The sequence below is a fragment of the Taudactylus pleione genome, unplaced genomic scaffold (assembly GCF_031769625.1).
Source record: "Taudactylus pleione unplaced genomic scaffold, aTauple2 ptg000190l, whole genome shotgun sequence".
Taxonomy (NCBI): domain Eukaryota; kingdom Metazoa; phylum Chordata; class Amphibia; order Anura; family Myobatrachidae; genus Taudactylus; species Taudactylus pleione.
In genome coordinates this window covers 7,230,899-7,519,256 of record NW_028284592.1, presented here as the reverse complement: position 1 = coordinate 7,519,256, position 288,358 = coordinate 7,230,899, and the positions used below count along the sequence as shown (strand labels likewise).

General features: G+C 44.5%; 2 protein-coding genes and 1 long non-coding RNA gene across 4 annotated transcripts; 2 read left to right on the top strand and 1 right to left on the bottom strand.

Annotated features, from left to right (window-relative positions):
* Positions 1-21,966: 21,966 nt before the first annotated feature.
* On the top strand, positions 21,967-45,360 carry LOC148519372 (uncharacterized). The gene is made up of 4 exons (XR_015878946.1): positions 21,967-22,035; positions 43,568-43,648; positions 44,992-45,099; positions 45,211-45,360. It is a non-coding gene; the product is annotated as an uncharacterized LOC148519372 (long non-coding RNA).
* Positions 45,361-71,895: 26,535 nt separating this feature from the next.
* TMEM252 (transmembrane protein 252) lies at positions 71,896-75,014 on the top strand. The gene is made up of 2 exons (XM_088476648.1): positions 71,896-72,176; positions 74,620-75,014. The coding sequence occupies exons 1-2, from the start codon at positions 71,896-71,898 to the stop codon at positions 74,894-74,896; spliced, it is 558 nt and encodes a 185-aa protein (XP_088332774.1). The 3' UTR covers positions 74,897-75,014.
* A 3,607-nt stretch (positions 75,015-78,621) lies between these two features.
* Positions 78,622-280,684, bottom strand: PGM5 (phosphoglucomutase 5). 2 transcript variants are annotated; one of them, XM_088476607.1, is made up of 11 exons: positions 279,913-280,684; positions 239,132-239,294; positions 232,700-232,846; positions 229,510-229,635; positions 217,183-217,373; positions 213,033-213,187; positions 168,648-168,763; positions 140,588-140,723; positions 133,875-134,058; positions 96,160-96,294; positions 78,622-81,487 (listed from the first exon to the last, which is right to left on the bottom strand). In XM_088476607.1, the coding sequence occupies exons 1-11, from the start codon at positions 280,168-280,170 to the stop codon at positions 81,398-81,400; spliced, it is 1,701 nt and encodes a 566-aa protein (XP_088332733.1). In that variant the 5' UTR covers positions 280,171-280,684; the 3' UTR covers positions 78,622-81,397. The 2 variants fall into 2 exon arrangements, with proteins under 2 accessions (XP_088332733.1, XP_088332734.1); XM_088476608.1 differs by lacking the exon at positions 279,913-280,684 and adding an exon at positions 243,390-243,476.
* Between the last annotated feature and the right edge of the window lie 7,674 nt (positions 280,685-288,358).

Genomic DNA, 288,358 nt, shown 5'->3' with positions numbered 1-288,358 from the left:
TTATTATCAACTTTGGATATAACAAGAAAAGACCGCAGAAACAACGCGGGATAAGTCTTATGTGGTAATTATTATAAATCATAAGTAATAAGCATGCTTAATTACTAACATTGGATTCTATTAATTTTACTGGACTGAACTAAGATTACTAATCACCACTAATTGGAGGATACTAATTACTAACAGTAAAAAATTGCGACTAATGTGGCTAAGTGATGTATGCCTAATGTGTTGAATGCAGTGGTTTTAATAAGATTAATATATTTTTTATGTGGTAAATGTATATATGTGCATGTCTACTATATGGCCTTTTTAGATGTAAACAATAGGAAGGATTACTATTCTAATAAAAAAATATATATATGTTCTAATAACTTTGAAAAGTTCCAATAAATTATTTAGATTTGAGCGGCGCCTCTTATTATTGTTATTGTCAATTACTAAGATGACAACCAATATGAGGATCAGGAGTTTACCTACACTAGGAACCATTTCCTGGACCCACTCTCCTAGACCAGATAACCATTTTACAGGGTTCATCCACGAGAACCACTCTTTTACCTTTTCCTCTACCTCTGTCAATGAGGCAATATGATTCTTTCGAAATTCCCATTTCAGCTGCAGAATCTCATCCATCTTCCGGTCTATCACTTCCTTGGGATCGCCAATATTATTTGTGATGTAAGTGCAACACTTAACACCAATTTGGGTGGCCAGAGTCACACAGTATAAATCATTAACAGCTGTTAAATAATTTAATACTGGTCTATGTTGCACAAGTTCTTTCTTATAGGCCTGTAGCTCCTTACCAGTGTACCTGAACGTGTCATCATACATCTTGGTGATATTATCTATTAATTTAGCAAGGTCTTGGATGTATCTAAAATTGAAAGTACCCCGAGCGATCCTGGTGGGATCCAATGCTACCAAAATTTGGAAGCCAGTTGTTTCGCTAATCAACTATGTGGCTGCATGTACATCACCAGATATCATATTTCTTTTGTCTCTGTGTTCATACTGTGTATGAAAATATGGTGATGGTGTGTTTTTATGAATACCAAGCATTTTACCATGTGTAAGGGTCATAATCTCTGGGAGTACCCTTCCAAGATAACATAAACCTTCAGAACTCGGAGTGAGCCACTTGTATGCTTTCCTTCCACATATATAATACACATCGTCTGGGAGTACGTAGGGAATAGAATGCATCATTACCATTAAACACATTTCTCTGACAAAGGATCTATACCAGGTTCTCCGATTTGGCTGATACATGTCCCTGGTTGTACCATATCTGCACAGTACCCTACCGGTACCCTGCCAACCATCTCCTTGATGGGACTACGAGTAGACCTATATCGGATGTATGTCCCACTGTAAGTAATGTTATGTACAAGTTTATCATCTAGTGGTCCATTATCAGATCTGAGTGAGAAGGTCATTGTCTGATTGTTCCCGGTCACCTCCCAGTTTCCTGGTTTATTGGAATTGGTGAAATTAAAACATAAGAGAGTTCCATCTACCTGGCATGGGTGAAGCTTAAAATTTGGAGGTTTGGCCTTAACGAACTTCCCATCCAGCGTTCTCCCCTTATGTAATCCAAGAACCTCAGAGACATTTAAAGGGAATGGTACTAAACCTACATTATGTTGTCCCTGAGGCACATGAGTGCAAACCCAACACTCAGTCTGGTTTAAAACCTTACCCACTAAGGAATGGTAATCCTCTAAAGGATGCTTGCCCAAATACAGGTTACTCTTGGACTGGCATCGCTGGATGCACTTTTCATCAATTAGAGAGCCACAGTTTGCACACATACAGTATTCCTCAGATAATAGACCTTCACACTGACTCCGAGTTTCTAGAATGACAGATCTCTTAATTACTGTACTGAGTTTGGTCAGATACCGCCCTTGTGACTGTATTGCTCCTTCTCCCAACTCCACTCCATCGATATCACCATCGACCTCTCCCTCCATCATCTGTCCACCATTACAGAAACAGGAGATCCCGAACCAAACAAGGATGATGAGAATTCTGGAAGAAAATAGGAACGCAAACCCAGCCCGCCATTCCATTGCTGGAATAGTGAGCTGCAAATTTCCCTAGCTCAGGTATCTCACTGCAAACTCTCCTGAAACAAGCTCACAATCGACAGGTCCACGTTATCTGCCTTGACTCCACCTTGTATCTCCACCGGACAGTTGACCTTTCTGCAGTGAGTGGAATGGACCCAGGTATCTCTCTCTGCCACTTTCACGGATGTTGTACTTGTCAGCAACACTTCATATGGACCCACCGATCTGTCAAATGACCTGAAAGTAAGAAATTTCTGATCATAACAAATTCTCCAGGTTCAACATCATGACAGTTTGTTTCTGGCATATCAGGTGACAACAATTTCAATTTCTGCTGCTGCTGCTGTTTCAACTGTTTACTCATGGTTATAAGATACTTCACAGCAACCTCGTTGTTACTCTTCAAGTCTTCCTGTGGACTTACAATCAGATGAGGTTGTCTCCCGAACAGTATCTCAAATTAAGAGGGGGTGAAGGAGTTGTCCTGATGCTATGAAAGACTAGCGGTAATGCTTCTGGCCAACCTAATCCAGTTTCTGCCATGATTTTACTCAGTTTATTCTTAATAGTACTGTTTACCCTTTCCACCTTGGCACTGGCGTGCGGTCGATAGGGGGTATGAAGTCTACTATTAATACCCATCAACTTACACATGTTCTGGAAGACATCACTAGTGAAATGAGTATCCCTATCACTTTCTATGATTCTAGGGATACCGTACCTGCATACAAATTCCTGAACAATCTTTTGAGCAGTAAATGCAACAGTATTAGTGGTAGCTGGATATGCCTCTACCTAATTAGAAAACACATCTGTACAAACTAATACATACTTGAGATTCCTGCAGGGTGGTAATTGGATGAAATCACTTTGTATTACCTAAAAAGGTCTATCTGTCGGAGGGATGTGAGATGGCACAGTCGGTATTGTCTTCCCAACATTCTTCCTCAAGCAGGTCAGGCAGGACATTGCCCTTTTCTCAGCTTGAGAAGAAAAGCCTGGTGCACACCAATATGCTCTGACCAACTTGCACATCCCTTGTTTACCTAGGTGAGTCAGACCATGCGCTGCCTCAGCCAAGCTTGGGTAGTATGCCTTGGGAGCCACCGGCTTACCTTGTCCATCTCTCCAGAGTCCAGAGCACTCTTGCCCACATCCCTTGGATCTCCAGACTGCCTTTTCCTGAATGGAACACAAATTTTGCATCTCAATTTATTTCTGCATTTCAATAGTTTGAAACATCATCATTTTATCAACTGGTATGTTAACTCTTAACCCTGCTGCCCATTTGGCAGCTTCGTCTGCTATATTATTGCCCAGTGACACTGGATCGTCGTCACATGTATGGAATTTACACTTAATGACAGCTACTGCCTTTGGTTTTTGAATTGCTGTCAACAGTCCTTTTATGTAGTGTGAGTGTGCTACTGGTGTGCCTGCTGCTATCACAAAATTTCTAAAACGCCATAGAACTCAGAAATCATGTACAACCCCAGAGTCAGTGTATATGTTAGCAGATTTTCCTTCTGCCAACTCACACGCTCTTCTTAGTACCACTAGCTCCGCCACTTGGGCCGAGTGAGGTGGACCAAGGGTTTTGGCTTCTATAACGTCCTCATAATTTACAATAGCATAACCTGTATATAACTCTCCAGTGTCAGTTTGTCTATGACAACTCCCATCCGTGTATAATGTCACATGTATATTTTCTAAAGGTGTATCACGTATGTCAGGTCTTGCAGTAAAGGTCTGATTCAAATATTCCATACAATCATGTGCATCAATATACCTGCAAAACTCACCTTCCACCAGCGACTCACCTCTCTCCACTTTGTGCATCCTGAGGCACATATGGTAAATACGTTGCTGGGCTTAACGTACTGCACCATTTAATGGTGATATTTGCAGGTGCTAATAGAGCTAGTTCCCATTTTGTGAACCTAGCTGAGGAAACATGTCTGGTTTGGGCAGAATTCAGCAAAGCAGATACAACATGGGGTGTATAAACAATCTTATCATGGCCTAATACTACATCCTCACTCTTACTGACCAAAAGAGCAGTTGTTGCTACACTTCTTAAACACGTTGGGAGTGATCTTGCCACAGTATCAAATTGTGCATTGTAGTATACTACGGGTCTACTAGCATCACCATGTTTTTGTGTGAGGACACCTGCTGCACAACCATTAGCCTCCGTACAATATAAATCAAAAGGTTTTTCGTAAACTGGTATTCCCAATGCAGGTGCTCTTGTCAGACTATCCTTAAGGTTAAGGAAAGCCTGCTCTGTTTCCTCAGTGTGTGTGACACGGTCGGGTTTTGAGGAAGAAACTAAGTCCTGCAATGGTAAAGCCAAAATAGAAAAACCTGGGATCCATGATCTGCAGTACACACATGCCCAAGAAGGTACGTATTTGCTGTTGGTTTTGCAGCAGTGTCATGGTCTGTTTATCCTGTATTCTGTCGGTAGTCAGATGTCGTAGCCCCTGGGTTAGGCAGTGTCCCAAGTATATAACCCTGGTCTGGCATGGCTGTAATTTGTCCTTAGCAACCTTGTGTCCTGTCTGTGAGAGATGAAGCAACAGTAGTTTAGTATAATTTAAAGATGACATAAACAAATCAGAACACAACAATAAATTGTCTACATATTGGATTAGAACAGATCCATTGGTGGGTTGAAAAGATTGTAAACAGTCGTGTAAGGCCTGGGAGAAGATACTGGGGCTGTCTATGAAGCCCTGGGGCAACTGTGTCCATGTGTATTGTACCCCCTTGTATGTGAAGGCAAATAAATACTGACAGTCAGGATGAAGAGGGAGAGAGAAGAAGGCAGAACAGATGTCAATAACAGTAAAATGGGTTGCATTTGGTGGGATCTGCATGAGATGACATCTGGGTTTGGCACTACAGAGAATTGTCTCTCAACTACCTTATTAACCCCTCTAAGGTCCTGTACTAGCCTATAACCCCTCCCACCACTCTTCTTCACAGGAAAGATGGGACTGTTGGCTACACTAGCTGTATGGACTAAAATCCCCTGCTGGAGCAATCTTTCAAGTATGGGATACACCCCTAACTCCACCTCTGGTTTTAAAGGGATTGAGGGATTTTTGGAGCCTGTCTTCGCACCTTTAAGTTGATCATTACAGGAACTACATTTGCCATTAATCCAGTGTCCTGTATATCTTTAGTCCAAAGTGAACCCGGTATTTGAGATAACATTTCCTTTACCATCCTAGAGCAAAGTCTGTCACAGGTAGAGTGTAGCATTAACCTTTGTGGAGTGTCCAATATATCCCTTACCTCATGCGCAACTCTCTCTGGGATATCTAAAAATATACCATCAGGGGTACAATAAATGAAACATTCCATTTTACACAACAAATCCCTTCCCAGAAGGTTAGTAATAGCTGCCGCTGCCAGGAGAAATGAATGCCTGGTATGCAATGGCCCGATAGTAACTTCTGCAGATTCGGTTAAAGGATAATGCTGCACTTTACCCATTACACCCATTGCTGGTACTGTCTTGCAGGTCACCTGTAAATTGGATGGAGATTTTAACACTGATCTGGTCGCCCCTGTGTCTACAAGAAAAGTATGTTTAGTACCAGCTACATCAACCATCATCACAGGTTCTTCCCTAGTACTCCCAGTTAACCTGGCTGTAGACTACAGGTGTGACCTGACCCCTAGAGCTGACTGTCCTGCTCCAATAAAGCATTTACTGCCACTATGTGAGCAGGCGATTGCTGAAAGTTTCCTGCATTCTGGGGAAGTTTTGGAGTTCCCTGGTTAGGTGGTCCCTGTTTCCTTGCTTTACAGTCCCTAATTAAGTGTCCCCTCTGGTTGCAGTTATAGCACCTTCGTGGTGGGTATGGTTTGAAAGGTTGTTGCTGTGTGGGTTGGGGAGTGTGGAAAGATAATTGTTGGGGATGTGGATATGGGGGTTGTGGCTGTATGTGGAATGTATTCTGAGGCAAGGTATGTTGATATGTGTTTTGTTGCCGAGTGTGATATGTGTGGTATGGCTGTGTAATTTGTGATTGCGCTGGATGATGTGTATTGAGAACTTGTAGCTGCGCAGGGGAGTAGGTGTCTGGTGGCTGTAGATGCATTGTTTCAAGAGCTTGAATGCTAACAGCCATTAACTTCTCACTCTGTGTTTCACGCTTCCTGAGGATATTTTTGTCATGTTCAATAGCAGTTTCCCTGAGGGTGTCTACTGTAATTCCCCTCCACCCAGGATGTGAGGTCTGAACCCTGGTCTTTAGATTGTCTTTAAGACCATCCATAAGTACCGTGATGACCATTTCCCTGTGGTGTGTGCTATCTTTTATGTCCTCTATCCCAGTGTACTGGGTAATAGTCTGCAGCGCTCTGGTGAAATAATCTTCTGCAGAATCACTCTCCTTCTGCTTAATTGCAAAAAATTTACTCCAGTTAACTACCACTGGAAAATATACGGCCAATTGGGTGATTATGTGGGTTATGTTGTTCTGATTACTTTAGTCAGTTAAGGGACTATCTCCATCCAATACACAAGCTGTGACAAACTTTTTCACGTCATATTGTGTGGAAGACATGCCCATAATACCACTCGCCAATCTTTGTAGGTTGGCTCATGAGCATTACCTAAATCTTTTATAAATCTCTGACACTTTGCTAACTCTCTTCTAGGGTCAGGGAAATCTGTCATTATGGAATGTAGCTCCGCCCTCATCCATGGACAATGCATTGCTACCTCCCTTGTAGGCACTACACCACGTGCATCTGGATTCCCATTGGGAACTGTTATAGTGCGTTCTGGATGCATGCCTACCACACCATTACCTTTGGCCTTGGTACTTGGGGGGTTCAGTCTATTACTGCAACGTATAATATTATTTACACCAGTTTCCGCTATGGCTTCTGCGGGTGGTAGCACCTGCTACTACCATTGGTGAGGGCACTTCCTGTACCTGCTGTGAAGGAACATTTAACATTTGAACTGCATGAGAAATGGCTGACATTACAACAGGTTCATCATCTGCTTTATGAACATTTTCCTTATAATTACTCAGGAGCGGGTACAAGTTACTTGTTACATTTTTATCATTTTTGGTATGGGCTGTATCTTCACCTCCCACCGCGTAGGGCAGTGGAGGTGCGCCTGTGCTACTAACTATACTTTTGTTAATGCTACCATGCCGTGTGTATGCATTCCCTTGTGGTGCACACACAATGCTATTTTTTGTTGTGTACGCACTCCCTTGTGGCGTGCACGCGACGCTATTTTGTGCAGCGTGCACACCGCTACGCCACATGTTTCCCTCATGCTGCCACAGTTTCAAGCAATCGTTATATTCTACTCTTTTCTTCAGAGATTTCACCACACAGATGCTATCTCTAACATTGTTCAATATTTCCTCATCAAAATTGCCAATCTTCGGAAAAGGTTTCACACACTTCCTCGTCATCTTAACCCATACATTACAGTGCGTAGTTGCATATGCTCCGTACTTTGTATACATTATATGCCTTGCCGATACTGTCGGCCCTTCCAAAATCAGCACATCGTCCACCATACCCAGCGTCAGCCTGGCACCCATCTGGGAAAACGCTAAGCACTTTTTGCTAGTATGTGGACTGGTGGATGAATTCACAGGCTGCACTCACCCTCACCCGCTGTGTACAACCAACTCGCTAATCGTTAGTCAACCTACACAACAAGCAGCAGAATGCCGGTTATACAATATTCTGCCTTCCGGATAGGGAACACACAGTACCCCTAACCAATGGGAACACACAGTACCCCAAACCAACGGGGACACACAGTACCCCTTAACAAAAAAAACAAAAAACAAATCCCTTTTCGAGTATTTTCCACTGCTAGCAGTGATTTCCTCCACCACAACTCAGTTCACAATCACGGTCTGCCCCAACCGTGTGGTTCAATCGCAATGCCCAAAGAACCTAACTGATCAATGGATTTTGCGATCACACTGAGTCGATTTTACCACTAGGGAACACACAGTACCCCTAGTAGTAGGAAACACACAGTAAACCTTTCTGCAGTACACCTGCTATGTGTACCCTAGGAAACATACAGTAGTCCTAGCTCTAGGGAACACACAGTACCCCTACTACCCTAGTAATAGGGAACACACAGTACCCCTATTCTCATCACAAATATACGTCTATCATGCACCTTTTCTGCGCAGAAAACAAATTAATCTTTCTCTCAGATATGGCAGTATGATTAAGAGACTCAAAACAATGTAATCACACTATCAATACAACAATGCAATCTTAAACAATTTGTTGAACATGTGGCAGCAATACCGGAAACACTTATACGCTATTGTGCGCCTAGTCGCATACACAATAATGTGACTGATACACAAAAGCGCGGAAATAAAAAATTACGCTATTTTGGGACTAGTCACATAATAAATAAATAAATAAAATCATTATTGTGTAACAGTTTCTTATATAGCGCAGCATATTCCGTTGCGCTTTACAATTGGAAACATTGATAGAACAAAACAGGGTAATAACAGACAGACATAGAGGTAAGAGGGCCCTGCTTGCAAGCTTACAATAATGTGACTAACACACAAAACACAGACAGACAATAAAAGAAACAAACCTTTCTCTGTTGTACCCAAGTTCCTAATCAGCGCCCCTAAAGATCACACAATAAAGGAAATCGATTCCACAACACTGATTGGTAGCAGGGTTTCGCACATAGTGCGTTCTTGCCTGCTTATGTCGCCTTCCACCCTTTGTTGCGGAATCAAGGTCCATTCGCTATCGTGCGAATCACGGTGGCGTAACATCAACTGCGAGCCCCCATCTATGAATACCCTTAAATTGCTAGAGAGGAATAATCGCTGTCCAGACAATTATTGTGGTTCCAACGCACAAAAGTTGTTATTGCAATAAAAGAAAGTTACACGCATTCATCTAGCACAATGACAATTAAATACAGAATATACGATACAGCCCAATACAAATGCGTGCGCACTGGTCCCAGCAAACAGTCATCAGTCCAGAAGCCTGTGGTCATCCAAGAAGAATGGCTGTTGACAGGGACCGGGACACAGGCTATATACCCTAACAGATCATGATAACAACAATGTAGACAGACAAACATAATTCCATTGGTTCTTGCTCTTGGTATTTGTAGTACGCTGTAGTTCATAGGACAGTTCACTAGGGGTATGTCCCAATTCTCCACAGTCTCTTGAGATTACATTGTCTTTCTATAAATGGTTTAAGACATTTAAGACACTACATACAGAGTATACATTCTAATCAATAATTTCCTATGATCCATAACCATCGAACGCAAGATGCGACTCCCTCGCTGGTAGGTTCGGATATCTGGAAATAAACAGTGTGTCAGTATAGTACCAAACATGCCATTTCTACCATGTTGTATACCTTAAATATCATATACATACGTTTCACAACATAATTATATGCTATTAAAACCTCTAATATTACGTTTAATGTAAAGGAACCTTTTATCAGTGAGTGTATATTTATGATTATATGTAAGTATGCGTTGTGCGTCTACACGCAGCGTAAAAGGTGCGCTGTGTGCAGGGGTTGTGTACAGTGCAAACGTGCTGTATGTGTTTATATTTACAATAGCAACTGTGTATATGTGTGAACGCATTGTGGATACACATGCGATCGTATATATATATATATATATATATATATATATATATATATACATACACACACACATATGTGTGTGCAAATGCGCATCAGTGTCATGGATTTATATATATATATATATATACATATATTAATATATATTGTGACACAGTAGGGTTAGGGGGTCCCTCTCCTGGGTAGAGGACTCCTTCCTTACACACACACACAGCAGCAGGGAAGCAGCACACCAGTCTGGACGCAAGTACAAGCTGGTCGGCGCCAGTCTTTATTGTACAATGACAGAAATATAAAGAAAACATAAATATAAATCCTAGCCCTGTCGGGGCACTAACTTCAAAAGGTAGTTGCCTCACTACCAGAACCTGGCAGGGCCTAATGCCCTCGCCAGCAACAAAGCACAGCACAGTACTCACAAATAGGTTTTTCAAGTGTCTCTGAGCAGACTCCCTGCCTGCTCTCCCAGGTGAGACCATCAGCCTTCAACACACTAGGCTTATATTGGCCACTCTCAGGTGGAAATCCTAACAACCTGTTACCAGGCTGCGAGAACCAAAACCTGGAGTGGCCGTGGGTGGAGCCCTCCCTCTCCTCTCACCCACAACCCCCAGGTCCCAAACCGGCTTTTCAAAAAGCCGAAACTCAAGCCTACTACACTGCAGACTTTCTCCTGGGGATTTAAAACACAAAAGACAGGAATCTGGGACAAATGTACCTGCCACAGACCACTTTACCAGTGATCCTATCACATATCCCCCCCCTTTGTTTCGACCTGTGGGGCGGAACAACTGAAGCCCCCAAACAATGAACGCGTGACAACGCGTCAGCATTGGCCAGCTGGCTTCCTGGCCTGTGTTCCACTGAAAATTTAAAAGTTTGTAATGCCAAGAACCATCTTGTAATTCTCGCATTACTGTCCTTATTTTCAGACATCCACTTCAGAGGGGCATGGTCAGTGATCAATTTGAACTTTCTTCTGACCAAGTAGTACCTGAGAGCCTCTAACACCCACTTTATGGCCAACTCCTCCTTCTCCACTGTGGCATAGTTTCTCTCATGTACATTCAACTTTCTGCTAAGATAGAAAATAGGGTGTTCCTCACCCTCCTTGTTCTGGGACAGGACCGCTCCTATACCTACTTCTGATGCATCGGTTTGTACTATGAATTCCCTTTCAAAATTAGGAGTCATCAGGACTGGTTGGGAACACAACACTACTTTCAATTCCTGAAAAGCTTTCTCTGCCTCAGGACTCCATTCTACCATGACTTTTTGTTTGCCTTTGGTCAGGTCAGTCAGTGGGACTGCCATGGTGGCAAAGTTGGGTATAAACCTCCTGTAGTACCCCGTAATTCCCAAGAAGGCTCTCACCTGCTTCTTATTCAGAGGCCGTGGCCAGTTTTGTATGGCATCAACTTTATTGAGCTGAGGCTTTATCAGGCCTCTGCCAATGGTGTATCCCAGATATTTTACTTCCTCCATGCCTAGACAACACTTTTTTGGGTTGGCTGTCAAACCTGCCTTATAGATGGAGTCCAACACTGCTTGTACCCTGGGTAAGTGAGACTGCCAATCAGGACTATGAACGACCATGTCATCCAGATAAGCAGCCGCATACCGTCTATGGGGCCTTAGAATCCTGTCCATCATTCTTTGGAAGGTAGCAGGTGCCCCATGTAGCCCGAAGGGCAACATCTTGTACTGAAACAAGCCCTCTGGCGCTGAAAAAGCTGTCTTTTGTTTGGCGCTCTCGGTTAACGGTACTTGCCAATACCCTTTGGTTAGGTCAAGAGTGGTTAAATACCTTGCCGTCCCTAGTCTCTCAATCAGTTCATCCACTCTTGGCATCGGGTAGGCATCGAATTTTGAAACACTGTTCAACTTTCAGAAGTCATTGCAGAAACGCACACTCCTGTCGGGCTTTGGAATCAACACAATGGGACTTGACCATTCACTATGTGATTCTTCAATAACCCCTAACTCTAGCATATTTTTAATTTCTTTCGACACCGATTCTCTTTGTGCTTCTGGTAACCTATAGGGCTTTAGATTAACTTTAACCCCTGGGTCAGTGATGATGTCATGTTTAATGACAGAGGTTTTCCCAGGTACGTCAGAGAACAGCACCCTATTTCTAATCAGAAACTCCTTGACCTCTTGTTGTTGAATTGCCGACAGGGTTTTTGCCACTGTCACTTCGGGAACTAAGGGCCCTGGACTTACTGGAGGGTCTCGGATGGCCGACAGTACTGTTCTATCTTTCCAGGGCTTTAACAGATTTATATGGTATATCTGTTCCGGCTTTCTTTTCCCCGGCTGGTAAACTTTGTAATTGACCTGCCCCACTCTAAGATTTGAAAGGGCCCTTGCCATTTAGCCAAAAGTTTATTTTCCACAGTGGGAACCAATACTAACACCCTGTCCCCAGGAGCAAAGCTGCGTAACCGAGCACTGCGGTTGTATACCCTCTGCTGTGCCTGTTGAGCCTGTTCCAGGTGCTCTCTCACTATCGGCACTACCGCAGCAATTCTCTCCTGCATTTGAGAAACATACTCAATCACCGTTTTGTAAGGACTAGACTGCCCCTCCCATGTCTCTTTTGCAATGTCTAGTAACCCCCTTGAGTGTCTCCCATACAACAAGTCGAAGGGTGAAAACCCGGTGGAGGACTGGGGAACTTCTCTTATGGCCAACAATAAATACGGCAATAAGTAGTCCCAATCCCTACCATCCTTGTCGACCAATTTCCTAAGCATGTGTTTTAACGTCTTGTTAAACCTCTCGACCAGCCCATTGGTGTGGGGCTGATAAACCGAAGTTCTTAACTGTTAAATTTTGAACAGGCGGCATAACTCTTTCATGACTTTGGACATAAACGGTGTACCCTGGTCAGTTAGTATTTCCTTAGGTATACCCAGCCTGCTAAAGACATGAACTAACTCTCTGGCAATGGTCTTGGTTGACGTATTGCGCAACGGGATCGCTTCCGGGTACCTGGTAGCATAATCCATTATGACCAGAATATACTGGTGTCCCCTGGCAGACTTCATTAAGGGTCCAACCAAATCCATCGCTATTCTTTCAAACGGCACCTCTATGATAGGCAATGGAACTAGTGGACCCTTAAAATGTGGCCTGGGAGCATGATACTGACACTCAGGGCAGGATGCGCAAAAGTCAGATACCTCTTTATGAAGCCCGGGCCAGAAAAACCTCTGCACTATTCGCTCAGTGGTTTTCTCTACCCCTAGATGGCCTGCCGTTATATGACCATGGGCCAGATCCAACACTGTTCTTCTGTAGGCTTTGGGAACTATTAGTTGTTCCACAACATCTTCCCCCTTCTTAGTCACCTGATATAACAAATCCTGACACATTGCCGTGTGGGGATAGGACAAAGGACTATCAGGGTCTACGGGTTTACCATCAACTACTTTTATATTCTCCCTGGCTTTTACCAAAGTAGGGTCATTCAATTGCTCCACGGCAAAGACCTCTCTTCTGACCTCTAAATCAGGCAGACGATCACCTGGCCCAACAACACTTCCCACCTCAATGGGAGGCACATCAGTTGGCGGGCCACCGTCACGTTCCGCATTCTCTAGTTCGCCAACCATAGTAGAAAAAGGGAATAACTCTGACTCAGAAGAAACTCCCTCCTCCACTACATCGACAACCTTCTCAAATGGATCGGGGTTGTTCATCCCTGGAACAAAACGGCTTTCCCACAACTTCCAGAAGTGAGCAAAGTCTCTCCCCAATATTGCATCGTACACCAGACCATGCACCAAACCCACAGAAACTATAGCAGAGCCACATGGTGTTTTGATATTCACCTCGGCCGTAACATAATATCGAGTATCCCCATGTATGCAGGTCACACCAACAGTTTTCCCTGTATGCCTCAAGGGGTTCACCAGCTCAGCTTTTATAAGTGTCACCAAGCTACCAGAGTCTAACAGTGCCTCTACTCGGTTGCCATCTACAGTGAGTACACACATGTGCTTATCAGTCTCAGCCTGCCGGTCAGCCGTACAGGCTATCTGTGCAAAGAAAGACCCCCTGCGGCAGACATGAGCAGTATCACATTGCATAGGTTCAGTTGTAAGTGCACAATTAGCGGCAATATGGCCGAAGCCACCACATCGGAAACACTGAGTCATATTAATGTCTAGTCGTTTACGGGGCAAGAACCTTCCTGGCCTGGCAGGCCTGTCTCCAGGTTCTACACCCTCAGTCTTAGGTACATTCCACCTCCCAGCACCCTTCTCCCCTGGAACAGTCTTACCAGTGTCTCTGGGAGTTCGCCGGTGCGCCATCGGGGCTCGGTGGGGCATACTCATCAGCTCCTCAGCCGCCACGTACCTCTCCACCAGCTCGACCAACTGGTCCGCGGACTTAGGGTCTGCTTGGCTCACCCACTTGCGCAGAGTCTCAGGTAATGATCGCAGGTACCGGTCCATCACGACCCTTTCCACGATCTGTGGTCCCGTCAGCGTCTCGGGCTGTAGCCATTTTGAGGACAGATGGACGAGGTCATGCATCTGTGAACGTGGAGGCTTGTCCTTATGGAACTCCCAGCGGTGGACCCGTTGGGCACAAACAAAGGTGGTGATCCCAAGCGAGTTAGGATCTCCTGTTTTAGTTTTTTATAGTCCTTGGCATCAGCCAGGCATAAGTCGAAATATGCTTTTGTGGCTCCCCAGACCAAAAAGGTGACACCAGACTTGCCCACTGCTCCTTGGGCCAACTCTCCCTTTCGGCCGTTCTTTCAAATGCGGCGAGATAGGCCTCCACATCATCGCCCGAAGTCATCTTTTGGAGGAAGTGACTTGCTCGTACGGAGTGAGTGGGGGTGGGAGAACCAGTATTAACATCGCTGGGTCGGGCGACCAGGTGCTGTATCACCTCTTTTATGGCCTGGCTGTTTTCCTCAATGGAGACCTGTTGAAGTCTGTTAGTCTCCTGCTGAGCCCTGGTAGCTTCCTGCTGAGCTGCTGTAGCTTGGAGCAAGGCCTTAATAATTTCCTCCATTTTGTCCTGGGGTATAGATTGGAAGCTAAACCTTGCCTCTCTGAGCATTGGCTGATGCCTCCTCTATGGGACTCCAGGGATACAGTGTTATTTCCACACTCACAAATTGGGCGTCTGTCCCTTTAATTTTTAAATGGAAAGTTTTCCTCTTGCTGCAAGTTCAGTGTGTGTGGGTGCCCGCATTCTCCACCATATTGTGACACAGTAGGGTTAGGGGTTCCCTTTCCTGGGTAGAGGACTCCTTCCTTACACACACACAGCAGCAGGGAAGCAGCACACCAGTCTGGATGCAAGTACAAGCTGGTCGGCGCCAGTCTTTATTGTACAATGTCAGAAATATAAAGAAAACAAATATAAATCCTGTCGGGGCACTAACTTCAACAGGTAGTTGCCTCACTACCAGAACCTGGCAGGGCCTAATGCCCTCGCCAGCAACAAAGCACAGCACAGTACTCACAAATAGGTTTTTCAAGTGTCTCTGAGCAAACTCCCTGCCTGCTCTCCCATGTGAGACCATCAGCCTTCAACACACTAGGCTTATATTGGCCACTCTCAGGTGGAAATCCTAACAACCTGTTACCAGGCTGAGAGAACCAAAACCTGGAGTGGCCGTGGGTGGAGCCCTCCCTCTCCTCTCACCCACAACCCCCAGGTCCCAAACCGGCTTTTCAAAAAGCCGAAACTCAAGCCTGCTACACTGCAGACTTTCTCCTGGGGGTTTAAAACACAAAAGACAGGAATCTGGGACAAATGTACCTGCCACAGACCACTTTACCAGTGATCCTATCACAATATATATATGTGCTGTGCTTTGTTGCTGGCGAGGGCATTAGGCCCTGCCAGGTTCTGGTAGTGAGGGGACTACCTGTGAAGTTAGTGCCCCAACAGGGCTAGGATTTTTGTTTATGTTTTCTTTGTGTTATTTCTGACATTGTACAATAAAGACTGGCGCCGACCAGCTTGTACTCGCATCCAGACTGGTGTGCTGCTTCCCTGCTGCTGTGTGTGTGTGTGTAAGGAAGGAGTCCCCTACCCAGGAGAGGGACCTCCTAATCTGACTGTGTCACAATATATATATATATATATATATATATATATATATATATATATACATACATACATACATATACTGTATATATATATAGCTTCATTCAGTCACTGGTTTTATTGATATTACTTCTGTCTGAACTATGGGGGTCATTCAGACCCACTCGCAAGCGGCAGTCCGCTCGCAAGTGGGTCGATGGTACCCACTGCGCATGCGCACGACGGAGGGAGCTCCGTCGTGCGCATGCGCGAGAACCGGAGAGCGAAGGACTTTCCATTGCTCGGGGTCTCGCACCAAAAAGGGCGTGCTGTCGATGTTGATTGACAGCACTCCCCCTTTGGTGGGTGTTCCGGGGGTGTGCCTGCCAGACGGAGGCGTTACTATGGGAACGCCTACCATCTGAAGCCGGCCCCACTGACATCACTAGTGATGTCAGTGGGAGTGATTTTGGCTCTGATAGAGCCAAAATCACTCATGGCCTTGCGGTTGAGAAACCCGACCACAGGGTTTCTCTCGCAAGTCCGATGGTCAAGACCATCGCGACCATCTTGTTGGACGCTCGTATATGCTGTGGGTGGTGACCCATAGCTATACGAGCGTCCAGGAGGACGCTCCATTTTAATGGAGGTGGGCCCTGATTCAGAGCGAGCACTCTGGTCAGAGCGTCCGGCTCTGAATCAGGGCCTAAGTTCAAAAATGACAGACAATGGAGTTGTTCTGATAAGAGATGGCCAGCAGATACTTGATGGAATCACAATGTAATCAAAGGCCTCTCTCCAGCCTATTTGGAAGGTAAATGCTAGTTCCTTTAGGCATACAATGACAGTCAGACTTAAAAACAATGGTTCATTTAAAACACTCGTCTGCACCTCACAATATGTGTGTGTTTTGCAATTACTAGTCACAGACATGTCCACAGGACTTGTCTCCCAGCACTGGCCAAACCTTGCATTTTTAAATATATATATATATATATATATATATAAAGTCTTTTAAATACATGTGTATCCATGCACATTTATTATGTAAAGACTTTAACAGTGTGCAGTAACACGGCAGATGTACACAATGCTAAATAGCGCCGTACACAATGATATTATACTGACTACGCCAGATGGCGTCGTGCAGACAACCCCATCATGGCATCTTCAGATATTTTCAAAGATCTGATCTCAGCCAATTATCCAGCTTCGACACTATCTATCTATCTCAGTGGTTCTCAAACTCGGTCCTCAGGACCCCAAACAGGTCACATTTTCCAGGTCACCCAGCAGGTGCACAGTTGTAGTCATTACTCACTAGGGGTGTGCACCGGCCACTTTTCGTGTTTAGTGTTTTGGTTTTGGATCTGGATCTTTCTTTGTGTTTTGGATCTGGATTGGTTTTGCCAAAACCACCCTTCCGTGTTTTGGGTTCTGGGTTTTGGATCTGTATTTTTTTGGAAAAAACCATAGAAATAGTTAAAAACACAGAATTTGTGGGTTTTTCTGTTCCTATGCTATTATTAACCTCAATAACATTAATTTCCACTCATTTCCAGTCTATTCTGAACACCTCACACTTTTGTTTTTAGGACAAAAGGTTGCACCGAGGTAGCTGGATGACTATGCTAAGCGACACAATTGGGCGGCACAAACACGTGGCCCATCTAGGAGTGACACTCCAGTGGCAGAGAGGATGGCAGTTTGAAAAACTAGGCCCCAAATAGTACAAAAAAAGAGGTGCAAGATGGAATATTCCTTGGGCCCTCCCACCCACCCTTATGTTGTATAATCAGGACATGCACACTTTAACAAACCAATCATTTCAGCGCCAGGGTCTCCTACACGACTGTTGCTGAAATGATTGGTTTGTTTGGGCCCCCACAAAACAAGCTGGCAATTAATCTGTCCCTGCACAAACTGGCTCTACGGAGGCAAGATGTCGTCCTCATCCTCCTCATTCACCGATTCCTCACCCTCTTCAGTGTTGTGTACATCCTCATCCTCACAGAGTATTAATTCATCCCCGCTGAAATCCACCACCACAGGTCCCTCTGTACATTCTGGAGGCTGGTCTCCCTGGAAGAATTGATAATTAATTTTGATGAACATCATCTCCACATTTTGTGGAAGCAACCTCCTACGCCTTTCGCTGACAAGGTTCCTGGCTCCACTAAATATGCTTTCGGAGTACACACTGGAGGGGGGGCAACTTAGGTAAAATAGAGCCAGTTTGTACAGGGGCCTCCAAATTGCCTCTTTTTCCTGCCAGTACAGGTACGGACTTTCTGACATGCCTACTTGGATGCTGTCACCGATGTAATACTCCACCATTCTGTCAATGGTGACAGTATCATATGCAGAGACAGTAGACATGTCAGAAATTGTTGCCAAGTCCTTCAGTCCGGACCAGATGTCCAAACTTGGTCCTGTCTGCCCTGCATCACCGCCAGTGGGTTGCTTAAGATACCCAAGTTGTTTAATGGCAGCCCCAGTTGCGGGAGAAAATGAAGAAGGAGCTGTTGACGTGTCACGTTCCGCTTCAGCTGAGTGTTTTCACCAGCAGGTCTTTGCACCTCTGCAGGCTTGTGTCGGCTGGAAAGAGAGACACCACGTAGGCTTTAAACCTGGGATTGAGCACGGTGGCCAAAATGTAGTGGTCTGATTTCAACAGATTAACCACCCTTGAATCATGGCAAAGCGAATGATGGGCTTCATCCACAAGTCCCACATGCTCCGTCTTAGCTCCTCCTCCACTTTCTCCAGCTGCTCCTTCAAAAGCCTGATGAGGGGAATGACCTGACTCAAGCTGGCAGTGTCTGAACTGACTTCACGTGTGGCAAGTTCGAGGGGCTGGAGAACCTCGCACAACATGGAAATCATTCTCCACTGCGCTTGAGTCAGACGCATACCCCCTCCTTTGCCTATGTCATAGGTGGATGTATAGACTTGAATGGCCTTTTGCTGCTCCTCTTTCCTCTGAAGCATATAGAGGATTGAGTTCCACCACATCACAACCTCTTGCTTCAGGTGATGGCGGGGCAGGTTCAAGAGTGTTTGCTGGTGCTCCAGTCTTCGGCATGCAGTTGTTGAATGGCAAAAGTGGCCAGAAATGTTTTGGGCCACCCAAAGCATCTCCTGCACGCTCCTGTCATTTTTCAGAAAATTCTGCACCACCAAATTTATTGTGTGACCAAAACATGGGACGTGCTGGAATTTGCCCAGATGTAATGCCTGCACAATATTGGTGGCATTGTCAGATATCACAAATCCCCAGGAGAGTCTAAGTGGGGTAAGCCACTGGGCGTTGATTTCCCTCAGTTTCTCCTAGAGGTTGTTGGCGATGTGCCTCTTACTGAGTCACAAACACAGAAATTTTTTTTTTTTTTCGATTTTGGAGCACTTTGGGGGTTACACAGACGAGTCAGCCGGCCCTTGACTTATGACACAGGCGCACGCTTGGCGCTGCTACTTTGTTGATGCACGTGCGGCTAATGCGCACACAAGTCACAAACACAGAAAAAAATTAATTGCACAGTTGCAGGCTTGGCGCTGCTACTTAGTTGATGCACGTGTGGCTACAGCGCACACAAACAGAAAAAAAAAGAAGAATTGTTTTTTTTTCACTTTGGGGGGAGCACCCCTGATGGACAGAGCACCCCCTGGACAACACTACAGCACCCCTTTAGAACTACTGCCTTTATGGTACACTGCGCAACACAGTCCAGCCAGCCCCTATGGACTTTGAAGTGGACACAGCCCCTATGGATAACAACAGCACAACACAGCCCAGCCAGCCCCTATGACAGCAGCACAACACAGCCCAGCCAGCCCCTATGGACTTTGGAGTGGACACAGCCCCTATGGACTACAGCAGCACAACTCCCACCCTCCCTCTTCACTATCCAAGGCCGGAGTGAAAAATAGCACCGACGCGGGGACCTTTTATAGAATCCAAAACACGCAAGATCCGACAGTGATATGATGACGTTTTGCCTTGATTTCAGGTCTGAGTCAGGCGGGAAAACCCGAGCCTGACTCAGTTCCCGCCTCGGATCGGGGGGGCTCGGGGGGGTTCTAATTTCAGAAATCCGAACCCGCTCATCCCTATTACTCACTGATACATTTTAAAAGATCCACAAGTGGAGCTAATTATTTCAATTCTGATTCTGTGAGGAGACCTGGAAAACATTCACTGTTTGGGGTCCTGAGGACAGAGTTTGAGAACCTATGATCTATCTATCTATCAATCATTATTTTCATATATCATTTAGATTAAAGTAAGCATACCTTACATTGTGAAATGTCATATTAGCAGATGCTGTTGATAACTGACAGTTCTCTATACAGTGGTGACCATTCTACCAAAGCTAAGTGACATCATAAAGGCTGTTTATGATGTAACAAGTCACATGTTCACTATACTGAGATGAAAAATAATGTTCTCCATGCTTTTTGCTATTGCCATCTATTTATAATCTATCTATCTAGTTAAAATAAGCTTACATTACTCAGTCAGTAGACATATTAACAGATACAGTTGATAACTGACAGTTCTATCGCGAATCAAATGATCAGCCGATTGAGGTTATAAATCACATTCTAGCTGCATTTTACCAATGCTATTTATATTTCTGTCTGTCTATCTATCTATCTATCTATGTTAAAATAAGATTACATTAAGCAGTCAGTAGGCATATTAACAGTTACAGTTGATAACTGACAGTTTTATAGCAAGTCACATGATCTGCATATTGAGGTTATAAATCACATCCTACTTGCCTTTTACCAATGTTATCTATCTATCATTTTCATATAACATTTACGTTGAAATAAGCATACCTTACATTGTAATATGTCTGTCACAATTGGTGTCTGCGAGTTACCTGTCTCAGGTGGTGATCGGTTTTCAACGGAGGCCGGCATGACTGGAACCACAGATGATGTAGATGAATAGCTCTTTTATTATAAGAAGTGGGTAGCAGTGAGAACTGCCTTTGGTGGTGAGTGACTGGAACTGGAAACTTGAGACGTTGGAATGTGACCAGAAAGAACTTGGAGGGACCGGACTGGGACCGGCAGGTAGGCTAACTGAGCTGGTCGGGTTACTAGTAGATGGGCTTGCAGACGGATGGTAGGGTGGAAGATACTTGTTGTGGCTTGGGAAGCAGTGGGTAGACGTTGGTAGCTGGGTGGCTACGTGGAGCGGCTGGATAGCCGTGGGTAAACGCTGGTATCTGGGTAGCTACGTGGAGCGGCAGGATAGCCGTGGGTGGACGCTGGTATCTGGGTGGCTATGTGGAGCGGCCGGTTAGCCGTGGGTAGACGCTGGTAGCTGAGTGGCTACGTGGAGCAGCTGGATAGCCGTGGTTAGACGCTGGTAGCTGGGTAGCTACATGGAGCGGCTGGATAGCCATGGGTAGACGCTGGTAGCTGGGTGGCTACGTAGATAGAACTGATGAGCTTGGAACTTGACTCTGGACTGGAATAACGTGACAATGGCTGAAGGGAAATCAGGTAATGCTGAGACGAGGGTTAAACAGGGTGATTCGGAAATGCTGTGACAAGGTTGGAACTCAGGTGCAGGCTGGATTGGATAATTGGGAATAACAGGTTTCAGGAAGGAATGGGTAGGTTTGGGAATTTTAGGTTCAGGGAGGGAGTAGGTAGGTAAAAGGAGCAGGAGTTGATCCACAGCAGGAAGCAAGGCAGGGTGATACGATGCAGGTTTACAGAGTGCCAGGGACCAACCAGGAGTAGGACTAGCAGCAGAGCACAGGCCAGGTATTGCTGTAACAGGATGATTGGATGCCAGGTATTACTGTAGCAGGTTTTCTGGAAGCACCGGAGGTTGCTGTAGCAGGTTTCAGGGATATACTTGAAATGCAGAAACAGCATGAACCATACACCACGGGAAGACGAGATGTTCAGGCCCAGAATGCTATCAGGAGAGGATATATATACCATGGGTCTGGCAGCAATTGGTGGATACGGACAGGTGGTCTGGTAGTAGCATTCTGAGTGGTAGAAGGCACAACATGCAGAGGGAGTATTCATCTCTGCAGCTCTGAGAATCAGAACCACACCTGCGATTCCAATCAGGGCTAGCAGTGCTCACAGACAGAAGAGAGGACAGGTGCAATAATCACTGTGACAGGAATGCATAGAGAAGTCAGAGCAGATCCCCCAGGAGAACTACAAACACAGATCCATGGGACAGCTGACAGGGGTAAGTCTCAAGGCAAAAAGGTGACAACTAGACAGGGTCTTGACAATGTCATATTAGCAGATTCAGTTGATAAATGACAGTTCTCTACAAAATGGTGACCTTTCTACCAAAGCTAAGTGACATCACAAAAGCTGTTTATGATTTAAAAAATCACATGGTCAATATACTAAGGTGAAATATTACCTCCTGCATGCATTTTGCCATTGATGTCTATCTATTTATAATCTATTCATAATCAATTTATCATTTAGATTAAAATAAACTTACACTACAAGGTCGGTAGACATATTATTAACAGATACAGTTGATATCTGACAGTTTTATAGCAAGTCACATGATCAGTCTATTGAGGTTATAAATCACATCCTAGCTGCATTTTACCAATGTTATCCCTTTGTCTCTCTCTATCTATTTAATATTATTTTCATATAACATTCCTTTTAATATAAGCATACCTTACAGTTGTGAGATGTCATATCATCAGATACAGTTGATAAATGACACTTTTCTACAAAATGGTGACCTTTCTACCATAGCTAAGTGTCATCACAATGGCTGATTATGATGTAACAATTCACATGGTCAATATACTGAAATGAAAAATCCCATTCCGCATGCATTTTTCCATTGCTATCTATTTAGAATCTATCTATCTATCTATCTATCTATCTATCTATCTATCTATCTATCTAGTTAAAATAAGCTTACATTACTCAGTCAGTAGTAGGGGTGTGCACCGGCCACTTTTCGTGTTTTGTGTTTTGGTTTTGGATCTGGATCTTTCTTCGTGTTTTGGATCTGGATTGGTTTTGCCAAAACCACCCTTCCGTGTTTTGGGTTCTGGGTTTTGTGTTTTGGATCTGTATTTTTTTTTAAAAAAGCATAAAAACAGCTAAAATCACAGAATTTGTAGTTTTCTGCTCCTATGCTATTATTAACCTCAATAACCTTAATTTCCACTCATTTCCAGTCTATTCTGAACACCTCACACCTCACAATAGTGTTTTTATGTCCAAAAGGTTGCACTGAGGTAGCTGGATGACTATGCTAAGCGACACGAGTGGGCGGCCCAAACACGTGACCCATCTAGGCGTGATACTGCAGTGGCAGACAGGATGGCAGTTTGAAAAACTAGGCCCCAAACTGTACATAATGCAAAGAAAAAAAAGAGGTGCAAGATGGAATTGTCCTTGGGCCCTCCCACCCACCCTTATGTTGTATAAACAGGACATGCACACTTTAACAAACCAATCATTTCAGCGACAGGGTCTGCCACACAACTGTGGCTGAAATGATTGGTTCGTTTGGGCCCCCACAAAACAAGCTGGCAATTAATCTGTCCCTGCACAAACTGGTTCTACGGAGGCAAGATGTCATCCTCATCCTCCTCATCCACCGATTCCTCACCCTCTTCAGTGTGTACATCCTCATCCTCACAGAGTATTAACTCGTCCCCACTGGAATCCACCACCACAGGTCCCTCTGTACGTTCTGGAGGCTGGTCTCCCTGGAAGAGCTGATAATTCATTTTGATGAACATCATCTTCTCCACATTCTGTGGAAGCAACCTCCTACGCCTTTCGCTGACAAGGTTCCCGGCTGCACTAAACACTCTTTCGGAGTACACACTGGAGGGGGGGCAACTCAGGTAAAATAGAGCCAGTTTGTACAGGGGCCTCCAAATTGCCTCTTTTTCCTGCCAGTACAGGTATGGACTGTCTGACATGCCTACTTGGATGCTGTCACCGATGTAATCCTCCACCATTCTGTCAATGGTGACAGTATCATATGCAGTGACAGTAGACATGTCAGAAATTGTTGCCAGGTCCTTCAGTCCGGACCAGATGTCCAAACTTGGTCCTGCCTGCCCTGCATCACCGCCAGCGGGTTGCTTAGGATACCTAAGTTTTTTCCTGGCAGCCCCAGTTGCGGGAGAAAATGAAGAAGGAGCTGTTGACGTGTCACGTTCCGCTTCAGCTGACAGTGTGTTCACCAGCAGGTCTTTGCACCTCTGCAGGCTTGTGTTGGCCGAAAAGAGAGACACCACATAGGCTTTAAACCTAGGATCGAGCACGGTGGCCAAAATGTAGTGGTCTGATTTCAACAGATTGACCACCCTGGAATCCTGGCAAAGCGAATGAAGGGCTTCATCCACAAGTCCCACATGCCGAGCGGAATCGCTCCGTCTTAGATCCTCCTTCACTTTCTCCAGCTGCTTCTGCAAAAGCCTGATGAGGTGAATGACCTGACTCAAGCTTGCAGTGTCTGAACTGACTTCACGTGTGGCAAGTTCGAAGGGCTGGAGAACCTTGCACAACACGGAAATCATTCTCCACTGCGATTGAGTCAGGTGCATACCCCCTCCTTTGCCTATGTCATAGGTGGATGTATAGGCTTGTATGGCCTTTTGCTGCTCCTCCATCCTCTGAAGCATATAGAGGGTTGAGTTCCACTGCATCACAACCTCTTGCTTCAGGTGATGGCGGGGCAGGTTCAAGAGTGTTTGCTGGCGCTCCAGTCTTCGGCACGCAGTCGCTGAATGGCAAAAGTGGCCAGAAATTTTTCGTGCCACCCAAAGCGTCTCCTGCACGCCCCTGTCGCTTTTCAGAAAATTCTGCATCACCAAGTTTATTGTGTGAGCAAAACATGGGACGTGCTGGAATTTGCCCAGATGTAATGCCCGCACAATATTGGTGGCGTTGTCAGATATCACAAATCCCCAGGAGAGTCTAAGTGGGGTAAGCCACTGGGCGTTGATTTCCCTCAGTTTCTCTAAGAGGTTGTCGGCGGTGTGCCTCTTACTGAAACCGGTGATACACAGCGTAGCCTGCCTTGGAACGAGCTGGTGTTTCTGAGATGCTGCTACTGGTGACGCTGCTGCTGTTGTTGCGTAAAGTGATACATCTACCCAGTGGGCTGTCACAGTCATATAGTCCTTAGTCTGCCCTGTTCCACTTGTCCACATGTCCGTGGTTAAGTGGACATTGTGTACAATGGCATTTTTCAGGACACTGAGGACACTTTTTCTGACGTTTCTGTACAGTCTCGGTATCACCTGCCTAGTGAAGTGGAATCTAGACGGGATTTGGAACCGGGGACACACTACCTCCATCAATTGTCTAAATCCCACTGCACTAATGGCGGATACCGGACGCACGTCTAACACCAACATAGCAGTCAAGGCCTCAGTTATACGTTTTGCTTCAGGATGACTGCTGTCGTACTTCATCCTCCTCGCTAAGGACTGTTGGAGGGTCAATTGTTTAGTAAAAGTAGTGGTGTTCCTACTTCCTCTCTGGGATGATGAACGACTCCCAGCAGCAGCAACAGCAGCAGCGGCAGCAGTAGGCGTAGCAATGCAGGATCCTCCGGAGGAATCCCGGATAGGAGAGTCAGTCATGCCAGTGACATGGCCTACAGGACTACTTCCGATCCTGACTAAGGAGGAAATTGACGAGGAGGGAGTTGACGGTGTGGTTTGCAGGCGCTTGGATACAACAGGACAACGGGATTTAGGTGTCCCTGGACTGCTTACGGTCTTAGCCAAAGTTTCTGAACTTGACAGTAACTTTTTATGAACGCGCTGCAGGTGCCGTATAATGGAGGATGTTCCTAGGTGGTTGACGTCCCTACCCCTACTTATTTCACCTTTACATATGGTACATATGGCAAGACAGTTGTTGTCCGGATTTGGATAGAAATATTGCCAGACCAAAGAGGTGGAATGTTTGGTCTTCTGCCCAGGCATGACCGTGATGGGCTTTTTCATCCTACGGACAACAACTGTCTCCCCCGGAGCCTGATTTAAACAAACCACATCACCATCAGAATCCTCCTCACCAACTTCCTCCTCAGCGCCAGCTACACCAGTATCCTCATCCTGTTGTACTTCAACAGTGACATCTTCAATTTGCATATCAGCAAGTGGACTGTGGGTGCTCCTTTCAGCACTTGCAGGGGGCGTGCAAATGGTAAAAAGAGTCACCTCTTCCCGTCCAGTGCTGGGAAGGTCAGGCATCGCAACCACCACCACACTTGGACTCTCCTTGGGGATTTGTGATATCTTCTTAGAAAGCACAGTTCTTCGCTGTGCTTTTGCCAGCTTAACTCTTTTTTGATTTTTTTAGTGGGAGGAGGGCTTCCATCGTCATGTGAAGCTGAACCACTAGTCATGAACATACTAGGGATCGACCTTAGCCGTTCCTTGCCACTCCGTGTTGTAAATGGCATATTGGCAAGTTTACGTTTCTCTTCAGTTGATTTAAATGTTTTTTTCAAGGTCATTTTCCTGAACTTTGTCATTTGGGATTGTATGTGCCCTCTACTATGACATTGGGCATCGGCCTTGGCAGACGACGTTGATGGCATGTTATCGTCTATGTCATGACTAGTGGCAGTAGCTTCAGCACTTGGAGGAAGTGGTTCTTGATCTTTCTCTATTTTATTTTTATCGGAGAAAGTTTGGTCCTCCATTTATGTTATATCGATTTGATATATACGTGCGGCTAAACACAGAAAATATTTTTTTATTTTTGCTGGAGAGTAGTGCACTTTGTGGGTTAAACCACCCTTTAAGAAATGAGCCAGCCGGCTCTTTACTTATGGGACACAGGCGCACACTTGGCGCTGCTCCTTTGTTGATGCACGTGCGGCTACAGCGCACACAATTCACAAACACAGAAAATAATTTTTTTTTTGGTTTGGACTGGAGTGTACTTTGGGGGTTACAGCACCCTTTAACGGTCAAGCCAGCCGGCCCTTTACTTATGACACAGGCGCACGCCTTGCACTACTTTGTTGATGCACGTGCGGCTACTGCGCACACAATTCACAAACACAGAAAATATATATTTTTTGGGTTTGGAGTGTACTTTGGGGGTTACAGCACCCTTTAACGGTCAAGCCAGCCGGCCCTTTACTTATGACACAGGCGCACGCTTGCACTACTTTGTTGATGCACGTGGGGCTACTGCGCACACAATTCACAAACACAGAAAAATATTTTGTTATTTGGTTTGGAGTGTACTTTGGGGGTTACAGCACCCTTTAACGGTCAAGCCAGCCGGCCCTTTACTTATGACACAGCCGCACGCTTGGCACTACTTTGTTGATGCACGTGCGGCTACTGCGCACACAATTCACAAACACAGAAAAAATATTTTGTTATTTGGTTTGGAGTGTACTTTGGGGGTTACAGCACCCTTTAACGGTCAAGCCAGCCGGCCCTTTACTTATGACACAGGCGCACACTTGGCACTACTTTGTTGATGCGCGTGCGGCTACTGCGCACACAATTCACAAACACAGAAAATATATATTTTTTTGGTTTGGAGTGTACTTTGGGGGTTACAGCACCCTTTAATGGTCAAGCCAGCCGGCCCTTTACTTATGACACAGGCGCACGCTTGGCACTACTTTGTTGATGCACGTGCGGCTACTGCGCACACAATTCACAAACACAGAAAATTTATTTTTTTTTGGTTTGGACTGGAGTGTACTTTGGGTGTTACAGCACCCTTTAACAGTCAAGCCAGCCAGCCCTTTACTTATGACACAGGCGCACGCTTGGCACTACTTTGTTGATGCACGTGCGGCTACTGCGCACACAATTCACAAACACAGAAAATATATATTTTTTTGGTTTGGAGTGTACTTTGGGGGTTACAGCACCCTTTAATGGTCAAGCCAGCTGGCCCTTTACTTATGACACAGGCGCACGCTTGGCACTACTTTGTTGATGCGCGTGCGGCTACTGCGCACACAATTCACAAACACAGAAAATATATATTTTTTTGGTTTGGAGTGTACTTTGGGGGTTACAGCACCCTTTAACGGTCAAGCCAGCCGGCCCTTTACTTATGACACAGGCGCACGCTTGGCACTACTTTGTTGATACACGTGCGGCTACTGCGCACACAATTCACAAACACAGAAAATGTATTTTTTTTTGGTTTGGACTGGAGTGTACTTTGGGTGTTACAGCACCCTTTAACAGTCAAGCCAGCCAGCCCTTTTCTTATGACACAGGCGCACGCTTGGCACTACTTTGTTGATGCACGTGCGGCTACTGCGCACACAATTCACAAACACAGAAAATATATATTTTTTTGGTTTGGAGTGTACTTTGGGGGTTACAGCACCCTTTAACGGTCAAGCCAGCTGGCCCTTTACTTATGACACAGGCGCACGCTTGGCACTACTTTGTTGATGCACATGCGGCTACTGCGCACACAATTCACAAACACAGAAAATAATTTTTTTTTTGGTTTGGACTGGAGTGTACTTTGGGGGTTACAGCACCCTTTAACGGACAAGCCACCCGGCCCTTTACTTATGACACAGGCGCACGCTTGGCACTACTTTGTTGATGCACGTGCGGCTACTGCGCACACAATTCACAAACACAAAAAAAAATATTTTTTAATTTTGTTTGGAGTGCCCTTTGGGGGTTACAGCACCCTTTAACGGACTAGCCAGCCGGCCTTTTACTTATGGGACACAGGCGCATGCTTGGCACTACTTTGTTGATGCATGTGCGGCTACTGCGCACACAATTCACAAACACAAAAAAACATATTTTTTTATTTTGTTTGGAGTGCCCTTTGGGGGTTACAGCACCCTTTAACGGACAAGCTTGCTGGCCTTTTACTTATGGGACACAGGCGCACGCTTGGCGCTGCTCCTTTGTTGATGCACGTGCGGCTACTGCGCACACAATTCACAAACACAGAAATTTTTTTTAATTTTGTTTGGAGTGCCCTTTGGGTGTTACAGCACCCTTTAGCGGTCAATCCAGCCGGCCCTTTATTTATGGGACACAGGCGCATGCTTGGCACTACTTTGTTGATGCATGTGCGGCTACTGCGCACACAATTCACAAACACAAAAAAACATATTTTTTTATTTTGTTTGGAGTGCCCTTTGGGGGTTACAGCACCCTTTAACGGACAAGCTTGCCGGCCTTTTACTTATGGGACACAGGCGCACGCTTGGCGCTGCTCCTTTGTTGATGCACGTCCAGCCACAGTGCACACAATTCACAAACACAGAAAAAATATTATTTTTTTAGCACTTGGGGGGAGCACCCCTGACGGACAGAGCACCCCCTGGACAACACTACAACACCCCTTTAGGACTGGGACACTGCACAGGACCTTGGAGTGGACACAGCCCCTATGGACAACTGACTGCACAACACAGTCCAGCCAGCCCCTATGGACTTTGAAGTAGTGAACACAGCCCCTATGGACAACAGCAGCACAGCACAGCTCAACACTACACTGCACTACACTACATTACACTACACTACAACACTACACTACACTACACAGCCCAGCCAGCCCTAACTCCCACCCTCCCTCTTCACTGTCCACAGCCGAGTGAGAAAATGGCGCCGACGCGGGTACCTTATATAGGATCCAAAACCCGCGAGACCCGGAAGGTGGGATGATGACGTTTTGCCTCGATTTTCAGATCCGAGTCAGGCGGGAAAAGTCGAGCCTGACTCGGATCGGCCTCGGATCGGGGGGGCTCGGGGGGGTTCGGATTTTAGAAGTCCGAACCCGCTCACCCCTAATCTATTTATAATCTATTCATATTCAATTTATCATTTAGATTAAAATAAACTTACACTACATGGTCGGTAGACATATTATTAACAGATACAGTTGATATCTGACAGTTTTATAGCAAGTCACATGATCAGTCTATTGAAGTTATAAATCACATCCTAGCTGCATTGTACCAATGTTATCCCTTTGTCTCTCTCTATCTATTTAATATTATTTTCATATAACATTCCTTTTTAATATAAGCATACCTTACAGTTGTGAGATGTCATATCATCAGATACAGTTGATAAATGACACTTTTCTACAAAATAGAGACCTTTCTACCATAGCTAAGTGACATCACAATGGCTGTTTATGATGTAACAATTCACATGGTCAATATACTGAAATGAAAAATCCCATTCTGCATGCATTTTTCCATTGCTATCTATTTAGAATCTATCTATCTATCTATCTATCTATCTATCTATCTATCTATCTATCTAGTTAAAATAAGCTTACATTACTCAGTCAGTAGACATATTAACAGATACAGTTGATAACTGACAGTTCTATAGCGAATCAAATGATCAGCCGATTGAGGTTATAAATCACATTCTAGCTGCATTTTACCAACGGTATTTATATTTCTATCTATCTATCTATCTATCTATCTATCTATCTATCTATCTATCTAACATTATTTTCATTTAACGCTCTATTTAAAATAAGCATATCTATGATGTAACAAGTCACATTTTCACTATTCCGAGATGAAAAATAATGTTGTCCATGTTTTTTGCCATTGCCATCTATTTATAATCTATCTATCTATCTATCTATCTATCTATCTATCTATCTATCTATCTATCTATCTATCTATCTATCTAGTTAAAATAAGCTTACATTACACAGTCAGTAGGCATATTAACAGTTACAGTTGATAACTGACAGTTTTATAGCAAGTCACATGATGTGCATATTGAGGTTATAAATCACATCCTACTTGCCTTTTACCAATGTTATCTCTCTATCTATCTATCTATCTATCTATCTATCTATCTATCTATCTATCTATCTATCTATCTATCTATCTATCTACAGTATCTATCAATCTATCTATCTATCTATCTATCTATCTATCTATCTATCTATCTATCTATCTATCTATCATTTTCATATAACATTTACGTTGAAATAAGCATACCTTACATTGTAATATGTCATATTAGCAGATACAGTTGATAAATGATAGTTCTCTACAAAATGGTGACCTTTCTACCAAAGCTAAGTGACATCACAAAAGCTGTTTATGGTGTAAAAAGTCACATGGTCAATATACTAAGGTGAAATATTACCTCCTGCATGCATTTTGCCATTGATGTCTATCTATTTATAATCTATTCATAATCAATTTATCATTTAGATTGAAATAAACTTACACTACAAGGTCAGTAGACATATTATTAACAGAACAGTTGGTATCTGACAGTTTTATAGCAAGTCACATGATCAGTCTATTGAGGTTATAAATCACATCCTAGCTGCATTTTACCAATGTTATCTCTCTGTCTCTATTTAACATTAATTTCATATAACATTCCTTTTAAAATAAGCATACCTTACAGTTGTGAGATGTCATATCATCAGATACAGTTGATAAATGACACTTTTCTACAAAATAGAGACCTTTCTACCATAGCTAAGTGACATCACAATGGCTGTTTATGATGTAACAATTCACATGGTCAATATACTGAAATGAAAAATCACATTCTCCATGCATTTTTCCAGTGCTATCTATCTATCTATCTATCTATCTATCTATCTATCTATCTATCTATCTCTAGTTAAAATAAGCGTACATTGCACAGTCATTAGGCATATTAACAGCTACAGTTGATAACTGACAGTTCTATAGCATATGAAATGGTCAGCCAATTGAGGTTATAACATTCTAACTGCATTTTACCAATGCTATATATGTATATATCCATCTATTTAACATTATTTTCATCGAACACTCTTATTTAAAATAAGCATATCTATCTATCTATCTATCTATCTATCTATCTATCTATCTATCTATCTATCTATCTATCTATCTATCTATCTATCTATCTCAGTGGTTCTCAAACTTGGTCCTCAGGACCCCAAACAGGTCACATTTTCCAGGTCACCCAGCAGTTGCACAGGTGTAGCCATTACTCACTAATACATTTTAAAAGATCCACAAGTGGAGCTAATTATTTCACTTCTGATTCTGTGAGGAGACCTTGAAAACATTCACTGTTTGGGGTCCTGAGGACCGGGTTTGAGAGCTTATGATCTATCTATCTATCTATCTATCTATCTATCTATCTATCTATCTATCTATCTATCTATCTATCTATCTATTATTTTCATATATCATTTAGGTTAAAGTAAGCATACCTTACATTGAGAGATGTCATGTTAGCTGATGCTGTTGATAACTGACAGTTCTCTACACAATGGTGACCATTCTACCAAAGCTAAGTGACATCACAAAGGCTGTTTATGATGTAACAAGTCACATGTTCACTATACGGAGATGAAAAATAATGTTTTCCATGCTTTTTGCCATTGCCATCTTTTTATAATCTATCTATCTATCTATCTATCTATCTATCTATCTATCTATCTATCTATCTATCTATCTATCTATCTATCTATCTAAAATAAGCTTACATTACACAGTCAGTAGGCATATTAATAGTTACAGTCGATAACTGACAGTTTTATAGCAAGTCACATAATCTGCATATTGAGGTTATAAATCACATCCTACTTGCCTTTTACCAATGTTATCTATCTATCTATCATTTTCATATAACATTTACATTGAAATAAGCATACCTTACATTGTAATATGTCATATTAGCAGATTCAGTTGATAAATGACAGTTCTCTACAAAATGGTGACCTTTCTACCAAAGCTAAGTGACATCACAAAAGCTGTTTATGATGTAAAAATTCACATGGTCTATATACCAAGGTGAAATATTACCTCCTGCATGCATTTTGGCATTGATGTCTATCTATTTTAGGGGTGTGCACCGGCCACTTTTCGTGTTTTGTGTTTTGGTTTTGGATCTGGATCTTTCTTCGTGTTTTGGATCTGGATTGGTTTTGCCAAAACCACCTTTCGGTGTTTTGGGTTCTGGGTTTTGTGTTTTGGATCTGTATTTTTTTTTAAAAAAGCATAAAAACAGCTAAAATTACAGAATGTGTTGATTTTTCTGCTCCTATGCTATTATTAACCTCAAAAACCTTAATTTCCACTCATTTCCAGTTTATTCTGAACACCTCACACCTCACAATAGTGTTTTTATGTCCAAAAGGTTGCACCGAGGTAGATGGATGACTATGCTAAGCGCCACGAGTGGGCGGCACAAACACGTGGCCCATCTAGGAGTGACACTGCAGTGGCAGACAGGATGGCAGTTTGAAAAACTAGGCCCCAAACAGTACATACTGCAAAGAAAAAAAATAGGTGCAAGATGGAATTGTCCTTGGGCCCTCCCACCCACCCTTATGTTGTATAAACAGGACATGCACACTTTAACAAACCAATCATTTCAGCGCCAGGGTCTGCCACACGACTGTGGCTGAAATGATTGGTTCGTTTGGGCCCCCACAAAACAAGCTGGCAATTAATCTGGCCCTGCACAAACTGGCTCTACGGAGGCAAGATGTCGTCCTCATCCTCCTCATTCACTGATTCCTCACCCTCTTCAGTGTTGTGTACATCCTCATCCTCACAGAGTATTAATTCGTCCCCGCTGGAATCCACCACCACAGGTCCCTCTGTACGTTCTGGAGGCTGGTCTCCCTGGAAAAGTTGATAATTCATTTTTATGAACATCATCTTCTCCACATTTTGTGGAAGCAACCTCCTACGCCTTTTGCTGACAAGGTTCCCGGCTGCACTAAACACTCTTTCGGAGAGCACACTGGAGGAGGGGCAACTCAGGTAAAATAGAGTCAGTTTGTACAGGGGCCTCCAAATTGCCTCTTTTTCCTGCCAGTACATGTACAGACTGTCTGACATGCCTACTTGGATGCTGTCACCGACGTAATCCTTTAACAGACAGACACACGCTTGTCGCTGCTGCTTTGAGGATGCAAGTGCGGCTACAGCCCACACAATTCACAAAGACAGGAAAAAAAAGAAGAATTTTATTATTGTTTGTGGAGCGCACTTTGAGGGTTACACCACCCTTTAACAGACAGACGCATGCTTGTCGCTGCTGCTTTAAGGATGCAGGTGCAGCTACAGCCCACACATTTCTCAAAGAGAAAAATAAAGAAGAATTTTTTTATTGTTTGTGGAGCGCACTTTGAGAGTTACATCACCCTTTAACAGACAGACGCACGCTTGTCGCTGCTGCTTTGAGGATGCAGGTGGAATCTAGACGGGATTTGGAACCGGGGACACACTACCTCCATCAATTGTCTAAATCCCACTGCACTAATGGCGGATACCGGACGCACGTCTAACACCAACATAGCAGTCAAGGCCTCAGTTATACGTTTTGCTTCAGGATGACTGCTGTCGTACTTCATCCTCCTCGCTAAGGACTGTTGGAGGGTCAATTGTTTAGTAAAAGTAGTGGTGTTCCTACTTCCTCTCTGGGATGAGGAACAACTCCCAGCAGCAGCAACAGCACTAGGAGGAAGTGGTTCTTGATCTTTCTCCAATTTTATTTTTACCGGAGAAAGTTTGGTCCTCCATTATGTTATATTGATATATACGTGCGGCTAAGGCGCACACAAACACAGAAAATATTTTTTTATTTTTGCTGGAGAGTAGTGCACTTTGTGGGTTACACCACCCTCCTTTGTTGATGCACGTGCGGCTACAGTGCACACAATTCACAAACACAGAAAATATTTTTTTATTTTGTTTGGAGTGCCCTTTGGGGGTTACAGCACCCTTTAGCGGTCAATCCAGCCGGCCCTTTATTTATGGGACACAGGCGCACGCTTGGCACTACTGATGCACGTGCGGCTACTGGGCACACAATTCACAAACACAGAAAATATTTTTTAATTTTGTTTGGAGTGTACTTTGGGGGTTAGAGGCACCCTTTAATGGACAAGCCAGCCGGCCCTTTACTTATGACACAGGCGTACGCTTGGCACTACTTTGTTGATGCACGTGCGGCTACTGCGCACACAATTCACAAACACAGAAAATATTTTTTTATTTTGTTTGGAGTGTACTTTGGGGGTTACAGCACCCTTTAACGGTCAAGCCAGCCGGCCCTTTACTTATGACACAGGCGCACGCTTGGCACTGCTTTGTTGATGCACGTGCGGCTACTGTGCACACAATTCACAAACACAAAAAAATATATTTTTTTATTTTGGTTGGAGTGCCCTTTGTGGGTTACAGCACCCTTTAACGGACATGCCAGCCGGCCTTTTACTTATGGGACACAGGCGCACGCTTGGCGCTGCTCCTTCGTTGATGCACGTGCAGCCACAGTGCACACAATTCACAAACACAGAAGAAATGTTTTATTTTGTTTGGAGTGCCCTTTGGGGGTTACAGCACCCTTTAGCGGTCAATCCAGCTGGCCCTTTATTTAAGAAACATAGGCGCATGCTTGGCACTACTTTGTTGATGCACGTGCGGCTACTGCGCACACAATTCACAAACACAAAAAAATATATTTTTTTAGTTTTGTTTGGAGTGCCCTTTGGGGGTTACAGCACCCTTTAACTGACAAGCCAGCCAGCCTTTTACTTATGGGACACAGGCGCACGCTTGGCACTACTTTGTTGATGCTACACAAACAATTAAAATATTGTTCTTTTTTTTTCGGTCTTTGTGAAATGTGTGGGCTGTAGCCGCACCTGCATCCTTAAAGCAGCAGCGACAAGCGTGCGTCTGTCTGTTAAAGGGTGGTGACACCCTCAAAGTGTGCTACACAAAGAATAAAAATATTCTTCTTCTTTTTTCTGTCTTTGTGAATTGTGTGGGCTGTAGCCGCACTTGCATCCTCAAAGCAGCAGCGACAAGCATGCGTCTGTCTGTTAGAGGGTGGTGTAACCCTCAAAGTGTGCTCCACAAACAATAAAAATATTCTTTTTTTTTTTCTGTCTTTGTGAATTGTGTGGGCTGTAGCCGCACTTGAATCCTCAAAGCAGCAGCGACAAGCGTGCGTCTGTCTGTTAAAGGATTACATCGGTGACAGCATCCAAGTAGGCATGTCAGACAGTCCGTACCTGTACTGGCAGGAAAAAGAAGCAATTTGGAGGTCCCTGTACAAACTGGCTCTATTTTAACTGAGTTGCCCCCCCTCCAGTGTGTACTCCGAAAGAGTGTTTAGTGCAGCCGGGAACCTTGTTAGCGAAAGGCGTAGGAGGTTGCTTCCACAAAATGTGGAGAAGATGATGTTCATAAAATGAATGATCAACTCTTCCAGGGAGACCAGCCTCCAGAACGTACAGAGGGACCTGTGGTTCCAGCAGGGACGAATTAATACTCTGTGAGGATGAGGATGTACATAACACTGAAGAGGGTGAGGAATCTGTGGATGAGGAGGATGAGGACGACTTCTTGCCTCCGTAGAGCCAGTTTGTGCAGGGACAGATTAATTGCCAGCTTGTTTTGTGGGGGCCCAAACGAACCAATCATTTCAGCCACAGTTGTGTGGCAGACCCTGGCGCTGAAATTATTGGTTTGTTAAAGTGTGCATGTCCTGTTTATACAACATAAGGGTGGGTGGCAGGGCCCAAGGACAATTCCATCTTGCACCTCTTTTTTTTCTTTGCATTATGTACAGTTTGGGGCCTAGTTTTTCAATGCCATCCTGTCTGCCACTGCAGTTTCATGCCTAGATGGGTCACGTGTTTGTGCCGCCCACTCGTGTCGCTTAGCATAGTCATCCAGCTACCTCGGTGCAACCTTTTGGACATAAAAACACTATTGTGAGGTGTGAGGTATTCAGAATAGACTGGAAATGAGTGGAAATTAAGATTATTGAGGTTAATAATAGCATAGGAGCAGAAAAACCTACAAATTCTGTGATTTTAGCTGTTTTTATGCTTTTTTTCAAAAAAATACAGATCCAAAACACAAAACCCAGAACCCAAAACACGGAAGGGTGGTTTTGGCAAAACCAATCCAGATCCAAAACACGAAGAAAGATCCAGATCCAAAACCAAAACACAAAACACGAAAAGTGGCCGGTGCACACCCCTAATTATGAGCCTACTGTATAGTGGTTAATGCAGGAACTTATATTCTTTCTGAAGTTGGCGTGCCATCTTACACAGGTTAGGTTATAATTTTAACATTTAAGGCAAGCAAATTTAAGACTCCTGCACATAGCAGATAAGCCCTATGGGCTGAACTAGACGCCTTCACCTACGATCACCCCCTTGCCTCTCATCTATGCTGCCAGCTGGAATATATTCCAATAGCGGTGCAGTGGGCTCTTTCTTTGCCGGGCGCACCTCTAATAACACACATTCCAGCGTGCAGCGCTGCAACTGGCTGACCCCTGTGCCCTGCCCCGCCCCCATCTTCATGCGCAGGGAGAGATGTCATGACGTTTCATCTAGTCCCACTGTGCCCTGCGTCGATGAGCCATTGCTTCATCATTAGGCTTCAGAGAATACGGCACGGATTCCCCCTGCTCTTACAGCTTGATACAGTGATGTGCTAACAGGTATTAATGAGGAAGCATTTAAGGAGGAGGCACAATGTTTAAGGTGGGGTAGGCTGGTACTTTTGAAGTGTTTGTCATAATGTTTAATTGGGGTCATAACAGGCGCGCACAGAGCCGCTGATCACTAAGTCTACTTTGTGCCCAGGCCCGGATCTCCCGCTGGGCATTCTAGGTGCTCGCCTAGGGCCTGGCGGCGACCCAAGGGGCCCGTGGATGGGCCCCTTTGCCTGAAGTAATCCCCTGTTCTGCGCTCCCAGAGGAGCACTGCGCGAGTACCGCGTGACATCATGACGTCACGCGGTGCAGCCTCCACTATCAGAGTCCCGTGCGGCTGTTGGAGCTGTGTTGTACGTGGTAGCCAGCAGGCCCTGCGCGCAATATGAGAGTGTGTGTGTGCACACTGTCTGCAGAGAAGGTAACTCACCGGTGACCCGCCGCCCTGTCCCTCCCAGCTGATCCATCATACCTGCAGCGACCCGCTCCATCAGCCACTCTGCCAGCCTTCCAAGCCATCCTCTGTCCATCAGCAGCACTGCTGCACCCATGGCCAGGCAGGTAGGGACCATTATCAATCACCCTGCCATATACACACTATAAATATCTGTATATATTTATATATATATATATATATATATATATGTGTGTGTGTGTATATATATATATATATATACATATATATATGTCTGTGTATATATATATATATATATATATATATATATATATATGTGTATCTATCTCAATGGGAATATATATACAAAACTGTGCATATATCCAGTAGGTGTCAGTAGGTCAAGACTTGACAGTTTTTACAATGTCAATAGATATATATATATATATATATATATATATAGCTGAGTTACTACCTATTGTGTAGGTGTTTTTATCTTATTTCCTGTTCCCTCACTTGTCCAGTCTCCCTCTGTTCTTCCCCCTTTCCTCCTGTCTCCCTCTGTTCTTCCCCTTTCCTCCCGTCTCCCTCTGTTCTTCCCCCTTTCCTCCCGTCTCCCTCTGCTCTTCCCCCTTTCCTCCCATCTCTGTCTGTTCTTTCCTCCCGTCTCCCTCTGTTCTTCCCCATTTCCTACAGTCTCACACTATTTTTCCTCCTGTCTTCCTCTGTTCATTTGATCCCCTTTCATCCCATCTCACCTATCACACTCTATATGTATGTATGTATGTATGTATATACACACACACATGCACCCACACATACATGCACACTCCTTTAATGTATATATTTGTTACAGGATGATATATATATATATATATATTGTGATAGAATCACTGGTAAAGTGGTCTGTGACTGGGACATTTATCCCAGATTCCTGTCTTATGTGTTTTAAACCTCCAGGAGAAAGTCTGCAGTGTAGCAGGCTTGAGTCTCGGCTTTTTGAAAAGCCGGTTTGGGACCTGGGGGTTGTGGGTGAGAGGAGAGGGAGGGCTCCACCCACGGCCACTCCAGGTTTTGGTTCTCTTAGCCTGGTAACAGGCTTGTTAGGGTTTCCACCTGAGAGTGGCCAATATAAGCCTAGTGTGTTTAGGGCTGAGTGTCTCACCTGGGAGAGCAGGCAGGGAGTTTGCTCAGAGACACTTGAAAAACCTATTTGTGAGTACTGTGCTGTGCCTTGTTGCTGGTGAGGGCATTAGGCCCTGCCAGGTTCTGGTAGTGAGGGAACTACCTGTGAAGTTAGTGCCCCGACAGGGCTAGGATTTATGTTTATGTTTTCTTTATGTTATTTCTGACATTGTACAATAAAGACTGGCGCCGACCAGCTTGTACTTGCATCCAGACTGGTGTGCTGCTTCCCTGCTGCTGTGTGTGTGTGTAAGGAAGGAGTCCTCTACCCAGGAGAGGGACCCCCTAACCTAACTGTGTCACAATATGGTGGAGAATGCGGGCACCCACACACACTGAACTTGCAGCAAGAGGAAAACTTTCCATTTAAAAAATAAAGGGACAGACACCCAATTTGTGAGTGTGGAAATAACACTGTGTCCTTGGAGTCCCAAAGAGGAGGCATCAGCCAATGCTCAGAGAGGCAAGGTTCAGCTTCCAACCTACACCCCAGGACAAAATGGAGGAAATTATTAAGGCCTTGCTCCAAGCTACAGCAGCTCAGCAGGAGACTAACAAACTTCAACAGGTCTCCATCGAGGAAAACAGACAGGCCATAAAAGAGGTGTTACAGCACCTGGTCGCCCGACCCAGAGATGTTAATACTGGTCCTCCCACCACCACTCACTCCGTACGAGCCAGTCACTTCCTCCAAAAGATGACTTCGGGCGATGATGTGGAGGCCTATCTCGCCGCATTTGAAAGAACAGCCGAAAGGGAGAGTTGGCCTAAGGAGCAGTGGGCAAGTCTGGTGGCACCTTTTTTGTCTAGGGAGCCACAAAAAGCATATTTCGACTTATGCCTGGCTGATGCCAAGGACTATAAAAAACTAAAACAGGAGATCCTAACTCGCTTGGGAGTCACCACCTTTGTTCGTGCCCAATGAGTCCACCGCTGGGAGTTCTATATGGACAAGCCTCCACGTTCACAGATGCATGACCTCGTCCATCTGTCCTCAAAATGGCTACAGCCCGAGACGCTGACGGGACCACAGATCGTGGAAAGGGTCGTGATGGACCGGTACCTGCGATCATTACCTGTGACTCTGCGCAAGTGGGTGAGCCATGCAGACCCTAAGTCCGCGGACCAGTTGGTCGAGCTGGTGGAGAGGTACGTGGCGGCTGAGGAGCTGATGAGTATGCCCCACTGAGCCCCGATGGCGCATCGGCGAACTCCCACAGACACTGGTAAGACTGTTCCAGGGGAGAAGGGTGCTGGGCGGTGGAATGTACCTAAGACTGAGGGTGTAGAACCTGGAGATAGGCCTGCCGGGCCAGGAAGGTTCTTGCCCCGTAAACGACTAGACATTAATATGATTCAGTGTTTCCGGTGTGGTGACTTCAGCAATATTTCCGCTAATTGTTCACTTACAATTGAACCTATGCAATGTGATACTGCTCATGTCTACCGCAGGGGGTATTTCTTTGCACAGACAGCCTGTATGGCTGACCGGCAGGCTGAGACTGATAAGCACATGTGTGTACTCACTGTAGATGGCAACCGAGTAGAGGCACTGCTAGACTCTGGTAGCTTGGTGACACTTATGAAAGCTGAGCTGGTGAACCCCTTGAGGCATAAGGGGAAAACTGTTGGTGTGACCTGCATACATGGGGATACTCGATATTATGTTACTGCCGAGGTGAACATCGAGACACCATGTGGTTCGGCTATAGTTTCTGTGGGTTTGGTGCATGGACTGATGTGCGATGCAATATTGGGGAGAGACTTTGCTCACTTCTGGAAGTTGTGGGAAAGCCGTTTTGTTCCAGAAGTGAACAACCCCGGTCCACTTGAGAAGGTTGTCGATGTAGTGGAGGTGGGAGTTTCTTCTGAGTCAGAGTTATTCCCTTTTCCTACTATGGTTGGCAAACTAGAGAATGCGGAGCGTGACGGTGGCCCGCCAACTGATGTGCCTCCCATTGAGGTGGGAAGTGTTGTTGGGCCAGTTGATCGTCTGCCTGATTTAGAGGTCAGAAGAGAGGTCTTTGCCGTGGAGCAGTTGAATGACCCTACTTTGGTAAAAACCAGGGAGAATGTAAAAGTAGTTGATGGTAAACCCATAGACCCTGATAGTCCTTTGTCCTATCCCCACATGGTAATGTGTCAGGATTTGTTATATCAGGTGACTAAGAAGGGGGAAGATATTGTGGAACAACTAATAGTTCCCAAAGCCTACAGAAGAACAGTGTTGGATCTGGCCCATGGTCATATAACGGCAGGCCATCTAGGGGTAGAGAAAACCACTGAGCGAATAGTGCAGAGGTTTTTCTGGCCCGGGCTCCATAAAGAGGTATCTAACTTTTGCGCATCCTGCCCTGAGTGTCAGTATTATGCTCCCAGACCACATTTTAAGGGTCCACTAGTTCCATTGCCTATTATAGAGGTGCCGATAGTGCGAGAGCACCTGGAACAGGCTCAACAGGCACAGCAGAGGGTATACAACCGCAATGCTCGGTTACGCAGCTTTGCTCCTGGGGACAGAGTGTTAGTGTTGGTTCCCACGGTGGAAAATAAACTTTTGGCTAAATGGCAAGGGCCCTTTGAAATCTTAGAAAGAGTGGGACAGGTCAATTACAAAGTTTACCAACCGGGGAAAAGAAAGCCGAAACAGATATATAATGGTGGTACTGTTTAGTAGGGTCTGGTACTGTGGGCAATAAATTGGTGGGGGCCACTACTGGGGCACTGAATAGGGGGGGTGGCCAGTTATTGGGGCACTGAATAAGGGGACTATTATTTGGTACACTATATAAGGAGCACTACTGGGTGGACAACTCATGGGTGCACTACTGTGTGTACCGCATAGGGTGGACCACTACTGGGGACGCTATATAAGTGGTATTACTTTTAGCACTATATAAGGGTTATTACCTTGGACACTGCAAAAGGGGGGACCACTACTGGGGGGGAGGTGGGGTCTTATATAAATGATGCTGCCTGTATTTATTTGCCTGCTGCATTAATGTATTTCATTAATAGGGGTATGTGTGTCTCTGTCTGTGTCAGCTACTCAGTGTGTTTACTCCGTCATAGGCTGGGAGGTATATTTTACTTCAGTGTTACTAAATTTTGTGTCCTGCTTTTACCATTGTATTATGAGTAAAGGGGGTGTGGGCTTTGTACTTTTGTATATCTGGTCATAATGCCTAATGGTGGAATTTGTGAATTTGTACTGTTTGGCATAATGTGAAAGGGGCACTACTACCATGTAGTGTAATGTTAATAAGGCGCACTACTGTTTGGAGTGATGTAAATTGTTTTTATATAGTCTGTTTACGGCTTCCTAATGAAATCACGCCTCTTTTGTTCTGCTGCCTGCAGTGCACACTGTCTATGTTCACGATATGCGTGGGACCAGCAATGCTCTTTCTGGCACAGGGTAACAAAATGTCTAGTTACAGTTCTTGTTCAAGGTATGAGCACCCATAGGCAAATATAGGTAGCATGTAAACAGTATGCCATATTCTATTACTCACAGTATTGGCATGTGGGCTTAGCTATCATCAGTCTCTCTGTTACAGTAGGCATGGGGTGGGGGGTGCTGGCATGTGGATTGCATCCATTCTGATTGTGATTTGAATGGTGTATATAAAAAGCAGTTGCGTCACAAGGCAGGTGCGTTTGTGTTTGGATTGCACCTGAGTGTCACCCTGAGGGGTGCCACCAAAGTGCCAACTTCTCCTCAGTGATAGGTGGTGTGTCCCACACAGTATCATTACATGCTGCACTCATCTTATGATGCAGACAGGTAGCTGGCACTGTACAAAGACTGATCCCTTGTGGGTAGTGTGCATCTTCTGGATGGATGGACAGACTAAAATGTTTTTTTGTGTCAAATGAGATAATTTCTGATGGTTTTTATGGAATACAGAATGCATTATTAAATGGAATAGATTTATTTAAAAAAAATATTATATTGTTTTATTTTTCTGTTCCCCAAAATGTATTTTTCAAGATGTCGAAGCAGCATAGGGAACAACCCTCAGGTACGCTTTCTCAGGATAAAGAACAGTCGCAGACTCCAAGGAGTGACAGTGAAGGTTCTCAAGATGATGAGGACTCACAAGAAGAAGGCAGCAGCTGGAGGGCCCCAAATTTCACAGACGATGAAACAATCTCTAATTGACCAGGTCATTTTCAAGACCAGTCATCTCTTTGGTGCTGAATCTCATAATGTCCACCATAAGTTTGAAAAATCAATCTGGGAAGAAATTTCAAAGAATGTTACCAAAACGGGGGGTATTGAACGTACTGCGGATAGCTGTAAAAAGAGGCTTAGGGACTGTAAGAGGCGAATAAATGAAAAAATCCAATCCGGATACAGACTTCAAAAAGATTGGGAGAAGAAGTTGAAACAACACTTTAAAATGGTACAAGATGCTGAAATCCCAAGCACTAGTGGACATGGTATACTTTTGTAATGTGTTTTTTGTTTTTATAATTCTTAAGGGGTCTATGTTCTAATCCCTTGTGAGATATTTATAAATTAATTTAATATTTTATATCAGTAAAACCGAACCCGCTCACCCCTAGTTAGTATGTATATCTTAATTCACATGATCTCTTTCCAAGCCTTAGCAAGCATAATCAATACTATGTTATAATTTTGCATAAACACTTTAATTAACATTTACTTATTTTTTTTATAAATTTATATATATGAAAAGTACACAAGAGCTTTGCAGACAAAATCCCTCCGAAGAATTTGACATTGAGAAAAAAATCAACAATAACAGCGCCACAGACAGGTGAGAAATTGAAATGCAATGAAAAAGTGTTAAATGTGTAACTAGGCGGTAATATTTGTATATTTTTAAACAAATACCTGCTATGTAGTACCTGGAGCTCTTCGGGACAGCGGATGTGGTAACCGCTGTCAGCACTAATTACGGCCCCCGGCATTTCAGAGAAGTCTTTCATTGAAGTGAAGTGAAAGACTTTCATGGAGGAAGCTGATGCTACACAGCACATGGGCACAGTGTCAGCCTGCAGGACGTCCTAGTGGCTGCGGGGGAGACATTCAGAGATGGCTCTCGTCAGCAAATGCCTAGGGGTGACTGGAATGCCCAGGGGCATCCGACGGTTCTGCTGCTTTTCCTCTCCCCCGGCGCTCAGCGATCTGGCCCTGCCGCAACTAGGGGGGGTGGAGGTGCACGTGCACTATGTGCGCCACTGCACCTGGAGCCAGTGTCCACCAGCCTGGTGCCGCAGGGGTTCTCCAAGCCGGACGCCCGCTAAGATGTTATTACCAGTGGGCGCCCGGCTCATTCCCTGCAGCGCCGTGTTAATCAGACGCTCCAGTTCTCTCCTGAACTCCAGATTCTGGCTCTCCACATGCGCACTATGACGTCTCTCCCATAGATCCGAGGAGCAGCCGGGCGGACAGGACGGCATCGGATGCAGGAGCACAGGATTACTATAGGGGCATTACTTTACTATGGGGGTATTACTATGGGGGTATTACTGCTGTATATAGGCACTACTACAGGGGCATTACTATGGGGTTATTACTGCTGTATATGGGCACTCCTACAGGGGAATTACTATTGGGGTATTACTGCTGTATATGGGCACTACTACAGAGGCAGTACTATGTACGTATATATTATATATATATGTTAATATTTTTTTTTTTTTATATATATATATACATATGTATCTATGTGTGTGTATATATATATATATATATATATATATATAATGTGTAGGGGTAGGGGGCAATAGTCAAAATTTGACCTAGGGCACCAAATTGCATAGGGCCAGCTCTGGCTCTCGTGCTCCTGGACACCCCATAGACAATCAGTTCTTTGTAACATCTACATAGGTTGTAAACTCCATATGCTAAACTCTGAGCTCATTGCCTTTTTGAAATTTATTACATAGGGGTCATATCGTAGTCCCCTTGTTTATAATATAGTGGACTAATATTAAAAGTGCAAATTATCAATTTCTGTTAATTTTTATGGAAATATTTATGCATTTTTCCAGGGAAATTTAAAATTTTTTTTAGCTTTAATCATTGTTCAGATTAGGAATTTATAAATAATTATGTCAAAATAATATTTATCCCACCCAAATTAAATTTTAACAGAATCATTAGAAAAGAGACGCAGAAGAGTTTGTTTGGGGAAAAAAGAAAAAAATGCCATGTTAAAACAACAATCCTCGGTGGACACAGGAAACATTACAGAGCCCACAGGTATAGAGTATATGTCCATAAATTATAATTCCTGCAAAGTTTAATTGAAATGTTTCTGAGTCAATATGAATTATTTTTATTTACTGGATTCTATTTATTGGGTCTTTACAGCAATGGTAAGCAACATGTTTACTGAATGTGACAGTCCGGCCTCCATCAATGTACCCACTATGTTACAGACCCAGTTGACATTGACTGTTGACACAGAGTCTTTGAGTGCAGTGGCGCCGCCCCTGGAATATCTAATACAGGACTCAACATCCGAATGTAAGTTTATTAAATGTCTAAAGTTTAATGGGTGAGGCCATTGATTATAACCAATGGTTGAATCAGTGCTATATTCATTAGGACTAAATGGTAATAATTTTCATTTTATATTATTAGTTATTTCAGATAATTATTGCCATCACCCAGGGCCGCATCTAGAGGGAGGCGGGGGCTGGAGTTGCACGTGCACTGGGTGCGCAACTGCACCCGCCAGCAGTGTCTGCGAGCACGGTGCGACAGGGTGGCTCTACACCATAATCCTGATGAGATTTTTTTTATCAGCGGGCGCCCAGCTCCTTCTCTGCAGCGCAGCATCACCAGGAGGCTGGAGTTCTCTCCCAAGCTACAGCTTCCGACTCTCCCCATGGACACTATGAGAGAGACATCTTTACGTCTCTCCCATAGTTCCGAGGAGCAACCGGGCAGGCCGGATGGCAGTGGATGTAGGAGCAGGGTTTAAGGTAAGGAATGTTGTTGTTTTTTGGTGTAAGCGGCATTACAGGGGTATTACTATGGGGGTATTATTATATGGGCACTACTACAGGGACATTACTATATGGGATATACTACAGGGGTATTACTTCAGGGGGCATTACTATGGGTGAATTCTGGGGGTGGGGCCACCAAATTACTGTCTTTACCCGGATTACAAATATCCTAGTTTTGGACCTGCATCACGCTTTAATTCTGTGGCCTATGTCAAGGGTATGACACAAAACATCAGAAGTGACATGTTTTAAAAATTAAAACACTATACATTCTATATTTAAATTTAAAACATAATTAATGTATTATGCAATTATCAAAGTACTGCAGCTGGGAGAAAAGGGAGAAATTTCTTTAAAGCTGATATCTATATTATAACTACAGTCATGATATTTTGGGACCACTAGGAGTTGGTTATTGCGTTTTAACAACACAAATACTGCAACTTTGACAGTTGTGTGTACTAAATAATGGGATTTATTATCTAAATTAAAATCTTTATATTTGATAAACAGTTATATAACTCTGTTTTCACAAGGAGATATTCAATTGTATCTGCATAATTAGATATCCAAGCAACACAAATGTTAAATTCAAACATTAGCTTTAATAATATATGATCATATTTTTATTTGGTAATTTTCCTGTAAGTGTGTTATTGTATTGTGATAGGTATTTATGCCTTTGCATAATATCCCTCATTTTCATTTAAATATTCACACTAATTAACCTAATTAATTAAGTTAAATAATCACAGTAATATTCACACTATTAATATAGTGTAATTTAACAGACTTTAGCACTGTCCTACTGTAGAAAAAATTATAATAACATCAAATGCAATCTGAGTGTCTTCTTACCTCACATTGAATAAATTATATAAAGCTTCTAAATTCAAATTTCCCTGTCAAACTAACTTTTTATATAATATTCCAGAGAAAATCTAAATATTTCACATGAAATTTTGATAATTTTGATTTCATGTTCTTTTTTGTTTTTTAAATAATATACTTCAACATTTTATTCAGTGAGTAATTAGTGTATTCCATATCCCTGCAATTGCCCCAAGGCAATCATGGTAGTCCTGGAAATCATTTGGAAAAATTATTTTAATGTGTATATAATTTTATCTTAATCAGTGTATTGATCTTTAATAACAATTGCACAGAACAAATAATGGATAAACCATTTATTTTTACATCTGTTATCTCCACAGACCCACATGTTGCACAACAAGCTTCAATTACAAACAAGGATCTTCAAGTGGATGAGTTGCAGGGTAATGATCAAAGGTGGACAGATAATGTCCAGTGGATAAAAAATACTTTAACCCAGGTGCTGCATATATTGGAAAATATTATGAAGACGCAGACGCAACATAGCGAATCGATAACCAACCTGTTGCAACACTTTGACCAGCTTGCAGCATCTCAGAACGTGTCATCCTTATTCTATCAACAGGTTCAGCAGAGTCTACAGCATATGTTGCTTTATCAATACGAATCAAACACAAACACACGATGATATCTACGTGTCTGCAGCTTTTGACCGAACAAAGACTAACATTGTCCACTACTGAAACTAATGTCTCAGGAAATAGTGTTGAGCGTCTGTATCCAGCGTTGAACGTGGAACATCAGGAAACAGCGCTAAATCCGTAATTTCAGAATTCATGGATGGAACTGGCTTGTGTGACAATAGCTATGTAACTAGAACATCCCAGTCTAGTATTGAACCAAGATCCAGCACTTTAAAACAAGATTACAGTACCAGCAGGGGCCAACAACAAAATATAATGACAACATGGACCTACGCTGTAGACTGGAATATGCTAATATGCAATTAATGCGTTTGGCACAAGTGGCCCAGGAGAAAAATAATGAATAATTGAGAATAGTCAAGGTATGAAGGACATTTTACCTAAAATTGAAAGAACATATAACCTACACTGGTTATCTAAATATCAATGCATATGTTTAACATTTCTATTCAATGTCCGAAAGGTAGAGCTTTTAGCTTGGAATATATTTTTTATTCCTAAAGATATTTAAAGAGTATTTTAGACAGCAATCTAACATCTTATAGTTCTGTATAGATTACTGTGGGAGTATCTTTAATCATTGTTAATAAGGGTCTCGCCTGCTTCAAAACCAGAAAATCACATATGCATAGTATGTATATGCATACAGTTGTTGAATTCTGTAAATGTTTAAAATTACATATGTTATACTTTATTTATTTTAGTATTTGATTTTATATATCTCTATTCTCATTGTCATGATAACCTGGTTACAACTTAGCATGTTAAAATAAATGGGCCCATATGCATACACATGCTGTATATTTTTTGATTTTTTGATTTTGTTAGAGATTTGGAAATTTAATATATAACATACGGTTTCCTTATTTTACATAATTGAACACACATTTTAACTTTGTCTGGAGTGTGCATTTACATAACATTAACAAGGTTACAGACTGTGACAGTCTCAGAGTGTGACATATAGCGGACAACATTTACCATAAAAGGCGGATAGGATATCCAAGGAACATCCAAGGAACATCTAGGTGAAAAAAAAATAACAATAACTTGGATACATTTTCAGAAGTTCACCTTTTCAAACTATCATTACAATTAATAAAAAAAAAATGTAAAGTTTGCTTTAGAGAAAAAACAGAGACGGCACTTGTACTCAGATCACCACTACTTCATATGGGGCATAAGAATGGGGATGCAAATAGGTACCCAAGGGCATCCCTCTGCCACCTCCTCCTCACTACTTCCTCATCGACTTTGTACATGAACGACCAAAGGTCACTGTGACACAGTTAGGTTAGGGGGTCCCTCTCCTGGGTAGAGGACTCCTTCCTTTCACACACAGCAGCTGGGAAACAGTACGTCAGACTGGATGCAATTACAAGCTGGTCGGCGCCAGTCTTTATTGTGCAATGTCAGAAATAACACAAAGAAAACATAAACGTAAATCCTAGCCCTGTCGGGGCACTAACTTCACAGGTAGTTCCCTCACTACCAGAACCTGGCAAGGCCTAATGCCCTCACCAGCAACAAAAGCACAGCACAACACTTACAGTTAGGTTTTCAAGTGTCTCTGAGCAAACTCCCTGTCTGCTCTCCCAGGTGAGACAATCAGCCCTCAACACACTAGGCTTATATTGGCCACTCTCAGGTGGAAACCCTAACAAGCCTGTTACCAGGCTAAGAGAACCAAAACCTGGAGTGGCCGTGGGTGGAGCCCTCCCTCTCCTCTCACCCACAACCCACAGGTCCCAAACCGGCTTTTCAAAAAGCCGAGACTCAAGCCTGCTACACTGCAGACTTTCTCCTGGGGATTTTAAACACATAGGACAGGAATCTGGGATAAATGTCCCTGCCACAGACCACTTTACCAGTGATCCTATCACAGTCACATATGCGTAGACGGGACAATGGGGTGCAGGTAAGTAACGCAACTATAGAAGTAGCTTAGATAATAACTACGGGGACAACTACTTATCGCAGCAGCTTTCCTCTCACAGGAGCAATGTTGAACTGATCCAGGGTCACTTTCCCCCACTGAGAGTTGGATATTTAATTATCCCTCGCAGTGCATTTAAAAATGTATCATCGGAGGCCTTAAGGCATTTGATAATGAATAGGCTGTTATAAATACACTTTTATAAATATAACTGTTATAAATAAAGTGAGAGTAACAGACAGACAGTAAGAGAGAGTTTAAGAGAGACTGAGTGACTGCACATGTGCTGCGGCCATTACTGATGGCGGGTTCCAGGAGAACCCTCCACCAGCAAATTATGTGTAGTGTATCCATAGACTACAACGGATAATGCCATCTTCAGATGGCTTATACTGAGGGGGCCAATGGGAATTGGATTGCAATGATATTGTTAAACGTGAAAGCATTACATACCCCATAGAACCCTACGGTGTTTGCTGCTGCCTGCAGCATTGGAGGGATCACAGCAGGTGTCGGAGATACCTGCTGCAGTCCCTACTTAATACAAACAATGGAAACTTAATATTGGAGGTAAAACCATGAAAACAGGTATTTTCAGGATGATACCACAAATATTAAATGATAAATGGGTCCCCTAGAAAGAGTAAGTAATTGTAAGAAAGAGTGTAATTGAGATGGACAATAATAGACAGACATTAAGCCACATAGATAAATAGAGAGTGATAGAATGAATTAGGGAGTGATTTAGAAAATAAATGACAAATAGAGAGAGTTAAAAAATTTAGTACAGACGTAATTAAAATTACTTACTTTTTAAAATTTAAATCAGAAAATTATTTTCATGCTCTGTGCAACAAGCGACTGTTTAAAAAAAAAGGCTGAGATTAACGATAGTTTCATTATGATATAGAATTAGGGGAATAAAACAATATGCAAATTAATTTAAATAACCAATAAATTAAGAAGTGAGAAAAAACAATGAATATTTCGAATATATTTACAAGAATTTATTTTTAAAGATTCTATTATAAAAAATATTTTAAAATTTACAATGACATCTGTTTCATTTCATTTTAGCTTCTCAATGAAAACCTATCAAATTTCGTCCTTTGGGGTTTTTTTAAATTTAGAACAACCGTGGGATCAACATTGCATGGATGATTTATCTACATTTTTATGGCAAGTTGGTCATTTATTAAATGCTGATGATAACATCAATATTAGATAACAAATATTCAATTCAAATATCATTTATGAGACAATACGTCATGGACAATGAATTTAAATGAATAATTTGAGGCATCCAACTTTTTGGAAAATATAAATAAAACAAGATTTTATCATGGTTTGGGATCGGCCCCTTATCTGCATGAAATGACTATCTTAGTGGTTCAGCATAACAAATTTTTGGCTAAAATGATAAGCTTAACACTTGGTGGCAACAGCATGGGGAAGGCCCTTTAGTAATTAAACATGAGTGTACTTCTTACTGGCATGCACGCCGGCGCTTGATAGATTACAAACATGAGTGTGCACTTTACTGCCATGCACAAAGCCCTGACATCAACACCATTGAGAAGTTTTGTAATGAACTAGAACGGAGATTGCCAGCCAGCTAAGCCTTTTAGAACAACATTAGTGGCTGACCGCATAAATCATCGACATAATGAATGGGCACATATTACCACACAAACCTTCCAAAATATTGTGAAAATTAAGCCAAGAACAGTAGAAGCTGTTATAGATGAAAAAGGTGGAACAAATCCATATTAAAGTATATATATATTTTAATAAAAAACAATCAGATTCCCTAGTGATGTAATGCTCAGGCATCTGAATACTTTGGAGGATATAGTAAATATAGATATAGTAGCGGAACTTATAAATGATGGACCCATGTGCAAAACGTAGTTTTTGGTCCCCCTACTCCATCCAACTCCGAGTTCTAAGTGCAGTGGGTGAAAGGAGGAGGTATAGGGTGTCAGGCAGAGGCAAGAGGTAGACAAAGACGGGCAAGTAGAGGGTGACATGGAGAGGGTGATAGGAAGAGGAGAAAGGCAGTAGGTGACAAGGAAATAGTTTGTACAAGACACTACAGTGTGGTAGTGCCCCCATCATTCTGTTACAATGTAGTGCCCTACACATTTTGCCACACTATAGGCCACACACTTTATGCCACCTAAAGTGCACACACATTATGCTACACTGTAGTGCTCACAGATTATGCCACCTGTAGTGCCCACAAAATGTAATCACCAGAAGCATCCAGAATTAGCCGGGAAAGCAGCTGTCACAGGTGCACAATGAGTCATCCCCATAAGATCAAGGTAATAGGAGCATGTGATGGGCTCCTCCAATCAGAGCTATGAACATGCTCCTCTGACTCCACTGCAGAGACTATTGTGATTTATTGGCCAGTGCTAAGTCTGACTACACTGTGCCCTGGTCTTTTCTTTGTGTCTCCACCAACCAGCTCAGTCATAGCCTTGATGACTGTCCGGCAACCAGCTGCAGTGCAACCTGCCATTTAAAAATGGCGCAGGGTAGTGTGGACCCCTATATTTTTTGCGGGGACCAGTGCAGTACTCCAGCCTCAACGCCTGTAGTTACACCTCGGTATATATATATATATATATATATATATATATATATATATATATATAACTTTCAGAGTAAAACAATAATCCAAACAAATAAAATACCTACCAGATCTTCAAAAAATTATCTTTAAAGTTGGATTTTCTTCATCATATGTTGAATTTAACAAAATTTAATATCTCCAAATCTTAGAAATCCAATCTTAAAATATTAAAATTTAACAATAAAAATTATCCTAAATTGTGGAACAAATATAAAAGGATGGAATTTTAGCAATCGGTGCTTATTCAAGGATGTAAATTTAAATGGTAGGCAATTCCACGTAGAAATTCCATGACATCCACAATACCCAATTGTGCAACACATGTGCGCAGGGCAGTTTCACGTGCTTTGGTGTCACGTTTTTCTGGGGTGTGAGGAACATTTGCAGTGATTTTTTCGATATTGCGTACGGTTACTTGTTGCTCCATCAAGAAACAATTTAACAGTCTGTATACACCCAGTTTCTTCTCTCCAAGTATATTGTTCCAACGCCGGTGCCAGCCCTCTAATTTATTTTGAGTACGGGGAATTCCACCAACTATATTCTCATGGACTGACCACATTGATGGAGAAAAAAGAGGGGGTATTCTGCTTTGACTTCTAGGGCGTTCGCGCAAACGACCAAGAACGTAAGTCTCCTCAAAATAAGTAACAAATGGTGCAGCATTAAGAGGAATATCAGATTTCAGCTGCTCAAAAACGAATGGAATTTCATCTGCGGGCAGGAAGGCCAAAGATTGTAGGTGCCTTAGTTTAAGAGCAAAATCATTATCTTGTCCATACTGTGTAGACAGGCCTGAAGATTGAATTTTGCGCCATAAATTCTGTCCCAGATGAAAAAGACAACATTTGTGTGTACTGGTTGGAAAATTTATTTTTGCTGCCTGTATAGCTGCAATTTCAAAATCAGTCAATATGAATAATGGAGCAAACTGGATATCATAATCTTGACCATAATCTTGTAAATCTTCAAAAAAACGAAAATAACACTCCTCACTCTTGCTGCTCAACAATCCATAAACGAGTGGAAGAAATCTTTGGGTGCTTTCCTCAATGCCAACCATTGCATGGATGGTATAAATTTGACGAAATAAAGTAGGACACGTTTTGAAAGTCCCATCCATAATCCAATAGGGAGATTCATGTAGTTTTTTTAAATTATCCTCACTACTGAATAACAAGGTTCTCTCATTATGGAAAGTGCTGTCTCGACCCAGAAAAGTTAAACCATTAATGTGTTTTAATTCTTCTGGTATTTCAATTTCATCTAGAGAGCTAGGCTCTGCAGGGAAATCAAGTCTACGAACCCTTTTTACCTGTTGCCTCAAAGCTTCCCTGTTTGGCATATATGCAGCACTGCCTGATGGCATTTCTGCTGTCACCCGCTGAATTATGTGCGAGGGAGATTCATTGGTATCCCGGGCCTGTTGACTTATACCTGCACTAGTTAGAGCGATGTCCGTTTTCTCTGGTCTTGGAACATGGTTGCATGGTTGTGCGTTCCATGTGTGCATAAACGATGAGTTTCTCCAACTATCATGGTCTTTGCAAAACAAAGACATCTGCCAGTCTTTCGTTCTGTGCAATGCCAGTAAAACACTTCTCCACGCTGACGATTTTTAGCTAGTAGATAGCCATTAATGTTTAAAAGCATAACTCTAGAAGAAGGAACAAAACTAAAGGAGTCTTCGGCCATTGTAGAAGAAATATTGCCTAATCCAAATCAGGAATGAATGTATGTCTTAAATAAAAGTGCTGTACACAGCTTTTAATATGAGTTGAAATAGGGTGAGGGGATTAGTAAACCATTTTAAAATACGTGGTCCAGTTAAAATAGTGAATGATACAAGCAATGGGAGGGATTAATAACATTTACATTTTACAGTCATCATTTATGTATATTTTAATTAATTCGCTATTGTTTTGATTTTCAAAATGTATTATGCAGATACAGTGCGGGCGGATACTAAGTACGTGACAGGGCGGCTAGGTTTAGACGGATATAATTAAACGGCCAAGGTAGAAGTTGTCTTGGTTGCACTGCTAAAGAAGGGAAGCACAAAGAGAGGGGTGGCTAAGCTTAGACGAGTAGTAGTACACGCTAATGGGGTATATGATAGGATTGTGTGTTTTTTAGCAGGGTTAGTGTGTGTGTGTCTCTTGACCTGTGTGCTAAAGAAGAGATGAACATGGAAGGGGGCAGTTAATTGATCAATATGTAGTCAATCTAGTTATTGTTAACCTTTCATAATCATATATGTATTTGTAGATTTCATATATGTCAATGTCCTTATTGTAGATTTTTTATTAGTCTACCTTTAATTTATCGATCTCTTTATTGTCGATCTATTTTATATCTAACGAGTCTTTCTATTGTAGACATAAAGAATGTCGATCTCTTTATTGTCGATTTAAAAATCATAGATCTAAAGTATGTCGATCTCTTTATTGTCGATCTTTCTATTATAGATCTACAGACAGTCGATCTCGTAACTGTCGATCTGCAACTGATAGACTTTTGTTGATCTTCTATATGTCTAACTGTGTTATGTCGATCTTGTGTATGTCTAAGTTTGTTATGATAAGGTTATATATGTCGATCTCATGTGAGTCAGTGCATTGTTTTTTCGATTGTTTTGTTGAGAAACAAATGTAATGTCAATCTTGTGATTTAGTCGATGATGTTATTGTCTATTTTTTATGGATGTCGATCATTATTGTATCTGTCAAATTACCATGTCTAACTATTATGTGTCGATCTTATTTTGTCGACCGTTACATTGTCGATCATTTTACCGTCGATAGATACTCCGGCAACCGATTGAGGTTCTAAATAACATTCTAGCTGCATTTTACCAATGCTATATATGTATATATCCATCTATTTAACATTATTTTCATCTAACACTCTATTTAAAATAAGCATATCTATCTATCTATCTATCTATCTATCTATCTATCTATCTATCTATCTATCTATCTATCTCAGTGGTTCTCAAACTCGGTCCTCAGGACCCCAAACAGGTCACATTTTCCAGGTCACCCAGCAGTTGCACAGGTGTAGTCATTACTCACTAATACATTTTAAAAGATCCACAAGTGGAGCTAATTATTTCACTTCTGATTCTGTGAGGAGACCTTGAAAACATTCACTGTTTGGGGTCCTGAGGACCGAGTTTGAGAACTTATGATCTATCTATCTATCTATCTATCTATCTATCTATCTATCTATCTATCTATCTATCTATCTATCTATCTATCTATCTATCTATCTATCTATCTATCTATCTATCTATTATTTTCATATATCATTTATATTAAAATAAGCATACCTTACATTGTGAGATGTCATATTAGCAGATGCTGTTGATAACTGACAGTTCTCTACACAATGGTGACCTTTCTACCAAAGCTAAGTGACATCATAAAGGCTGTTTATGATGTAACAAGTCACATGTTCACTATACTGAAATGAAAAATAATGTTCTCCATGCTTTTTGCCATTGCCATCTATTTATAATCTATCTATTTATCTATCTATCTATCTATCTATCTATCTATCTATCTATCTATCTATCTATCTGTTTGTCTGTCTGTCTGTCTGTCTGTCTGTCTGTCTGTCTGTCTATCTAGTTAAAATAAGCTTACATTACACAGTCAGTAGCCATATTAATAGTTACAGTTGATAACTGACAGTTTTATAGCAAGTCACATGATCTGCATATTGAGGTTATAAATCACATCCTACTTGCATTTTACCAATGTTATATATCTATCATTTTCATATAACATTTATGTTAAAATAAGCATACCTTACATTGTAAATTGTAATATGTCATATTAGCAGATGCTGTTAATAACTGACAGTTATCTACAAAATGGTGACCTTTCTAACAAAGCTAAGTGACATCACAAAAGCTGTTTAAAAAGTGACATGGTCAATATGCTAAGGATGAAATATTACCTCCTGCATGCATTTTGCCATTGATGTCTATCTATTTATAATCTATTCATAATGAATTTATCATTTAGATTAAAATAAACTTACACTACAAGGTCGATAGACATATTATTAACAGATACAGTTGATATCTGACAGTTTTATAGCAAGTCACATGATCAGTCTATTGAGGTTATAAATCACATCCTAGCTGCATTTTACGAATGTTATCTCTCTGTCTCTATTTAACATTATTTTCATATAACATTCCTTTTAAAATAAGCATACCTTACAGTTGTGAGATGTCATATCATCAGATACAGTTGATAAATGACACTTTTCTACAATATGGTGACCTTTCTACCATAGCTAAGTGACATCACAATGGCTGTTTATGATGTAACAATTCCCATGGTCAATATAGTGTAATGAAAAATCACATTCTCCATACATTTCTCCATTGCTATCTAGTTAGAATCTATCTATCTATCTATCTATCTATCTATCTATCTATCTATCTATCTATCTATCTTAGGTTAAAATAGGCTTTTTCTGGGTACACACTAAATTATGTGTACCCAGTGCGATCTCTCATGTGGCGGGTCCTGGCAGAGGTGGTAGCATCGGCAAGTGCGAACACGCCTGCTATGTACATGGCTTCCACCAAAACTGTTTGTCTAGGCCTACATGCTTCCGCATTAATTTCTCTCCGCTAGTGTACGGTGTGCTCGTTCTCTTGCACCCTATTGCTCAGGAGGATAGTCAACTGATACTGTATTCTATATTTTCTTAAGAAAAAATCCACCTCTTTGTTTAGGTATTGTCCACCATTATTGAACCTCAGTGTCCTGAGTCTGTCACCGGTTTGATTCTCTAAGAAGTCTTTTGTAGTCTGTTATTTTCTTAGCTACTTCAGATCTCTCTCTGATGAAGTACAGTATACCTATGTCATTTTTATCCCAGAAAGTAATTTCTTTTCAAGGTGGAGAAAAATGAAGAATCTTATTTGATCCTTCACTTTCCTGGCCATAATATATGCTGATTTGTTGTTCTTTTTAATGTTAATAATTTAGCGCTGTTGAACACACTATTCCTTTTTTTGTTAATACTTTCAAAACAGATGGTTGGGCTGTTTTAATTGTATAGGTGCCATAAGCGAAACTAGATAATTGGTAATGGGTGGTCCAAATTCCAACATCTCACCAGAAATTATGTATATTGACAGTTTCTCACTCTGGGCAGCATGTACAAAGCATTGCATCTGCGATGCGATACATCCAGCCACTTATCAGGTACATACCAGCGTTAGTTATGTCGTTATGTATCTAGAAATGCAATTAAAATTGCAAAGGAAGCTCTTCTGATAAGAGCTGTCCTTTGCGATATCTATCTATATACACACACACACGTTTATCAGGACTAGGACCCAATAATTAATAAAAATGCCACTTTAGTGCCCCATATTAATGTATATATAAATACATACAGTATATACAGTCAGGTGCATAAATATTGGGACATTGACAGAATATTCATATTTTGGCCTCTATTCACCACCACAATGGCTTTGAAATGAAACAAACAAGATGTGCTTTAACTGCAGACTTTCAGATTTAATTTGAGGGTAATTACATCCAAATAAGGTTAACGGTGTAGGAATTACAACGGTTTCTATATGTGCCTCCCACTTTTTAAGGGGCCAAAAGTAAGGACAAACTAAACAATCCTAAATCTAACTTTTACTTTTTAATACTTTGTTGCAAATCCTTTGCAGGCAATTACAGCCTGAAGTCTGGAACTGGAACGCATAGACATCACCAGACGCTGGGTTTCATTCCTGGTGATGCTCTGCCAGGCCTCTACTGCAAATGTCTTCAGTTCCTGCTTGTTCTTGGGGCATTTTCCCTTCAGTTTTGTCTTCATCAAGTGAAATGCATGCTCAATCGGATTCAGGTCAGGGGATTGACTTGGCCATTGCATAACATTCCACTTTTTAGCCTTAAAAACGCTTTGGTTGCTTTTGCAGTATGCTTCAGGTCATTGTCCATCTGCACTGTGAAGCGCCGTCCAATGAGTTCTGAAGCATTTGACTGAATATGAGCATAAAATATTGCCCGAAACACTTCAGAATTAATTCTGCTGCTTTTGTCAGCAGTCACATCATCAATAAATACAAGGGAACCAGTTCCATTGACAGCCATACATGCCCACGCCATGACACTACCACCACCATGCTTCACTGATGAGGTGGTATGTTTTGGATCATGAGCAGTTCCTTTCCTTCTCCATAATCTTCTCTTCCCATCACTCTGGTACAAGTTGATCTTTGTCTCATCTGTCCATAGGATGTTGTTCCAGAACTGTAATGGCTTTTTTAGATGTTGTTTGGCAAACTCTAATCTGGTCTTCCTGTTTTTGTGGCTCACCAATGGTTTACATCTTGTGGTGAACCCTCTATATTCACTCTTGTGAAGTCTTCTCTTGATTTTTGACTTTGACACATATACACCTACCTCCTGGAGAGTGTTCTTGATTTGGCCAACTGTTGTGAAGGGGTTTTTCTTCACCAGGGAAATAATTCTTCTGTCATCCACCCCAGTTGTTTTCCGTGGTCTTCCGAGTCTTTTGGTGTTGCTGAGCTCTCCGATGCATTCTTTCTTCTTAAGAATGTTCCAAACAGTTGATTTGGCCACACCTAATGTTTTTGCTATCTCTCTGATGGGTTTGTTTTGGTTTTTCAGCCTAATGATGACTTAATTCACTGATAGTGATAGCTCTTTGGATCTCATATTGAGAGTCGACAGCAACTGATTCCAAATGCAAATGTCACACCTAGAATCAACTCCAGACCTTTTACCTGCTTAATTGATAATGAAATAATGAGGGAATAGGCCACACCTGTCCATGAAATAGCTTTTGAGTTGTTAGTCCCATTACTTTTGGCCCCTTAAAAAGTGGGAGGCACATATAGAAACCGTTGTAAGTCCTACACCGTTCACCTGATTTGGATGTAATTACCCTCAAATTAAATCTGAAAGTCTGCAGTTAAAGCACATCTTGTTTGTTTAATTTCAAAGCCATTGTGGTGGTGAACAGAGGCCAAAATATGAATATTCTGTCAATGTCCAAATATTTATGCACCTGACTGTATATCCCTCACACAGCTCCCCCCACACAGCTGTCACCCCTCAATCAGATCTTTCCCCTCATATAGTTCTCCGTCACACAGACCCCCCGACACAGCTCTCTCCACTCACTCAGATCACCCCTTCACACACATACAGCGCTGCACTCATACAGATCCCCCTCACTCAGATCCACCCTCACATAAACTCTCCCCCACACATAGATTCCTCCCCTCCCCTAACACAGAACACCTTCTCTCTTTACACCGATGTCCCCTCCAGTCTTCACTATCATGGAGCTCACCAAGCTACGTGGGGGGAATCACCTGCTGAGCCTGCAATACATTGAGAGATCAGTGCCTCCACACTGAGGGTGTAGTGTGGACGTGGCGGGAGCCACGACTGCCACTCCACTCACACATTGCCCCCTGCCTGAAAGCACTGATCTCTCAATGTTTCAGGATCAGCAGGTGGCCTCCTAACCCCGGCCTGCCCATGCCCCCCCTTCTTCCTGCAGAATCAGATAAGCTATTAGGGTATATGCTGAAAAATTGTGGTCAGTCAGCACATACCTCCGGGGTTGGAGCAATGAATGAGGTGCCCTCTTCAGGGCTGGTGCCCAGAGGTGGGTGCCTCCATTGTCTCCCATAGTTCCACCTCTGACCACACCACCTTACACGAACGGAGGGGGAAGGCAGAACTGAACAGCCTCCAGGCAACACAGTTTGTAAATGCCATGGCCAGGACAGATAGTGAAGTACTTCATCCACCATATGACTAATGGGTGGTTCAATGCTCCCCAGACCACCCCATAGTTTCACCAGTGGTAGGAGCAGCTGCAGAATTTCTGAAGCGCCAGTGCAAAATATATTTTTTCTGTGGAACATTGTGTAATTTTGTTAAGTCATCTATGAATGTCACAAAGTATCTGTATCCTGTTAATGACTTTTAATGTATCAATATTAGTAGGAACTATCTATTATCAAAGTCATGAGACAGTGGTATCACAATGTGAACATCCTCTTAACCTAGGAATTTAGCAAATCCCATCCACTGACAAGTTTCATATGTTAACTCCCACATCAGGAGCCAATTTTTTTCTCAGTCTGAGATGTGATAATTGTGGTGCATCCAATTCCAATGCACACATACAGTGTGTTCCTAATAAGGGATATAGTAATTTCAATATATTTATATATCACACCTTGTGCAGGCCTGCACTTATCCCATATAGTTATAAACTCTTATATGTATTCTTTTCCCACTAGAGGTTAACACTCATATGAGTAGTAGTGTTTCCCACTAGGGGTTATCGCTCATACGGTGTCTCATACATATTGTGACACAATACCATAGTTAATTGATTGCATTTATATTCGGTCTGATTCTCGGGCACAGATGTATCCTTAAAATAGCAGTCAGACTTGACACATTCCAGTTGTATCCAGGGGCGGATCCAGAAAAAATGACATGGAGGGCACCATGATAGGGGGAGGGTATAGACGAAACTGGACATTTGATAATGGATGGTCCCAGTTCCAACCCATTACCAGAACTTATGTTACCTTGGAAGTTTGGCACTGTGTTCTGTGATCATTATTTAGGCAGCAAATATTTCTAATGTTATTCCTATTAGTGTTCATGCCAGACCAGGGGTAGGGCAGGAAAGTGAGGTGCAGGCAGAGTATTCATGTGCGCGCCGAAGGCGCGCACGCTCCCAGAAAGGAGGCGTGGCTGACCAGGAGGGGCGTGTCTTCATGACATCCCCAATTCGTCACTCTTGAGGGCATAGAAACTGAGGTGGAGTTACAAGGAGGGCAGTGGCGTAACTAGGGTATTTGGAGCCCAGGGCAAATTTGAAAAGGGAGCCCCCCCCCCATGTGCGCGGTCACTTAAAAATGGGGCGTGTCAACATGACACACCCCTTTATTTTCAAACTGAACATTCCTATCCATATGCACCTTAACCCCAGTAGTACCCCCAGTATGCAGTTGTGGTCCCTCTCATGCAGGCCCACAGTAGTGCCCCTTATACAGTATCCCCAGTAGTGGTCCCTCTTATACAGCCCCCAATTAGTTCCCCTTACTCAGTACCCCCAGTAGTGGCCCCCCCAAATGCAGTGCCCCACGTAGTGTTCCCCCTTATGCAGTGCCCCCAGTAGCAGTCCCCACAATGCAGTGCGCCCAGTAGCGGTATCCCCTTATGCAGTGCCCTTTTATATAGTGCCCCCATCAGTAGTCCCCCCCATGCAGTTTTCCCAGTAGTGGTCCCCTTATGCAGGCACCCTGTAGTGATCCCCCCTATCTAGTGCCCCCTGTAGTGGTCCCCGCAGTGCCCCTAGCAGTAAGCCCCTTATATAGTGCCCCCAGCAGTAATGTCCCCCCCTCCCATACAGTGCCCCCAGTAGTGCTCCCCCTGATGCAGGCTCCCAGTAGTGACCCCCCCTATCCAGTGGTCCCTGTAGTGGCCCTTCCTATTATTGCCCCCATTAGTGGTCCCCCGAGTGCAGTGCCTCTAGTAATACTAGGCCCCTTTTAGAATGCCCCCAGTGGTAGTCCCCCCCCCAAGTAGTAGTCCCCAGTAGAGTAGTCCCCAGTAGAGTAGCCCCCCCCAGTAGATGTCCCCCCCAGTAGTAGCCAACCCCTCCCCCGTTGTGCATATAGGTTTAAAAATAAATATATATAAAAATATACTTACCTGATTCCACGCTGCTCCTGTCCGCGATGCCGCTCCCGCTCTCCAGTCCGCCCAGGCTGGCGCACTCAGCATTATGGGACTGACGTCATGACGTCAGTCCCATTACCCACTGCAGGAGCCGGACAGAAGTCCGGCTCTTGCAGTGGGTGCTGCAGCTGTCAATGAGAGTCTATCTGACTCTCATTGGCTGCTGTTTAACACACGCATCGCCGCCAGCGCTGGCGGCGATGCGTGTGTTATGCACAGCCTGAGCCCGCCTCCTGGCGCTATTGGGCAAGTGCTCAGGGGGAGGGAACGGGCTCAGGCGTGCAGTACAGGACCGGCGCTGGAAGCCTAGCGCCGGTCCTGTGCAAATGTGTAGCGCTAACCGCACTCATTGCGGTCGGCGCTACACTGGCTAACTAGGGCGGGCGGGCCGGTACCGTGGCCGGCGGCGCCCCCCGCACCGCCGGTCCAACGGCACCCAGGGCACGAACCCCGCTCGCCCTACCCTAGTTACGCCACTGAAGGAGGGTAAAGGTAGAGCACTGAGGTGAAGTTACGAGGAGGGTGAGGGTAGGGACACTGAGGTGAAGTTACAGGGAGGGTGAGTGCAGAGATACTGAGGGGGAGTTTCAAGGAGGGTGGGGATAGGGACACTGTGGGGGAGTTACAGGGAGGGTGAGGGCAGGAACACTGAGGGGTACTTACAGGGAGGGTGAAGACAGAGGCACTGAGGTGAAATATAGAATTTGACGGCAGTTAAGAACCACTTGGCCCATCTAGTCTGCCCCATTTTTAAACGTATTGTTACCTCAACCCTTATTCATCTTTTGAAGGATATCCTTATGTCTATCCCATGCATGTTTAAATTGTGTAGCCGGCGATGCAACGGCCAATCCGATGGCTGGCATATCAGGCAGTCCCCACACATGGAGCAATCAAATGCCTGACCACCTGATATGCTGGCACCCCCCACCTCCACATAGCACTACATTGGATTGTTCATCGCATCTCCAGATCTCTTGTGCAGCATGAAAGATCTGGAGGAGCCAGTTCCCTTTAATACTCTATAATTCATAAATATGCATTTATGAGAGAACTGTAAATAAGACAAACATGTTTATAAAAACTTGACTCCCAACACCCCCCGTACTCCCAATTTCACCTAACAAATTAATATAAACCGTATGGGAGACAGGCAACACCCGATGCGCATTCTTCAGCCCACCTTGCGCAGCGAAGCCTAACAAATTGAACGTGGCCTATCAGGAAATCCTGATTGCATCACTCCGGGGGGTGTGCCCAGCATATGGAGGGTTAGGGTTAGACTTCGGGGGGAGGGTAAGGGTTAGGCTGCAAAGGGGAGGGTTAGGCTGTGGGAAAGGTAGGATAGTGGGAGGGTGTCACAACTCATGGATGAATAGTAGATGCTAGCCTGGGATTGGCGAGACTCAGTACTGAGGCGCGAAGTCTATTGTGTCGGCGGTGTTCACCAAGGACCCTTGTAAGGAGGTTTGGACTTAGCTGCTTCCGACACACAGCTCACGGCCCTCAGACTTGGTTCCCTAATACAGGTATACTCTGGAATGGAGCATTGTACAATGAAGAAACATTGTACAAACATACTCAACAAACCACATCAGAATCCGATGGACTAGACAGTACCAGGGATAAGACAATTTAGAGTCAGGAACAAGGCCAAGGTCAGAACTAGAATACCAAGTGAAGCACCAGGGATGGACTCAAGTCACAAGCAAGCCAAAGGTCTGTAACAAGTCGCAGGGATCACTAGAGACAGGAATGCTGGAGTATGATATGAGAGACTATACACTGGCACGGGAGTGCTCCCAGAAGGCTGAATTTGGCGCCTCCTGTTATGTCACTAGAGGAGTGTGCTTGGCCCTTTAAATCTTCCTGCAAGTCGACGTGCACCCCTAGGGGGAGCCGCGGCCACCTGCACTCACAGCCGCATCAGCCCAGCGGGAAGAAAGACACTAGCAGCGAGTGCCGGGGACTCCCCACCTGCTGGCTGCCGCTGAACAGGACCCCAGTGCAGTTACGCCCGGTGTCCGGCACACTGCGACAGAGGGTTAGGACATTTACCCAATCTGGTCGGGATTCTGACTGTCGGGATGCTGCTGTCAGTATTCTGACTGCCGGCATCCTAACAGCCGGGATCCCTTACCCAACCCACCTGAGGTCTCTGAAGGAGGGATTAAAATGGGTTAAACGGGTTCACTGGGACATAAAGGGAAAGTATCAGTGGGGGAGATAGGCAGAAAAAAAAACAAGGGGGCTTAACATAATAGCTGAGAGTAGGAAAGAGAGAGAAAAAGCGTAGGAAGGAGAGAGAGAGAAGAATGGAGTGAGGGTTGATGCTAGATCCAAGTTGGTAGAAGGACCTCTTACGTCACAACCATGTGACCCGTGATGGTAGGAGGAGAGGCAAGGCCGGTGAGCTACCACTTTTACTATCTACATGGACATAGAACGGGAATACTAACCCTAACCATAGAGTGAGGGGGGAGGGAGAGGGAGAGAGAGGGGGGGGAGGGGAGAGAGTGTATAATGGTGGGTACACACTGACAATTGATCGGCCAATATATCTGCTGCACATCGGCCAGTGTGTACGCGCGATATGTCGGTGAACGTCTTCGTTCACGACATATCTCATTGGCTAATGAATAATAAAATCTTGGTGATAGTCAGCGCAGTGGGCTGCTGCCTGTGATGGGTATACCGGTCCCGGACTAAGACCCCAAGGAAACAGTGAAGGTAAATGATGGTATGCCCACCTCCCGGCACAGTAGGAATAATGGAGAGATGTAGTGATATAGAGAAAGAATTTATACTTTCCTTAATGGGTGAGATGCTTCTCTTGAATGAAGTTTATGAATTCATATATGAAAAGAAAAAAATAGAGGTACATAGCGTGATACCGTAAAAGTGAATGGTTACATGGTTTAATAGAAAAAAATCTATATTAAAAATAAAAAAAACACAACAATAAGGTCCACAGTATGCAAAAATAAAATATGTCCACATAAAACATGCAATAATAATGTAGCCAATGTTGAGTGGGGTATAAGGTAAAGTACAGGTGTAAAATCTCCAGCTAAAAAGTCTGGGTACTAATTACCATGTGGCTTCCCACGATCACGTGATGTGCACGCAGAGGGATCCCAGTTCCAATCTGTGGCCCTCATTCAGAGCCGTACGCTCTGAGCAGAGCGCACGCTCTGAATGAGGGCCGTCCTCCATAACTATGGAGCGTCCTCCTGGACGCTCGTATAGCTGTGGGTCACCACCCACAGCCTATACGAGCGTGCAGTTTGATGGCCGCGATGGTCTTGACCATCGCGACCATCGAAACTGCGTGCCGGAGCCTGTGGTTGAGGTTTTCAACCGCAAGGCCTGGAGTGATTTTGGCTCTATCAGAGCCAAAATCACTCCCACTGACATCACTAGTGATGTCAGTGGGCCGGCTTCTGACGGTAGGCGTTCCCTTGGGAATGCCCCCGTCAGGGAGGCACGGCCCCGGCACGCCCACCAAAGGGGGCGTGCTGTCAATCAACATCGACAGCACGCCCCCTTTGATCAGACACAACGAGCGAAGGAAAGTCCTTCGCTCGTCGCGTCTGGCGCATGCGCACGACGGAGCTCCCTCCGTCGTGCGCATGCTCAGTGCAGAACATCGACCCGCTTGCGAGTGGACAGCCGCTCGCGAGTGGGTCTGAATCAGGCCCTGTGTGTCTAACTAATATGAGTCTGCGACGTCCAGAAGTTCTAGAATAGCAGCATTCAGTAGGTCCTATGCATTTCGAGCAGTCATGCTCTTCCTCAGGGTAAGGTGCGGGTTTTTTGCTTTTCTCGCAGCCTATTGAATATGCCCCATAATATCCAATAGGTAAAATCAGAGAGACACTCCCCTGCCCTTCAGAAGAAGTATAAATATATTTATTCCATTGTAAGATAAATATAGCAGGTAAAAACAGCACATACTGAGTGACATTTCAATCCCCTCTGGTCTGGGATCTTAATCATCCCACAATAAAGTGATTAGTTGCAGCCTAAAGGCCCCCATACACCGGGCGATATAGCAGGTGACCCGACGGATTGGTGCGATTTGCCTGCTATATCGCACCGTGTATGGCTCTGATATCGGGCTGAGCGCGCTCCCGCGGGGTCGTACATCGCACCCCCTGATCTGTCTGCAGGACCATGAGAGACCAGGGGATGTGATGTGCGATCCCATGGATTGCTATGCAGATGAGACAGGGGGGAGCAGGCATATCGGGTGGTCGGCCACCCGATCGCACGTGTGTGCGGACCGCCCGATATGTCGGACGACAGATCCTCTATCGCCTCGCACGGTGCAATTACACCGTGTATGGGGGCCTTTACAATGGATTAATTATATTTCTTCTGCTTTTGGGAGGGGGGTGAGAGAGAGAGAGCATAAAGTAAAGATACCCTGTTACTTACACAGAGCTCTCTTCCACTTCTTCTGTCTCATAGGTGAGGAGTGCTGTAAGTGCCAGTGGTGCTGCTGCAATTGAAGTGCAAAGCGGGCAGTAGTGCATCTTGCTGCTTGTGTCTGGTTTTTCTCACGCTCGCCTCCTCCTGCTTCTGGGTGACCGCGGATGCTGAGGCATGGACAGAAGCAAAGGGTCGGCTCGGGCGCGTCCTGTTACTATTTGCCACACAGTGTGGTCGAGGTGACTGGACTCGAGTAATCGCCGGGGGGAGGGGGTTTGAATGCTGTAATTTTTTTTTAATTTGCGACAGACTGCGGTCAGGTTGGGGCTGGGAACGCTGGGCTCCTAGGAACCTTACTTTCTGCGCCGGGGTCGGTCACTAAATCGTGACATCGGAACCCCAACAATTAGCAGCGTCAGAGGGGAGGAGCTTAAGAGTGTTTTAGAAGCATGACCATTTTTTTGTTATACATTTGTACAATACTATATAGACCCTTGCAATAAAGCTGTTTCCTTAACTACTCATGCACTCCTTGGTACATTCTTCTACAATGGAATGATGATTGAATGTTTTTTTTTTACTGTGTAGATGTCAAAGTGTAACTGTTAATTAGTGTAATGCCATCTTCACAGACAAAAACAAGTCATATCCTTCTGGAATAGTTTGCTGTGTCATATCTAGTCTGCAATAACAAGACCAGTGCTGTTAGGTAATTGATCTTAAGGCTAATGGTGTGTACACACTGTACGATAAAAATGGTCCATTGCCCGTGCATACAGGCCAACATGGTCGATATCGACCAGGTTACATAGGGCCCCGCAATCGTTGATCGCGGATCGCTGGCCCGTTGTTGGTGGGTTGGTGGTGCAGGACGATCAGTCAGCGATATCGTCATCGCTGATTGACCGTACTGTGGGCCTAATTCAGACCCGCTCGCGAGCGCTGTGCGCTCGCAAGAGGGTCGATGGTGGCCCAGTGCGCATGCGCACGACGGAGCCGGCTCCATCATGCGCATGCGTGAGACCCGGATAGCGACGGGCAATCCAACGCTCAGGGTCTCGTACCAAAGGGGGCATGCTGTCGATGTTGAGTGACAGCACGCCCCCTTTGGTGGGCGGGCCGGGGACGTGGCTGCCCAGACGGAGGCGTTCCCATGGAAACGCCTACCATCTGGGGCCGAGACCCTACCACAAGGGTCTTGTCGCAAGCCCGATGGTCTTGACCATCGCGACCATCTTCCTGGCCGCTCGCTATAGCTGTGGGTGGTCACCCACAGCTATGCGAGCGGCCAGGAGGCTGCTCTAAAAAAACAGAAGGCTGGCCCTGATTCAGAGCGAGCGCTCTGTCAGAGCGTCCGGCTCTGAATCAGGCCCAGTGTGTATGCACCATAATAACGGTGCTGCAAATGTACGGAACAGAATTTTAACATTGATACTTTCTTACATTTCATTTTAATAATGAGTAACATCAGTCAGTACTGATACAATCAGCATTTTCATATATTAGGCACATCCCTCAATCATTTATGTTTGGTAGACTATAAAATCACTTCTTCATAGATTGATACACATACTAATACAGTGATATTGGAATTTGCATTATATTAGTGCAGAAACAGCTTCCTAACCAATAAGTCTAAAAGCAACTGGATTCATTATAAACAAAGCAATGCTATAAGAAAAACATATGTGAGTAAGCAAACAATATACAATAAGGAAAGTTATAAAGAAAGTACATAAACTGTACAGTACTGGGGATATAGGCCCTCATTCAGAGCCGTTCGCTATTTGCGGTCGTTCGTTCAAAAACAAGGAGTGGCTATTCAAATGAACCGTTCACTGTTTGCGGTCTGTTCACGCCTCTAGGTCTGAACGAGCGTACAAAACTTGCGGTCGTTTTTTAGGAAACTACGCCCCCTGGCCGCTCACATCCTACGTCATGTCCGCTATTTATTAGATTAATCGAGTACATCGAACGGTATGAACTGCTCGCTATTCTTGTGGTTGGTTTTTGCTACCACAATTTTGCGAGCAGTTCTGGCTATAAAATAACCCAGTGACGTGCTCAATGACGCTGCTGTTTTAAATATGCACACCCATAAAATGCCCGTTTTGACCTTTAAGCACGCCTGCGATCGGATCTCCACTCCCCGTTTTCAAGCATCTTCCCCTGTTACCACCCACATACGCCTCTTTCTGTCACTCAAATTAGCAGGCATTCGCTATTTTGCGAGCACATGAATTTCGGCCGCACTGACTGGTTCGCGCATGCGTATAACGATCAGTACGCATGCGCAGTTGGGCAAACATCGCTCAGAGCGAACGAGCTGCCGCTTACGAGTGGCTCTGAATCAGGCCCATAGTCTGGAAGCCGACGTTCTAAATGCCGAACGCCGGCTTCCAGACTACTTAATCCCGGCGAGGGTTGAATGACAGGCGTCTAAATCTAGACGCCTGTCATTTTACCGACGCCGGGAGACCGGCACCTGGCATCCTGATTGAAGTGATGCCGGGCGCTGCAGCAGACAGCCGCGGGGGGGAGGGTTAGGTTTTAGGGCTCCTAGGGGTGACTAAGGGTTAGGCACCCCCCCGGGAGGTTAGGGTTAGGCTAGGGGGAGGGAGGGTTAGGGTTAGGCACCCCCGGGGGGGAGGTTAGGTTTAGGCACCCCCCCGGGGGACTTAGGTTTAGGCAGCGGGGAAGGGGAGGGTTAGGTTTAGGCACTTAGAGGGGGGTTAGGGTTAGGCACAGGGGTGGAGGTTAGGCAACCTAAAGGAGGGTTAGGGGGTAGAATTAGATTAGTTTATACTTACCTTTAGGACGATTGGGATTTCCTCCTTTGTCGGGCAGCCGCTATCGGGATTTGTCATGCGGCCGGCGGTAATACATATCACACCCCAGGACTGCACATGCACCTGTCACACAGCCTGAATAATGTTTCAGTAAGATTTGCACCTCCGCAAATGACCAGCCTCTTACTGTAAGCAGTGGCGGTTCTAGGGGCGGGCTAACAGGGCCGTCGCCTGGAGCGCCTGCCCCTAGAGGGCACCACTGAGTCCCCAGTAGGAAGAGAAAAAAAAATCCCAGAAAAGAAAAACGCACCGGTCCCCCCGCTATCCGCCGCAGGAAGGCTTCATTTGCCGGGCGCCCGCTGATATTTCCCTGCAGCGGCAGCCGAAAGACGGAGCTCAATCCTGAGCTCCGGCTTCCGGCAGAGAGCACTATGGAAGGGATGTTGTGATGTCATGACGTCCCTCCTATAGATCCGTGGCGGAGCCGCGGTCAGTCCGGACGGCAGCGGACGGAGGAGCGGGGCTTAAGGTAAGTATTGCGTTTGGGTTTTTTTTTTGTTTTTTTTTCAGAAGCACCAGCACTGGGGCATGGCTATAGGGGGGATTTCTATAGGGGGCATTACTACTGGGGGCATGGCTATAGGGGGGCATTACTACTAGCGGCACAACTATAGGGAGGCATTACTAATGGGGGCATTACAACAGTGGCCACTACAAATGGGAGCATTAATATAGGGGCATTACTACTGGAGACACTGCAATAGGGGGCATTACTACAGTGGACACTACTAATGGGGGCATTCATATGGGGGCATTACTACTGGAGGCACTACAATAGGAGGCATTACTACAGTGGACACTACTAATGGGGGCATTCATATGGGGGCATTACTACTGGAGGCACTACTATAGGGGTCATTACTACAGTGGACACTACTATAGGGGGCATTACTACAGTGGACACTACTAATGGGGGCATTAATATAGGGGGCATTACTACTGGAAGCACTGCTATAGGGGGCATTACTACAGTGGACACTACTAATGGGGGCATTAATATAGGGGGCATTACTACTGGAGGCACTACAATAGGAGGCATTACTACAGTGGACACTACTAATGGGGGTATTAATATAGGGGGCATTACTACTACAGGCACTACTATAGGGGTCATTACTACAGTGGACACTACTATAGGGGGCATTACTACAGTGGACACTACTAATGGGGGCATTAATATAGGGGGCATTACTACTGGAAGCACTGCTATAAGGGTCATTACTACAGTGGACACTACTAATGGGGGCATTACAACTGTGGACATTACTACTTTAAGCACTACTTTAGGGGGCATTCTTACTGTGGGCACTACTATAGGGGGCATTACTAGGGGCACTACTGTGGGCATTACAACTGTGGGCACTATTATAGAGGCATTACTACTGTGGGCACTACTATATAGGGGTCATTACTACTGGGGCACTACTAATGTGGGCATTACAACTGTGGGCATGATTATAGAGTCATTACTACTGTGGGCACTAGTATTGGCGGCATTACCATTGGGGGCACTACTATAGGGGACATTACCAATGGGGGCACTACTACTGGGGGCATTACTACAGGAGGCACTACCAATGGGGGCATTACCACTGCAGGCACTACTAATGATGGCACTGTATGGGGGGCACCACTTGTTGGGCATTGTGTAAAAGGGGCACCACTGTGTGTCATAACATGAATAAGGGACTACTGTGTGGCGTAACTTGAATTGAGGATAATGTATTATAAAGGGAATTACTGTATGTGACAGAATGTATTATACAGGCCATTACTGTGTGTGGCATAATGTATTATACAGAGCATTACTGCATGTGGCATAATGTGTTATAAAGGCCATTACTGCATGTGGCATAATATGTTATAAAGGACATTTCTGCATGTGGCATAATGTGTTATAAAGAGCGGGCTTTACTGCATGTGGCATAATGTGTTATAAAGGGCATTACTGCGTGTGGAATAATGTGTTATACAGGGCATTACTGCGTGTTGCATAATGTGTTATAAAGGGCATTACTGTGTAAGGTGCATTACTGCACATGGCAATTATTCGCCATGAGGGGAGAGCTTGGAGGAAGCCCAGCACCTTCGTAAGTGCTGGGCATGCCCCACAGTGTGATGAATTGGGGGTGTTCCGCAAGGACAAGCCCCCTTTCCATAAGCACGTGCACAGAGGAACACTATCTAAAACATTTTTTGTGGGGGGGTGGCGCCACTGGGAACTTTCGCCCTGAGCTCCGCAATGTCTAGAACCGGCCCTGACTGTAAGGTTTATATTTTCTTTATAGATGTACAAAGCAAAAAATTATTCAAATCCGCTGTAATGGTGACCATATAATTTCACCTTTATAGTTGTTTCAATTTGGTTTCAAGAAGTGCAATGATTAAATACTGCTTTGTTCCTATATTTTGTGAATAAAGGATAATGTATTCCTGAAAACATTACACTAATAATAAGTACATGCAAGAACCATTGGATTAAAAAGTTATTTGCATTACATATATAATTGCATTTCTATGAAAAATGTATTGAATGCTCCTTTGCAAAACACCCCTACTAAGAATGAATAGTATGCACACATACAGGAAACGGTGCTGCATTCATAACAAGCAGTTGTGTAAGATTTAAATATAACTTGTGAATTTGTCTCTGTTAGCTATTCAAAAGCTTTTTAAAAGCTAACTGAAGTGGATATTACATCTAATACTACCTGTAGATGGTTAATGAGTGTCATTTCTATGACTCCTATCAATTATTATCCAAAGGGCAGTTCTCACCGCAACATATAAAACTGCTGGATGTCAGTGATCTGTAGTGTGTAGTTGGTCTCATCCGACACTCCCAGCTTCCAATCATGCAGATGAAGAAGAGCATGTATACAGTGTTCCGGTTCTCATTCCTAGTCATTGGTTTCTTCCTGGTGTGCCTGGGAGCCTTCTACGTATCTTCAAGCTACTCTAACAAATCTCAAAGTCAGACCATTGTGGCGTACACGCTAATGCCCTTAGGATTTGTTCTTCTCCTGGTTGGAATTTTTTGGAACACATATCATGAGGCTAATCACAAAAGTCTGTTCAATAACGTGATCAGGCGAATTCATAGCCAACAACAAGTACAAATTGAGACAATAGACAGGTATGTTACTCAGACTGCAATTATACTGTGATTGAATTTTCTGTGTCACTGTAGCTTAGAATAGTTTTTCTCTACTCCACTGCTCAGGATACTTAAGCTGGGTACACAGCATGCGACATATCGTCCCGATGCTGATCTGAACATTATATAGTGTCAATCCCGCCTATTGTTCATTGAATCAACCCATCTGCTCTGCTGCACGTCCAGTGAGACGATTTAATGAACAAACAGGTGTAGTTACATGCAGCATGTAACAATAAATTGCCCCATCGTACGGTGGATCATGCAGTGTGTACAGCGCGTGCAATGTATCATTACATCTCATTGCCGCATTGCTGGGTTGCATCATCATAAAGAGTGTACCCATCTTAACAGTGCATGTTTTCCAAGTTTTCACACTGAAACACAAGTGAAATAATTAGAACCACATGTAGATCTTTTAATATGTGTCCATCAGTAATGAATACACCTGTACTTCAGTTTATGAAAATATGCACTGTTGGGAAATACTGGCCTAGGACCATTTGTTTGCTGGTCACTTACAAGTCTCGATATACAGTAAAATGAAAAAAGGAGAAAAAGTATGTAATGTTTTAATCTTAAAATATTTTGCCCTCATGCATTCATTGGAAGCAAATTGTAAAAAAAGCTATTTCCCAGAAAAAGAAATAAATGCAAAGGACTGTGGGTAGCAAATGACCATATTATTTGTCTTTCTGCCATTGGAGTGCTTCTGTCATGTTTGAAGTGCAGTTTAGAATGTAAAGGGGGGCATCCACTACACGATTTTAGCAGGAGATTGAACGATAACGATGTTATTGTTCAATCGTTTAAAAATCGTTTGCAAATCGTTCAGACTGAAAGATAAAATTTCAAGGGAAAATCGTTTAGAGATTGGACTAGTGGATCGTCTAGTGGATGTGCCTCTGATTGGCTGGAACAACATCACCATAAATAATCCTAATTACTGTTGTTCAGGCGCAAATCAGGTTACAGTGATTAGCATGACATTACCAGCCGGTCTTCCTCACACCTATCCAACATGGTGGCATGTAAATGCTGGGTCAATATGAAATACTTGATGAACTACAATTGCAGTCTGAATCATGAATATAATGCATGCATCTACAGATGTCATTACTTAAGATTTTCTAACAGAACAAGGTTTCATGACATCCAGTCTTTAGGACTATGAATGAGGAATAGGGGGGTAAACAATTATCCCTGATAACCCTTTTTTCTCTGAAAAATCAGTCAAAGTCACTATTAATTAGGCAGCTTTGAAAAGCCCCTCCTTTGTAAATCCAACTCGAATTCAATTAGGTGTGAAAAGTCACATTTGGCGAAAAGCGTTCACATGGCAAAGTTAACACATTCGCCAGTTTTGATGCAGTCTTTTTTCATACTTTCTCAATGCTCGCTTCGCTTTTCGCGCTAACCAATTGCAAAATAATTGCGCATGGTGAAACTACCGAAAAGTTAAGCACATTTTGGGAAAATTACACTGGATATCAATATAGAAGTGTACTAATAGCCCTAATAAAAGTATTTTGGGTTCTTAAATTGAGTCAAATGGCTGTTATTTACATAAGTGTGGAAAAATTATACAAAGCAATTTCTTTTGGAAAAAATAATTGCTGTAGTTAAATTTGGGGTACATTAAAATGGGTGCTAGTATATTTTTGTGTCTGTAAAATTCAGTTTTAAAAATACAGCCACCTGCCATCCTAAAAACACCTGTCCTATCCATACAGCCCCCCAAAATACCTGACCCAGTACTTTAAACCCATTTCCCAACACATTTTACATTTTCACCCCATAAATGAAATTTTTTACCTAATTAGTCATTAGGTGGGGGGTGTCAAAAGGCCCCACATTTTTAGTCAAAAATAGAAATTTTGCACATATCACCTGCTCTGAGATGGTGAAAACTTTTTACCGGTTTCTGTGAACACTCCGGCAATTGGATTGCACATTACACTCATATGCGCAAAATGTTTGCACCGGCGAATTGTTTTCGCCAAACTCGACTTTTCGCACCTAAATGAATATGGCCCTAAGGGTTAAATCAGTTTTCAACACTTTTCTTAAGCATCCCCAACATGTCATGCTCTCACAATTTACTCAGTTGAGTGCATGGATGAAAGACAATTTCATTATTTTACTTGTATGTATTTAAGGATATCCTGAAAACATGTCATTCAAGAATACTTGATAAAAATTAAAAAAAATGATTGTAGGTAATAAAAATAATAAATTTTAAAAAATGAACAAACAATAGTTAATACACTTTAGCAATGTTACAACGGCTAGAGCCTCCAATAAGTGTCAATTTACAATCTTTGAATGTTGTACACTGTTTATTGTTATACATTTGTTTCTTTTATTGAATATTTTTACTTGAGCCTTTATAACTATATTACCTTTTGTGTTGTATCTTCAGGCCAGAATACTACCCTCCATCTTATGAAACTGTAATTCGTGATATCTCTCTGCAATTAAACACAAGCTGCCAAATCACTGTGGGCGAAGAGAGCTTCAACATACCCCCTCCACTGTACTCTGAGAACGTCATGGATGTTGTGGATGAAACCTATTTGTGTGAGGATCCCCCACCTTCATATGAGTTGTCAATACGCGCAGCCACCTCTGACTCAGCAGCCATCTTGGAAGGGCAGCAAGAGAATGACAATATCTCTCATCTGGAGACAAATGACTGATGTATAAATATCATTTATGACAGATAAGGATCTGAGGCACGTGTAATTATACAGGTCAATATGTGAATCTCACCACCCATACCGTGAGCTACAGCAAGAGTCTGCAGAGTGGCATTAAAAGGGGAGAACACTGTGCCTGTGTATGAGGTCTATGACCTGCTAAGCAGATTGTTTACGCTTTATAGAATTGATCTGCAACATTTACACATGTGCACCATTTGGGTTTCCAGATGTATACAGGTCTTTCTGAGTGCAGCTCGGTAATAGTAGCAGGTGTACATATAAGGACATGGATGGACCATCTTTTTGTTGTTGGTCCTATGCAACCTTGTACATTTTTGTAACACTGCTGGTAGCATTACAAAGATGTAGCTAAGCCAGAGATCAGCCGTCCCATCGGGTGTACTGGACCCAATTAGAAGTGCAGAAGATGGCTTCCCTAAATGACTACGTAATTTAGAGAAGCACCTAATGCTGCTACAGTAATGCGTCTTACTCAGGTCTTACTCAGGTCAGATGTAGCACGTTTCAATGTATTATCAATCACCAGATGTCAAGACATCTGCAACATACAAATAAAGGGTCATACAACAGTCATCTATTAAGAAGTGGATACTTTCATGTCAAAGTATTAGGGCAACTGATTGGGGTTTGTAGTCTTGGCCCAGTATTAAATCATGACAATTTACTTGAAACCTCAATGAAATGGCGATGTGAGAGATGTACAATGAATTACAGCTTTTATGCCTTACAATATATAAAAGTGTTATTGATAGAAGTCTGCACCTTATGTTCACCTAATTTGTCTGCTATGTATGCTTTGTGTTAAGGGTATGGCTTTTTTCTTTGTAATAGCTGATATGTACAGTATGTAGTATTTGTCTCTTTTTATTATTACTTCAATATGTTTGTTAAAATAAATATTTAATTACAATTTTGATCATGCATTTTTTATTTAATATATATATATACATATATTTATTTTTGTATATAACCCTAACCCCTAAATCACCCCCTAACCTCAATACTTACCATTGGGATGCCTGGCGGTTGGGATGCTGGCACCGGGATTCTGACTGGTGTGTGGATTCCGGCACCGGCATTCTGAGCACCGACATCCCAACAACTAGGATATCAACTACATCGTGTACCCAGAGCCAGATTAACAACAGGGCAACCATGGCGATCACCCAGGACCCCCCAAACACAGCAATATAACCAGCATGAGGGGCACTGTGGCATATATGAGCTGAGCTTTCTGTGTGGGAAAAATAACAACTGGGGGCACTACAGTGTGTTTAATACACTTGTGATGCTGGGAGTATTTATACATTATACTTTTTAATAACATCTCCATCATGATATCATATTGGCAATTTTATTGGTAGGTGCCCCCACAAGTTAATTGCCCTGGACCCCAACAAACCGTAATCTGGCCCTAGATTATATTGCTTCCTCAATGATTACGCATCACCCTGACCAACAGCCTTTTGAACCACCAAAGTTTTCCTTAGCGAGTTTGAAATACTGTAGGTGGCATAAGATACTTTTGGAGAATAATGTCTTATTCTCTGGTAATCAACCAACAAAGCAATCAATACAATTTAGTGCTTTCTTTATTGTAGAACCAGATACAGTGGTAGAACTACCATCTCTGAAGGGGGTGCTGCTGTTATAGGGAACGGAGTTGAGGGGGCTCCTGCTCTGCTCTCGGTGGATTCTTCTTAGGATGCGCAGTGAAACCCCGCACTTACTTAGAGGAGGTTTTCTTCAGGGAAGCTAAAGTGGTATCGCTATGCTTTTCCACAAATTTTGGTACGGGTCAGGAGATTCTGTGTTTCACCCCTGCCAGAAGCAGATAATACGTAACACAAGAGATGTCTGCAGATTCTTACATTACTTGTGAGATAAATCAGTAATTTATCTAATTTAATAAGGCACATCAAACTGCATACTTTGAATCTGACAAAGCTGAAATCTGTTTTGGCAAGGTACAACATGTGTACAGTGTATAAAGCATTCCCAGGCTGTCAGCGCAGGACCTCTATGGGAAGGACGGAGGGGGGTATAAAATGATATTTTATTATATTAAAGTGGTGACTGGGGCTTTAGTTGACTCTTTATTTTAATTCAACTGTTATTTTAAAAATGTGTTGCGTCTTATTCACTGTTCTATACATATATAGGTAGTAGGATTATAGTTTGACCACTGAGAAGACACTCCAGAGATCCCAGTCTTTTCATTTCTGTGACCTCCGCAGCCAACTTTTCAGTGCGGAACCGGTAATCTCTTGGATGGGGGAATGTTTTTTCTCTTGGCACTGTATGATCAAGTCTTGTGGTCACATTATAGTATGGGTTTAATATGCTGCTATGAGTGACTGGTTTAGGTGTACCTGCCCTTAATTAAATGCCCCAGGAAATTATTATTTAATATTATTTTTGTATTATTTAATATTAATGGTTCTTTGATTTTGCACTATGCAATCTATGTTTCTACAAAGTATAGGTGTTATTAGCTAGTTTGAAGAGCACTGTACATTCCAGTGAGTTTCCCCTTAACATGACTTTAGTATAGAGAAATTACAATTTATAAAGATAAAATAAGACAAAAAAAACTTATATTCTATTTTATTGACACAATATCACAGTTTAAAGATGCACTGAAACAGTAATATTCTACATTACATTAACTGCAGGCTGAATGGTTGTTATAAAGCATAACCTTGAAGCATTAAATCCATCTAATAATTCCCCTAGTGAAGCAAACATATAACCAAACAAAATGCATGCATGTAGTTTAGTGGAGAGTAAAAAATATGAAAAACCTTGTGAAACTTGTAAGTGAGCCAGCTGACCCTGTGTTGCATGTAACACTAGTACTCCCACTTATTACTGAGTACATGATTCGATTCCAAAAGACTCAGTAACATACAAAATTAAATTCTTCAAACACAATGTTGTATTCCCAGACTGCATTGTTAAAAATCCATCTTTGCTTCAGAAATGCCAAAATATTTGATAAAAATAAGATGTCTATCATTTGCAAATCCAAATTATGTGTGTATTAAGCCAATCAGTTAAACAGTGAAACCACTTTAGAAATCTAAAGGATCTATGTACTAAAGTAAATATGGAGGAGTGGCATTGTAACTCCTCCTCTCTTTAATTCTGCATGCCATACCCCAGGAGTCAGGGTGGAGCCATTGCGCACTCACATTTTAATCAGATTATTACCATACGGCATGTGCACCTTTCTCTCCTTTTCTTTGTGTGCTAAAATTCTCCACCATCTCAGAAAGTATGGAGGTCAGCTCTGCTCATCCTCGGAGCAGAACTGTATTATATGTAAGAAACAATTCTTACATATGATAGTGCATAGAGTCTTAAATATTTACCAGTGGATTAAGGTTTGTATACAAAGAGGCAGTGGCGGATCTACATTTTTGGGGCCCTGAAGCTTGAACTGTTATTGGGGCCCCTTTGCAACCAGCAACTATAGGGCAACATCCAACAAGGTCCAAAGGTCCTTGCCCGCCTTGCAAGGACCTTGAAGCCCAAATGGCGGAGATGTAGAAACCCCCCAAAGAGTGAGAGACTGTAGATAGATGTAGAGACTCCCCCCAGAGAGTGAGACACTATAGACAGATGTAGAAATTTCCCAGAGACTGTAGATAGATAGATGTAGAAACCCCCCAGAGAGTGAGACACTGTAGATAGATAGATGTAGAACCCCCCCCAGGAAGTGAGACACTGTAGATAGACAGATAGATGTAAAAAAACCCAGAGAGTGAGAGATTGTAGATAGATAGATGTAGAAACCCTCCAGAGAGTGAGACACTGTAGATGGATAGATGTAGCAACCCCCAAGAGAGAGAGAGTGACTGTAGATAGATCACATACAAAACCAAAACTTATTCACTTCCTCTGTAGGAACCCAGATATTGATCCTCCTGAGCGGGATCTCTGGAATCCCCTTGAGCCAGGTCTCTCCCTCATGCTGCATTCTCCCACCTCTGAGCTGCATGCCATCCATAAGTCAGTTCAGCTTTCAGTTTGTGGTCAACACTGCAGGGCCAACTTCTGGCAGATGGGACAGCACAAATGGAAATGGGAGCATCTAGTGGCACCTAGCAGTACTGCACTCAGCAGTGACACTGACAGCAGCTCTCTATTCTGCACCCGACCGGCTCGTATATGTATATGCTCCTCTGGTCGGAGCTGTAGATAGAGTGTATTCCAGCCGATACTGATCAGGGGGGTTTCTGGGTACTCAGAAACCCCCCTACATGCACTACTTTAGAGCATAATCTAAGGTCAATATTAAGTACTTCAACCCATTGGCTTATGATTCTATCACTAAAGGAACCTTATTTTAATAACACACACTTAAAAAACTTCACTGATTTTGTTGAAAAATTCACTCATTAAAAAAATTGCTTCAGGGCCCCTCTGGGGTTAGGGGCCTTGAAGCTTAAGCTTCATTAGTTTCACAGTAGATCCGCCTCTGCAAAGATGTCATATGTTTTTTATTGTAGCTGTATTACCGTCACAATAAAGACTTCTGCATCAAATAAAAAAACTTCTTGGATGAAAGTAAATCATATTTGCACATACAACATAAGGTGCATTTTTAAATATATCAGTGTAGCATTTTGAACAATTGTAAATATTTTTGTAGGGTTGCTGGGCCTGTGAGGTGCACATGCTGCAATGCAAATAGCCTATGTCCATGCAAACATGACTGTGCATTATAACAAAGGAACAAGACAGCATGAGATTTTTTCAAATGGCTTTCCGTATTTTCTGCAGTTAATATATATATGAACATAATTATTTGTCCTATGAGGAGACTGAAAGGCACACTAATACATTTCTTATTTTCCTTTTGTATATGTCTGATGTAAAAATGTATTCATCAATTTATGTCATTTTCCTAATTCGGGTCTTCCTTGTCTACAGAGATGTTACTGATACTGCTAGCAGTTTTGCTCATGCAGAGAACCATTGTTTTGGTCTCTATAATACTCCCAAACCATGAATCTATACCTTATTTGCGTGTTGCAATGTTCTCACAATACAACAGCTTTGAGTAATGGCAATGGGGACTTTCTGTATGTATTCATGTACATAGGTTCTGAAAATGGTACAAAGCAAGCCGAGTGGACATGTACAGCCTATATAGTGAGACAGCTATGGCAGTGATATGTTGTTCTCTGTACTAAGCACAATTACGTAAAGAAATAAAATTGTTTCAAATAAAACTCATGTTACTTGCAACTAATTTGATGCATGCAAGTATTTTTTTTAAACACAATACAGTGTGAAAACGGAAAAAATACATACTGTAGCAATGTATAGGCAATAGGTGAGGGAATGAACAAAAAAAGCAATGTTACAGGAGTATACTACTAGTACTGTATGTATGGATGACACAAATGTTTGCATAGCTCTAAAAAACATAGCTCTTACTTTATTGTGTTTGCTATGTTTATTGCTGGTAAAACTTTCTAATTTAGTGATGCAATATCTCTCTCAGACCTACATGTGTTTGTGATTTAAAATTTTCCCATCATGTATGTATATGTATACTCCCTCTCCCAACTAGTAGAATCGTAGGGGTTTTATCACTTTTGCTCAAACCAGACAGATTCCAAATTCTGCAGAGGATGTAGCCTGTGGCAGTATCAGTGCTTACTACTATTTTACATGTGTGAATAAATGCCTCTTGCATGAAGTTTTAAAGTGTTTCTTTAGATTTAGCTGTCAGATTTGAACGATACCGATTTTACAAATCGTTCATATCTGACAGAAAATCTGACATGTGAGCCTGTAACGATGATCGATCCGCGTTCCCGCTGGTCAGATAACGATATCTGACATCTGATGTGTTTGCAGTCAGATTTGGTCGATTTCATTCATTTTAATACAGTCTGAAATCGTTCAATCGTTCAAATCGTTGGTAAAAATTGTTAAATCCTTCATCTGACATATCTGACCGTGTGTATGCACCATTAGATGCACTTTATCTCAAACAAATGATTTCATTAATAACAGCTTAAACATTGTGATTTATGTCAGTGGTATAAATATTAAATACATTAATATTCATATTTGTAATGTGTGCTTATTTTCAGCCACTCACAAGATACATATCTTTTTTGTTTATTTAAACTCACAATGTTACAAAGTTGTATGAAGGTGATAAAATGTGACTATAAAAAATGAATAAAAGATGGGTTACATGCACTTGCCCCATCCCAGGTAACCTTAGCTTTGTGCTCATGTTACGTAACGTAATACATTGGACATGTGACTAAATAATATCTAATGTCTGACAAACTTGATTTGTTTTGTCTTTTTCAGTAGAATCAGAAAATGTATAATTTCTTCTGAGATAAAAGCATATCCAGCAAACATAAAGGCATTGATATTTTGAAGATATAATAATCTCTTTCTTTCATACACTCTTTGGCCCATAGTGATTTCAGAAGGGTGTGTTCAGGTGATTACAGTGGGTCCTTTACGTCCAGTCCTCTCATGGATCTGTGAAAGCTTCAAAGCGATGGCTACGAGAGGGCCCAGCACTGCCTATGGAAAGAGGAGAGTGGCATGAACAATTTGCATTACCTAGGTACATACCATCTACAGCCCCTCTAATTCCAATTCAAATAAAAAGACCCATAATATTAAAACCACATAGATTCACAATGCAAATTGTATTCAAAGTAAAATACTTTATTTAGTATTTTTTTGCTCAACTTTACTTTAATAAAAATAACACACATGCTTAACAAATAAGTATGACTCCCAATAGCCTTCTGTTAGTAAAAATAATTGATTCTTAACTGTCTACTGTAGAATGGACTCTGGCACAAGCCCAGGCTGAAGAAGTGAAAAGACCTAAGTGCTACATGGGAGGGCGCTAACAAAAGAATGTTGCTATTTAAAAGTGAATCCATAATCAGAATGCTTTTGAATGACTACTAAATTTAAAATGCAAGTTGCTATATGTAAAAGTAATGTAAATGTTTCTATACCATGGATACACTTGAAGGACCGCATGTGGAACTCTTACCACTTGGTTTATACTAAGGGAAGGCAATCTCTGGCACTCCAGCTGCTGTGGAACTGCACATTCCAGCATGCCCTGCCATTTAACATGCCATAACATCAAAACTGTGGCAAGACATGCTGGGATATGTAGTTACACAGCCACAGCAGCTGGAGTGCCACAAGTTGCCTACCTTTGGTCTACCATGACGTTAGTGAGGAGAGACGGAGGCAGCCTGGACTGCATATGTGCTGCCCTGCAGCAGGTAACTGCTAAGAATTAAAAAGCCGCCCACGGGGGTCAGGAGTTGAGCGTCCACCGCTCTGAGTGGTGCACGGCACACGAGGGGGGGGGGGCAATGGAAATTTTGCTACGGGGCCCCCTTCAGTCTAGCTACGCCCTTGGCTGTACATGCGCTACAGTAGCTATGAAAAACTCAGGCAGATGGGACATTCATAGAGGAGAGACATCAGTAACCACTCAACTTGTTTGAGTGCAGTTTGGATAGTTTGGAACCAGTTTGGGGCTATTTCCTGAAACTACAGCTGGCAACCACGCATATGGAATACTGTAGATTACATAACTGATTAACTAGCATTGTATACAATACACTGGACATACAAAATGATTAATGTTTACTTATAAATCACAAGGCTCTTACTATAATAACTATGGGGCATACTTATCAAAGGGCTGCAGATTTTTTTTTTATAACTTCTAGCTGGAGATAATAATCATCAGCTTTCTCCTGCGGTAACTTCCCATGCTTTGCATATGGAAGCCAGGGCCTGATTCAGACCTGGTCGCAAGCGCTGAGCGCTCACAACTGGGTCGATGGTGCGAGACCCGGATAGCGACGGGAAATGCGTTGCTCCGGGTCTCGCACCAAAGGGGGTGTGCTGTCGATGTTGAGTGACAGTACGCCCCCTTTGGTGGGCGGGCCGGGGGGTGGCTGCCCAGACGGAGGAGTTCCCATGAGAACGCCTACCGTTTGGGGGTGGCCCCACTGACATCGCAAGTGATGTCAGTGGCAGAGCTTTCGGCTCTGTTTGAGCTAAAAGCTCTCTGGGGCTTGCGGCCACTTGACCATCGCGACCATCAACCTGGCCGCTCGCATTAGCTGTGGGTGGTAACCCACAGCAATGCGAGAGGCCAGGAGGCCGCTCCATAAAAAAAAAAAAAAGACGCCCTGATTCAGAGCTAGAGCTCTGTCAGAGCGTCCGGCTCTGAATCAGGGCCTCTGTTTTAACAAGAATCACGGCAGTACATGTAATTCCACGATACAAGTTATGTTATTGCCATCTTAAGATAGTGATAACAGAAGAAAAAAAATGCTTCAATATTGAAATACAGCATTTTTTTCTGATGGTACACAGTCTCTCAATATTTTCTTATATTTTTAGAAAATATTTAAAATCTTTTTCAAATTGTTTTATTTATTTTTTTCTTACCATGTGTGGGATTTAGGCTCTGATTCAGACCCACTCACTTCTGGCCACTCGCTGTCACCCACAGCTTTTGCGAGCGGCCAGGTGATTGTCGCGACCATCGGGCTTGCGACGAGACCCTTGTGGTAGGGTCTCATCTGCAGCAAGCCCCAGTGAGCTTCTGGCTCTAATAGAGCCGGAAGCTCACTACTGACATCACTAGTGATGTCAGTAGGGCCGCCCCCAAACGGCAGGCGTTCCTTCGGGAACGCCTCCATTTGGCCAGCCACCCCCCCTCCCCGCCTACAAAACGGGGCGAGCGGTCGATCAACATCGACTGACGACGCATTTGTAGCGAGCCTCGGAGTGAGAAAAGTTCTCTCTTGCTCCGGGGCTTGCGCACGCGGCGCGTGCGCACTGCACGGCCGTCGACCCGCTTGCGAGCGGATCTGAATCAGGCCATCAGGCTTGCGACGAGACCCTTGTGGTAGGGTCTCGTCTCCCGCAAGCCCCAGTGAGCTTCCAGATCAACATCGACAGGCGTCCCGGAGTGAGAAAATGTATCTGTTGCTCCGGGGCTTGCGCACGCGGCATGTGCGCACTGCCCGGCCATCGACCCACTTGCGAGCGGGTCTGAATCAGGCCCTTAGTTCCACTGTGCATATGTGAGCTAGACACATTGTCAGAGACTGCCCCAGTGAGGAGGTAGGGTAATCCTTTCTGCACCAGGCCAGAATCACTCAGCTGCCTCAGCAAGATTTCATTGATAAATTGTGACAATAACAGTTTTTTCTATCACTATGGTGATAATTAAAAAAAACACATTGTTAGCACCACTTCATAATAAAAAAGCCCCTAAATATCAATTATCATCTAATGAACCCTACTTACTACTCTTTCGTAAACCCTACTTACTACTCTCCCGTACTCTCTGGTAGACATCTGAATTTTGGGTGTCTCTCCCGGACTCTGGGAAGAGTAAACCAGCCTCCAACATTTTGCTGGCTGCCGCTCGTTGCTGTCCACTTCCAGAGTGAAGTACAGTAGGCAGCGCGAATTGCTTGATGATGCAGTTTGTCTTGAATAGCATCATTGCAGCCCTGCCCCCGCATGTTTAAAGTTCTAAGACCCGTATGGTCAAAATGCTCAAAGTAACATTAAATCTGTGTCGAGATCCCGACTTCGGCATTATCTTGTCAAGTGTCATCATAATGTACCCCACCCCTTTATACAATCCTATACCTATACTTCTGTTTGTACAATGTGAAAAGGAAATGTACTGTAAGCCACACCCTATTCCCATGTACTACATATTCATAAATTGTATGTATATAAACCTTGGTCATATTGCTTGACACCACAAATTCCCTGCATCAGTGTCAGAGGCCTATGGTTACAGATCTGTGCTCCTTGGGGATCCCGCACCTTCTGCTATTAAGCTCTTTGTGCATGTTTTCATGTTTGCCTTCACTTCCATATCCTGACACGGTACCTGTCCCTGTTATCACAAACATAATCACAGTGGGCAGGTCACTGAGTCCCACAAGGTCACCACATTATTCTCCTCAAATACTCTGTGCTACTGTAAATATTCTATTATGTTTGGCAACACATAGTTCTTTCCCACGCAATGGAAACCTGGGGACACACAGATGTGCAGGAGATGAAGACAATAATGTGCTCTGACCTTAGTCAAAGGTACAATAAAAATGGTAAATGCAATTTCAGGTGAGCCGGTCTAACTGTGCAAGATATAGTCACACCTGCCAGTTCTATCATCTACCAGAAATGAAAGAACACTTACTTCACGTGCCAACAATACAATAGAGCTTTCCATATTTATTTCTCAGGTAAGAGTGTAATTACAGAATGTCTGTTTATGGGGCTAAATATAATAGCCAGCGAGCCAGCACCGCTGCGGGAATACATGCAAGTATTGACAGGTGGGAGCTGATTGGCTGGCACCTTATCACTTTTCACTCTGTCTCCTAACACTGCTTAGTAAATAGACCCCTATGCGTCTAGTTAAGAACGCTATATCAGGGGTCATGTTATTATGCGGCCCCTCACTGGACAGGAGGGTGACTCTTGGGGGTCTATTTACTAAGCAGTGTTAGGAGACAGAGTGAAAAGTGATAAGGAAGTGATAAGGTGCCAGCCAATCAGCTCCCAACTGTCATCTCACAGGCTGTGTTTGAAAAATGACAGTTGGGAGATGATTGGCTGGCACCTTATCACTTTCTTATCACTTTTCACTCTGTCTCCTAACACTGCTTCGTAAATAGACCCCTTGGTCTCTACTACCTGGGCAGTATTGCAGCCCACCACTGCATCTAAGCAGGGAGACTGTGAGGCAACACCACACTGATCATTAACCTAAGGCATATGTTAAGTTTAATTCTGGGTGGTGGGACATGCTTTTTACTTTTCAGAAACAATTTGAGAGGGAAGCAAAAATTTAATTCTGATATGAGCACCTCCTTCAGCAGGACAAGTGCTGTTGTCTTTATGCTTTCTTACCTCACCAGAATGAAAATAAAGCAAGGTTAACCACCTGGAAAACATGCATTATCTACATACTAATGAGCTATCTACTCTAAAGTCTAAACACATGTCACATACTTCATTTATTAACTTTTCTATATCACGTCACAGAAAAGCAAAACAAAGATATGAATGAGTCCAAAGGGCCACCTAGATATACAATATGTGCCTTTTCTGTGGCTTTTAAATTAACTACCACACTGAGCTTTGACATGGGTATTTTGGGGGTTATTCAGACCCACTCGCGAGCGGCAGTACGCTCGCAAGTGGGTCGATGTTCCCCACTGCGCATGCGCACGACGGAGGGAGCTCCGTCGTGCGCATGCGCGAGACCCGGCGAGCAACGTGCTTCTCATCGCTCCGGGTCTCGCACCAAAGGGGGCGTGCTGTCGATGTTGATTGACAGCACGCCCCCTTTGGTGGGCGTGCTGGGGGCGTGCCTGCCAGACGGAGGCGTTCCCATGGGGACGCCTACTGTCTGAAGCCGGCCCCACTGACATCACTAGTGATGTCAGTGGGAGTGATTTTGGCTCTGATAGAGCCCAAATCACTCCAGGGCTTGTGGCTGGGAAACCCGACCGCAGGGTTTCCCTCGCAAGTCCGATGGTCACGATGGTCAAGACCATCGCGACCATCTTGTTGGACGCTCGTATATGCTGTGGGTGGTGACCCACAGCTATACGAGCGTCCAGGAGGACGCTCCATTTTAATGGAGGAGGGCCCTGATTCAGAGTGAGCGCTCTGGTCAGAGCGTCCGGCTCTGAATCAGGCCCTTTGTTTGTCCTGGTAAATTTTGGTGCTGAGAGGGACATATTATGTGCTGTCAGTTGCGTAGCTGCACACTGCTTTTGGGGATAGTCCACAATGTATTGATGCAGTCGATCATTTCTAAATAGATCATTCAAGTTTTATTATAGAAGAAATAACTGGGTAAAGGGAAGCACTAGTGCATGCAGAGGGGGTTTCCGAGTACCCAGAAACCCCCCTAACAGACTGGAGAGCAGGCACCATCTTCTTAAGCATCGCCCCCTAGCGGCAAAATGCAGTGATTCGCGGGTCAATTGGGAGGAGGCGGAGAAAATATGACGTGATTCCATTTGATTCGCATCATATGGCTCTGCCACCTCCTGATTGACCTGCAAATCGCGGCATTTTGTCGCTAGGGCACCCGCGTACACAGAGGGGGGGGGGGGCTCTGAGTACTCAGAAACCCCCCCTGATGATCCCAAACATTTATTTTGAGACAGAGACAGCGCTCTGTCTCCGACCTCTGCTTTATAATGCGGGTTCCCTGCACTGCAAACACTGGCATCTGAAGCAATCGGAGGCTAAAAAAGCCTCCGATCGCTTCAGATGCCAGAGTTCCCAGTGATGCACTGCGCTGGTGACATCATGACGTCACCCGCGATGTGAGGAGCCTGCTGGATCTAGACAGATCCTGTCAGAGGCACCGCTTTAGGGGGCCCTGCATATGGGACACTACTTTAGGGGGCCCTGCATAATAGGCACTACTTTAGGGGGCCCTGCATATGGGCACTACTTTAGGGGGCCCTGCATATGGGACACAACTTTAGGGGTCCCTAGATATGGGGACTGCATAATGGGCACTACTTTAGGGGGCCCTGCATATGGGGACTGCATAATGGGCACTGCTTTAGGGGGACCTGCATAATGGGCACTAGTTTAGGGGGCCCTGCATATGGGGACTGCATAAGGGGCACTACTTTAGGGTGCCCTGCATATGGGGACTGCATAATGGCCACTGTTTTAGGGGGCACTGCATATGGGGACTGCATAACGGGCACTACTTTAGGGGACTCTGCATATGGGACACTACTTTAGGGGGCCCTGTATATGGGGACTGCATAATGGCCACTGTTTTAGGGGGCACTGCATATGGGGACTGTTTTAGGGGGCACTGCATATGGGGACTGCATAATTGGCACTACTTTAGGGGACTCTGCATATGGGACACTACTTTAGGGGGACCTGTATATGGGGACTGCATAATGGGCACTGTTTTAGGGGGCCCTGCATATGGGGACTGCATAATGGCCACTGTTTCAGGGGGCACTGCATATGGGGACTGCATAATTGGCACTACTTTAGGGGACTCTGCATATGGGACACTACTTTAGGGGGACCTGCATATGGGTCAAAACTACAGGGGGCTCTGCATAAGGGGCACTACTTTAGGGGGACCTGCATATGGGTCAAAACTACAGGGGGCATGGCATAAGGGAAGCTGCATATGGGGCAAAACTACTGGGCGCACTGCATATGGGGCACAATACAGATACACATAACTAAAAATGGGGGTGTATCTCACATATACAGTATATATACATGCATATATATATTTATATATATATATATATATCCAAGGAAGTCCTGTACGTAACAAGAACAGAGGGCACCCACCAATAGCCAGTAATTTCTTTTATTCCATATCTCACATGGGTGAATAGCCTTAATCGACGTTTCGATCCCGGAGGACCTTTGTCAAGATAATCATCACCTGTATTTAGTAGCCGGTAGTATCACCAACACACGTGTATCACCCATGTCATCATAACATGTATTAAACACACAGGCCCCAATTTATACCATACTCATTACCGCAGCGCGCCTGATCCCACATGCAGCACATCACGGAAGTGACAAACACTTCCTATCACATGGCTCAGACATCACACTGCGTCACAACCCGTTGCTATGCAACCACATAATGCTAATCACGGATGCACTACGGATACGTTACAATAATACACTGGGTCCCGGCACGTTGCTAAGCACCAGAAAAGCCACTGATTTATCACATAAAGCTAGTATAAAGTCAGAGTGACTTATCTATTAAAGTAACAGCCAAATAAGTGAGCGTTAAATATAGCACCCCTGATGAGCATACCAGGATAATATAGACGATATTATATGCCCAGTGTTACAGCGCGTTGCTATGCAACCCACGGATACCAATCACAAACGTGCAGCGAACACATGTCCAAATGATCTGCACGTCCAGTGCGCTATGTACAGGCACGTTGCTAAGCACCAGAAGGACAACACATCTAACACTCAGGGTTTGTATAACGCTGACACCGCCAATTAACATGGCAATGACTCAATAAGCAAACATCAAATATTAAACATAGCGCCATTGATATGCATATTAGGGTAGTTTGCACAATATTATACATTATATCTTATAGACTCCAACTATATTAATCACAAGCGCAAGCACACATTATCCTAATCATAGCTGGTATACAAAGGCATGATATAAATAAGGGCCCATGATGCATAATAAAATACCAATACAAATATAGAAACACATATTAAAAAAAATACATATTAAAAAAAAAAAAGCTACAGTCCAAAAAAGGGGACTAATATGATGACCCACAGCCAGTGTAGAGAACATTGTAAACTATCTCAAAAACATAGTCATTGGATTGAATCCACGCGGAGTTAAAGTCCCAAGACGAAATATCCACCGACTTTCTAATTTACGCAGTCTGAGTACCCGATCTCCTCCCCTTATAAGGGGTGGTACCCAGATATTTTATATATATATATATATATATATATATATATATTTGGAACCCCCCTAACAATCCTGCTTTTGCCACTGTAGGGGGAGGGGCCTAATGACATGGTGCCAGCCTGCCAGGTCCCATCCTCATCACAGGTCTACAACCAGCAGCTGCTGCAAGGTAAGTGTGTGTAATGTATGTGTGACATACAGTAGGTGTGTGTGTAAGGTATGTGTGACATGTTTGTGTGTGTATATCTAGGTGTGTGTATGTAACAGACATACACAGTATATATGTGTGTGTGTAAACCCCATTGTAAAAATCCTGCGTTTGTCCCTGCGAAGCTCTTATGTGTGCACATTATTTTCCATGTGTGTGTAATTTATGTATGTGGAGACTGTGTATGTTTGTTGTGTGCTTTTAGGGTGTTGGGAGTTTCAGGGTTTCAGGTTTTAGTTACTCTATTGGTCTGATTATAAACAGAGACAGAAATGCTTGCTTTCCTATTAGGCACAAAGTGGTAAAAATTAAAGTTTAGTCACAACTAGAAATGTGCAGTTCGGTTTTGACGCATTTTCGGCAAAAAAAGATGCCCGATGTTAGCAGAGTAGCACTGGACCTGGCACTCATGCCAGGCATATCGAGCTGCATGACGTATTGAGGCAACATGAGCAATGACGCATCTGTATGTATTAAGCATGTGCGCCGGACCATTTTTCCTAGATTTGGATTTGGCTCTGATTCAGTCAGTTCTGAATTTGGATTTGACAAACCAAAGTGACTGGTTTTGGATTTGTATTTTTTACAAAAATTGTCAAAAAAAGTTAAAATCACATAATTTGGGCTTTTTTTGAGTATTATTAACCTCAATAACATTAATTTCCAGTCATCTACAGTCAATTTGGACCACCTCACAGCTCACAATATTGTTTTCACCATTATTGGCCAAAGGCTGCACTGAGCTGGCTGGTTACCATTACTGGCCAAAGGCTGCACTGAGCTGGCTGACAGAGCAGCAGCACAGACACCACAGTTTAAGCACATCTATGAAACATTGCCACACAGCAGTGGCAGAAATGAAAGGTAATGCAAGATGGAATTGTCCTTGGGCCCTCCCACCAATCCAGTGGTTACAGCCAGCAGAGTCACAATACTTGTATACACAGTGGGCTGTGGCCCAAGGAGTCACAGTGCTTGTATACACAGAAGGGTACAGCCCAAGAAGTCACAGTGCTTGTAAACACGGAGAGCTATGGCTCAAGAAGTCACAGTGCTTGTATACACAGAGGGCTATGGCCCAAGGAGTCACGGTGCTTGTATACACAGAGGGCTAAGGCCCATGGAGTCATGGTGCTTGTATACACAGAGGGCTAAGGCCCAAGGAGTCACAGTGCTTGTATACACAGAGGAGTACAGCCCAAGGAGTCACTGTGGTTGTATACACAGAGGGCTAAGGCCTACGGAGTTACGGTGCTTGTATACACAGAGGGCTAAGGCCCAAGGAGTCACAGTGCTTTGTATACACAGAGGGCTAAGGCCCAAGGAGGTTCAAGGAGTCACGGTACTTGTATACACAGAGGGCTAAGGCCCAAGGAGTCACACTGCTTGTATACACAGAGGGCTACAGCCCAAAGAGTCACGGTGCTTGTATACACAGAGGGCTACGGCCCAATGAGTCATGGTGCTTATATACAAAGAGGGCTACGGCCCAAGGAGTCACAGTAAACTTTTATTAATTTTTTTTTTACATTTTAAAAAAATATTTTACTTTTTTTTACACTGGAGCAGATGGGCATAAGTACAGCGCAGCATACATCAACATGCATTGTACACACAGCCACTTGTGAGTCTGGACACAACCACTTTAATCAGCAGAGCAGCGCAGCATACATCAGCATGCCGTGTAGTGTGCCCCCTATACACAGTCACTTAACAGCACAGCCACTTGTGAGTCTGGAGTCGGACACATGCTACAGCCACTAATCAGCAGTATAGCACAGCATACATCAGCGTGCAGTGTGCCCCTTATACACAGTCACTTAACAGCACAGCCACTTGTTGTAAGTCTGGACACAGGCTACAGCCACTTTAATTAGCAGAGTAGCGTAGCATACATCAGCGTGCAGTGTGCCCCTACAGTCACTTAACAGCGCAGTCACTAGTCTGGAGTCTGGACACAGCCACCTTATTGCAGAGCAGTGCACAGCATGTGTGCAGAGTAAGGAATGCGCCGAGTCCCTTATATAGAACCAAGTCTCGCGAGAACCGATATCGGGAGGATGACATTCGGCCTCGACGTGGGATTCGAGTCAGACGGGGAACACCCGAGCCACGGCTCGGATCCCCGATGTTCGGAGCAGTTCGGATTCCACAGAATCTGAACCGCTCATCCCTGGTATGTATACAATGGATAGTATATGTAGTACGAATAATTAACACTATAGATGTTCTATAGTATAGGAAGAAGGATAGTCTAAAAAATCCTTTCTTTACCAAACATATTTATGTCATACAAATAACATAAGTGGTCAGAAAAAGGATAAACATGCCACAATAATTATACATACCCAGTATAACCAGTAAGGGGTATATTTACTAAAGTGAGAGTTTTTAGAAGTGGAGATGTTGCCGATAGCAACTAATCAGATTTTAACTATTATCTTCTAGAAGGTGCAAAATAAAGTGAATATACCTCTAAGGGGTAAATTTACTAAAGTGAGAGTTTTTAGAAGTGAGTTTTAAAAGTGATGTTGCCCATAGCAAGCAATCAGATTGTACTTAACATTTAACTAGCACCTTCTAGATGATAATAGCTAGAATCTGATTGGTTGCTATGGGCAACATCACTTTTAAAACTCAGAACTGATCTTTCTAAAAATATTTTCTCCCACAACACGTTAGGATGCCTGTCTCTTCTCGCTGCTAGTTGCTCTGTGGTCTTTCTGGTCCGGTGTGCTGAATGAGTGCTCAGATCCACACACGCAACAGGCTTGACAGGAAAAGCTGCTGCCACTGCACTGGATATGCGCAGCAGCTGTTTTCCGCCCCATACACTGCATGTCGTTGTCGCCTGCTTCGCTGGGGGAGGGGGTCTGGGTCTGGGCAACTGGAAATCCTACTGTGCTTGAGTATGATTTATTGATCATCAGTCATAAAGGGTCTAACAGGTTCATTAATGAAGCAGTGTTAACCCCTTTATATGCATTTTTTTGCCAGAGAAATGGGTTATCATTGCTTCTTCCTATACAACAAAAGGGATTCCACAGAGAAATCACTAATAATCACTGATTTCTCTTGCAGTCCCTGTATTCTCAGTTTATCAGACCCTACACTGGCAGTGTTATGTTGCGTAGACACGGTACGATGGCAACGATCAGATAACGATCAGACGATCGTTGTCTGATCGTCCTACATGCGTTGGATGTTCATACAACACATGCAGTAACCCCTTTTAACGACTATAACAACCTGCAAACGCTATAGTAAGTAGGCTAACCTGGTCGATATCGACCAGGTCTGCCTGTTTGCACAGATGATGGTAGTTGGTCGATAACGACCATACGTGGCCGCGCATTGACCATCGTATGGTCGTTTGCAGGGTCCAGGAACTGTCAGATTTTAACGATAACGATAGGATCGTTATCGTTAAATCTGACAGCTTATCGTACCGTGTGTACTCAGCATTAGACTGCCAGAGAAATAGAGAAAACTTTGCAGAGGTGCAGGGTTATTATCACCATGCTCCAAAAGCAGCCATGGATTGCAGCGCTATAACATCTGTACTGCCACAATAAGCGGTGTTACAGACTTTTGGCTAGTGTGTATTCTAGATCAGTGGTTCTCAAACTCTGTCCTCAGAACCCCACACAGATCACATTTTCCAGGTCACCCAGCAGGTGCACAGGTGTAGTCATTACTCACTGACACTAGGGATGTGCGCCGGACCATTTTTGCCGGATTTGGATTTGGTTCTAATTCGTCATCCGGCTTTGGATTTGGATTTGGATTTGCCAAACTGCGGTGACTGGCTTTGGATTTGGATTTGGATTTTTTTACAAAAATTGACAAAAAAAGCTAAAATCACATAAATTGGTCTTTTTTTTCTTCCTAGAGTATTATTACCCTCAATAACATTAATTTCCAGTCAATTTAGACCATATAACAGCTCATAATATTGTTTTCAACATTATTGGCCAAAGGTTGCAGTGAGCTGACTGGTTCCTAAGCGATAGAGCAGCGGCACAACGACACAGACACCACAGTATAAAGCACATCTATGACACATTGCCACACAGCAGTGGCAGAAATGAAAAGTAGTGCACCCACCCAGTGGGGTACGGCCAGCAGAGTCACAGTACTTGTTTACATAGTGGGCTACGGCCCAAGGAGTCACAGTGCACAATCTTATTCACAGTACACCGCACGTAGGGCCTGATTCACATTACACCATAAAGTAGTGTCTCTTATTTATGTTACGACACACAGTAGTGCCCCTTTTACACAATGCCCACAGTAGTGCCCCTTTTACACAATGCCCACAGTAGCGGTGTTCTTTACACAATGCCCCCAGCAGTGGTGCCCCCTATGCAGTCCCCTTAGTAGTAGGGTCCCCTATGCAGTGCCCCCAGTAGAATGCCCCCCAGCAGAATGCCCCCCATTAGCAGGCCCCCCCAGTAGTATGCCCCCCATTAGCATGCCACCCAGTAGTATGCCCCCCTTTAGCAGGCCCCCCCAGTAGTATGCCCCCCATTAGCAGCCCCCCCAGTAGTATGGCCCCCCAGTAGTATGGCCCCCCCAGTAGTATGGCCCCCCCAGTAGTATGCCCCCCCCAGTAGTAGGCTGCCCCCAGTAGCAGGCCCCCCTCAGTAGTAGGCTGCCCCAGTAGTAGCCCCCCCTGTAGTATGGCCCCCCCTGTAGTATGGCCCCCCCAGTAGTAGTAAGCCCCCCCAGTAGTATCCCCCCCCAGTAGTAGTAAGCCCCCCCCAGTACTATGGCCCCCCCAGTAGCAGGCCCCTCAGTAGTATGGCCCCCCCAGTAGCAGACCCCCCCAGTAGCAAACCCCCCCCAGTAGTATAGCCCCCCCCAGTAGCAGGCCCCTCAGTAGTATGGACGCCCAGCGCCCAGTAGCAGACCCCCCCCAGTAGCAGACCCCCCCCAGTAGTATAGCCCCCCCACAGTAGCAGGCCCCTCAATAGTATGGACCCCCAGTAGCAGACCCCCCCAGTAGTATAGCCCCCCAGTAGCAGACCCCCCCAGTAGTATAGCCCCCCCCAGTAGCGCCCCCGGATCTTTGACAAGTAAAAAAAATAAAATAATAAAACTTACCTGATTCCCCGCTCCCGCGCCGTCCGCTCTGCTGTCACACGCTGCGGAGGGAGCCGGAAGACGGAGCTCATGTGTGAGCTCCAGCCGGCTCCCTCCGTACAGCAGCCAATGAGAGTCTGTGTGACTCTCATTGGCTGCTGTGACAAACACACAGCTGCTGCTGTCGGCTGTGTGTCTGTGTCTGTGTAGGGCAGAGCGCTATCACTGCGCTCTGCCCTACACGCGAGGAGACCTGATGTCGGATTCTCTAGTGAGAATCCGACATCAGGAGGCCGCCGTTTGGCCCCGAACGGGGATCCGAGTCAGGCGGTGAACACCCGAACAGGGTTCGGGTGGACTCGGATCCCCAATGTTCGGAGCGGTTCGGATTCCACAGAATCCGAACCGCTCATCTCTAACTGACACATTTTAAAAGATCCACAGGTGGAGCTAATTATTTCACTTGCGATTCTGTGAGGAGAACTGGAAAACATGCACTGTTTGGGGTCCTGAGGAAAGAGTTTGAAAACCTGTAGTCTAGATAAATTGATCCCCTAGTGCAGTGGTTCCCAAACTGTGCGCCGTGGCACAATGGGGTGCCTTGGTACACTTGCAGTGGTGCCTCAGGTTGGTAGTCCAGCACCAAATCAAATTATTTATGGTCAATGTAATGTGGACAAACAGAAGCGCAAACCTGTCCACCACCACATTTACTGAACCTAAGGATGACAGGTCAGCACAATTTAATTAACTTTACTACTTTACTATATTTTTACTGAATTTCTCAATAACAAACTTTTGGCTTAGGGGTGCCATGAAAACAATTCTGATACTCCAGGGCGCGGTGGTTCAAAAAAGTTTGGGAATCACTGGTATAGTGTTAAGCTGGGTACACATGTAAAGATTTTCTGTCCAACCAGACAACTAGTTGATTGGTTGGAATTAAATTCTGGTAACGTATGGGAGTACCTGATGGTCAGCAATTTGCTCCTAAATGCCAGAAAACAGATGAAAATGGTCGATCAGACAAGTTTGTTAAATGTTTGCTCTAAACAATTTGTTCAAACAAGTTTTTGTCCATTTTCCGGCGTTTGGGAGCAAATTGCTGATTGTCATTTGCTTTCATACCTTACCAGATTTTCATTCCAACCAATCAACTAGTTGGATGGTTGGACAGAAAATCTTTACGTGTGTATGCAGCTTTATATATAACACAAGTATCAGGAAGATTTCTGTACATAACACGTGTTTAAATGTGCAGAAGGCACATAAACAAAAGCAATAGTTTAATAGGAGGCAGGCCGTCTGTCTGATTGTAATAAATTGCCTCCACTGGGATACTTTGCAGGTGATTCCCCGCTATTCCATATATTTCCAAATAGAAAAAGGAGATGCAATTACCTGAGGCTCTTTATTGTATTTGCTTGGATCCTTTTCATAACTTTCTGCATAAATTCGGAGAGTGGTCCCAGCAGAACCTGAGGCACTTAGTCGAAAAATGATTCTTGATGCATCTGCAAATATAATCCTGAGTCCCTAGGAAAACACAAGGCAGAATGTAAAATTATTTACTCAAGATGATGCTGTGTCCATTACTCTGCCTGATAACAGAAAATGCTGAATGTTAAGATAGGTACACACTGGGGCGATGTCAGGACGATTTGCTGTTTCGTAACGACATATCGCCTACGTCGCTTGGTGTGTATGCATGATTGCGTGCTCCCGTGGTCGCTAGAGACGGTCACCAGGTTTGATGTGCTCCACTTCAAACCTAGCGATATCGCTAGCGGCCAGGGCATTGTTAGTGAATGACAGACCGGTGATCGTTCCGTCGTTCATTAAAGTCGGCCAGTGTGGACACACAATCACTTTTTACGGGCATTCATTCCGATGTCGGAAAACAAATGCCCGTCGCTCCAGTGTGTACCTAGCTTTAGTGCTCAAAATCTAAAGAACAGACATCCATAGCACATTACAGTAATTGGTCACATCTACTACAAAGAAAACTGAACAGCACTCAATGAAAAGAGTGCTAACTAATTGAATTGAAAATGTAAAAAAAAATATATCTAAAAATGTTTAGGTAATGCATACATAAATACATAGTTATGCTGAATGTTGCTCTGATTGTGTAAAATTCTGTATTTCATTATTATTATACGCTTATATAATATAATCTATAATATAACCACCTTAGACATCCACTTGCACACATGAGCCGTGTGCCTTCTCAGTAATGTACTGAATACAGGTACCTCTCACAATATTTGAGCTTATCTCCTCATACAGATGTGTCCTCACACATCTTTGCTGCTGTCCCGCCAAACAGTCCCTCTCAGCACGCCAGGACCTCTGAGACTGATAGCGCTCGCGTCTTTTCTGTTCCATCCTCTCCCACTTCACTGACACGTTATGCTTATCCCTCTGACAGTGTGGGCCTGATTCTGAGTCAGGCGTAGTTGAGTGCTTGTTTTCTACCGCGCATGTGTCTAAGTTGCACTGCGCAGCGCATGAGTCCTGATTGCGCTCATACACGGTGCGATTTCAGACGCTTGGATAGAGAAGTGTATTGATAATGTATTGGGCGTTTCTGTGCGGTGAGTGGGAGGTGGCTATTCAGACACACACAGTTGGTTTGTCTTATGGGCGAGTTATGGGAGTGTTGTGGGCGGGTCACTGAACTAGTTACATACACAGACGCTTAATCGCTCACATTTAAAGCCATACTCAGACAGAGAATATGCACATGGCATAGGACTGGTGCAAATTTCGATAGTGCAACTGATGGTGGCGTCCAAAGACGTACCCTGCACAATTGTAGCGCCTGGAGATGCGCAAAGTGGGCATCTCAGTCCTTGCACATTCAGTGCACACCGGCTGCATCCGACTGAGCATCAAGCCCCGTATTTCATCATATCTGTACTGATTTCCGATAGGCTCAGCGCAGTCTATTCCCTGCACAGCAGCAGAATGACTGGCGTCAGTGTTTCTGAGCAGGATGTCCTGACACAATACTCTTATCTATCACAACAACAGTACAGAGGATTAGCTGTGTAGGTTATAATTTTAATTCAAGTTTCCTCTTTCTGGTCTGTCTTTTTTCCATTGTATATTTTGCTCTCACATTAGACCACCTGATGTATTAAGGGCGCTATTCATTATGTTAATTATCGGGGTCTGAATGGACCCCAATAATTAACATTCCATCTCACTGCGAGCACCGCAGCAATTCATCATTGCTCCGGCGCGGAGACAGCTGATGCGAAAAACAGTTGTCTCCCTGAACTATATCACTTCTCCTTTGCGAACAAGAGCCCCGGCGTCCAGCCGAAGGAGCCGGAAAGGTGCGGAGGGTTCCAAAAAGGATATCTGTGATATCTACTGCTTTACGTTCTCGATGAATGGCCCGAAAACTTCATTTCTAGAATAGCAGGAGAAAATTTTCAGTTTCACCTGCTTTTGTAGAAATTAAGTGATGATGAATAGACCCCTTAGGGCTCTATTTATTAACATTATTTTTACTAAAATAAAGTGAAAAAGGGTGTTTTCACACCCTTTTCACATTATTTTAGTATCACCTATAGTTATTACAGGGCAATTGGAGTAGAATTAGTAAAATTCTACTCTAACCCCTAAGTATCACTTATTTTTAGTAATCAGATCGCATTTCGCATAATTGTAATGGGAAATGTGATCTGGCTAAAGTTACTAAAAATAAATTGTGAAAAAAATACTGTGGGAAGCCCTGTGATAATAACGCCACCTGGAGGTGGTGTTATCCACGGTCTCTCCCGGTTACTGGACTCCTGCTCCGCTCTGACGGTGAGAGCAGAGCCGGGAGTCGGTCCCAGTAATCAGCTGTGTGGTCTAAACAGACTGCAAGCTGATTACTGTAAAAAAAAAAAAAAATTCACTTACCTGACTCCAGGGACCGGTGATCGGGGCTCCGGGTGATGTCCTCCCTCCGGTCAGCTGGTCTCCCATAGTGCACTGCGGCCCGGTCATCAGGTGATCGGGTCCCAGTGCAGTATGGGATACCACCTGACCAGACGCATGGAGGACATCACCAGAGGCCCGGATCATGCAGGTAAGTGCTATTAAGGGAGGGGGGGGATCGCGGGGGGTCCGGGGCTTAGCGCCAGGGGGCGGGGCTTAGCGCCGGTGGGGAGGAGGGGGTAGCAGCTGCGGTCGGCGCATGCGCGGGCACTTTGTCACTGTATTTTTTGCGAAAATACCGTGACTAGTGTGCGGAGGGGATTCGCAGGGACAGAGCTTTATCGCAAGCTCTGTCCCTGCAAGGGATTTGTAGTAAATCCCTGTGATATTGCCTGAATTCGCAATGCGAAATCAGTCAATAATATCACACTACAATCTGCATTCAATATGCGGATTGTAGTAAATAGAGCCCTTAGTGTGTTATTTACCCGTAGTAAATACGTAAGTTCATTAAGTTAGCTGTTACTCACTCTTAGGGGTATATTTACCAAGATTCGAGTTTGGTCGAGATTACAATCTTGGGTGAGTTTAGTAATTTTTTTCAACTCGCAAATTTACTAAAGGCGAACTTGGGTGAGATTTCTCTCTTTTCACAGTTAAAAGTCGGGTGAGATTGCAAACTCGACTCAACTCACCATCGGCCAAACTAGGAAGTACTTTTCATGTAAAAGATGCAATTTGGGATTTTAGCAAGAATCGAGATTACAATCTCGGGTGAGATTGTAGCAAACTCGCTGATAAAATTGAAGTTTCAAACACTTCACCTCCTGATCTGCGAGTTTGGCAGAAACATACACAGATCAGTGTGATTTGTGTATGTTTCTGCCTGTATACCTAATCTAAAGTGTTTTGTTTTTTTTAAATGACTTAGGGTCCCCCTCAAAAGCTTAACCACCCCCAGGCTGCACAGCCAGTCCTGGTTCCTAAAAATGCGGAGAAAATAATTAATAGGGTCTCCCCGCATTTTAGGAACCAGCACCTGGCTGCAGAGCCAGTCCTGGTTTTAAAAATAGGGGAGGGGAAATAGTGTAGGGGTCCCCCTATATTTAAAACCAGCACCAGACTCAATCCGGCTGGGGTGTAATGCCACAGCCAGTGGACTCTATCACCGGGTCTCCGTAGCATACCCGGACTTGGCCAAAAAATGCGTATGCATTGCAGTGCACAAACATTCCACTGCGATCGGGAAGGCGATCACAATGACTACGCTGACCCATCACAGAGTGGTTGATTGGAAGTACTGTTTGGGGGTGGTGAAGGGGGGGGGGTCAGTGCAACACAGGCGTGTCAATGCGTTAAACGCCATTACAGGAGGCGTGCATAAATTAGCCACTGCGATGCCATACGCAGCTTGGGCTTTCACAGTGCGCGATGAGGTTAGCAATTCCTGAGTAAGGTCAGAGCATGTGCAAGTGTGTGTGAGGCTCTGATGGTACTTGATGTTACTGATGGTTGTGCAGTCTTGCTAAGTATTATGGATGTGTGTATGGTAAAGGGGGCGTACTTATGTTAGGATGCGACGGCATTGCAATCATTAGCATATCTTCGCAGTGAGACTGCATGCGTAATCGCTATTGCGATCGCAATAGCGATCCTTACTGAATCAGGCCCAGAGTGGATAGGTTTGTACTGGACGCATTATAAATGTGACCTATAATGTTTTGATTTTGTAAGTATGTGTATGGAAAGGGCATCTACTTGCCTGTGCAAAGCTGATCCTACAGTTGGGGTAGTGTAATGGCTCATCACAGCCAGAGTTCTCTTGAAGTAGCAGCCATTGCAGTGTTTTCAGAGTGCTGATAAGTAGATGCCTGTCCATCTTATATTTATAGCAGTTAAATAGCCGCTGAGTTCTTTGGAAAGAATAGTGATTGACTTATCTACAGGGAAGGAGGAAAGGAGAAGGGGGAGTAAATTTGTGTGTCAGCTAGATCTGTGTATACTGTAGATCCGTATTTGGCAGTGTCTATCACAGTGCCTCTGTAGTGAAGAGTGTACGATGATACACATTTCCTGGTTTTATTTCATCTAAAATTTCCATCTCCTATACCTACCAATAGCAAATCATGGGGAAGATGGGCTTTAGCACACTTTCATTAGGGACTTCCCTTTTCCATTAAAGTGTCTAGGAAAAGAGATCTTATTCAATACCAGAAAAGGATAGATTCAAGTTAAATCAAAAAAGTAGTAAAACACTACAGGAGCTTTATTTCAGTTATATCTATTTAAAAAAAATGCATCTGCTATTTGGGGTATAGCTATAGCCTTACATTCTTACATAATCATTATTTTTACCTAAACCAATCTGTCAATTCAGGTTCCAAACAAAGACCCATTGCCTCAGCAATGTCTCTTACTCCATGTGAATACATAGTCCTAATTCTCATGAACTATAGGGCCTAATTCAGAGCCTCTCGCAAGCGGCTCGATGGTTCCCTACTGCACACTTGCCGCGTCCGGCGTGCGCGAGCCTCGGCAAGCGACTGAGCTTCAGTCACTGCGGGGCTCGCTACAAGACGGAGCGGCTGTCGATGGTGAGTGGCAGCTCGCCCCGTTTTGTAGGCGAGTAGGAGGGGTGGTTGGGCAAACGCCTGGCGTTTGAAGGCAGACCTACTGACATCAGTAGTGACTTCAGTAGTGGACTTCCTATTCTATTAGAGCAGGAAGTCCACTCGGGCTTCCGGGAGCCGAGACCCTACCACAGGGTCTCGTCGCAAGCCCGATGGTCGCGATAATCGCAATGGACTCCAGGCCACTCGCACAAGCTGTGGGTGGTCACCAACAGCTTTGCGAGCGGCCTAGAGAAAAAAAAAAAAACACGCCCTGATTCAGAACGAGCGGCTCTGAATCAGGCCCATAGTCCAGCTAACAAATGGCTTATGTGGGGTACACACTGTGCTGACGGATCCGAACAACCATTCCAACTATTGGTAACTTTTATGCAGAAATGGTTTTGCTCACACATACTTAGCAATCATCCACCCAGCATACTTAATTTGAATGTGCCCACCCACTTGTGTCATATTTAAATTATTCTGCACCTGATTTATCGTTCAGTCGTTCGATCGTGTGTACACATGGAACAATGTGATCAATATATCTGCACAATATATCACATCTGCCATGCAGCATGACAGAGGAGATATATCTGTGAATGACTTAGGGCCTGATTCAGAGCCGAACGCTCTGACCAGAGCGCTCGCTCTGAATCAGTGCCCTCCTCCCTGAAAATGGAGCGGCCTCCTGGCCGCTCGCATAGCTGTGGGTGATCACCCACAGCATATGCGAGCGGCCAAAAAGATGGTCGCGATGGTCAAGACCATCGCGACCATCGGGCTTGCGACAAGACCCTGCGGTAGGGTCTCGCTGCCGCAAGCTCAGGAGTGATTTTGGCTCTATCAGAGCCCAAATCACTCCCACTGACATCATTACTGATGTCAGTGGGACCGGCTTGAGACGGTAGGCGTTCCCATGGGAACGCCACCGCCTGGCAGCCACGCCCCCGGCACGCCCACCAAAGGGGGCGTGCTGTCAATCAACATCGACAGCACGCCCCCTTTGGTGCGAGACCCGGAGCAACGGAGAGCCCGTCGCTATCCGGGTCTCGCGCATGCACACGACGGAGCTCCCTCTGTCGTGCGCATACGCAGTGGCGCAACATCGACCCGCTTGCGAGCGTCCTGCGCTCGCGAGCGGGTCTGAATGACCCCCTTAGTTCACAGATATATTGGCTGGGCCGATATATTGTTCGTTAACAATACAAACTATATATCGGCCAGTGTGTACCCAGGGCTAGTTCAGCTCTATATAGTTTAGGGGTCAGTTTCGCCTTCAAATACTGTAAGCAATGTTTTGATATATATATATATATTATATATATGTGATGTTTACTTCTTCCACTTCAGAATACAAGATTATTAACTTCTGATGCAAATCGTTACAATAACGTAATGTAATATAATGTAATAGAAGATGGTTGTCATTCGTGACAATGGACTCTAGATGGCACTTCGTCATTTCTATTGAATTGTGTAATGGACTTTAGGAAAAGATGAAAAGTTAGCAACAACATTAAAACAACAAAGTAAAACAGAGTCCTATTACTTAAAATATAATCAGACAACTACATTTCGCATAATGTATATATATATGTGTGTGTGTGTACATGGGGTGCATATTAAACTCAGCAGTACTCTGCACAAGTTCTATAGTCACCTCACCACTTAACTCTCCTTCCAGTCTATCCTTTACTAATGATCTCTTACTTGCAAAATCCAAGGACTCAATTCTTCTTACTCTCTCTGGACTTACCTGCAGCCTTTGATATTGTGGACCACCCTCTACTCCAGTCACTCCAGTCCTTCTGTCTTAAGAGCTCGGTCCTATCTTGGATGCCCTCCTACTTTACTAACTCCTCCTTCTTAGTCTCCACCTGTGAATATACCTACTCTCTTCATCTACCTGTCAGTGTTACCCAAGGGTTTGTTTTTAGCTCCCTTCTCTATTCTCTTAAAACCTCCCTCCCTCATCAGCTCTTTTAGCCTCCAATGCCCTCTATATGCTGATGACACCCATATTTACCTCTCCTCAAATGACCTTTAACCATGACAATCAACCATCGATGTTTAATAATCATAGATGGTTAACTGCCAATGGACAATAGTTTTGCTATTGATGGTGGAGATCCAATGGTTCTCCGCCATCGATGGCACAGAGCCTTGTAAGTTATTCTTTTATCCTTTGCACTGAGACTCAGAGCATAGCTCCGCCCCCAACGTGACCCACAAAGCTCTGCCCCCAACTCTGATTGGTCCGCTGCCCGGTGAATAAGAGAGCAGGGATGGCCATCGGTGTGTAATACCAATGATGGTTCCCCTGTCAATGGTTTCATACCATTGAGGTGAACTACCAATGGTGATCATCGATGTTTAACACACAAATAGCCATCCTAACTACATCCTCTTGTCTTGCTGTCTTTCTGCCATCTCCTTCTGAATGTTCCAGTGCTTTCTCAAACTCAATGTGACAGCACCATACTCTCCTTTGTCCCTCAAGTACACTGCTTGGATGCCATCCTGGAATCTTCCCTCTCCTTCAACTTCCGCATTCAATCTCACCGCTTCTAAAACATCTCTAGAATCTGACCCTCCGTCACCATGGAAGCCACCAAAACATTCATATATGTACTTGTCATTTCCCACCTGGCCTTCTGCAATCTCTTCCTCTGTGGCCATTCTTTCATTGTCTCTCCCCACTGTAATGTAATCTAACTTTAATGCTGTCACCCCTCTCGCCACTCTGAGTCAGCCTCCTCCCCAATTCAAACTGCTTTACTGGCTGTTTATCCACCACAGAATATATATTAAACTCCTCTCTTTCAATTATAAAGCCCCTAATTACTGCACTCCTTCCTACATATTTATGTAACTGTACTTTTCACTATACACACCTTGGGGTCAATTTACTAAGAATTGTGTCTGTCCAAGTTCAAAACATGAGGCCATGAGTGAGTTTTTTTAAAACAAACTCACAAATTTACTAAGAATCGTGTTTGACTGAATCGTGTCAATCAATAATGGCGGGGCCCCAAGTCCAGGAACACACGTGGGTCGTGTCACTTTCGCAAGCAGTGCTATATGTACAGTGCAGTATATATATGCCCAACATTTCTTACCCATCATAGGCGTCAAAATGGGGGGGGGGGGGCAGGGGGCGTCACCCCACCCAAAAAACACATTTCAAAGGAGCGGCGGCTGCAGACGGTCAGGGCTGTGCTTTATAGTAATAGGATGCACAGCACCTGCACAGTATGGAGGAGGCGGTGTAATCTGCGGTCTTTAAGTTAAAACACAATTACACTTCCTCCTCCGTGCTGTGCAGGGGCTGTCCAGCCTATTACTATAAAGCACAGCCCGACAATCCGCGGCCGCCGCTTAGGAAAGACGGAGGGGAGGGGAGAAGAGAGAGGAGAAAGGGGGAGGGGGCACCGGAATGATTTTATGTTGACTCCCCCACATAAAATCATTCCGAAGCCCCTGTTACCCATGGATGCCTACTGAACAAGGGGACCGACTGGCGCCAAGGTGTAGGTAACTATGTAGTGTGAGTGGGGGTGAGGGTGAGTGCGGATGAGTGAGTGAAGTGTAATATAATAATAAAACATTTGGTGTGTGTGTACTGTGTTTATTTTAATATTTTCTTTACAGGCAGACTATAGGTACTAGTGAGCCCTTAATGCCCAGACTTGCTGGCACTTATGGTTCTCCAAGTGCTAGCAAGCATGGCAGGCTTGCTGGGACTAGTAGTCCTTCTGTAAAAGACAATAATAGATAAAATATATTTTTTCCACACATCAACACTGCACCCACCACCCAGGGGTATGAGGGATTGCCATGGGCTTCAGCCAAGGCCTGGATTATACTCAAGAGGGGGGACCGCTTTATTTGGGGTCCCCACTTCCCAAGAAATCCCTGGCCTGGGCTAACTAGTTGGTGGCTGGTTAATGCTTTGGCCAGGGGGGACCCTGTTGTTGAGCCCAGTGCTGGTTCATGGGAATACGAGAGTCCCATACGCAATTTTTTTGTCGTATTTCATGAACCAGGACTAGTTCTTGAAATACGGGGGACCCTACTCAATTCCCCCCCCCGTATTTTTAGAATCAGGTCCACCTCCAAGAGCCAGACGCTGGTTGTCACAAGCGTGGAATTTAGGAGCTGTGTTCCCGGACTGGGCCTTGGATCTGTATTACTTGGCGCAGACGCTCGCTGGAGGAGACTTGGCTTAATGAAATTTCTCCGCATGAGAGGGTGCAGCGAACTGACAGGAGTTTGAGGAATGCGGCAGTAACGAGGTAGCTAGGAAGCTACGTGGAGCGGCTGGATAGCCGAGGGTAGACATTGGTAGCTGAGTGGCTACGTGGAGCGGCTGGATAGCCGAGGGTAGACGTTGGTAGCTGAGTGGCTACGTGGAGCGGCTGGATAGCCGTGGGTAGACGTTGGTAGCTGAGTGGCTATGTGGAGCGGCTGGATAGCCGTGGGTAGACGTTGGTAGCTGAGTGGCTACGTGGAGCGGCTGGATAGCCGTGGGTAGACGTTGGTAGCTGAGCGGCTACTTGGAGCGGCTGGTTAGCCGTGGGTAGACGTTGGTAGCTGAGCGGCTACGTGGAGCGGCTGGTTAGCCGTGGGTAGACGTTGGTAGCTGAGTGGCTACGTGGAGCGGCTGGATAGCCGTGGGTAGACGTTGGTAGCTGAGTGGCTACGTGGAGCGGCTGGTTAGCCATGGGTAGACGTTGGTAGCTGAGTGGCTACGTGGAGCGGCTGGTTAGCCGTGGGTAGACGTTGGTAGCTGAGCGGCTACGTGGAGCGGCTGGTTAGCCGTGGGTAGACGTTGGTAGCTGAGTGGCTACGTGGAGCGGCTGGATAGCCGTGGGTAGACGTTGGTAGCTGAGTGGCTACGTGGAGCGGCTGGTTAGCCGTGGGTAGACGTTGGTAGCTGAGTGGCTACGTGGAGCGGCTGGAGCGCAGTGGGAAGGCTTGCTTAGCTAAACTAAGAAACTAGTTGCACTGGCAACTTGTGTGAGCATTGGGGATCCTTTTATAGTGGACACTGGGAGCTGACAGGCTGAGAGAGAAGGAGAAGGCTCCTAATTGGTGGTAGTGGGGTCACATGGGCAATCCAAGATGGCCACGTCCATGGACCGGAGGACAGCGCTTCCTGGAGGTAGTCAGCGGGGACCAGCGGTCAGCAGGAGCCGGCGTGGGAGCAGCACAGCAGCGGGACCCTCCAGAGGACAACAGCGGAGACTGCCTTGGGAGAAGAGGAAGGAGCATACAGCGCGGGAGCCGGAAGACAGCGCGGGTCAGCGCCCGCACAGGTAAGCGACGGGGTCTGATTCTGGGGTCTCCAGGCCGGCGTGTGACAGTACCCCCTTCTTCAAGAGTGGCCACCGGACACTTCCTTGGTTTATGAGGAAATTTCACATGGAACGCTTTGACCAGACGGGGTGCATGGACATCGGAGGCATTTATCCAGATTCGTTCCTCCGGACCATAATTCTTCCAGTCGATGAGGTATTGAAGACGGTTGTATCGACAACGGGAATCTAAGATTCTGTCAACTTCGAACTCCTCTCCCTGCTGTGTTTGAACACTAGAAGCTTTAGGCAGTACCTTCTGAAATCGGTTTAAGACTAGTGGTTTTAAAAGAGAAATATGGAAAGAACTTGGAATGCGAAGAAATGGAGGAAGCTTTAACTTGTAAGCCACAGGATTCAAGACTTTGATGATTGGGAATGGACCAATGAATCGCGGAGCAAATTTCATCGAGGGTACTCGGAGTCTTAGGTTTCGGGTAGAGAGCCAGACCATATCCCCAGGTCGGAAATTTGGAACCGCTCGTCTTTGGCGGTCAGCAAATCTCTTGTACCGGGCTGACGTTTTAGTCAGAGAGGAACGAACCTTTTCCCAGATGTTGGAGAACCGTTGAAGGGACATTTTGGCCGCAGGCACATCTAATGTGGGAAGAAGAGGGAAATCTGGCACTCGAGGATGTTGACCAAAAACTGTAAATAAAGGAGTTGAGCTGGTGGACGTGTGATAATGATTATTGTGGGCAAATTCGGCCCAAGGAAGAAGTTCAATCCAGTCATCTTGGGAGGAGGAGACAAAAGTGCGCAGGACCTGTTCCAGGTCTTGATTGACCCTTTCGGTCTGACCGTTGGTCTGGGGATGATAAGCGGTAGAAAATTTGAGTTTTACCTGAAGGGCTGAGCAGAGTGACCTCCAGAACTTCGCTACGAACTGTACTCCCCTGTCGGAGATGATCTCTTGAGGAAGGCCGTGGAGCTTGAAGATCTCTTTTTATAAAGCTCTGGGCGAGTAGAGGTGCAGACGGAAGCCCAGTAAGTGGTACGAAATGAGCCATTTTAGAAAAACGATCCACGATAACCCAAATTGTGTTGTGGCCCCGAGATGGAGGAAGATCAGAGATGAAATCCATAGATAGGTGAGTCCATGGCTTAGATGGAATTGCAAGAGGTTGGAGTTGACCGTGTGGAACCCGCCGAGGTATCTTGTGTTGGGCACATTTGATGCATGAAGACACATAAGACCTGACATCCTTTTTCATCGAAGACCACCAATAGGACCGCTGGATAAATTCTAGGGTTTTATCCATACCCAGGTGACCAGAGAACCGGGAAGCATGAGTAACCTCTTGCGGAGTTCCGGAGCGACGAAAGTCTTCCCAACCGGGGGTATAGAAGATAATTGGGTAGAGGCGAAGAAAGCTGAATTCAAGATTGGTTGGGGCTGTTCCATGGGTAGATCAGGGTTGCTCGTCATGGAACGGGAGAGTGCGTCGGCTTTGAGGTTTTGTGAACCGGGGCGATAGGAGACTTTGAAGTTAAATCTGGAGAAAAACATTGCCCACCGGGCTTGACGAGGGTTCAAGCAATTTGCAGATTTAACATAAAGGAGGTTCTTATGGTCAGTAAAAATGGTAATGGGGTAATGAGCTCCTTCTAGAAGATATCGCCATTCTTCGAGTGCTAGTTTCATAGCGAGTAACTCTTGATCTCCAATGGTGTAGTTCTTCTCTGCGGGCAAAAACTTCCGGGAAAAGAAACCACAGGGATGAAGTTTTTCATCTTTAAATCGCTGGGAGAGCACTGCACCGACACCTTCAGAGGATGCGTCCACCTCCAGGATAAAGGGCCGGGTGGAGTCTGGTTGCTTTAAGATGGGAGCGGAGATGAAGGCTTGCTTAAGAAGTTGAAATGCAGAGGTAGATTCGACGGGCCATATCGTTGGATCTGCTCCCTTGCGGGTGAGGGCTGTAATCGGAGCTACCAGAGTCGAGAAACCTTTTACAAACTTGCGATAGTAGTTGGCAAATCCTTGGAATCTTTGTATGGATTTTAAGGAAGAAGGAAGAGACCAATCAAGAATGGCTTGTAGTTTTGACGAATCCATTTGAAGGCCTGTTCCGGAGATAATGTATCCCAGGAATGGTACACTTGAGACCTCAAACAGACACTTCTCTAATTTGCAAAACAGTTGATTGGACCGCAACCTCAGAAGGACTTGTTTGACCTGGTCTCGATGAGTTTGGAGGTCTTGAGAAAAAATCAAAATGTCGTCTAAGTAAACGACCACACACTTGTACAAGAGGTCCCGGAAGATTTCATTGACGAAAAACTGGAAGACGGCCGGAGCATTACAGAGGCCGAAGGGCATAACGAGATACTCGTAGTGCCCATCCCTGGTGTTGAAGGCCGTTTTCCATTCATCGCCTGGACGGATACGAATTAAATTATAGGCTCCTCTTAGGTCGAGTTTGGAAAAAACTGTGGCTCCCTTGACTCTATCAAATAACTCTGTAATGAGAGGAAGAGGGTAGCGATTCTTAATAGTTATTTCATTCAGACCCCGGTAGTCAATACACGGGCGCAAGCCACCATCTTTCTTTTTTACGAAGAAAAATCCAGCCCTTGCTGGAGACGTGGAAGGTCGAATGAAGTCTTTATTTAAGTTTTCCGTAATGTACTCCGACATGGCCTGAGTCTCAGGGAGAGATAGAGGGTAGGTTCGGCCTCTAGGAGGATTCTTCCCGGGAATCAGATCTATGGGACAGTCCCAATCACGATGGGGAGGTAACAGGTCTGCGCTCTGTTTGCTAAAGACGTCCTGAAACCCATCGTAGGCTTTGGGCAGGTCTGTAGAATCCCGTACAACGGAAGATCTGATAGGTATTACCTGCTGAAGGCAACCTTTGAAGCAATTGGAACCCCAGGAGATTATTTGCATGGTGGTCCAATCGATTTGAGGTGAATTTCTCTGTAGCCAGGGTAATCCGAGGACTAAAGAATGAGAGGCTTTGGGAATCACTAGGAAGGATAGTTGTTCGGAGTGGAGCACCCCAATGGTAAGTTTAAGTGGTGTTGTACGATGGGTGATGGTTCCACTAGAAATGCGACTACCATCGATGGCGGTTAAAGTGATGACTCGAGGCAACGCTTCCATGGGGATTTGATGCTTCTGGACAAATTCAGTAGTGACAAAGTTCTCTGCCGCTCCGGAATCCAGGAGAGCTAATACAGCTTTGGAACCTCGAGGACACTTTAAATGAGCCTGGATGGTGGAATCAGACTTCCTTTGTGATTCAATGGCAACTCCTAACTTAACCTCTCTTTCATAAGTTAGGAGGAGGTGTTTCCCGGACGAATGGGACAAGTTTTAACTAAATGTTGAGGAGATCCGCAGTACATACAGAGGTTCTGCCTCTGCCTTTTCTGCCGCTCCTCAGCCGATAAATGAGAGCGGTTGACCTGCATGGGTTCTTCGCCCAGAGGAGGAGAGGGTAAGCGGGAAACTGGACGTGGCCTTCCACGATCAAATCTGCCTCTTTCCAAGGCACGCTTCCTGTGACGGAGATCCACCTTGTTGCAGAGAGAGATTAACCCATCCAAACTGGTTGGAAGGTCACGGGAAGCTAGGTCGTCTTTGAGCCTTTCAGAAAGGCCACTCCAGAAGGCAGCGATGAGGGCATCCTCGTTCCAATTGAGTTCTGAAGCCAGAGTCTGGAACTGGACTACGTATTGGCAGTCCTGCTGCCCTGACGGAGGCGTAGAATATCAGCTGATGCGGAAGTGGTCCTTCCGGGTTCATCAAAGATTTTGCGAAATGTAGCAACAAATTCGGGGTAGTTGGAGAGCAGGGGATCCGACTTCTCCCAAAGGGGCGAGACCCAATCGAGTGCTTGGCCAGAGAGTAGAGAGATGATATATGCCACCCTGGTTCTGGCCGTCGGAAAGTTGGCGGATTGTAGCTCGAATTGGATTTCGCATTGATTTAAAAAACCCCTGCATAATTTGGGGTTGCCATCGAACTTGCTCGGAGGGGAAAGCTGAAGACGAGCAGGAGGTAGAACCGGAGGAGCAGGTGACACCACAGGAGGAGAGGCGGCTTGGGAGCCAGCGGGAGCAGTAAGGACTGAATGTTGTCCAGGCGTGACGACATATCTTGGATAAATTGGATCAGCTGAGCCTGAGAGGTCTCCTGTCTTTCCAGACGGGATAGTACATCCTGCGAGGCTTCTATCCCAGATCCTTGACCACTTGCCGAGTCCATCTGGCCAGTGCAAACTGTCACAAGCGTGGAATTTAGGAGCTGTGTTCCCGGACTGGGCCTTGGATCTGTATTACTTGGTGCAGACGCTCGCTGGAGGAGACTTGGCTTAATGAAGTTTCTCTGCATGAGAGGGTGCAGCGAACTGACAGGAGTTTGAGGAATGCGGCAGTAACGAGGTAGCTAGAAAGCTACGTGGAGCGGCTGGATAGCCGAGGGTAGACGTTGGTAGCTGAGTGGCTACGTGGAGCGGCTGGATAGCCGTGGGTAGACGTTGGTAGCTGAGTGGCTACGTGGAGCGGCTGGTTAGCCGTGGGTAGACGTTGGTAGCTGAGTGGCTACGTGGAGCGGCTGGAGCGCAGTGGGAAGGCTTGCTTAGCTAAACTAAGAAACTAGTTGCACTGGCAACTTGTGTGAGCATTGGGGATCCTTTTATAGTGGACACTGGGAGCTGACACGCTGAGAGAGAAGGAGAAGGCTCCTCATTGGTGGTAGTGGGGTCACATGGGCAATCCAAGATGGCCACGCCCATGGACCGGAGGACAGCGCTTCTTGGAGGTAGTCAGCGGGGACCAGCGGTCAGCTGGAGCCGGCGTGGGAGCAGCACAGCAGCGGGACCCTCCAGAGGACAACAGCGGAGACTGCCTTGGGAGAAGAGGAAGGAGCGTACAGCGCGGGAGCCGGAAGACAGCGCGGGTCAGCGCCCGCACAGGTAAGTGACGGGGTCTGATTCTGGGGTCTCCAGGCCGGCGTGTGACACTGGTTATGCATTTGGGGAGGTGAGGACCCCACGTCATTTAAAAAAAAATAAGTAACACTTTAAAGACTGATTTACACTAAGAGACATGCACAGATCACATTGATCTGTGCATGCTTCTGCTAAACACCCTGCTAACAGGCAGGTGTATTTTAAACTTTTATTTTAACCCGAATTTGCTCAAATTACAGGAATGTTTTAAAACATGATTCTTAGTAAATTTATATGTTGTATTCCTTTCTATTGAAAGTACTTGTGGTCCGTTGGTGTACTGATTCATATTTTCGTTTTCGGCAGTGATTTGCAATTCAAATCATGATTTTACGCCCATGTTTGATTTGAGTACATCTGAATGGCAACAGTAGAACTATGACAGATCAGCAGTGATGTGCAGATTATGTTTTGCATTTATACTTCTAGGTTGTTATTACTATTTTATTTAATAAGCATTGTGACTTTGTTGTCATATTAATTTACACTTGACAGTATTCTGTATTTGTATTCTTAAATAATTCACATGTCAATGAGTCATAGCTACTGGAATGCTATATTTGGAATGCTAAATGCAAAGGATTGCTTGTTGTCACAGTAATGTTGGGTTATGATCGCATTTTGATAGATCAGGAAGTAATACTCCCTAAGAGTATCAGCTCTTGAATTAAATCTCAATTAAACTTCTATTTTGACCTGAGTTTGCTCAATTTATGGGCATGTTTTAAAACACACAAATCTCAGGTGCACAACTCCAAATTATTAATAATATATAAATGCAATACAATTTTGCAATCAATAGAGGTTTTTAGCATAATCTTGGCCAAGGTTATGGGCCTACCCACCATATCCAGGTAACCTCTGTAGGGTAGGTCCCTAACATACTACGATTCAAATCCAGAGCACAGGACACCCCCAAACTAGCCCAGCTAAGCCACCCCAGGGCACCGCCATAGTAAGAAAAGTGCAGTGTGAAAGAAATAGTTAGGAGCAGCTACTACTGCTGCATATAAAGAATGAAAATAAAAAGTGAGGTACATATATAATAAACAAACAGTGAAGGTCCCTAACATACTATGATTCAAATCCAGAGCACAGGACACCCCCAAACTAGCCCAGCTAAGCCACCCCAGGGCACCGCCAAGAATGAAAATAAAAAGTGAGGTATTTTTATTTTCATTCTTTATATGCAGCAGTAGCTGCTCCTAACTATTTCTTTCACACTGCACTTTTCTTACTATGGCGGTGCCCTGGGGTGGCTTAGCTGGGCTAGTTTGGGGGTGTCCTGTGCTCTGGATTTGAATCGTAGTATGTTAGGGACCTACCCTACAGAGGTTACCTGGATATGGTGGGTAGGCCCATAACCTTGGCCAAGATTATGCTAAAAACCTCTATTGATTGCAAAATTGTATTGCATTTATATATTATTAATAATTTGGAGTTGTGCACCTGAGATTTGTCTGTTTTTGTGCCTGCAATTTGTCTCATCAGGTAGCACCTCCCATTATATATATATTCAGGGTGTGCAGTCCAGAAATCTTTCCCATGTTTTAAAACACATTTCTTAGTAAATTTATATGTTGTACTCCTTTCTATTGAAATTACTTGTGGTACATTGGTGTACTGATTCGTATTTGTGTTTTTGGCAGTAATTTGCAGTTCGAATCATGATTTTATGCCCTTGTTGGATTTTAGTACATCTCTGGCAAAGCCATGTCCGAGAATTGGATCTCAGACAGACACAATTCTTATTAAATTTACCTCCTTGTGTCATTCTATAAATAAATGTTAGCAATAATCATACCCCCCTATAGTGCAACAACTTCTAGAATAGACACATGAAAGGCAACAGCAGTACTATGATAGATCATCAGTGATGTGCAGATTATGTTTTGAATTTATATTTATAGGTTATTATTACTATAAGCATTGTGACTTTGCTGTCATATATTTACACTTAACAGTATTCTGTATTTGTATTCTTAAATAATTCCAATGTCAACAAGTCGTAGCTACTGGAATGCTAAATGCAAAGGATTGCTTGTTGTCACAGTACTGTTTCTAAATTGGGTTATTATCGCATTATGATAGATCAGGAAGTAATACACCCTAAGAGTATCAGCTCTTGAATTAAATCTTAATGGTGACAAGTGAGATGGATTTATATTAGGTGTATATGCAGGTAAAGTGTTTCTTTGTTGTTTTGATTTACATATGACCAGGAGGGTCTTGTTATTATAATCATTATCCTATAATGATAACATATTACACAGCCCTAAATATTGAGGGGATTATGATCCAAACAAATGGCATGCAATTATTTAAGCCCTGCTTAAATAAATTTTAGAATCTAAGGGCCTGATTCAGAGCAGCACGCAATGCCAATGTTTACGCGGGCACAGAAATATATAAAAAGAATGAACATCTCCTATTTTTAGGGGTCTGTGCCTGAACAGGACCTGTTCTGAGCATGGGCAGAACGAGTCCTGCGATCTCGCACGCAGACCCACCAAGCCGCAACATGATTGGGGCGTTCCTGGTCATTGTTCCCGGAAACGCGTGCATGTCAACCCCGTTTTCCTGGAGGGACAAGGCCAGGGTCTGCGACGGGTGCAGATTCCTGGCCTCTTACTTGGCCAGCACCTGGTCAGGCTGCGGGAAGCTTCAGCTCACGCAGTCTGACCAAAGAAGCAATCATTGCGACCATCGGTCGCGATGGTTCCAATGGTGATCCTAGCCTGCGACGTCGGTCGCAGTGCTGGGATCGCTAAAGCAACAAGGAGGTGTCTGACACCTCCATCTGCATTTGCATCGGAGATGGACAGATTTGCACAGCCACTTGCAATCAGGCCCTGTGTTCACAAATGCACAGCCGCAGGCTTAGGATGCCATGGTCAGACGGAGAAACTACACCTGCCAAAGGGCTATTGCAATTTTGAAGGCTGCACCAATCAGTATTACAGCATGCACAGGCGCTAATAGTGGGTATCCCAGACCTTGCACATTTGGACAGATGGATGTATACAAGGGAAAGAGTTTGTAGCAACATTTGCATAAGCTCGCAGACGGGTGACTGTCAATTGACGTTGCTGCCGGTACTTCTGCGTGTGACTCAGAATCAGGGCCTAAGTGGTGTGTCTGATACATAAGGACATATGTTATATACTATATTGATTTATAGTATATAACGTATGTCCCCCCATTAAATCACATTTGTGTAAGAAGAACTCTTGAAAACTCAGTTGACCATTTAAGTTTTTTTTTTATTGCATTCTCAACATTTACTATCAATTTACAAGATGAATCTGTGCCATTGAATATAATATACTTGTTATCTGAACAACAGGGCGAGGTCAGCACAAGTGCCTGAAGTGGAGATTTCTAGCATAGTGTTGGGTAAATCCTCTGCAAGAGATGAGCAAGCCTGGAATGTGTCAGGAGACATCTGTCCTTGTCACTGACAGAAGGAAGATGAGCCAGTGAGTGTGACTGTGTGGGCTAAAACAAAGGGGCATGTCATTTATACTTCTTCTACTGTCAATAGTTTTCTAATGTTGCTGGAGGGTATGATTCTTAAACACCCATGACAAAAAGTGTTTTATTTATTTGTAACAATCATTGAAGCAGCTTGATAATTACCTTTTTTCTTTGGTTTGTTTCTAATGATTTATAAGTCTCCAGAATTCTGACAGTGTTATGTAGCTACCATGGCAACCACAGTCACGTGGCATATAATAAAGTGGGCAGAGAGCTTTGGAGTGCCCTTTCGGACTTGGTTCATACCCGGACATCGCTCCCTCCTTCTCCCTTCCTCTGCCATCACGAGGTTTAGCACAATACATATGGCTCACCATATGTATTAAAAAGTCTGTAGCAGATATCGAAGATATTTTCTGTGGACCCGCGGCACAGCAAACCCTAGAGAATTCTATGGGGGTGTGATGTGCCCATATGCATCTGCAAAGCTGATGGGCTTCTTTCTACAATGTGTTCTTGAAAAATCCCTCTCCTCCCCCCGTCACTTGCGCATGAGCTGGCTGACGCCAGGTAAGAAATAGGACTCCCAAGTCACAAACTCAAAAGTCAGAACTTTGCCGGGACAGCTCTACATCAGAAGTGTTCTCTGGGGAGGTAAGAAATCATGCATACTGACAGTATGCATGCGATAGGGAGTATATGCAATACTTGATATATTCCATGAGAGTCTTAGGGGTATATTTACTAAAGTGAGTTTTTATAAATGGAGATGTTGCCCATAGCAACCAATCAGATTCTAATTAACATTTAACTAGTACCTTCTAGAAAATAATAGTTAAATCTGATTGGTTGTTATTCGCAACATATCCACTTCTAACAACTCTCACTGTGTAAATAAACCCCTTAGAGTCTGTTTAGCAAACTATGGGCCTGATTCAGAGCCGCTCGTTCGCTCCGAGCGATGTCTGCCCAACTGCGCATGCGTACGGATCGTTATACGCATGCGCGAACCAGTCAGTGCAGTCGAAATTCATGTGCTCGCAAAATAGCGAATGCCTGATAATTTAAGTGACAGAAAGAGGCGTATGTGGGTGGTAACAGGGGAAGGTGCTTGAAAACGGGGAGTGGAGATCAGAAGGCAGGCGTGCTTAAAGGTCAAAACGGGCGTTTTATGGGTGTGCATAATTAAAACAGCAGCGTCATTGACCACGTCACTGGGTTATTTTATACCCAGAACTGCTCGCAAAATTGTGGTAGCAAAAACCAACTACAAGAATAGCGAGCAGTTCATACCCTGATCGATGTACTCGATTAATCTAATAAATAGCGGACATGACGTAGGATGCGAGCGGCCAGGGGGCGTAGTTTCCCAAAAAACGACCGCAAGTTTTGTTCGCTCGTTCAGACCTAGAGGCGTGAACAGACCGCAAAGAGCGAACGGTTCATTTGAATAGCCACCCCTATTTTCTGGACGAGCGAGCGCTAAATGCGTCCGGGTCTGAATCAGGCCCAATGTCTGTTAATCATAATTGTTTTCCATCCAGAGAGATTTTGAAAAAGAGATAATGAATTGTAGTAGACAGCTAAGAAAAATGACAGATGCATGCTTAAAAAGATACCTAGGGCCTGATTTAGCACGGATCGCAATTGCAACAGTGTACGCAGATCGGTCATTTGTTGCATACTGCGCATGCATATGCATCACACTGCGAGTGCATGGCAATCACACTGCAATTACGAACGCAGAAAAAAATCCATTGCAGAGTGAGTGACAGGCTGTGAGTGGGGGAGTGGTTGCAGAAGCGCAGTCGTGCCTGTCCGTTTGAACGCCGTTACATAGGTGTGCATAAATTAGCCACTGCAATTGCCTACGCAGCTTGAGTACTCACTGTGTGCGACAAGACTTTTTCTGTGACGGGTCAGACCTGCTGTAATTGTGCGTGCGTGTGCGTGCCCGATGTGCTTTGATGTTACCAATGTATACGTAGGACTGCGAGTATTATGGATGTGAGAAAGCAGTAGTGGGCGTCTCTATGCTGCATGAGCAGTGGCACACATTAGCATAATTTTGTGGCTGCAATGCGTGCAATTACGCAGCTACAATCGCAATTGCGATCGGTGCTGAATCAGGCCCTTAGTTTGTTATTTAAATAATAAAATAAAGCGTCTATGTGGAATTGCTGTTTTAATTGAGATTTGCAATATTTTCAAGACAGTTAAACAAAATATTTGCCTTAGAGAATAAAATCTATGTATGCCGGATACAACTGAATAGTTAGTACCATTGTTACTTTCCATAATCATATCTTTGCTTAGGTGGGTGACATACAAATACAATGGTGTGTTGCCCTGTAATCTGAAGTGTTACTTTCAAATGCTATTGATGCATGTTTACCTTCTGTTGCTAACAACTGTTTCTCTTGGCACATCAATAAGTGGAAATTCATCACTCTCAGTGTTGCCAGGCTTTACATTCTTAAATAAATGCACTCTCATACTGCTGGTTCTTGTGACATAGACATGTTCCCAAAGCAGCAGACAGCCATATTATTGTACACTTCTAACTGTTATCAAGACAGCTGTGACATTTTTCATTTGTTGCAGAATAATACAGGAGAATACTAATACAGATTAGTACTTTAGTATAGAATTGTACAGGTAACATTTACCAATGTTTAGCACGTACTAGATAACACTGGAGAGTTGCTGAATCTGTAAGGAAGGAAACTTTGTTGCTTGTTACAGTTAAATTAGTGATAATGATTTATTTGCAATATATTTAAGGTAATAGAAATATATTTTATTCAATGAAACAAAGAAAGATACAGGATTCCTAATGGATCATCCAGTCATCCATTTTAAATAATAATTACAGCTGCTTATAAACATTATGCTACACATTATGCTACCAATCATGACTTTATATGCTGAATAGCGCTGAGCATATAAATAAAGGGGAGATCTGGGTGCATCTTATTGTGTCGCCCTAAATGTCCAGATTTTCCAATCAATAATGTTGGGAAATGTAAGCATGCTGAGACATGGTTCTGCTTTGCTTATTTAAAAGACGATTAGGGGCCTCAGAGGGGCGCCGACCCAGTATCTCCAGATCCCCAGAATGTTTGGGCCATATATCAGATGTGCCCCAATGCAGTTCCAGTAGTATTGCCACTGTTGCTGGTCATAAATGTACTTATCAATGTACTTGAGAGAGTCTACACTTACACTATTATTTCATATTTAGAAGTAATTAATAGTGTATGTCTTAATAAACAATTTAATAAATGAGGCGCCCCAAAAAAAGTTATTATTTTTATAACCCGCCCAAGTTACTATACAAAAGAAACATAACAAAATCATGTAAAGTATACAGTCAGGTCCATAAATATTGGGACATTGACAGAATTTTCAGATTTTGGCCTCTGTTCACCACCACAATGGTTTTGAAATGAAACAAACAAGATGTGCTTTAACTGCAGACTTTCAGATTTAATTTGAGGGTAATTACATCCAAATCGGGTGAACGGTGTAGGAATTACAACAGTTTCAATATGTGCCTCCCACTTTTTAAGGGGCCAAAAGTAATGGGAGTATCAACTCAAAAGTTATTTCATGGACAGGTGTGAGCTATTCCCTCGTTATTTCATTATCAATTAAGCAGGTAAAAGGTCTGGAGTTGATTCTAGGTGTGACATTTGCATTTGGAATCAGTTGCTATCAACTCTCAATATGAGATCCAAAGAGCTGTCACTATCAGTGAAGCAAGCCATCATTAGGTTGAAAAATCAAAACAAACCCATCAGAGAGATAGCAAAACATTAGGTGTGGCCAAATCAACTGTTTGGAACATTCTTAAAAAGAAAGAATGCACCGGAGAGCTCAGCAACACCAAAAGACCCGGAAGACCACGGAAAGCAACTGTGGTGGATGACAGAAGAATTATTTCCCTGGTGAAGAAAAACCCCTTCACAACAGTTGGCCAAATCAAGAACACTCTCCAGGAGGTAGATGTATATGTGTCAAAGTCAACAATCAAGAGAAGACTTCACATGAGTGAATATAGAGTGTTCACTACAAGATGCAAACCATTGGTGAGCCACAAAAACAAGAAGACCAGATTAGAGTTTGCCAAACAACATCTAAAAAAGCCATTACAGTTCTGGAACAACATCCTATGGACAGATGAGACAAAGATCAACTTGTACCAGAGTGATGGGAAGAGAAGAGAAGGAAAGGAACTGCTCATGATCCAAAACATACCACCTCATCAGTGAAGCATGGTGGTGGTAGTGTCATGGCGTGGGCATGTATGGCTGCCAATGGAACTGGTTCCCTTGTATTTATTGATGATGTGACTGCTGACAAAAGGAGCAGAATGAATTCTGAAGTGTTTTGGGCAATATTATATGCTCATATTCAGACAAATACTTCAGAACTCATTGGGCGGCGCTTCACAGTGCAGATGGACAATGACCCGAAGCATACTGCATAAGCAACCAAGGAGTTTTTTAAGGCTAAAAAGTGTAATGTTATGCAATTGCCAAGGCAATCCCCTGACCTGAATCCGATTGAGCATGCATTTCACTTGATGAAGACAAAACTAAAGGGAAAATGCCCCAAGAACAAGCAGGAACTGAAGACATTTGCAGTAGAGGCCTGGCAGAGCATCACCAGGGATGAAACCCAGCGTCTGGTGATGTCTATGCGTTCCAGACTTCAGGCTGTAATTGCCTGCAAAGGATTTGCAACAAAGTATTAAAAAGTGAAAGTTAGATTTAGGATTGTTTAGTTTGTCCCATTACTTTTGGCCCCTTAAAAAGTGGGAGGCACATATAGAAACCGTTGTAATTTCTACACCGTTCACCTGATTTGGATGTACATTACCCTCAAATTAAATCTGAAAGTCTGCAGTTAAAGCACATTTCAAAGTCATTGTGGTGGTGAATAGAGGCCAAAATATGAAAATTCTGTCAATGTCCCAATATTTATGGACCTGACTGTATATAGACTACAAGCTCTCACAGGTTGGGATCACCTCCCTCTTGTTCTCACCTTGTACTATTCTTGTCTCCAAAGTACTCACACTCAGGGCCTGATTCAGACCCGCTAGCGAGCGCTGAGCGCTCGCTAGCGGGTCGATGTTGGCCCAGTGAGCATGCGCACGACGGAGCCAGCTCCGTCGTGCGCATGCGCGAGACCCGGATAGCGACAGGCAAACCGTCGCTCCGGGTCTCGTACCAAAGGGGGCGTGCTGTCGATGTTGAGTGCATATGGGATAGAATGTTAACATTTTTAAGTGGCCACACCCCTTGTGGCATGTGACCACTCCCACTTTTTCAGAGCGCATGCATTTTTTTGTTGTTGGGGGGGGGGCTCCTTTTTTAAACTTGCCCTAGGCTCCAAATACCCTAGTTACTTCACTGGTAATACAAACTTCGGATTTACTAACTGTCGAGTTTGTAAACCTGATAGAGGGCCTGATTCAGAGATGTACGCTAATGCATTCTTAGCTGCGATCCCGTATGCAGCTGCTGTGCGAAAGTATGCTAATACTGTAGCTGTCTGGAAATTATTGAGATGCCCACTGGCGACTTCGCAGAACCAAGCAAGTGTATACAAACATGCAGTGGTGGTGGTCGTAGATCCTTCCATAATGGACCATCTGAGTAACCCTATGGTTGTGCAGAATGGCCACGGGTAATGAGATACTGGTGCCATATTTCCACTACATGATCACAGTGTTATGCTGAGGCACACCATAAAAACGGTCACGATAAACCTGCATTTTTGCTCCCTCTCCCATACAATCCTTGCCTGTCAATCACTTTGTGAAGAATTCCTCACTGTGAGCTGCATTGCTAAGGTATCTTGGCTTGTGCGCAGTGTGATCATGATGCATGCGCTGTCGGCTGATAATCGCTCAACTGAGTAAATACAGCCATTGCGTACATCTGTGAATCAGGCCCAGAACCCGCAGAAACATTAGAGCTGAATAGTTAAAAAAATTAAAATAGACCTGGCTGTGAGCGGCGTGTTTGCCAATAGCACAGCACAGATTAGCATGAACTAGCTCTGAACCTGAGATAGCGTAAGCTATTGCAGCCTATAGGCTACCGGCCGCAAAAAGTACCAGTAGTGGGCATGTATCAAGAGTCACATGTAGGGACAGATACATACTGGCGGTACATAATTTCTCATTGCCGTGATCAGCGGCGATAAGAAATTATAATTATCGGGTCTAAAACCCAATGCATATTATCCACATGTATGTATATAAATTAAATTCCACATGTGAAACACCGGAAAAACAGCGTGCTGTCCTAAATGGTCCTCTGTAAGGATGAATGTAGCAGCACTGCGCTATCGTTGTTTTAGTAACCCTAGATGCCCGAGACTGACAGTCCTGTGTGAAGAAGAGAAAAACACTGATGTACCAAACTGCTAAGAGAGCCATTTTATATATATATAATAATTATCTAAGGTCTATCCCGTCTCTAACATGCAAGTGCAATAAGGATATGGGACAGACCATAGCAGGAGAGGAGGATCAGTCCAACAATAACATTGTAAGTATGGGAGCTGGACAAAATGGCGAGGCGATAAATAGTGAGGGGGGGAGAGGTTGCACAGGAGGTGGAGGCAGAGTAGAGGAAAAGGTCAGGGGTGAGCAGTGACCACAATATAATACAGAGACCATCAGTAACCTTCATATAATGCAGAGATCATTACAGTGTCCACCATATAATACAAAAGCATCAGTGACCGCCATTCAATACACCAAGTGACCGCCATACATTACAAAGATCATTACAATGAGTGCCATAATAACAGACAACACCAATGGCCACCATAATATACAGAGGACATGAAAAGTCAGTCACAACAGGGGAACTGCTGACATACAATACAAAGCACAACACAAATCACCAAGCCTGAAAATGTCTCAGGATGAGAAACAGAATATATAGCAATCACCATGAAACCAAAAACATGAGCAGTGGAAAAAGACATATAGCCGCGGTTTGCGGCCTGTGGCACTGGTGAAGGGTGATGATGATTGATCATCATCACCCTTCATTTTAAAAGATCATCTGGCTGTAGCTCCCCTCCACCCATCGCCTCCTTCCTGTTCTTCACTAGGACACATTGTACTGGGGAGGAACTGAAACACTATATAACGCAGGGAGGGCTTGTGAAGCCTTCCCCTGCACTGCCATTTGTAATTGACACCCTGGATGGATGGTCAGGGGGTGTTTGTAGTGACGGCCTGGTGAGGTTCTAGTGGGTGGGGCTTCAGGTGGCCAATTTCTGTGCTGCTGGAGACAGAAACAGTAAAGTGTTGACTTCATGGTTATACTGGTGTAGAACTGGTTTTAACTGACTGTCAACCTCTGATTAAAGTAAAGCAACAGATGTCATTGGAGGTAGTCATGGACATCACCGGCCTCAGTGGGCCTTGGCCTTTACGCATGCTTTGACAGCAATGGGGATGTAGTTAAAAAGCCGGCGGACGGGATCCCGGACGCCGATATACCGACGTCGGAATTCTGACCGTCGTCAAAATGCAGACGCCGCTATCCCAAATGAGATCAGCGTATCGGCGTCAGGATCCTGACCTCCGGAATCCTCCACGACCGGACGCCCAGTAGGTATCCCTGTCCCCGGGGATAGGGGGTTAGATTTAGGCACCCCCAGGGGAACATTATTAGACATCCCCCAGAGAGGGTTAGGCTACAGGGAGGGCGGGAGTTAGGCAGCCCCTGGGGGAGTTAGGGCTAGAATTAGGGTGCAGGAAGGGGGGGTTAGGGTTAGGCACCACTGGGGGGAGGTTAGGGTTAGGCACTAGGGAATAGGAGGTTAGGGTTAGGCAGCCCTGGGGGAGTTAGGGTTAGGCTTAAGTGCAGGAAGGGGGGGTTAGGCACCACTGGGGGGAGGTTAGGGTTAGGCACTAGGGGGTAGGAGGTTAGGTTAGGCACCACTAAGGGAGGGTTAGGAGGGCAAATATGGGGATGGTTAGGGTACTTACTGCCCCTGTCGGGATCTTCAGTAATCGGGATGCCGTTGTCGGGATTTGAACAGGCGGTTATTAAAACCAAACCCCAGCAATGTTTATGTTGGCACTTTTGTTTAACAGATACATTTTTCCTTCAGTTCTATGCTGAACAGGCACAGACTGGTTTACATTATAAGAGGGGATCCGATGCTGAAAGCCTGCGTGTTATAGTGTCACCAGGGGGACACCACACTTTTGTTTGTCCACCTGCAAATGCCTCTACCAGCTGGGAGCAGTTTGGGAAAAGGAGCGGACATATGCCCTCCCCAATTTTGCTTCTACAGACAGAAGGAGCTGCAAGTCAGGGGCACACAAATAGTATAACATGGATGTAAGGGTATATATTATTTGTGTACATGTGCAGTTCCATAAAGCATATTTTATGTTTAAAAACATCTATATTAAATAAGCCTCCAAATATCTAACCTACCTGAAATAAGGTGAACAATATTTTCCTTAAACAAGTTCTGTGACTCTTTTAGCCACTCATCTCTCACTGCCAACCTGGAAGTGACTTGTTGATTTTGATATGGGTCTGATATATGATCTTGAAGTAGTAAATGGAACCCTGGATTTGTTTGCAACCAGATTATTATAATATGTGGAAAAGGAGACCATAACAGCAACAGTAAAACCCATATTACTGTAAGTTCTGGATCAAAATCGTCATTGGGAGTCAGGACCACTCCCAAAATGGAACTGCAACAATAATTATTTTTTTTTTAGGTAACCTTTCATCACCTTTTTTTTAATTCGAACTGTGAATACTGTCTAGAACACTGTGTAGAATTAGAAAGTTTTATAAATTTAAGCTAAATACTGCATTTCATTTAGTACAGCCTCAAAGGGAATTTTTGCAGTTGTTAAATATCCATGTGATCATATATTTGTAGTGCTAAAAAAAGCCACCTAAAAAAGGATACTGGAATGTTGTAATGATATAATACATGATTGTTGTGAACTTGTATATCTTTGACGACCTTTGACTTCACTAGTCATTAAAGATAATATATTTATAATGTATTTTAATACAGTTTTATATATATATATATATATATATATATATATATATATAAAATGTCAATGATATATGAGGCTACATGAGGTGACTTCTATTATGAATTAAAAAAAAGGGAAAATAATTTGTTATTACTTAAAATATAATGTGAATAGTGTTAAAAAATATTTGAAACGTTAACTGTACAACACAAACTGTGAATCTGGAATGCAAATAGCAAACCTGGAATACATGTTGATTGGATGAGGGGTGATGACTCATGGGAGGAGATGAGCAGATAAATTATTAAAAATAGTGTATAAAATTACCTTCAGGCTCTGTGTATAAGGTGTATATGAACCATAGATAAATTTCATGTATGTACTCAAACTTTGTTTGAGCCACAAAATTATTGAAAATATTGTATAAAATTACTTTCAGGCTATGTGTATAAGGTGTATATGAAACATAAATGCATTCTGTATTTAGATTTGGGCCCCATTCCCAAGATATCTCATTATGGTATGCAATTATTCCAAAATATGGAATATTCCAATATCCAAAATACCCCTAGTCCCAAGCATTTTGTATATAGGAGACTCAAACTGTACCTAATTTTAGGTATGCAGTGTTAGGCAGGGCGGTAGTGTGTCCGCACTACACTATTAATATAACAAACACATAGGCGCCGGCGCCGGCAGCTGTGTGTTTATTTTAGCAGCCGATGAGAGTCAGTTAGACTCTCATCGGCTGCTGCACCCACTGCGGGAGCCGGGCTTCCGGCTCCCACAGTGAGTGATGGGAGAGACGTCATGATGCAGAACGTGTTGGTCCGGGAGGACGCCGGACGGAGGAGCAGATACCGGAGCGTGGATTAAGGTAGATTAAGTTTTCCTGGGGGAGGGGCTACTACTAAGTGCACTGCTGGGGGGGGACTATTACTAAGGGCACTGCTGGGGGGGCTACTACTAAGGGCACTGCTGGGGGGGGCTACTACTACTACTAAGGGCACTGCTGGGGACTACTACTAAGGGCACAGCTGGGGGGGCTACTACTACTAGGGGCACTGCTGGGGGGAACTACTACTAAGGGCACTGCTGGGGGGACTACTACTACTACTAAGGGCACTGCTGGGGGGGGACTACTACTAAGGGCACTGCTGGGGGGCTACTACTACTAAGGGCACTGCTGGGGGGGGAACTACTACTAAGGGCACTGCTGGTGGGACCACAACTGGGGGACACTGCATAGAGGGGGATTACTACTAAGGGCACTGCAGGGGGTACAACTAGGGGCACTGCACACTGGTGGACCACTACTGGGGGACACTGCATAGAGGGGGATTACTACTAGGGGCACTGCTGGGGGTACTACTATGGGCACTGCTGGGGGTACTAGTAGGGGCACTGCACACTGGTGAGACCACTACTGGGGGACACTGCATAGGGAGGGATTACTGCTGGGGGCACTGGTGGGGGGACTACTACTAGAGGCACTGCTGGGGGAGGGCTGCTACTGGGGGGATTACTAATGGGGGCACTGCTGGAGGGGAGACTACTACTAGGAGCACTGCATCGGGAGGACCACTACTGAGGGCACTGCAAAGGGAGGGTTACTACTGGGGGCACTATATAAAGGGCACTGCATAGGTGGGAGACTACTGGGGGCACTGCATAAGGGGCACTGCATAGGGGGGACCACTACTGCAGGCACTACCAGGGCTCTGTATAAGGACTTGTGTAGCTATCGAGGGCGGGGGGGGGGGGCGTAATGGCTAGGGTACCAAGAAACCTTGCACCGTCCCTGGTGTTACGACAACACCAGTAAAGTGGTGATAAGCCCCATAATACAGCTTTGTGAGCTGTATGTATTAGCAAGATGCCTGTAGCTTTAAGGCTAATTGTGTTTACCAGTACTTGGACGCAGGGCCGGATTAAGGGCCACGTGGGCCTGGGGCTGAAAATGTTCAAGGACCTATACAAAGAGGAGGAGGAGCTGTAACAAGTGCTATGTGTGTGTGACCAGAGCCCAGTGCGTGTGTACATCCCATACACTAACAGCTCCACTGTCTCCCTAAATACATAAAAATAGAACAAAACAAACAGAAGTTTGAAAGAAAACTAGAAAAACAATTGTAATACTTAGAATTTATGGCTGACTATGTGACAACTAGATAGCTGGTAATCATCATGCTGATGATGGGCCTATTTTTATATGGAGGCCTGGAGCTGTAACTTCATCCACCCCATTGTTAATCTGGCCCTGTTCGGATGACCCCAGGTATTCCACAAGTAACAGAAGCTTAACACCACAAGGCATTGCCTAGGTTTAGGATGGACAATATAAAATATTATTATTAGAAATATTACATACTAGGGGCCTTATTTAGTAAAGAGTTTTATCACCTAAAACGAGTGATATATTTCACTGTGTATGATACATGGTGCTCCAGCCAATCAGCTCCCAACTGTCAACTGTTAGAAAAATGACAGTTGGGAGCTGATTGGCTGGAGCACCATTTATCATACACAGTGAAATGTATCAGTCGTTTTGGTGATAAAACTTGTTACTAAATGGGGGCCTGTGACTGGTAAGAAAGTAGCATATATATGTTAGTGGGAAGCAAGACTGCTAGCAGACAACCACACAAAAATGTACAATGCTGGGTCATGGGTGGGTGCAGACAGGCAGAAACAATAAGACAGGCTGGGTCCGGGCTGGTGGCAGACAGGCAGATGCAATTAAACAAGGTGGGTCAGACCTAGTGGCAAACAATTACATAAACAAGGAACAGGCGAGGGTGAGGAGAAGTCAATAAAATCTAGAATTCCAGAGTTAGCAATGAGTAATCAAAATACAGATAATACAGGTTCACACAGAACAAAGCTGGAACAAACAGTGGCACAGGGGTATGAAAAATTTGGATTTTCACAAAAGGAACTGTGAGGTGAGGTGTCAATGAATAGAAGCTGGGGAGAGCAGATAGTTAGTACAGCATCAGGACGCTGCCCGGCGTTACTATAGAGATGGGTCCTGGAGACAGGAAGTGGCTACTATGTCACTGCCCTGGAAGTCAGCGCCTATTTTTACGTAACTGCCATGAGTGCGGTTGAGACCAATACTACTGAAACCCAAGATATAAAACTAGGGTATTTTGCTCTGCACAAACATTTTCCAGATGTCAATATCATACGTAACTGTCAACATTTTGGTGTCGTCATTATGAATGTGGATATTGTAAACGTTGACAATGTGGCTGCATACTTCATTAATGCCATTCTCTCAGGACTTGCAAAAATGTAAGCAACCAGAATAAAGGTGGTTTAATTTGGGCGAGTGGCCAATGAACAATAAATTATATTTTTGTACTTCATGGAATACTTCCCCTTTTTTCAGAATTATAATTAAGGCCACATACTACTGGCACATAAATGCAATTGTATGGAATTAGTGTACTATTAGGCAAGCCAGTTAAGCTATTTGTTCAGAGTTCTAACGAGAGCTTCCCCATGGCATTTACAGTAGTTCCTGCAATTATTCTAAAACAATTCTGGAGAATAAGCCAGTACACTGAGACAAGAAACTACTATGACAATTCAATAATGGCTGTTAGATTTTAATATAGTCTTTTTTTTTTAGTTACAGTAGCGGTTTAGACTTTGACAGTACATAAAATGCAAGGTAGGTCAGGCAGATGAAGAGAAGTGCAATTCTGACTTGACCTTTTGGACAAGGGAAGTATTTATAACCCTGCCCACACACAGACAGGCGCTTACACCAAAGGGGACACGAACAGCTGATCTATTCCTAAAAGGACGAAGAGCTTGAAGACCACAGCTGAGAATAATACATCAGAAGCAGACATCTTAAAAGCATGTTAGGCACTCCTACTAAACACAGGGTTGTCTGGCATGCGGAAATCATTTACTAGCGGCTGGTCCTAAAGAAGATGTTTATACTTGCTATGATAAATCTCTGGAAACAATCAGTTATAAGAACTGCGGTTGTGCATAATCACTTCATAAGGTAAAGACAAGCTAACCCCCCCTCCCCCCCACAAAAAAAGTAAAAACAGAAAACAAAACCAGAAATGCAATATTTATATTTCACAAGAGTTTCAAGATCAGATATTTAGAACTGGACACATGAGTAGGTTCGTCACCCATATAGGTTTTGGGATGTTCTCTCTTTCAAAACACTGTTCAGGATTAATTGGACACTTTAAAGTGATACAGCAATGAATTGAAGTGAAATAATTGCCCACAAGTTCACAACTGTGAATAACTCAAGGAAAAACAAAGGCATTAGCAAGGAATGAGGGGGAGGGGGGAATAAAAAATACAGGTAGATAATCAATTATTCCATATGACGAGGGAGATTAGTTTAGTGCGGTTTTCCCAAACTGTTACGGCTCCCATACTCTCAGCCATTCATCGCTTCCTCCATTCATTCTTACAAGAGTGACCGGGAACCACCTCCCATTATGCGCTAGGACTGTACCAAGTATACAGTACTGTCTGTTTGGGCTCAGTATTTTTGATATGTTTTGTGAAGACCAGTGGATTACTACATGGACCAAAGAGTAGTCGATCCAATGGGTTTTGGGAGTATGATTTTTTTCCCAATTGTTTATTAATAAAGAAATTCCCCCTTCAATGTGTGTGTACTGTCATTATTATTATTTTTTTTTTACAGACTACAGGTGCCAGCAAGCCCTTAATGTCCAGGCATGCTGGCACTTGTTCCACAAGTACCGGAATGTCGGGGTAGGCTTGCTGGGACCTGTAGTCCCACTGTAAAGAACAATATTATTTTTTACACCATTAACCCTACACCCACCGGCCAGCAGGAGTGCGGGGAATAGCGCCAGGCTTTCAGCCCAGACCTGGTGGTTCATTGGGAGATGGAATCCCATTTTTTGGGGGCCCTGACTTTCTTAGAAACTTCAGGCCTGGGCTGTTCAGTTTGGGGCTGGTTTACAGTATTGCAGGGGCTACCCATGCTGTGTGTCTCCATGCTATAGTGTAAACCCCCAATTGGTTCAGCCCAGTGCTGGTTAATCGGGGGGACCCCACACTTTTCCCCTCCCCTTTTGTGCATTAACCATTTATTTACTGCTTTAAACACCAAAGACTTTCAATCTGACACACTTTGACAGCTGATTCAAACTTCTATTTAACAGTGGAATCTAGCGTAAAGGGGACAATCTGGCAGGTTTTTAGACAGAAAAAAATAATGGGTAACGCCACTAAATGACAATAGACAATTATAAATGATGCTTAGTAAATCCGGGATTTTGTACTTCTAAACTGCCGGCGATGTCCAGCGATTTGGTTTAGCAGTCAAACACAATTTTAGTAAATTATGTGTCAAACAGCAAGTGAGCTAAAAAAAAAAGCGGGAGAGGGGAGGGGCCTCCCTTCTGCTCTGACTGCATAGCTGTTAGACTGACTCAGAGCAAAGTGTATAACAGATATTTAAAATAAGAATATCAGTTATACTTGCACAATATTGTCAGACCAAAAATTTAGAGCTTACTTTTATTTAATGTTTAATATTATATGATACTGTCCTATGGTCATAACATGTTTCTAAAAATATTCTATAAACAGATGAACTTGCCTACAAGTTCAATGTTTGTATGCATATATTTGCTAGTATTATTTTTCAATGTCATGAAAAGAACCACATTTATATGAAAATAAAAAAATTTCCCTTCACAAAAAGACCAATTGTCATGTTTCACAAACATTATTGTCACTGGAAATTTGTCAGTTTACTGAAGAATTTGAAATTTTTTCCAGGACCGATGGTAGCCTATTCATATAGATGTTAATAGCCTAATGCAGGTTGAGTATCCCAAGTCCGAAAATCCGAAATCCGATATGCTCCAAAATCAGAAACTTTTTGAGAAAGTGACACCTTTGCTTTCTGATGGTTCAATGTATACAAGCTTTGTTTCATGCACAAAAATCTATAAAAACATATATATAAACTTACCTTAAGGCTATGTGTATAATTTGTATATGAAACATACATTCATTTTGTGTGTAGAATTGGGTCCCATCCCCATGATATCTCATTTTGTTATGCAAATATTCCAAAATCCCAATAGGTCCAGAACACTTCTTGTCCTAAACATTACGCATAAAGGATACTGTATACCAGCATGATGGAGACTATACGGGAAAACAATCAAACAAAAATAGAAAGCTGTACAGTTTTCTCTGATAGTAAAGGGGGGTATCCACTTAGCGATTTAGCCAAGCGATTGCACGATAACGATATCATTATCGTGCAATCGCTTGCAAATGGCGCATTCATCGGGCATGTTTTGGTCGGAAGCGCCCAGCGATGCGTGCGCCCGCTGGTCGCTTCCGACATCTGACATCGCCCGTACATGCTGGTCAACCTGACGATCTCGTCAGGTTCAGCATGTGCGGGGATGAGGGGTGTGCCGGGACTGAACGAGTGAACGTTCAGTCTAGGCACATCACTAAATATACAAACGAGAGCACAATTGCAATGTCATAATCGTGCTCTCGTTTGTATATCTATAAGTGGATACCCGCCTTTACTGTCACACAATTTGCTATACTGTTACTATTTATATTTTTTAATGATGCAGCCTCCTTTAAGCCTGATTTTGAGAGACAATATCAAATGGGACTTTCCATTAAACAATGAAGGGGAATGGAAAACAAATAAGATTAACGTTCAATTTTTTTATACTTTTTTTATTATGTATTTTATTTACATATTTACATGTATTTTATGTTTAGTGATCAAATACCAACTGGCACTAAGTTGCAGAATAAAGCCAACATTAGCCCTGGGCGGTGTTTAGATTTTCTGAGGCATTTAATTTTGTATATCTAAATGACATGAAACCAATAGACTTATATTTATCCTACAATGAATTCAGGAAATGAGTAAACATTAATATTAATCAACTTAATGATGTAATATGGATTCCAACAGATGCAGCCATTATTTAGTTTTAACCATTCAAATCAATCCTTGTCATCAATTTAGCTTGACAACTCTGTCCAACAGATTTTGGTACTGGAATTGTATCAATTCACAGGATGCATGGATTGGTCTTACATTGTTTTGCTCTTAAGGCACACATCCACTAGACGATTAAATTGAACGATAACGATATCGTTCAATCATCGTTCGCAAATCGTTTGAAAATCGTTAAGAAAAATGTCTAAAACGACCAGCGATGCACGCTCCCGCTGGTCGTTTGGACATCTATCATCGGACAAATATGTTAGACAACCTGACGATACAGTGGAGAAACAATTAGCCGTACTGCACTATTTCGTGGTGGAAGCACTTCAATGACGGTAATACGCGAGTGACTGTTGAAGCGCGTTGTGGGAGACCATCCACCGCGGTTACGGATGTCAACATTGCCAAAGCTGTGGAGATGTTGCTATATGACAAATTTACACAAACTCGCCTTCACTTGGCATCTCATTCGAATGGGTTCAGCATATTCTGACAAAGGAACTAAACATGCATCGCGTGTGTGCCAGGTGGGTACCCAGAAATCTCACAGAAGGGCAGATATGATGACGAGTTGAATTGTGCAAGAACACTGTTCGAATGTCGGAGAGGATACCTGATTTCCTGACAATGATTGTGCTGTGTGACGAATTGTGGATTCGTCATTATGATCCGGAATCCAAACAACAGTCCAGTGTATGGAAACATGCAAATTTGCATCCACCCAAACAATTCTGTGTGATTCCTACAACATGTAAAGTCATGCTTCTGCTGTTCTGTGATGCGCACGTTATGATTCTACAGCACTGGGTTCCCCGTAGACAAACAATTAATGGTGACTACTATGCAAACGTCCTGAAAACCAATTTGCGTGGAGCCATGAGGAAGAAAAGACCACATTTGCTGAAGAAACAGTGGTTTTTGCTCCAAGGCATTACCCGACCACATGTTGCTGCAGTTGCATTGGCAGCACTGACTCAAATTAACGAGACAGCATTGGAACACCCTCCATATAGCCCGGACTTAGCACCCTTTGATTTATGGGCATTCCCAACTCCGAAAAAACAATTGCACTGAAAGAAGTTCTCAACAGATGATGAAATGAAAAATGCCACAGCTGCAACACTAGGGCCCTGATTCAGAGCCGGACGCTCTGACCAGAGCGCTCGCTCTGAATCAGGGCCCACCTACATTAATATGGAGCGTCCTCCTGGACGCTCGTATAGCTGTGGGTCACCACCCACAGCATATACGAGCGTGCAGGATGATGGTCGCGATGGTCTTAACCATCGCGACCATCGAAACTGCGAGCAGAAGCCTGCGGTTGAGTTTTTCAACCGCAAGGCCAGGAGTGATTTTGGCTCTATCAGAGCCAAAATCACTCCCACTGACATCACTAGTGATGTCAGTGGGGCCGGCTTCAGACGGTAGGCGTTCCCTTGGGAACGCCTGTCTGGCAGGCACGCCCCCGGCACGCCCACCAAAGGGGGCGTGCTGTCAGTCAACATCGACAGCACGCCCCCTTTGATGAGACACTCCGAGCGAAGGAAAGTCCTTCGCTCGTAGAGTCTCGCGCATGCGCACGACGGAGCTCCCTCCGTCGTGCGCATGCGCAGTGCGGACCATCGACCCACTTGCGAGCGGACAGTCGCTCGCGAGTGGGTCTGAATGAGGGCCTAAAAGTGATGTCACAAAACCCTACTGCACGTCTTTGATTCATTGTTGAAACGCTGCAAAAAATGTACTGAGTGTGATGGACGCTACTTTGAAAAAGAAAAATGTTCAGATCCTGTGGAGTCATCTGATTCTGAATAAAAAAGTATCAGTAACTTTTCAACCAGCCCTCGTATGTTACTCTGTGATTTTTGCCTGAAATCCTTCAATAATAAAGCCATAACCAGATCATATTGTAGGGTTTGGCTAAAACTAACATGGTTGTTGATGTTTCATGTATAAAAACAACACAGTATAGAAATATTGGGGAGAGTGGTGGTGGTGGTAGTGGTGGTAGAGGAATTGTTTCAGAGGGGATGGGGAAGATGGACAAGCATGTAAATGTTGTCACACAAGGAGATGAAACCTGCCAGGGCCTATGGTAACTAGGGTGGGTCTATTAATTTTCTGTTTAGAATAATTCTCACTTGTAGCCTCCTCTTCTTTGATATCCCCGGCATCTCCTGGCCACCCCATCTCCTCCCTGGCTAACTCCCCCTCCATCTGTCCACCTCCCCAAGCCCCTTCAATATCATCCTTCAATTACAGGAGCAAATAGCTCCATGTGTAAGGTGTCTAATTGTATGACAGTACTGAGAAATGTGTTTGTGTTAAATAAAGGAGATTGTCACTGAAGATGCATATATGCTTACAGGAGCCTTCCTGCTTGTCAATGTTAGAGGTGCTGAGTTCAAGTCCTGGGTATGACTGCTAAGAAATATGCAATTTAAAATCAAGGATGTAACTAAATGACAAGGAGCTCTTAAGTTAAGTGCATTAATGTGGTATAAGAGCATTGGTGTCCAAATCCATTTACTTGGGGGGGTTTGTGATCTGCTTGGTCCAGGGCACCAAAAAGTCTAGTTACAGCTCTGACCCCTGCTAACAGCATCTATGATGTGTCTGCATATTCATTACATAACTTCTTCCAGAAGTTAGAATAGGAGGTTAAAACATTTTTAATTAGATTCTAAATTATGTCCATGTTTCTACCTGTTTCTTTGTCACTGTTCCATCCACTGGGTCCACATATTCAAAACTGTCTGTTTTCTCCACACTGTACACATGGCTTCCAACAGCAAACTGCTGACTACTGAATGTCTTCTCTGTAATTGTAGCCTCCAGATCCTTCATTATAAAAAATGCTGTCCTGGGTTCAAGACCATCATAGTCAAACCTGTTATAGACAACAATAATATGCTATGTTCAGGTAAAGGTAAAACATACAGAACACATTTGTAACTGTTTAATACACATACATATCATTATTACATTGGTACTAATTATACAGCATGCTAAGCTGAACATGCTATATTGGGATGCCATACTTTATTTCTTATAGGAAACTGCAGAAGGCAGTGAAGAGAGAGACTGAGGTGCCAGGTGTGAGTCTTAAGCTGGGTACACACTATACAATGTGTCTACCCAGTGATGAAACGACACAATGTAACGATCTATCGCGTGCGTCATACACTCTACATCAGGCTTAGGCAATAAGCGGCACTACAGCTGTTGTTGAACTACACATCCCAGCATGCCTTGCAACAGTTTTAGCATGGTCAAATCGGAAAACTGTGGTACGGCATGTTGGGATTTGTAGTTCTACAACATGGCGTGATATATTGTTACAAGCTGCATGTTGCAGCATGGCATCGTTCATTTCATCATCCCATCTGCTGCACAGCAGATGGGACAATGTGATGAAACTAAGACCGCCGTGCACGCACAATCGGGCATACACACTATATGGTCTGCACAATATATCACAGCGATAGTCATTGGAACAATAAAATATGATATCTTATAGTTTGTACCCAGCTTTACTATTTATTATATAGGTGGAGAATGCAATGCGGTAGCGTTTTAGTTAGAGAACAGGAAGTTACTATAGATTCAAAACCAACCACTTATGGCAGATGTTAAATATGAAACAAGTCCCCTCCATACACAGTGTATTCATGTTCACTGCAACCAATACATTCCAAACATGATCTGCCCATCACTTCCATTACCATAATATGCATATGGCACAAACAATAGTTTCTGAGACACTGGGGCTGATTCTGAGGTCGACGGTGAAGCGCCTGCAGCTATTTCCGACCACCCGTCTGTGACCTTATGCAAATGCCGATACAAAGCCCCTCTTTTGTGTACATCTGGTCGTTATTGTGTAAGGACTGAGATGCCAACTGTCAGTGCCCATACATGCATACATGTCTTTAAACATACCATCAGTTGCACCATCAAAACTTGCACCAGTCCTACTGAAGATGAAGTTTCTGAAATCCTTGTTGAAGGATAGAGCATAGGGTGTGATTCAGAGCTGAACGCTCTGACCAGAGCGCTCGCTCTGAATCAGGGCCGTCCCACCCACAGCTTATGCGAGCGGCCAAAAAGATGGTCGCGATGGTCAAAGACCATCGCGACCATCGGGCTTGCGACGAGACCCTGTGGTAGGGTCTCGCTTCCGCAAGCCCAGGAGTGATTTTGGCTCTATCAGAGCCAAAATCACTCCCACTGACATCATTACTGATGTCAGTGGGGCCGGACTCAGATGGTAGGCATTCCCATGGGAACGAGATCTGGCAGTCACGCCCCCGGCATGCCCACCACAGGGGGCGTGCTGTCAAACAACATCGACAGCACGCACCCTTTGGTGCGAGACCCGGAGCGACGGAGAGCCCGTCGCTATCCGGATCTCGCGCATGCGCACGACGGAGCTCCCTCCGTCGTGCTCATGCGCAGTGGGGCAACATCGACCGTTTGCGAGCGTCTTTTGCTCGCGAACGGGTCTGAATGACCCCCATAGTCTCCTATGTGAGCAGTTGAGTGTCTGTGTATACAACCACATTCATCAACACGCCTGCGACACTCCCATAACACGCCCATAAGACGGTCCATCTCCATGAGTGCGCTAAGAGACCACCATGTCACTATCCAGAAATGCCCACAACCTTTTCAATGCACTTCTCCATGCGTGTCTAAAAAAACATTTCTCCATTATGTTTGACTGTACGTTTGTATTTAGTACAGAGAAACACCAGACCATTGATAGCACTCAGGAGACTCATGCATGTAACCAAGGGTCACTCATGGTAAAATGGCTTGATTCCCTCCAGCCACTTGGTCAAGCAAGACACCTTGGGAGCTGATGTTGAGCTGAATGTAGGCCTGTCTGAGGAGCGTATCTTGTGTGTGTTCACACTGCACATGCTCCAGAATTTAGTATAAGCAATCAGGGGTGTAGCGAGGGTGGAGCTCATGCTCCATGTGCCTGCCTCCAGCCAGGGCATCGGAATTCAGCAGTCCGACAAACCCAGGGGCAGATTGGATTACCCGGAGCACACGGAAGTCCCTGCTGGGCCAGTCACGTGCTTCCCTCAGAGGCTTGCCACAGCCCCTGGCTCTCTTCCCCGTAAGGCCGATTCAAACTGGCTATCGACTACTGCGTTTCCTGGATTTGCATTCCACTGTACAGCCATGGCCACAAGTTTTGAGAATGACAAGCATTGGTTTTCACAAAGTTTTCAGCTTCAGTAATTTTAGACCTTTTTGTCAGATGTTACTATGGTATACTGAAGTAAAATTACAAGCATTTCATAAGTGTCAAAGGCCTTACATTACATTAAGTTTATGAAAAAAGAGTCAATATTTGCAGTGTTGACCCTTATTTTTCAAGACCACTGCAATTCGCCCTGGCATGGTGTCAATCAACTTCTGGGCCACATACTGACTGATGGCCGCCCATTCTTGCCTAATCAATACTTGAAGTTTGTCAGAATTTATGGGTTTTTGTTTGTCCATGCGCCTCTTGAGGATTGAGAAATGGTATTAAGGTCTGGAGAGGTTCCTGGCCATGGACCCAAACTTTCGATGTTTTGTTCCCCGAGCCACTTAGTTAGCACTTTTGCCTTATGGCAAGGTGCTCCATCATGCTGGAAAAGGCATTGTTCCTCACCACACTGTTCTTGGATGGTTGGGAGAAGTTGCTCATGGAGGATGTTTTGGTACCATTCTTTATTAATGGCTGTGTTCTTATGCAAAATTGTGAGTGAGCCCACTCCCTTGGCTGAGAAGCAATCCCACACATGAATGGTCTCAGGATGCTTTACTGTTGTCATGACACAGGACTGATGGTAGCGCTCACCTTTCCTTCTCCGGACAAGCGTTTTTCCAGATGCCCCAAACAATCTGAAAGAGGATTCATCAGAGAAAACAACTTTACCCCAGTCCCCAGCAGTCCAATCCCTGTACCTTTTGCAGAATATCAGTCTGTCCCTGATATTTTTCCTGGAGAGAAGTGGCTTCTTTGATGCCCTTCTTGACACCAGGCCATCCTCCAAAAGTCTTTGCCTCACTGTGCATGAAGATGCACTCAGACCTGCCTGATAACATTCCTGAGCAAGCTCTGCACTGGTGGTGCCTCGATCCCGCAGCTGAATCAACTTTAGGAGATGGTCCTGGCACTTGCTGGACGTTCTTGTGTGCCCTGAAGCCTTCTTCACAACTATTGAACCTCTCTCCTTGAAGTTCTTGATGATCCGATAAATGGTTGATTTAGGTGCAATCTTACTAGCAGCAATATCCTTGCCTGTGAAGCTCTGTTTGTGCAAAGCAATGATGACTGAACGTGTTTCCTTGCAGGTAGCCATGGTTAACAGCAAAAGAACAATGATTTCCAGCTCCACCCTCCTTTTAAAGCTTCCAGTCTGTTATTCTACTTCAACCAGCATGACAGAGTGATCTCTAGCCTTGTCCTCGTCAACACTCTCACCTGTGTTAATGAGAGAATCACTGACATGATGTCAGCTGGTCCTTTTGTGACAGGGCTGAAATGCAGTGGAAATGTTGTTTTTGGGATTAAGGGCCTGATTCAGCTTTGAGAATAGAGTAAGACAAAGCAAGTAACTGTGAACCTGGACAAACCATGTTGCAATGCAAGGGGTGCAAATACATAATTTTTTTGGCATGTATGGTAAATATTGGTTGCTTTTGCATGTAGCCCACAAATACCGCACAGCTTTATTTTTACACCGCAAATTAGATTTCAGTTTGGACACACCCCTCCCAAATCTAAATCTCTCTGCACATTTTAAATCTGCCCCACCTGCAGTGCAGCATGGTTTTACCCTGGGGAACAGTTACTTGCTATATCTCACTCTGGGCCTGATTCAGGGCCGCTCGTAAGCGGATGCTCGTTCGCTCCGAGCGATGTTCGCACATCTGCGCATGCGTATGGGTCGTAATGCGCATGCTTGCGGTCGGAAATCGAGCGCTCGCAAAATAGCGAGTGCCTGCTAATTTGAGTGACAGGATGAGGCGTTTGTGGGTGGTAATAGGGGAAGGTGCTTGAAAACGGGGAGTGGTGATCCGAACGCAGGCGTGCCAAACGGTCAAAACGGGCGTTTTAAGGGTGTGCATAATTTACAAAGCAGCGTCATCGACCACGTCACTTGGTTGTTTCTTAGCCTGAACTGTTCGCATGATTGCGGTAGGATAAACCTACCACAAGCACTGCGAGCAGTTCAGACGCCTTTCGATGTACTCGATTAATCAAATAAATAGCGGAGATGACGTAGGATACGAGCGGCCAGGGGGCGTCTTTACAAAATAGCGAGCGCATGTTTCGTTCGCTCGCTCAGACATAGAGGCGTCAACAGACCGCAAAGAGCGAGCGCTCAATTTAAATAGCCGGCCCCTTTTTCTGGACGAGCGAGCGCAAATAGCGTCCGGCTCTGAATCAGGCCCTCTATTCCCAAAGCTGAACCAGGCCCTAAGTTCATTGTCATGGCAAAGAGGCAGCGGCTGGCTGGCAACTTTTAGCCTGGGGGGCAAATGCATGCATGCAGCCCTGGCAGAGGAGTAGCGTGTAGCCAGGGTGCCCAAAGAACATGCGTGCTACGGCGCCCCCCCTCAAGTGTTCCAGGGAGGAGGCTGGCCATATGGGATTAATGTAAAGTAAAAATAAAGATTAGGGACAGCCCCGTCTTGGTGCCCATATGCAGTGCCCCAAGAGAGGACCCCCTTATGCAGCCCTCCAGTAGTGCCCCCAGTAGTGAACCCCCCTATGCAGGGCCCCTTATACAGTGCCCCCAGTAGTGGTCCCCCTGTGCAGTGAACCTTGTGCCCCCAGTAGTAAGCCCCTTATATAGTGCCCCCAGTAGTGGTACCCCTTATGCAGTGCTCCTTATATAGTGCCCCCAGTAGCAGTCCACACCCCATGCAGTGCCCCCAATAGTGGTAACCCTTATGCAGTGCCCCTTAAATAGTGGCCCCAGTTGTAATCTCCCTCCTATGCAGTACCCCCAGTATTGCCCTATTTATAGAGCACCCAGCAGTGGTCCCTCAATGCAGTGCCCCCAGTGGTAGTCCCCTCCCCCCTATGTAGTGCCCCTAGTAGTAGTCCCCTCCCCCCTATGCAGTGCCCCTAGTAGTTGTCCCCTCCCCTTGTAGTGCCCATAGTAGTAGTAGTCCCCCGATTGTAGTGTCCCAGTAGTAGTCCTCCCTTGTAGTAGTCCCCCCCTTGTAGTGCCCCAGTAGTAGTCCCCCCTTGTAGTAGTAGCCCCCCCTTGTAGTACCCCCAGTTATAATCCACAGTAGTGGTCCCCCTTTGTAGTTTCCCCCCCTGTAGTGCCCCCAGTAGTGATCTCCCCCTTGTAGTACCCCCAGTAGTGGTCTCCTTCTTGTAGTGCCCCCAGTAGTAGTCCCTCCCTCTGGTAGTGCCCCCAGTAGTAGTCCCTCCCTCTTGTAATGCCCCCAGTAGTGGTTCCCCTTTGTAGTGCCCCCAGTAGTAGTCCCTCCCTCTTGTAGTGCCCCCAGTAGTGGTTCCCCTTTGTAATGCCCCCAGTAGTAGTCCCTCCCTCTTGTAGTGCCCCCAGTAGTGATTCCCCCTTTGTAGGGCCCCCAGTAGTCCTCCCCCCTTGTAGTGCCCCCAGTAGTAGTAGTCCCCCCCTTGTATTGCCCCCATTAGTAGTAGTCCCCCCCTTGTAGTGCCTCCAGTAGTGGTTCCCCCCTTGTGGTGCCCCCAGTAGTGGTCTCCCCCCTTGTAGTGCCAGCACCCCCCCCTAGTAGACACACATAGTAAAAAAACAAAAAAAAACCCACTTACCTGAATCCCCGCTCCCGCCGTCGCCATCCGCTCCTCTGTCTGTCCTTCCCGGGCCGCGCCGCTGTGTCATATGACGTTATGACGCCTCTCCCATTACCCACTGCAGGAGCCGGAAGATGGAGCGGCTCCTGCAGTGGGCGCAGCAGCAGCTAATGAGAGTCTGACAGACTCTCATTGGCTGCTGCTTACAACAAACACACAGCTGCCGGAGCCGGCGGCTGTGTGTTTGTCACTTGTGTAACGCTGACTGTACTCTGTCCGGTCAGCGCTACACACGCGGTGCAGTCTGTGTCACAAAGACATAGTCTGCACCGCGGCCCGCATGACGCTGCGGCCCGGGGGGCACATGGCACCCTGCTCCCCGGCCCAGCCCGCCACCGCAAAGAGGGACTGCAATTAATTGCAATTCATCTGATCACTCTTCTTGACATTCTGGAGTATATGCAAATTGTCATCATAAAAACTGAGGCAGCAGACTTTGTGAAAACTAATACTTGTGTCATTCTCAAAACTTTTGGCCATGGATGTATATTAAATTGTTCATTGCCTATTCATTATTTAAATTACTTATACAAACAATGGGCTGCAAGCTGGTTACCTGCAATAATAGTGACGCCCAAACTTTGTCCAATGATCTTGTACAATCTCTTCTACACCTTGCTTACGAGCTGCCAAAATTGAAAGCCAGACTAAAACAGCCCAAAGCCCATCCTTTTCTCTGAGGTGATCTGAACCTGAAAGGAGGAATATAGCATATTATTAAATTCCACTTACAACTTCCGTATACAGTTCCACATTAAAAATATGTCAAACAAAGAGTAAATAAAGGTTAAAACCAGGATGAAAATATAGGTCAATGGCGTTAAGCATAACATTTTGCATAAGATCAAGAGGCTGATTTGTTACGAAGAGGTACGACGTTCCCGTGATACAATATTGTAGTTCAGCTTTTGTTTACCAAATTGTGCCAAAAAACATGCATAATTGTGTGCCCATACACAGAACGAAGCAAATATTTCATGAAATGCTATTAAAAATGTCAAATATCATCTAAATGGAAACAATTTATATTGCTGTGAATCAGATGAATAAAGGCAGTAGGGACAGTGAAGTTAATATATGGTTTACAGTTGGTGGGATGAAATAACTCATTTGCTAAAAATATCAGATAAAAATATAGCCCACAACATATTGAATAGGTTAGAGATAAGATAGGCTAGAAGAGAATATACAGGGATAAGTTCATAGTCTACAAGCCAAATAACATCAGCATAAACACACAACCAAATGATCAACAACAGAAAGGTCAGGTAAAAACAAAAGGCAGATGGGCATCAGTAAAGCAGGAGTCTATTGGGTTGATGTATTGCACTAAGCCTTGGTGGAGAGAGATAAAGTACCAACCAATCAGCTCCTGTCACTTTACAGGCTGTGGGACTGATTCATTAAGGATCGTTATTGCTAAAGTGTACGCAGACGGACGGTTGTTTTGCGTACCATGCATCGCAGTGCGAGAAGGCACCACTGAGATCGCATTGCGATCACGGAGAGCCCTTGCAGAGTGAGTGACAGGCAGTTAGCATTTGGTGGTAGTGACGGGAGAATGGTAGAAGAAATGCAGGCGTGCCTGTCTGTTGGAACGCGTTGCATGGGCGTGCATAAATCAGCCAGTGCGATTGCATACGCACCTTGAGTACTTACTGCATGCTACAATTAGTCTCATCAGGTAGCACCTCCCATTATATATATTCAGGGTGTGCAGTCCAGGAACCTTTCCTATATGCCACGGGGTTAGCAATTTCTAAGTAAGGTCAGGGCTGCTGTATTTCTGCGTGAGGGGTGTATGGTACTCGATGTTACCGATGTTTGTTGAGGTTTGCAAGGTATTACGGATGTCAGATAGCGGTAGTGGGAGTCTCTATTCTGGCAGTGCGACGGCATTGTGATTACAATCATTAGCATATTTTCGCAGCAGACCTGCGTGCGATTACGGAGCTGCAATCGCAATAGCGATCCTTAATGACTCAGTCCCCGTGTTTTAAAAATGACAGTTAGGAGATAATTGGTTGGTACTTTATCTCTCTCCACTTTATCTGTTTCCAATGCTTAGTACTTCCCCCCCAATATATAGTAAGTCCATCAGAAAAACACCCAGGTATCAGCATAAAAGAACCTTCATGGGTAATAGACAACCTCTAAGCCTGAACTTATATAGGCAAGACTGAGCATGTTACATTGTGAATGAGTAGGATGGATAGGCAGATCTCACACTATAAATTAGCCACAACCCATAGGGCCACTATGTCGGTGCAATACCGCAGGGCCACTATGTCGGCAAAGCAATTTATGGCCCATAGATCATATCTCAGTCTCTCTCAGACTGCTACATTTGGTTTGTGTGTGTGTGGGGGGGGGAGATGTAATTGTAGCTGTCCCAAATACCGTTTGGGACAGCTTCTGGGATGGGTTTCTGGGATGGGGTTGTATTGCCAGGACAGGTGTCAGTCCCTCTAAATATGCTTTTGTCTGTATCTTTGGTCTACCATTCTCCTTGCTGCTGATGACACTACTCTGCAATATGTCTCCACTGTACTGATGTTAGTAAAAGTTTGGATATCTCAGAGATGGATGCTTCTGACGCCCCAAATGTCAGGGAATGGATGTCGCTAATTAATGATATAGTGGGGCCCATTTACACGCAGAGGAGTTATCCCCTTAAGTATGACAAAGTGTGGCACCATTGGAATAGCTCAGCTATTTGTCTCCATAGGTTAGGCAGTGGGGAACCCAACCAACCGTCTGATATGTTTCACCATCTGCTACCCCTACACTGTGATTAATTATGTATGCATTATTCCTACTACATTTTTGTGTTTATCATATGCAATGCTTATTAAATATTGAACTACCCTTTAGTAATTACGATTTTGTACCTCCTACATTCTGTTTGTTTGTATTTTGTTCTGGATAATTAACCATTGATGTATGTGTTCTTTAATATCTGTAACACTTTTTTGGGGGATGTAAGTTGTTCTTTTCTGTCTGTTTTTTTTAAACTCAATAAATTTTTTTTAAACATTGGTACAAACGTCACTGATGGTAAACATAGTAGGGTGATGCTGAGTTGAATGTATACCTGTTTAAGACCTATATATAGTGTAAAAATACCTGTTTGGAGGTGTGTTTGTTTCACCTATTACAGGGTAAGTACAAGTGTGCACTGATTATAACTAGTAGCAAACAAGGTGCAGACATAGGGGCAGCAGTATTGCACGATACATACAACTTTGCATAAGGACGAATAATAGTAGGCGAAGGAGTGGTCAGATGATCAGTATATATTGGCTTGTTTGCATGTAGACAGACTCTTTTTCTGGATCTTTGAAACCCACCATCCCACCTGTTACTGGTTTTGGTTGTGTCACACTAACTTTTTCTTTTCCCAATTTAGGGGAGGCGCAGCATGGTGGGAGTACGTTGCAGCTCAGTGGCTATATGTGGCGCAAGATACAGTTGTGGGGGCACTTGCCCTCGATGAACCTGGCAAATTTGTTGTGCTCCGTGCGGGCGGACCCGGGCGCTTTTGTACGGATGTGTCTCGGATTGGCCCAGGAGGGAAGTGGGACCCTCGCAGCATTAGTGCGTCTAGAGGGGGGACGTTTCAGTCGTCCCCGAGTATTTGAGTGAAGTAAAAAGCTGGAACTGAGCCTGCAACGTCTCTTTGCCACCCTGGTTAGGTTAATTGATTAATTAATTAATTATAAATAAAAGCTGTGACCTTTTAGCCAAGCTCTTGTTGTCTGTGTCATTATTTATTAGTTTAAGTTAAGTAAGCTAGACAAGGTTGTTAAGGGATAGAAGCAATAAACCAATGTATATCTTAAAGTGTACCTAACAGGAGTAACATTTATGTTTATTAAATGCCAGTTTAATAAAGCTGACTGTTGTGGCACAGGCACGTATTAACGCCTGAAGGGCCCAGTGTACAGTGGGGCCCTTCATCTGAGCAGCAGCCCGCCCCCTTTCCATATCCGACCTGGTGCATACACCCTGCACCCATTGTAAATATTCATTATATGCAAGGATTTTACCTTCTAAACTGAATTATATAACAGCTTTCACTAACCACACTGCATATATTATCAAGATTGAACATTTAAGACCTGTTATGTGTGTTGTCTATTTACTGCTGAACTTTAGGCTATATGAGTGAGAGATTGAATATAGATTTACATATTTCCAACTATGATCGATCACATGTACTATTTGGGGTTACAGTGTATTTATTGGAGGTATTTCTGAATATTTTACTCTGAGTACTTGATATACCAGGTGTTTATCCTGATTATTAGGGACCTATAGATATCCTGACTTTATAGATTTCTTTAAAACACGTCGGTACTGCTGTTGATTTATACCTGGACTTTCTGATTAGTAATAGATTTACTTTCCAGTTGTCTCTCACATATGACTGAATGGTGTGTATCCCTGATGGTTCTAGACCATTTGATTTTTTTCACAGGACAGACTGCAAGTAATTAATACATTTTCACCATACCTAGGATTTGCATCTGAGCAATTATCACATAATTAAATATTTCCATTTGATTTTATTGTTAGCAATTGAATTTTTCTTTATACATATGTAATTTATACGATTTGTGTCTAATTCACCTGATTTATTGTTAACTTTTAATATAAACACCTTAAAAAAAGTTTTAAACCCACATTACTATAATATTTTTCTATCTTAAGGTGCCCACACACTAGGCGATCTTGTGACGATGCAATATCGTGTCCGATTTCTCCCCCGGCAGCTCCCCGGCAGTCATGGGCACGATTTGGTGTAAAAACTATCCAAATTGACCCACGATCTATCGTGCATCCTAACTATTCCAGTGCATCGTGTCTGAGATTTTCAGATCTTGCCTGCAGCAGGCAGATCTGAAGATGCGATGTACGACCAGCGGGGATGCGCATCGGCATCGTAATCGTGAGTGCATAATCACGATTAAGACATATTTTACACGATCTGTTGTCCCGATGCATCGGAATCGGGCTGATCGTATAAAATATTGTCTAATGTGTGGGCACCTTAAGAGTGCCCCCAAAAAGCTTAAAATTTGTCCTTTTTTGCCCTGTTGCAAAATACATACCCATTGTAAATATGCCTATGTTGTGAGCCCCAACACTTTTAATGTTTAGGTTAGAGAAGGTTTATTAATGTATATAAGTATCAATCCATGTAGTCAAACCCTTAAAACAGGTTAGTACAGTTGGGGGACAGGCTCTTGCCATATCCCAGAACTGGCAACAGCCTGCACAAATTTTCACTAGGACATTATCCATTATCACATTGCACACAAGAATTGCAGTTTATTTCCCTAAGCAATGTGTTCAAATAATGTAAGGCCAAAATGTTTCTGGAATGCAGGGACACAACTGCATTAGATGCACAGACTGCAGATGATGTCACTGCTCCCAGGCCTCTTGCTCAGCTCTAAAGTTGGAACCGTGCATCATGACTAACACATCTCAGACATTCTCCATGTGCTCCTACAGAAATGGAAGACATTTTTAAAAACAAGAATTCGGCTCCAAGACACTCTGCCAAAAAACTGTTCTGGGAAACTCTGTATAAGTGTTTCAATACTGTCTGGCCTTTTATAGGAGAAGAATTGCTTTTATTTACAAGCCAAAGCAAAAATGTGATGCTGTAAGCAGCTGTGCTGTTATGCCTAATACTCATATTGTAGGTGTGCTGCTGGCTCTTTTAAACAGTAATATTTATTTTGGGCCCAATGTGTTATTGTATCTTATTATGAAATGCTATCAAGATGACAAAGGACATTAATTACCATATATACTTGAGTATAAGCCGAGTTTTTCAGCACATTTTTTGTGCTGAAAAAGCACCCCCTCGGCTTATACACGAGTTATGCCCGCATGGTACGCAGCCGAGTAGCGTACCATGCGGGCCGTGGTGCAGACTGTGTCTGTGTGGCACAGCTGCACTGCGTGTGTAGCGCTGACCGGACGGAGTTCGGTCAGCACTGCACACTGCCAAACACACAGCTGCCGGAGCCAGAGGCTGCTGTGTATTTGTTGTAATCAGCAGCCGATGACAGTCTGTCAGACTCTCATCGGCTGCTGCTGCTCCCACTGCGGAAGCCATCCTCCGGCTCCCGCAGTGGGTAATGGGAGAGACGTCGTCATGATGTCTCTTCCATAATGCAAAGCGGCCGGAGGAGCCAGTAGCAGCGTCGGGACCAGGAGCGGGGTTTCAGGTAGGTGTTTTTTTTTTTTATTATTACATCTCTCTCTACTGGGGGGGCTACTACTGGGGGCAGTACCAGGGGGGATTACTACTGGGGGCACTACCGGGGGGGATTAATACTGGGGGCACTACCAGGGGGGATATTGCTACTGGGGGCACTACCAGGGGGTGTATTACTACTGGGGGCACTACCAGAGGGAGAATATTACTACTGGGGGCAGTACCAGGGGGGGATTACTACTGGGACAGTACCAGGGGGGGGATTAATACTGGGGAAACTGCCAGGGGGGGATATTGCTACTGGGGTCTCTACCAGTGGGGTGTATTACTACTGGGGGCTCTACCAGGGGGGTATTACTACTGGGGGCAGTACCAGGTGGGGGATTACTACTGGGGCAGTACCAGGGGGGGATTACTTCTGGGGGCACTACCTGGGGGATTACTTCTGGGGGCACTACCAGGGGGGGATATTACTACTGGGGGCAGTACCAGGGGGGGATTACTACTGGGACAGTACCAGGGGGGGGATTAATACTGGGGAAACTACCAGGGGGGGATATTGCTACTGGGGGCTCTACCAGGGGGGGATATTACTACTGGGGGCAGTACCAGGGGGGGGGATTACTACTGGGGGCAGTACCAGGGGGGGGGATTACTACTGGGGGCAGTACCAGGGAGTGGATTACTACCAGTAGCTGCTGCATTTCCCACCCTAGGCTTATACTCGAGTCAATAAGTTTTCCCAGGTTTTTGTGGTAAAATTAGGTACCTCGGCTTATATTCGGGTCGACTTATACTCGAGTATATACGATAGTATTAAAATACGCTCTTCAACATGTCGACATTCAACATTACATCCACAATGTTGACAGTGAAAACTGTCAACATAGTCATAATGTCATTTAGAACAAAAAAGAACAAGGTATTCCTTTACCTGATGGGAGACATACCTGGTGATATTGCGACTACGCCTGAATAAGGGGCTATAGATATGCTCACTGACGGTCTCATAATAGCATCAATGGAAAAGTGAAACAGTTGCAATATACTGTAGCTGTTCAACTATTGATACAATTACAGTCTGTCAATTGAACTGTTACTAAAGACCTCTAAAAAGGGAAACACTTATATATACATTAGCATTAATCCCTGGCGGGAGAAAACACGCAATCATACGAGAAATAATGAGTATATGAAATGAAAGCAGGCCTGCATTATATGTGATATAAACACATTTCAATTACTTATTATTTACTAAATGCTATTTGTGTATGTATGAGAAAGGGATATGATTACTATGTCTAATATGAGAAATAATAGACCCCCGATGGGGAAGTAACCTAAGATAGTAACAGCAATGGATTCATTATCAGCACAGTCAAACTGGTTATTATATTTGGAGATCAGATATATTGAATTCTATACCAACAGGGACCTTTAATTATACTTATCAATCAGGAGTACATTCAAAATTAGTGCGACAAATTAGATTGAAAGCACAATGAAAAAAAGTGTGAATAATTGTGGACAACACAGAGTTTTATTAATTTTATTATATATAAAAACCAATAAATATTTAGCGGTTTTATAATTATGATTTAATAAAAGTTATGTTTTATAATTCTTTAGGGTCATTACATAATATGATATGTGTTTAGCCTGTGAGTGCCCCTGTAAAGGAATACTTTGTTCTTTTTTGTTCTAAATGTGATTACTCCTATTCCTGGGTGCACCTCCCCTATAGCTACTATCTATTGAAGTAGGATACCTAAATTTGGGAAAGGGCAATATTTAGATAAGGGTCTGTACGGATATTTTCCTTTTTGAAAAATAGTCATAATGTCGCCAGGCAGTTTTAAGGTTAGGGTTAGGCTGTGGCTAGGGTTACGCTGCGGATAGGGCTGGATGCAGAATTTATGGTTAAACACATTGTTAACATACCGACTGTCAACATTCATAATGTTGACGACATGTCAGTGCCGACATTTGTCATGCTGACTTTGTGCCCACATCGACAATCAAACCATGTTGACTGGTGTTGCCATTTCAAATGTCGACTGTTTGAACCACACCCTGCAATTCTGTATTACTATTACTTTCCTGTTTAGCTTGTATTTTTTCCCAAGGAATCTATAATGTTTTAACACATACTGTAGTTATGTTTGCACTTAGGGCCTGATTCAGAGTAGGGCAGTGGTTCCCAAAATTTTCTGAATCACGGCACCCTAGAGTATCAGCATTGTTTTCACGGCACCCCTAAATTTAAGTTTGTTATTGAGAAATTCAGAAAAAAAATCTAGTAAAATAGTAAAGTGAAATAAATTGTGCTTACGGTCATCCTTAGGTTCAGTTATGTGGTGGTGGACTGGTTTGCACTTCTGTTTGTTCACATATTTACATTCACATTACATAAATAATTTGATTTGGTGCTGGATCACCAACCTGAGGCACCCCTGCAAGTGTCCCGAGGCACCCAAGAGAGCCACGGCGCACAGTTTGGGAACCACTGGAGTAGGGAATAGAGTAAGAAAGAACAAGTAACTGTACATCTGGGTAAAACCATGCTGCACTGCAGGAGGGGCAGAGGTAAAATGTGCAGACAGATTTAGGTTTCGGAGGGGGGGGTCCAAACTGATATCTAAATTGCAGTGTAACAATAAAGCTGTCCAGCATTTGTTGGCTACATGCAAAAGCAGCCAGTATTCACCCTGCATGCAAAAACAATGGATGTATTTGCACCCCTTGCATTGCAACATGTTATTTCCAGGTACACAGTTACTTGCTATTTCTTATTCGATTCCAAACTCAACAAATTTAAATCACCCATTTAACCAGATTTACAGAAAATTGTTATGACCTGATGAGAAACATTTAAATATATATAACCAGGATGTTTTATGCTGATGTTTGATGTTCTGCTGGACAAATTTAAACATACTTCCCTCCCCTCTCCAACAGTCCCATTTTTTATTGGCTGGTCCCAGTATTCCACAGGCAAGATGGGCATTGCCTTTCAGATTGTGGACATGGCTGAATTTGACATGGATAGATAGAAAATAGCTGGATGGCATATGGCTGGATGGGACATGGCTAGATGGGATGGGACTTGGCTAAATAAAAAAAATGCCAGATAGGATGGGACATGGCTGGATAGGATGGGACATGGCTGGATAGGATGGGACATGGCTGGATGAAAAATGGCTAATTAGGTTTGGATATAGTGGTATGGGATATGGCCAAAGCAGAAAAAGAGACTGTATGAATCAGGAATTAGGCATATAAAACTGATACAAGCAAATAACTGCTGTTCATTTTTTAGCCGATATGTTAAAATAGTGACATGCAAAAGGTGGCCTGGAATTGCCAGGGAAAATTCCAGTCTATATACAGTGCAATATAATTTTTCTGGAAGTCAGATGAAAGTTGACCAGGATATATATCAGTGGTTGAAGTGGGAATTTTGAAGTGGGGGTATGGAAGATATAAGGTTGTACCTATGCGCGCGTCTTCAGCGCATGGCGGGGACAGGGGGTGGCCATTTAAAAGGGGCGTGTCCTTAAGGCGTGCACCTTTCTCTTCAGTGTAGTGTACCACACCATAGTACCCCTTATACACATTATGCCACACAGTAGTAGTGCCCCTTATACAATGCCCACAGTAGTAGTGCCCTCTATACAATACCCACAGTAGTAGTACCCCTTATGCAATGTCCACAGTAGTAGTACCCTCTATACAATGCCCACAGTAGTAGTGCCCTCTATACATTGCCCACAGTAGTAGTGCCCTCTATACAATGCCCACAGTAGAAGTGCCCTCTATACATTGCCCACAGTAGTAGTGCCCTCTATACATTACCCACAGTAGTAGTGCCCTCTATACATTGCCCACAGTAGCCGTGTCCCTTGTAGTTGTGCCCACTATAGTAGTAGTGCTCCTCTTGTAGAATCAAGCCACAGATTTGCCACCCCCACATTATTATTAAAAATAATGCACTAAACACACATGTTCCAAAATTAAAAATAATGGCACAAATATCCTCTCATTAAACATCTGCCTTCCCATTTTATTTAAATGTATGGTTCAAATATATTCTCCCTCTTTCCCTCATTGCAAATAGTATAATAGACCTCAGATCTATGAGGCGACCCAACCATGGAACCTGCTGTACAGGGGCGGATTGGGAACTTAAAGTGGCCCTGGAAAAAATTCTGAGAGTGGCCTCATTCAAATTTGGCGCCCCAAAACAATCATAAGTTGTGCTAGCAAACAGCCAACTTGACAGCCATATAATACAAAGAGTAGCTTTGTGTCTGCCATACAGCACAAACAGCATCCCAGCCAAGGGTGTAGCTATAGTAGGTGCAGAGAGTACACTGCTACGGGCACCCTCTCCCTGAGTAAAACACCATCTCCTGAGCCCCAGCTTTTCTATTGTCACCAGAGTGCTACTGCAGGGTATCTGGGCCCAGAGATGATCCAAGCTACAGCCATCAGAAGCTGCTGCCTGCATGCATTGTGATGTCACAATGCAGGTCACAGCCCTATATAAAGGATGCCCAACTACTGGCAGCCATTTTGTAGTGACATTTTGGCCTACTTTGATACTCTCTGAGTAGTTCCTTTTTTATGTAGGCGACTTTGGATAATGACTACTGATATGAATTTTGGATTATATCTCCCAATAAGGTCCTGAACAGCAACATTTTTAGAAAAAGAATCTGAATAACATCTTAAGGTAAGGACTTTATAATAAATGTTGGCCTGTCACCCTTACCCCTCCCTCCATTTTATCTGCGATTTTAATTTACAAACAATGGATAAAGCAAATTATTTATCTGATATGACACTGCATGACTTAAGATGGATACACACTTGTCCAAGTGGAGGATTCAACTCCAGGCCAGACTGTTAACACAATCCTACTCGAGACCTGGACGCAGATTCAACATCCAGTGTATGCCTACACACACGTCCAATTTTGCAGCAAATCTCAGACAGTAGGTACAGAGAATGGGGCTGCTATGGGGCCCAGGCGGCCTTTGAGTGTTGCTACAAAGAGCATCTCAATCACCACCACCAGCTTGGTTACCACTATAAAATACATAGATCATTCCAGGGACTGGCACACATTAAATTGAGCATCCTAGTGACAATACAGCACAAACAGCTATCACCATACAGCATCCCAGTGACTGCCATAAAGTACAGGTAGTACTCCATTGAATGTCATACAGTACATTGAGTACCATACCAAGGTGACACCATACAGTACATCATAATGTACATAGAAGCCCAGACTTGTAGCTTGATCACTTCTGGGTGACAAACTCTTGAAACTGCACTCTGGCCATAGCCCGTGTCCAACAGACTGTGTGGAGACCAACATGGGAGATCATATACTTAAGTGACCCTTGTTGCCCAATTACGTTTGCATGTTGAACAAAACAAATTTAATACATCTACCAGTGAAGCCTACAACCAATCCACCCTGCTGTTTAGGTGTGCATAGTTATTCTAGTCTACATCAGTATTTTAAGTAATTATTATTATTATTATCATCGTTTATTTATATGGCGCCACAAGTGTTCCGCAGCGCCTTACAAAGTACATAAACAAATAGATTGATTTACAGTGACTTACAGTACAGTACAATACATTGCAGGACATGGATAAAGTACATTGCTACATTCACGACCATAACACCCAGATAAGCAACAATGCAAAGCAATCAAGTGTTAGGTGCCCTGGTAGAGAGTAAGAAGTAGATGAAGGTATAGTAGGGAGATGCACAAGAGGGTAGAGGGTAATTGTTTCCTATACTTTAGTAAAATTAGCCAGTATTTTGGTTTCATTATTTATTATATAGAGGTATGTTTTCTCATAACCTGCCACTAGTTAAAGTTAGTATTCTGCAGACTAGAGTACAAGAATGCCAAATTATGTATCCCTGAGTAGGTTTAATCACAATTGTATTTTGATTGCTGGCAATTTAAATAACGTGTGTTTCTGTTAGTCTGATAAAGGGATCTTCATATGTGCACTGTGTGATTGAACGATTATGTAATATTTCCATCACCCCATTTATGAGAGAGGAGGAGTCAATTAAATGTTGAGGAGGGGAGGTCTTGTTGGCTGGGACCCACTCTGTTAATCCCCAGAGGTGAATCCTCAAGCTCATTGATAACAGAGTAGACGGGACGTTCCTCTCTGCGAGGGAGTTTCCCAGCTGCTGGACTTGGGGCATTTGTTATCCTCCTGTCAGCAGAGCCAGATTACAATGGAGCCGACAGAGCTAAGGCCACCACATAAAAATAGGCCTATCATCATGGCAGCATGATGGTGATCGGCTGCATCAAATAGTCGGCCATAAATCTTAACTATTAAAATGGTACTTCTATTTTTTTTTTCCACAAAATTCTGCAACCTTTCTCTTTTTATGCATTTAGGGAGACAGTGGGGCTGAGAGTGTAGGGCATGGCCACACCCACAGCACTGGTCACACCCACAGCACTGGTCACACCCACACAGCACTGGTCACACCCACAGCACTGGTCACACCCACAGCACTGGTCACACCCACAAAGCACTGGTCACAGATTCTCCCCTTCTCAATATAAGTTATTGTACATTTACAGCCCCAGGCCCATGTAGACCTTAATGCAACCCTGCCTGTCAGCCATGGTTAGGAGAAGCAAGGCTGCATATTCTTCAAAGGGGGCAGGACAAGTGGTGGAATTTCAGCTGGGTGGCAGAGACACTTGCACAGTACACAGTAAGTGCAGACTGTGTTATGTAGCCTATTTGAATAGCTGCACATAGGAAGTTACACCACTGGGCGATGTAAAAATATTATTTACAGTATATATAAAATAAAAACACAAAACAGTACACTGGGAATTACTGGAGAAGCTATGGCCAATCCACCCTTGCCTACAGCAGTGAATGTACAGGGGCCTAACCCTAGTGTAGTTACCCCCTCAGTAGTGAGTGTTCAGGGGGCTGGCTCCAGTGTACGTGCCCTCCCAGCAGTGAGTGCTAATGGCTGCCCCCAGTATAGGTGTCCCCATCAGCAGTGAGTGCCCAGAGTGCTAACCACAGTGTAGGTACCCTCTCAGCAGTTAGTCCAGTGTGTTGGGCCCAGTGTAGGTATACCTTCAGCAGTTAGTGCCTAAGGGGCTGGCCCCAGTGTAGGTACCACCTTTAGCAGTGAGTACCCATGGGGCTGTCCCCAGCTACACTAACAACAAGAGTCACAACTTGTTCACACATTTGCAGACACTACATGAGTTGGATTACCAGGAGTAGAGGGCACCCAGCACCAGAGCTTCAAAGTTGGACCACGTCCTCTAAGGGCAGAGAGAGGAACACATAAACCGCCAGCATATACCCTACCATACTTCCAGTATGCCTCGCTATATACCCTGGTGTACTTCCAGGGGCCTGTAACACAATGCAATGAAAGATGCTGCAGCCCTCACAGACAACCAGGTGGGTAAACTCCCAGCAGCGCCCCAGACAGCAGCCCCCCAGGTGCATGCACACTCCGGAATTCATCCAGCAGCAGGCATTGCGTAGTGTCCACTGCTGGCTAACTCATGCCCAGTGATGAAAGAGAAGATGATATCCAGGGTTCTGCAGGCAGGGGAGTGGAAGTGACGGGTGACCTCTGCCGCAGCGACCGGGAGGGGCAGCAGCCATCAATCCCAGCATCCACAGAATAGATCGACAGGCAGTCAGTGTATATGTGTGACCCTGGCTTTGAGACACTGCCTGTGCTGCTCACTTCACAGCCCTACTTTCCAGCACCTGATGCCAATAGTGGGTGACCAAGGAAGGGTGAGTAGTGGATCAGGAAGGGGTGGACTGATCTGCCAAGCACAGCCATAGGTGGCTGGTCCCTGGGGAGGGGTCAGCCACCATGAACAAATCATGTATCAGTTTAAGCCATTAATATGCCATATGCCAGTGCCGACTCTCATTGGGTAGGTTGGGTCACATATTAAAAAAAAAAAAAAAAAAATCCGAAAAATAAATTGTTTACAGTGGCCCAAAAACTGTCCGGCCCACCGGGAAAACTCCCTGTTAGGTCTATGGCCAATCCGCCCCTGCTGTTGTACTTTCCCTGCTGCAATCTCTTGTTGTCTAGTCCTGCAGCCTTCTGATTTCTGATTGGTGGATAGCTCCAGCCATCCACCAATCAGTGTGGGGAGACATCCCACCATTGTAATTGGTGGATGGAACTAGAGCTATCCACCAATCAGCATTCTGCCAGACAAAGCCGGACAATGCGGCTGCAGGACAGCTATGTGACAGGCGACAGGGAGACAGAGAGAAGAAGCTCCCTGGCCGCTCTGACTGAACGGAGAGGTCGGGGAGCTTCTCTCTGTCTCCCGGCCGCAGGGTATGTAATGCAGCATGCAGCTACAGCGGCCCCCTATCCTTAAAATTGGAGTGGCCAGGGGGAAGATGTCATCCTGACCCCCCCCCCTCCCCCAGCCCAGCCCGGTCCTAGCAGAGGGGAAATTTGCTCATGGGGGACGGGCACACTGGCGGGTGGCGTCAGTGGCACTAGGGGGTTGAGTAGTCCTAGGGGTTGTCCTCTACTGACACTGAGCTATGTCCATGTCAGTCAGTGTAGCGGGCGTAGGCATGTAGCTTTCTCTCTCAGCGCTGTGGCTGTAGCCACGCCTCTGCCCTTGATATGCTCCTTCCAAGTTAGTTAAAAAAAGTAGTGCTTGAAGTGCCGGTATGCCATACCGGCACACTTCGAGCACTGATATTTATAAAAAATATTATCACAATTACTAGAACTGTATGCTATGCTTTCACGATATCATAACGTACATATACTCACTATATACAACAGTCACACATTGAAAGCATTAAAGAGACACTGGAGGGAATTCAATTCAGTGCGATGTTGAATTGCCGTGGGAGGGAGCTCCCGAAGCTATTCAATACACAGCGCTGTATGGGCGGGCAAAGGATTTCTTCTCGCACCCCTCTGGGGATGCGAGGAGAAATCCCACAAAAGTGCCAGGCGTGCAGCTGTTTTACTGCTTAGCGCGGCGCTAATAGCTGCGCGCCTGGCACTTTACTCAGAGAATGCCAGTTCTCGTGCCTTAACACTCTTAGATGGCCCCTGACAGGACTAGCCCATCAAGCTCTCTGGTTACACATACGTGTAGAAAACAAACCAGATGATTTGACATACGCTGTTGCCGACATAAGGTATGAGTGGGATCACAAGGTGGATGAAAATGTTACTTTAATTATATATATATATACATATATATATATATATATATATATATATATATATATATATATATAATTGCTATCTCATAGCAGTGTGCACTCACATGGTAACTCTCACACATACATTGTTAGCACATTTACTTTCAGAGCACTAAACCGGCTATGCCATATTCATACATTTAACTTAAATTAACTGAACTAATAGTGTGATTTGTGGGCACCTTCTCATTCAGTTACATCCCCTGTATTTAAAACACAGATTTCTCAGTAGTGTCATACCCCACCATGCCCCCATCCCGCCCGTGAAGGTGACCACATTGGTGACAGTCCTTAGAGCTGGCATGAATTTTAAAAAAATCTGTGCTGGGACCGAGGTAGGTGCTGACTTATCTGCTCCCCCGCCCCACTGCCAACACCACTTAATCTGGTATACAATCGGGAAGCCGGCTGCCTTAATACCGGCAGCCGGCTTCCCGACTGTCATATCCCGGTGAGGGTGAAATGCCGGGCGTCTAGATGTAGATGCCTGTCATTTCCTCGACGCCGGGAGACAGGCCTATCAAAGAGATACCGGGCGCCGCGAGCAGACAGCCGCGGGGGGAGGGAGGGTTAGGGCACCTGGGGGGGACTTAGGGTTAGGCACCCCCTGGGAGGGTTAGGCACACTCGGGGGGGACTTAGGTTTAGGCAGCGGGGAAGGGGAGGGTTAGGCACTTAGAGGGGGGATTAGGGTTAGGCACTTGGGGGGGGAGGTTAGGGTTAGACACCCCTAAGGAGAGTTAGGGGGTTGGGTTAGTCAGTACTTACCTATCGACGATCAGGATTTCCAGCGCTGTCGGGCTTCCGCTGCCGGGAACTCTGCTTTGGTCGGCCATGCGGCCGGCGGTATTTCATACCAATTCCCTTAATCTAATTCAATGAGTCTATGAGCATGGCCCCACAACTCCCAGTGTGGTTTTGCCTATTAAATTATTGCGCCTTTACAAACACTGGGCAGACTTGCCGGAAACTGGACAATACCTGCAAGTCACAGGCTATTACATTTACCCCTGAAACTCTTACCAACCTCGGGAGGGGTTAGGGTAACAAAATAAAGTTACTAGAACATTAGATTAATGTGCGGGATTAGAAGTCACAACAATCCCTGACAGCTCTGTATCTGCATCGGCATGCCATGATAGCCCAGGCTTTCTGAGACCTATAGTTCTATTTAGATAATTGTAAATAAGCACATAAATGACAACTTCCAAAGCTTTTTCATTTGATACAAATTCTCTTAAGCCTTCTTCACCCATTTTATTAAGCACCTAAATCCAAAGGAAATCTGATCCTGAAGAAGCCATACGAAACCTTTATTTGCAATGAAATTTACAGGGAAAAAAACAACCACAAGATATAACTACAACTGTTCCTATTGAAGCCTCACTGCTAGATGGCATATAACTGAATGGATCTACCCAAGGGCAGTGTTTAATCCCTTATAATACATCATTATGCCACACGATAACATCTACATTACAGTGCAGTACAATAATACAGCATGTCTAGCATTCACCCAAGTACCTGTGTATGATGCATTTCACATCCTGTATCTGATAATTAACGGATATTCGAGAAACACAAAAAAAGTCTTATGAATCTGTCAGGTATTAGGTACCACACATGACATGTATTTGCAGCAGACGCAGTAAAAAGTCAGCCTCTAGGATAGAATAAATATCTATACTTGACAGTGTTACTGTATGTATCTCAATAAATATATACAGTAGCTATATAATAATACATAAAAATTGAGGGACTGAGGAATAGTTGTGCGTATGCTTATTTGTAGTGTACATCTTGCGGTGTCTTTTGCATTGTTCATGCACAAAAACTGGGAGTATGTAAGTACAGCCGGTACAGAGTCGTATGTGTTGGAAATGTGTGAACAACCCGGTGATTTAGCAGAGTTGTGTACACACCAGCGGATGTATAAAGAATCTAAGCAACTAGTCCAGTGGAACTTAACCAGGTTGTGTGGTTTATTGTGTACAGTTGTACTCACTGTTACACTGCATGTCCAAAGCATGAATCACAGCTTGTAGCGGAGCAGGGTTAGGCAGTCCACCAGCCAGTGAATGTCTCAGGTATTGCGCTAATGATGCAGATGCTGGAACAGTGGTCATATGATAGTACATGTCTCAGGACACTAAGGGGAGGACAACTGTCCTCCACTGTATCACTCGTACACAGTGAAAAAGATGCTGTTGCACATGCGCATTTACAGTAACAGTGGCCATCTTGGTAATGGAGCTGAATTATCCCTTCAAGAGCCATATTGTTGGAGACTGCACAGTAGTGGACTCTAGTGGCGTCACAAGGGGGGTGCGGGCCGCACCCGGGTGTCACCCGCCGAGGGGTGACACCAAGGTGCAAACTCCCCCTCAGTGACAGGAGCCGGGTGCTGCACTGTATAAGTGCAGCAATCAGCTCCTGACACTGTGAGGGTGCCGGCCGCCACTTCACAGTCCGCACCACCGGCACACCCCCTGCCTCCCAGTGATAAGCAGCACGGTGACGGGAGTCAGACCACGGAGGTTCGGCTGTGAGTCCACGACCCCTTCCCGCGTGGCTACTTCCCTGCCCGCGAGGGCACACCCCTTTTCGGCACAGCATCCCTCCCCACACCGGGTGACACCGCGGGGAGGGACGCCACTGGTGGACTCCACTTCTAACAGTGCGCATTTTAATTGAATCACCACTCACAATGGCAGAGCTAGGCTGTAATGAGAGATTCTCAGGTAATCAAAGCTCAGCAAGGGCATGTTGATGGAACAGCAGGCTATGCAAAGTTAGACATAAGCGTAGATAAGTCTCTTTTGCACTATGCAGAATGTTGGAAATGCGCACTGATGTGCATGACTAGTAGGAAACCAAGCATACAATGGGGTAATCACAAAATACATAAACACTATCGTCGGTCACTTCACACACTCATGCTAAACAAACACACCATATCTTAATGCTAAAATAATGAAGCAGACACAGGGCCTGATTCAGACCCGCTCGCAAGTGCTTGAGCACTTGCGAGCGGGTCGATGGTGTGCTCTGTGCACGTGCAGCGACCGCACTGTGCGTGCGCAAGCCCCGGAGCGAAAGAGAAATTCTCTCGCTCTGTGGCTCACTACAAAAGGCGTGGCGGGGGGGTGGCTTCACAAACAGAGGCGTTCCCATGCGAACGCCTGCTGTTTGTGGGTGGCCCCACTGACATCACCAGTGATGTCAGTTAGAGAGCTTCCGGCTCTATTAGAGCCAGGAGCTCTCTGGGGCTTGCGGCCACGAGACCCTACCACAAGGGTCTCGTTGCAAGCCCCGATGGTCACGATGGTCTTGACCATCATCCCGGCCGCTCGCAATAGCTGTGGGTGGTCACCCACAGCTATGCGAGCGGCCAGGAGGCCGCACAAAAAAAAACCGCCCTGATTCAGAGCGAGTGCTCTTTCAGAGCATCCGTCTCTGAATCAGGCCCACAGTGCGTTGCGGGAAAACTGGTCAACTTTTTAGTGGACTATAACATAAGCCTATTTAGATATCTAATACTTTAAATTATTCCTAACCATAAATTAACCTTCTAAAGAAATGGTGGCGGGAACGTGGACGGTCTAGCACATAGCAAAATGAACATTCATAACATATAATAAAAATAACAAACAATGGACCTGAACGGCCCGCCACAAGATAAGTGTCTACCCCTTATCCCTACAACTTGCAAGGTCTTAGGCCTCCTGCCCGACCTTACGTGGACTACAACAAATTGGGCAGCCGAGGAGCACCGTACCCACCTGGACCGGTGGTAATCACACCGCCCTCGTGTCTGCCCCAGCCACACGGGCAACCCCTCAGGAGACAAATCACCTACAAAACCAGCCACCTCAAACCAAAGCAGACACCAAACTTCCAGAGAAAAAACCCTCTAGGGAGGATGGGTGGTCAAAATCCAGAAGAAAAGAGAGAGAGCCAAGATCTAACTTTCCCATAAAACCTGCAAACCAACTCCACTCGTTAAGTCAACTATGCCCATCATTGGCCCCCATAAAACTTAACCCCTCCCCCTTTATAACAAGCTAACCTTTTGTATCCCAGAGTGTGCAGAGTGACAGACTAGAGGTTTATGTCACTCCCGTCATATATAAATGACCTCCGTGCTCTTTATGTACATTTTTCTCCGTGCACACAAAGCTGGAGCACATATAACTGATTTACATCCAACTTTGCTTCCGGCTTTTAAATGTAAAATAAAATATGTCGGCAAAGCTTTATTCTTAATTAGCAGCAAATATAAAACATAAACTGATTAAAGTTGGACAAATTTGTGACTTTCCATGGAAATTAGGGACACTTGGCAACTGATACATGAAATGGGAAAATATGCTAGAGACTTGTAAGGTCATAAAACTTACACAACTCCCTAATCTTGGGAAACTACTTTCTCCCACTGGGTCATGAGGCCAGTGTTTACCTTAGAAAATTAGGGGGACATTGAAGTGTTTAAAAAATTAACTGGAGTGTCCCATTATGACATGCTCTGCTGCACACTGAAGTATCATATTTTTCATTTTTCAGACATTAAACATGCTCATTGCTTTCATTCAGATGAGAAGCATGGGCATAAGATAGATGCCTTAATATATGAACTATAAGAGGTATATTTACTAAAGTGAGAGTTTGTAGAAATGGAGATGTTGCCCAATCAGTTTCTACTTAACATTTAACTTTCAACTTCTAGAAGATAATATCTAGAATCTGATTGGTTGCTGCTCCATTTCTAAAAACTCTCACTTTAGTAAATTTACCCTGGAGTATTCTAAAAGTTGTTAAGGGTGAATTTAGAACATTTTGCAAATGTTTTGTGAACAGCAGCAGATACAAGTTCATGTGGTAAAAATAATAATAGATTGATAAAGGTCTTAGCAAAGCAATGAGGAAGACATTTAGAATTTTTAGTCAGAATGGTAATTTAAGATGGAAGGCTACTTGACTGACAATGTGAAATGGTCTGATGAAATCTAGGAGAAAATTATAAATACTTCAGTTTTAAGACTTTGTCACGGAACAAAACAGAGAATTGCTCTGGTTTCCAGTCAGATAGTGAGAGATGCCAATAATCTTATCATCAGCAGCAACTTTTAAAGAATGGTCGGGCATTCTTAGATGCTCATCTATATAAAAAATTCATTGGTCTGTTTGTTTGTTTATCTGTCTGTCCAGTATGCTTTCGGGCACCCCTGCATGACTTGGGATGAAACTAGGGGTGTGCACCGGCCACTTTTCGTGTTTTGTGTTTTGGTTTTGGATCTGGATCTTTCTTCGTGTTTTGGATCTGGATTGGTTTTGCCAAAACCACCCTTCCATGTTTTGGGTTCTGGGTTTTGTGTTTTGGATCTGTATTTTTTTTTTAAAAAAAGCATAAAAACACCTAAAATCACAGAATTTGTGTGTTTTTCTGCTCCTATGCTATTATTAACCTCAATAACCTTAATTTCCACTCATTTCCAGTCTATTCTGAACACCGCACACCTCACAATAGTGTTTTTATATCCAAAAGGTTGCACCGAGGTAGCTGGATGACTATGCTAAGAGATACGAGTGGGTGGCACAAACACGCGGCCCATCTAGGAGTGACACTGCAGTGGCAGACAGGATGGCAGTTTGAAAAACTAGGCCCCAAACAGTACATAATTCAAAGAAAAAAAAGAGGTGAAAGATGGAATTGTCCTTGGGCCCTCCCACCCACCCTTATGTTGTATAAACAGGACATGCACACTTTAGCAAACCAAACATTTCAGCGCCAGGGTCTGCCACACGACTGTGGCTGAAATGATTGGTTCGTTTGGGCCCCCACAAAACAAGCTGGCAATTAATCTGTCCCTGCACAAACTGGCTCTACGGAGGCAAGATGTCGTCCTCATCCACCGATTCCTCACCCTCTTCAGTGTTGTGTACATCCTCATCCTCACAGAGTATTAATTCGTCCCCGCTGGAATCCACAACCACAGGTCCCTCTGTACGTTCAGGAGGCTGGTCTCCCTGGAAGAGTTGATAATTCATTTTATGAACATCATCTTCTCCACATTTTGTGGAAGCAACTTCCTACGCCTTTCGTTGACAAGGTTCCCGGCTGCACTAAACACTCTTTCGGAGTACACACTGGAGGAGGGGCAACTCAGGTAAAATAGAGCCAGTTTGTACAGGGGCCTCCAAATTGCTTCTTTTTCCTGCCAGTACAGGTACGGACTGTCTGACATGCCTACTTGGATGTTGTCACCGATGTAATCCTTTAACAGACAGACGCACACTTGTCGCTGCTGCTTTGAGGATGCAGGTGCGGCTACAGCCCACACATTTCACAAAGAAAAAAAAGAAGAATTTTTTTATTGTTTGTGGAGCGTACTTTGAGGGTTACACCACCCTTTAACAGACAGACGCACGCTTGTCGCTGCTGCTTTGAGGATGCAGGTGTGGCTACAGCCCACACATTTCACAAAGACAGAAAAAAAAAAAGAATTTTTTTATTGTTTGTGGAGCGCACTTTGAGGGTTACACCACCCTTTAACAGATAGACGCACACTTGTCGCTGCTGCTTTGAGGATGCAGGTGGAATCTAGACGGGATTTGGAACCGGGGACACACTACCTCCATCAATTGTCTAAATCCCACTGCACTAATGGCGGATACCGGACGCACGTCTAACACCAACATAGCAGTCAAGGCCTCAGTTATACGTTTTGCTTCAGGATGACTGCTGTCGTACTTCATCCTCATCGCTAGGGACTGTTGGAGGGTCAATTGTTTAGTAAAAGTAGTGGTGTTCCTACTTCCTCTCTGGGATGATGAACAACTCCCAGCAGCAGCAACAGCACTAGGAGGAAGTGGTTCTTGATCTTTCCCTATTTTATTTTTATCGGAGAAAGTTTGGTCCTCCATTTATGTTATATTGATATATACGTGCGGCTAAGGCGCACACAAACACAGAAAATATTTTTTTATTTTTGCTGGAGAGTAGTGCACTTTGGCCCTCATTCAGAGCCGTACGCTCTGAGCAGAGCGCACGCTCTGAATGAGGGCCGGGCTCCATGAAAATGGAGCGTCCTCCTGGACGCTCGTATAGCTGTGGGTCACCACCCACAGGCTATACGAGCGTGCATTGTGATGGCCGCGATGGTCGTGACCATCGCGACCATCGAAATTGCGAGCCGGAGCCTGCGGTTGAGGTTTTCAACCGCAAGCTCCGGAGTGATTTTGGCTCTATCAGAGCCAAAATCACTCCCACTGACATCACTAGTGATGTCAGTGGGCCGGCTTCTGACGGGAGGCGTTCCCGTGGGAACGCCCCCGTCAGGGAGGCACGCCCCCGGCACGCCCACCAAAGGGGGCGTGCTGTCAATCAACATTGACAACACGCCCCCTTTGATCGGACACAACGAGCGAAGGACTTTCCTTCGCTCGTCGCGTCTGGCGCATGCGCACGACGGAGCTCCCTCCGTCGTGCGCATGCTCAGTCCATAACATCGACCCACTTGCGAGCGGACAGCCGCTCGCGAGTGGGTCTGAATCAGGCCCTTTGTGGGTTACACCACCCTTTAAGAAATGAGCCAGCCGGCTCTTTACTTATGGGACACAGGCGCATGCTTGGCGCTGCTCCTTTGTTGATGCACGTGCAGCCACAGTGCACACAATTCACAAACACAGAAAATATTTTTTTATTTTGTTTGGAGTGTACTTTGGGGGTTACAGCACCCTTTAACGGTCAAGCCAGCCGGCCCTTTACTTATGACACAGGCGCACGCTTGGCACTACTTTGTTGATGTATGTGCGGCTACTGCGCACACAATTCACAAACAAAGAAAATATTTTTTTATTTGGTTTGGAGTGTACTTTGGGGGTTACAGCACCCTTTAACGGTCAAGCCAGCCGGCCCTTTACTTATGACACAGGCGCACGCTTGGCACTACTTTGTTGATGCACGTGCGGCTACTGCGCACACAATTCACACACACAGAAAATATTTTTTTATTTGGTTTGGACTGGAGTGTACTTTGGGGGTTACAGCACCCTTTAACGGTCAAGCCAGCCGGCCCTTTACTTATGACACAGGCGCACGCTTGGCACTACTTTGTTGATGCACGTGCGGCTACTGCGCACACAATTCACAAACACAGAAAATATTTTTTTATTTGGTTTGGACTGGAGTGTACTTTGGGGGTTACAGCACCCTTTAACGGTTAAGCCAGCCGGCCCTTTACTTAGGACACAGGCGCACGCTTGGCACTACTTTGTTGATGCACATGCGGCTACTGCGCACACAATTCACAAACACAGAGAATATTTTTTTATTTGGTTTGGAGTGTACTTTGGGGGTTACAGCACCCTTTAACGGTCAAGCCAGCAGGCCCTTTACTTATGACACAGGCGCACGCTTGCCACTACTTTGTTGATGCACGTGCGGCTACTGCGCACACAATTCACAAACACAGAAAATATTTTTTTATTTGGTTTGGAGTGTACTTTGGGGGTTACAGCATCCTTTAACGGTCAAGCCAGCCGGCCCTTTACTTATGACACAGGCGCACGCTTGGCACTACTTTGTTGATGCACGTGCGGCTACTGCGCACACAATTCACAAACACAGAAAAAAAAATTTTTTTTTTAGCACTTGGGGGGAGCACCCCTGACGGACAGAGCACCCCCTGGACAACACTACAGCACCCCTTTAGGACTGGGACACTGCACAGGACTTTGGAGTGGACACAGCCCCTATGGACAACTGACTGCACAACACAGTCCAGCCAGCCCCTATGGACTTTGAAGTAGTGGACACAGCCCCTATTGACAACAGCAGCACAGCACAACACAGCCAGCCCCTATGGACTTTGAAGTAGTGGACACAGCCCCTATGGACAACAGCAGCACAGCACAACAATACTCTGCACTACACTACACTACACAGCCCAGCCAGCCCTAACTCCCATCCTCCCTCTTCACCGTCCACAGCCGACTGAGAAAATGGCGCCGACGCGGGTACCTTATATAGGATCCAAAACCCGCGAGACCCGGAAGGCGGGATGATGACGTTTTGCCTCGATTTCAGATCCGAGTCAGGCGGGAAAAGTCGAGCCTGACTCGGATCGGCCTCGGATCGGGGGGGCTCGGATTTCAGAAATCCGAACCCGCTCACCCCTAGATGAAACTAATGCGAGTTGGTCCAGTTGGATCCTGGACAGATTTTAGGGGGGTTAGGGTCCCGGTCGGACCTCCCATTGGTGTACGCTGGGCAGAACTTTGACCCAGGGAGCCTGTTCTGAGCCTTCCACTGCATGGATTTGGACGAAAACTTCACAGAGTGGTGCCTAGTGGAGTGGAGTGGTTGGAGATGCGGTCAGACCTCACAGCAGAGTGCACTAGGCAGAACTTTGACCTAGGGAGCCTGTTCTGAGCCTTCCGCTGCTCCTTTGTTGATGCACGTGCAGCCACAGTGCACACAATTCACAAACACAGAAAATATTTTTTTATTTGGTTTGGAGTGTACTTTGGGGGTTACAGCACCCTTTAACGGTCAAGCCAGCCGGCCCTTTACTTATGACACAGGCGCACGCTTGCCACTACTTTGTTGATGCACGTGCGGCTACTGCGCACACAATTCACAAACACAGAAAATATTTTTTTATTTAGTTTGGAGTGTACTTTGGGGGTTACAGCACCCTTTAACGGTCAAGCCAGCCGGCCCTTTACTTATGACACAGGCGCACGCTTGGCACTACTTTGTTGATGCACGTGCGGCTACTGCGCACACAATTCACACACACAGAAAATATTTTTTTATTTGGTTTGGACTGGAGTGTACTTTGGGGGTTACAGCACCCTTTAACGGTCAAGCCAGCCGGCCCTTTACTTATGGCACAGGCGCACGCTTGGCACTACTTTGTTGATGCACGTGCGGCTACTGCGCACACAATTCACAAACACAGAAAATATTTTTTTATTTGGTTTGGACTGGAGTGTACTTTGGGGGTTACAGCACCCTTTAACGGTTAAGCCAGCCGGCCCTTTACTTAGGACACAGGCGCACGCTTGGCACTACTTTGTTGATGCACGTGCGGCTACTGCGCACACAATTCACAAACACAGAAAATATTTTTTTATTTGGTTTGGAGTGTACTTTGGGGGTTACAGCACCCTTTAAGGGTCAAGCCAGCCGGCCCTTTACTTATGACACAGGCGCACGCTTGCCACTACTTTGTTGATGCACGTGCGGCTACTGCGCACACAATTCACAAACACAGAAAATATTTTTTTATTTGGTTTGGAGTGTACTTTGGGGGTTACAGCACCCTTTAACGGTCAAGCCAGCCGGCCCTTTACTTATGACACAGGTGCACGCTTGGCACTACTTTGTTGATGCACGTGCGGCTACTGCGCACACAATTCACAAACACAGAAAAAATAATATTTTTTTTAGCACTTGGGGGGAGCACCCCTGACGGACAGAGCACCCCCTGGACAACACTACAGCACCCCTTTAGGACTGGGACACTGCACAGGACTTTGGAGTGGACACAGCCCCTATGGACAACTGACTGCACAACACAGTCCAGCCAGCCCCTATGGACTTTGAAGTAGTGGACACAGCCCCTATTGACAACAGCAGCACAGCACAACACAGCCAGCCCCTATGGACTTTGAAGTAGTGGACACAGCCCCTATGGACAACAGCAGCACAGCGCAGCACAGCACAACAATACTCTGCACTACACTACACTACACTACACAGCCCAGCCAGCCCTAACTCCCATCCTCCCTCTTCACCGTCCACAGCCGACTGAGAAAATGGCGCCGACGCGGGTACCTTATATAGGATCCAAAACCCGCGAGACCCGGAAGGCGGGATGATGACGTTTTGCCTCGATTTCAGATCCGAGTCAGGCGGGAAAAGTCGAGCCTGACTCGGATCGGCCTCGGATCGGGGGGGCTCGGATTTCAGAAATCCGAACCCGCTCACCCCTAGATGAAACTAATGCGAGTTGGTCCAGTTGGATCCTGGACAGATTTTAGGGGGGTTAGGGTCCCGGTCGGATCTCCCATTGGTGTACGCTGGGCAGAACTTTGACCCAGGGAGCCTGTTCTGAGCCTTCCACTGCATGGATTTGGACGAAAACTTCACAGAGTGGTGCCTAGTGGAGTGGAGTGGTTGGAGATGCGGTCAGACCTCACAGCGGAGTGCACTAGGCAGAACTTTGACCTAGGGAGCCTGTTCTGAGCCTTCCGCTGCATGGATTTGGATGAAAACTTCACAGAGTGGTAACATTGGATCCCAGAAGACATACTAGTGGGTTGAAGTCAGACCTCCCGTTGGTGTACACTGGGCAGCACTTTGACCGGAGACGCTGGGCAGAACTTTCACCGGTGAGCCTACTCTGGGCCTACCACTGGATGGATTTGGATGAAAACATCACAGAGTGGTGGCAATTGGTCTGGTATGCCTAGTGGAGTGGTTGGGGTTGCAGTTGGACCTCACGGCGGAGTGCACCGAGCAGGACTTTGACCTAGGGAGCCTGTTCTTGGCCTTCCACTGGATGGATTTATACGACATAACATAATTTGGACGAAAACTTCACAGAGTGGTAACAATAGATCCCAGAAGACATAATAGGAGGTTGAGGTTCCGGCCGGACCACCCATTGATGTACGCTGGGCAGCATTTTGACCCAGGGATGCTGGGCAGAACTTTCACCGGGGAGCCTATTCTGGGCCTGCCACTGGATGATTTGGATGAAAACTTCACAGTGGGATGGCAATTGCTCTGGGATGCCTAGTGGAGTGCTTAGGGCCATGGTCGGACCTCACGGCGAAGTGCACCGGGCAGAACTTTGACCCAGGGAGCCTGATCTGGGCCTTCCACTGAGTGGATTTGGACGACATCACATAATAAAACTTAATAATTTGAAGATTGAAACCCGGGCAACACCGGGTACTTCAGCTAGTAAATTTTATAGCAATGGCTAATATTAATAGGTCATTATCTAAATTATTAGAAATATAATTCTGGAGATACGATTCCAGAGTCTGGTTTACCATTTCAGCTAGTCTGGGGTTGACAGGCTTAAAATAAACAAGTTTTAATTACCACTTTATAACAGAATAGCTTCCAGAATTTTGAGACAAATGGAACTCTGCGATCAGACATGATTTCAACAGACATTCAGTACAGATAAAAATTATGTTAAATAAAATGACCACCAAATAAAAACATGCTGGAAAGGCCTTTCACGGTGACAAAATATGATGAATAAGTCCACCACAAGCCAGGTGACTGAATGTCCACTAGGGCAGTGTTTCCCAAACTCATTACTCGGGGATCACTAACAGTGCATGGTTTCCATTTTTCCTAGTTGGTGCACAGGTGTATTTATTACTCGCTGATACATTTTTAAAGCTAATTATTTTACCTGTGATTCTGTAAGGAGACCTGGAAAACATGCACTGTTAGTGCTCCCTGAGAACCGAGTTTGGGAAAAACTCTATAATGAAGTCCACTGAAATGGTATTCCATGGTATGAATGACACTGACTGAGGTAGTAGTATGCCTGCAGATAACGGACGGAGGGATTTATTTTGTACAAAAATGTGACAATCTTTAACAAAATATTCCACATCAGTTTTAAATTCAGGCCACCAGATACCTTTATGGATAATGTAATTATCTAATTCCATAGTGACCTGTTGTCGGAAGGAATGGGCCTAGGAAAGGTCTTCGTGTTGGAGTTCTTGAGAGATGAAAATTTGCCCAGAACAGTGTTGATGAAAAATGTTGAAGTAGGAGCTAAAATAGGGGCTAAACGAATGATGGGCAGTGGAGAAGTTGCAATGGGCAACTTCTCCACTTTATCTCTTTCCAAAGGGGGAGCTGTATCAAGCCTTGGAGAGAGATAAAGTAGACTATATATCTCTCCAAGGCTTGATACATCTTCCCCTGAGTGTGTATTTGTTTCATTACCCTATTCAATAACAATAAATATATTCACATTTCCTTAATTCACTATACAAAGCATCTTCATAATAAAGACATTGTATATAAATATATATTTTACCTGTGCCAAAACTCTCTTCTCCACAAAGAGAACATCGCCCTGAGTCCATTAGGTTTGCAAAATATTTCCAGCCAGTTGGCGTTTCATAGACAGGAACTTTCATTGATTTGGCAACTCTACAAGGTAAATGTCAGAAATTGCACAAATATAATCAACATTCATTCATATCATTATTCATATCATTAATTATTCTACAGTATTTTAAAATGCTAATATATTTATTTGTATACCTAAGCTAAACAAAATGTAGGCAGTGAATATTATTACAGACAAGTACAAAAACAAAAAAATATCTTATAGCAGGCCCTTTTTAGAAGAGCCCTATAAAGCAGGGGGGTCCAACCTTTTTCCTTATGGTGCATACACACGGTCAGACTTGCTAGATCAACAACCAACGATCTCATTAACGATGAACGATTTCTGACAGTATTTAAATGAATGAGAGGAGCAGGAGAATGCTGGGACAAGGAAAAAGTTTAGATACTGGGTCTGCCGATCGGTCCTAAAGACAGTGTGGAGAGCTCTGTACCTGCATTGGGCTATGGGAGGAGCTGATACATCTGGGCATAAGCAGCAGCTTCATTTAAGCCGTTTTTGTATCCATTGCAGAGAGAAGCGTCCATGGTGCTTCTCACTGCAGTAGAATTAGAGAAGTTGACAGCCGGCCAGTGAGAGGGGTGATTTTGGGGCGCCAAGGTTGTTTTGAGGCCACCAGTGAGTGGGCTGGATTGCAGCAGGGGGCGGGCCACATTTAGATGCCCTTGCTATAAAGGGTATTCCTAGGTTTCCATTGTCCTATATAAAGCCAGAACTAAAACCTGATTCACAACCAAACAAACAAGCCACACTGGTAGTTGCTACTAGAGTATATACACACATGAGATCATTTAGAGATGGACATCAGAGTTCTGGTTTTCACGTAAGATAGACATTTCTGTATTGCTCAAAAAATACATATGCGTACATCCTTATATATAAATATATGTGTAACTTTACTTGCATCTGAGCACAGCAAAGGCATGTTGGAGTAAATCTGATACAATCAGACGTGGACACATTTGTACATACTGTACTCCTGTTAGGAGGTGTATCTCTTGCAAGTGCATTGATATGCAATGATGATAGCCCTGTTGAAGCCACACTACTACGTGAATCAGATTGGGGGGAAGAAAAGGAGGATTTGCCCCACCAACAGGAGTGAAGTACTGGACACTTCTCACTAGGAATGAAGACTTCTGTTGAACTGGTCATGATTTGGTTGTTTGGGTAATCAATTATGTTCATAAAAGTCTTTGTGGATCCTGCCACTTTGCAAGCTTCCTAGTACTTGTTCAGTGACTAGTTTACATGCACGGTCAGTGGTCGAAGTGGGGCGGTATACGGCGGTATGACATACCGCCACTTCCCAGCCCCACTTTATTTTAGCCGCAGAAGAGAATGCACTGGAACAGCGGCAGCAATGTGTAGCGATGTGTTCCGCAGGGGACACATCTCGATCGGCGGCTGGCCTGTAGCCAGGACAAAGCAGCCATCCAGTCCCAGCTGCATTATAAGCAGCGCACACTGGCTGCCAGCCAATCGCAGGGCTTGTGGCCGCCAGCCAATCATGGGGCTTGCGGCCACCATCCAATCATGGGGCTCGAGGCTGCCAGCCAATGAGAAGCTGCAGCAGCAACTAATATCCGATGTGCTTGGCAGCTCCATTCCAGCAGCGCAGGTAAGAGGGAAGTAGAGAGAGGGGAGGATGTGAGAGAGGGAATAGAGAGAGAGGCAGACAGAGGGAGGCAGGCAGTTAGTATTGTAGGGGGTGAGGGAAGCGAGGGAGTCAGTGAGAAGGGCAGGGTGTGAGAGAGGGGAGCAGGCAGGGAGAAGTGTGGGGGTGGGGTGAGACGTACAATGAGGTGATATGGAAGCAGGGGCCCAAGCAGGGGGGGGGGGAATTCAATCTAAATTCCCACTTCGAGCACTGTGCATGGTTATAATAAAGTGCTGTTGCTTTAAAAAGTGACTGTGAATCCCTTGAGGTGCCAGGTGCCTTCAATTAGCACAAAAGGCTGCCTACGTCCAAACCAGCTATTCGGAGTGGCAAAAAATCTAAAATTGACCCGCTATCCTCACAGCACTGTCTTGCATATTTTGGCAACGTCCCACTGGATGCCAAACAAACTTGTCCTCTCACTTAATCAAAATGTAATTAAAAAAATAACTTGGCAATTGACTTGAACACTTGTTACCAGCCTTGTACATGTTTGAAGTGTTCTTTAGGGTTCACAAGGTGGAGACACAATTTCTCACTATTCTGCTGAAAGCTGATACAAAATAAAGGATTTAAATATAAAGTACTACTAAGAAACACAGAAATCTCCTGCAATATACAGTGTGTGGTTTGGGCAGCATAGGTAATAAAGGAAATAATCATCTATGTCGGTATGATCACACTCATTATTTTATTGCCAAGTGACGTCAGACCTCAGAAATATCCAGAAATAGTACTGCGGACAGTCACGTTGCAAAATAGCTGAATTACTGCATCTTTTCTGACTGTTCTGCTTATATATACTCAATGTACTGCTAGTAAATTAATTAATTAATTTATGTACTTAAATTCAAGAATCTTCTAGTAATGTGGACATGTTAATATTTTAGTATTATTTTATGTATTTATTTCTGGTCCTGGGTGTACAGTACACTCACTGCGACCAGCAGCCTTACTTGTTATGCTAAATTTGTTTTAACAATCTGCAATAAGATCAAGGTAGGAGATCCCTCTCCTGGGGTAGATGGACACCTCCAAACACACAGCAGCCCGGAAACAGCACACCAGTCCAGGGTTTTCGTGCAATCTAGCTTCAGCTAGTTTTTATTGTGCAGTATAAAAATGAAAAGCATAAAAATAAATCCTAACGCATCTGTGCACTAACTAAACAATAATTCCCTCTCTCAAAGTGGTAGGGCCTACTCCCCTCACCATAAACATAGGCATATGCACAGCACTTACAAGTAGTACATCACAATGCTTCTGAACAAGCTTGACTACATGCTCTCCCCAAGTTTCAGACCCTGAGCCAAACCCTGACGACTTTATTAGCCTCTCACAGATTGTCACTAATTAGCCTGCTCTCAGGCTGAAGGCCTCAACAGCTGAAACGACCTTGTAGATGGAGCCTTCCCTTCTCTATCACATCCAAACCCCCAGATCCCATTATCAGTCTTTTACTTAAAGCACAAACTCTAATCAAGCAGAAACAGACATTTCCTGGGGGTTTAAAATACATAGGTCAAAAACCTTGGACAAACATATATGCCATTTAGCACTTTATTATCACTTTATTTATTTTATTATTAGCTTCTATCATGAATCATTAATTAATTTGTAAGTAAAATGTGAAACTTTTTTTAATCAAACATAGGGTCTGATTCACTACCAAAAGCAACTGTGATTATGCACGCAACCGGCTGATTGTTGCGTTCTGCGCATGCGAGTGCATCGCAGTGCGCGAGCTGTCCACTGCGATTGCAGTGACTATGCAGACCCATTGCAGAGTGATTGACAGGAAGCGTAATTTTTGGGTGATGACAGGGGGAAGGTGGTCGACGAAACGCAGACGCGCCAGTGCGTTCGAACACCGTTGCAGGGGCATGCATAAATTATCCACTGCGATGCCATATGTAGCCTGAACGCTCATAGCGTGCGAAGAGGTTATCAATTTCTGAGTAAGGTCAGAGCTTGTGCAAGTATGCGTGAGGCTGCGATGGTACTCGATTGTACCGATGGTTTAGCAGTCTTGCTAAATATTACGGATGTGTGTAAGGTAAAGGAGGCATCCTTATGTTAGGCTGCAGTGGCATAGCGATCGGAATGGATTAGCATACTTTCGCAGTTGCATTCGCAGTTGCGATCGGTAATGAATCAGGCCCATGGTACACTGATACTAACAGAAATAATAGCAATAAACTATTGTTAAACAGGCATTATAAGCATAGGTAGCAGGTTGTTTCTGTGTATAAGGTCACTTCAAATTTGTCAATACTATCAGACTCTTAAGTCAGCCAAACACGGTGCGGTAGGCACCGTGCAATGCAGGGGTGTTTCTAGAGAGGAGGGGGCCCGTGTGCAGTCTCCGACACGAGCCCCCTCCTCTCTGCCTGGCGCCGGCAGCGCACTGAGCTGTGCGCGGCCAGCGCCGGAGTTATGGACTCTGGGCACCGTGGCGTCCATTTTCCCTGTACTATGCATGGGCAGATGACGGGAAAATGGTCGCCACAGCCATTTTCCAGTCGTTTTACAGCGCCGGACCCCGCACCGACGTGGGACTTTGGAGAGGTAAGTAATATTATGGGGGCAGGGTGTGCGGTGCGGGAATCCAGGGGCCCGTGTTCCCCGCACACCCTGCACCCATTATAGATACGCCCCTGGTGCAAAACGATGGGGGATCCGACGTCCAATATATCGGGCGGTCCCCACACATGGTGATATCAGGTGGCTGACCGCCCGATATGCCGGCTCCCCCCTCCTCTTTCCGCATAGCGCTGCATGGGATCGCACATTGCATCCCCTGATCAACTGAACCTGCAGTAAGATCAGCGGGTGCGATGTACGACCCCACGAGTGCGCGCTCGGTCAGACATCAGGCCCATACACGGCGCGATATAGCAACCAAAACGTACCAATCAGTCGGATCGGCTGCTTTATCGCACCGTGTATGGGGGCCATAACTTCAAGCTTGTGGAACTAATTTCCATCTCTATTTTTAAATAGATCTACATCAGTTGTTAGATAATTCATTACATTTTCAGATGTTTTCTGGTTTTGCTTGTGGGAATTAAGTGGCAGACCAATTCACATTGATGCTTTGCAGATTTGTTTGAAAGTTTCTAAATGCATCCATATGACTGAAAACATATGTTACTCAGGATATGCAGTCATATTGTTGACCATTCACAATGTCGACATTCAGAATATCGGCAGTTATAATTGTAACATGAATATTATTTGTTTTATTTCATTGTTCAGCAACAAAACATGTTCTTAATTCACTTCATTTATTTAACGTTTAGCACAGTGGTTCCCAAACTGTGCGCCGTGGCACCCTGGGGTGCCTCAGGACACTTGCAGGGGTGCCTCAGGTTGGTGGTCCAGCACCAAATCAAATTATCTATAGTCAATGTAATGTAAATATGTGGACAAGCAGAAGCGCAAACCTGTCACCCACTACATAACTGACCCTAAGGATGACAGCTACTGTAAGCAATTTACGTAATTTTTCTTTTTTCTGAATTTCCCAAAAATAAACTTTAGGCTTAGGGGTGCCATGAAAACAATTTTGATACTCTAGGGTGCTGTGATTCAAAAAAGTTTGGGAACCTCTGGTTTAGCCTCAATGTCCCAACGTTTTTTAACTAAAAGAGAAGTTAGAACTGCTTTTTGCATCAGTCCAATAGCCATTCAGGTAAATAATTGTGACTATAAGGGATAGGGGTTGGATTGGGTATTTAAAGATAAGAAAGAATTTGTCAGGAGCATTGAAGTTAAATACAGATTACATTACATAACATACAGCACTTGGTATCAATGCGGAAGTGTTATTGATTAGCAGAAGTTCATATCCATTAACTTATAACCCACATGAGTCCAAAATGCCTTTCAAATATAGTGGTCATCAATTAATACCAAATGGTTGAGCACCAAGCCTTGTAATGTAAGAGTATGAACATTACAATTTTCCAGACTGCAGTACCAATTAAATGGTGCTCATCTCATTTCTCCAGTTACTTGCCCCACACTGCCATACTGCTGCTGAACATCTCACCATAAGCACAGTGAGAACTATCTTTTTGCCATCATACATAGGCCTCTCCTGTACTATGTTGGGTGGGTGGGGGGCTTCCCTTCTTAATAGATGAACCAGTAGAAGTCAGTGGACCACTAGTTGTTTTGTGCACACATTTCATGACTAATTAAATCATGTGAATATCTACAAAGCAGCCAGATATCTATGAAAATGTAGAATATTAATTCACTCATTTAAATTACTTAATATTACTAAAGTTTCTCAGTGATGCCATTGTTTTAAAGGCAATTGATAAGCTGCCTTCTGGTGAATATTAGTTTCAATGGAATGTTTTGCACAGGTAAAAAAAAGAAAATATATTTATTTTTGGGGCACTCTTATTTGAAATCTTCAATGTATGTGATATGATTATGATGTTTAAAATATATCTTTTATTATTAAGTAACTTAAAAATTGTGTTTATAAAGGAAGAAAAAATTCCTATAGGCGAAAATATATTAGTAAATAAATAAATTGATTCTGCTAAATAGTCCAGAAAACTTGTTTATAGAAGCTAACAAAACATTTAGGGGTCTATTTACTAAGCAGTGTTTGGAGACAGAGTGAAAAGTGATAAGGAAGTGATAAGGTGCCAGCCAATCAGCTCTCAACTGTCATCTCACAGGCTGTGTTTTAAAAATGACAGTTGGGAGCTGATTGGCTGGAGCCTTATCACTTTCTTATCACTTTTCACTCTGTCCCCTAACACTGCTTAGTAAATAGACCCCTTAGGCTTCAAATGAAGTGCAATCACTACCACTCATCTGGTTTGGGCAGTGTTGCCTCTGTACTATAATTACTGCTCCGCTCACACATTGTGGCAAAGGTGTCTATAATTGCGTGTGTATAGTGTTTGAGATAGGTAAACAAGACTAATATTGCACAGATCAAAATTAAAAAGACAAATTGTTTTGCACCAATCAAATTGGCACAGATCAAAATAGTATAGAACAAAAATTGCATAGATCAAAATTGCACAGCATTCAATAGAGTGAAACAATAATGCACAGGCTACAGTACACACTGATATTGTACAGATCAAAATTAAATAGAAAAAATTTGTTTTTGCCCAATCAATTTAGCACAGATCAAAATTGCATAGACCAAAATTACATATATCAAAATTGCATGAATCAAAATTGCACAGCTCCCATGTGGCAAGGTGTATATTTATTCTCTCTCTTTCAGGTGGTAGTCTGAATCTGGGCAAATCTGGGCCCTGCAATGCATATTGCATCAGGATCCACCTAACACCTATGGGCGAATGTGGTGCCTGCAATGCTATTTAGCACCAGGGTCCACCTAACACCGGTACACAGGTCTTTAACATCTAACCACCACACTTTACTTTCATGAGACACCAGCTCTCCCACTCTCTCATTGCCTGTCCAATACTAGGCTCTGTACAACGGGCAAAAGTAGAAGTTGTGGACACTTAGGACGTCTTACTATCTCTAAACAATTATTAGGTGGTCACACCATAATATTACTGTTCTGCTACTAAAGGGATAAATGTAGCATACAGTTAGGAATACGATGCGGATATTGGGCCTGATTCAGAGCCGGATGCAATTAGCGCTCGCTCGTCCAGAAAATAGGGGTGGCTATTCAAATGAACCGTTCGCTCTTTGCGGTCTGTTCACGCCTCTAGGTCTGAACGAGCGAACAAAACTTGCGGTCGTTTGTTGGAAAAATACGCCCCCTAGCCGCTCGCATCCTACGTCATGACCGCTATTTATTAGATTAATCGAGTACATCGACCAGCGTATGAACTGCTCGCTATTCTTGTGGTTGGTTTTTGCTACCACAATCTTGCAAGCAGTTCAGGCTATAAAATAACCCAGTGACGTGCTCAATGACGCTGCTGTTTTAATTATGCACACCCATAAAACGCCCGTTTTGACCTTTAAGCACGCCTGCGTTCGGATCTCCACTCCCCGTTTTCAAGCACCTTCCCCTGTTACCACCCACATACGCCTCTTTCCGTCACTCAAATTTTCAGGCATTCGCTATTTTGCGAGCACATGAATTTCGACCGCACTGACTGGTTCGCGCATGCGTATAACAATCCGTACGCATGCGCAGTTGGGCAAACATCGCTCGGAGCGAACGAGAGGCCGCTTACGAGCGGCTCTGAATCAGGCCCATTGTTTTATGTGCTTACTACTAAATGATTATATATGATCTATGCATTTGTGGTCTATGCAAATTTGATTTATAAACTGATTCATTTAATAGTTTTCTGTGTTACTGATATGACTGTTAACACTTTAGAACACTCAAATCGTTTTATTGCCACATGGGAGCTTTGCAATTTTGATTCGTGCCCAGCATAAATAATAAAAGAATAGAAAATAGCACTGGTTATTAATAACTAGTAAAATCACATTTTACCATGTCAAAGGAAATTACCACAAATATTACTATAGTAAATAGCATAAGTTGGAGGGATTCAGAAGAAGCTGGCAATTGTCATTACTATTAGTTCATATTATGCACAATGGGTTGAGTACCCGCAAGTTATCTCCTTTCAAACAAGCACATTGGCCCTCATTCTGAGCCGTACGCTCTGAGCAGAGTGCACGCTCTGAATGAGGGCCGGGCTCCATTTTCATGGAGCGTCCTCCTGGACGCTCGTATAGCTGTGGGTCACCACCCACAGGCTATACGAGCGTGCATTGTGATGGTCGCGATGGTCGAGACCATCGCGACCATCGAATTTGCGAGCCGGAGCCTGCGGTTGAGTTTCTCAACCGCAAGCTCCGGAGTGATTTTGGCTCTATCAGAGCCAAAATCACTCCCACTGACATCACTAGTGATGTCAGTGGGCCGGCTTCTGACGGGAGGCGTTCCCGTGGGAACGCCCCCGTCAGGGAGGCACGCCCCCGGCACGCCCACCAAAGGGGGCGTGCTGTCAATCAACATTGACAGCACACCCCCTTTGATCGGACACAACGAGCGAAGGACTTTCCTTCGCTCGTCGCGTCTGGCGCATGCGCACGACGGAGCTCCCAGTGCTATTTTCTAGCAAAATAGGTTAATGAACGCCTGGGGGGCGAAGTCAGGGGTGGATTAAGAGGCCATTTTTTTTGCCCTCAAACATGAAACACGAGTGTATTCTTCTATCCTTACTGACGGGGGAAAAACAAACATAGAAAGCAACACTTCTATTATGAGGTGAACAAGCAATGGAAAATTGTCAATAAACAGCTCATAAGCTAGCAAAGTTAATCAATACATAAAGTACTCTATAGATTGATATATTAAGGGCCATATTCAATTATGTGTGAAAAGTTGCGTTTGGGGTAAATTGTTCACAGGGCGAAGTTTTCGCCCCATTTGCCAGTTTTGATGCGATCTTTTTTGCGTACTCTCCCAATGCGTGCTCCTGCTTTTCGCCCTATCCAATTGCAAAACACACGAAAACACACAAGTGCGATAATTGGGCATGGCGAAACTAGCAAAAAGTACAGCACATTTTTTGGGAAATCAGTCTGTACCTTATAAAAAGCCTGACACTAGAAATAAATATGGAAGTGTATTAATAGCCCTAATAAAAGTATTTGGAGTCAAATGGCTGTTATATGCATATTTGCATAAAAATGATAAACTTTTTTTTTTTTTTAATAATTGCTGTAGTTGAATTGGGGGTACATTAAAATGGGTGCTAGTATATGTTTGTGTCTATAAAGTGCAGTTTTAAAAAAAATTAAAAATACACCTGCTGCAGCCTCTTGCAATCCTAAAAACACCTGTCCCATCCATATAGCACCCCAAAATACCTGTCCCAGTACTTTAAACCCATTTTCCAACACTTTTTACAATTTTACCCCAAAAATTGCATTATTAGGGGGAATTAAGCTACTGTAATTTAAAAATTATTTTTGCCGAATTAGTCATTAGGCGGGGGGGGTCCAAAAGGTTCTGAACCTAGGGCCTGATTCAGAGTTGGGAATAGAGAGAGAGATAGCACTTAACTGTGTACCTGGACAAACCATGTTGCAATGCAAGGGGTGTAAATACATACATTTTATTTTGCATGTAAGGTAAATACTGGCTGCTTTTACATGTAGCCCACTAATGCTGGACAGCTTTATTTTTACTCTACAATTTAGATGTCAGTTTGGACACCTCCCTCCCAAATCTAAATCTCTGTACATTTTAAATCTGCCCCACCTGCAGTGTAGCATGGTTTCACCAAGATGATCAGTTGAGAGAGATATCTCACTCTATTCCCAAGTCTGAATCAGGCCCCATGTCTCCAAATTTTAGCTAAAAATAGGGATTTTGCACATTTTATCACCTGCTCTGAGATAGGGAAAACTTTTTGCCGGTTTCTGCCTATTGAGCTTTCCCACGTGCGAATACTCTGGCAAATAGCGTGCTTTATGCGCGAAAAGTTAGCACCCGAGCGCTTTTCAACAAATGTGACTTTTCGCACCTAATTGAATATGGCCCTAAGTCTGTACTTCAGTCATAACCACCACATAATCATCCATATTTCATGTTAAACATGTTTTTATGCAGTGGACTTTAGGAACAGAAAAATGGTTTTAAACTGAGAGTTACCTTACTTCCAAATAGGAAAGCAGTAAAGGAATTGGGAACAGAAAGTGTTTTGCTTTTATTGTTTTTGAACTGCAGGTTTTTCCTTAGAGACTGAGCTCTGGACAGGCAGTTTATTTTGCCTGTGGCCTTTTACATGTTAAGATCACAATTACAAATTCAACAGTCTTTACAATTTTTCTTCAAACAGCCGCATTACAACCAAAAAAATAATTTTGTGGTATTTTCTTGTGGTGTGCTTTGCTGTATCTACTTGAAATATTATGTTATTTTACCAGCACGTCACACCCATTGAATCTTTTTCCCGCAAGGGTATCATAATAAATAAAACCACATGTGGAAATAAAATACAATTTCCTCTCATTTATAAAACTTCCTTCCAATTTGCTGATCTGTTTCAGTCAGATTAAGGGTAAAGGGTACAAAATATCATAATTAAAGCAAATAAAACAATATAGAAGCAATTCAAAATGTTCATGGACAATTCCAATGAACAGGACATTTGACATGTCACACTGTGAGCCCCAGAGTATCTTACTGTACATTCAAACTATAGTGAAGTAAACTCCACAGAAGCATATCCTAAAGAACTGTGGCGTGTCAGAGAATTGTTTACAAAGTTGCCAACATACAGTAAGTAAAAACATTTCTTCTGTCAAATATGACCTCTCGTATAGGTGGCCAAAATGGAATGATCTGTTTGCTTGGACTGGTGTCCAGTCACTGCAGCCAGCTAATGGCACCACACACGTCAGGTTGTGGTAATTCTTCAACCATGTTTTTCTTCATTCCTGAAAATGATTATTCTTATATAAGGCACAGGGCAGTCAACATAATAAATCATACATAAAACAAACTAAACTTAAAAAGCATAAGCAGATATCAGGTTTACTAAGATGATAAAGACATACGAAGACATGATAACAAGGGCAGAGAGGGAACTGCTTGTGGGAGCTTACTGTCTGGAAGGAGAGTGCAACTCTAAAACAAAAGGGACCAGTGAGACTTGAACTGAAGATTGTGATTGTAGCTTACAAGGAGTAGTATCAGGTAGGGTGGGATAGGCTGTAGTGAAGAGTTAGGTTTTGAGAACTCTTGAAATTGAAGAGTTGGAATAAAGTCTAACCAGACAGAGTAGGCAGTTCCATGAATGGGTAGCACATAGCAGAGGTCTTGAATGTGGAAGTGAGACGTGGCTATCATCAGAGAGAAGGAGGTTTGAAGAATGTCTACAATTCCATCAGGGAGAATAATTTGTGACAAGGTTGGAGATGTATAAAGGTAGTAATAGGTGAGAGGAGTGGTACAAGCGACACAGGGGGTATTTCACAGTTGTACGCTAGTAGCATCACTGCTGCGTCTTTGGATGCAGCAGTGATGGTAAAATATGCTAATGTGGCAGGAGGCATCTGGGGATAAAAAATGCCTCCTGCAAGCATTGCAGATTCAAGTGTTGCGATCGATGCTGGTTGCAGCCATCAGCCATCTGAGTAAACCTAAACTTACTCAGAATGACCGCCAAAACTGCTTAGCTGGGGCCAGGAAATCTGCATCGAAAAGACACAGACCCTGGCCTCTGCAAGTCTACAAAAAGGGGGCATTTTGTAAAATGGTCAATGTCGCCGACTCAGCATGTCAATCTAGCAGGACCCGTTCTGTACATGCGTAGAACATGTCATGGGCATTAACAGTCATCTGCTATCATACTTGTATGCAAACTGTTGGGTTTCCCCAGGAAAGAGATTGGGAGGGTCAGTGGAGGGAAAATTAAAGAACTAATATGCAAAGTTGCAAAGAAATTGGGACACTGTTGTTCTTGACTGGCAATTACTTTAGGCCAAATATGCAGTGAATTGTCGCCACTTTGATATAAATATATCAAACTGGCTATCTAAATTGTAATATATGAGCATTTTAAGCACGTATTATTACACTATTAAACTATAAATCCTGAGGGCAAATAGAAAAAAGGAAAACAAAAGCTTGTATCTACATCATCATATTCACATACAGTTAACAGGAAGTTATCCCAATATATAAGTATCATAACATTTTTATCATCTTAAAAAAAACATGACCAACATGATGTAATGAAATACTTCTGTTTAGCACAGTAACATCAACATGTAAAGGGGCCTATCCATTACACGACTTTTTGAACAATCCGACCAAAACCAGGAGGTTTTGGTAGCATTGTTCACAAAGTCATGTAATGGATAGCTGGCAAAGGCCAGTGATGCGCATGCACGCTGTGTCCTTTCCGACCCCGACTGTCTACTGAACATGCTGGTCAACCTGATGACGCTTTTCGGGTTCCCCATGTTCCGAGATAGGAGGTCGGGATCCTGCACTGAAAGACGTTCAGTGAACGCCATTCAGTGCGGGCACCGCACCCAGCGACCGGAAGGACTAATGATAGGCACCTTTACTGTCCGTTCTGCCTATTCAACATTTACTTCTGTTTTAGATTAGACATCTCAGCCTGCTAAATCTCTCAAACTTCAGTTCAATGTTACAAACAACAGTCTATTTTTATTTTCTTTGTTCCATAAATAAATGACACTTAGCAATGCACCTGTTCTTTAATTGATTTCAATAATCCAGATCAAGACTTGATCCTCAGAAAGAGACATGAATGGTTTTTGCATTGCATGGACCGCTTTTGCTTTTTCTGTAGTAGCAAAAATATCAATAGATGTTAATAAATGTGCCTTTTCTTCAGAGGAGATCCTTAAGCCACCCTAACCGTCCAGGTTTTAAGGATATTCATGGTTGAGCACATATGGTTAAATCATAAGACTGAGGTACTAATTATGACACCTGTGCCCAAGCATAGTTATCCATAAAACCTGGGGCGAGATGCACTAAGCGGAAAATGTGGTAAAAACCCTGTTTCCGGGGTTTTACCGCATTTTCTGTATGCACTATTGTCTTGGCTGCCGGGTCTATGATGCGGTGGGTAACGCCAGCCATCTACCGCATCGTGCTGCTATGAAGAATCCGATCGGATCCCTCCCAGCATGCCCCGTGGCCGCCGCGTCACTCTGCGCATGCGCAGACGGACCCCCGGGTCATAAACACGGAAGCCCATGGCGCAGTGGAGATCGCAAAGAACAGCTCTTATCGGAAGAGCTGTCCTTTGCTGTACTGATCGCATATGTTAGTGCATATGTTCTGTGATGTAAGTTTTGCACTGTGTTAGTGCATCCTGCCCCTGGACTGTTAGGGTGCCTTGAGAGCATAGTTTGGGAACCTCCGGCTTAATGCTAACATTTCATGATGTGGGATTAGATATTTAAATGAGATTAAAGAGGGTGAAGAATGCACATTTTGGAAGTACTCACACACTACAGAGCCTTTTTATACTTGGAAGTACAGGAGACTGGCCGCAGGCCATTAGCACCATCTTTACATGAAAAGGCTCATTTACATGTATTTATATACTGTACAAGAAAAACAGCCACAATGTCTTAAATGAGGCTCCAATAATTAGTATGTTAGGATAATTAAAGGGGAGGTCCAATTGTGGAATGAGGAGGTGACATTTTTTACATCACTTCAAACATCTTATGATGGAGCACAGGGCCTGATTCAGACCCGTTAGCTAGGATGTGTTCGCACACAGCCGTCAGCTGCCTATGTATGCAAATCCCATGATCGCTAGCAAGACATTAGCACACCCACTATGTCTAGCCGTGCGATCGCGGTATGTAGTTAGATGCCCACCAGCCTGACACAAGATGCCCACTTCCCCTAAGTAACATATGTCATCTCCAGGAAGTGTATTAAACAACTGGTAACATGGAGTAACATCAGACCTTTACGCACCGCTTGTGGCTGACCATACCCTACCGCAATCACTGTGAGTGCTGCAGTGTGTAATTCAGCCATGTGAAGTGTATACTGACACTGCGTCTTAATTATGCACGCCCCTGAAACGGCGTTCAGATGCACAGACACTCCTGCGTTCGCACCACCACACCCCCGTTTCCATCAACCGCCCCCTGTCACCACCGACAAACGGCTCATCCTGTCACTCTAGCGGAGGACCTGTATACAGGGTGCGATCACGCACACGCACTGCATCTTATACGCATGCGCAGATTGCAAACATTGGCAGGCTACTTGCGAACGCAGCCTAGCGAATGGGTCTGAATCAGGCCCACAGTCCAGGAACTCATCCTGCAAAGTACACAGTAAACCAAAATGCAGAATGGGTGACCCATGTAAGTGCCGAACAAGTCCAGTTTTTAAAGAAATTTACTTTTTTACAATTTTTTGTTGTTTTTTCATGGTATCCATGATGGGCAGATGAACACTTAGCATATAACATTTTTCAGAGAAACATTGACTTGGGAAGTGGAGCTGAAAGAACTCTGAATGTTCTCATGTATACATGGCCATATTTCTATATAAATATATATTATACTGTATCAATCCATGAAGCATATGCTGCCAAACACTAAATGGTGTCAGCTTTAATGTTTCCATTATCCTTTCTCCTTTAATGGGAAATTGAGCAGAACTTCACAATAATTGGCCCTTATATGGTGAAGTGCGTTTAGTAGATCTTTATTCATTTATGATGTGGAGAGAGACGGAATTTACAGCTTAAGTAAAAAGATATTCAGGCCAGGGAATGGAACAGAGCAACCAGATCTGTTACTTTATAATAATAGTGTAGTACAAGGTTGTCTAGTACAAAGCAAATAATACACTGCATTACATACCTAAGTGCCTATTTATAATGAGAGCCCTAAATAGTATAGTTCCTCATTGCCGCATTTTGAATTTCCAAAGGAAGCCTGTCCTGGTGAAGAGGTTATCATTATTATTTTTTATTTACATAGCAGCATGGATGGTGTCATGGTTAGCATCAGTGCCGAATTTATCTAGAAGCTGCAGCCCCCCCTTTAAAATCCGCCACCCAGGGGTGTTTCTAGAGAGGAGGGGGCCTGTGTGCAGTCTCCGACACGGGCTCCCTCCTCTCTATCCGACGGCCTACTCTCCCGAAATTTGCTGGAGGCTCCCGATATTTTGGGTAACTCCCCGCACCCCCGGTAGAGTAGGCACTTCTCCCGCATTCCTGCCCAATTCTTAGTGAAGTGGGCAGAATTTTCATGGAGACTAGGGATCCCCAAGTAGAGGGTGGGGCTTAATGACACGATTCTTTAAGAATCGCATCGTTTGGTCCCACCCCCTATTTAAATATGTGCTATTTGCGGCAATTTACCAAAAGGGGACAGGGCTTAATGACAAACTGCCAGGCCCCGCCCTCCACTTACTTCTCCTCCCTGAGCTTCTCCCGGGGAGGAAAAATTGTTTTAGCCACGGAAACTTATTGTGCGCGCCCCCGCTATTCGCCGTATTCAATTACAAAGGACGCAAAAACGTGTTGTGGCAAAACTCAAACAGGCAAAAGTGCTGTCAGAAATGGGGAGATCAGTCTGACAACCCCCAAAAGATGCACTAACTTTGGGGATCAGTATAGATGTCCCCGATTAGCCCCCTGGAGCTATTTGGGGTACTTAATTGCTTTCAGTTGCCTCTATATAGCGCAGTGTTTTTCAACCACTGTGCTGTGGCACACTAGTGTGCCACAAGCGTTTGTCAAGTGGGCCGTGGCGGTAAGGTCAGTGCACTTGTACTGTAGTTTGTTTTATTCCTGAGGAGGTCAATGTATTGAGTTTTACTCCTGTGGAGGCCAATGTAGTGTGTTTTATTCCAGTGGAGGCCAATGTATGTGTATTTTGTTTATGTGGGAGTCAATGTGTATGTTTTTTCATTGGTCGCGCACGTCACATCGCTGGATAGTGTGCCTTGGCAATTTTGTGCAGTGTGCCTCACGTTGAAAAAGGTTGAAAATCACTGATATAGAGTCTTTGCACAAGTGGTGAAGAATAGCATTAAGCAGTTTTTCTGGGAGAAAATAAGTAGTCCTGTCAAATTTGGGGTACTTCAAAATGGGTGCAAGCATGGTTTAAAGTTGCTAAAGTAAAGTTTTAAGTGCCGCCAAAAATGCACCTTCAGCAAGCACCTGCAATCAAAAAACACCTCACCCCTACTTGCAGACTCCCCTAAAGTCTATTTTGCTAGTTTTTAATTTTGTACCCCCACTTTGCACTTTTTCGCCCCCTTTTTGTAAGTCATTTTTTGGTGTGATCCTCGATTTTTTGTGTTTTGTTTTTTTTACACAGTTATCCTTTGGGGGCTGTCCCAAAGGTGCTGAGTGGTTATCCCACCTTTGCACACCAAAATAGCGATTTTGCACTTTTTTCCGACACCTATTCAGCGGTGAATCTTTTTTTCCTATTACATTGCATTGCGTTTTTGCGGACGCGAAGTGTTTGCAATTGAATACGGCGATACTTTTTCGCCTGCCAAAAAGTTGCAATCGCCGATAATTTTTTGCGGATTCTGACTTTTCGCTGGCAATTGAATGCGGTCCATAGAGTGTAAGCCTCACTGGGGCAGGGACTGATGTGAATGGCCAGATACTCTCTGTAAAGCACTGCAGAATATGTGTGCGCTATATAAATAACTGATAATAAATAAATTGTGCTGTGTACAGAGAATATTTGTAAATCATATTAGTCTTTCCCCCATTGTAGCTTACAGTCTAAATCTGGGCAAGTGTACATGTACACTAGGTTTACATTTATCAGAATTCAATTAACTTATCCGGATGTTTTTGGAGTGTGGGAAAAAAACAGATACAAACTCCACACAGAGCTCAGGAATAGAACTCATGACCTCAGTGCTGTGAGGTAGTAATGCTAACACCAGTGCTAAGCATTTTTGAAATTGGCAAATTGGGAAAGACTGCAGTCCCCATCTGTCTACCAATTTGATGTATTTGAAGTATATGCATAGGCATTCGCAGAAGCTGGCACAGGAGGTGCCGCTTTGGTACTTCCCCCTCCGCCGGGTCATGGACAACCCCATCCACACCTCCCAACAGGACATAGACTACTCACCTGGAGGGCCGGTGAGTCCAGGTGAGAAGTGTATGTCCCAGAGGGTAGGGGTAGTCCATGACTCGAATAAAAAGTATGTTGTAGCGCTCAACCTTCTCGTTCCGTCCAATAATATATGAATGGCTAATTGTCAAATGAATGACTAATTATCATTAAATTGAAACAAATAGATTCTGATGGTGTAAATTGAGTACCATGTACCAAGTTATAGTCAATGAAAAAGATAAGATAATGATATCTCATTAGTATGAAAATCCCATTAGGTAGGAATGTACAATGTAACAGAATGGTAACCAGTACGCGTGTGTATCAAAGTATCACAGAAATATTTATTCACTAAACCAAGGATAGTTAAAACTGGTGCACAAATATAAGATGGTCTCTGTATCTTTCAATCATGTAGGATGAGTGGTAAATCGGAAATCTAATGGTTAAAAAGTTCCTGTCCAATGTCACTGCATAATCAAAACAGAACAATCTGCGGCGTCCCGCTAATAAAGAAAAAATGGTGATGGTTGATGAACTACAGTGCCCGAGATGATGTTCCTGGGGTCATGGAGTACGGTGTGGCCTTGATGGGGAGAGGCTAGTTCTCTACAGTGCGTGTAGCTACTTGGCATCAATGTTGGAGGTGTTCCCGATATGTCACGCCACCTCCGACATACAACGCCACAGCGTGCGCTGAGGTCGGGGGCCGGGACACCACGGTCACACCGCTCGTGGGAGTAATGTGCCGTGTGTCTCCCTTTGCCGATCTGGGACTCACCTCTCTACCCTGAAGGGCACCGCTCCTATCCCTGCCGGCTCCGGCTTCCACACTTCTGCGGCGCTGTCTTCCTGGGTTGGTCACGTGACTACGACGGTGTTGTACGTTGATGTCTCTTGGAAACAATAGCTGTTGAAGAAAGGTTCCGGATCATCTATGAAGTGCACCTTGGTCTTACGTCCTTGGTGTAGGCAAAAAAGCAGATAACTTTGGAATCTTTAGCGTGTAGTGTACTCCAACGCGTTTCAGCCTCTAGGGCCTTTTTCAAGGAGATGCTGTAGTGCTAGAGTTCATGACATCTGAATAAGTAGTCTGAGGGCGGTCCAAAAGTGTTCAAAGATAGCTTAATTGATTGGTGGATAGTTCAGTCACTCTGAATAGGTGTTGATTGCTGTCAATCAACCATTCTGGTGTACTGGCATTACATTTATTAGCACAATCCTATAACTTTATCAGTAAATATGGAATTAAAGTGAATCCAAAACTATGAAAGAGCAAACCAATAAGTATTGTCAGTTAAAACCATGACATGTCTAATTCGACTTATTCTGGTATATAAAAAGTAAATCCAAAACTGTGAAAGAACAAACCAATAAGTGTTATCAGTTAAAACCATAACAAGTCTATTTTGACTTATTCTAGTGGCGTTCCTTAAACATCAAAATGTTTGGAACGTACATAATTATGTTTGATGGATATGTCTATAGTGTCTCATGGCAGCTCTCACTTTTGTTGTATATCAATATAAGGGAACCAGTAAGTTCCCGGGTTGGTTTTCTCATGTCTTTTTACATATGATAGACATGACCTCGTTGTCCTTATTCAAACCCCTAGGTGCAAATGTTTTAAGCTCGTACATCCATCTAAGTTCTTGTTTGTTGATTCTATTTGTAAAATCACCTCCTCTCCAGTTGGGTTTTATTTCTTCTATCCCTATAAATCTCAGTGATTTGTGATCACTGTTGTGGAATTCCTTAAAATGTTTCGACAGATTATGGTCTTCCAGGCCTTTCTTGATGTTTCGTATATGTTCACTGATGCGGATTTTAAGTGGTCTTATAGTGCGGCCTATGTATTGTTTCCCACACCCGCATTCTAATAAATAAATGATTCTCTTGCTATTGCACGTAAGTCTGTCTTTTATATCGTATGTGGTGCCTGTGTGTTTTGATTGGAAGGTATTTGTAGATTTCCTGCTACATTTACTGATGTTCATACATCCTGGGCAATTCCCACAGTAAAAGAATCCGTTTGTCGGTTTGGTATTATTGTCATTTGTCGTGTAGTGGTGGGGGCTATGTGATTATGTACCAGCTTGGATCTGAGGTCTGGTGCTTTCCTATAAATAATCTTCGGGAAGGGGGGCAGATGATCCGCCAGTGTCTCATCTTCTAGTAGTATAGGCCAATGTTTCTTTATAATCTTTTGTATATCTTTGTATTGTTTAGAGAAATTTGTAATAAAAAGAACTCTATTTTATATTCTATTTGATTCTCTATAAGAGAATCATTTATTTATTAGAATGCGGGTGTGGGAAACAATACATAGGCCGCACTATAAGACCACTTAAAATCCGCATCAGTGAACATATACGAAACATCAAGAAAGGCCTGGAAGACCATAATCTGTCGAAACATTTTAAGGAATTCCACAACAGTGATCACAAATCACTGAGATTTATAGGGATAGAAGAAATAAAACCCAACTGGAGAGGAGGTGATTTTACAAATAGAATCAACAAACAAGAACTTAGATGGATGTACGAGCTTAAAACATTTGCACCTAGGGGTTTGAATAAGGACAACGAGGTCATGTCTATCATATGTAAAAAGACATGAGAAAACCAACCCGGGAACTTACTGGTTCCCTTATATTGATATACAACAAAAGTGAGAGCTGCCATGAGACACTATAGACATATCCATCAAACATAACTATGTACGTTCCAAACATTTTGATGTTTAGGAACGCCACTAGAATAAGTCAAAATAGACTTGTTATGGTTTTAACTGATAACACTTATTGGTTTGTTCTTTCACAGTTTTGGATTTACTTTTTATATACCAGAATAAGTCGAATTAGACATGTCATGGTTTTAACTGACAATACTTATTGGTTTGCTCTTTCATAGTTTTGGATTCACTTTAATTCCATATTTACTGATAAAGTTATAGGATTGTGCTAATAAATGTAATGCCAGTACACCAGAATGGTTGATTGACAGCAATCAACACCTATTCAGAGTGACTGAACTATCCACCAATCAATTAAGCTATCTTTGAACACTTTTGGACCGCCCTCAGACTACTTATTCAGATGTCATGAACTCTAGCACTACAGCATCTCCTTGAAAAAGGCCCTAGAGGCTGAAACGCGTTGGAGTACACTACACGCTAAAGATTCCAAAGTTATCTGCTTTTTTGCCTACACCAAGGACGTAAGACCAAGGTGCACTTCATAGATGATCCGGAACCTTTCTTCAACAGCTATTGTTTCCAAGAGACATCAACGTACAACACCGTCGTAGTCATGTGACCAACCCAGGAAGACAGCGCTGCAGAAGTGTGGAAGCCGGAGCCGGCAGGGATAGGAGCGGTGCCCTTCAGGGTAGAGAGGGGAGTCCCAGGTCGGCAAAGGGAGACACACGGCACATTACTCCCACGAGCGGTGTGACCGTGGTGTCCCGGCCCCCGACCTCAGCGCACGCTGTGGCGTTGTATGTCGGAGGTGGCGTGACATATCGGGCACCCTCCAACATTGATGCCAAGTAGCTAAACGCACTGTAGAGAACTAGCCTCTCCCCATCAAGGCCACACCGTACTCCCTGACCCCAGGAACATCATCCCGGGCACCGTAGTTCATCAACCATCACCATTTTTTCTTTATTAGCGGGACGCCGCAGATTGTTCTGTTTTGATTATGCAGTGACATTGGACAGGAACTTTTTAACCATTAGATTTCCGATTTACCACTCATCCTACATGATTGAAAGATACAGAGACCATCTTATATTTGTGCACCAGTTTTAACTATCCTTGGTTTAGTGAATAAATATTTTTGCGATACTTTGATACACACGCGTACTGGTTACTATTCTGTTACATTGTACATTCCTACCTAATGGGATTTTCATACTAATGAGATATCATTATCTTATCTTTTTCATTGACTATAACTTGGTACATGGTACAGGTTGAGTCTCCCATATCCAAAATGCTTGGGACCAGGGGTATTTTGGATAACGGAATATTCCGTATTTTGGAATATTTGCATATCATAATGAAATATCTTTACGAATGGGACCCAAATATACACACAGAATGTATGTATGTGTTATATACACCTTATACACACAGCCTGCAGGTAATTTTATACAATATTTTCAATAATTTTGTGGCTCAAGCAAAGTTTGTCTACAGAAATGAAATTCATTTATGTTTCATATACACCCTATACACAAAGCCTGAAGGTAATTTTATACAATATTTTTAATAATTTGTGCCTTAGACAAAGTTTGTGTACATTGAACCATCAAAAATCAAAGGTTTCACAATCTCAGTCATGCCAAAATTATTCCGTATTTCGGAATATTCCGTATTTCGGAATATTTGGATATGGGAGACTCAACCTGTACTCAATTTACACCATCAGAATCTATTTGTTTCAATTTAATGATAATTAGTCATTCATTTGACAATTAGCCATTCATATATTATTGGACGGAACGAGAAGGTTGAGTGCTACAACATACTTTTTATTCATGTTTAATATATATAGGTGGAGATACCTATAAGTTGTTAGCAGCTTACCTCCCTTAAAGAGCTCAGTGCGCAGGATCATTTTGTAGTCCATGACTCGGCGGAGGGGTAAGTGCCGAAGGGGCACCTCTTGTGCCGACGTCTGAGCACGCCTATGAGTATATGTTACTCTTCTGTAACCAAAGTTATTTCTGACTCTCCTATCACTTTCAAGTGTGTTATTTTGTTTGTTTTCAAATGCTGTTTCTGAGCTATATTATAATATCATTTGTGCATTTCAATGTCTCTGTTATATCACTTCTGTCCATTGTCTCCTATAAAATATATTTCAAATTTTTTTATCTTAGACATTTCATAGCTCAGTGTCCTCTAATGTAATGGAAAATAAATGAATGTGTCACAGGGGAAGCTGTACTATTCCAAACAGTGGAATCCACAAGTTACTATATCATTCTCATGCTTTTATTCCCAAATTCTTGCTATATCCAGAATATGACTTCACAGGAAACGCTTGTAATACGCTCCTGATGTCTGTATTCTCAACTCAATATTGTCCCCATTTTTTGTAATGTATCATGCTTTATTAACCCGTACTGTACAATAATCCATGCAAAGTAGCAGCATGGTATTTCGTAATAAACACAAAGTAACAGTTTTGTATATATTGCAATCACAACCATGAGTCTACTAGATCTAGGACTACGTACAGCTCATGCAAGGAATTATTGGGATTAGTCATACACATACAGTAGCTAATGTTTAGTTTCTGCGGCATTCAAATTAAAATACCATAAAAGAGAAAGAATCTCAGCAATTACATGTCGTCACTGAGTGTCAGTGATTGCTACTGTAGATGTCATATAATAAAAACATCAAAAATATACTTGTTATGGCATTTATGAGAAAGTTAAAAAATAAACCCAGCAATTAAAAGATTGAACAAAGCCCCTGACCATACCGATGTACATAGTCTAGATGTATATAAGGTATGTCCACAGTACCGGCACTCTAATCATATAGATTCAATCGTCCTCTGGGGTGCTTCCTTCAAATATGAACCAACAACAGTCCCAATTATGAATATTTTCGATATTGAAAAAGGGCACTCCCCTGTCTTCTTATGCAAAAAGACATCATGGAACATATCCAACTGACCGTGAGGTTTTGACCGCAAAAAAATCCGTGGACCATGCAACCAATCTTGGATTACCACGGGTATGCTTGCTCCTGATACCTGCATTATCTAATATAAAAAATTGGTTTCGGGGCAAAATCCCTTGGGGGGGAGAAGAAAGAACTCACCTGTTCCGGCTGCTCCGGTTCTGTTGTCGGGCTGCTGCTTCTCCACACTCCCCGGACTGACTGCTGCCCGAGCTAAGACACTGAGTCACACAAACTCGACACACACCGAACGGGGTCATGGGGTCACACACGACAGGGGGGGTCACACACACATAACAGGGGGTCACACACAACTGATGGGGTCTCTGAAAGGGGGTCATACACACTCATTGACAAGAGGTGACAGGGGTCTCACTCACACACTCTGCAGATGTCAGAGGAAGACTTCAGCGGAGGAGGACAGCGCTGCCTGAAGGTGACTATTTATTGGACTAATTTTTTTCAAAATAGCGGCCGCAGGTTTTGTTCGCTCGTTCAGACTTAGAGGCGTCAACAGACCGCAAAGAGCGAGCACTTTATTTAAATAGCCAGCCCCTTTTTCAGAACGACCGTCAGCAAATAGCGTACGGCTCTGCATCAGGCCCACAGTCTGGACATCACAGGAGTCGACTGCTTTTGGGGCACTCCCACTCAGCCCTGCTGGGAAAATCACACAGCAGCCTTGCCTATATCATTTGCTCCTCTACTACACCTACCTCCTTGGAGCTGGTAATTAAAAATGAAATGTGCAACGATATCACTGTATGGGCGAGATGTACTAACCTTGCAGTGTACATCCTGCCAGTCACCGCAAAATGACTAATCGCATATGTACTAACATAAGCGATCAGTATCGCAAAGGACTGCTGTTGCGATAAGAGCTGCCCTTTGCTAAGCAGCCGACGCCGGGTGAGGGGGTCTCCGCACCCTCCGAGCCCTGGGAGCTTACTGCTGGTGAGCTGTGCAGGAAGTCCCAGGCTCCTCCTCCCTGCACCCGAAAGATTAGGAGGAGAAGGAGACGGAGGTCCCAGGAGGAACACGGGCCGGGAACCAGGAGACTGAGGTGAGTAGGGGCCAGTGCTGGGCAGCTGTGGGGCAGTGGCGAAGCGTCAGGAGCAGATGCGGTAAGAAGCCCATAGGCTTCTATAGGGTAATGCCAGGTTTTTCTGCCGTTACCCTCCATACCGAAAATAGGACAGCCGGGGCTTAGTACATATGAAAATGCGGTAAAAACCCTGAAAACAGGGGTTTTACAGCATTTTTCCTTTACCACATCCCGTCCTATTCATTAAATGCATTGTTGTTTTCTATGAAACATTTTTTTCATTTTCCTTAAATGATCTTTTCATTTATTAAGCAAATTTTTTTTTTTTTTTAAATGTTAGTAGCTCTTCAGGAGGTTTCATTTTTCCGGAGTAGCTCACACCCCAATTAAGGTTGGCTACCACTTATATAGGGCCTGATTCAGAGGTGGACGAAAAATCGATTTCTGCACAGCTGAGCGATTTTTAGCTATTGTTCATGCGCAAAAAGCTCACAAAACCCATACTGCGCACGTGCGAACCTAAAGTACAATAGCGTTTCACTAGCGCACGGAGGGGGGGTTTCTAAGTACCCAGAAACCCGCCCCTGACCAACCAATATTTTTTTTTCTTCAGAGATGGAGACAGCCTTGTCTCCATCTCTGCACCATCCTCGGGCCATCCACGATCAGGCGCGCGGCGCTGCCCAGCCAGGCCCCTGCCAGTTGAGATGTCAGCGCTTCCGCGTCAGGCGGCTTTCATATCACCTGACGCGGAAGTGCTGGCAGCTGAATCGGCAGTGGACGGGCTGTGCGCCATGCACACAGCCCTCCCAGAGGGAGCTAGACAGAGGGAAGCATTGCCGGAGCCGGGCTCCACCTTCCGGCTCACAGACGGAGGCGGGCACAGGAGCGGGATTATTCAGGTAAGTGTTTTTTTTTTGTATTAGATTTTGTTATATATGTATGGGGCACTGCTGGGGGGAGGAACTACTGGAGGGCACTATATTGGGGGCACTTCAAGGGGGGACAACTAGTGGAGGCACTGTCACTGCTGGGGGGAGGCACTACTGGGGGCACCGTCACTGCTGGGGAGAGGCACTACTGGGGGCACAGTCACTGCTGGGGGGAGGCACTATCTAAGATAAGGGGCACTAAATAAGGGGCACTGCATACAGGGGGGTTTCTACTGGGGGCACAATATAAGTGGCATTGCATATGGGGGACCACTACTGGGGGCTCTGGCACTGTTGGGGGGGCACTATATAAGGGGCACTGCATAGGGGGACTACTACTAAGGGCACTATATAAAGGGCACTACTGGGGGCACTGCATATGGGGCACCACTACTGGGGCACTGGCACTGCTGGGGGGGCACTATATAAGGGGCACTGTATAGGGGGGACCACCACTTAGGGCACTGCATAGGGGAGACTACTCCTGGGGGCACTATATAAGTGGCACTACATAGGGAGGACTACTATTGGGGGCAGTATATAAGGGGCATTGCATAGGGGGAGGACTACTACTGGGGGCACTATATAAGGGGCACTACATAGGGAGGACTACTACTGGGGGCCTCTGTCGCGCGTACCTACTTATATATGTGTGTGTGTGTGTGTAGATATATATTATGGAAACCCCTCCCTGAGAATCCTGCGTTTGCAGTTTTGTACGGAATCAGTATCATTAGAAAAGGAGACTGCAAATTAAGAGCGCTTTCGGGTGGTGACTGGGAGACCTAAAGTGGATGCAAAAAGAGGGCGTCTTATTCGGCATGTTGTGGGAGTGTCATGGGCATGTAAATGCATTCAGCTGTGTTTTCTTTCTCAGCACCGCAGCCACGGAGGCCATTTTTTGAGGGTTTTGAGCATGGGAGTTTTAAGAGAGGAAGGGACCCATGTCAGCCTCTGTGCGGGCCCCCTCCTCTCTCCGGCAGCGCAGTAGACTGTGGCTTTCGCCGTGCCTTTTTCCTAGTGATTTCAGAACCGGCCGATGCGAGACTCTGGAGAGGTACGTATAATAATTATATTGGTGCAGGGTACAATGGATACATTGCGCGAGCCATAAGCTGCTTGAGGGGTTGATGGTGTGAGTGATAGTGCCTCAGTGGTGGAGTGTTCTTATCTAACAGCAGATTTGCAATGTGCTCAGATAGTGGAAGTGGGTGTCTCAGGGTATACTCAGTCAGTCGTACACTATTACAAAAGGTGAATGTTGAAACTGTCATTTGCATAAATTCACAGTTGCAAATCTGTAAGAAATCACAGACGCACATGAATATCGTCCACTTAAGAATCAGGCCCATAGTGAGCAGAACGAAGTTGGAATGCCCATCTAAACTCAAACATGCTTACCCTCCTGGTTGTCGCGGGAAGCTCGCGATTTTTCGGGTAACCCCCCGCACCCCCGGAAGGGTAGGTACTTCTCCCGCATTCTGCCCACTTCCTAGTGAAGTGGGCAGAATGGGGAGAATATTAGCATGGGTCGGTGGTTCAGAGCGCTGGGGGGAGGGGCCTAATGACGCAAATCTATGAGATTTGCATCATTTAGCCCCGCCCCCTATAAAAATGTGCATAATTGCGGTAAATTCCCGCGAGGGTGCGGAGCCTAATGACACAATCCATCCGCCCCCGCTCCGAACTCCGCCTACCTTCTTCACCTTCCTGGGCTTCTCCCGGATATGAAAAATTAATAGTCGGCAAGTATGTCTAAGCTCTGTTTTCACTGTAACATCCCCTACTATCACATCACATGCTAAGAGTGGAAGGTGTCTGTCTTTGTCTGGCAGCCATATTTATCTTCTCTCCACAGAGATTTAGAAAAAGTGATAATTGTTTTTAGGAGCTAAGAAAAATCACCATGCATGCTTAAGAGGTATTTAACTTGCTATCAAACCACACAAACAAAAAAAAAACCTTCTGTGTGAGATTGCCGCTTTAAAATCAGCTAACTGTGCTCTGTGACATTACAATTCTCATCCAAGCCAAGGACCCCTGGTTACATTAGTCCTGTGGATGTTGGAACACATTGAAGCAGATGTTTCCTGTCAGCAGCTGATTTATCATCAATGTGTGCACAAGTGTATTCAGCATATTTCAAATGCCCATTATTTCATTAGATGACCTTTGAAACATGCTATCTAACTTATCCTATAATTCCATGTTCCATTTGTTAGAACACTGTTCTCATCCGGTGTAAAGGAGTTCAGCATGTCAGCCAATAACCCACACAATACATGCTGTTATTGTAGTGCCATGCCACAATTATAGCGTCTAATGGCTCCAGACTCAAATAATCCATTTCAATCAGCAAAACCAAAAGTCACACAAGCACATTAACCACACAAGCAGTATTTAAAACAATGATAGTGCTTAATAAATATGTTCTGTAATCGGGGTTGGCACTACCATTAATTACCAAAAAACTAAAGTACCAACATTTTAGGGGGAGTGGTACCTAAAACCCTTAATGAATCACATTGAGGGCCTGATTCAGCAGAGATCGCAAATGCAGCTACGTACGCAGATTGAGCGATTGTTAGCCATTGCGCATGCCTATAAGCCGCACTGCGTGTGCGCTGCGATCGCACTACGATTACTCACTCACAGTGGAATCAATTGCAGAGTGAGTGACAGGCTGTGAGCATTTGGGGGTGGTGACGGGGGAGTGGTCGGAAAAACGCAGGCGTGTCAGTCCTTTTGAACACCGTTGTTTGGGCATGCATAGATTAGCCACTGCGATTGCATATGAGAGCTCACTGCGTGTGAGGAGACATGCAGTTTCTGTGGATGGTCAGACTTGGTGTACATGCTGCGTACCTGTGCGATGTGCTTCAATGGTACCGATGTTTACGAGGAAGAGCGACAATGGACGGATGTGAGAAACTAGTAGTTGGCGTCTTTATGCCGGTTGAGCTTTGGAATGCATTAGCAAATTTTTGCCACTGCGTTCCGTGAAAAAATTGCAGCTGCAATTGCGATTCGTACTGAATCAGGCCCTGAGTCACTTGATTAGTGTTTTTATGTTCCATGCTCCTCATCACAGTGAAGATTTAGCCTAAACATGCCTCTTATTCATTGGCTGACAATGGGCAAGTTGGGGTGTGTTTAACTATTTAAATGTTATGATCCGCAGCATCGGATCATCTTGGTGGCAGGTCATGGCTGTATTAGGCGACTGAGACACTACATTATGCCTTGATTCCGGTTCTGGCTCTTGCAGGTAGCTCATACTTGCCAACCCTCCCTGATTGTCAGTTAGACTCCCTGAAATAGTAGCAATCTCCCTCACTCCCTGAAGAGTCTAGTAATCTCCCTGAGTGCAACTTATCCCATTATGTAGCTGTTATATAAAAAATAAAACAGAGATATTATACATCAAATGGGATCATTAGTATAATTTCCCTGCATTGGTTACAAGGTACAATGGGCCTGATTCAGACCCACTCGCGAGCGGCTGTCCGCTCGCAAGTGGGTCGATGGTGTGCACTGAGCATGCGCACGACGGAGGGAGCTCCGTCGTGCGCATGCTCGAGACGCGACGAGCGAAGGACTTTCCTTCGCTCGTTGTGTCTGATCAAAGGGGGCGTGCTGTCGATGTTGATTGACAGTACGCCCCCTTTGGTGGGCGTGCCGGGGGCGTGCCTCCCAGACGGGGGAACGCCTACCGTCATAAGCCGGCCCACTGACATCACTAGTGATGTCAGTGGGAGTGATTTTGGCTCTGATAGAGCCAAAATCACTCCGGGCCTTGCGGTTGAAAAACTCAACCGCAGGCTCCGGCTCGCAGTGGCGATGGTCAAGACCATCGCGACCATCAACCTGCACGCTTGTATAGGCTGTGGGTGGTGACCCACAGCTATACGAGCGTCCAGGAGGACGCTCCATAATTATGTAGGTGGGCCCTGATTCAGAGCGAGCGCTCTGGTCAGAGCGTCCGGCTCTGAATCAGGGCCAATGATCCCTATGGCTACAGTACAGGCATTTTCAGAAAAGTATTAGTGTGTTTTCATCAACAAGTAGATCTTACTAACTGCTTTGGGGACACAAGGAATAGAAACATCTGCACACATCAATAATAGATAAGGAACCTCAAATTATTTGTTGATTAGGGGGTGCTGCCGAATGACACAAAGTATAATTGTTTTCAGAAATACCAAGAAAAGAAGAGAAGATATGTCTATTGTACGGCACACAATAATAATTAAGATAAAAAATCAATATTTATTAGGTATACACTAAAACTTAGAGTTTCAAAAACATATTAATCTGAGTAATAAGAAGGAGGTCACACAGTGAGGATATTCTATAATTTTATTTCACAATTTTCAATTCTTGTCACATTTATTCCCCTTTTTTCTATTTTTTAACCTCTATTTCGCTGGTCATGTCCCATAATGGGACATTTTAGTGTATACCTAATAAAGATGGATTTTTTTATCTTAATAATTATTATTGTGCACCGTACAGTATACATATCTTCTCTTCTTTCTTGGTATTCCTGATAACTGCTTTGGGGCTCATTTACATGTAAATCAATTTTATGGACCGCCTCTCAGGTGTAGCAGTACTTTACCGCCGCACTCAGAGTGTTGCTTTCACAATCTCCCTGAAATGTTATTCAAAAGTAGGAAAGTATGAGGTAGCTGGTACTCTCTCTGTGTCCAGCTTATTGCTGCATTCCTGCCTGTCAGTGTGTGTGCAGAGCTCAGCTGCATACTATCCTGTGATAAGAGAGGCCCTCTGCAGGGATTGCACTGATTGGTTCCTGCTTCTGATAAACTTACCTACACTTCCTGCTGGTGATATTGTCTGACTTCCAGAGTATGTGTTGTCCTTGTGCTCAGAAATTTTAGCCAGTCTCATCTTGTTCTGCAGTTCCTGAATCTGTTTTAGAAGTCCTTCTGGTTTATCCTGCAGTTGTTTCACCTGCTCATGTCCTTGCTGTTGGTACCTCCTGGAGCAGCGAGTTCTGCAGCCGCGGCCTACCTCTCCGCATCCCGCTGCATTTCCACAGCCTAGTCTTCGCCGTGTCAGTCAGTGATAAGACGCTTCTAGCAAGCAGTGTTTTCTACCACGCTGCCTCCAGCCTGTGTTCTAAGCCGCTCCTGTGATCGTCTGTCGCCCATACCTCAGTCGGAGGCTTGTTGCACCTCGGCCCTCAAGGCCACACACATTGTTCTTGTCGGACCTCAGCCCTCAAGGCCGCTTCGTGTTGTTCTTATCGCACCTCGGCCCTCAAACCTAAGTCTGTTACTTCAGCCAGTGGCCCTGCCACATTATAGTGCATTCCTGTTGTACATCATTCCACAGCATAGGCTGCATCACCATCACTGTTTTCAGTCCAGTCATTCTGCAGCCTGTGGTCTGGTCACTCTAGACCAATGATCAAGCCACCACAGCCCGCGGCTCAGCCGCATAGGATCTCTTGTCTGTCTTATCATAGTCTGTAAACCCTGCAGTACCACAGTCCAGGTCACTCCTGCTACACAGCTTAAATTGTTGTCTATCCACTTCATGCCTGGCGACTCGGCTGCACCATGGTCCCAAGACATAACTGAGACCTACACCATTTGCCGCTGCTTGTGTACCTCGTCCACTATTCCCGTGCAAGTACCAACTGTCTGCAGCCTCACTCCAGCTAGTCCTAGTAGTGGAAGGACTGCCACTTCTCAGATTCATCTAGTTTCCAATCAGCACTCCTGCGGTCTCTCGTCGGTTATGTAGGTTTCTACTGCTGGAGGCTTAAATCCAGATGGCCACCTACAGTAAGTACCGGTGTGAGTAACAATCACTAAGGGAACAACGGGTGCCTGTCAGTGGTGGAAGATCCTCTCGATGGCTCTAGAGGTCTTACACAACCGTGCACATACTTTGTAAACGCCTAGGGCCCAGTGGGTCCCAAGGAGCCTGTGGCCGGGCCCCCCGGAATCCGGCCCTGGAGAGAACCTGCATTGTGAGCTGCTGCAGCATGTACAGAGCCCCACGATACCAGGTGGGGAAGGAGGGGGCATAGTTGGAGGCCAGCGCAGTCCCTCCCTACCTTTAGGCAGGACATGTGGACGGCTGAGTACACCCCATTCAGGAGCACAGCTCCGTGATGGCGACGTGACGTCTTGAAAGTCACATCGCAATAATATTTACTAGGAGGCGGAGCCACTCGACTCGAGGATCCAGGCAGGACAGGTAAGTGTGCTGTAGCTAGCGGGGAGGGGAGAAATCTGCTGTGCGGTTCTGTGAGAGGTGAGGGAAGGGGAGAGAGGTCTGTGCCGTAAGGGGAGACAGGGCCGGATTATAGGCGGGACAGTCGTCCATGGATCCCCACGCAAACATTGGCCACTCTGGACGGCTCCTGGCAGCATCATACTTTCATCGATCATGGGCCCTACCATGACCGACAATGTAAGCCCCGCCCCCTCATTGCCGCGATGCGCAGGTGTATCTGTAGGGGGCGTGGCCTAATGCTGAGAAGTGCCTGCCCCGTCAGAAAGATGCTGCTGCTACAACAGGAAAGTGTGTGCGCACTCTCAATCCCTTCATCTCACTGTCTTTCTCTCTCCCTCTCTGTCTCACTATCCTTCCTTCTCTCCCTCTCTCCACCCTCTCTATCTCCCCCTTTCCTATCCATTCCTCTATCTCTCTCTCACTAACTGTCCCTCCATCTCCCTCCCATCCCTCTCTATCTCCCTGTCCCTCCCTCCTCTCTCCCTTTCTCTCTCCACTCTCTCTTTCCCTCTCTCCATAACGTTGTCTCTTCCCACCACTCAGGCACTCTCTGTGTCTGTCTTTGCCTCTCTCTCTATACAGCTTTCTCTTCCCGGATCAGGGATGTGAAGAAAGAGGGTCTCTGAGCTGTGAGGGGAGTGGGGGTCTGTGCTGAGGTGAGAGGGGTCAGTGATGTGAAGAAAGGGGGTCTGTGCTATGAGGGGAGGAGGGTCTGTTCTGAGGGTAGAGGGGTCAGTGATGTGAGGGAAAGAGGGGGTCTGTGCTGTGAAGGGGGGGGTCTGTGCTGAGAGGGGTCAGCAATGTGAGAGGAGGGGGTTCTGCTGTGAAAGGATGGGGGTCTGTGCTGAGAGGGGGACTGTGCTGATAGGGGAGTGGGGTCAGTGATGTGAGGACAGAGGGGGTCTGCTGAGAGGTGTCAGTGATGTGATGACATAGGGAGTCTGTGCTGTGAGGGAAGGGGGGTCTGTGCTGAAAGGGTTCAGTGATGTGAGGAAAGAGGGGGTCTGCGCTGTGAGGGGTTAGGGTTAGGCTGCTGGAGGGAGGGTTAGATATAGGCTGCGGGGAGGGTTAGGGGTAGAGTTAGGATACTTACCAGCAAGTATCTGTATCCTAACCTTGACGGGATGCCAGCGTCTGGATTCTGAGCGCCGGCATCCCGTACCCAACCCATACATACATACTGTGATAGGATCACTGGTAAAGTGGTCTGTGGCAGGTACATTTGTCCCAGATTCCTGTCTTATGTGTTTTAAACCCCCAGGAGAAAGTCTGCAGTGTAGCAGGCTTGAGTCTCGGCTTTTTGAAAAGCCGGTTTGGGACCTGGGGGTTGTGGGTGAGAGGAGAGGGAGGGCTCCACCCACGGCCACTCCAGGTTTTGGTTCTCGCAGCCTGGTAACAGGCTTGTTAGGGTTTCCACCTGAGAGTGGCCAATATAAGCCTAGTGTGTTTAGGGCTGAGTGTCTCACCTGGGAGAGCAGACAGGGAGTTTGCTCAGAGACACTGGAAAAACCTATCTGTGAGTGTTGTGCTGTGCCTTTGTTGCTGGTGAGGGCATTAGGCCCTGCCAGGTTCTGGTAGTGAGGGAACCACCTGTAAAGCTAGAGCCCGGCCAGGGCTAGGATTTATGTTTATGGTTTCTTTTGTTGTTTCTGTTTGCACAATAAAGACTGGCGCCGACCAGCTTGTACTCGAATCCAGCCTGGCGTACTGTTTCCCGGCAGCTGTGTGTGTAAGGAAGGAGTCCCCTACCCAGGAGAGGGACCTCCTAATCTGACTGTGTCACAATATGGTGGAGAATGCGGGCACCCACACACACTGAAGTTGCAGCGAGAGGAAAACTTTCCGTTTAAAAATTAAAGGGACAGACACCCAATTGGTGAGTGTGGAAATAACACTGTGTCCTTGGAGTCCCATAGAGGAGGCGTCAGCCAATGCTCAGAGAGGCAAGGTTCAGCTTCCAACCTACACCCCAGGACAAAATGGAGGACATTATTAAGGCCTTGCTCCCAGCTACAGCAGCTCAGCAGGAGACAAACAAACTTCAGCAGGAATCTACCAGAGCTCAGCAGAAATCTACCAGAGCTCAGCAGGAGACGAACAAACTTCAGCAGGAATCTACCTGGGCTCAGCAGGAATCCACCAGGGTGCAACTGTTGGCCTTGGAGACAGCCCAGAGGCAACAACAGGTCGCCATCGAGGAAACCCGCCAGGCCTTAGCGGAAACCAGCCAGGCCATAAAAGAGGTGGTACAGCACCTGGTCGCCCGGCCCAGAGATGTTAATACTGGTCCTCCCACCACCACTCACTCCGTACGAGCCAGTCACTTCCTCCAAAAGATGACTTCGGGCGATGATGTGGAGGCCTATCTCACCACATTTGAAAGAACGGCCGAAAGGGAGAGTTGGCCCAAGGAGCAGTGGGCAAGTCTGGTGGCACATTTTTGTCTGGGGAGCCACAAAAGGCCTATTTCGACTTATGCCTGGCTGATGCCAAGGACTATAAAAAACTAAAACAGGAGATCCTAACTCGCTTGGGAGTCACCACCTTTGTTCGTGCCCAACGGGTCCACCGCTGGGAGTTCCATAAGGACAAGCCTCCACGTTCACAGATGCATGACCTCGTCCATCTGTCCTCAAAATGGCTACATCCCGAGACGCTGACGGGACCACAGATCGTGGAAAGGGTCATGATGGACCGGTACCTGCGATCATTACCTGTGACTCTGCGCAAGTGGGTGAGCCATGCAGACCCTAAGTCCGCGGACCAGTTGGTCGAGCTGGTGGAGAGGTACGTGGCGGCTGAAGAGCTGATGAGTATGCCCCACCGAGCCCCGATGGCGCACCAGCGAACTCCTACAGACACTGGTAAGACTGTTCCAGGGGAGAAGGGTGCTGGGCAGTGGAATGTACCTAAGACTGAGGGTGTAGAACCTGGAGACAGGCCTGCCAGGCCAGGAAGGTTCTTGCCCCGTAAACGACTAGACATTAATATGACTCAGTGTTTCCGATGTGGTGGCTTCAGCCATATTGCCGCTAATTGTTCACTTACAACTGAACCTATGCAATGTGATACTGCTCATGTCTACCGCAGGGGGTCTTTCTTTGCACAGATAGCCTGTACGGCTGACCGGCAGGCTGAGACTGATAAGCACATGTGTGTACTCACTGTAGATGGCAACCGAGTAGAGGCACTGTTAGACTCTGGTAGCTTGGTGACACTTATAAAAGCTGAGCTGGTGAACCCCTTGCGGCGTGAGGGGAAAACTGTTGGTGTGACCTGCATACATGGGGATACTCGATATTATGTTACTGCCGAGGTGAACATCGAGACACCATGTGGTTCTGCTATAGTTTCTGTGGGTTTGGTGCATGGTCTGATGTACGATGCAATATTGGGGAGAGACTTTGCTCACTTCTGGAAGTTGTGGGAAAGCCGTTTTGTTCCAGAGGTGAACAACCCCGATCCATTTGAGAAGGTTGTCGATGTAGTGGAGGAGGGAGTTTCTTCTGAGTCAGAGTTATTCCCTTTTTCTACTATGATTGGCGAACTAGAGAATGCGGAGCGTGACGGTGGCCCGCCAACTGATGTGCCTCCCATTGAGGTGGGAAGTGTTGTTGGGCCAGGTGATCGTCTGCCTGATTTAGAGGTCAGAAGAGAGGTCTTTGCCGTGGAGCAGTTGAATGACCCTACTTTGGTAAAAGCCAGGGAGAATGTAAAAGTAGTTGATGGTAAGCCCGTAGACCCTGATAGTCCTTTGTCCTATCCCCACATGGCAATGTATCAGGATTTGTTATATCAGGTGACTAAGAAGGGGGAAGATATTGCGGAACAACTAATAGTTCCCAAAGCCTACAGAAGAACAGTGTTGGATCTGGCCCATGGTCATATACCGGCAGGCCATCTAGGGGTAGAGAAAACCACTGAGCGAATAATGCAGAGGTTTTTCTGGCCCGGGCTTCATAAAGAGGTGTCTGACTTTTGCGCATTCTGCCCTGAGTGTCAGTATCATGCTCCCAGGCCACATTTTAAGGGTCCACTAGTTCCATTGCCTATTATAGAGGTGCCGTTTGAAAGAATAGCGATGGATTTGGTTGGACCCTTAATGAAGTCTGCCAGGGGACACCAGTATATTCTGGTCATAATGGATTACGCTACCAGGTACCCGGAAGCGATCCCGTTGCGCAATACATCAACCAAGACCATTGCCAGAGAGCTAGTTCATGTCTTTAGCAGGCTGGGTATACTTAAGGAGATACTAACTGACCAGGGTACACCGTTTATGTCAAAAGTCATGAAAGAGTTACGTCGCCTGTTCAAAATTGAACAGTTAAGAACTTCGGTTTATCACCCCCAAACCGATGGGCTGGTCGAGAGGTTTAACAAGACGTTAAAACACATGCTTAGGAAAGTGGTCGACAAGGATGGTAGGGATTGGGATTACTTATTGCCGTATTTATTGTTGGCCATAAGAGAAGTTCCCCAGTCCTCCACCGGGTTTTCACCCTTCGACTTGTTGTATGGGAGACACCCTAGGGGGTTACTAGACATTGCCAAAGAGACATGGGAGGGGCAGTCTAGTCCTTACAAAACGGTGATTGAGTATGTTTCTCAAATGCAGGAGAGAATTGCTGCGGTAGTGCCGATAGTGAGAGAGCACCTGGAACAGGCTCAACAGGCACTGCAGAGGGTATACAACTGCAATGCTCGGTTAAGCAGCTTTGCTCCTGGGGACAGAGTGTTAGTATTGGTTCCCACTGTGGAAAATAAACTTTTGGCTAAATGGCAAGGGCCCTTTGAAATCTTAGAAAGAGTGGGGCAGGTCAATTACAAAGTTTACCAGCCGGGGAAAAGAAAGCCGGAACAGATATACCATATAAATCTGTTAAAGCCCTGGAAAGATAGAACGGTACTGTCGGCCGACCGAGCCCCTCCAGTAAATCCAGGGCCCTTAGTTCCCGAAGTGACAGTGGCAAAAACCCTGTCGGCAATTCAACAACAAGAGGTCAAGGAGTTTCTGATTAGAAATAGGGTGCTGTTCTCTGACGTACCTGGGAAAACCTCGGTCATTAAACATGACATCATCACTGACCCAGGGCTTAAAGTTAATCTAAAGCCCTATAGGTTACCAGAAGCACAAAGAGAATCGGTGTCGAAAGAAATTAAAAATATGCTAGAGTTAGGGGTTATTGAAGAATCACATAGTGAATGGTCAAGTCCCATTGTGTTGATTCCAAAGCCCGACGGGAGTGTGCGTTTCTGCAATGACTTCCGAAAGTTGAACAGTGTTTCAAAATTCGATGCCTACCCGATGCCAAGAGTGGATGAGCTGATTGAGAGACTAGGGACAGAAAGGTATTTAACCACTCTTGACCTAACCAAAGGGTATTGGCAAGTACCGTTAACCGAGAGCGCCAAACAAAAGACAGCTTTTTCAGCGCCAGAGTGCTTGTTTCAGTACAAGATGTTGCCCTTCGGGCTACATGGGGCACCTGCTACCTTCCAAAGAATGATGGACAGGATTCTAAGGCCCCATAGTCGGTATGCGGCTGCTTATCTGGATGACGTGGTCATTCATAGTCCTGATTGGCAGTCTCACTTACCCAGGGTACAAGCAGTGTTGGACTCCATCTATAAGGCGGGTTTGACAGCCAACCCAAAAAAGTGTTGTCTAGGCATGGAGGAAGTAAAATATCTGGGATACACCATTGGCAGAGGCCTGATAAAGCCTCAGCTCAATAAGGTTGATGCCATACAAAACTGGCCACGGCCTCTGAATAAGAAGCAGGTGAGAGCCTTCTTGGGAATTACGGGGTATTACAGGAGGTTTATACCCAACTTTGCCACCATGGCAGTCCCACTGACTGATCTGACCAAAGGCAAACAAAAAGTCATGGTAGAATGGAGTCCTGAGGCAGAAAAAGCTTTTCAGGAGTTGAAAGTAGCGTTGTGTTCCCAACCAGTCCTGATGACTCCTAATTTTGACAGGGAATTCATAGTACAAACCGATGCATCAGAAGTAGGTATAGGAGCAGTCCTGTCCCAGAACAATGAGGGTGAGGAACACCCTATTTTCTATCTAAGCAGAAAGTTGAATGTACATGACAGAAACTATGCCACAGTGGAGAAGGAGGCGTTGGCCATAAAGTGGGCGTTAGAGGCTCTCAGGTACTACTTGGTCGGAAGAAAGTTTAAATTGATCACTGACCATGCCCCTCTAAAGTGGATGTCCGAAAATAAGGACAGTAATGCGAGAATTACAAGATGGTTCTTGGCGTTACAAACTTTTACATTTTCAGTGGAACACAGGCCAGGAAGCCAGCTGGCCAATTCTGACGCGTTGTCACGCGTTCATTGTTTGGGGGCTTCAGTTGTTCCGCCCCACAGGCCGAAACAAAGGGGGGGGATATGTGATAGGATCACTGGTAAAGTGGTCTGTGGCAGGTACATTTGTCCCAGATTCCTGTCTTATGTGTTTTAAACCCCCAGGAGAAAGTCTGCAGTGTAGCAGGCTTGAGTCTCGGCTTTTTGAAAAGCCGGTTTGGGACCTGGGGGTTGTGGGTGAGAGGAGAGGGAGGGCTCCACCCACGGCCACTCCAGGTTTTGGTTCTCGCAGCCTGGTAACAGGCTTGTTAGGGTTTCCACCTGAGAGTGGCCAATATAAGCCTAGTGTGTTTACGGCTGAGTGTCTCACCTGGGAGAGCAGACAGGGAGTTTGCTCAGAGACACTGGAAAAACCTATCTGTGAGTGTTGTGCTGTGCCTTTGTTGCTGGTGAGGGCATTAGGCCCTGCCAGGTTCTGGTAGTGAGGGAACCACCTGTAAAGCTAGAGCCCGGCCAGGGCTAGGATTTATGTTTATGGTTTCTTTTGTTGTTTCTGTTTGCACAATAAAGACTGGCGCCGACCAGCTTGTACTCGAATCCAGTCTGGCGTACTGTTTCCCGGCAGCTGCGTGTGTAAGGAAGGAGTCCCCTACCCAGGAGAGGGACCTCCTAATCTGACTGTGTCACAATACATACATACACATATCTATCTATCTATCTATCTATCTATCTATCTATATATACATACATACATACATACATACACACATATACACATTCATACATACATAGCTGACGTTTTAAGGCTTCAGCGCATCTTTTCTTCAGGGTGCTGTATAGGGACATGAATCAGAAATTAAAATATAGATCTATGGATTATTTGAGGGAGGAGGCCCCAAAATGGTATCTTGCCTAGGGCCCCATCAGGTCTAAATCCGTCTCTGGTAATACATACCTGTGGATGTGCACGGCTATTCAGAGAAGCACGGAAGACAGTTGGATCTCCACTTGTAGCTGAATGGGTGTAATTGGGTTGCAAAGGGGCATTTTCAATTAGTATAATTACTGGGCCCTGGTAAATCAGCACCTGACAACTCCCCCACACACAGACACACACACACCCTCTTGGCACCTCTGTCACGATCGGATGTATAGGGGCTCTGCACCATATAGCTCAATTAGACGTTAAATACAGGTAAAAATCCACAGCTATTTTAAAGCATGCAATCCGGCTGCTTTGCCTGCAGCTCTCAATCAGCACCACTGTGTCCAACAAGGACATGTTACATTTCAGGATAATAGCTATGGAGCAAGTAAAGTGGAGCACATGGGCTCAGGGTGACAAGTCCTTATACAATCCCTTATTCCCTACAGGCTGCACTGGTCAGGTGCGGACCTGGTTGGTGGAAAAGGCATCATGTGACATGGCCAGGATGGCACCCATGCTGAGGCGGCGCGGGAAAAGGTGCAGCAGGAACGCTAACCACATGACTGCCTGAAGTGGCTGACAGTAAGGAGAGCTTGCAGTGACCCACCAGGTTCTCAATGGCAGCAAAGCGGCACCGCTGCGTCAGGTACCTGAGTCTAACAGGGCGATGTGTGAGAAATAAAGACTAAAGGTGCCCATACATGGTGCGATATAGCAGCCGATCCGACGGATTTGTACGATATCGCTGCTATATCATACCGTGTATGGGCACGATATCGGACAGAGGGCACGATTCAGATCCGCTCGCTAGATGTGTTTGCACGCAGCAGTCAGCTGCCAAAGTATGCAAATCCCGCAAACGCATGGCAAGGCATTAGCACGCCCACTATGTCTTGGTGTGCGATGTGTATTTAGACGCCCACCAGCCTGTCTTAAGACGCCCACTTTCACTTAGTAATACACGTCACCTCCAGGAAGTGTATTTAATAATCGGTAACATCGAGTACCATCGGACCAATAGCACTTGTGGCTGACCATACCCTACCGCAAGTACTGTGAGTGCTTCAGTAAGTAATTCAGCCATGTCACTGGTATTATGACTTAATTGTGTGTCTTAATTATGCACGCCTCTGAATGTAAAAGTAGCAAGCACTTCACGATCGCATGGACTGGTTCGCGTACACGCACTGCGTCTTATATGCATGCGCAGATTGCAAACATCAGCAGGCTACGTACGAACGCAGCCTGGCTAGTGGGTCTGAACCAGGCCCATGGCACGCTCCCGTGGGGTCGTACATCGCACCTCCAGATCTTACTGCAGGTTCATTTGATCTGGGGATGTGATGTAGGATCCCATGCAGCGCTATGTGGGTAGGGGAGGGAGGTGCTGTTATATCGGACAGTCGGCCACCCGATCGCACCGTGTGTGGGGACCACCCGACATGTTGGCCATCGGATCCCCCGTCGCATGTATGGGCGGCTTACGAAGCCGATTCAGAGTTGCACACAAGTCAGCCATATTTACCCTTGCATTGTGTGCAGAGTTGTACCCATCTATGTGCCCCTATCGTCCCTACTCATATGCTTGGTTTCATATATGCCATCATTATCTGTGCGCACTTACACCAGCCTTATCTATGGTGCAACAGATCTGTCTGAAATCAGACAGATCTCTGAGTACACGCTATTTTGCATAGTCCATAGTACCGTCTACACACCCATGACAATGTGCTCTCTGAACTTTGCCTAAGCATGTGCGCCACGTTACCACCCAGTTATGTTCCTTAAGGCAATATACACAGAAAAAGGAGTTGAAGATGCACTATGCGATCATTACTGTTCACATTTAAATGTATTTTGTAATTAAATATAATTTCAGAGTTAGTTAGCATATCAGTGGCCAATGATTTTTAACATTTATTATCTACTTTTACACACCTGATACTTTATAACACTTCACTGTCACTCTTTTTTTTGTGTGATGCCCTGGAGAGGTCTTTGGCTGGGGTGTGGTATAAAAGATAGACAGTAATTAGTTAGACAATGTCTAGATAGACACCAGATGTTAGACAGTTAATAGTTAGATAAGGAAAAAATATTTTGTTTTTATTTTTTAGTCCTAATCTTCACCCTAACCCTAACCCTCCCCATGGTGCCTAATCCTAACCCTCTCTCCTGGTGCCTAGCCCTAACCGTCTGGGTAAGTGCCTAACCCTAACCGTGGAGGTAAGTGCCTAACCCTCCTGTAAGTGCCTAGCCCTAACACTAAACCTAATCCTAAAAAATAAATAAAAAAATAATGTGTCGACCATTTTTGTGTCGATCATTACATGACGAACTTTTGACCCTGTCGACCTTTTGTACCTGTCGAACTTTTTACATTTCTAACTTTAGTGTGTCTGACTTTTGTCTGTGTCGAACTTTTATCCTTGTCTAACTATTGACTGTCTAACATCTGGTGTCTATCTAGACATTGTCTAACTAATTACTGTCTATCTATAGTCCGGAAACCCCTTTGGCTGGGCTGTCTTTTGGAGTGCCCTGCGTTCCAGATGTGAACCCCAGAGTGTTAGGGACCTGCTCAATGAGGGGACCTTGACGATGGTGGGCAAGTCCGTATCATTTAATTACAAAATACATTTAAATGTGAACAGTAATGATCGCATAGTGCAACTGCAACTCCTTTTTCTGTGTATATTACTTTAAAATCTCAGCATGATAGCACCTTTCATTACTATTAGGGTGAGCAGTCTAGAGCCCCTCCCCATGTCCCTTAAGGTGCAAGTGGAGATGTGACTAAGTTGCTCATAGATGCTGGCGCTCGGCTAGGAGGCATGTGCAGTGCAAAAACATAGAAGATCCGGTCACAGAACAGACTTGCGTGCAGCTCTGCATTAGACCCTAAGAGGGGTATTCAATATGAAACGTTACCTTCACTGTCGAAGTTAACGTTTCATATCGGAGTTTTTACCTGCGTTAAAGTATCGGGCACGCTCCCGCTTATCCCCGTATTCAATATAAAATTAACGAAAACGGGAAACTCCGAAGTTGGATTTGCGTAAAGTTCCGAATGTTTCCTTAAAAAAAAAATTGTAAGACCCCCCCTAAAGTTGTAAAAACATGGGGGAACACTATGGGTAATTGAAAGTCGGGGATTTAAATAGCCGCAGCAGGTGTTTTTTTGCCGACATTGAAGAAGTGATGCAGAAGAGCACTTAGGTGATTTATTTAATTTTTTTAAGTGGTCCCATCAAATTTGGGGTACATGAAAATGGGTACTAGCATATTTTTATGTCCCTAAAGTAAGTTTTTAAAAATTCTGCATTTGTGCACCTGCCGCTATAATTCTATTCTTCAAAACATCTGCCGCATACTTGCAGAATAGCCCTGAACTTATTTCCCTATTGTTAAACAATTTTTTCCCATTTTTTTTTTTCACCCCAATTTGTAAATTAATTTTTTGGGGTGTCCCTATTTTTTTTTATAAACTTTTTTTTGACACAGATCTTTTTTAAATGTCATTCCCAGGGGTGCAGGCTATTTTTTTTAAGCCTGCACCCCTAAACCCCAATTCTGCACTTTTTTTCGACACCTACTCAATGGTGAAAAGTTATCCCCGTTTTTTATCAAAGACTTTTCAAAACTGCGATAAGTCTTTGAAATTGAATACGGTGTAAAAGTCAAACCTGCGATAATGACGTCAAAAGTGCGATATTAACGCAAAAACGATGTTATCGCTCCCATATTGAATACCCCTGTAAATGTGTTAATATAAACATGATTAACATAAACCAACGATTGTCAAACATTATAAGCTATGACAATTATTCTATCAGCTGTAAATTAGTAAGTGCAGCATGTAATGTAAAGATAAACAGTATAATGTGCAATATGTATAGACATATGGTTTTCAGTAAAACATTAATTAAAGTAAGTGCTTAGTGATCCAGGCATTTCTCAAGCTGGGTACACACTGTAGTGATGTCAGGCCGATATGCCGCTCCGTAACGATAAATCACCTACATCGCCCAGTGTGTACCGACGATTGCGCACTCCTACGGTCGCTAGCGACGATCGATAGGTTTGATGTGCTGCACATCAAACCTAATGCTATCGCTAGCAACCTATAGTAAGTGAATGAAGGACGGAACAGGGGCCCTGATTCAGAGCCGGACGCTCTGACAGAGCGCTCGCTCTGAATCAGGGCTGTCCTCTTTTTTTAGAGCGGTCTCCTGGCCACTCGCATAGCTGTGGATCACCACCCACAGCTATAGCGAGCGGCCAAAAAGATGGTCGCGATGGTCAAGACCATCGCGACCATCGGGCTTGCGACGAGACCCTTTTGCTAGGGTCTCGTTGCTGCAAGCTCTGGAGTGCTTTCGGCTCTATCACTTGTGATGTCAGTGGGGACGGCCCCAGACGGTAGGCGTTCCCATGGGAACGCCTCCGTCTGGGCAGCCACGCCCCTGGCACACCCACCAAAGGGGGCGTGCTGTCACTCACCATCGACAGCACGCCCCCTTTGTAGCGAGACCCATAGCGTCGGCTTGGCCGTCGCTATCCGGGTCTCGCGAATGCGTACGACGGAGCCGGCTCCCTCGTGCGCATGCGCACTTGGCCAATATCGCCCCGCTTGCGAGCGCTCAGCGCTCGTGAGCGGGTCTGAATTAGGCCCAGTGATCGTTATGTTGTTATGTTATGTTGTTCATTAACTCTTTCCAATCCAATCATTAACTCTTTTCCAATCTCCGTTCAAGGGCATTAGTTCCGATGAGTACCCAGCTTTAGACCAACATGTTGGAGTATATCATAGCCAGTTTTACATACTAATTTACATAAGAGTTTTTTCTACAACTCTTAACAATTTCCTTTATTTATTTATATTGCTTTTTGTTACAAACGTAACAAAAGCTCTTGGGCAGCTCCCAGTCTCTCCCAATTACCAGTGTGGATGCATGTATCATCCATCCCTGCTACTTGGTGGCATCATCTGAGGGGGTGACACCAAAATAACTGAGCAGCTCTGCTATTATGGTATCCCTCCCTTGGATGCTGTCACCCGGTGTGGTCCTCACCCCTTTAGTGACGCCACTGCATCTTAGCACAAGGGGTCACTAATGCATCTCTGTTCTCACTATAAATTAGTGCAACCTCAATGGCATGCTGATTCCCACTTCACCCCTCTTCAATCTATCTACAGTACCGAACTCTTCAATCTCTGCATATCCCATCTCTGCTCCCCTCTCCCTATTTGTGTCCTCCATAGCCCCTGTAGAATGTAAGCTCTCTCGAACAGGGTCTTCTCTCCAATATCCTTCTCTATGTAATAACTGTAGGTCATTTGCTAATTGTATATATGTAAACTTGTCTGTAACAGTCTAATGTACGTATGTAAATTTGTTGCAGTTTTTATCCCCGTATCTGGTGGTACAGAACCTTTGTGGCATCATATAAATAAATGAAAATAATAGCTGTGTAATAAATGTTGGTGTGCAAGCAAAAAAAACCTGCAATATGTGAGGAGAAAAAAGGTGCAAATTGCATTTGCATCCAACTCTACATGTGCCCCTGTGTTATCATCATAGTAACTTCCCTTTCTTTTACACAGAATCCCACTGTCATTATGAATCAGGTAACAGAAAACAGTGTCATTATTTCGAAGGCTGGTAGTAATATATTTCAGTTGTTATATCAATAAAAAGTCATCCCCTTCATTTCATAGTGGCCGGTTTCTTTTTATGTACATAATGGCAAAAAATATCTATTTTACATAACTCCATCTTGTTTCATTCTATTGCAATAATAACTGCATTGCAAACTGTGCACTTACTTGTCTATGGCTGTACTTGTGGGCATACTTCTTCCAAAACCTCGAACTCCCATTTGACGAAAATAAGGCACACAGGAGAGATTGGCAGCAATTATTGCTAAGGAATCAGAGGGGTTCACAAAGAAGCCATTTTCTCCTAAAATCATGTATCTGTCCTGAAACAAGTGCAGAGATTTAATAATTTTTACCTCAGAAACATTACTAACTTCAAAAGATCAACTATATTGGCTTGTTATTTATATGACAAGATAAATAACAAGCCAAGCTTTATACACGCACTTTATTACGCTCTATTTACATTATCCCAAATACAATTGGTATACCGTCATTCTCAGTATCAGTTGTGTCTATATGGTTCTTGTCATTGTGAATAATAAGTGTAGTGTTGGTGTGTACACTCATATCTAGGACCACTTCACTGTATTGTTCAGTAGGTTTCATTCCTAGGAATGATTATGGGTGTGGCAACATCACACATCAAAGGTCGCTCACAAATATTTCCCATTGCCAACTGTTTCACCTAACTGGCTTGGCTGAGTGGCATGCAATGTATTAAAAGAACTGTGACAGTGCTGCTCTCACTGTGGTACTGCAGCCCTCAATCCCATTTAAAGGGAATGCAAATTTACACTATTTAAGTGTGGCGAGCAGGGCGGGTGGCTGACCTATTGCTGCTGTAGTCACATAAGGGTGACTCTCAGGTCATGATTGGTGTCCATAACATGACTTTGGGGCCTATTCATCATTACTAAAAAATCGATGGAGATAATTAGGTTTAGAGTTCTATCTAATTACCGGAGGAATTCATCTTTACTCCTCTCCATAAGTATCTATTCCGAAAAGCTGTCATTTTGGCGATGACAGCTTTTCTGAAAATAGATACTTTCCCTGCCTGCTCTAACTTACCGCAACTGTAATCTGTGCCAATCACAGAAGCGGAGCATGCGCAGCACTGATTACGGCTGCGGTAATTAAAAATAAATATATTTTAAATTCATCTTTTCAAGAAACTTTTATCCATGTTCTGTCCAGGGGGTGGGGGGGGAGGGCACTTAGCCATTAGGAAGTCTAGGCCGGCACCTAGGACAAGTGGATCCTAGGGGGTCTGACAGCCACTTGTTGCTGAACATTTAATCTGAACTTAGTTTTTTTTTAAATAAAAACTTCCTAATGAGCAGCCAGAGGGCCGGATTCAGAGATGGATGCAATGCTGATATTTCCACCAATGGGCAATGTTTTTGTACTACACATGCATCGCACTTTGCATGCTCCGTGATGGTCGTGCGTCTGCGGTCTTAGTGAGGATTTATTCGCAAAGTGATTGACAGGCAGGAACCATTTGTGGGCGGCAACCAGACGGGATCCCTCTTCGCAACCCCAGTCCTCTTTCCCATAGGTAGTAGTTGGGCTCCGGGAAGTTTTCGGAGTTTGCTGAATACTAGCCGTCACTATCAGGTCCCTGTTACTGTTTCCAAATGTGTTACAGACCCATCAGTAATGGGACCAGATGAGAAGGAGACCTTCTATTGTGCTTAGGGACGCCTATTTCAAGCGAGCTGCTACTTTACTAAGGTAATCAGAATATCTAGTGGGCCAAAATATTAAGCCAAAATAGTCTGGACCATTAGGATAATGATGAGCGGTCCATGTTAATTTTAATATTATTTTCACAATTATAAAAAAACCTTTTTCATATGTATCATAAAACTTAAGTGATAGAGGACGGAGATGTATCAAACCTTTGAGAGATAAAGTACCAACCAATCAGCGTCATTTTTCAAACACAGCCTGTAAAGTTACAGTTAGGAGCTGATTAATCTCTATCCAAAGTTTGATACAGTATATATCCCCCATGGTTGTAAATACAATTGTTTCTAAGCCAATACATTACTTTAAACTAGGGATGTGCAGGCTCGGATAGGTTCGAGTTTGCACGTGGAGTTCGGATTTTTCCCTCCAAAAAAACGGAACTCAGAAAGAGGCAAAACGTCATCTTACATGGACGAACATCATCATTCCGTCCAGAATGATGATGTTCGTCCATGTAAGATGACGTTTTGCCTCTTTCTGAGTTCCGTTTTTTTGGAGGGAAAAATCCGAACTCCACGTGCAAACTCGAACCTATCCGAGCCTGCACATCCCTACTTTAAACTACAGTTTGTAATGTCAAATCTGTACAAAAGAGAAATAAACAGTAATTTCCCATAATACACAGCAGCTCTCAAAAACTGTTTATTTATGGTGTAAGCAAGTGATACGGCCAGCCAAGCCAAGCTGATAGTCTGTCATAAGGGCATGGAGGGAAATTACATGTCTGTGTTTAACATTGTAGGCACTAAAACTTTTTTAGACCCTTCACAATCCAATTGTTTGTTTTCATTTACTATTAGCATATTTTAACAGATTACCTGATTAACCAGATTGCTGCAATGTAAGAAACAATCTCACAGTAAACTTTGTATTTGAGAAAATGCAAAGAAATAAGCATTTATTCAGAGTTTTACTGCATTCTAATTTATGATCCAAGTGCAAGTTATCTCTCATGTTTTACGGAAATAAATGGGGTCCCACTAATGCAATCTTTGTCCTGTGACCACTAATATCTTAAAACTACATTGAGTAGAACAGTATATCTCCCACTGTTAACATACAACACATCCTATGGGATACGTTCAGTATCCCAACAAAGGGGATGCCGGCGCTTAGAATACCGGCGCCGGAATTACGGCACCTGTCAGAATCCTGGCGCCGCGCATCCTGACCGCCGACATCCCCCGAAGGCAAGTAGCGGGGTTGGGGGATGGGTAAAGCCATCTTCCCGATGGCGTTACCCGTAGAAGCCTATGGGCTTCTCTCTGCCAAGTGCTGATAGAGGGATCCAATTGGATCCCTTCCAGTACCAGCAGACTCCGCGGCGCGTGCGTCCTTCTGAGCATGTGCAGAAGGACGCCGGAGGGGCGTCTGAGCCATAGACCCGGAAAACTCTATCCATCACAAAGGACTGCTCTTACCGACAGAGCGGTGCTTTGCTGGGATCATCATGCATACCGGCATGCATTTCGGCTTTACCAACGCTGGCATGCATGCGATGACCGGTGGGATGCATCGCATCGCGAGTGCGAAGTGTCATGCATCCCACCCCTAGATACCAACCCCTAACATATCTGTAAGAGCACCATGTCTTCAGTGACACACACAGATCCTCAACTACATCCAGTACATACATGAACGTAGTGAGAGTTGGGGTGAAAAAGGGAGTAGCAAGGTATATGGAGTAAGTGATACCATCATCTACACAGGGATATGTAATAGTACAATAGTAAAGCTGAAAGTCACTTCAGGAGACCTCTGTGCTTACATTAGCTTCCTCGTTTCTGTGGCTTGCTGAATTCTTATATATTGGCGTGAAATGTAGGCTTAATGTAATTGAAGTAAGACACTAATGTAATTGCATGCATACAAACTGATGAAGAACAGGGATGTAGTTATGAAAAATACATTTTGGCCCAAGACATTACATCATAGTTAATGAGAGGCTCAGGTACTGAGTTCCTGCTTGTTCCTGCTGAGAAATAGCACTGCCAACACCAGAGGGAGGGCTAGGGTTAGGCTATGGGGGGGGATTATGTTTAGGCTACAAGGAGGGGGGGTTAGGTTTAGGCTACGCGGATTAGGTTAGAGGTAGAGTTAGTGTTAGGATACTTACCTGCAGATGTCGACATTTTCACCTTGTCCGTCTTCAGGATTCGGAGCGCTGGGATCCTAAACGCCGGGATCCCATACCCAACCCGTAGGTCAGTGGTCATTCATGGAAAGGGTTAAGAACTAGTTGTTCTTAATTTCAAAAAGTACAGCTCTTACCTTTAAGCTGCAATGCTTGTCTATCCTATTGATATAGCAAGGAGGCATCAACTGCTACCTCTGATCGTTATCTCTGATCCTATCCATGCTTGTAATACAGTAATAGGCTGTAACTACACAATGTATTCTTTTCTATTGACATAGATGATATGAGTAAAGGAAATCCCCCTAAATCTGCAACTACTGTATAACCCAATATAGTTCAGCACTGTCAGTAGCACATAGTTCTACATGAAAGAGAACATGCTGGCAGAGAAAGCTGAAGGCTTCGGATATATGACATACTTACTCCATCAGCATCAAATGCGGCTCCAAATCCATGCTCTCCTGCTTTCATGGCTTCCAGGAGACCACTAGCGTATGTTAGGTTGGGGTCAGGGTACTGCCCACCAAAATCTTCCAGGGGCATACAGTTCACTGCAGAATTGGCTGGAGCTCCTAACTCATCACAGAGAATTCGACGGACATAAGGGCCCATTACTAGAAAAAAGACGACACAGCATCGTAAATCTGTACTTAGCTAAGTTTGTGGCATAGCTCAGCAAAATGTCTTCATATCAATAACGTGTCAGAATTCAATTCCACTGAGTTAACAGGGTTATTATATTTATATAAACATAACCAGGAGCTCAGAGCCAGAGGCTTTCAAAAGAATCCCATTCTCTAGAGGGCTAAAGGTCAAATGTATCTTTTATGTTATTTCACATATAATCTTTGCATGGGCTTTGCTGAAATACATGAAGTACCCAATGTTTTTTACTGTGGTCATTTTGATAATATCACTTTAAGAGCAGGGAATGGAAGCATTTAACGTGCTGTAGTCAGAGGTATGCCTGTAATAGAGCAATCTAAAGCTGGGTACACACTTAGTAATTTTTTCAATGGGTTGCAGATTCCGACTGATCGAAACAACAAATCATTAAAATTGTTAAATGTGTACGCACTATGTCAGTCGGTGCGTGCTCTTGTGGGGTCGTCAGCCACATTGTCAGGTCGGTCCTACATGCAGACCAACCAGACGAAGCGGCTGATGACCCCAGGCAGTGGGATGCGGCAGGAGCCGACATATCGGATGGTGGGGCTCCTGATCGTCTAGTGTGTACCGGCCCCCCGATAAGTCGTCCCATCGGCAGGGGGTCACCAGTAGCATTGCTGGGTACACACGTCATTTAGTGTGTGCTCAGCTATAGATGTCTAAAGCAGCAGGTTTTGGGGGAAAATTTTGTACCAACGTTTAAACATGTTCCTTTTAATAAAAGTCTAAACTAGTGTCCTGTGGGCAGATCTAATTTGAAAGTGCCTCTTTCAACAAAATCTTTAACTCTCAGTACTTATTTTCCCATACTTTAACCACCAGAAGGAATCAACTTAAGAGGGCAAAAGGCAATAGGTTTCCATAACTCTGTTACCTTATTAGTGACCCAGTATGAAGTACAGTTTCAAATTGGTGTTCCAGGTTAAAAATTACGTAAATTAATTTAATAGGAATTTAAGCTACAGTAGTTTTATTGTTTGGTCATAGAAATATTAAATAAACACCGATTACAGTGATTTCAGTGTTCTGAAGTTGTGGATATTGTAAATGGGAAAATATATACTGACTTTGAATGCAACTGAAACTGGGGGACAGACAGATTGGGCTTCAGTAAAGGTGGATATACATTTATACCCACTGTAGGGAAGAAATTAAAAATAGATCGTTGTGATTGAGACATACGATATCAGAAATGTTGTGGAAAAGTGATGGGCGTTCCTGGGAGGTGGCTAGAAATGAATGCAAAAATGGTCCGTTCAGTGGGCGTGTTATGTGGGGGGTGTTATGTGGGCATATTATGTGGACGTGCTATGGGAGTGCCTTCATAGCTGCTATCATAGGACCATGGTCAGACGGAGCAATTGCACCTGCCAAAGAGCTGGTACAAGTTTTGATGCGACCGATGGTAAGACACCAAAAGGTATTACAGCGTACACGATGGCTGATGGTTTGCCATAGATAGCGGAGATCTGATGGTTTTTCACTATCAATGGCTGTTATACAGGGATGCTTTTTTATCTGCACTGGGGGGCTTAGCTCTGCCCACTTCCATGATGAGCCAATCTGCCATTCCCCGCAGCAGGACAGTCAGCGATGGGTTCAAACTGTTGATGGTTCTTTGTCACTTATTTCACAATATCGATGTTAACAATGGAACTATCAAAGTTGACCATGGTAATGCACTGGTGGCCAGCCCTACATCATCCCCCCTCACACTGTTAAGTCACATCCTCTGTTTTCCATCCTCATGTCTTCACAGTTTACCACCCAGACTTATCCCACTCCTATAAACTATAAAGCCGGCTATACATTAGAATGATGTGTAGCTGGCCGATCCGACAAGCCCCTCCATTGGAAAGTGCATACACACTTGCACGATGCAGGGGGAGACGGCGTGATGTAGGGTGCCATGCTGCATTCGGCAGCATGGCATTGTACATGATATCTTCTGATTGGCAGTGCAGCATGGCCAACCAAAAGATATGATATGCAACAGCAGGAGCGCGTACATTGGGCATACACTTAACAATATGCTCAATTTCTTGTTTCGATTTGTCCGTAAACAACAAATCTGGTCGAAATTGTTCTAGTATGTACCCACCTTTACATCGCACAGGCAGGGTCCTCCCCCTCTTGGTTTTCACCCTGCACTATGGTGCCCTCCCACTCACAGTCAGCAGCTCTGATCCTTTATGCTCAGGCACTGGGTCATTGAATGCTGCTGTAAATAATTGTCACTCATTTAGTTGTACCATTAATTTATTGTTTGATTTTTTTGCGTATGTTTTGTCTGTTTGAACCTTTTTTATATTGTATTGCTCTATTTATACCATTACAATTCTCCTGGTACCATGCTATAGACCAGGGCTCGACAAATTTTATTAAAATCTAGGAGCCAGTGTAAATATTTAGGAGCCAGATCATCATCACCAACCAAAATATATGAAAACTTGACCACCACACCTCGCCACATGCCATTAGACCACCACACATGCCTCTTCAATGCCCATCAGACCCAGCCACATGCTAATCTCTGGTGTCCAATGTATAGTATAAAACAAGTACTGCCCCCATTTCACCTCATGCCACACAGCAGGGCCCCCGATTCATCTCATGCCACACAGCAGGGCCCCAGATTCATCTCATGCCACACAGCAGGGCCCCAGATTCATCTCATGCCACACAGCAGGGCCCACGATTCATCTCATGCCACACAGCAGGGCCCCCGATTCATCTCATGCCACACAGCAGGGCCCCCGATTCATCTCATGCCACACAGCAGGGCCCACGATTCATATCATGCCACACAGCAGGGCCCCAGATTCACCTCATGCCACACAGCAAGGTCCCAGATTCATCTCATGCCACACAGCAGGGCCCCCGATTCATCTCATGCCACACAGCAGGGCTCCCAATACATAGTATGCTACACTGCAGGGCTCAGAATCCATAGTATGCATCACAGCAGTAACCCCAAATCATAGCATGCCACACAGTAGGGTCCCCAATTAATAAATAGGATTTTGGTACTTACCGATAAATCCCTTTCTCCGATTCCACAGGGGACACTGGAGCCTCAGTACAATGGGGTATAGGAGTGTGTTAACCGGGAGCTGGCACCTTTAAATAAAAAACTACTGGTAGCTAGCTCCTCCCCCTCTATACCCCCCCCCCCCCCAGGTCAGTCTAAAAACAACTGTGTCCGAGGGGAGCTGGAAAGTAAGGAGAAGGAGACAGAAAAGCTACATTAATCACATATACATAAGAAAACAACATATACATGAAAACAAGAACAGGTCAGTCAGACAACATTAAACGCAAACCAGTCTGAACCTGTAAAACAGTAACAATGCAGGTAGAACAGCGTAGGGAGGGTGTCCAGTGTCCCCTGTGGAATCGGAGAAAGGGATTTATTGGTAAGTACCAAAATCCTATTTTCTCCTTCATCCACCAGGGGACACTGGAGCCTCAGTACAATGGGGATGTCCCAGAGCTTACATCCCGGGTGGGAGAGCGCTGAGAGCCCTGCAACACCGCACGGCCAAACTCCGAAGCGGAGGCCGCAAAAGTATCAAAACGATAGAATCGTAGGAAGGTATGCGTGCCTGACAAAGTGGCTGCTCTACAAAGCTGGTTTAAGGAAACCCCGCGAGCAGCCGCCCATGAAGGACCTACCAAGCACGTAGAATGCGCCGTAATAGGACCCGGTGGTTGTTTGGAGGCCACCACGTATGCTTGCCTAATAGTGAAGCGAATCCATCTAGAAATGGTCTGTTTGGAGGCGGGCCAACCTGGACGGGCCACATCAAACCGAATGAACAAAGCATCTGATTTACGGAGGGAAGCAGTCCTGTCAACGTAAATCCGGAGTGCTCTGACTACATCCAAGGATCTTGAATTGGAAGAGTCATCCTTAAACACCGGAACCACGATAGGCTGGTTTATATGAAAAGCTGTCACCACTTTTGGAAGAAAAGCCCTTTGAGTACGCAGCTCCGCCCTATCTTCATGGAAAATAAGATAAGGAGGGCGGCAGGATAAAGCACTGAGTTCTGACACACGCCCTGCCGAAGCGAGTGCCAAAAGCAGAACCACCTTCCAGGTTAAGTACTTTATCTCCACTCTCTGTAATGGCTCAAAGGTATTAGACTGGAGGAAGGCCAACACCAAATTCAAATCCCATGGTGCCATGGGAGGCACAAAATGAGGTTGAATCCTCACAACTCCTTTGAGAAAAGTCTGTATATCCGGGAGCAAAGCCAATTTTCTCTGAAAGAAAATGGACAACGCAGATACCTGTACCTTTAATGAACCAAGACGAAGGCCTGCTGTGAGACCAGCCTGAAGAAAAAGAAGGAGACGTGATACCTTAAAGACTGACGGAGGAGAATTACGTCTCTCACACCAAGCCACATATGTCTTCCATATGCGGTAGTAATGTTGAGAAGTGAATTCTTTCCTAACCCGAATCATTGTGGGAATCACACTAGACGGAATACCCTTTTTTCTGAGGACGGCCCTTTCAGTAGCCAGGCCGTCAAACAAAGCCGCCTTAAGTCGCGATAAACAAATGGGCCCTGAAGAAGGAGGTCGTCCTGAAGAGGCAGTGGCCACGGCTCGTCTATTAACAGATTCTGTATCTGGGAGTACCACGCTCGTCTGGGCCAATATGGTGCTATCAGAAGCACCTTGATCCCTTCTCGCTTGATTCTTTGAAGCAGACGCAGAATGAGCGGAAACGGAGGGAATAGGTAGACGTAATGAAACTTCCACGGAGCCGTCAGTGCGTCCACTGCAGGTGCTCGTGGGTCCCTTGTTCTGGAGTAGTAAACTGGTAGTTGGTGGTTTAACCTTGACGCCATAAGGTCGGCTTGAGGATAGCCCCACCTCAGAGTTAGTTGCTGGAACACATGAGGATTGAGTGACCATTCCCCTGGATGAACATCCTGCCGACTGAGGTAGTCGGCCTCCCAGTTTTCTACTCCTGGGATGAAGATTGCAGAAATCGATACTGCAAATTCCTCTGCCGAAAGCAGAATCCTTGTTATCTCCCTCATGGCGGCTCTGCTTTTTGTGCCGCCCTGCCTGTTTATATACGCCACTGCAGTGGCGTTGTCCGACTGGACTCTGATTGCCTGCCCCTCCAGCAGCAGATGCGCCAGCTGGAGAGCATAAAATACCGCTCTCAACTCTAGGATATTTATGGGCAATCTGGCTTCCTGCTGCGTCCAGTGCCCCTGAAAATGCTTTCCCAGAGTTACTACTCCCCAGCCCCTAAGGCTTGCGTCCGTGGTGAGGAGGGTCCAATCCCATACCGCAAACCTTTTCCCCGCCAGCAGGTGGGAAAGGTTCAGCCACCAAATGAGAGATGTTCGAGTCTGAGGCGCCAGGAGAACTCTCTGATGGAGAAAGAGGTGGGATCCTGACCCCACCTCTGGGAGAGGAGATCTAGTTGAAAAGGCCGGGATTGATATCTTTCATACTGAATCGCCTTGAAAGCCGCTACCATCTTCCCAAGAAGGCGGATACAGAGATGTACAGACACTCGGATGTTTTAAGACCAGGCGCACCATATGCTGAATGGAGGCAGCCTTGTCTTGAGGCAGGAAAACTCTTTGCTGCACTGTGTCCAGTATCATTCCCAGGAATAGTAAACGCTGTGTAGGGATCAGGGAGGACTTTTTGAAATTTAGTATCCAACCATGTTGCAGGAGGATGCTCTGAGTTAAGCGAATGTCCCTTAACAGCCGAGCTTCCGAAGAGGCCTTTATCAATAGATTGTCTAAGTATGGAACAATGACGACTCCCTGACCATGCAGTAGGGCCATCATTGCCGCCATAACTTTTGTGAATACTCTTGGGGCCGCCGAAAGTCCGAAAGATAGGGCCTGGAATTGAAAATGCGACTCTAGGACCGCAAAACGAAGAAAGGCCTGATCGGGGGGCCAGATTGGAATGTGGAGATAAGCTTCCTTCATGTCTAAGGACACCAGAAACTCGTTCCTGTCGAGACCCGCTATAACGGATTGGAAAGATTCCATCTTGAATTTGAAAACTCGAAGATGAGTGTTTAAATCCTTGAGATTGAGTATGGGTCTCATGGAGCCGTCCGGCTTAGGCACCACAAACCGGCTGGAATAAAATCCTTGACCTCTCTGGTGGGTCGGAAAATTCACTATTACCTGAGACAATAACATTTTTTGTATTGTCTCCTGAAATTCTCGTTTATCTGCAACCAGAGGTAAACCGGTTCTGAAAAAACGCTGAAGTCCAATTTCAGGCCGTGAATAATGATGTCCCTGACCCAGGCATCCTGGCAGGACTGGATCCAAATGTCCTTGAAGCGTAAAAGGCGCGCCCCAATGAGAAGGAAGGGCGTCATGCGGCAGGCTTGGCAGCTGCCTTGTCCTGCTGAGTGTTGGAGGCGGCTGATGCTGAAGCTCTACCTCGGCCTCTGGAACGAAAGGATCGAAAGGAGGGACCTGTCAAAGGTCTCCTAGTAGGAGGAGGAGCTGCAGATGGTAGGTAAGTGGATTTCCCACCTGTAGCTTGTGAGATCCACTTATCTAACTCCGATCCGAAAAGTACCTCCCCAGTAAAGGGAAGGGCCTCTACCGCTCTCTTGGACTCTGCATCTGCTTGCCATTGACGCAGCCACAGAGCCCTTCTAGCAGATATAGCTAATGCTGAAGATCTGGCGGATAGATTACAAATGTCCTTAGACGTTTCCCCAAGGAAAGCAGCCGACTCTGCAATCTGTTCGGCTAACTGAATTAAGTCGTCAGTTTGCATACCTGTCTTAATCCCCTCACCCAGCTGCAGTGCCCAGGCTTCAATGGCCTTATTTACCCAGCAACTAACTAGTGCTGGACGCATCAAAACCCCTGCAACTGTATACAAGTATTTCAATGTGTGTTCCATCTTTCTATCCGAGGTCCGAAACCGCGCCAGCACCGGAAGCACCGTTTTCTTAGAAAGACAGGCTACTGACGGGTCCACTGCTGGAGGAGTTTCACATAATCTCCTACTGTCAGGTGGAAAAGGGTAATAAGACAGATATTTCTTAGAAATTTGAAATTTTTTGTCTGGGTGTTTCCATGCGGAAGAAAGAATCTCATCCAGCTCTTCTGATGCTGGAAAGGTAACAGACTGTTTAAATCTTTTACCGAACATAGATGGTTTTTCAGTAACCTCTAAATCCTCTACATGCAACACCTGGCGTACTGCTGAAATTAAAGCATCCACGCCCTGAGATGCAGGTTCGGGGTCCTCAGGAATGTAAGTTTTCTCTTCCTGAACCTCGCCCTCTTCAGTGTCCTGCAACTCCTCATCTGACTCATCCCAGTGCAAGGGATTATGAATCAATCGCCTACTAAGGACCTGAGCAGGAGAAGAAGAAGCAGGTGGGGCCTGGGACATTGCTTTTGTAAGTCCCTCAACAGATCTGGCCAGAGAGCGAGCCCAATCTGTTTCAGCTGTTGTTTGTCTCAGCCTCTCCCTGTCCTTACGAGCTGCTTCCACCTCTGATGACAGATTTGATATAACTGCAGTCAATTGATCAGACCATATAGGCTGGACTACAAGATCAGTATCTTGAGGTAAAGACACACATTTATCACACAGTAAGGAAGCATTAGCTTGTCCTTGTGTGAATTTTTCACCACAAGTCTTGCATGAAAAAGACTTTTGTGCAGCTTTAGACCCTTGGTAGACATGTCTCTAGTACAGACACCACACCCACACACACAGAGAAAAGGACAGTAATGCAATAACAGATTTTTCAATCACACTACACAGAGGACCTTGGGCCTGATTCAGACCCACTCGCGAGCGGCTGTCCGCTCGCAAGTGGGTCGATGTTATGCACTGAGCATGCGCACGACGGAGGGAGCTCCGTCGTGCGCATGCGCCAGACGCGACGAGCGAAGGAAAGTCCTTCGCTCGTTGTGTCCGATCAAAGGGGGCGTGCTGTCAATGTTGATTGACAGCACGCCCCCTTTGGTGGGCGTGCCGGGGGCGTGCCTCCCTGACGGGGGCGTTCCCACGGGAACGCCTCCCGTCAGAAGCCAGCCCACTGACATCACTAGTGATATCAGTGGGAGTGATTTTGGCTCTGATAGAGCCAAAATCACTCCGGAGCTTGCGGTTGAAAACCTCAACCGCAGGCTCCGGCTCGCAATTTCGATGGTCGCGATGGTCTCGACCATCGCGGCCATCACAAAGCACGCTCGTATAGCCTGTGGGTGGTGACCCACAGCTATACGAGCGTCCAGGAGGACGCTCCATGAAAATGGAGCCCGGCCCTCATTCAGAGCGTGCGCTCTGCTCAGAGCGTACGGCTCTGAATGAGGGCCTTTATTCAGAGGCGGCCGTACGGTCTACGACTGCACGGCCGCCTCGATGTTTTGCCAGTGCGCATGAGGGAGCCGGCTCCCTCGTGCGCATGCGTGAGACCCGCTACGACCGACAGCACCGGTCGTAGCGGGTCTCTTTCCAAAGGGGTGCGAGCTGTTGATGTTGATTGACAGCTCGCCCCGTTTGGAAGGCGGGCCGGGGGGGTGGCAGCCCAAACGGAGGCGTTCCCATGGGAACGCCTGCCGTTTGGGGGAGGCCCCACTGACATCACTAGTGATGTCAGTGGAGAGCTTCCGGCTCTGACAGAGCCAGAAGCTCTCCGGGGCTTACGACAAGTGAGACCCTACCCTAGGCAGGAGCAGAAGGAAAACTTAGGCTCCGCCCCCCCCGCTATGGCGCTCTCAGCGCTAGCGGAGCGCACTGTGAATGCCCGCCTAAATACTTGTCCTGGCTACTCTGCTAACCAGGGAGCCCGAGAACACTAACCTTATCCCTGTCTGTGCTGCTGGCGGCGGGCATATGCTACTGGGTCCCGCGACGTGCACTGCATGCAGCGCGTCTTTGGGTCCCAAGAGACTGAGGTCTCTGTAGCAGGATACCTCAGCGCAAACCGCATGCAGCAGCGGTGAGGATCTCCCCGGCAGCTCCCTCGGCGCAGACAGGCAGGGGCAGTAGGCTGTCTGTCTGTCTTCATGCTGATAGAGATCATATTTTCAGAGCCCTAAGGAGGCTTACGTCCAGCTCCCAGGGCACATTTTTTAGACTGACCTGGGGGGGGTATAGAGGGGGAGGAGCTAGCTACCAGTAGTTTTTTATTTAAAGTTGCCAGCTCCCGGTTAACACACTCCTATACCACATTGTACTGAGGCTCCAGTGTTCCCCTGGTGGATGAAGGAGAAATACTTTTACCAGAGGAACACCTAAAATGAATATGTCTGCAGTGGACAGTTTGACTAAGTAAACACGGTCTGGTGAAAGGTGGGGGGGGGGAGGTAGCTGAATAGTGCACAGACTGGCTTCAGGACTGGCACCAAATGAGGCACAGCAGGAGGCCAAGACATTATGGAGGTGGCACAGTGTTAATGTGCAGCCAGAAACAACATGTCTTACTGTGTTTGATGGCTGCCGCTGCGCTGATTTTTCACTTGGGATGCCTGAGCCTGGGACCACTGGGGTGCCACGTGCCAAAACTGCCAAGACCTCTCTCATGAAGCACAGTAGTCAGTGCTCCCTTCTCTGCCGAATCTAACGGCCAGGTGCTGGTTACAGAGCAGCACTGAGGTGACAACTATGTAAATGGCGATGCAGCCAGTAGCTCGCTCCACAAAGGTCGCAAGGGTGACTGAAGGCACAGCTTCGTATGTACGGCAGGCACAGTGCAGTCACCTAAGGGGCCCAGCATTAAACTGCATCCTCCCCGGCTCAGCCCTGTCTCTGTGATCCGCGTCCTCCCCTGCTGAGCTCTGATCTCTGGGGCTACAGAGACCGCGCCCGCAGTACAGTGCATCCAAACTCGGGCACAGCCACTGTTCCGACTTGCTGGCCACCCACCTCTACACGTCACACTATCAGTCCTGTTGACGGTAATACAAAATCCAGTGACCAGGTCACAATACTTGGTCACCATGGCGGCCTGGCGCCCGGGATTTGTCGAGCACTGCTATAGACACTTGGTGACGCCATATAAATAAAATAATAATGGACCTGTATACCTGCACCTGGGGTGAAGTGCATGTACGTTCTGAAGGCAGGCCAAGTACAGGAAAGGCATGTTTACACAATTGTGAACAGAGGCAGACCAGCACTCAGAAACATATAATCCTGAGAAAGCCGTATTATTATTTGTCAGGTGTAAATACCATATGATGATGATGGTGAATATCTTTTGATTGGCTGTTTGTGAATGTTCCACTGGCGCTGATAGATGCTTTCTTCTTTACTCAGGCATAAATTATGCTTTTTCATACACAGAGTGTCCTTTCTGCTGTATTAGAGACATTTTTCATGTTTTACTAATACCAGATATGTCAGGGCCATTTTATCTCAATTGCTATTAAAACTTATTCAGTTATTTCATTATTTAATGACTGCTCTATTTTGGGTTTTCAGTAGAGGGATATTTACTAATTGACTACACTAACCACGAACATACAAAAGTGTGTCCTCATACACTGAGGATTCAATCACACCCTCTGTGCGTGCCAGATACTGGGAGACTAGGCATCAAGCATTTTTTTCGCTCAAAATGTGTCTTATTCACATAAGTAAAACAACTGCAAGTGCCAAAACTACTTAATGTGGAACATTTGTACATCTGTGTACAAAGTACTACGATACAGCGGCCATGGCTTTTTCTCATGCCAAGTTCCGTTGTGATTCACCTGCAACTTGGTACGTGTTTAAAACGAATTCAGCGTCTCTGGTATACTGTGAGTGGTGCTTAGCTGTGTCTACTCCTCTCGGAACGGTTCATTCTCACCGGGCACCTTGCGCTAAATGGTGTATTGACGGAATCGGTATGATTTACCACCGGACCCATGCCCGGCGGTTCGAATCTCGACAGCGGCATCCCAGCAGAGGAGGAAATCCCGATCATCCAAGGTAAGTATTGTCTAAGTGCCTAAACCTAACCCCCACTTCCCCGCCACCTAACCCTAACCTCCCCCCCGGGGGGTGCCTAACCCTAAGCCCCCCCCCCATCCACTAGCCTAAACCTAACCTCCCGAGGGGGTGACTAACCCTAAGTCCCCCCCGGGAACCCTAAACCTAACCCTCCCCCCCCGCGGCTATCCGCCCCTTCGATCGGGATGCCGGGCGCCGGTCTCCCGGCGTCTATAAAATGACGCCTGTCATTTGACCCTCGCCGGGATTATGCAGTTGGGAAGCCAGCTGTCGGGATTAGGTCCGTCGGCTTCCCAACTGCATACCGTATTGACGCTAGGTGTATGAGGACACATCTGTACTTAAATTGAAAACAACCCACCTGGAACACCCTTTATTATTATATCTTGAACCTATTCCATTCCTCCAAGTGGAAATTTACAGTTGGATATTTTCAACCTCCCTAGCTGCTGTTTTTATTTTAGTATTGTTATTTTTATAAGTGTAGATCATTCATTTCAATTCTAGAGACCATGGCTGGAATAAATGTAATAGCTTGCAAAATGCAGGCATCGACGACTTTGTAGAGAGTCTAGATGATATTTTAAGGTAGCACTCATTTAAAAGGCAAAACTAGGTTGATTTTGCCTTTCAAATGATTGCCCCTTTAAAACATCGTCCAGACTCACAGGAAAGTCACTGATATCTGCAATTTGCAGGCTATTACATTTACCCCAATAATTGTCCTCAAGTTACACAGTGTCAATCTTTGCTATTACCTAAATATACAAAATTATGTTGTTGGGATCTCTTTCCCCGCTCTTTGAGAGCCTGGATGGGGCACCTTGGGTATTTCATATGGCTTTACTAGCATTATTTTTAGCATATGCAAGACACCATTTGTTTTATCCCATCTCTTTACATTTGAGACTTTACTTTAAAATTAGAACTTACTAGATGTAATAGTTTACTTTTAACACTAAGTTACTGCGGGGTATATTTTTCCATCCATTTATTTTGTGTTACATGATACTTCACTTTGTTTTAAACTTTTATTCTCATGTCATCAGTCATGGTCTAAATGCTTTCAGTATTTCCAAGAACTAAAAAACTGTTTATCCGTACCTCCATTCATGGCGTCAATCCTTATTTTCAGTTGGTTGGGTCCAGTAAGTAAGCATTTTATAGCATTAAAGTCAAAAATCGTTCTGAGCAAATTGAGGTAAACATCCACTGAGTCCACTACTTCAACTACAAAACAATGTAAGATAGCAACAGAAAAAAATATTAATTTTCACTTGTAAATACAAGGGTATATTGCTTAGTACTCATTAGGCACTCATTAGGTATACATAGTGCTATTTTCTAAGAAAAAAGGTGCTGGTATTCACCTAGAGTTATAAGTTGATGCAAAATTACACTCTGGATAAAGGTGGCCATAAACTGTGCAATTATTGGCCCGATGAGCCAGTTATCAGCTGATCGGGTCGATAATTGCACAAAGTATGGCCACGACCGAGAATTATCACTCTGACGGGCATGAGAAATCTTCCAGCATGCCTCACAGATGCAATAATTTGTGCTTGGATCTGACAGTGGATATACTCACCATCAGATAGAGATGCCAATTATCTGACACTGTATGTCATATGTCAGATAATTTGGTCTGTCTGTCTGATGGTGACTTTTATTTCACAGTGTATGACTAGCCTAAATGTGCAGATATTTATTTTGTTCATTTCTGAATTTATTTCACTCATTTCTTCCTGTTTCAGGAACTAATTATATAAATTACAAATGAAACAAAAAAAAAACTGCTGGTACTATGTAACCCAGAATGCCTCCACAAGAAAAACAATTAGAATATGTATTCTTCCCTGGAGCCTCCTGTTTATACATAAGGATAATGGCCCTGATTCAGTGCCGGACGCTCTGACCAGAGCGCTCGCTCTGAATCAGGGCCCTCCTCCATTAAAATGGAGCGTCCTCCTGGACGCTCGTATAGCTGTGGGTCACCACCCACAGCATATACGAGCGTGCAAAAAGATGGTCGCGATTCTTGACCATCGCGACAATCGGACTTGCGAGGGAAACCCTACGTTCGGGTTTCCCAGCCGCAAGGCCAGGAGTGATTTTGGCTCTATCACTAGTGATGTCAGTGGGGCCGGCTTCCGACGGTAGGCGTTCCCATGGGAATGCCTCCGTCTGGCAGGCACACCCCCGGCACGCCCACCAAAGGGGGCGTGCTGTCAATCAACATCGACAGCACGTCCCCTTTGGTGCGAGACCCCGAGCGATGGAAAGCCCGTCGCTCGCCGGGTCTCGCGCATGCGCACGACGGAGCTCCCTCCATCGTGCGCATGCGCAGTGGGGAACATCGACCCACTTGCGAGCGTACTGCCGCTCGCGAGTGGGTCTGAATGACCCCCAATGTGCCTATCATGCCGCCACTTTCCATTACTGTACACATGAATTTGCAATTACGAAAAGTCCCCAATTAAATAGTGAGTAATTAATACACTCATAAATGATATCAGGTTTTATTTGTTTTGTTTTTTTCATTGTATTTTTTATTGTACATTTTAAATTAAATCATTAAACTATTCATTAATATAATTTTGGTAAAACTTTTAAAAAAATGTTTCCAGAAATGTTGTAATGACACATTATCTATTACACCAAATACAAATGTGTTTAATTTTTATATAGAAATAGCTTTCTCTGACAAACAGGAGACAATTTAATCAGCTGCAAGTCCCCATGTGGTGCATGTAAGTGCGGCTATTTTCCATACTTACGGTACCTCTGGACCCGCAGATTTTTGTGTTGGCAGTGTTTATGCAGATTCCATGCGGTCTAGCAGTCCGCATTGAATCTGATGAAAATGGCCCTCCAAAAATGGACGTTGCCTAGGAAGAGACAGACGCTAGAGGTCCTACTTGACCTCTAGCATCTGTAAGGGAAGTACAGAGCGCTGGCGCCGCCTGCAGAAGATGCAGAAAGCTGCATCTTCTGCCGTGAAACCCCTGACAACAAGCATGAGACCCCTGACAACGAGCATGGAACTCCTGACAACGAGCATGGAACCCCTGGCGACGAGCATGGAACCCATGACGACGAGCATGGAACTCCTGGCAACGAGCAAGAGACCCCTGACAATGAGCATGAAATCCCTGACAACGAGCATGGAACCCCTGACAATGAGCATGGAACCACAACGAGCATGAAATTCCTAACAGCGAGCATAGAAAGCATGGAACCCCTGACAACAAGCATGGAACCCCTGGCAGCGAGCATGGAACCCCTGACAACGAGCATGAAACTCCTGACAATGAGCATGATACCCCTGACAACAAGCAGGTAATTTAAAAGTAATTAGAAGCCTTACTTTGGGGCATAAAATGGTGTCAGGGGTATAACTGTATGTGGCACTACAGTGTGTGGCATATTGTGTAATGGGCATTATGGTGTGTGACATATTGTGTAATGGGCATTCCTTTGTGTGGCATAATGTGTAATGGGCATTACGATGTGTGGCAAAATGTGTAATGGACATTACGGTGTGTGGAATAATGTGTAATAGGCATTATGGTGTGTGGCATAATGTGTAATGGGCATTAAAAATGTATAGTTACGCCACTGGGCCCAGTTTTCAAACAATCAAAGCTACAATGTGAACTGACTGAGTGGTTGAGTACTTTTTGCTTAAACAAACTGTACAGGTCCACTTGTTCAGAGGTTTAGGCCATGTAATGTACATATGACATCTATATACTCCCCTCCTCTCAGTTAACCATTGGTTTTACATATTTACCAATAGAAATGCCATCATGAATCCACACTGCCTGTTTGTCGCTAACTTTACTGGAAACCAAAGTCTGAAGCTTAACAGAGGTAGCTTTATTGCCGTTAGGTTGACAACAAGGGGTATATTTACTAAAGTGCGGGTCTATAAAAGTGGAGGTGTTGCCCATAGCAACCAATCAGATTCTTGATATTATTTCTAGACTGTGCTGATTCGTTGCTATGGGTAACAACTACACTTCTAAAAACCCACACTTTAGTAAATATATCTCCAAAACTTAAATTACATACAAAGGAATAAACATTGTATTGTCAAAATGTATATAAAACTGTCAGCATTATGTCATGCTACACCTAGAGAGAAAGTGTGCAAGTTTAAGTGTGTCATGTGGAACCAGGATGGTTTTTGGGATGCACATAACTGCAATATACAGTTACTAAAATGTTTCCTGTTCTGACAATTGTACAGTCAATGGCTAGAAATGTGCATAAGCATCAAACTCATCAGTACCTCTAAATGGCTTGAATTTATTCTCCAAGTCAAACTCTTGCCTTCCAACTCTTGAGAGGTCAATACGCAGGTCTGGGCAAATGGCATATTCCTCAATAGTTTTACTGATCTGAAAAATTTTATCTGTCACAGCATCTGGAGCCGGACCTGAATAATAAAATGTAAAAAAAAGCAGTGAAAGATATATATCTCTTCAGTGTAGGTTATTATCCCCAAAAGCAAGACGGAGCAAAGCGCAGATGTACCTTATAATCCAACAACTACTGTATTGTCAAGATTGTATGGCAGATAGTAATAGAAAGTGCGGAATTAAATATACAACATCTGTATCCAGTCTTACAATGTAACATCTGTTTGGAACAATATTCTGATGATTTAACGGACTGAAGATATATGATGTCAGCCTCTATAGCTGAGTGAACATTGGATATCTAAAGTGCAGCAGATTCAAAATAATATATCAACATGATTTCAATGTTTCCAGGGAAATAATAGCATGTGTATGTGTAACATGAATCCTGCCGTAAAAGCCAGGATTCTAATCAACCTCACTGCTAAAAGTGACATTTATAGATGTACTCTTCTAGTAAATGTATAGTGTTCCTTGAATAGGGGGAAACCCACATAGAGGCTGCACAAAAGCCATGTCTTACTCTTTTATGATGCCACATGGTTTAAGTTCCACCTAGAGAAATGTACATGGGTTAACCTGGCAGAATGGTGTTTATTACAAGTCAATTTAGGATGTTCCATGCACAATAAACTCAGCTGTAATAATACAAACGATATATTGTGGAATGAGATATTTAACTGAAGCTTTCAACTTTATATTTTTTCCAAAGATCCCCCTTCCCTATAACAATATATGGATGGAGTCTCCTTTTCATATACAGTATTTGTACATATTTAATAGGTAATAGATGCAAAAAGCAGCAGATTCCAAATCATATATATATATATATATATATTAATTTTACTTGGTAAAATAATGACACTCACATATAGCTGCTCTACTTCAGTGCTGCTCATGTCTCTCTGAAGCAGGAGAGTATAAATAGATGTTGATGGTCCTAGAGAATGTTTCAACCAATAAATGGAATGAAGGAGATTTGGTAAAAAAAATATCAAATGTTAAATGGGAAACCAGTTAAAGATCTTCATTCCTGGCTTATTGGCTATATGAACAGTCATTTTAGTCATACAAACTGTCTACCCCGATTCCCTTGCAGACAGCATTAATAGGGCATTGACCATTACTTTCAATAGAACACCTTTTATACCATATATGCACTTTTAACAGTGGAAACACACCACTAAGCCAACATAAACCACTGTAAATAAATGATCGTAATGTAAAGTTGCCTTATTATATTATAACCACGTCATACTATATGCAATTATACTGCTTCCCTATAAAGCACTAAATACAAAAAAATATGTGGCACCCAAAAAAAACACACACTCCATTGCATCAAACCATAAGACATGATAGCAACACCTGAAAGGCATGTACAATGCATCGATTACAATCGAATGGTCGATCATGGGACACTTGCCTGTAGATCACCACCATCTGATATTCCTAATACTGCCTAATACTGGACGAATGGTGTGTGACCAAGAATAACACAGATTACACAGCATAGATAGACACACTGACAGTGCCATCACTGGGGCTGCCCTCTCTCCGGCTCCAGCCTACCTGCAGCAGGTTCCTTCAGGCCAAGTGTGTACAATTACATTATCCCGATGTAAAGCAGGAATATAACTGTCTCACTGATATTTAATACCCAAAACAAAAATTATGATTCGGCAAGATAAATTCGGAGATAAAGTAATATTCACAGGTGGTGCTCCCCTAGAGTCATTAAAATTAAAGTATAAAGAAAAGTAGACTCTTTTTGTGGGGGGGTACACTTATTCTACAATAAATCTTATTATTTAATACATAATCTAAAACTACACACATACAAATGCAAAAAACAAAATGTATAGGATGTATAATAACCATTAAGGTGGAATCACCAAATGCAAATTGCAATATATGTAGTGGGGTTTTGCTGTTAACCATGTACCAGTGGTAGTGAATGGTTAATGAGAGAACTTCAATCACATAAACATGTGTAAAAGAATAATCCCTCATTTACTCTTGGCCGTAGTGAAGACAAGATTCACAATTTAGCTGATGAAAGTACAGATAGAAAGTACACAGATGGTATTATCAAAAATTATAATATTGTGTTACGTTCCTCAGAGGTAAGTATATTACCCGTGTCCTCTATCGCTGAGGAATCTATAAATCAAATCAATTATCTCACATGTGATAAAATAAACAGGGCTCAGTTTAGTCCAAGGGCCTCTAACAATACAAATTAATTATGCGAATGAGAAGCGGAAAATGCATTTAATATCTAAAAACAAATGAATACATAAAAAGTAACAAAGGACTTAAAAGGTAAGTATACATTGGCACACATTTGAACTTTTGAAGATAATAGCAGAACAGCAACTAGAAATTGAAACCATGGAATTCCTATGTCCCCCAATTAGCCTTTTATAATAATACAATGTAGGTTTCACGTGGAATATGTGTCAAATTGCAGTGAACATTCAATGAAGGCTCTCAAGTGTAAGTCACCAGTGCTACAGCTGTATCTGGTTTCAGCTATGGGAGAATGACGCCCTTTGTGAGGATTCACCTCATGCTGCTACATGTCCGAGGACCCCGTTGTGCGCACTGCAGGTGGTCCCTGATGACCAAAGCGCATTTCACTGGCTGGCTTATTCACAGACAGTGACTGTCAACAGCCAGCTGACGAAACACATCTTGGTCATTTTCTTTACTGCATTCCTTATTGCATACTATTGTTTGATATATCCTGTGACATGTATGATAGGTGATATAGACACTGCTAATTTTTTCCCCCATCAATATGCCCCCACATGATGTCCAAGCCCTCTCCCTGGACACACTACAGGGGTGGGGGCGCACTGTAGCATGGTCAATCACTGGGCGTCATAGCTCCACGCTACACCTCTGGTGGGAGGGGGCAATGAGAGAGATATAGGACGGGATGGGCAATGAGGGAGATATAGGATGGGATGCATGACGCATTGCATTTGAGATGCGGTGCATCCTGCCACTCTTTGCTTGCATGCCGGCATTGGCTACGCCGGTATGCATGACGAACACCGCAAAGGACAGCTCTCTCAGTAAGAGCGGCCCTTTGCGATGGAGAAACTTCGGGTTTATGACCCAGAAGCCCCTCTGGCACCGCAGGGGGTGCTGGGAGGGATCCGATTTAATCCATCTCACAGCACTCTCCCGATAGAGTCCCATAGGTTTCTATACTGTAACGCCATCAGGAAGATGGAATTACCCACCGCAACCAAGCTAGGTGCATATGAGAAATGCGGTCGAACCCGCATTTTCGGTGTTTCACCGAATTTCTCCCTTAGATGCATCTCACCAATAGTATGTTGTAAGGAAGTTACAATGAGAGAGATAAGTAGAGAAAGGGCAATGAGAGAGATGCGTAGGGAAGGGAAAATGATAAAGATATGTAGGGAAGGGAAAATGAGAGAGATGTGTAGAGAAGGGACAATGATAAAGATATGTAGGGAAGGGACAATGAGAGAGATATATAGGGAAGGGGCAGTGAAAGAGATTTGTAGGAGAGGGACAATGAGAGAGATATAGCATGTAGGGAAGGGGCAATGAGAGAGATATGTAGGGAAGGGGCAATAAGAGAGATATGTAGGGAAGGTACAATGAGATAGATATGTAGGGAAGGGGAAATGAGAGAGATATGTAGGGAAGGTGCAATGAGAGAAATATGTAGGGAAGTTGCAATGAGAAAGATATGTACGGAAGGGGCAATGAGAGATATACAGTAGCATGTAGGGAAGGGACAATGAGAGAGATATGTATGGAAGGGGCAATAAGAGAGATATGTAGGGAATGTACAATGAGAAAGATATGTACGGAAGGGGCAATGAGAGATATACAGTAGCATGTAGGGAAGGGACAATGAGAGAGATATGTATGGAAGGGGCAATAAGAGAGATATGTAGGGAAGGTACAATGAGATAGATATGTAGGGAGGGGCAATGAGAGAGATATGTAGGGAAGGGGCAATGAGAGACATATGTAGGGAAGGTGCAATGAGAAAGATATGTATGGGCAGGGGCAGTGAGACAGCTGTGTAGGGGGGGATGAGAGAGATATGTAGGGAAGGGGCAATGAGAAAGATATGTAGGGAAGGAGCAATGAGAGATACATAGCATGTAGGGAAGGGACAATGAGAGAGATATGTAGGGAAGGGGCAATAAGAAAGATATTTAGTAAAGGGTCAGTGAGAGAGCTGTGCAGGGGGGGAAAGAGAGCAGTATATAAGGAAGGGGCAATGAGAGTGATATGTAGGGAAGTGACAATGAGAGATATATGTAAAGAAGGAGCAATGAGAGATAGAGCATGTAGGGAAGGGACAATGAGAGATATGTAGGGAAGGGGCAATGAGAGAAATATGTAGGGAAGGGGCAATGAGAGCAATATGTAGGGAAGGGGCAATGAGAGCGATATGTAGGGAAGGGGCAATGAGAAAGATATGTATGGAAGGGACAATGAGAGCGATATATAGGGAAGGGACAATGAGAGAGATATGTAGGGAAGGGACAATAAGAGCGATATGTAGGGAAGGTGCAATGAGAGAAATATGTAGGGACGGGGCAGTGAGAGAGCTGTGTAGGGGGGGAAGGAGAAACATATGTAGGGAAGGGGCAATGAGAGTGATATGTGGGGGGGAATGAGAGAGATATGTAAGAAGGGACAATGAGAGGGATATGTAGGCAAGGAGCAATGAGAGATATACAGTAGCATGTAGGGAAGGGACAATGAGAGAGATATGTAGGGAAGTTGCAATGAGAAATATATGTAGGGAAGGGGCAATGAGACAGATATGTAGGGAAGGGGCAATGAGAGTGATATGTAGGGAAGGAACAATGAGAGATATGTAAGAAGGGACAATGAGAGGGAAATGTAGGGAAGGGACAATGAGAGAGACATGTAAGAAGGGACAATGAGAGGGCAATGTAGGGAAGGAATAATGAGAGAGATATGTAAGAAGGGACAATGAGAGCGATATGTAGGGAAGGGACAATGAGAGATATGTAAGAAGGGACAATGAGAGGGAAATGTAGGGAAGGGACAATGAGAGAGACATGTAAGAAGGGACAATGAGAGGGAAATGTAGGGAAGGAACAATGAGAGAGATATGTAAGAAGGGACAATGAGAGCGATATGTAGGGAAGGGACAATGAGAGATATGTAAGAAGGGACAATGAGAGGGAAATGTAGGGAAGGAACAATGAGAGAGATATGTAAGAAGGGACAATGAGAGCGATATGTAGGGAAGGGACAATGAGAGTGATATGTAGGGAAGGGACAATGAGAGATATGTAAGAAGGGACAATGAGAGGGAAATGTAGGGAAGGGACATGAGAGAGACATGTAAGAAGGGACAATGAGAGGGAAATGTAGGGAAGGGACAATGAGAGAGATATGTAAGAAGGGACAATGAAAGGGAAATGTAGGGAAGGAATAATGAGAGAGATATGTAAGAAGGGACAATGAGAGCGATATGTAGGGAAGGGACAATGAGAGATATGTAAGAAGGGACAATGAGAGGGAAATGTAGGGAAGGGACAATGAGAGAGACATGTAAGAAGGGACAATGAGAGGGAAATGTAGGGAAGGAACAATGAGAGAGATATGTAAGAAGGGACAATGAGAGCGATATGTAGGGAAGGGACAATGAGAGATATGTAAGAAGGGACAATGAGAGGGAAATGTAGGGAAGGAACAATGAGAGAGATATGTAAGAAGGGACAATGAGAGCGATATGTAGGGAAGGGACAATGAGAGTGATATGTAGGGAAGGGACAATGAGAGATATGTAAGAAGGGACAATGAGAGGGAAATGTAGGGAAGGGACAATGAGAGAGACATGTAAGAAGGGACAATGAGAGGAAAATGTAGGGAAGGGACAATGAGAGAGACATGTAAGAAGGGACAATGAGAGGGAAATGTAGGGAAGGTGCAATGAGAGAGATATGTAAGAAGGGACAATGAAAGGGAAATGTAGGGAAGGGACAATGAGAGATATGTAAGGGACAATAAGAGGGAAATGTGGGGAAGGGACAATGAGAGAGATATGTAAGAAGGAACAATGAGAAAGATATGTAGGGAAGGAGCAATGAGAGATATACAGGAGCATGTAGGGAAGGGACAATGAGAGAAATATGTAGGGAAGTTGCAATCAGAAAGATACGTAGGGAAGGGGCTATGCGCGGGATGTACTAAAGGTGAAAATGCCGTAAAACTCCCGTAAATGCAGACTTTCATTTTCAATGCAATTAAAATAAGAATTTTACCTCCATTGGCAACATTGAATTTTACACCAAAATCCCCACCAGGTCCTCCAGGATTGTGGCTAGCTGTTAGCACAATTCCTCCGATTGCTTTGATCTTTCTAATGATGCATGAAACAGCAGGAGTGGACAGCAATCCGTTCTGACCAACAACCAATCGCCCAATCTGCATGTAACAAGAAAACAAAGTAACAATAATACATTTTCATTGTGTCGCACTGCATCGCTACCACAACAACTTTAGGAAAGCAATTGCTAGAACCTGTAGAACATGTAGTTACTAATCTGTAAACTAGAAATTTGGCATGTTCATGCATTTGCTTTATAATAACAAAACTTTCCAACATACGTAATGTCTATTGACCACAGTGGTAATAATTTTTAATAGATTTGTATCATTTTTTGTTTTAAAAATGGTTCAACAATATGGTGGCATTTATAGGATTAAGTAGTGTGTCACTTTAAACCTTAAATCCATATAATACCACAATACACACACAAGTACATTAGTTAAAAAAACTTGCATTCCGTCTTGTTTAACAACTCCAAAGTTTCAGTCACATAATAAACTTAGTTCAGAGATAAACAAAACCATATAAGGATGCAACATGCCTACAGTCACAAATTCAAACACACTCGAAGTTGCTGTGTCCACCTTAGGCTCAGTTTGTTAATGTATACAGAGCTGCTGTGCTTCAGTTTAGAGAAAAGCAGGACCATATGTAACATACAATGCGGTTCAGTCTGAAATGGAGAGAGCTAACATCCGCCAACTCATAGGTGACAAATACATTTGCTGCATTAAGGTGGGAAGACAGCAGAGCAACATGCTGCATAGCAATGCCTATACACTTTTCTCCTCCAGGCAAACCTTTGGGGTAGGGCTACACAATGCGATGGAGGAAAGAGAAGAGATTCGCCTATTTCCTCCATATTTGCCTGTGTACATAGGACCTAATTCAGACCCACTCGCTAGGATGTGTTCACTCGTAGCCAGTCGATTTTCGCATTCTGTGCATGCAAACGCATCGCAGTGCGCGAACCAGTGCTAGAGATTGGGAAGTGTTCGCTCGATGCGCATAGACAGCCCAACAGAGTGAGTGACAGGGGAAGCCGTTTAAGGGTGGTGACATGGGCTGGCCATTAAAAACAGGGGAGTGGATGTGCGAATGCAGGCGAGCCTGAGCGTCTCAACGCCGTTTCAGAGGCGTGCATAATGAAGAGGCAGCATCATAGTAGACGTCACCTGGCTGGTTTTTACACTGAAGTGCTCGCAGTGCTTGCGGCAGAGTATGGTCAACCACAAGCACTGCGATCGCATCCGATGGTACCCAATGTACCGATGGTTGCATACACTTCCTGGAGATGACGTGCGCAAGTGGGCGTCTTAAGACTGGCTGGTGGGCGTCTGCATACAGAAAGCGATTGCACGCCAAGACATAGTGGGAGTGCTAATGCCTTGCCGTGCAATCGCCTGCCTTCTGATATTTGCATACGCATCGAGCAAGCGAACGCATCTAGTTAATTCCTTGATTTCTTATAAAAACATATTTATGTCTGTTTCTATTTACGCAAATACATGTATAACAGAGTTCATAAATCAAGCTAAGACCTTAAAAATCAACCTAACATCCCTATACAGTGACAGTAAAACCATATAACTATATCTAGTTTACCTATATAATTTACCTAAGTTTCTCCACTGTCTACTGTTCCCTTAATGCCGCTTAATCCATCTTGTACATTTTTAAAAACTGACCCTGGGCCCTAATAACACTATTCATTTTCATTTTGAGATATACTTTTTATTATTACTATTGCAACAGTAAGTGCAGAATTCCCATGAGAACTATTCCAAGCTACCTGTTAAATGAGAACTGCCACAAATTTTAATTTGTATATATTATAAAACAATATGTGGATACGGCGCCAAAGTACACAATGATTGATCTATTGTATCAAAGTAAATCAATCCTCTAAAGTAACGGTGAGCAACCCTTGCCCAAAGTGTAGTGGGCGTCAGCCTTAAGTCAATAAACGTGAGTAAAAGTGTTTGATTACCATAAAATTGAAAGAATAAAGTGATTGACAGATAAGCGACCAGTTAGCTATAAAGTGGTAGTGCATTCAATATGTATATAATGGTTTCCAAATGTGTGTGTGTATATATATATATATATATATATATATATATATAAAGCGCAACAGTAGTAATAAATAAATATATTTATTCTAGACCAATAAAAAACATGGAAAAAAAAAAGGTACAAGATAAAAATAGTACAATGCTAAATGTATGTAAAGACAATTGATGAATAAAGGAGGATATCAGCTTATCCGAATAAAAGGAGTCAAAGTTCAAGGGCTCAGAGGCTGCTACTCCCAACGACTTTCGTCCCCTTGAAGTCTCTGGACGAAACGCGTTGAGGGTAGCAGCCTCTGAGCCCTTGAACTTTGACTAATTTTATTCAGAAAAGCTGGTATCCTCCTTTATCCATCAATTGTCTTTACATACATTTTTTATCAATTTTTTATACCAATTTATTTATTTCCTCAAACCTCCATTTTTTATAGCATTGTACTATTTTTATCTTGTACATTTTTGTTCCATGTTTTTTATTGTTATAGAATAAATACATTTATTTATTACTACTGTTGCACTTTATATATATATATATATATATATATATACATTTGGAAACCATTATATACTCATATTGTATGCACTAGTACTTTATAGCAAACTGGTCGCCTATCTGTCAATCACTATATTCTTTGTATATATTATAGTACATAAATATCACTCATTAAAAAGATTGAGCCTAATAAACGTATTGAAAAGATATATGAAACATATACTTGATTTCTATGACCCTTTTAAATTAAAGAGGAAAGTACACAATCTAATAAATGAGCGCTGACACAACTATTTTGCTGTAAATAGCCATATGACCACAGGAAACAAAGACCTTTTGTGAAATGTGTTGTGTGTGTCATGCACTCACATAGAATTATAAAACAGTTAAATATTCAAACTTATTTATGCACCCAACATCACCCTTTGGTGTCATCATTTTCAGTCATCTTGAACAGTTACTATTTGTTATAAGGTATATTTCTCTAAAGCTGTAGACTGATACAAATCCGAACCTACAAGGGATATTTTAGGAAATATATTGATAGGCTCCCACTTCTTTTATACTTGATTCTGCTTTATTTTCCCTTGTACTGATTTAGTATTTTCTTCATGCAAAGTCAGTTTTTGCATTTAATATGAATTATCTATAAAATATATTAACCATTATTGATGTTACTAAATGAAATTATATACTACCAATGTATTCACTTATTGCTTTAAAATATATTAAACGGGATGTAGTCAGGAAGCCGGCGGTCGGCGTTTCAACAGTGAAAGCCCAGCATGGGACTAAAGATAGGTGTCAACATACTGACGCTTATCATTAGCAGGGATCGGTATGAAATCCCGACGCTGGAAGACCGGCAGTGAAAATCCCGACAGGTAAGTATTTTAACTATTTACTAACCTCCCCCCCAAGTGCCTAACCCTAATCCCCCCTGTAAGTGCCTAAACTTAACCCCCCCTTCCCCGCAGCCTAAACCTAAGTCTCCCGGGGGGGTGCCTAACCCTAACCTCCCCCTGGGGGTGCCTAGCCCTAACCCACCCTTCCCCTAGCCTAACCATCCGGGAGCCCCTAACCTAATCCACCCCCTCCCGTAGCTGTCCGGGCCCGGCGCACCTTCAATCGGTATGCCGGGCATCGGGTTCCCGACGTAGGTAAAATGACAGGCGTCGGGCTCTCGACGCCTGTCATTAGACCCCTGCCGGGATTAGACAGTCGGGAAGCCGGCGGTCGACATTTAGACTGTCGGCTTCCTGACTGCATCCCCAATAGCCCCATGCCAAATTCCCGACGCCCAGCATACCGAACGTAGGTAAGCCGGGCGTCGTGAGCTCTTAGCCGCTTGGGGGGGAGGGTTAGGTTTAGGGACTCCCGGGGGTACTTAGGGGTAGGCAACCCCCCTGGGAGGGTTAGGCTAGGGGAAGGGGGGGTTAGGGTTAGGCACCACCAGGGGGAGGTTAGGGTTAGACACCCACCCGGGACGGTTAGGTTCAGGGTGTGGGAGGGGGTTTAGGTTTAGGCATCCCTGGGGAGAGGTTAGGGTTAGGCACTAGAGGGGAGCTTAGGGTTAGGCACCACTAAGGGAGGGTTAGGGGGTGAGGGGGGGTTAGGGTACTTACCCTAGTCGGGATCTTCATCTGCCAGCCTTCAAAGTCAGGATTTCATCCGCCGGGCTCAGATCCGGCGGTGTTACATACCGATTCCCATAGTAATGATTATTGTTGTTAAAGAAAATAATAATACGCAAGTGATGCTAATGTAAGTATACATTTCTGTTAATAATACAGTATATGTATGTATAAATATATATGTAATATCATTGCTTATAATTGGAAAGTTAAGATGTTATCACTTCAGGTTTCATTAGGTAAACCTGTATGCAATAAGCAACAAAACACCATCTAATGTACATTATTATGGATGTTAAAAGTCATCTCAGACTTCTGAGAAATGTCTAAAAGCACCAAGCTTGCCCATACAACCCCCCCTCCCTGCCCCCGCTTTGTTTGGCTCCATCCCCAGATCTGACAGGTGTTCTCCCACCCCCGCTCCATCCCATCAGCCGTTCCCCCTCCCGCTCCGTTCCAACAGCCACCTTCCCCTGCTCAGCTCCATCCCATATGTAAACCCCTCGCTCCAAGCCATACAATAGCCCCCTGCTTCATTCACCACCGCCACCAAACTCCACTCCGTCTGGCCCCCCACTCTCATACCTAGTTCCTGGCTCCTCTCCTAAATCCATCCAGTCTCCATCACAGTGCGCACACATTTTGGAGATGGGGCAGACCTTATGAAATTATTATATAAATGTGTGTGAATTTGTGTAAATATACTACAGTAGTTGTTGTCAACACTGCCTGGGTTTTCTCTTACTTAATCTCTCTCTCGTTTTCATACTTATTAATTATCCTTAGCATTACCTTTTTTCTTTTCAACTTTCCTATTGTACTTTTTGGAGCATCATCTCTTTTTTTTATTCTGTATGTGGCCTGTGCATCCCTGTGTGCATTTTTCCTTTCTTTTATACTGTTATATATTAGTAGTTAGGGGTCAATCCTATTCCAGGCAAAGGGTGCGAGTTGCCGATGCAATGGCATTAAAACTAGAGATGTGCGCCGACCCCCGTGTTTTGTTTTTGGATCTGGATCTCCCCTGGTTTTGGATCTGGATTGGTTTTGCCAAAACCTCACCTCCGTGTTATGTGTTTTGGTTTTGGATTTTTTCTTAAAAAATGATAAAAACAGCTAAAATCACATAAAATGGGCCTGTTTTTGTTCCTACAGTATTATTAACTTCAATAACATTTATTTCCACTCGTTTCCACTCAATTTTGACCACCTCATAGCTCACTATATTGTTTTCATCCAGTCTAGGCCCCAAATTTTCACCAAGTTAGCTGGCTGACTAAGCTATGCGGCAGCAGTGGGCGGCACAAAAACGTGGCAGTTCAACTGCTAACATGGCACATCAGGAAACAAATTTTTTTATTATTCAAGAGAGGCCTGAGGGAGTTGGAGTATGTATGTAGTTGAAGGAAGGGACAGGAAGGGTTTGGTAGTAAATTGAATTAAATTTTTTTATTCTGAAGTAAATTTATGAGGGAGAAGGGGAGGGGAGGAGGCATTTACAAAAAAATATTTTACTCATTCACATCAGTCTTTGCCCCAGAAGAATCCTTGAGCGCCATGCCTGCTTCTGGGAGGGGATTTTCTCTTCGCAGAAGGGAACCAGGAAGACTTCTGGTAGTGCTTTCCACATGAAAAAGCATTTCCCAACCTGTACAGGGACATTAAAAAAACATAGTTAGTTAGTGGCCTCCAAACTGCCACTTAACCAGCACAAAGATATTACGTGGTAAATTTAAGTTACTAAAATGAGAGTTTTTAGAAGTGCGTTTTAGAAGTGATGTTGCCCATAACAACCAATCAGATTCTACTTAACATCACTTTCTAGAAGATAATAGCTAGAATCTGATTATTTTCTATGGGTAAGCAACATCACTTCTAAAACTCACTTTTAAAAACTTTCACTTTAGTAAATTAAATGTACCCCTTAAGGTCTTACGTTGTGTCTTTCTTGGGAATCCTGCGCCAACTTCTGCTGCAAGGAGTGGATATTTATCCCAGAAGGGGACCAGGAAGACTGCTTTCCAAAACAAATGACTGTAAAATAATCCTTTTGCAAAGCTTCCACATTGAACATTTCCCAACCTGTACAGGGACATTAAAAAAACAGTTAGTTAGTGGCCTCAAAGTGCCACTTAACCAGCACAGATATGTGGACAAGAGTAAGATCTATGATTTAAGGCAAGGGTAGCCATCCCTGGTCCTCGAGAGCTACCAACAGTGCATGTTTTCCAGGTCTCCTCACAGAATCACAAGTGTAATAATTAATTCCACCCGTGGATCTTTCTAAATGTGTTGGTGAGTAATAAATACACCTGTGCACCTGCTAGGTGATCTGGAAAATGTGAACTTTTAGCAGCTCTCGAGGACCGAGGTTGGCTACCCCTGATTTAAGGCCTTACATTGTGCCCTTCTTGAGAATCATGCACCTACTTCTGCAGTTAGGAGTGGATTTTCATCCCAGAAGGGAACCAGGAAGAGTTCTTTCCAAAAACAATTGACTGCAAACCTTCCGAAAAAGCATTTCCAAATCCTGTACAGGGACATAAAAAAAACATAGTTAGTGGCCTTCAGTTCAAACTGCCATTGTTCCCACTGTCCAGTTAACCAGGGCAGATATTGTGGAGAAACAGAACAGAGTAGCAAATGCAACATATAAGATTTAAGGTTTAAGTCTTACGTTGTGTCTTGAGCGCCATGCCTGCTGCTGGGAGTGGATTTTCATCCCAGAAGGGATGAAGACATTGCTTTTTCTTCCCAATGGACACAGACATGAATAGATGTAAGTAACTACTGACAGGAAAAAGAGGCAATTTGGAGGCCCTTACACAAAACAAAACTGCCTTTGCTTTACTTGAGCTGCCCACCTTCCAGTGTGAACTCGGAAAGAGTTTTCAGCACAGCCGGGAACCTTATCAGTGATCGGCCTGAGACTACGTCCCCAAAATGTGGAAAAGATGATGCCCATCAAAATGAACTACAAATTCTACAAGAAAGACCTTTTCCGTCAATTACATGCAAAAATTACAGAGGCACCTGTAATGGTGGATACCAGCTTGTACAAATTAATATTGTGTGAAGAGGATGATGTATAATCACCCCAGATTACACAGTACCATCAACCAAGCCTATATCGTCATCCCATCCTGTGTTGTGTATAAATTACAGCTGCGCTACCTGTTAGATTGGGGATTCATTGTTCACTTTAGTTGATGTGAGCTCCATTTTAGTCCATATCATCACCACACTCCCTACACATCTTCTGACCTGGGCTACAGGAGGAGCATTCTGGAATACGGTTGCATGGAGTTGCCCCTCTGACTCGCTGAAATTCAGGTAGAGGGGCCATGGGTAGGGACTGGGAGTAGGGACGCTATAATCAGTTTTAGCTGCTTTATTCCATTTTTTAAACCATATCCTCTAATTTCACCTTTGAAAATGTTTATGCAAATCTCAGCAGAGGCGTTTTATGATACCATGGCTAATGCACACACAACAGATTGATTGATTGAATTAATTTTTGGGGGGCACTTGGGAGGGAGAGCACCCGCCTCTTGATAAACGACACAGGCAACACAGCACCCCTGCGCACCTACGTTGCTGATAAATGTGGCTACCACCAGGGGTGTATCTAGGGTTCCGAGCGCCCCTGGCAAGTAAGGGACTGGCGCCCCCGTTTGTCAGTTAGTAAACAGATATAGATATACTGTACCTAACACTGCACATACATACTGTATACATAGCACACATACTGTACATGGCACACCACACACATATAGTGTACACACATACCTAGCACTGCACATACAGTCAGGTGCATAAATATTGGGACATTGACAGAATTTTCATATTTTGGCCTCTATTCACCACAATGGCTTTGAAATGAAACAAACAAGATGTGCTTTAACTGCAGACTTTCAGATTTAATTTGAGGGTAATTACATCCAAATCAGGTGAACGGTGTAGGAATTACAACGGTTTCTATATGTGCCTCCCACTTTTTAAGGGGCCAAAAGTAATGGGACAAACTAAACAATCCTAAATCTAACTTTCACTTTTTAATACTTTGCTGCAAATCCTTTGCAGGCAATTACAGCCTGAAGTCTGGAACGCATAGACATCACCAGATGTTGGGTTTCATCCCTGGTGATGCTCTGCCAGGCCTCTACTGCAATGTCTTCAGTTCCTGCTTGTTCTTGGGGCATTTTCCCTTCAGTTTTCTCTTCATCAAGTGAAATGCATGCTCAATCGGATTCAGGTCAGGGGATTGACTTGGCCATTGCATAACATTCCACTTTTTAGCCTTAAAAAACTCTCTGGTTGCTTTTGCAGTATGCTTCGGGTCATTGTCCATCTGCACTGTGAAGCGCCGTCCAATGAGTTCTAAAGCATTTGACTGAATATGAGCATATACTATTGCCCGAAACACTTCAGAATTCATTCTGCTGCTTTTGTCAGCAGTCACATCATCAATAAATACAAGGGAACCAGTTCCATTGGCAGCCATACATGCCCACGTCATGACACTGCAGCCACCATGCTTCACTGATGAGGTGGTATGTTTTGAATCATGAGCAGATCCTTTCCTTCTCCATACTCTTCTCTTCCCATCACTCTGGTACAAGTTGATCTTTGTCTCATCTGTCCATAGGATGTTGTTCCAGAACTGTAATGGCTTTTTTAGATGTTGTTTGGCAAACTCTAATCTGGTCTTCCTGTTTTTGTGGCTCACCAATGGTTTACATCTCGTGGTGAACCCTCTATATTCACTCTTGTGAAGTCTTCTCTTGATTGTTGACTTTGACACATATACACCTACCTCCTGGAGAGTGTTCTTGATTTGGCCAACTGTTGGGAAGGGGTTTTTCTTCACCAGGGAAATAATTCTTCTGTCATCCACCACAGTTGTTTTCCGTGGTCTTCTGGGTCTTTTTGGTGTTGCTGAGCTCTCTGATGCCTTCTTTCTTTTTAAGAATGTTCCAAACAGTTGATTTTTCAGCCTAATGATGGCTTGCTTCACTGATAGTGACAGCTCTTTGGATCTCATATTGAAAGTCGACAGCAACTGATTCCAAAAGCAAATGTCACACCTAGAATCAACTCCAGACCTTTTACCTGCTTAATTGATAATGAAATAATGAGGGAATAGCCCACACCTGTCCATGAAATAGCTTTTGAGTTGATAGTCCCATTACTTTTGGCCCCTTAAAAAGTGGGAGGCACATATAGAAACCATTGTAATTCCTACACCGTTCACCTGATTTGGATGTAATTACCCTCAAAATAAATCTGAAAGTCTGCAGTTAAAGCACATCTTGTTTGCTTCATTTCAAAGCCATTGTGGTGGTGAATAGAGGCCAAAATATGAAAATTCTGTCAATGTCCCAATATTTATGCAACTGACTGTACATATACATAGCACACACACACATTGTACACACATACCTGGCTCTGCACATACATAAACATAGCACACACACATTATACACACACACCTGGCACTGCACATACATATACATAGCACACACACACATTGTACACAGATACCTGGCACTGCACATACATATACAAAGAACACATACTGTACATGGCACACCACACACAGTGTGCACACATACCTAGCACTGCACATACATAGCACACACATACTGTACATGGCACATCACACACACAGATTGTACACACATACCTGGCACTACACATACATATACATAGCACACCACACACACACACACATACAGTGCACACACATACCTAGCACTGCACCTAGATATACATAGCACACACTGTACATGGCACACCACACACACACAATCACATACCTGGGGCTGAGAGAAGGAGATGGGCAGATGCGGCTACACATACTGTGAGGAGGGAGAGGGAGCAGCTGTGGCTGAGCATGCGCAGCAACTCCCCAGCTCCCTCTGACATACTGAGCTCTCTGTAGCTGTGATCGCGGCAGCGTTTGCCGTTTGTGTTGAGATGGAGACACAGCTGTCTCCATCTAAAAAATAAATAATTGGACTTATCGGGGGGGGGGGGTTAGCTGCGGGTGGCATTTGCTAGGGGCACACACAAAAAATTGTTTTTATTTTTTCACTGGTGGTGTGGCTAACATGCACACATGTTTTTATTATTTTTACACTGGGGGTGAGAAGAGCACCCCTGATGGACAGAGCACCCCCTGGACAACACAGCAGAACAGCCAGCCAGCCCTTATGATCAACAGCCAGCCCCTATGGACTACAGCCAGCCAGCCCCTATGGACAGGACAACCAAATAGCCAGCCAGCCCCTATGGACTACAGCCAGCCAGCCCCTATGGACAGGACAACCAAACAGCCAGCCAGCCCCTATGGACAACAGCAGCCAGTCCCTATGGACAGGACAACCTATTATGCACAACAGCAGCGCAGCACAGCTCCCTCCCTCTTCACTCTCCAGCCCGAATGAAAAATGGCGGTGATCGCTGGACCTTTATAGGATCCAAAACCCGCGAGAATCCGACAGCGGGATGGTGAAGTTTTGCCTCGTTTTGAGATCCGAGTCAGGTGGGAAAACCCGAGCCGACTCGGATCTGCCTTGTATCTGCTAAGTTCTGGTGGGTTCGGTTCTCAGGGAACCGAACCCACTGATCTAGTTGAAACGTCGGCAACTATCCGGGACATCACACCTTTCGCGTCCCGTTCCGAGCCTGAATTCGCAGAAATTTAATCGAAGCCCTATCGGGGTGCAAGCAATATTAAGTGAATCGGGGCTGCCGTGAAGTACGCCCACTGCCGTGATGACCCGCACCCGCAAGATCATCGCAGCTAATAGGATTGACTCCTTAATGTTGTTTTGTTGTCATTGGTTGAGTTTCAGGACTGTTTGTGTTTACATCATGATGTGTGATTAGTAAGTATGGGAAGTAACAAGTGTTTGGAGACTGTACTGTGTTATGCTGAAACTCTCTGGAAGTGACATCATTGACAGTCAGAGTTCAACTAACTGTCATTACATGCCAATGTGATAAAAACACTAATTCATACTTGCCTAAGCTCCAGGGATGGCTGGGAGCCTCTCGAAAATCAGGTGCCGCTCCCGCCCCCCCGCAGGAGTAGACAAGTCTCCCGGAATGGCAACCGCAGCCCCACGTGTCCTCCCCTGCACCCACATAGCGATAACTCGGTTCGCGCTGAATTAGGTCATTGCAGCCCCGTCCCCTACTTTACAATGGTGGTAATATCGGCATTGTAAAACAGAGGGCGGGGCCACAATGGCACGACAACGCTAGCATGCCCCCGCACCGCCCACTTAAGCCGCCCCACATCCCCTGCTGCACCAACCTGGCAGCCCGCTCCCGGAGAGGGTTGCCAGAAGTCAGCAAATATGCTTATATTGCTACTTATCTAGGATATAGGGCGTAGCCATTGACAGGTCAATGGGTCACTTCTTTTTTTGTCCCCTGCACCTCAGCCGCACTCTCCCTTCTCATGCTCCCATGGCACATGTCTGACTTGTTATATATAAGTATATAATGTATTTTTATAATCTCTTTATTTTCCTTTTGAGAACAAGGTTGCTTAAGTCACAGGGAGCTGCTGGGTAAAGACCTTCCATACATTTATTGACAGTTTCTCTAGACATTGACATGGACTTGGCTACGGAGCTATGAGGGCCAATCTGAGTACCCTCAGGGTTACTCAGCCTGCAGATGGTCTCACAGATGATCCTATGCTGCGTTTTAGGACGCAGCACTCAGAAACCTACAATGCACTCAGGAGGCCTCTATTTACACCAGACACCTCCTGGAGCATTAGCATATTAGTTGTACAGTATTACAGAGCTGCTTTCCTGTGGCTGCGCAGTACCGTACTACTCTGAATCAGGCCCTGAGTTATTTCTTAGACTAATAATGTATTCAATGGTGATTACCCAAAAGCAGTTTACCATAGCACCTCCTGGATCTTTCAATTTGGTACATATTGCACAACACACGTGTAAGCCTCTCGCTGGCTAATAGGCATGATGAACTCACTTATAGTACGTGGACTAATACCGAATATCAGCCTCAGAGAATACAGTTTGAATACAGTCATCTGTGGGCAACAGATACAGATCCTACAAACTACATATTTTTTTAATTTGCATTATATCCATACAGTAACCTAAGTTTACCTATTACATTTAGTTAAATCTCCCATCAAGACTTAAAAGATTTAAAGAGAAACAAAAGGTAATTCTGGGGCAAGAGTAGTATAAAAGGAGACAGTCCACTAGGATTTGCTGTGTATGTTCCACAGCATAGAAAGGGTTTAACATATCTGAGGATCCCATTAAGCTGGCAAAACTGAAACCACCTGTATAAACAGAAGTGCTATGACACTTCTTATTTCTCATATGCTTCAGGGCTCTGCAAGGAGCAAGTCATCATCTGTTACGGTTTATTTTTTACCAAGCCCAACCTCCCTTTTTTTTACTGTGCATCTAAGTCTCACCACGTATGTGTCCCGATTGTGTCCAGTTACCATTGCAGATGCAGAATCGCAGTTGCCATTTCAGATGCACGCACACAGAAGTGTACTGAAAATGTATTGGCTGTCCCCGGGCGTTGACTTACCGGACGCATGAGATGGTTCCGGTAGGTGTAGATATGTATCCTGCTAGGACCCAGCAGGATGAGCCGTTCCTTGGGGCTATGCATGCTGGGAGGGAGTTCCTGTTTGTGCTCAGTTCAGTTACTGATGTTATTGTAAGTAAATGGTTATGCTGCACTCCTGAGTCCATGAGTCTTATCTGATATATAACACATCTACATGGTGACAGAAGCGGGATACCATGGCTCAAGGACTGCGCCGCATCTACCCCCTTGTGTTTGATGAAACTATCGCTGACAGATGGGTGCAGTTCAGGAGAGAATGGGCTGTGTACCGCATTGCTGGACTGTCCGAAAAATCAAAGCAGGTACAAGCATACACATTGCTTAATCTGGCTGGTGCAGAGGCAGTCACTAAAGCAGACACACATTCACATATGCAGAAGGGGAAAACAAAGAAGACCCAGATGTATTAACCACTTAACTGACGATTTTTCCAGCAATACCGGTCAGATATTGCCTGGTCCGCAGGAAAGTCCGGATAGTCAGAAAAGATCCGTTCTGCACATGTATAGAACAAATTTGCTCTTCAGAAACACAGCCAGGGGGAGCGGACACATGTCAGCTGAAGTACAGCTGGCTGCGTTCGCATCAAAACCAACAACATCAGTTAAGTGGTTAATTGCAAAGTTTGATGAGATTTGTATGCCTGTACAAAATGTCATAATGGGCAGACACAAATTCAACTCCACAAACCAGAAAACTGGGGAAAATATACAGTCATACGTGTCCACCCTGAAACTATTGGCAATCAAGCAATAACTGATGAGCTGATCAGAGACCGTATCGTATGTGGTACCCGTAGTGACGTAGTACGTGCAGACTTACAACAAGAAAAGGATCTAACCTTAAATTCCGCCATTCACATCTGCATGCTGCATGAGCAATCAGAACAGGGCACAAAAGAGTTAAGGAGGGAGGCTGAAATATGCAGTGTACAGTGCACACAAACGCAATACAGGCCATGCTACATCTGTGATGTGTCCTGCCTTTAACAAATGCTGCAACCGCTGCAATAAGCTTAACCACTTTGCAAAGTGTTGCAGATCCAGACAAACCGTGACACACAGTGAACCACAAGTAACACAGGTAGACGGACAGATGCATAAAGTCAACCACGTGGGCACAGAGGGGGTCATTCAGACCCGCTCGCGAGCGCAGGACGCTCACCTGACGGTCACCCACAGCTATGCGAGCGTCCAGGAGGACACTCCATTTTCATGGAGGAGGGCCCTGATTCAGAGCGAGCGCTCTGGTCAGACCGTTCGGCTCTGAATCAGGCCCAGAGTCAACAACGCATACCGTTGAGACAATATATTGTGAAAGTGTCGATCTAATTGCAAACCAAGGAGAGATTTTCACTAACTTATGTGATAAAAAGAGTGGCAATACATTGAAGATTAACATTGACACTGGTGCCAAATGCAACGTGATGTCCAAGATTCTGCTGCACAAAACCAGCCCGCAAGCAACAATAGATCACACAGACACTGTAAACTTAGTGGCATATGGGAGTCATATTATCAAGACTGTGGGCACCACCACCATCGAATATATGTGTGCACCTTTGCTATTCTACATAGTAGATAGTGACGTTAGGCCATTGCTTGGACTGCCTGACAGCGTGCGCCTTGGCTTGATACATTTGGGGCCTGAAGTACACATGATACAACAAGACACCCCAGAGTTACGCGACTTCAAGGATTTATTCACATGTGACACCATCGGCAAACTACCCGTCATATACCAAATGCGTTTAGATGAATCGGTCATCCCTACAGTGTGTGCACCTCAGAGGGTTCCAATCGCCATGAAGGATAAGGTCCTAGCTGAGTTAGAGTGCATGACTGCGCTTGGTTTTATTACCCCTATTGAAGAAGCGACCCAGTGGGTATCTGCAATGGTTGCTGCTATAAAAAAGATGGGACTGTCAGGATTTGCATAGACCCCGCACTGCTAAGACATGCCAGAAGCCAAGGTCTACAGCACGTCAGATGCGAAATGTGGGTTTTGGCAAATCCCATTAGACAAAGAATAGTCACTCCTCACAGCTTGACACCAGCTGGGAGATATGTCCATGGTGTTAAACCCTGACAAAATGGGAGCCATCCAGGACATACCTTTGCCTATGGACAAACTTAGCCTCCAACGCTTCTTAGGAATAACTAACTACCTGTCAAAATTCATCCCCACTTACAGTGAGATCACTGCACCCCTGCGGCATCTTCTGCACCAAGATACGGAGTGGTGTTGGTTGGAACAGCACCAGGCCGCAGTGTCAAAACTTAAATGAATACTCTCCAGCCCTCCGATTCTGCAATACTTCAATGTACGCTTACCGGTGGTGATCTCAGCCGACGCCTCACAGCACGGGCTGGGTGCAGTTTGCCTCCAGAACAATGGACCAATTGCTTTTCATTCCAGGGCTCTGACGGACACAGAATCTCGTTACGCGCAGATCGAAAAAGAGCTGTTGGCATTGGTATTTGCTTGCCATAAATTCCATGATTTCATCTACGGGCGGCCGGTCACCATCAAAACTGACCACCAACCGCTCATTATCATCCTGCAAAAGCCCCCGCACAATGCATCTGCCCGTATTCAAAGGATGATGCTCAAATTACAGAGGTACCACCTAGATATCGTCTACAAGTGTTGCAAAGAAATGTTCGTGGCTGATGCCCTCTCCAGAGCATTCCTATCCTATTCTGCTCTGCTGCAGGTTGATGATGACTATGATGCAATTCCTGTCTTCTGCCCGAATGTAGGAGCTGCGTACAGAATCTTTGGCAGATGAGTTATGTCTGCGCCTCTCTCAGGTTATCCTGCGAGGCTGGCCACAGTCTTCCAGGGAGCTACCCCAAGTGTTACACCCATTCGTTGCCATGCAAGATGAGTTATCACTATCAGATGGGATTGTTTTGCGAGGTCAGAGATTTGTTATACCCTACACATTGCAAAAGTACTACTCCAAGCAACTGCACCAAGGCCACCCTGGTCTGGAGGCCACGAAGCGCAGGGCCAGGGAACTGCTCTATTGGTCTACCATGTTTCATGATCTAGAGAAGGAGGTCTCTTTTGCGGCCCTTTAGTGGCCCTTCATGTACACCAACCTAAAGAGCCACTGCATTCGCATGACATACCAGATCTTCAATGGTCTGTCAAAGCTGCTGATGTTTTTGTATGGAGGGGTAAGGAGTACCTGGTTCTTGTAGACTCTTACTCAGGATGGTTTGAAATCGATCAATTAACCACTGTTACCAGCACCACCATAATTACCAAGCTCAAACAGCACTTTGCCACACATGGAATACCTCAGAAACTCATTACAGACAATGCCACACAGTTCATGAGCAATGAGTTCAAGCTGTTTGTTTGTACTTGGGATTTCACACACATCACCAGCAGTCCACTATATCCCCAATCCAATGGACTCGCAGAAAGAGCTGTTCGTTCCGCCAAGCATCTGTTAGAGAAATGTGCACGAGACCAGACCGACGTTTGTCTGGCACTCCTTAACTTACGTAACATACCGCGAGATGGATTACCATCCCCTGCCCAACGGTTGTTATCACGTCGCACCAGAACCCAAATCCCAATTACCAAACAGCAATTACAGCCTCAATTACAGACACAAGTGCAGGCAGCACTGGCTGCTAAGTGTATGTCTAATAAAAGGAATTATGACCGTACAGCACACGCTCTCCCTCAGTTAGTCCCAGGACAAGCTGTTCGACTAAAGACCGCTCGAGGATATGACAAACTTGCTACTGTTCTAAAGGAAGCCGACCGGTCCAACAGCTATGTTGTTCAAGCAGATGGAACTGTGTATGAGCGTAATCGTCGCCACCCCCTGAGTGTACCTGAAGAGACTATTACTGCACCCAATGTAACAGTGGACGACACAAACCCCTCTCACGTCACACCAAGCCCGGGGTTGTCAGAACCTGTGGCTTCCTCAATTGATAATGAATCGCCATCTAACTCAACGGAGCCAACAGATATCCCTTACAATGACCAGGCTCCCATTACGCACATGTATACCACCAAGTCAGGACGCGTATGCAGGACCAATTCCCGATTCCGGGATTATGTCACTTAACCTTCCACACCCATTCTCTCTCCTTTCGTTATTCTCTTTTTATTGCGTTACCTCTTTATCATCTTTATGAAGGGAGGAATGTAGATATATATCTTGCTAGGACCCAGCAGGATGAGACTTTCCATGGGGCTATGCATGCTGGAAGGGAGTTCCTGTTTGTGCTCAGTTCAGTTACTGATGTTGTTCTAAGTAAATGTGTTATTCTGCACTCCTGAGTCCATGAGTCTTATCTGATATACAACATATCTACAGTAAGCGTGTTATTGGAGTGTAGCTGAAAGCTTTTGCTTACAGAGACGGTCAACTGAGACCGTCAGGTTGGTGCAAGTTTTGATGGTGTGACTGATGGTGGGTCTAAAGACGCACTAATCGATATTTCAGCTTTTACGGATGTTGCGAGTGATCATCTCAGCTCTTGCACATTTGGATGCACGGATGTACACAGGGAAAGGTATTGTAGCGGCATTTGCATAAAGTCATAAAGTAGATGTGCGTCCAATAGAAGACGCAGACACAGACGCGGCTGTGTCCGACTTAAAATCAGCCTCATTGTATTTTTTCACTTTGGTTTTACGTGTTGCGCTATAGGTCTCACCATGGTTCCCCAAGTTCCATGGCAGTCATTGACACATGCTGTAGCTTGTAGCCCTAAAAGTACCAGCATGCCCAATCATTTAAAGATGGCCTGGGCATGCTGAGACTTGTAATGCATCAGGGAAAATAATAATATTTGTCTTTTTCATATTAACAACCCACACACACCTCCCAGGTGTGTGGGAATAGAACTAGTGCTATCAGCACAGGCTGGTTTTCTTGGTGGATAGAGTGCTTTTTTTTTTTTTGTGGGTCTAATCCCATTGAGGAAAACAGCCCTACTATAGTGCCGCCTGCACTGGCTGTCACATACCCTCCAACATTTCACAGTTAAAAACTGATACAGGGGCGTGGCCACATATAAAGGGGCGTGGTCACAGATAAAGGGGCACTTCCACAAGTATTGTGATGATGTCAGCGTCAGTGCAGACAGCAGAGAAGCATGGAGGACGGAGCTGCCGGTCAATCAGCAGCGCTGCGAGAGTCCTGTATCCCAGCAACGCTGCTAAAGAAATCGGAAGATTGTACCCACCTGGTACAGAACGGTACAGTCAGTTTTCCGGTACATACCATTAAAAAACTTCTATAAACACTAGCACTGAGTGTCATACTCTAGCACGGGCTGTCATACTCTAGCACTGGCTGTCATACTCTGGCTGTCATTCACTAGCACTGGCTGTCATTCACTAGCACTGGCTGTCATTCACTAGCAATGGCTGTCATACTCTCGCAATGGCTGTTATACACTAGCAATGATTGTCATACTCTAGTACTGGCTGTCATTCACTAGCACTGGCTGTCATTCACTAGCAATGGCTGTCATACTCTCGCAATGGCTGTTATACACTAGCAATGATTGTCATACTCTAGTACTGGCTGTCATTCACTAGCACTGGCTGTCATTCACTAGCAATGGCTGTCATACTCTCGCAATGGCTGTCATACTCTTGCAATGGCTGTCATATGCTAGCAATGGCTGTCATACGCTAGCAATGGCTGTCATACTCTAGCACAGGCTGTCATACTCTAGCACAGGCTGTCATACTCTCGCAATGGCTGTCATACACTAGCACTGGCTGTCATACTCTCGCAATGGCTGTCATACACTAGCAATGGCTATCATACTCTAGCACAGGCTGTCATACTCTAGCACAGGCTGTCATACACTAGCACTGGCTGTCATACTCTCGCAATGGCTGTCATACACTAAGCAATGGCTGTCATTCACTAGCAATGGCTGTCATATACTAGCACTGGCTGTCATACTCTACCAATGGCTGTCATACTCTAGCAATGGCTGTCATTCACTAGCAATGGCTGTCATACCCTAGCAATGGCTGTCATACCCTAGCAATGGCTGTCATACACTAGCACTGGCTGTCATACTCTCGCAATGGCTGTCATAAACTAGCAATGATTGTCATACTCTAGTACTGGCTGTAATTCACTAGCAATGGCTGTCATTCACTAGCAATGGCTGTCATATACTAGCACTGGCTGGCATTCACTAGCACTGGCTGTCATACACTAGCAATGGCTGTCATACTTTAGCAATGGCTGTCATTCACTAGCAATGGCTGTCATACTCTAGCAATGGCTGTCATACTCTAGCAATGGCTGTCATTCACTAGCAATGACTGTCATACACTAGCACTGGCTGTCATACACTAGCACTGGCTGTCATACTCTCGCAATGGCTGTCATACACTAGCAATGACTGTCATACTCTAGTACTGGCTGTCATTCACTAGCAATGGCTGTCATATACTAGCACTGGTTGTCATACACTCGCACTGGCTGTCATACACTAGCACTGGTTGTCATACACTAGCACTGGTTGTCATACACTAGCACTGGATGTCATACACTAGCACAGGCTGTCATACTCTAGCACTGGCTGTCATTCACTAGCAATGGCTGTCATACTCTCGCAATGGCTGTCATACTCCAGCAATGGCTGTCATACACTCGCAATAGCTGTCATACACTAGCAATGGCTGTCATAACTAGCAATGGCTATCATAACTAGCAATGGCTATCATTCACTAGCAATGGCTGTCATTCACTAGCACTGGCTGTCATTCACTAGCGCTGGCTGTCATTCACTAGTACTGGCTGTCATTCATTAACACTGGCTGTCATACTCTAGCAATGTCTGTCATACTCTAGCAATGGCTGTCATACTCTAGCAATGGCTGTCATACACTAGCACTGGCTGTCATATACTAGCACTGGCTGTCATACACTAGCACTGGCTGTCATTCACTAGCACTAGCTGTCATACTCTAGCACTGGTTAGGGGACTTTGTGGAGGATCCAAGCTTTTGGTCCCCAGGTTTTGCAGAAACCAGCCTAAGCTTTGACCACTAGTGCTGGTTCACTATCAATGGGAGGCACTAAATTTGTTTTTGTTTTTTTATTATTATTATTATTATTATTATTATTATTATTATTATTATTATTATTATTATGTTTATTCTGATAATCTTCATATCCAGTAGTGATCTTGTACCAGAGGGGAGGCAGCCACAATAGATATGCTTGCTTCTCCTCAACATACAACAAAAGGCACTTAACACGCCCTTGCTGTATTTGGCCTGTGCTCTCTAATAATATTGATAATAATAATGTTTATTTACAAAATGCTTTTCTCCAAAAGGATTCAAAGCACTTTGCATATGCAGGAAAAACAAAACATATTACATAGAGGGCAGCAATCTTCTGCGTGCTACAATAGTTACAGTGTCTCAATCTAAAAGTTAAATAAAAGTGCAAGAAACAAGAACCACAGAATCATAAGTTCCACAGAGAGTTCATCACACCCACAAAAGCACCAATCAAGGCAGCCATCTTGGGCGCACTGCAAAGGTTTTAGTGTGCTTGATAAGCAATATGTGGAGATATAATTACAGGGTACAAAAATCCAGGTACTTGAGTAGAGTAGCATACCCAAGCTGGGCCGGAGCAGAGGCAATTGAACATCCGAGTCCATAAGTCAGAAACATAGAAAAGGCATTGGGTCAGCATTGGTTTAGATGAGGTAGTGTCTTGAGGAGGAAAGTGTTCCAGCAGACTAGGCCAGAATGCAGAACGGGGCAGACCTGGACTCTTGGCAGTGCCGTTGCTACGAGGGTCTGAAGCAGCAGTAGTGAGAGCAAGACCATCTAGGGACTGGGAGGCTGAGGGGTAGATGTATCAAACCTTGGAGAGAGATAAAGTTGAGAGAGATAAATTACCAACCAATCTGCTCCTGTCATTTTTCAAACACAATTTATCAAGCAGTGAAAAGTGTGGAGAAGTGGACCAGTGGAGAAGTTGCCTATAGCAACCAACCAGCTTTCAAGTAGCATTCATCAAGTACAGTCTATAAAATAACAAGTAGGAGCTAATTGGTTGCTATGGGAACTTCTCCACTGGTCCACTTCTCCACACTTTTCACTGCTTGATAAATAGACCCCACAGTCTGTAAAGTGACAGTTAGGAGCGGATTGGTTGATACTTTCTCTCTCTCCACTTTTCTTGTTTCCAAGATTAGTGGCAGGCCAGTTAATTGGCTGGAGGGCAGACTGTGGAGGCATAGGAGATGCAGCAAATAGAAGGAAAGATGCAATCTGCAAGTATCGAGATACTTAGCTGGTGAACGGAAAGGCAGAGGCCTAGGCTGCACCCACAGCCTAGATACGTAGCAGTAAATTAGCAGAAGATTAGTAGCAGCAGGCCTCGGTGGACCGGGCAATACAGAGAACCTGAATGTCCAGAGGAGTGGCAGTATAGAGATGGCCAGCAGAGTACATCTTGACTTCTCCAGTGCAATTGTGGGGCCCAGGGGGTGGTGGAGACTGCTCCCTAATGGACATCTTACAGAGAGAGGTGTAAACAGGAGATGTATCTCAGTCTGCATACAGACATATGCCATTTTACTGCACATATGCAGTACTGAAAAGCACATTTTACACGTGTGAGGTGGCATTACATCCAACTATACACGAGCCCGCTTATTGTTTAATAACCCACTAACTAGCCATTTTTGAATGATAAGTTTTGGGACATATCTGTAACTGGTGCTTTTTTGGTTTAAGTAACAGTATCCACATCTAACAGCTTGTTTATCATCAGTTTATATTCCTTCCCTGTTCTCTTTAGTGCAGTTAATTAACAATTTTTTCTTTTTCTACATAACGATAAAGCAAATGTTACCTTATCTGACTGATTTGTTGATAGACTGTCAGCTGACACTTATGCAATATTGAGGACCTGTGAAAGCCCTTTATAATATTTTAATAAATGGGAAGGAATGAGATATATGGAATAGGAAAGTGAAGGACAATATCTGGTTATCATTATCACCCTCTCTGTAGCTCATAAATATGGAAATATTAGTTAACACGATTCTATATTTCGCAGCTGTTTAGCACATGGAAACTACCACTCTGACTCTTAAAGGCAGAAAATATCCCAATAGTGGTAAATGTTATCACTTTGTCATGGTTGGCATAATCACGCAGCAGATGTGTTTGGCAAGAACAAATGAGCATGTTCCTGTAGGTGTTTGTGTTGAACTGAACCTTGGGCCTGATTCAGAGCCGGACGCTATTTGCACTCACTCGTTCAGAAAAAGGGGCCGGCTATTTAAATTAAGCGCTCGCTCTTTGCGGTCTGTTGACGCCTCTATGTGTGAGCGAGCGAACGAAATATGCGCTCGCTATTTTGTAAAGACGCCCCCTGGCCGCTCGCATCCTACGTCATCTCCACTATTTATTAGATTAATCGAATACATCGAAAGGCGTCTGAACTGCTCGCAGTGCTTGTGGTTGGATTTTCCTACCGCAATCATGCGAACAGTTCAGGCTAATAGACAACCAAGTGACGTGGCCGATGACGCTGCTTTGTTAATTATGCACACCCTTAAAACGCCCGTTTTGACCGTTTGGCATGCCTGCGTTCGGATCACCACTGCCCGTTTTCAAGCACCTTCCCCTGTTACCACCCACAAACGCCTCATCCTGCCACTCAAATTAGCAGGCACTCGCTATTTTGCGAGCACTCGATTTCCGACCGCACTGACTGGTTGGCGCATGCGCATTACGACCCATACGCATGCGCAGATGTGCGAACATCGCTCGGAGCGAACGAGCGGCCGCTTACCAGCGGCTCTGAATCAAGCCCCTATTCCCATGGGTTTGAATTTGGGTGCGCGCATCCAGTCAAGTGAAAGTCAGTCACCGACTGTGGGTGGTATTCAAGTAGTTTCGCACCCACGATAAAGTTCTGCCTGCCGGACTTTTCGCCAACATCGCGTATTTTTGCAGCGGAAACCTATCTTGCGCATCCCCGCTATTCGCCATATTCAATTCCAAAAGGCGTGAAAACGGCGACACATGAAGTCAGAACAGGCGGAAAGTGGTGTCAGAATCAGAGAAATCATCATAAACCCCCTCCAAAAAATGCAGAAACATTGGGAATCAATGTAGTAGTGCCCGATTAGTCCTAATAAAACTGTTTGGGTTACTTAAGTTGGTACAATTGCCTCTAATTAGCGTCTTTGCACAAGTGGTGAAGAATGGCATAAAGCAGTATTTTTGGGAGAAAATAAGTAGTCCTGGCAAATTTGGGGTATCTGAAAATGGGTGAAAGCATCTTTTAATCTCTCTAAAGTGAAGTTTTAATAAAAGTGAAATTCCTCCGTCATAAAAGCACCTGCAACCCCAAAAACACTAGGCCCCTTCTTAGAGTACCCCAGAACCTAATTTCGCTAGTTTTTGAATTTGTTAACCCACTTTGTGCTTTTTCACCCCCAAAATGAAAGTACTTTTTTGGGGTGTCCCTAACTTTTACTGGAATTTTTTGACACAGTTTTCCTTTGGGGTCTGTCCCAAGGGATCTGAGTGGTTTCCCCATTTTTGCACCCCAAAATAAATATGTTGCACTTCTTTTCTCCTGCTATTCAGAGGCAAATCTTTTTCGCCTATTACAGGGGTCAGGGAACTTTTTTACCTTTTACCCCAAAATATATTTAGATACACCGACATTACCCCCCTGATTTGAAAGGAAGGAAATCCTATAGTAGTAGTAGTAGTGCCCACATATAATGCCCCTGTAGTAGTGCCCCTGTAGTAGTGCCCCCATATAATGCCCCTGTTGTAGTGCCCCCATATAATGCCCCTGTAGTAGTACCCCTATATAGTTCCCCATGTAGTAGTGTCCCCATATAATACCCCTGTAGTTGTGCCCCCATATAGTGCCCCCATATAATGCCCCTGTAGTGGTGCCCCTGTAGTGCCACTTGTACAAAAAAAAACAACTTAAGCCCTGCTCCTGCATCCGCCGCCGTCCTGTCCGCCCGGCTGCTCCTCAGAACTATGGGAGAGACGTCATGACTTTCCGGGACTTTCCAAGAAAAAGTTTAATGTGATCGATGTTTCGAGACTGCACAGAGGGCCTGATTCAGAGCCGGACGCTCTGACCAGAGCGCTCGCTCTGAATCAGGACCCTCCTACATGAAAATGGAGCGGCCTTATGGACGCCTACGAAAATGGAGCGTCCATGATGATGGTCGCGATGGTCCAGACCATCGCGACCATCGGGCTTGCGACGGAGACCCTGCGGTAGGGTCTTGCTGCCGCAAGCCCTGGAGTGATTTTGGCTCTATCAGAGCCACAATCACTCCCACTGACATTACTAGTGATGTCAGTGGGGCCGGCTTCAGACGGTAGTATTTCCCATGGGAACGCCTCCGTCTGGCAGCCACGCCCCCGGCACGCCCACCAAAGGGGGCGTGCTGTCACTCAACATCGACAGCACGCCCCCTTTGGTGCGAGACCCAGAGCGATGGAGAGCCCATCGCTCGCCGGGTCTCGCGCATGCGCATGACGGAGCTCCCTCCATTGTGCGCATGCGCAGTAGGGCAACATCAACCCGCTTGCGAGCGTCCTGCGCTCGCGAGCAGGTCTGAATGACCCCCAGAGTCTCTTTGTCAAGATACAAAGCAATATAGAAAACAGTACAAAAGCGTGCTTTGTATCTTGACAAAGAGACTGTGCAATCTCGAAACGTCGATCACATTAAACTTTTTCTTGGAAAGTCCCGGAGTGACCTGTGTGGTGTTGGACTACTTACGTAGACATTGGCAAGGTTAGAAACAATGATTTTTATTTGAAATAATAATTTTGTCCTTCAAACTTTGATTTCATCAAAGAATGCTCCTTTTGCAACAATGACAGCATTGCAGACCTTTGGCATTCTAGCAGTTCATTTGTCGAGGTAATCTGAAGAAATTTGACCCCACACTTCCTGAAGCACATCCCCCAAGTTGGATTGGCATGATGGGCACTTCTTGCATACCATACGATCAAGCTGCTCCCACAACAGCTCAATGGGGTTGAGATCTGGTGACTGCGCTGGCCACTCCATTACAGACAGAATACCAGCTGCCTGCTTCTTCCCTAAATAATTCTTGCATAACTTGGAGGTATGCTTTAGGTCATTGTCCTGTTGGAGGAGGAAATTGGCTCCAATCAAGCGCTGTCCACAGGGTATGGCATGGCGTTGCAAAATGGAGTGATAGCCTTCCTTATTCAAAATCCCTTTTACCTTAAACAAATCTCCCACTTTACCAGCACCAAAGCAGCCCCAGACCATCACATTACCCCCACCATGCATTACAGATGGTGGCAGGCAATCTTCCAGCATCTTTTCACTTGTTCTGTGTCTCACAAATGTTCTTCTGTGTGATCCAAACACCTCAAACTTCGATTCGTCAGTCCATAAGACTTTTTTCCAATCTTCCTCTGTCCAATGTCTGTTCTTTTGCCCATATTAATCTTGTTCTTTTATTGGTCAGTCTCAGATGTGGCTTTTTCTTTGCCACTCTGCCTAGAAGGCCAGCATCCCGGAGTCGCCTCTTCACTGTAGACGTTGACACTGGCGTTTTGCGGGTACTTTTAATGAAGCTGCCAGTTGAGGACTTGTGAGGCATCTATTTCTCAAACTAGAGACTCTAATGTACTTGTCTTCTTGCACAGTTGTGCATCGGGGCCTCCCACTTCTCTTTCTACTCAGGTTAGAGCCTGTTTGTGCTGTTCTCTGAAGGGAGTAGTACACACCGTTGTAGGAAATGTTCAGTTTATTGGCAATTTCTTGCATGGAATAGCCTTCATCTCTAAGAACATGAAAGATCTCTTTTTCTTGCCATTTTGAGAGTATAATCAAACCCACAAATATGAAGCTCCAGATGCTCAACTAGCTCAAAGGAAGGCCAGTTTTATAGCTTCTCTAACGAGCAAACCCATTTTCAGCTGTGCTAACATAACTGCACAAGGGTTTTCAAGGGTTTTCTAATCATCCAATAGTCTTCTAACGCGCTTAGCAAACACAATGTACCATTAGAACACTGGAGTGACAGTTGCTGGGCATGGGCCTCTATACACCTATGTAGATATTCCTTTAAAAACCAGACGTATGCAGCTAGTATTGTCATTTACCACATTATCAATGTATAGAGTGTATTTCTGATTACTTTAATGTTATCTTCATTGAGAAAAACAGTGCTTTTCTTTCAAATATAAGGACATTTCTAAGTGACCCCAAACTTTTGAACGGTAGCGTGTATATATATATATATATATATTATATATATTAGGGGTGAGCGGGTTCGGATTTCTGAAATCCGAACCCCCCCGATCTGAGGCCGATCCGACTCAGGCTCGACTTTTCCCGCCTGACTCGGATCTGAAATCGAGGCAAAACGTCATCATCCCGCCTTCCGGGTCTCGCAGGTTTTGGATCCTATATAAGGTACCCACGTCGGCGCCATTTTCTCACTCGGCTGTGGACAGTGAAGAGGGAGGGTGGGAGTTAGGGCTGGCTGGGCAGTGTAGTGTAGTGTAGTGTTGTGCTGTGCTGCGCTGCTGTTGTCCATAGGGGCTGTGTCCACTCCTCCAAAGTCCATAGGGGCTGGCTGGACTGTGTTGTGCAGTCAGTTGTCCATAGGGGCTGTGCCCACTCCAAAGTCCTGTGCAGTGTCCCAGTCCTAAAGGGGTGCTGTAGTGTTGTCCAGGGGCTGCTCTGTCCATCAGGGGTGCTCCCCCCAAGTGCAAAAAATATATATTTTTTTTCTGTGTTTGTGAATTGTGTGCACAGTAGCCGCACGTGCATCAACAAAGTAGTGCCAAGCGTGCGCCTGTGTCATAAGTAAAGGGCCGGCTGGCTTGACCGTTAAAGGGTGCTGTAACCCCCAAAGTGCACTCCAAACAAAATAAAAAATATTTTCTGTGTTTGTGAATTGTGTGCACTGTGGCTGCACGTGCATCAACAAAGGAGCAGCGCCAAGCGTGCGCCTGTGTCCCATAAGTAAAGGGCCGGCTGGGTCATTTCTTAAAGGGTGGTGTAACCTACAAAGTGCACTAGTGTCCAACAAAAATAAAAAATTATTTTCTGTGTTTGTGTGCGCCTTAGCCGCACGTATATATCAATATAACATAAATGGAGTACCGAACTTTCTCCGATAAAAATAAAATAGGGAAAGATCAAGAACCACTTCCTCCTAGTGCTGTTGCTGCTGCTGGGAGTTGTTCATCATCCCAGAGAGGAAGTAGGAACACCACTACTTTTGCTAAACAATTGACCCTCCAACAGTCCTTAGCGAGGAGGATGAAGTACGACAGCAGTCATCCTGAAGCAAAACGTATAACTGAGGCCTTGACTGCTATGTTGGTGTTAGACGTGCGTCCGGTATCCGCCATTAGTGCAGTGGGATTTAGACAATTGATGGAGGTAGTGTGTCCCCGGTTCCAAATCCCGTCTAGATTCCACCTGCATCCTCAAAGCAGCAGCGACAAGCATGCGTCTGTCTGTTAAAGGGTGGTGTAACCCTCAAAGTGAACTCCACAAAAAATAGAAAAACTTTTTTTTTCTGTCTTTGTGAATTGTGTGCACTGTAGCTGCACGTGCATCAACAAAGGAGCAGCGCCAAGCATGCGCCTGTGTCCCATAAGTCTGTTAAAGGGTGGTGTAACCCCCAAAGTGCTCCAAAAAAAAAAAAACAATTTTTTTCTGTGTTTGTGACTTGTGTGCGATGTAGCCACACGTGCATCAACACAGTAGCCGCGCCAAGCGTGCGCCTGTGTCATAAGTCAAGGGCCGGTTTGGACATCTGGTCCGGACTGAAGGACGTGCCAACAATTTCTGACAAGTCTACTGTCACTGCATATGATACTGTCCTCAAAGCAGCAGCGACAGGCGTGCGTCTGTCTGTTAAAGGGTGGTGTAACCATCAAAGTGCGCTCCACAAACAATAAAAAAATTCTTTTTTTTCTGTCTTTGTGAATTGTGTGGGCTGTAGCCGCACCTGCATCCTCAAAGCAGCAGCGACAAGCGTGCGTCTGTCTGTTAAAGGGTGGTGTAACCCTCAAAGTGCGCTCCACAAACAATAAAAAAATTATTCTTTTTCTTTCTGTCTTTGTGAATTGTGTGGGTTGTAGCCGCACCTGCATCCTCAAAGCAGCAGCGACAAGCGTGCGTCTGTCTCTTAAAGGGTGGTGTAACCCTCAAAGTGCGCTCCACAAACAATAAAAAAAATCTTTTTTTTACTGTCTTTGTGAATTGTGTGGGCTGTAGCCGCACCTGCATCCTCAAAGCAGCAGCGACAAGCGTGCGTCTGTCTGTTAAAGGATGGTGTAACCCTCAAAGTGCGCTCCACAAACAATAAAAAAATTCTTTTTTTTTGTCTTTGTGAATTGTGTGGGCTGTAGCCGCACTTGCATCCTCAAAGCAGCAGCGACAAGCGTGCATCTGTCTGTTAAAGGATTACATCGGTGACTGTATCCAAGTAGGCATGTCAGACAGTCCGTACATGTACTGGCAGGAAAAAGAGGCAATTTGGAGGCCCCTGTACAAACTGGCTCTATTTTACCTGAGTTTCCCCCCCTCCAGTGTGTACTCCGAAAGAGTGTTTAGTGCAGCCGGGAACCTTGTCAGCAAAAGGCGTAGGAGGTTGCTTCCACAAAATGTGGAGAAGATGATGTTCTTAAAAATGAATTATCAACTCTTCCAGGGAGACCAGCCTCCAGAACGTACAGAGGGACCTGTGGTGGTAGATTCCAGCGGGGACGAGTTAATAGTCTGTGACGATGAGGATGTACACAACACTGATGAGGGTGAGGAATCGGTGGATGAGGAGGATGAGGACGACATCTTGCCTTCGTAGAGCCAGTTTGTGCAGGGACAGATTAATTGCCAGCTTGTTTTGTGGGGGCCCAAACGAACCAATCATTTCAGCAACAGTCATGTGGCAGACCCTGGCGCTGAAATGATTGGTTTGTTAAAGTGTGCATGTCCTGTTTATACAACATAAGGGTGGGTGGGAGGGCCCAAGGACAATTCCATCTTGCACCTCTTTTTTTTCTTTGCATTATGTACTGTTTGGGGCCTAGTTTTTCAAACTGCCATCCTGTCTGCCACTGCAGTGCCACTCCTAGATGGGCCACGTGTTTGTGCCACCCACTCGTGTCGCTTAGCATAGCCTTTTGGACATAAAAACATTATTGTGAGGTGTGAGGTGTTCAGAATAGACTGGAAATGAGTGGAAATTAAGGATATTGAGGTTAATAATAGCACAGGAGCAGAAAAACCAACACATTATGTGATTTTAGCTGTTTTTATTCTTTTTTTTTAAAAAAAATACAGATCCAAAACACAAAACCCAGAACCCAAAACACGGAAGGGTGGTTTTGGCAAAACCAATCCAGATCCAAAACACGAAGAAAGATCCAGATCCAAAACCAAAACACGAAAAGTGGCCGATGCACACCCCTAATATATATATATATATATATATATATATATATATAGAATCACATCCCATTTGACACCAATTATATATATATATATATATATATAGATATATACATACACATACCTCTATCCCACTTATGTGTTTATTTCTACATTTATGTGTGCTTATAGAAGATGTGCATATCATAACTGTCCATCTATACCTCTATGCATTTATTATTGAAGGTGTAGGTGCATATCCTATACACAGTCCAGGAGTTAGGACACGGAGGATTTGTCCCCTATGCAGCCAAACGGAGCCGCCACTCATCCCAGACAATGAGCTTACAGTCCCGCAGCACTTGGGCCATGTTGCTTTATCACCCAATCACTGAAGTTGAGAGGAAACATTTTACCACTTTATTCACCCCCTAAAAGAGTCGAATTTCTAAAAATTCCAGGCTCAGTGGGCACCTACGTCATGGAAGGAATATACTCCCCGATTTTCATGTTTCTAGATCCAGGGGTATGGGCTGGGTGTTCATGAGTCAGTCAGTCAGGGCATTTGATATATTTACTGTATATGATATAGTATGCTGCAGCATGTTTGGTGTGATGGTCACCATAAAGTCACACCAGCTGCTAACCACTAACATGTAAATGCCAGCTAGAATCTTTCCTAATTTATTTAATTTTTGGTCAATGCTATTTTCTACTGCACCTCTGAACATTTTTATAATTGGTGTGATCAGCAGGTAGAAGTGGAGTGACATTATGTAAATATACTTAGTCCTTTTGTAGTTAATTTATATAGCAAGTATCAGTACGGCATAGTAGTATACAGCAATGTGGGCCTGATTCTGAGTCAGACGCAGTGACAATGTTGGATGCAGTGTAGTGATGTTCAGTGACATGCAGTGAGGTTAGTGGCTGGCTAGGCACTGATTGATTAACACCCACCCCCCTCAACAGACCCTGCCCCCTAAACAGACCCCGCACCAAAAAAGACTCTGCCTCCGCAACAGATCCAACCGCCATTAGGGCTGCTACCAGAAATTTCCCGGACTGGTTTTCCATCTCAATCCGCCCCTACATATACACTAAGGGACAGATTCAATTAGCCGCAGTGCTTATGGCAGGCATATAGCCTCGGGTATTAACATCCAGAACTGCTTAATTATAAGCCCATTTCCTCCCACTGTAAACCCACAGCTAACGTGTGATAAACCATAGCTTCCTTGTTTAAGTACCCAGAGTTATAGGTTAACGCGCTCACGGCGCCCGCGGTGAGGACAGAAGGTCCTACTTACCGCAGATTTCTGTTTGCACCTCAGAAGGGCTGCAACTGAAAAGCCCTGGGCACTGCTACAAGCCCACAGTAAGCACCTCTTCTAATTAAATCTCTCCTTAAGAGAGCTGTCAATCAACTGCCAAAGGTGACATCAGATATATAGCTTTAAAGCTGTATATTCATCCCAAACCCAAGGTGTTTATGTGCCTTCAAGCTTATACATCACCCAGTTGTCTTTACAGATGTGACTCAACTAATCTGTCATGTTACCTAATCAGTCCTAGGTCCTATGTAATGTAGTACAGCAAATAAATCAAAAGTATAATCAAAGTAACAGTAGCAAAAATGGTAAAATCTACTGTATATCCTTCTATGGATGCTGTGCACAGCTGTGTTTAACTGCATTTAATGACTCTGCATTGTTGTGGTTACATATTTGCAGTTGCCAAATGAAATGTTCCCCCTACATACACACTGAACAGTCTGCATCCCTGGGAGACAACAGCAGACTTTACTACACACCCACTAGTTCCATCCCCTCCTAGTAATAATAAAATATCCGGAAATGGAGGAGCTTTGTTCTTCTTTGTTTAATTATAAAATTGTGCAAAACCTGCCATGTATGGCTAATATTCAGCCTCTCAGACACAGCTGTGAAATATACTCTGCCAGTTCTTAAATAGGCCTTTAGAAATAAAAGTAATACAGCTAAAAAGACATACAGTAAGTTAACACCTGAAACAGACAGATGGAAGGCACCATTGCCTCGCAGCATCTCTAATCAGCACAATCCTCTATTTTGATTTACAGATTTGTGGGTCATTATCAATCTCTGCCCTAGGAAAGTTACATCCAGATTATGATGGTGAAGAGAGATTAACTCATACAGGGGTATTCAATATGGGAGCGATAACATCGTTTTTGCGTTAATATCGCACTTTTGACGTCATTATCGCAGGTTTGACTTTTACACCGTATTCAATTTCAAAGACTTATCGCAGTTTTGAAAAGTCTTTGATAAAAAATGGGGATAACTTTTCACCATTGAATAGGTGTCGAAAAAAAGTGCAGAATTGGGGTTTAGGGGTGCAGGCTTAAAAAAAATAGCCTGCACCCCTGGGAATGACATTTAAAAAAGAACTGTGTCAAAAAAAGTAAAAAAAAAAACACCCCAAAAAATTAATTTACAAATTGGGGTGATAAAAAAAAAAATGGGAAAAAAATGTTTAACAATAGGGAAATAAGTTCAGGGCTATTCTGCAAGTATGCGGCAGATGTTTTGAAGAATAGAATTATAGCGGCAGGTGGACAAATGCTGAATTTTTTAAAACTTACTTTAGGGACATAAAAATATGCTAGTACCCATTTTCATGTACCCCAAATTTGATGGGGCCACTTAAAAAACAAAAAAAATAACCTAAGTGCTCTTCTGCATCACTTCTTCAATGTCGGAAAAAAACACCTGCTGCGGCTATTTAAATCCCCGACTTTCAATTAAAGGCTAAAATGGGGGTACCCATAGTATTCCCCCATGTTTTTACTACTTTAGGGGGGTCTTACAATTTTTTTTAAGGAAAAATTCGTAACTTTACGCAAATCCAACTTCGGAGTTTCCCGTTTTCGTTAGCGCGCCCGATACTTTAACGCAGGTAAAAACTCCGATATGAAATGTTAACTTCGACAGTGAAGTTAACGTTTCATATTGAATACCCCTCATAGAGTTTAAAGAGCATCTTTCATTGGAACTAAATCTAGCTATAAGCCTGATTTAGAGATGTACGCAAACCCAATGTTTTGCGTACATCCCCAATGATGGCGGGAGGACTACACATGCAAGATATTTAAATGAGTTTCAAGAGCTGGAGATTGAGCATATATGATGGTATCTATGGTCCTTTTGAAATGGACATGTACAAAAAAACAAATAGAAAATCTGATTAATGGGGTTGGTTATGATATGTCGATGGTCATATGTCAACATTGACTATGTACAGATTATTTCAGGATATCAGTATGCGGATCTATTTTGAGGCTGTAAATGGTCCACACGACTGAATCACAATTTATTTGGCTCTCAGAAAATAATGAAAAGTGTCTTCAACCTTCAGAGATATCATAATGGCTTCTCCTGCCAGGAAGAACTAACACAAAGCAGTACAAAATAAATTTTACATAAAAATATTAAATAGTTAATATTTTGTTTTTACTTCTGCATTAATAAATGCACATACTGTATACCACAGCTTAACAAAAGAAATATGGAAGGATAAGGGATGATTTTCATCTCTCAAATTTACAAAAGGCAAAGTCGGAAGAGATAGAGATAGATTTCTTTCTTCTCACTCATAAAACTGGGGGGGGGGGGGAGATAGCTAACCCTAAGAAAAGGGTCCCCCCTCTCCCTGCAGCCTGGTGTTGGTACCTAAATTACGGTGGAACCCTACCCTACTTTGTTCCCCATAATTTTAGGTACCAGGACAGGCTGACAAGTCCGGGGCTGGTTAGGCTTTTGGGGGGAGACCTCACGTCATTTTTTTTTAAATTAATTTAACCTGTTTTAAACTAGTTAAAGGCAGAAACATACACAAATCACAATGATTTGTGTATGTTTCAGGCTAACTCGCAGCTCAGGATGTGGTGAGTTAGAAAAGTGATTTGGGAAGAGAGTTTGCTGTCATCTCACCCGATCTTGTCATCCCGATTCTTGGTAAATTTGATAGATGTATATTTTAGGTGAAAAGTACTTCAGATTTGCCCGATGGTGAGTTGATTCGAGTTAGCTATCTCCCCCGAGTTTTACGAGTGAGAAGGGAGAAATCTCTCTATTTCACCCAACTTTGCATTTAGTAAATTTGCAAGATGAAAATCATTCCTAAATTCACCCGAGATGGTCATCTCGACCTATCTCGAATCTTAGTAAATTTACCCCTTAGTAAATTTACCCCTAAGTTTCAAGCAATTAATAACAACATTCGCAGCCAACTCTCTCTGGAAATTCTTACCAGTAGATTTTCTATCTTTTAGAAAATTAAATGGATACGTGCCAATGTGTTTCATGATTGCAAAACACCACTGTTGTAAAGTCTTGTCACAGTTATTTTAATTTTTATTTACCTTTTAGTTTTCTTTTAAATCATAGAATCATTGTCCTTTTGAACCAGATTGGATTCATGTATAGGCAACTGTTCTATAACCCACAGTAGAGGAAAATGATGAATTATACAAAAGTGCAATTCTGCAGTGCAAAGCTTTTAAGAAGTCACATTCCTACTTTTTGCACCTGGTTTTAGGACCGAGATGTCATCTGCGGTCATGTAAAAGTTTGCATCAATCAATTGGAAGATTGGGTGGAATAGGATTATTCCTCGATAATTACATACTGTATTAGGAGCATGAGAACTAAAAAATTATTAAGACTAGATAAAGAGTTGGAGAAGGCACATTGACAGGAGCATTTACTGCTTCACTAAACAATGTAATAAAAGTATAAAACATTGTTGCCGACTATTGAGAACTTTTCTCCATTAGATAAGGAGTGTTGCTCTGTGAAGTCATGGACTGTGATGAACCCACTGCCGCACAGGGATCGCACAGCATAGTCGCAAGGACAACAGCAGGAGACCCTCTGTCATATGCAATACTTCTGCAAAAATGTGCAGGCAATGCTTTATTTTCTTAAATTGTGCCAGTGACCAGAAAACTCCTGCTTGTTACTCACTCCTAGCCATAGCCTTCACCTCAGAAATACCCAGGCTGGCCATAAACGATGGACTGCAAAGACATTTAGACACCAGCCCAGCAGGGAATCCAGGCTGTACAGGACACAATTAAATCCTGGGATTCGAAATCCCTGCACTTGACTGTGTGATAAAAAGGAACTGCACCAGAGACTCTGTGTTCTTTGTCCTGGGGACACAACAGTATGAGCTGGTTCAGGAATCTTTGGATCCTGCCAGGATCATAAGGTAGAGCTACCTTCAAGCTTGCCAGCAATGGACTTTACTCACTGTACTCACCGAAGAAAGCCCAGCAGCACAGTCAAAAGCATATGTTCCATGAGGAGCCATCCTGTTGGTGTACCTGCTGGAGCAAGGTGAGTCTCAGGCACACCCTACCATGCTGGTAGAGGACACATCCGGCCAAGCAGCAGGGATCAGCAAGTCACACACCACACCCATAACCCAGTGTGTGTGTAATAAAGGTGCCTTTGTACCCTTTCTATTGCGTGTTTACTGTGTGATCCCATAACATATAAAGGAACCAGGGTACTGTAGGAGAGCTATGACTGCTGCCTTTCTTAAGGTGGTGATGAGCAAAAATAACACACACATAATTCACACATAAACAGACATACTCAATGCGATTATCCAAATCAAGTAATCATGTCACAGTGTTTTCATTCAACCAACACTCTCTGTCTGAATACTCTTCAGGAGAATTGAAACACTGGGCCAAATGTAATAGGGAGAGAGTTTAGCAGTATACTGTCATTCTAGAGTTTAAATCGTGAGAGTTTTTTGAGTCTGAAAAACATGTGAGTTTGCTCTATTGCTTTGATCTCTGACTCTATTACATTGGCCGAGTTTAAAAACTGTGAGAAAACTCTCACATTTTCTAAACTCTCACCCTATTACATTTGGCCCACTCTGTCAACGAAATCACCCATTATTTCAAAATAATTCCAGACATTCCAGGAGAGAAAAGTAAGTAGGCAAGCATGAAAAGTCTTCAAACTTTCAAAAGTGAATTCATGATTTAGGGGTCTATTCATCATCACTTAATTTCTACAAAAGCAGGTGAAATTTTAATTATTTTGTAGAAATTAAGTGTCCAGGCCATTCATCAAAAAGGTAAAGCAGGAGATATCTCCTGCTTTTACCTTTTACTTCCGATGTGGCCCGCTGTCCCCATACACTAGTATGGGGACAGAAATTCATCAAGCTCCGAAACGACTATTTGTGGAGCTTGACTGCGGGAGCATTTGCTATCTTCAGATGGCATTTGCTCCAGCTCGCATCACACACAGCTTCTTCCCTATGGGAAGAAGTCCTGGGTTGCGAAGATAAATCCTTTTGGATCCCTCCATCCCTGTCCGGCTCCTCCCGCTGGATGTCGAGGCTTTGTGCGCCTGCATGTACTCAGGGTCAAGCAGGCGCACTAGCACTACCAAGTCGACTCAGCAGTGCTAAGTTTCACTGCCCCAAAAGAAGCACAGAAGCCGCTTCCTGGAGAGACAGCTGATTTTCAGATCAGTTTAATGAATAGACCCCTTAATACATAATGGAGTCTAAACTGAGCAGTATTTAGGAGGCAAAAATTTTTTTTTGATGAATTAAGCTGAATCTGCTAACCTGAAAGATAGGTGCAGATTGATTTCCAGTTCCAAGAACAGAAAATAGGCCTGCATATTAAAATATGCTAGACAGTGAAAAAGGCACTCTTGTACACATATTGCGGGTTAGCACTTTCAGTGGATCATAAATAAATTTGAGCGCCTTTAAGGCAGCTGCTGCTCTAGACTTTTGCATTTGATCTGAAATCAATGTGACCACCAAATGCTTCAGAAATGGTGTTGGAATTTATGGTGTGGAGCCCACCTGCTCAGCTGACTCTCATGTGTCAGGTATTGTGAGATTAATACCCCTTTCACATCGCTAATGGCGGGTCTCACCCGGGATTTGTGCACAAGTCGATCTCGGAAGCGACCCGTCTGAGACCCCTTTCAGACAGGCGGCCCGATCCAGCAATAATGATGTCACCGCCATCGCTGCTGAGCCGGCGCTTGGAAATGAGATCATCTCCAAGCGCCGGCTCTCCCTATGCAGTGAACGGGACCCGGGTCGCCTTGACCCGGGTTACCCATTCACACCGCACCGCGTGTCGGGTTGAATTCGTGTTCAACCCTGCTCGCTACCCGAGTTGAAGTGCCGGGTCACTCGACCCGGGTTATTTCAACTGGCCCCTTTCACACTGCACAGCAACCCGGGTTGCTGCGCGCTGATGTGCAATAACCCGGGTTACTTGATGGCAGTGTGAAAGTGGTAGAGATCTATTCATGTAGAAGTAGTTTTCATTCTATTTGTGGTGTACTGATGCAGAATAAAGTTACCATAGAAGCCATCCAAGTAGCTTCATTTCTCCAATGTCCGCAGAGACAAGCCAACATGGCGTAGAGAACGAGTGTGCACATACACCTATGATCTTTGAGCATGCGCACTGAAAGCCACACTCTGCAGTAGCTGCAAGGAGGGAGACTCAAGACACAGAGGACTGGTTTATACAGCACCAGAACGGATTGACACATCACAGTGGTACCATACACAGGGCCTGATTCAGAGGTGGACAGAATTGCACAGCCGTACAGGTGTATTACATTTGGTAATTCCTACAATTACCAAATGTAATACACCTCCTTGCTGCATTTGCGTGGTCCCAGCACTGCGGGCCAGGTCGCAGCCTGGGGACCCCATTGAAACAATCGCAACCCGCAGCCTCGCCCCTCACAGAAAACGGGGATGACACGCCCCCGTTTCCGGGAACGCAGCCAGGGAACGCCCCCTCTCCACCACCCAAACGCCGCTGCCTGTCAATCAGCCTGTCGGCTGGGACACACTGCGAGTGGGCTCGCAGTTGGTGGGCTGCACATGCGCAGTACACCTGCTGCACATGCACAGTCCTCCAAACATCGGAGATGTGCGCTAACAATCGGGTTATGATCGCAATGCCGCACCGGTAGACTCTGGGCACACATGGGTGCCGCGCATGTGTGGTCTGTAGAACATGCATGCGTAGGAGCCTGGCCACAGGAGTGACGAGACCGCTGACGTGCAGCACATTGCAGCGACCGGCTCCTTTCAAAGCCCGTGTCCCTGCCGGCGCATTTTGTTACATTCATGAGCTTTGATCGCATCCTGCAATGTGTTCATGGGCGCAAATATCGCACCCAAATCATATTTCAAATGCAATTATTAATAAATGGTCCTCTTAATCCATAGGTCACACTACCAAATAGGCTAACAAAAAAGCAAGCTATAGCAACCTGTAAGATCCAGTAACAAACAAGCTACACTTGGGCCTCCTTGTGATCAAATTATATCAGGGGTGAGGATGCTTATTGCCCACTCTTGATATATATCTACTAGAAAATGCTACTAACCTGTGTGTCCCTGACATGCACAGTTACTGTACACTCAGACGGTGGTGCATACATGCACCATGCACTCCCTCTTTCTACTCACAGTTCCCCACTGCTGCAAATAATTCCTACAATTACCAAAATGCACAGAAACTGGCCCAGCTTGAACAAGGCACTACATATTCACTTCCCCACGCCAGCATTCCCCGCTATTGTAACACAATACAGGGGGTGGAGGTGTGTGAAAGTATATAAACTTGCCAATTACATGGGCAGCTACAGTGAGACCTGCACATCTTGGGCCTGATTCAGAGGTGGAAGCTAATGCAGCTGCAACTGAGTCTTTTTCCGCAGCGTGACTGTGCCTTTATGCTAATGCTGCGCCCAATGGGATTCCTACAGATATGCCGCCTGCTATGGCTCTAATCTGGCAAACCATCGGTTGCACTATCGAACAATGCAGCAGCCCTATGGAGGCGCAGAATCTCCATCTGTACATGGCTGCCAAAATCAGTGTAACTGCGGGAAAAGTTGCAGTCGCAGACCACACCCACACCTGGCTTTGAAAAATGACAGTTAGGAACTGATTGGTTGGTATTTTATCTCTCTCCATGGCTTAGTACATCTCCCCCTGTGTTTCAGATGATGGGGTATATTATTTACTAAAGTGCAGGTTTTTAGAAGTGGAGATGTTGCCCATAGCAACCAATCAGATTTGAGCTATTACCTTCTAGAAGATGCTAGATAAATGTTAAATAGACTCTGATTGGTTGCTATGGGCAATATCTCCATTTCAAAAAACTCTCCCTTTAGTAAATATACCGTGATGAGTTGAGAGAGGGATGGGGAAGAGAGAAAGAGAGAAGGGAAGGAGACAAACAGGAAAAAAACAGCTAGAGACCAGAAGAATGACGTGTCCGTAATATTACATACCTCCCAACATGACCCTCTCCAGGAGGTCCTGGACTTCCCTGGTAAGAGTTGGGGCTGCAGCGCAGTTCAAAATTCAAATAGGGGAGCCACACCAACTGTCACTTCACACGCTGCCAAACATCACTGGCTGGGACTCACTGGCAGTTGGTGTGACTCCCCTATTTCAATGTTGGACTGTACTGCAGCCCCACCTCTGGAGCCTCCACCAATCATAAATTACCAGGGAAGTCCAGGACCAGAGCATTGTGTCCCTCCTGGAGAGGGTCATGTTGGGAGGTATGATATTAGTATGTGTACTTGTGCGATTGTGTGTGTGTACATTACAGTCTGTGTGTGTTTCAGCAACCCCGATATTTTGGCTGTCGCTAATCATATTTATGCATAGTATTTTTCTGTCTATGTAGAAGGTTAACGTGAGCCCCACCAATCATTTTAAAAAGGAAGATCCAATGAATATATGCATCATATATCTGCCCAGAAGATGGTCACTAGCTGGCAATAACATTGGCACACATGGCTTGACATTTTGTGAATCATACATTTTAATTGAATACAGTATATATTAGTTTTAAAAAAGTAAAATGTTAAGGGGCCCATTTATCATTAATCGCATTTACAATGCGATCTGGGCGTGATATTAGCGTCCATGATCGCATTGCAGAATGTGACTACGTCGTCAGGATTTATTATAGAGCACCAGCAGTGACAGGGGCTTGGAAAAGAGCCCATTCTTGCGGCGTGCTCCGAGTGCTGCTGGGGCTACTGCACATGCGATCCCACTGACCCCTGCCGGCTGAATCCGCGATGTGTAGCGCATAGGCTACCGCCATCTTTAGATGGTGATAGCTGTGGGGGCCAATCTCTGGAATGCTTCACATTCAGAAAATTGTTCACTTTGGCAGCAATGCATACCCCTTAGAAACCTATGAGAATGCGTCTGCTGGCGGGAATGGAGGGATCGCAGCAGGTATCTGAGATATCTGCTGTGGGGGATGTAGTCAACAACCCAGCATTCGGGATGCCGATGGTCTAAATACAGCGTCGGGATCCCGGCTCCAGTATCCCGACCGCCGGCATTCCAAAGGTAAGTATCTGGGGTTAGGAGAGGGTTAGGCATAGAGTTAGGGTTAGGCACGGGGGGGGGGAGGGGGGGGTTAGGCACTAAGGGGGAGGGTTAAGTTTAGGGTGCAGAGAGGGAGCGGTTAGGTTTAGGCACTAGGGGGGAGGTTAGGTTTAGGCACTGGCGAGGGAGGGTTACTGCTAATATACTTACCTACGGGTGTCAGGATTCTGACTGTCGGGATGCCTCTGTTGGTATCCTGACCGTGGGCATCCCGACTGCCGGTAACCCATACCCAACACTTGCTGCAGCCCCTGCTGGGGGAAACGTACTATTTGCGGTTAACCCCCGAAAATGTACGTTTTCGGGGATTAAGCCTCAAATATACAATGATAAATGGGCACCTAAATATGAAAAACCTGCACTACTGTACTTCATTAAATTGACTATATATAGATTTAGTACACCAAATAATTTATTTCACAAGTCCCTATTTACGGCAGATAATGCACACATGCAAATAACATATGCACTATGCCTACATTTCTGTGTAATATTATTATGGTGTCCCTTGTAATTTCCATGATTGACATAAAATATACTGATATAAAATATACAGATATAAAATATACTGCAATGTATAAACAAAATCATGAAATATATAAATAAACGTAGAGCTATTAATGTCACAGTGCAATATAATATATATATATAATATATATATATATATATATATATATATATATAAATTGTGTTAGAGCCATTTCTACACAACACTTTACATCATAATTCTTTGATATATGTAAAATGAATTAATAATATGTATATAAGTACTCATGAAGTGTCAGCTCTTCCGTATAAAAAAAAAGTCGTCCTTGAGTAGGCATCTTTGCCGAAAGAAGCAATGTTATGGGACAGTGAGGAATACGGTTATTTTTACCTATGATTTATACTTAGTAAAGATTCTGAACCGATGACAAACAGCCCCTTTCTTACCCCGTTGGCCGCTGCCATCTGTACAATGACCTCGGTGGCAGTCTTGCTGAAGTACCTGCCATCACAGCCCACCACCATGGTGCAGCCCTGACGGTCCCGCAGGTCTATGGAGGACAGCACACTCTGAATAAAGTTCTGCAAATAGTTCTTCTTGCTTTCAAACACCGCTGTCGGCTTTCTGAAGCCATTGCTCCCTGGTTTCTGATCATCATATGGGACCGTCTGGACGGTTACAACAGGAATAGGACTCCCCTCCATGGTTAGGCTTCCCTCCCAATGTCCCCTTGCTTTCTTCTCTATATCACTATTGTAGCTGTTCTGCAATAGAAAACAACAAGCCAAAAGTCAGGAAAGGGGTATCCCAAGAGATAGGGGAAAATCAGCTCCTCCCTGGCTGTGCTGCTGTACGCCTGAAACTCGTTTCCTCTGAACTCGATAGTGCTGCAAATCTCTGGCTTCCAATGTATCAAGGGTTTCCTCTTGTCAGGATCTGTCAGTGCATTACAATGAGAGTGAATGCCCTGCACAGCCTACTGTACTGTAGGTTATAAGAAGGACAGCGTTCCCTTTCTCTTCTGTCTTCCTTCCTTACAAGAGTCAGACCCCAGATCAATAGTGGCGAGTTTCCTCCTGCTGCAACCCCTCTGCAGTTATTCCTCTCAACAAACCTTATTCCACAGGTCACCCTCCCACTCGTTAATCATGCGCCTGTACAATGCATAACGAATGCAAGTCTTTAAACAAGGACGGTGTTTGCCAAAAAAAACTGGGAGGGCTAAATCTTTGCAATCAACAGAAGCCTATGCCAAAAATAGCCCAATGAAAAATGGGAGCTGAGAATTGTTGTCCTGTGGCTGTGTAACTGGATGCAGTTTTGTGCGCTCTAACATTTGTTCAAGGGGATCAACTCCTGTCAGCCTTTGTGTAGCACACATTTTATACACTGGGGTGCTGGACTTTTGTTTAAGTCTGATGCAAGACATCAACATAACATAAAGGCATTTGGGTACAGTATTACTATTTACATCATCTGGACATTAATCACTGCATTTTTTGTGTGCATACTGCCTGTTATGTCTAATCACTGTAGAATAAAGTGTAAGGTTAATTTAAAGGCATAGGGGCCTATTCATCATTACTAAAAATTCGATGGAGGTAATTAGGCTTAGAACTCGCATGGAATTCTACCTAATTACCGGAGGAATTCATCATTCCTCCTCTCCATAAGTATCTATTCCGAAAAGCTGTAATTTTTGCTATGACAGCTTTTCGGGAAATAGATAGTTATCCCTCTCTACTCTACCTTACCGCAGCTGTAATCAGTGCTGCTCATGTGCCGTTGCATCCGTAAAAGCAGCGCATGCACAGTACTGCCTACAGCTGTGGTAATTGTGTGTGTCGCTCTACTCCCTGTCACAGGCCCGGGTACAAAGGGGGCGTGGCCTAATAGCATGAGGCGTGGCCACGATCCCTTAGGTAAACAAATAAAGTTTTGCAGATCCGCTCTTCACTGGTCCGAAAAGGAGCAGTGAAGCCGTTTGAGTGACAGCTGATTTTCGGATCACTACGCCGGAGCAATGATGAATTGCTCCGGGATCCGTGGCAAGTTAGAATGTTAAATATCGGGGTATGAACTTTTTTTCGGAACTTGACAGTGATGCTGTACGCCACTCTGAGATGGCGTACAGCATCCGATGCAGCAGAGGGATCTGAAAAGATCCCTCCGTGCTGTGTCCTCTTACCTGCCTGATGCTCCCTACCGGCTCCCAGTACAGTCCTTGTGTGAGCGGGAGCCAGGAGAGAGCACAGCAGCAACGACCAGCGGGTTTGGCGGCGGTGGGGGTCACACGGGGCAGCTGGGGTGATGGGGAGCAGGCCAAGTCTCCAGCAGCAGCAGCTTAGCCAAGTAGATCCCCCGCACAGCAGCGGCAGAGGGGTGCCTACTCGGTGCAGCAGGTCTCAGCAGTGGGTGACAGACAGCAGCAGGGTTAGTTGAAGAGAGGGCATATAGGCAGGGGGCTCAGTCTCTCTTCGCAGCCTGTCTTCAGGCTTGAAGGCAGGCAGTAGGGATGCCATTGATTGTAAAATAGCAAGTAACCATCAATGGTTACAAACTATTCACTGGATGACCATTGATGGTTTCACCAATTGATGGTCATCCCTGTCTTCTGACTGACTGACCAGTAGGCCAATCAGAACATGTGGACTGGGGCTTCGTGGGTGCCAAGGCGGAGCTACAGTATGCTTGTCCCGGCACTTAGCAAAAAAAACCTATTCGGGTATGCTTTTACATTGATGGAGGGAACCATTTGGTTCGCCCCCATCGATGTCAAAAACATTTGTCATCGGCCATAAACCATCGATGATTTTGAATGGTCAATGGCCATCTCTAACAGGCAGTGAAAACTGTAGAGGGACAGGAGAAAAGTCTCACTTCCGTAAAACCGCATAGTGGAAACAGCAGTTTTTCGGAAGTGATAGTGTACACTACGGCAGGAGGCATGATGAATGCCTCCTAAACTGTGTTTGAACTCGCAGCGAGTTCAAACCATAATTATCACAAGTGATAATTATGTTTTGATGAATAGGCCACTGATTCTGGGGTATTTTCAAGTCTTTCGTTGCTCCTGTCCTGTTGGAAATATGTTGTAGAAGGATACCTAGCCGCCTATGTAGGAAAAGTCTGCCTCAGCAGAAGTTAGAAGAGCAGCAAGCATCAAGGGGAGGGTCGCATGTGACAAGGTAGAATTTTTCATGCAGGAACTGCATTGTCCATTAAAAAAAAAAAACACCACCAGATGGAGCTGGCATATACTTGCCTCATTTGGGGGCCCATTTATTAATGATCGCATTTGCAATGTGATTTTGGCATGATATTACTGCCCATGCAGGGGCATCTTAACAGAGGAGGGGGCCCATGTGTACTCCCCGTGTAGGGCCCCCTCCTCTCTCCCCGGTGGCCGGCAGCCGACTTAAGCGGCTGGCCAGCCACCAGAGCCTTAGTAGACCCCGGGCACTAGAGTGTGCCTGTAGTCTACTGCGCATGCACAGGACACCGGAAACATGGCAGCGGCAGCCATTTTCCGGTGTTCTGAGCAGCGCTGACAACCGACGCGGGACCACAGACAGGTAAGTTTAAAATAATATGGGTGCAGGGTGTGCAGTGTGGGGCCTCCCTGGACCCGGGGGCCCGTGTGCCCCGCACACACTGCACCCATTATAGATACGCCACTGGGTTGCATTGCAAGATGCGATCAGATCGCTGGAATGTATTATCCGGCACCTGCAGGGATAGGGGCTCCAAAAGGAGTCCGTCCCTGAGATGTGCCCAGAGTGCTGACGGGGTTACGTGCATGTGCAGTTCCGCTAAGCGCACATACTCGGCTGCCATTGCCAGGGGAAGTTCAGAGGAAACCCTCTGCCGTCTAATTATGCAAAGTGTAGCCCATAGGCTACAACATGCTAACGCCATCTTCAAATGGCATTAGCTGCGGGGCCCAATCTCCGGAATGCATCGCATAGAAACCTATGGGGGCTGCGGCTGCTGGCAGGAATGGAGGGATTGCAGCAGGTATTGGAGGTATCTGCTGCTGGGGTTCTCCTTCATATATGGGGGTGATACTAATTATTTGCGGTTACCCCCCAAAATGGGTGTTTTCGGGGAATAAGCCACAAATATTTAATGATAAATGGGTGCCATTGGCAAATATCAAGGAATACCAGTCTCCGGATAACTAATATTCTGCATTTATTTTTAATAGCCTTTTAATGACAATTTGACAATGGTGAAAGTGCAAGAAAAGTAAGAAGGATTGGACATGAATAGCATTCATTTACAGATTGCTGACAAGCATAATGAGACACTAATATAAAGTCACTTAAGAGAGACATCATGTATAGCCACAAATATACGTACGCATTGTGGCATTGAGTCTACTGAGGTCTGGAATTGTAGAGGAAGGATACAGCAATACAGGCTCATATTGGCTGAGCGGAGGGGGGGGGGCAGGGTAATTCCCTGGTGAGCCCCACCGCTTCAAGGCCCCAGCCCTTTCCATGAGGGGTGGACTTAGACTGCAATGGGGGTAAGGGGGGTTCGGGGGATACTGTCGTGCATGTTTTTGCTGTGTCAGAACACAGGGGCCCCCCTGGTGAACTGATTTATTAGTAGAAGCTGGTACCTACTCTGAAGAACCAGGTGCATCTCAGCTGCGGAAGCCCAAGTATTCCCTGCCTGAGTCACCGAATCCCCACCCCCTCCCTCTCTAACCTGTCTGTCTGTCCATTCTGCTAATCCCTACTATCCCTGCCTGAGATTCTGCGCACTCACCTCCGAATCCCCTGCCCCTTCCTTTCCTGTAGTCTGTCTATGTATATGTCTTTCCTGTCACAGAGGTAGGGATGGCCATCTGTGGGGTGTCCATCTATGGTTACCATCGATGGGTCCATCGCTGACTACCATCGATGGCACAAAAACCATCTATGGTAAACCATCAATGGTTTGCACCCCTTGATGGCCACCACAGCTGGAGACACGGCGGGCCGCAGGCCAACAAAAACAGTGCAAGGCTTAGTGGCTGCTGGGGGCGGGGCTAAGCTCCGTCCCGTCAAGAAAAAGAAAAAAATCGGCTCCCACTCGTCCATCGATTATGGAGAGCCATTGGTTTTCTGCCATCAATGGCAAAACCATCGGCCACCGACAGTCAACCATCGAAGATAGCTAACTCTCAATGGTCGATGGCCATCCCTACACAGAGGAGCATTGCAGATGCAGGACACTCTGGAGCTCCACAGGGACCAGACAATTCCTCCCTCTGGACAGGTATGTGCCTGTGGAGGTGTGGAAATGTTTTAATGTTATCTGGGGGGTGGTATATTTATACAATGGGTAGGGGTGTATATGGGTTTTTTTTGGGAGGGATTGGTGTGTGCTTTAATACTGTCTGGGGTGGGGGTGCTGTATTAATGTTGTATGATTGTTTAGGGGGGTATTTATATAATCTGTGTTATATGTGTGGGTCACTGGTGTCTGAATTGTATGGTGGTCACTGCGACACTCTCTGCATTAAATTTCATATCTGCTGTATGTCAACTGAATGAGCAATTTTGGAAATTAACTCCAATTGGCATTAAATGACTTAGAGTGGCCAGAAAGAGTATCCTACAAATGTGGATACACAATACTATTCCCCCTTTATGGATGAAACTATGGGCACTTCATCTAGAAGTTGTTTTTCTGGTGGAGAGGTAGCATCAACCAGACATCAACATGATGGCATCTCATTTGAATTATAAGGTGCAAAAGTTCTCTGCCAGAAGCAAAGACATTTCTGGTAGACGCCATGTCGATGAGACTTTCATCTCATCTGCTTGTTTCCTCTGGTGGAAATGCTCCTGATGATGTTAAAGAAAATGAAGATGAGGCATGCCAGTCATCCTGGTAGCTTCGGACTGACCGTGAAGAATGTGGCACACGGATGTACTGAAAATCTCAAAATAGTGACTGTGGCAGCTTCCACCAAAAACAACCTGTTCAGCCAAGGCCATTTATTTAATGAGTTCACATCTCCTGGTCTAGGGCTGCCATCTGGTCATCTGTTTATACTTTCACCGGATTGTACCGTTTTCAAAAGTTTGCATCTGGTGATGCCAGTCTTGGAAGAAAGGTGCTTCTCAATACTTCCACTGAGCATATCCATCTTTAGAGACAGCGATGGGATGTTTCCAATGTCTCCTCAATTGGAGACTGAGTAGTTTTGCACTTACATGACATAATATAAGTCCATTGGGGCACCTTCCCTTTAAGTTCCTGTTCTCTGTTAAGTTTATTGTTTGATGTTTTCAGAAGATGTTATTATTGTCCTTCTTATTGTCTTCACCCTGTCCTATTTTGTGGGGATTGTTTAAATATACAGTACCTGTATGCTCCTGGCATTTAAAGCATAAAGTGTGTAAGCATTATGAACAAGAAATTACATGGAAAATGCCCGCAATCCTCCAGAACCACTATCTGTTTCCATACGGTTTTTAAGTTCAGGAAAATTATATTCAAATACTTCTAGAATCTGCCAAGGAAGGCATTCAAAACTGCTTTAAAAAAAAAATGGAATTTTCATACAGTCACATATCTCATCATGCCATGCCAAATTCAACCTGATTCCTCTTCTTTTTTCATACAGTTAAATATATTTCCTTAAAGATTCTGCTTTTCTTTTCATGTGTAATTGTATTTATACTACACACCACACTCTAGCTTTTTGATTATCCCTATATTGCATCTAAAATACTGTACTTGATGTAAGATATGTATGTATTCACGGTCTAACCTTCATCTTTATCTTCGGTACCCATGTTTAATAACAACTGTACTATCTTTTTTGTTATTATTCCAACTGCTGCTTCAATAAAGGAAAAGTGTCTGTGGCGTAACATGTTAAGCATTCTGATTCTTTGCCAGTATATCAGCACACTGTATATCACACCTGTTCATGTATGTAGCTATAGTGGTTGCAGGGGGTTCCATTGCTATACACTATTGCTATATATAGTTGCATACCAATTTCTCGGATTTGCCTGCTAAGCAATTGGGTCCAATCTGTTGCCCAGCCTGAATGGGGTGATCCTCCATTTTCAGTAAGAGACACTGTAATGTTGCATAATCTGAACTTGGCACTGTAATGTGGCATAATCTAAACTGGAGGGTACTGTAACTTGGCATACTCTGGCAGGCTCATTATAATGTTGTATACTATGAACTGGAGGGGGGATGTAGTTATTGTCCTCAGAATGCCAGCACCAGAATCCCAACACCAGTCAGAATACCGGCGCCAGCATCCCGACCGTTGACATCCCAAAGGTAAGTATTGGGGGTTTGGAGAAAGGGTTAGGCACTAGGGGGAGGGTTAGGCTACAGGGGGGGGAGGGTTAGGTTTAGGCTGCAGGGGACAGTTATGTGCAGTGAGGTAAATGGCTGGGGAGGCACTGGCTAGTATCAGAGCCGGATTTACAGAATCATATATGAACCTGAGGGTTCATGTGTGCATTATACAAAGGTGCAGCAGTATATAGTGCTGGGAATTTGGTGTGTTTTTTTGATCAGGGATGCCTCACCTGCCATACACTTTTTAATCCAGATTTTGACTATAAAAATGATTAGAATAATACAAAGAAGATATTTATAATATTTTCTTTGAATTTTTATAGTCGAAACTCTGGAGTATACCTATGTATGATAGGAAAGACTCTGCCTCACCTGACCACACATCACTGGCAGGGGGGAGGGTTAGGTTTAGGCTGCAGGGAGGGAGGGCACTATAATATTACATAATATGAACTGGAGGTCATTAATTGCAGTACAGTCACAGTGCAATCACAATGCAGTGATTACTCCTATTCTGAAAAAACATAACTCTGACCCCCAAGACTCTCTAAATTACCATCCTATCTCCCAGCTCCCGTGCCCCTCCAAGCTACTTGAGAGACTTGTCTACACCTGCCTCATACACTTCCTTAACTCAGACAACTTATTGGACCCACTGCAGTCCGGCTTCTGTTCCCAACACTCCACACAGCACTGGCTAAGGTAGCAAATGATCTGGTCACTGCCAAGGCTAAATGCCATTACTCACTCCTAATTCTTCTAGATTTCTCTGCTGCTTTTGACACTGTTGACCACTCTATTCTCATACAAACACTACAATCCCTAGGTCTTAAGGACATGGCTCTTTCTTGGTTCTCTTCCTACCTATTTGTTCGCTCTTTTACTGTTCGCTTTTCTGATTCTGCCTCCTCTTCACTACCTCTATCAGTTGGAGTACCGCAAGGCTCTGTCTTAGGACCTTTGTTATTCTCAATCTATACCTCCTCTCTTGGCAAACTAATCAGCTCTTTTGGATTTCAGTACCATCTGTATGCAGATGATACTCAAATCTTCTCCAGATTTATCACCATCTGTACTGGTCCGTGTCACTGAATGTATTTCTGCCATTTCATCTTGGATGTCATCTCTCCACCTGAAACTTAATATTTCTAAAACAGAATTAATTATATTTCCACCAGCCAATAACAGTTACCAACCTGATCTCTCTATCACTGTTGATAACTCGACAATCCACCCTACCCCACAAGCTCACTGCCTTGGTGTCATCCTTGATTCTGAACTGTCCTTTGTTCCCCACATTCAATCTGTCTGAAAATTATGTTACATACATCTAAAAAACATATCCAAAATTCGATCATATCTCACACAAGACACTGCAAAAACTCTAATTCCATGCACTTATTATTTCCCGCATTGACTATTGCAATAGCCTCCTTACTGGTCTTCCCAAAAACAGGCTATCGCCATTACAATCAATTATGAATGCAGCTGCAAGGCTTATCTTCCTTGCCAAATGTTCATCGTCTGCTGCCCCGCTCTGTCAGTCCCTCCATTAGTTGCCGGTTT

Bases quoted from the DNA above. Each gene is read 5' to 3' on its own strand.
- PGM5 (XM_088476607.1), bottom strand. From the start codon at position 280,170: ATGGAGGGGAGTCCTATTCCTGTTGTAACCGTCCAGACGGTCCCATAT. The intron at 239,295-279,912 runs GTAAGAAAGGGG...TGTTACATGCAG, and splicing joins AGATGGCAGCGGCCAACGGG to ATTGGGCGATTGGTTGTTGG. The intron at 229,636-232,699 runs GTACTGATGAGT...ATTGTTTTGTAG, and splicing joins TAAATTCAAGCCATTTAGAG to TTGAAGTAGTGGACTCAGTG.
- TMEM252 (XM_088476648.1), top strand. From the start codon at position 71,896: ATGCAGATGAAGAAGAGCATGTATACAGTGTTCCGGTTCTCATTCCTA. The intron at 72,177-74,619 runs GTATGTTACTCA...TTGTATCTTCAG, and splicing joins CAAATTGAGACAATAGACAG to GCCAGAATACTACCCTCCAT.